This window comes from Oncorhynchus nerka, linkage group LG13 (assembly GCF_034236695.1).
Source record: "Oncorhynchus nerka isolate Pitt River linkage group LG13, Oner_Uvic_2.0, whole genome shotgun sequence".
In the NCBI taxonomy this organism is placed as follows: domain Eukaryota; kingdom Metazoa; phylum Chordata; class Actinopteri; order Salmoniformes; family Salmonidae; genus Oncorhynchus; species Oncorhynchus nerka.
The window spans coordinates 68,834,362-69,092,144 of NC_088408.1; the positions used below are offsets into that span (position 1 = coordinate 68,834,362).

The 257,783-nt window shown below is 41.4% G+C and overlaps 2 protein-coding genes across 2 annotated transcripts; both read right to left on the reverse strand.

The window, feature by feature from the left end:
• Positions 1-75,932: 75,932 nt before the first annotated feature.
• LOC115139980 (LIM/homeobox protein LMX-1.2-like) lies at positions 75,933-135,285 on the reverse strand. The gene is given in 10 exon segments (XM_029677923.2): positions 75,933-77,268; positions 78,675-78,776; positions 78,779-78,835; positions 80,395-80,461; positions 80,887-80,964; positions 81,731-81,906; positions 84,394-84,626; positions 133,753-133,939; positions 134,654-134,773; positions 135,047-135,285. Coding segments are annotated over 9 exon segments (1,116 nt in total). The 5' UTR covers positions 134,718-134,773; positions 135,047-135,285; the 3' UTR covers positions 75,933-77,116.
• A 23,564-nt stretch (positions 135,286-158,849) lies between these two features.
• LOC115139981 (multivesicular body subunit 12B-like) lies at positions 158,850-197,577 on the reverse strand. Its single transcript, XM_029677925.2, has 10 exons — positions 197,470-197,577; positions 194,783-194,904; positions 185,616-185,711; positions 181,962-182,058; positions 180,961-181,090; positions 180,399-180,491; positions 174,439-174,527; positions 163,672-163,727; positions 163,188-163,247; positions 158,850-159,799 (listed from the first exon to the last, which is right to left on the reverse strand). Exons 2-10 carry the CDS (start codon positions 194,894-194,896, stop codon positions 159,725-159,727), a joined length of 810 nt encoding a protein of 269 aa, XP_029533785.1. The 5' UTR covers positions 194,897-194,904; positions 197,470-197,577; the 3' UTR covers positions 158,850-159,724.
• Between the last annotated feature and the right edge of the window lie 60,206 nt (positions 197,578-257,783).

The following is a 257,783-nucleotide window of genomic DNA, read 5'->3' on the forward strand; positions in this document are numbered from 1 at the left end:
TCATGAATCACGTTGACACTCTTCTGGCAAATCCTTTTCAATTCATGTCAAATGAAAATAAATTATAGATAAAACGTATCGGTGGTCATCGGCCATTGGACATAAACATTACACAACAAGTTGGAATTCGCAAATTCAACAATGGGTGGTTTGGAAGGAATCAGTGGCTAACTGCAATCATTGCAAAGCAATCACTAGCCTGCTATTCAGTGGAGCGGATGTGTGGTCCAAGTCTGGGTTTAAGGACCTCTTTTTCCAAGCTTAAATTATAAACATTCATGCTGTCAGTCATCAGGGCTTCTGTCGCGTTCAAAACAACTGGAAACTCGGAATTGGGAAATCTCAGACTTCAGTGAGTTCAAAACAACTGGGAACTCAGAAAAAAAATAGCTCCAACTGGGATAATATGTTTTGGACGGTCACCCAACTCGGAATTCCAAGTCGGGAACTTGGGCCTCTTACTAGAACTCCGGTCTGAAGATCACTGACGTCATGATTCTACCTTGTTTTTTTTGTTTTTTTGAGTTCCCAGTTGTCTTGAAAGCACCATAAATCCATAGAATGCCAGACTTGGATGACAAAGTTTGAAGACAACATTTTCCCACAAGGACAGTCGTGCCACCTTCCTGTTCAGGTGAGCACAACACAACAAGATGTGTCCAAAAATGTATTGTATGTTGCTGCATAAATTATGTAATATGCCAGGGAGATATGTGGACTGTAGCTAAGAAAGTTATACTTAGTGTATGTTGTGTGGTAAGCTCTTAGTAGCCGATGTGCCTCACCCTAATAATTTGGTCCCTTTCTCCCTCATAACTTAGCCTACTGTTAAGACTTGGTGGTGCACATGTAGCCTATAGCCTGTTATAGAGAAATGTAATCATCGAATATTGTAAGAGCTTTCTTTGTCTGTTTTTATTCCCCCTTTATTTATCCTACGGTTCTGACTTGGTGTACAGGGAAAATACTGTAAGAACGGCCCATGTTCGGAATTCTGTCGCTGTACATTTCAAAAGTGCTTAACAAGTTGTTATATTGATTACGTCGGTCCTAGCTTGCTAATTAATGTCTTGATCAAAATTACGGATTGCCTCTTATCCGCTCGTCATCCCCTTATGCCATAGTTTGTACATCTCAATTGTCAGTAGACACCACATGTGTAAGTTATCCATATCAGTTATGTTTTTTTAAAGGCAGTACATGAGGCTGAATGAACTGTTTCGAATGCAAGACAAGGCTCTGCTGATAGCCAGGTGTAATAGTGGTAAGTATTCACCTCATGGTGCTGGAAATAAAGTTCTGCTGTTGGGACAGCTTTATGTAGGCTCTAACAGTTTGTGTGCGCCGTTTGTCACCATTTTAATGCATTGTTTAGTGTTGTGTTGTGTAGTGGCTTTGCTGGCATGCATCAAAACAATTGGGGGGGAGTTTGCCCCACCAAGATTCACATGCGAAAATGGCCACTGGTCCCCCTCCTCTTCCATGGCTGCGCAAAGTTGCTGGATATTGGCGGGAACTGGAACACTCTGTCCTACACGTTGATTCAGAGAATCCCAAACATGCTCAATGGGTGACATGCCTGGTGAGTATGCAGGCCATGGAAGAACTGGGAAATGTTCATCTTTCAGGAATTGTGTAGAGATCCTTGCGACATGGGGCCATGCACTATCATGCTGAAACATGAGGTGATGGCCGCGGGTGAATGGCATGACAATGGACCTCAAGGTCTCGTCACGGTATCTCTGTGCATTCAAATTCACTAATGATAAAATGTAATTGTGTTTGTTGTCCGTAGCTTATGCCTGCTCATACCATGAATCCACCGCCACCATGGGGCATGGTACAGCTGTCTGCCAGGATTAATCCTTGAAGAGCACACTTCTCCAGTGTGCCAGTGGCCATCAAAGTCGATCATTTGCCCACGCATCGGTTACGACGCCAAACTGCAGTCAGGTCAAGACCCTGGTGAGGACGACAAGCACTGAGATGAGCTTCCCTGATAATTTTTGAGACAATTTCTGACAGTTTGTGTAGAAATTATTTGCTTGTGCGAACCCACAGTTTCATCAGCTGTCCGGGTGGCTGGTCTCAGACGATCCCACAGTTTAAGATGTGGAGGTCCTGAACTGGTGTGGTTACACATGGTCTACGGTTGTAAGGCCGGTTAGACGTACTGCCAAATTCCCTAAAACGACATTGGAGGTGGCTTATGGTGAGAAATTAACATTACATTCTCTGGCAACAGCTCTGGTGGACATTCCTGCAGTCATTATGCAAATTGCAAGCTCCCTCAAAACTTGAGATATCTGTGGCATTGTGACGAAACTTCACATTTTAGAGTGGACTTTTTTGGTGCAGGTGTGTAATTACCATGCTGTTAAATCAGCTTCTTGATATGCCACACCTGTCAGGTGGATTGATTATAAATATAGTGTAGACATTTTTAATGGAATATCTACATCGACGTACAGAGGCCCATTATCAGCAACCATCACTCCTGAGTTCCACTGGCACATTGTGTTAGCTAGTCCACGTTTATAATTTTAAAAGGCTAATTGATCATTAGAAAACCCAAATTTAGCACAGCTGAAAACTGTTGTCCTGATTAAAAAAAGAAGTAAAACTGGCCTTCTTTAGACTAGTTGAGTATCTGGAGCATCAGCATTTGTGGGTTCGATTACAGGCTCAAAATGGCCAGAAACAAAGACCTTGCATGTTTTTGTTAAAGAGAAACATATAACTTACAGTAATGCCACAATATATGTTTTGTGACCTTTTCTATCATTTGTTTTGATTTCAAGCTGAGTAAAACAACTATCTCTATTTATCCTTACTATTTCCTTTACTGCCAATTACTCTTAGCCTCACTCAATAACTTTAATTCTAAAAAGAACTGTACATTTTATTCTAAAATTAACTGTGAGAAAAAATACATTATTAGTTAATAACTCAACACTGAAATATGTCATTGAATGTACATGCACAAAATGTATCTGAAATGCTTGTGTACATTACGAATAGTTTTTTCCCCCTTTTATGGGGTGGCAGGTAGCCTAGTGGTTAGAGCATTGGACTTGTAACTGATAGGTTGCAAGATTGAATCCCTGAGCTGACAAGGTAAAATCAGTCATTCTGTCCCTAGGGCTTCATTGAAAATAAGAATTTGTTCTTAACTGACCTGCCTAGTTAAATAAAGGTTTAAAAAATGTATCAATGGTAGAGGGTATTCATGCATTGTGTGAAACAACTGGTGAGTGGTGTTATACAGGTAACAGTCAAAATGACAGTGTTAATTGACTTTGTTTTGAAATTTCTTGTTGTGTTTATTTTTTTGCTAGATGTTTATTTGTTTAACATTTTACTGCATTGTCAGGAGCTAGTAATATAAGCATTTCGCTGCACTCGCTATAACATCTGCTAAACGGTGTACACAACCAATAACATTTATTTGATTTAAAGGAAACACCAACATCAAGTGTTTTAATAGGGAGTTGGGCCACCACGAGCAGCCAGAACAACTGCAATGTGCCTTGGCATAGATTCTACAAGTGTCTGGAACTGTACTGGAGGGATGAGACCCCTTTTTTCCCAAAGGAATTCCATAATTTGGTGTTTTGTTGATGGTGGTGGAAAACGCTTTCTCAGGCACTGCTCCAGAATCTCCCATAAGTGTTCAATTGGGTTGAGACTTGGTGACTGACACACACACACACACACACACACACACACACACACACACACACACACACACACACACACACACACACACACACACACACACACACACACACACACACACACAGACACACACACATTTAACTCAAGAACCACATGTACAATGAGGGAAAAAAGTATTTGATCCCCTGCTGATTTTGTACGTTTGCCCACCGACAAAGAAATGATCAGTCTATAATTTTAATGGTAGGTTTATTTGAACAGTGAGAGACAGAATAACAACAAAATAATCCAGAAAAACACATGTCAAAAATGTTATATATTGATTTGCATTTTAATGAGGGAAATAAGTATTTGACCACCTCTCAATCAGAAAGATTTCTGGCTCCCAGGTGTCTTTTATACAGGTAACGAGCTGAGATTAGGAGCACACTCTTAAAGGGAGTGCTGCTTAATCCCAGTTTGTTATCTGTATAAAAGACACCTGTCCACAGAAGCAATCAATCAATCAGATTCCAAACTTTCCACCATGGCCAAGACGAGGTCCCCCTGCTCAAGAAAGCAGCACCCGCAAGGTCCCCCTGCTCAAGAAAGCACATATACATGCCCGTCTGAAGTTTGCCAATGAACATCTGAATGATTCAGAGGACAACTGGGTGAAAGTGTTGTGGTCAGATGAGACCAAATTGGAGCTCTTTGGCATCAACTCAACTCGCCGTGTTTGGAGGAGGAGGAATGCTGCCTATGACCCCAAGAACCCCATCCCCACCGTCAAACATTCAGGTGGAAACATTATGCTTTGTGGGTGTTTTTCTGCTAAGGGGACAGGACAACTTCACCGCATCAAAGGGACGATGGACGGGGCCATGTACCGTCAAATCTTGGGTGAGAACCTCCTTCCCTCAGCCAGGGCATTGAAAATGGGTCGTGGATGGGTACTTCAGCATGACAATGACCCAAAACACACGGCCAAGGCAACAAAGGAGTGGCTCAAGAAGAAGCACATTAAGGTCCTGGAGTGGCCAAAGCAGTCTCCAGACCTTAATCCCATAGAAAATCTGTGGAGGGAGCTGAAGGTTCGAGTTGCCAAACGTCAGCCTCGAAACTTAATGACTTGGAGAAGTTCTGCAAAGAGGAGTGGGACAAAATCCCTCCTGAGATGTGTGCAAACCTGGTGGCCAACTACAAGAAACGTCTGACCTCTGTGATTGCCAACAAGGATTTTGCCACCAAGTACTAAGTCATGTTTTGCAGATGGGTCAAATACTTATTTCCCTCATTAAAATGCAAATCAATTTATAACATTTTTGACATGCGTTTTTCTGGATTTTTTGTTGTTGTTATTCTGTCTCTCACTGTTCAAATAAACCTACCATTAACATTATAGACTGATCATTTCTATGTCAGTGGGCAAATGTACAAAATCAGCAGGGGATCAAAAACGTTTTTCCCTCACTGTATGTGGATGCACTTGCTTTCAATATACACTACCGTTCAAAAGTTTGGGGTCACTTAAAAATGTCCTTGTTTTTGAAAGAAAAGCAACATTTTTTGTCCATTAAAATAACATCAAATTGATCCGAAATACAGTGTAGACATTGTTAATGTTGTAAATGACTATTGTAGCTGGAAACACATTATGTTAGCTAATCCAAGTTTATAATTTTAAAAGGCTAATTGATCATTAGAAAACCCTAATTTAGCACAGCTGAAAACTGTTGTCCTTATGAAAAATGTTATAGAAATACAGTTGTTGATATTGAATGTGTAATGCAATAATATGTCTGCGGTAGAACTTTGCCACAATCTCAAATCAAATCAAATCAAATTGTATTGGTCACATACACATGGTTAGCAGATATTAATGTGAGTGTAGCGAAATGCTTGTGCTTCTAGTTCCGACAATGCAGTAATAACCAACGAGTAATCTAAACTAAAAATTTCACAACAACTACCTTATAAGGTGTGAAGAATATGTACATAAAAATATATGAATGATTGATGGTACAGAACGGCATAGGCAAGATGCAGTAGATGGTATCGAGTACAGTATATACATATGAGATGAGGAATGTAGGGTATGTAAACATATAAAAGTGGCATTGTTTAAAGTGGCTAGTGATACATGTATTACATAAAGATGGCAAGATGCAGTATAGAGTACAGTATATACATATGAGATGAGTAATGTAGGGTATGTAAACATTATATTAAGTGGCATTGTTTAAAGTGGCTAGTGATACATTTTTTACATCCATTTTTCCTTTATTAAAGTGGCTGGAGTTGAGTCAGTATGTTGGCAGCAGCCACTCAATGTTAGTGGTTTTAACAGTCTCATGGCCTTGAGATAGAAGCTGTTTTTCAGTCTCTCGGTCCCTGCTTTGATACACCTGTACTGACCTCGCCTTCTGGATGATAGCGGGGTGAACAGGCAGTGGCTCGAGTGGTTGTTGTCCTTGATGATCTTTATGGCCTTCCTGTGACATCGGGTGATGTAGGTGTCCTGGAGGGCAAGTAGCAGTTGCCGTACCAGGCGGTATTACAGCCCGACAGGATGCTCTCGATTGTGCATCTGTAAAAGTTTGTGAGTGCTTTTGGTGACAAGCCAAATTTCTTCAGCCTCCTGAGGTTGAAGAGGCGCTGCTGAGCCTTCTTCACCATGCTGTCTGTGTGGGTGGACCAATTCAGTTTGTCCGTGATGTGTACGCCGAGGAACTTAAAACTTACTACCCTCTCCACTACTGTCCCGTCTATGTGGATAGGGGGGTGCTCCCTCGGCTGTTTCCTGAAGTCCACGATCATCCCCTTTGTTTTGTAGATGTTGAGTGTAAGGTTATTTTCTAATTTACAGTAGGACACTGCATCTCAGAGCGATGCAATAGTATGAAATATTATTGATGAGGAGCTCCCTCCAGATTTGATGTTGAAATGCAAAAGTAATTTCCAGTATTAATTACAATTACACAGTTACTGCATTACATAGTGTTTCAGATATTATCCAATATAGCAATATTGCAGGTTAAGATGGTGTTCCACTCAAATAAAAACATTTTTACATATGAACCATAATACAAAATAAATACATTCATCCAAAAAACAGAAACTACATTTAGTTTTTTCTCTACTTGGATATGGACCAATGTATGCAAAGAGGTGAGTTTGAAATCTTGCATATGTATGTATCTATGTATATAAAATGTTAATTTGTCAAAAGTAAATATTTCTGTAAGAACTCCCACAGGTTTGCCTCACAATGGGAATTTATCAAAAAGACATAAAGACATCAATTTGGAGTCAGTTTGGACTCAGAAACGTGTCCTACCACCACACAATTAACATATTTCAAAACATAAATACACTTTGTGTGCTATACACTATATGCTTGAATTTGGAACATATCGAATGGACTACCTTGGTGTCAAGGTTTGTCACTTTTTGATTTTGATGATAAACAAACTATAGCTCACAAACCTGCGTTTGTAATTATCATAATATTTCAATATTCAGCTGTATATCCTTCCCATAAAGCAAAAATGGAAAAGGTCTTGTCTTTTTGACTCTTTTAGACTACGGTAGACTCTGGGCTTCTTAGCCTGCTGTATTTATGGACGAGAGGGCTGAATGTGATCCTGTGTGTATTTTATCTCATTCTGTGTGAGTTACAGCTTGGCAGCTCTAGTGAATTTCTGACATAATCTGGTTGCAGGTGGGTGATTGACATAAGGAGCAGAATGGCTTTGTCATTGCACGTGCTCCTTGTTAAACAAGATGCTCCTCTATTCTCAACAGTCATTTGCTTTTTTCAAGAGCTTGACACACAGCTGAAGGTGCAGCCAAGGTATGGTGATGACAAATGGTTTTGTTGACCTACAGGGGTGATCATGGTATTGATAACATTTCAAACATCCTCCTAATCAATGGGGTTTTCTGTTGAAGTTGTAATCTTTCTTGAAACAGGCTTTGTTAGGGGCAGTTCCATTTACTTGACCAATACGTTTTTGGTGGTAAGCTAATGGGACTGGGTTTGAGACGTGCAGGGCAAGAATCAGGAGGGGGCTTCAGGTGGGGTGGCTTGGATCTCTGAGGTGACTCACTAGTTGTTTTATTCAGATGACTTAGCAAATTCCTCAATGACCCCCCTCGTCTTAAAGCTTTGGAGAGCAAAGTTTGCTAGGATCTGTTCAAAGTCCAGATCTCAGGTAACAGTGTGAAGGAATAGGGAGCTCTACTGTTCTGCTGTGCAGACTAAAGAACATAGAATAACATATGTCACAGTTCTTGCCTTTGTTTCAGGACAAAAACAAAAATCCCTGAACAAGGAAATCATTGTTGTCTTACGACTGTCACTTTAATTTTCAATGTCAAACATGATTGAACTACAACATATTGAAAACTGTTGACACTTGGAACATTTTGACAGGTTAAAAAGATTGAATATCAATGGAGGACATTATATTTGTCTCCTTGTAAATATAACATGAAAAACACATTGCTCTCTACATGCAACAGGAGTCCTTAAATACCTTGGCTGTCAGTACTCGGGGGAAACAATGGCCTCCTAGTTCTTCAGTCTAGAGAGAAGCTATAGCTCACTGATGGAGAACATATTTCCAAATAGCAGGTGTTTGAGTCTGTCAGTGCCTGGTCCTCACCATGACTGTCAATGAAAGGGCCAGCTCGGCCAGGTGTGGGAGCACCTCTCGGGCCCTCTCAGCTTACTCCTTAAATATGTTGAGGGTTTGGGGGAGGATGTAGCTGATATCAGAAAGTAAAAGGTTGTGAGAGAGCACACAATACATTTTCCCTGTCATTGGGCAAGACTAAAGATTCATAACATAGGTAAATTATTATGATAATTCAAAAACCACAAACCATGCATTTGCATCTTTTGTTTAGTGCTTTATCTGTTCCATCAAATATTTAAGTGCCTTGACGAAAGTGAATAGCTTAGATATCTTAATTTGTTCAGAAATTCTGAGTTACCAATGATGAACAAACATACAGCACACTAGTCTCAGTGTAACTAGATGGATATAAATCATAATGAAACTCTAAATGCTTCTTCTTCAGATGTATCATATCGCATTTGCCTAAGAAATTAAGGCACATTGTGGAAATAATGGCCTGGGTTTTAAGGGAACACAGAGAGACCTGTGGGGATGAGTGATATCTGGCACACCATGAAGAGAAGGAGAGGTGTGCTGCCCGGTGCTTAGCCCAAATGAAAGCCCTGCTTAGTGGAGCAGAGATCAAGATGACGGACCGGTGGAGGATTCAGCTGGGCCTTTGTTATTGATAAGTCTGTCATCCCTGCTGATATTGGAGCAGTAATGACAGCTGATGATTAGGCCACTCCTGAGCTATTAACTACATTTCTTATCCTTACTCGAGCCCAGGAGAGCAGGCTAGAGAGACAAAGGCAACCTTTATGAATTCAGGGCCTTAAACGGCATCCACCTGACCTGAAAGGCACAACTGTTACGTCTTTCTGCCAGGCCAAAGAAGTCAGGGATGAGATACATGTCAAAGGTCGCTATTTAAAATGAAGGGGTTCTGAGTGACTGGGCTGTTGAAAGAAGGCCGTGATGAAATTACAGAAAATTGGCTGTTTTGTCAACATTTCATCGGCAGATTTACAGAAAGCTGACCCCGACCCTCTGTCCCCCCTCTTTCACAGAGCTGTGGGGATTGGGTCAGTCAGAATTGACTGACAAAGAAATCTCCTCTTTATTTCTCTCTCGCTTTCCCTCTCCCTCTCTAGAAGTGATATTTAATATGATCTCTTTTTAATGATCCTTAAGTGGCTGAAATTACATCTCCCCCAAAACATGTAAGTAGGAAAAATGACCAGTCTGGTCTCATAGATAAGACGTAACATAGTAAACGTAAAACACTCAAATTAGTATGATATGTTACGTTTGGTATTGTTACATAAGACAGAAGGTGGATGGGTGGGTGTATAATGCGAATGTCTAACAACCCTACAATAGCCTCAACAGCATTCTGTAGGGTAGCACCATGGTGTAGCCGGAGGACAGCGAGCTTCCTTCCTCCTCTTGGTGCTTTGACTTCAATACAAAACCTAGGTGGTTCTTGGTTCTCACCACCTTCCATAGACTTACACAGCAATTATGACAATTTCCAGAGGATGTCCTCCAACCTATCAGAGCTCTTGCATCATGAACTGACATGTTGTCTACCCAATCAAAGGATCAGAGAATTAATTTAGTACTGAAATAATAAGCTACAGGTATCTAGCACTGCAGTGCATAAAATGTGGTGAGTAGTTGACTCAGAGAGAAAGACAATAGTTGAAAAGTTTTCAACAAATTAATTGATTCAAAAATGAAGAGAAAGAGAGATTTCATAATTTCTTTCTTTCAGTTTCACTTACTTAGCTAGCAAATGCAGCTGACTAGTTAAGTTACTCAAACACCCAGCTCAAACAGAGGGATGCTATGTTAGCTAGCTGGCTATGACTATCCAACAACACTGGAACTCTTCCAAGTCAAGGTAAGCTTTTGGATTTATTAATTTATTGCTACCGGGGACTGCTGGTGTAACCGCTAACTAACTTTACACTGTAACGTTACTGCATGATTGTGGCATGTTTACTAGCGTATTAGCTCTATTAGCTATGTTGACTAGGACATTACTTTAGCTAACATGGGGACAACAATGTAGGCTGTGTGTACAGTAGCAGTTATGACATGGTTTGGCTTGGAAAGGTTTTTTCGCCTGGTCTCATACAGCTGCTGTGTTGTTCGTTGAAGTCCACAAACAAAGGGAAAAGGTGAGAGGGAATACAACATAGCTGCTATGACAGTGAACTGTGTTTATGCGCAATCAGGGGTGTATTCATTACGCCTATTCTGTTGAAAAACATTTCTTAATTGGAAGCAAACGATACGATTAAAATATCTGAATTTGTCTAATAGAAACTCTCGTTTGCAACTGTTGGTTACACCCAACTAATGATTACACCCTAAATAAGCTAGATGCAGACAAGAGCGTGCAAGGCAGTATTGAATGTGTCACTGTCTGTTATCTCAAATTTTTCTGTCGACCTGCGTGTACCTACGTTGTAAACTTTCATTCATAGGCTAGGTTGTAGCAACCTCATGATGGGTATAAAGTATCATGTAGTAGCTTAAACCTATCGGTGTTAAATTGCACTGGGTGAATGGAATATGAATGACAGTCGTCCAACATGCTGTAATAGAAATAAAGTATTGCTCATGAAAAAAATATTGTCCTCCCTCATCATAAACTGCACTGACCTCCACTGTAGCTAAACCTTCCCCCAACCATAACCCTAACCTTAGCCCTTTAACCTTACTCCTGAACCTAACCTTAAACCTAACCTTAACCTTTAAACCTAACCCCTAGCCTAGCTAACGTTAGCCACCTAGCTAATGTTAGCCAAAACAAATTGGAATTCGCAACATATTATAGGTTTTGTAAATTCTTAACATATTGTACAAACTGCAATTTGTAAAATGTCAAAGGAATTCTAATTTGTAACTTATCATTCAAAATCACGAATATCATGCATATATTGGAACTAGTGGATACATGGAGGCTTATATATCCTGACCGAGTGAGATACAGTGTACAGTGCATTCGGAAAGTATTCAAACCCCTTCACTTTTTCCACATTTTGTTATGTTACAGCCTTATTCTAAAAAGGATTAAATCATGTTTTCCCCTCATCAATTTACACACTATATCCCATTATGACAAAGCAAAAATAGGTTTTAAGGGGTCCTGAGCGCTCTGGAGCAGGTTTTCATCAAGGATCTCTCTGTACTTTGCTCTCTTCCTCTTTCCCTCGATTCTGACTAGTCTCCCAGTCCCTCCCGCAGAAAAACATCACCGTAGGGATGGTGCCAGGTTTCCTCCAGATGTGACAATTGGCATTCAGGCCAAAGATTCCAATCTTGGTTTCATCAGACCAGAGAATCTTGTTTCTCATGGTCTGAGAGTCCTTTAGGTGCCTTTTGGCAAACTCCAAGCGGTCTGTCATGTGCCTTTTATTGAGGAGTGGCTTCCGCCTGGCCACTTTACCATAAAGGTCTGATTGGTGGAGTGCTGCAGAGATTGTTGTCCTTCTGGAAGGTTCTCCCATCTCCACAGAGGAACTAGAGCTCTGTCGGAGTGACCATCGGGTTGCAATGTCAACTGTGAGATCTTATATAGAGACCTTTGTGCCTTTCCAAATCATGTCCAACCAATTTAATTTATCACAGGTGGACTCCAATCAAGTTGTAGAAACATCTCAAGGATGATCAATGAAAACATAATGCACCCGAGCTAAATTTTGAGTCTCATAGCAAAAGGTCTGAATACTTATGTAAATAAGGTATTTTTGTTTTTTTATGGTTCATAAATTTGCAAACATTTCTAAAAACCTGTTTTCGCTTTGTCATTTTGGGGTATTGTGTGTAGATTGATGAGGAACATTTTTCATTTAATCCATTTTAGAATAAGGCTGTAACGTAACAAAATGTGGCTCAATCAAGCTAGTCGTATTGACTGCTTTTTTATTTCACTCTCGCTGGCACCAAAATAAATTTAAAGTATTGATTGGGGACGGAATATGGCCGGACCATCAAATAATTAGGCACATACATTACTCTTACAGACTTTTCACGTGGGCAAGGATATTGGAAATGTATCAAAGCCTATTGGATAATAATTGGTTTTGAACTGGGACAGAAGAACTTACTTTTTCCGACAATAACATAGGTACAGCAGATCCCTGTATTATGTGGAACACTTTTAAATGTACCTTTAGAGGCTATGCAATTCAATAGTCACTTCTAAAACAAAAGCAATTTGGGTCAAAAGAGTCCATTTTAACAAAGGAAAAGGACTAACAGTACAGATAGATAGCAGTAAAAAAAAAACTGTACCATAGAGGCACAGAATAAGTTAGAGGAAAAACAAAAAGAAATGGAGGAACTTATTCAAGATCAAGTGTAACATATTATAAAAAATAAAGCGAACTGGATGCAATATGGGTAAAATGCAACAAATTAATTTTAATTTTCAACATAGAAATACTAACAAAAATAATTTACTGAAACTTATCACAAATGTTGGTGACAACCCATGACTCACCAACATATATTTTGAAAGAGGAAGCAAAGTACTTTCAGCATATGTTTTTGTTTCAGTCTCCTCCGTCTCCACTAACCAAAGTTAATTCTATGGATTTTTAAAATATTAATAATAAAAAATTAACAGCTGTACAGGAAGACTCATGTGAAGGCCAAATTACAGAGGAGGAACTTGTTGATGCAATTAAAGCCTTTAAGCCTTGGAAAACTCCAGGGCTGGATAGCATAAGAGTTGAGGTATAACACACCTTTTTTGATGTACACAGGAGCATTATTAGCATGTTTTAACCACTCTTATAAAAATGGTCAATTATCAGATACTCAACAAGAAGATCTGATTTCATTATTACTGAAACAGGACCCAAGATCCTGTTCTTTGAAAAAAATGGAAACCCCTTACACTTCAGTGTTGTGATGCAAAAGATTGTAGCAAAATGTATCACACATAGAATTAAAAAGATATTGTTGAATATTATTCATCCTAATCAAACCATATTTTTACATGGATGATACATTGGAGATAATTTAAGGCAAGTACTGGAAAATAGGACACTGTGAAAAATCTTTTGATAAAGCATGACGTATAAAGTATAAAGTTTAAAGGCTTTTGATAAAGTATGACTGAAATGTATATATTAATGCCTGGAATATTTACATTTTGGAGAATCTCTTATACAATGCGTTAAAGTTATGTATAGTTACCCTAGGTGTAAAATAGTAAATAAGGGCTACTTCTCAGAAAGTATTCAACTGTCAAGAGGAGTAAAACAAGGTTGTCAACTATCGGCATATCTATCTATTATGGTCATCGAAATGTTAGCTATTAAAATCAGATCCAACAATAATATCAAAGTGCTAGAAATCCAGAGCTTAAAAACAAATATGTCATTTTACACTGATGATTCATGTTTTCTTTTAAATACACAATTTGGATCCCTCCACATCCTCAATGAGGATCTAGATACTTTTTCTACCCTCTCTGGATTACAACCAAATTATGATAAGTGTACTACAGTATATTACATACTGGATCACAAAAAAATACAACTTTATCACTACCGTGTAGTTTACCAATGAAATGGTCGGACTGTGATGTGTACATATTCTGTATTCATATCCCGAAATACAAATTGCTACCATGGAAAGGAAAATCACCATGATTAACTCTGTAGACATATCCCAGTTCACCTATTTGCTTATGGCCTCGTCTACACCTAGCGACCTGTTTTTTATTATTATTACGAGATAAAAAATACTAAATTTTATTTGGAATGGCAAGCCAGACAAAATTTTACAGGCCTATTTATATAATAAATATGAATTAGTAGGGCACAAATTATTAAATATTAAAGCATTTGACCACTCACGAAAGGCTTCAGTCAAACAAAAGTTATACTTAAATCCGAACGGGTTCTCTAGTAGATTAGTAAGAATGTCGCACCCCGTGTTCAAGAACGGCCTTTTTCCCTTTATTCAGATTTCAACCTCTCACTTTCGGTTATTTGAAAATGAAATAATCCCTAAAATATCACTATTTTTAAAACAAGCCATGGAAAGTTGGTTGTGATTTAAGCTTAATCCACCAGAAAAGACTGAAACAATTATACAACAAATAGTATGTTTAAATTGAAATATAATAATTGATTAAAAAATACATTATATATATATATATATTATATAATAAATTGGACTGATGGAGTTGTCACACATGCAGCTTACAAAAACATATGGAAATGCCTGCTCTACTCAAAATTACAACCAACTAATTGCAGCATTACCGCAAAAATGGAAGAGGAAAGTGGAAGGGGGGGAAAGTAGGGAACTTGTCTGTCGTTCCTGCATTAAAGACCAAAATTGGTTAAAGGAAATTGTGATAAATAAAAAGGATACCAATTTCATTTATAAAATGGACAGCTGTGCCATATAGATTGCAAAATAGTTTGGAAGAGATTTTCAATGTACCGATTCCAAGGCATATGGTTTATGAACTGATATGCAAAACAACACTGGATTCTAGACTTTTTAAATTGTAATTATTATACAAATGTCTTGCAACCAATATAATATTATATATATATATATATATATATATATATATATATGGGATACAACCATCCCAGCTCTGCAGACGGAATCATCAGATCAATTGTTTTGGTACTGTCCGTATGTAGCTTGTTTTTGGTCGCAGGTCCAGGAATTACTGAAGAATTGCAACATTTAACTGGAGCTAACTCTGCTAATAACACTGTTATGTGATTTGAAAAGTCATGGTCAATCGATCAATAATATTACATTACTTTTAGCTAAAAGTTGTGTCTTTAATTTACAATCTGTAAAAAGATTAGAAAGGTTCAGAACATTTGTGAAAAATCACAGCTCATGCAAAAATATTTGGCAAATAGAAATCAAAAATGGATGGGAGGGTTGAGTGTAGCTCAAGGGTGGGATTAAAACAAACTAAAAATAACTATTGTAAAATACTTTGTGTCCGTAATATGTATACAGTATGAATAAGCTGGAAGTAGAAGCCTACGTGTTGTTGTCAATCAGTTTTCTCCAATTAGGAGAGGGCTGGTAGGGTGAATGGAAAATAATAAAGGAAAATACAGTTGAAGTCGGAAGTTTACATATACTTTGGTTGTGTGATCTGAGTGGGCATTCTATGTTGTGTGTCTAGTTTGTCTGTTTCTGTGTTTGGCCTGATATGGTTCTCAATCAGAGGCAGGTGTTAGTCATTGTCTCTGATTGGGAACCATATTTAGGTAGCCTGTTTGGTGTTGGGTTTTGTGGGTGATTGTCTCCTGTGTCAGTGTTTGGTCCACACGGGACTGGGTCGGGTTTAAACATTAGTTGTTTTTGTAGTTTATTCATGTATAGTTTTCTTATTAACAACAAACATGAATTTCGCTGCATTTTGGTCCTCCTCTCCTTCGACGGAAGAATCCCGTAACAGGTTGGAGTCATTAAAACTCGTTTTTCAACCACTCCACAAATTTATTGTTAACAAACTATAGTTTTGGCAAGTCGGTTAAGACATATACTTTGTGCATGACACAAGTCATTTGTCCATCAATTGTTTACAGACAGATTATTTCACTTATAATTCACTGTATCAAAATTCCAGTGGGTCAGAGGTTTACATACAATAAGTTGACTGTGCCTTTAAACAGCTTGGAAAATTCCAGAAAATTATGTAATGGCTTTAGAAGCTTCTGATAGGCTAATTGACCAAATTTGAGTCAATTGGAGGTGTACCTGTGGATATATTTCAAGGCCTACCTTCAAACTCAGTGCCTCTTTGCTTGACATCATGAGAAAATGAAAAGATATCAGCCAAGACCTCAGAAAAAAATTGTAAACCCCCACAAGGCTGGTTCATCCTTGGGAGCAATTTCCAAATGCCTGAAGGTACCACGTTCATCTGTACAAACAGTAGCACGCAGTATAAACACCATGGGACCACGCAGCCGTCATACCACTCAGGAATGAGATGCGTTCTGTCTCCTATAGATGAATGTACTTTGGTGTGAAAAGTGCAAATCAATCCCAGAACCACAGCAAAGGACCTTGTGAAGATGCTGGAGGAACAGGTACAAAAGTATCTATAGCCACAATAAAATGAGTCCGATATCGACATAACCTGAAAGGCCGCTCAGCAAGGAAGAAGCCACTGCTCCAAAACCGCCATAAAAAAGACAGACTACGGTTTGCAACTGCACATGGGGACAAAGGTCGTACTTTTTGGAAAAATTTCCTCTTGTCTGATGAAACAAAAATATAACTTTTTGACCATAATGACCATTGTTATATTTTGGAGGAAAAAGGGGTAGGCTTGCAAGCCGAAGAACACCATCCCAACCGTGAAGCACGGGGTGGCAGCATCATGTGCACTTCACAAAATAGATGGCATAATGAGGCAGGAAAATTATGTGAATATATTGAAGCAACATCTCAAGACATCAGTCAGGAAGTTAAAGCTTGGTCGCAAATGGGTCTTCCAAATGGACAATGACCCCAAGCATACTTCCAAAGTTATGGCAAAATGGCTTAAGGACAACAAAGTCAAGGTATTGGAGTGGCCATCACAAAGCCCTGACCTCAATCCGACAGAAAATTTGTGGGCAGAACTGAAAAAGCGTATGCGAGCAAGGAGGTCTACAAACCTGACTCAGTTACACCAGCTCTGTCAGGAGGAATGGGCCAAAATTCACCCAGCTTATTGTGGGAAGCTTGTGGAAGGCTACCTGAAACGCTTGACCCAATTTAAACAATTTAAAGGCAATGCTACCAAATACTAATTGAGTGTATGCAAACTTCTCAGCCACTGGGAATGTGATGAAATAAATAAAAGCTGAAATAAATCATTCTCTCTACTATTATTCTGACATTTCACATTCTTAAAATAAAGTTGTGATCCTAATTGACCTAAAACAGGGACTTTTTACTAGGATTAAATGTCAGGAATTGTGAAAACGGACTTTAAATGTATTTGGCTAAGGTGTATGTAAACGTCCGACTTCAACTTTATATACACTACCAGTCAAAAGTTTTAGAATGCCTACTCATTCAAGGGTTTTCTACATTGTAGAATAATACTGACGACATCAAAACTATGAAATACCACATATGGACTCATGTAGTAAAGTGTTAAATGTAAAGTGTTAAATAAATCAAAATATATTTTATATTTGAGATTCTTCAAATAGCCACCCTTTGCCTCAATGACAGCTTTGCACACTCTTGGCATTCTCTCAATCGGCTTCATGTTCCTTATACATTCTATAAGAAACGTAACATATCATACTAATTGGAGTGTTCCAGATTTACAGAAATGACAGGCTTCCTCTTTGTTACCAAAGTCTTAAGGAAATTATAAATGTTTAAAATAATGTTCCATAACAACGTTTTCTGTTACAATATTGTATTACAATTAACACTAAAAGTAACATAAAATACAAAATATCTATCAGATAGTTAACAAATTATAGACACTATAGTATGGACAATTTAGTGAAACTGGCAAACAATGTCATCAATCTTACAAGTAAAACAAGTGTAAATTAAACATTAATGGGCTGAAATTGAAATAGAGATACATGATTGGTTGGCTATGGACACATCACCTTAAATGTTTTGCTACACAGCATTCCCTCTTAAATCTCTATACTTGTCCCTGACCCCAGACCTGCCTTCTGTCTGCCTCTGGTATTCCCTGACAAAGACCAGCGGGAATCCTGGGCTTGTTGCTTTAGCCTCCAACAGCCGGAGGCAAAGCATCTTTCATTAAAGTCTAAAACCTCAGGAATATGATACTTGCCTAGTGATAAGATCTGGTAATGCAGTAACATGGAATTATGGAAGAAGAAAATTGCCATTTTGTAAATAAGCACCTGTGATCTCTCATGAAAGCCCCCTGTTTATGGGCTGGGTCAGTACAGGGAGAGAGAGGGGGCCTGGAACCCAATCTGGCACCGGCCTGCAGACTCAGAGGAGGGATTTACAGACCAGGGGCCATGCAGAGGTCCGGGGCAGTAATATTGGAGCTGTAGAAAGTCAGCCGAGGGAGGACCAGACAGTGCTCTCTCTCTCTCTCTCTAGTACCTGCAGCCAGAGAAAATCATCTCCCCCTTACAGGGGAGCATGGCCTCCTGTAGATGGTCCAGCCAGTAGGCTGTGTTAACCTACAGACGTTCAGAAAGAAAGCCATGTTAAGAGTCATGTTGTGCTGGTCAATGCTAACACAGAGGGAGCCTCTGCAGGGTAGCATTCCATCCACTCTCCATAGTGTGTGAACCAGGGTGACCACTTTATTGCATTGACCCCTGACCTATGACTTCAATGTGGAGGTGTTGTCATGTTATCGGAATGAGAGAGGGAGTGGGTGACGGATCATGGGAGGGTGATCTCTCACTCGCCAGATTCTGAGACAGCAAAAAGCTTAACATTATCAGACAGAAAATGAAAAGGACACTTTCAACAGAATGGTAGAGAAAGGCATTCATAATTACAATGTCACACATGTAATGTTTATCAGCACAGTTATTTTTGTTGTAATTCCTATTTGACATTATATCTAGAGGCCTGGGCCATCTATAACATTGCAGTTCTTCTCTTCGCCTCGTTCGTAAGTCCTCATACAGAGCACTTGTTGAACTTTTACAATATAGGCTACACAACACTATAGCGCTATCTATGGTTTTTGCTTCCTCTGTCACTCCATTTCTTTTTAAAGGCTTGTAATGGGTTGTAATGAGCTAGTGATTGATCCCACAGAGGCATGTCTGTTCTCTCCTCCCTCCCTGAAAGTGCATGTCAGGTGCGATAGAGTTATGTGACATTCAGACAGATTTGACGAAGGAGATACAGTGTTGTACTTACCCTCACCCCAAGTTCAGAGCCATCAAAAGAGCCCACCAAGCATGCAGGTGTTCTGCTTGCAGCAAAATCCCTGCCAGAAAATTCACCCCCCCACCCCCCACCCCCACCCCAGGCTCTCTCTTTTCTCTCTCCCCTAGCAGCCATAAGCAGAGCTACAGTATGCTTCACGCTCACATGGCAAACATGATATCCATGATGCAGTTTCCAACAAGGTATCATTCTCATATACTGTGATTCAACTCTTCTGCCAAGAACAGGCTGCTAGTCGTTCACACCTCATAGAACCACAGGACTGTCTGTTGACTGCCACCCTGGAGGATTTGTTCTGTTTCACCTCATTATATGCAGCTTGCTTTGACAAATTTGATTTCCATTCGTAAGTGGAGGCTTTAGTGAAATTTCAGACAGAATGCCCAGTTCTCATTGAAATCATTTCCCCCAGTCCTTCCATAAACATTATCCTCGCCATTAGTTAAATATGCAGTCCGGGATCTTAAGCACAACAAATGTGTAACATATTGTACAAACTGGATGACGTAGTACACAATTCGATGATGTAGTACACAAAAAATGGGGACACATTTTGGCTCGCAAGCACCACTTTCAAAACTATTGGCTGAAATTAAACAAAAGTTCTGGAGCATCACTTTAAGTGGCCACTGACTCATGACTACATAAGTCCCCCAACACAAGAACAGGTTAAAATGTCTGGCAATGAGTGCTCAAGGGGAAGAGGATTGGTTAAAATGGTGAGGTTGGATGGAATAAAGAAAGACTTATTGTGCTAGAACTGATGTGTTTCTTGACTCCTCTGGGTAGTTTCCTCATCACCTCTTTAAATGTGTAGGCCGTGTGCCAAACGCTTAAGGCAGGTTCTCTCGAAGAAGCCAGCAAAGCAATGAGGGTCAATGGTGGCCATAAATTTTTTGAAACCAGATTGGAATCAGCCGTGGACTGAAGGAATACAGTATGCTCTGAAGGTATGCAAAAACATTTGCCTTGATCGTATTATGCTCATACTACCCTCTACAAGGATAATGTAAATTAAGATACTCTGCCATGAAAGGAGATTGAAATATTTTGAATGTAATAATAATAATTAGCATCATAATTTATTCAACATATATAGCGCTATTCCTTACATAAAGACATCTCAAAGTGCTCTAAAGCAACAACAACAACAAAACAAGCAATTTAAACACAACATCATCAATCATCATGAGTTGATTGACGGTCAAGAGACTGATGGTTGAGAAAGTTCATAGCTTGAGTTAGGTTAGTGGAGGAAGGAGGTAGTCAAGGGGAGAGCTGGGAGCTGCAGGCAACACGTTGTCATTATGGTGTCTTGCCATTCATGCCGTCGGTGGCTTCGTAGTAAGACTCAGATGACGATAAAGTTCCATACTAGCCACTAAATTAGCTAGTTAGTCTTCACCACTACGAAAATGCAGCACCCACTTGAGTGATGCTAATGCAGTCACAAGGGCCAGAAAGCACACTACAGCACCCTTTTCTCTGGTCTAAAAACAATATCACAATGCCCCAGAGCAGGGATTGGGGACATTGCCCTGCGTAGGGTGCCGTCTTTCGGATGGGACATTAAACGGGTGTCCTGGCTCTCTGTGGTCATTAAAGATCCCATGGCACTTATTGTAAGAGTAGGGGTGTTAACCCGGTGTCCTGGCTAAATTCCCAATCTGGCCTTCATACCATCATGGCCACCTAATCCTCCCCAGTTTACAATTGGTTCATTCATCCCCCCTCCTCTCCCCTGTAACTATTCCCCAGGTTGTTGCTGTAAATGAGAATGTGATCTCTGTCAATTTACCTGGTAAAATAAGGGTAAAACAAATAAATACTCATTAATGGTCATCTATAATCTATTTACAACCTCCACCTTCTGGCTTCTTTCCATCCTCAACATCCCGATAGTTGGTGTAACCCAATCAAAACATTGCCTTCCAGCCAACCAACATTATCTAGCTAGCTAGCCAAAAATCAACTGCTAACTTCAGTCTTGAAAATGCTGGATTCAAACTATTTAGACTCTAATAATAAGCTAATAGTTAATTCCTAAAACAAAAAGTATGTCATGGAAAATGCTATAAAACAATTAATTATTACAAATATTTACAAAATGTACAGCAGCTCTCTGCCTAGGTGACCTCAAGGCACCATGGCAATCACATAGCTAATAATAATAATAATAATCTAAGTATCCGAATGAGGTCCAGGAGATTTTGAAGTATCAGTCCCAAACATAATAATCAAATAATCTAATCTAAGTATGTTGAATAAAAAATGATATTGAATTTACTCTGCCGATTGTATGTGGTGTTGATCCTTCAGCTGCTTAAAATTTGAGACAAAATATCCACTGGAAAGTATTGAGGAAGTTTAAATATAATTTTATTCATTTATTCAATTGTATCCATTCGTGACAGACAACAAACGTTTATGATTTTTCTTTGTAAATGATCGTGGTGTTGTCTACATAATTGGAATACATCTCCACATTTCATATCTAACCGATATCATTTCTATAGATTACACTGTACTGATGAACTGTATGCCCTCACAGGGTCTCCATAATTAGATACATATCCTTAGTCCTTCTCAACATAGAATATATCCCAGGCCCCAAAACAGCAAGTGTTTTGTACTGTAGACCCAAGCCTTTACTCTGCCCCATGTTCAGACATACTGACTCACAGCCCCTCCCTTCTATTCAGTCTATGTTATATTTTTCTATACCATCAGGGGGCGATGCCAGAAAGCTGAAACTAAACATCTAATAATTTGTCCGTTATTCCAAAAAAGAAGGAACCAATTCAATCGTTATTTATAGTTAACTAAGAAGTTATTTGAAAGCCTAATCTGGTGTAATACAGTTATACTTTATATCCTGAAATTAAAACGATCTTATTATTTTGCAAAGTCAAAGTTGAGGTAAAATCATGTGTACCGTGTTTAATAAAGTCGATGAACTAAAGACACTGAGGGGGAGAAGTTCAGAACAATATTTACAATGTGGGAGTGTGATTAAGACAGTAATTAAATTAGACAAGGACCCCTACCCACTCTGCCTGTGGGTCAAAGTTAACCTCCATGTTCATCGTGGGAGACTGGAGACGTTTGAGCTCCGCTGGTTTCCTATCAGGGTTGGTCAGACTGGACTGACAATGGCAATGACAGACATTGACTCTCTCTGCTAGAAAAATCAAGAAGTTATATCACCTGTGTACACACACAAACCACAATGAGGATTTAAAGCTACAGGATGAGGGAACAAAATATTGATTAGAGTTCAGTTGTTACAAACATTTTCAAGCAGAGCCGTTTTCACCTGACACAAACCACAGCTGCTTTGCCCTGCAGGATCAAATGTTCAGGAGAAAACTAAAATAAGTTATACACAAAATATCATTAATTGCATAGGATAAAGAGGCTGACAGCGCACCAAGGGACATGAATAAATCAGTAGATTGTAATGGCCCCTGTTCAGTGTAGCTCTTACCTTGTTGGAAAGCACATGTACAGTATAACCATCTGCTATCAATCCAACCCAGAGAGACACACTGTGTCATACCTTGAGTCCGATCTAACACGGATCAATCAAGCAATACAATTTGAGTCACATCTACAGTACTGAATATACTCCAAAATGTGTTGTGGGCTTCTGAGGCTTGATGCACCTGTTGTTAATTGATATCAAATCAAAGTTTATTGGTCAAGTACACAGTTTAGCAAATGTTATAGCGGGTGCAACTAAATGCTTATGTTACTAGCTCCTAAAAATGCAGTAAAATATCAAACAAGTACACAAAAAATAAATAAAACATATTCATATAGTATATATGGGGCAGCAGGTGTTACGTTCGTTATTTTATTATGTCTTTGTTTTAGTATGGTCAGGGCGTGAGTTGGGTGGGTTGTCTATGTTCTTTTTTCTATAATTTGGGATTTTCTGTGTTCGGCATGGTATGGTTCTCAATCAGAGCCAGCTGTCAATCGTTGTCCCTGATTGAGAATCATACTTAGGTAGCCTGTTTTTTCCCACTTGATTTGTGGGTAGTTGTTTTCTGTCTTGTGTGTTTGCACCTTACAGGACTGTTTTGTTTCACTCTCTTTGTTGTTTTGTTATTCAGTGTTCAGTTGATTTATTAAATATTAACATGGACACATACTAAGCTGCGCATTGGTCCGATCTTGACTACTCTTCCTCAGATGATGAGGAGAACCGTTACAGCAGGTATCAGAGTGGTTAGAGCATTGGGCCAGCAACCAGAAGGTTGCTAGATTGAATCCCCGAGTTGACAAGGTAAACATCTGCCGTTCTGCCCCTGAACAAGGCCGTTAACCCAATGTTCCTAGGCTGTCTTTGTAAATAAGATTTTTTTCTTAACTGACTTGCCTAATTAAATAAAGGTAAAATAAATATATATATATATGAGTATGAAACAAGAAATCAGAAAATATTAAACCAATGAACAACGTCTTGGGCCTGTATTTATTTCAAGGCTTCCATATTAGATGTATCTTTAGTGAGACAAAAAAATATGTTAGTTAGCGCTTTGCCGCAAGCCATCCTCACACTAAACCCTTTCTGTTTTGACAGATGGCATGTTATTTCCCCTGGCCTGTTATTTCTATTCCCAACGTAACAACTTCCCACTGAAGACTTTGAAACATCCCAAAGGCAGCATGTACTTCAAGCTTTAATAGTAGGTGGGGTCTTGATTTGATGCATATTGCACAGGAGTGTATCTTAAACTGGATTGATGTGCATTGCTTGACTGTATGAGACCTCTCTCTGTCAGTAAGACCTGATGTCTTAAAGATAGGATGCACATTCCACTGTCTCCGCACCATGTATCTTCCTGGATGTGATTTTGATAGCCCCTTATCTTTTCAATAACAGTCGGTTCCCCTCAGTCTGTACCATTACCATCAGATTGAACCTAAATTGGGGGCGCCTACAGCACTTTGCAATAAAATATCTCGGTAAGCAAGTGGCCAGCATTGGAAAAATAGACAGAGCTACGTTGGAATCAATGACACAAGAAAGTCTATACCAAGTTAATACAATTTGACTTAGACTTGTTGGACCTTTATTTCCAGCTTACAGTATATAGGGCTACATCTAATATGGCAATACATACTGTATGCAGCTGCATGTGTGAACAGGGATGCCAATAGTTCACATCAATTATTAATAACCATTCAACTGGGACAAAGGGAAAAATCTATGAGAACAATTGTCCAAAATCAATAGGGATAGCTATAACTAATGGCTGTATACAGCTCTAATCTAAGTAAAGGTGGATAAGTGACAAGATTGGTATTGGCACCTGACACTTTCTGACCACTGCAAGACATTATGCATTATTAAACGTATTGTTTGTTGATTCCCTCCAGTGGCCTCTACACTCCTGTAATCCTCTCCCTCCATAGGGCTCTATTAAAAATCACCCAGCTATCCTCATAATGTGGTTTTGGCATGACGACACAGCCAGCATCAAGTACAAGCAGTGAAATGTTGAATTTATGGTGTCTTTGTGAACATACAATTACATGTAGAACTCGGTGATTTGTAGGATCTATGTGTTTGCGATAGTCTTGTGACCATAGAGATCCTATTAAATGATTATAATCCCTAATTCTATGCTTGTGACAGCCTATCACATTTTGGGAAATCCTTTAAGTAAAATTGAGTTAATTTTAAGAACTCAAAAAATACTTTTGGATATCTTTGATTCAAACAAATGATATAATATTTTCTGTCATGTGGGCATCTCAGGTGACCAATTTGTCACCTGCCTCGTCCCTGGACTGAGGTTGGCTGGATGCCGGGGAGAGAGAGGGTGGGGACAGCAGGGCAGACAGAGAAATGGAGAGGAGAAGGACCAGGACTGTCATCCTGACTCTCAGATGAAGTGGAGGATTAGGGTGGAAGTGAAAGCCTACTGAGGACCATGGTGACAGCAGATGGAGAGAGATTGGATAAACTCTCCTGGAATTTGCAAATGGTATCTACATGAGGAAGGGAGAGAGATGCAGAGATATATATATATATATATATATATATATATATATATGAAAGTAGAGGTCGACCGATTATGATTTTTCAACGCCAATACCGATTATTGGAGGACCAAAAAAGTCGACACCGATTAATCGGACGATTATTTGTTTATTTGTAATAATGACAATTACAACAATACTGAATGAACACTTATTTTAACTTAATATAATACATGAATAAAAATGTATTTTGCCTCAAATAAATAATGAATCAGGTTCAATTTGGTTTAAATAATGCAAAAACAAAGTATTGGAGAAGTAAAAGTGCAATATGTGCCATGTAAAAAAGCTAACGTTTGAGTTCCATGCTTAGAACATGAGAACATATGAAAGTTGTTGGTTCCTTTTAACATGAGACTTCAATATTCCAAGGTAAGAGGTTTTAGGTTGTAGTTAATATAGTATTTATAGGACTATTTCTCTCTATACCATTTGTATTTCATATACCTTTGACTATTGGATGTTCTTATAGGCACTATAGTATTGCCAGTGTAACAGTATAGCTTCCGTCCCTCTCCTCGCCCCTACCTGGGCTCGAACCAGGAACACATCGACAACAGCCACACTCGAAGCAGCGTTACCTGTCGCTCCACAAAAGCTGCGGCCCTTGCAGAGCAAGGGGAATAACTACTCCAAGTCTCAGAGCGAATGACGTTTGAAACGCTATTAGCGCACACCCAGCTAACTAGCTAGCCATTTCACATCGGTTACACCAGCCATTAGGCTGATAGTCTTGAAGTCATAAACAGCACTGTGCCTGCAAAGAGCTGCTGGCAAAACGCACGAAAGTGCTGTTTGAATGAATGCTTACGAGCCTGCTGCTGCCTACCATCGCTCAGTCAGACTTCTCTATCAAATCATAGACTTAATTATAACATAACACACAGAAATACGAGCCTTTGGTCATTAATATGGTCGAATCCGGAAACTATCATTTCGAAAACAAAACGTTTATTATTTCAGTGAAATACGGAACCGTTCTGTATTTTATCTAACGGGTGGCATCCCTAAGTCTAAATATTCTTGTTACATTGCACAACCTTCAATGTTATGTCATAATTACGTAAAATTCTGGCAAATTAGTTTGCAATGAGCCAGGTTGCCCAAACTGTTGCATATACCCTGACTCTGCGTGCAATGAATGCAAGAGAAATGACACAATTTCACCTGGTTAATATTGCCTGCCAACCTGGATTTCTTTTAGCTAAATATGCAGGTTTAAAAATATATACTTCTGTATATTGATTTTAAGAAAGGCATTGGTGTTTATGGTTAGGTACAGTCGTCCAACGATTGTGCTTTTTTTCATAAATGCGCTTTTGTTAAATCATCCCCCAGCGTTTTATCGATTATATGCAATGCAGGACACGCTAGATAAACGAGTAATATCATCAACCATGTGTAGTTATAACTAGTGATTATGATTGATTGTTTTTTACAAGATAAGTTTAATGCTAGCTAGAAACTTACCTTGGCTTCTACTGCATTCGGGTAACAGGCAGGCTCCTCGTGGAGTGCAATGAGAGGCAGGTGGTTAGAGTGTTGGACTAGTTAACTGTAAGGTTGCAAGATTGGATCCCCGAGCTGACAATGTGAAAATCTGTCGTTCTGCCCCTGAACAAGGCAGTTAACCCACCGTTCCTGGCCCTTCATTGAAAATAAGAATGTGTTCTTAACTGACTTGCCTAGTTAAATAAAGGTATTAAAAATATATATTTAAAAAATTAATAATTGGCAAAATCGGTGCCCAAAAATACTATAATATTTCCGATTGAAAACTTGAGATCGGCCCCAATTAATCGGCCATTCCGATGAATCGGTCGACCTCTAATAGAGAGATAATAGATATATTTTATATTGTTCTAACCTCTTGACACCAAAATAGGCATATATTAGCATTATACTTCTTCACACATACTTTTCACATTTCTTCACACCATACTTTTTCACTGGGGCGGCAGGTAGCCTAGTGGTTAGAGTGTTGAACTAGTAACTGAAAGGTTGCAAGATCAAAAAATACAAATCTGCCGAACAAGGCAGTTAACCCACTGTTCCTAGGCCGTCATTGAAAATAAGAATTTGTTCTTAACTGACTTGCCTAGTTAAATAAAGACAGGGCACTGGCCACTAGGTCATTACAGTATGACACTGGCACAGATCATGGTTGACTTTTCTGTGTGATCACATGTTATGATATCAGATCATTTAAACCTCTGGCAGAATGGATGGTGTGTGTGTGGTGGTCCAGAAGCACCAGGCATTCCTCCTCTAGCAGACACGCTGACTAGGCGTGGGCTCAGGTATCTCCAGTAACCTCCCTTTTGTCCTGCACTATAATAAAACCTTTTGTCTACTAGTTTCTGCAGGTCATTGTGGGGAGCGCTTCTTAGTGTCAGCTTTAATTCACACTGTAATCCTAGCCATGATGCCCCACAACTATCCACGCTGCCTGCCATTCAGCTGCTCTGGGTAGTGCTGCGGATGCATTACCCTATTACTGCACCCAAGGGAGGACTTGTAAAGTTTGTTGCTTAAATATTTAAAAACTGCTTTAATTGACATCCGTCAAACCTCACCCAGAGTAACGGCAGGGTCCTCGGGGGCGGATGGTTGTCTGGAAACTTCCAAAGATCCCAGCTTGGAAGTTGGCCCTCGGGCTCTGTGTGCCTTGCTGTCCTAAAGAGAAAAGACACAAAGAGAGAAAAGAAGACAGATCCTCACGTTAAAACAGCAAACATTATAACCTGATACAGATACTCAGCTTGAGTCAGACAGTGACTGGGACATAACACTGTCTGTACAGTGCTTCTCTTGGGATTGATATGATCCTGGAGGAATAGTGTTACTTCAAACTTTAAACACATTGCCTGAAAATATATTTTAAAACTTTAAACGCTTATTATGATAACTACATTTACTGTAAGTTGAGAAATGGTTTGCTAAATGAATCTCTTATTCCAACATTCAATTACTATTGTACAGTAGATTCAATATGAACTGGCAGGACTATTTCCAATCAATCAGCCAATGAATTAATCATCCAATCAATGATCATTAATGACACTACTTGTTCCTAATATCTTCTCTAAAATACTTTTTGTAAACAGCACAAAAACTGACCACTGCAGGAGAATGGTTGAGTGTAATGTGTACTTAAAGTAGCCATACCAGAGCTCTGTTTCCCACTGGCAAGCAAGCAAAAACATAGGGAGGTTCAAACGGGCCTGTTGACTTGTGGATTGGAGGGTTGTGGGAGCCAGGCTCAGCCCTGTTCCCCGATGGCTCACATTCTCTGGGTGAACCCGTGTCCCGGGACCAGCTGGGCGGCACTTTCTCATGTCCCAGGTCCTCACAGTTCACTGAGCCCTTTAAAGTGAACACACCAACCAAGAGCACTCAGGCCCACAAACATTGGCAGGGCAGTCTCCCATCTGAAACACACACACACACACACATCCTTTTATCTAACTCACTTTCCTTTGATTTAATTAAGACATACTGTACAAAGAAGAATAAAAAACAGATCTCCCAAGGTTGGTGGCATGACATTGATTGCAGGCTACTTCTCAAAGAAATAGTCAGTTCAAGGCAATATTTAGTAATTAGCTGATTTTTGTCCCCCCCCCTTTTTTTTAATGTTGTCTGAGAGAGATGGATTCTGAGATGGTTACGGGAGGAAAATGTCTAGAGTGGATCAGTTTTCTGACATGGCACACTCCGGTGAACATATACATGGAGATCAAAGTGACCCCTGTGCCTACCGCAGTGCATCCCCGACAGATCTAACAAGTGCCCCCATTGTGCAACTCTGACCTGTTACTGATAATGGATAGCCGCCAGAGCCGCCCCCTTTGAGAACTGGTCACACACACAGAGAGCCAGTCGGAGCTACGGCTGCGGTAACTCTCCCCCTGGAACATCATATGATAACATGTAGTATGACAGACAGGACAATGTACAATACAAACATTGCTGAGTCTTATATCTACGTGAAAGTGATTCATTAACATTCACTAGATTCATACAAGCTTCCTCCCTGTAGCAGCCATTTTGGTCTGTAATCTCTCTCCCGTGACTGTTTATTTATTGTAATGCAGAAACTGTTGGAACATCAAAGAAATGGAACAATTGCCAAAGGTTTGGTGAGTTCCGCTCATATAAACGGTTCTCTGCAGTTGTTTGATATATCTGCTGAAACAGCAATGCACAGGATTTGGTTTCCATCAGGCCAGAACTATTTCTCCCCCTCACAAAAAGACACATCTGCCTCTAGTCTGTGTTTTAAATTGTACTACATTTCAGTGTGTAACTTGATGGAACTTTAGATTAGTTTTAAACACACACCCTCTCCTTCAGGCTTGTAATACTTTTTTTATTTGGTACAAACGTAGATCTGAAAACCTGTTCAGACAGGTCTTATACTGTACATGAAAGTGCGAGCAGCACTCGGACAGTCTCAAGGTATCTGTACCAGCCTTGTCTTTGCCCTAGGCTTATGGTCTCTGTGTACCTCCCCTCTCAAAATAAGTTTGGATGATCAAGGCCTGAGCAGTATTAAAGTACACCATCATTGACCTTGTCATGAACTTTGTCTTCACTGTACATTGGAGGTTGACACACAATGGCTAACATTATAGGCTCTGTGTTTATTTAGAGACCCAGCCATGACAGGTTAGTGAATTAGCACTGGCATGAATGTATAAGATAGACTGAAGGCCTGCTGGTGGCTCCATCTCACCCAGACTAGCTCGCCTGTAGTAGAGACAGTGGGAGCGTGAGGGGGTCAAAAATGCACAAGTTATCAAATGATCCCCAAAAGCTTCCCTGTACCCCCTGCCTGGGCTTACAGAAACAGGACAGACTCCCACAACGCACCCTGCCAGCCTGCCAGCCCTGGGGGCTCCTCCAGACGGCTCAGGAATTTAGCATGGGGATCCGACCAGGCCTACAGCTGAAGGGGGATTTCTCTCCTCCTCTGTTTCAGCTTCTTATTGTCTGGGATGTGAATCCCGGTGAGCTCTGTCTGCCTTTATTTTTCTCTAAATCACACTTTTGGATGCACTGTTTGTTGGGTCTCAGGGGTCATAAAACATCATTGTCTGACTAGAATATCACCAGAATGTCAATAAAGGTGCCCCAAGTATTACAGGAAAATGGAGGTGCATAAAACATAACTAATACTTCAGATGTGGCCATCTCTCAGGGTGTCCCTTTATGGAATTAATATCTAGTTATTTATATCATTCCACTAGATGAATGGTGAAATATGCAGAAATCCCTGTCCTAGTTTCTAAAATTCTATAGGATCGCCTAATTTTAGTTTATGTGACAAAACAAGCATCGTGTAGAGAATCATTGTACCATCTAAACCTAAAATATATTTTCAATAACCAAAAGTATTGCATTTTAATCTGTTTGAGGCTGGTGTACAAAACCGAAAGTAAAAGACGCAAAAACCAAACAGAAGAAAGGGAAGCATAGAAATACATACAATAGATCTACTGCGTCTTAGACTTGCTTTCAATGAGAATGACAGAACTATAACACATTTCTACGTGAATTTGGTGGTTGCCCAAAAAGTTACATAATGCAGCTTTAAGACATTTAAAAATGATAAATGTAACACAGGTTTGTAAGGTTGAAGCAGCCAATGAGTCTGTACTGATGATTATTTGGATAAATGCAATGTATAGGTAAGTATGCAACAATACTTATTTCTTTATTACATAAACACATATGTTTCACCATTTTATTTTGAAGTATTACTTGGAATCAATACCCTCAATAGCCGAAGGGATGTGGTAGCCTTCAGGGATTTATCACCATTCTTAGTTTAAAATCAATATTGGCCTCAACATTAGACCCAAATGGCAGTACATCAACATACTGAGCCATGCATATTTGTATTATATAATATGGTGATGAACAAAGCCAAATGAAACACTGCAGTAATAGTTTCAGATAATGGGAGATTATGACATTATCAACACATGAAAACCATCACCAGCACTTAGACAAAGTCATGAGTCAGAGGCTCAACACTAATTGTTACAGTAAGAAGTTAACAGGTTTCATTTTAAGATGTGTGCTTATTTCTAAAATGATTTCGGAGAGATTAGTACAAAAGGCTTACAAAATATTGACACTTTCTGGACATTCTTTATTAAAGTGTTTCCAAGTCAACCTACAATTCAATTTTGACCATGATTGCAGTACAGTGAGTGGGTTCCAGGGGGCAGTATTGGCCTGGCAGAGATAAACTTGGCCCACTGCAGGTTGACCGCAGAAAAACATACAGACAGACAAGACAGCAAATAATCAAACCCTAATCTATAGCTTAGACACTTTCACCACAAATACTTCACCACAAATTGACTGTTTCATGAAGACTGTATCAGCAGCATCCTGCTAGAGAATTACATTCTCCTGCCTTACTGCATTACCAACTTCAGAAATGTGACATTGACATGTGATTGGTCATTATTTCACTTTCCTTGTGGCAGGTTAAGTCAACTATTGTTGGAATATACAGTATGACAAGAATAAGTCAGTGTCATTACTGAAAACTACAAATATTTGAGTAATATACTTACCTTTCATCTTTAATTTGATGATTACTATTTTGACAAGCATGACTAGATCTCAAAGAAACATCTTCAAAGTAGTTACAATAATTATTTTCTTTGGTATTTCTCATTTCAGATGAAGCTATTTTACTTTTCAGAAGGTGGGCCTAGTTGGCTTTAATAGGTGAGGTGTGTGTGTGTGTGTGTGTGTGTGTTTTGTGAGTGTGTGTGCGCACACGTGCATTGTGTGATTCAGTCATCACTATTGATTCAGGTGACAGGGGATATTGACGCTGAGTCACTGCTATCACAGTGTGTGATGATGATGAGACATGGATTTGTCTGGCTTGCCCCACAGTAACACAAAGGGCTGAATAGAGAGCAGGCAGCCCGGGATGGGGCCCAGGGCAAGGCTGGCGGCAGGCCCATCTGAGGGCCACCAGCCAGCCACCTGCATGGTACTGCTGGCCTATTCTCCCTGGAGCTGCCTGCCCCTATCTGCCAAGCCTCATCTGCAGCCCAGCCATATCCTGCTCTCTCCTACTCTAATATCTAACCGTTGCATCTCATCTGTCCATCTCGCCGGCTGAGTATGTATGTGACTGGAGTGTCGTGGCCTCAGCTGTGATCCAGCTTTTAACCACTGTTGTGCTGGCTTCTTTTCAGCTGCTTTTCAGAGTTCACAATATGGTGTGGTCAACATTGAGACAAGCCAGGACAATTGTTAGCTGGGTATTTTTGGAGATTGCTGTTTTTTTTTACTGTGCAACTTGTTACTCAGATGTCTTTAGTACACCCATGGTTTGTTTGTTCTCTAAATCTTGTTCTCTAAATCTATCTAATATCCATAAAATGTCATTTCATGAGACACAATATTATAGCATGTTTTTGTTAATGCAGTGGTTTGTATTGTGTTGATTACCATTTTCTTCAATGAAATGTTATAAGGTTGATGCAGAACTAGACAACTACAATGTGAATGTTGTACTTTGATAATACAGTGAGCAGTGGGTGGAACAGAGGAACTGTCTTAGCTGTTCCAAGGTAGTGAAAAATAAGGGTTACTTTTATATTTGATTGTATGAATTTGATATACAGTCATAAACAATATGTTGAAATCATATGGTCACATTTCAGTGAGTGGTACGATCAAACTACACTGCTGCTTTCCCTCTCCAGTTAATTGAGAGAAAAGTGGTTACCATATATACAATATTTAAGCAATAAGGCACGAGGGTGTGTGGTATATTGCCACGATACCATGGCTAAGGGCTGGTCTTAGGCACAACGCAACAGAGTGCTAGGACACAGCCCTTAGCTGTGGTATATCACAAACCCTTAGCTGTGGTATATCACATGCCTTAATGCTATTATAAACTGGTTTCCAACATAATTAGAGCAGTAAAAAATAAATGTTTTGTCATACCCATGGTATATGATCTGATAAACAACGGCTTTCAGCCAACCAGCATTCAGGGCTCGAACCATCCAGTTTATAATTTCAAATATATTATGATCAACATCAGATCTGGATGTGTTTCTTTGAAATGTTTCCATTTGGGATTTATGTTTCTGCCACCATATCTTACTGCAAAAAATAACTTCTGGATATCAGGACAGCGATCACTCACCTCGGATTAGACAAAGATTATTTCTTCAACAAGCAGAACGCACAGGATATACTGCCAACACCCGACAAGGCCAACAACCCAGTCATTGGCAAGAGGAAGAGGCGCAGGTACAGAGGACACAGAGCGGGGTGCCTCGTGAGGATCCGCAGAAGGCGAGTGGGAAAGCTGCAGTTACCGTCAATATTACTCGCAAACGTGCAATCATTGGACAATAAATTAGATGAGTTACGATCACGGATATTCTACCTGTATAAGGCAATAAGCAAACAGGAAACCGCTCACCCAGAGGCGGCGCTCCTAGTGGCCGGAGACTTTAATGCAGGGAAACTTAAATCAGTTCTACCTCATTTCTATCAACATGTTAAATGTGCAACCAGAGGGGAAAAAATGTAGATCACCTGTACTCCACACAGAGTACAAAGCTCTCCCTCACCCTCCATTTGGTAAATCTGACCAGAATCCTATCCTCCTGATTCCTGCTTATAAGCAAAAACTAAAGCAGGAAGCACCAGTGACTCGGTCTATAAAAAGGTGGTTAGATGAAGCAGATGCTAAACTACAGGACTGTTTTGCTATCACAGATTGGAACATGTTCCGGGGTTATTCTGATGGCATTGGGGAGTACACCACATCAGTCACTGGCTTTATCAATAAGTGCATCGATGATGTCGTCCCCAGAGAGACTGTACATACCCCAACCAGAAGCCATGGATTACAGGCAACATTCGCACTGAGCTAAAGGGTAGAGCTGCCGCTTTCAAGGTGCAGGACAGTTTTATAAGAAATCCTGCTGTGTCTTCCGACGAACCATCAAACAAGCAAAGAGTCAATACAGGGCTAAGATTGAATTGTACTACACCGGCTCCAATGCTCGTCTTATGTGGCAGGGCTTGCAAACTATTACAGACTACAAAGGGAAGCACAGCCACGAGCTGCCCAGTGACACGAGCCTACCAGACGAGCTAAATCACTTCTTTGCTCGCTTCGAGGCAAGCAACACTGAGGCATGCATTAGAGCATCAGCTGTTCCGGATGACTGTGTGATCATGCTCTCCATAGCCGACGTGAGTAAGACAGGTCAACCTTCATAAGGCTGCGGGGCCAGACGGATTACCAGGGCGTATGCTCCGGGCATGTGCTAACCAACTGGCAGGTGTCTTCACTGACATTTTCAACATGTCCCTGATTAAGTCTGTAATACCAACATGTTTCAAGCAGACCACCATAGTCCCTGTGCCTAAGAACACTAAGTCAACTGTCCTAAATGACTACAGACCCGTAGCACACGTCCGTAGCCATGAAGTGCTTTGAAAAGCTGGTATTGGCTCACATCAACTCCATTATCCCAGAAACCCCAGACCCACTCCAAGTTGCATACCACCCAAACAGATCCACAGATGATGCAATCTCTATTGCACTCCACAATGCCCTTTCCCACCTGTACAAAAGGAACACCTACGTGATAATGCTATTCATTGACTACAGCTCAGCGTTCAACACCATAGTGCCCTCAAAGCTCATCACTAAGCTAAGGATCCTGGGACTAAACACCTCCCTCTGCAACTGGATCCTGGACTTCCCGACGGGCCGCCCCCAGGTGGTGAGGGTAGGTAGCAACACATCTGCCACGCTGATCCTCAACACTGGAGCCCCTCAGGGGTGCGTGCTCAGTCCCCTCCTGTACTCCCTGCTCACCCACGACTGCGTGGCCAGGCACGACTCCAACACCATCATTAAGTTTGCAGACGACACAGCAGTGGTAGGCCTAATCACCGTCAACGACGAGACCGCCTACAGGGAGGAGGTCAGATACCTGGCCGCGTGGTACCAGAATAAGAACCTATCCCTCAACGGAACCAAGACTATGGAGATGACTGTGGACTACAGGAAAAGGAGGGCCGAGCACCCCCATTCTCATTGACGGGGATGTAGTGGAGCAGGTTGAGAGCTTGAAGTTCCTTGGTGTCCACATCAGCAACAAACAAGAATGGTCCAAACACACTAAGACAGTCATGAAGAGGGCACAACAAAGCCCATTCCCCCTCAGGAAACTAAACGTTTTGGCATGGGTCCTCCGATCCTTAAAAGGTTCTACAGCTGCACCATCGAGAGCATCCTGACTGGTTGCATCACTGCCTGGTACGGCAACTGCTCGGCCTCCGACTGCAAGGCACTACAGAGGGTAGTGCGTACGGGCCAGTACATCACTGGGGCTAAGCTGCCTGCTATCCAGGACCTTTACACCAGGCGGTGTCAGAGGAAGGCCCTAAAACATTGTCAAAGACCCCAGCCACCCCAGTCATAGACTGTTCTCTCTACTAGTCTAGGACCAAATGGCTTCTCAACAGTTTTTACCCCCAAGCCATAAGACTCCTGAACAGGTAATCAAATGGCTACCTGGACTATTTGCATTGTGTGCCATCCCCCAACCCCTCTTTTACGCTGATGCTATGCTCTGTTCATCATATATGCATAGTCACTTTAACCATACCTACATGTATATACTACCTCAATCAGCCTGACTAACCGGTGCCTGTGTATAGCCTCCCTACTGTATACAGCCTCGCTACTGTTATTTTTCACTGTCTTTTTTACTGTTTTTATTTCTTTACTTATCTATTGTTCACCTAATACCTTTTTTTTTTTACTTAAAAATTGCACTGTTGGTTAGAGCCTGTAAGTAAGCATTTCACTGTAAGGTTGTATTTGGCGCACGTGACAAATAAACTTTGATTTGATGTCTTATCAACTAACCTTGTGGGGACACAACATTCAGTCCCATTCAAAATCCTATTTTCCCTAACCTTAAACCTAACCCTTACCCCAGAACATAACATCAACCCTAACCCTAACCCTCATCCTAACCCTAGCTCCTAATCCTAACCCCTAAAACTAACCATAGCTCCTAACCCCAACCTTAACCTTAAACCTAATGCTAACCCTAAAACTAATTCTAACCTTAGCCTTAAACCGTCTAGAAATAGCATTTGACCTTGTGGGATCAAACAACATTTCCCCAGTTGGTCAAATGTTTGTTTGGTCACAATTCTTGTGGGGACTTCTGGAATAGTTAAACACATCCATACAGACACACACACGTGCACGCACACACACAAGCGTGCGTGCACACACACACACACACACACACACACACACACACACACACACACACACACAGTCTTGTACAGTTGACCTTGTGGGGACACACAATTCACTCCCATTCAAAATCCACACACACACAAAACTGATAAATAAACAATTAAACAGACAAAGGCTAGATATTGTCATTGCAGTAATATATTCTTCTCATTTACATGAAGCCTTAAATTCAATTGGGAAGCAATATACCCATACAAAGCATCAAGTGTCAAGTAATAATGTAGTTAGAGATGTCATGAGAATATAACGTCTTGGGACTGGCTCTCGCTGCTTGTTTTCCTCTGCAGATATCAGTTTCAAAACAAAACAGGGAATCAGAACAACCCACTACTATGTGTTTTTCCTTTTGTGGCTGTGAAGCTACATAATAGACTTTACAGTATATTGAAGAGTTTCATTCCAAAATACTATATATCCATTTACAGAAATGTTGGTAAAGGAGCTTTAATTGTTTAAAGAATTTATGAAAGAGATTGGTGTGGTTGTTCAATGATAGACATGTATTTGTTAGAAATGTCATTTAAGAGAGACAAATAATAATGTTTTTTTTTGCAAAACGCTATATATCCATCTGCCTCACTCTCCAAAAAATAAGTAGGTAGTACTGCTAAGTTTTACACACATCAAATGTGACAAATTACTATATTTTTCATATAGATATGTACAAATTACACATTTGTATCAATACAGTAATATGACATATGTCTGTAAAACATTTGCATTTGACATTTGAAACATCATTTTGCAATTTCTTTTAAATTTTATTACACGCATAACATCTATGAATAACACATCTGAGAACAGCAAAAATGTACACACACACACACACACACATGAAGGAACCCATAAGCATTCATTTCACACAAATGTGAAAATTGGTGGATATACTGTAGCATTTTGGAAATAAACTCTTCATACTGTATGTTACATCCATGTTGGTTTGGTGTCGGTTGTGGAGGCATGACTGAGGTTCATGTACTGTGGTCACATCAGTGGACAGGCCGTAATGAGAAGCAGGGCCTGGGAGGTGGGAGGTGGGAACTGGATGGGCCCTGGGGATGGGATCACCCTGGGTTAACTATCAAAGATGAGGGCAAACCTATCCCTGTGGAAAAGGCCCAGAAGAAAACATCACCCTGCAAAAACGAATCCCTCCAAACAGAACAGGGAGTTGCCCTGCCATAAAATAATGAATCCAAGACACTGGAAACAGATTGTTTTCCCTCTACTAACTCCTTACTGGTCACAGCCTACAAGACTGGACACTGCCACACTTTGGCCGAAAACATTTTTGGTCTGTTGAGATTAAAAAGTTATCATTCAGCCATCTTATGTTAAGTATTCTGGTAGATGGTTTGACATTTGGCACAATAGCTGTGTTTTATGGTTGTATAAAAAAGGCTTTTATCCTTTCTCCGTGTAAGTATTGTAGTTTGTTTTATTTCAATTTGAACAAATATATATTTTTTTCATAGAAGAGCTGTATTACTCCATGCGTTTTGCCAAGGCTTAGCTGTTGAGAGCATTTCATGCTTTTTGCAAAGATTCTGACCATAAGAAATTGATACATGTTTATGTCTTTGACTGTTTATTGAACAATATCTGAATTAATTAATAAAGTATATATGGTTAACCATGGAGAAAATATGATAATAAATCTATTATAGAGTCTCGGAAAGACTCATGTGAGGATATTGAGAAACACCCAGCAAATGTGGAAACCACACAGTGATAGACAGTGAAAAACCATATGAAAATAAAGACAGATGTGAAAGTCCAACATTTAGCTTGACAGAAACAGTTGCAACAATGAAGTTGTCTAGACGGCTAGTTTTTATTAGATGAAAAGTTGGCTCTATTAATGCATCCTCTTAATAAAGTCAACCTTTGGGCAGATTTGTTCAATAAGTCAAACCCAATACAACATTTCTGTGAATGTATACTTTACGATGTTTAAGCTTTTAAATACAGTAAAATGGCGTTCACAATCCCAACAGAACATTTTCTTACAATGCTATTTAAATCTTTCAAACAAGCCTACTTAACAATGTCAAACAATGTGTGCAATTTAGCTCAATGATAACAATGACTTTATTATGTTAGTCCCTCTTGCTGACGTCAGGCAATATAACTATTATGACCACCACCCAATCAAGATGAAGTGCTTCTTATCCAACTAGAATAGCGTTTCCTGAATCCATTGTCCACCATGGTCTAAGAGGGCATCTACCTGTCATGCCGTCACAGGGCTGGCTGATTCAGCAGTGCGGTCCACCTAAATTCACAACTCATGTCAAACCCTCCATGGGATCACTATATGGATATCAATTGAACAGCTCCTCCCTATGTTCTGTGATGATAGAGGACCCCAACTGTACTGCTAACACAACCCATCATCCCAAGCAGCATCACATGGATGTTATGCATTTATATGCACCCAGAGATAAGCCAACAGACACTTAGACATACAGTGTCTTCAGAAAGTATATTGTGTTACAGCCTGAATTTAAAATGATTAAATTTAGATTAATAGTCATTGGCCTACACACATTTCCCCAAAATGTCAAAGTAGAATTATGTTTTAGAAATGTTTACAAATTAATTTTTAAAAATGAAAAGCTGAAATGTTTTGAGTCAATAAGTATTCAACTCCTTTGTTATGGCAAGCCTAAATGAGTTCAGGAGTAAAAATGAGCTTAACAAGTCATGTGATAAGTCATGTGATAGTGTTTAACATGATTTTTGAACGACTGCCTCATCCCTGTACCCCAACATCATCTATGTTTCTCAAACATCAAATTTCGAAGTTGTTCCAAACATCACATTTCAAAGTAGTTATGGTTAAGTTTAGGCATTAACTCCGAATTTTTAAGCTTAGGGTTAAGTTCAGGCATTAACTCCAACTCCACATTCTTAAGGTTAGGCATTAACTCTGAATGGTTAAGGTAAGGGTTAAGGTTTTGGATAACAACTTTCTATTGCTGGATTTGAGCTTCTTTGGAATCAGAGGTAGATGTTTATGCCCTAGCAAAACCGAGACCTACTTTAAGGTAACAACACTCACTGTCAAATCAAATGTATTTATATAGCCCTTCGTACATCAGCTGATATCTCAAAGTGCTGTACAGAAACCCAGCCTAAAACCCCAAACAGCAAGCAATGCAGGTGTAGAAGCACGGTGGCTAGGAAAAACTCCCTAGAAAGGCCAAAACCTAGGAAGCCTAGAGAGGAACCAGGCTACTGTTGCCCCTAGTGGCTTGTTTCCACATCTCCCAATGCCCCCAGACATTGAATACTGACTTGTATCACAAACTTGGTCTCAGAGCATTTCAAGTTATTCTGTACGGAAATCCGAGACATTTCATTTGGTATGATATGTTATGTTTCGTATGGTAAGTATTAATTTGTGGACGTCCATCACCCATTTCGTATGATATCTTACGAATTACAATTCTTATTATATGTTACGAATGTCAAAATGTATTCTAGCGGATTCTAGCTAGGTGCCTAATGTTAGCCAGCTGGCTAACGTTAGCAAGGCTAGGGATTAGGGTTAAGTTTAGGAGTTAGGTTAAAGGGTTAATGCTAAAGTTGTTCATGATTAGAATCAAACATTCATGCTAAAAGCCCACTAACTCAGGGATGTTAATATTTACAGTATGTAAAGGGCATATTTCTGTATTTCATTTTCAATAAATGTGCATACATTTCTAAAAACATCTTTTCACTTTGTCTTTATGGGATATTGTGTGAGATTGAGTGAGATAAAAAAAAATCAGGCTGTAACACAACAACATGTTGAATAAGTCAAGACGTATGAATACTTTCTGAAGGTGGTGTATGCTGCCCCCCCCACACACACACACACACACACACACACACACACATGACACAAATACGCACACACACAACCTTTACTCACTGTCTCACATCTAGTATTTTTCATCACCTCTCGCCGACACTCCTTACTAGTATGCCCCTTAAAGAGGATCCCTCTTTCATCACAGCAACACATTAGTCTCCCTCCACATGTCCAGACATGGGTAGCACTGCTAATGGTTTTGTAATAATTGTCGACAGAGTTACAGGTCCTTGGGCAGAGGCAGTAAAGGCACATCACTGAGACACTGATGACTGACACCTCATTTCATGGTCCTTCTACCTACTATAAAACTATGAATGTGCCAGAACCTTCTGATGATTATTTCTGCTTTAATCTTTATATTTGTCTTGAGTCTGCTTGCTTTTGGTCTTGCTTGCCTTCCAGTGAAAAAAACAAACATGTTTAGACAAGTAAAAAATGTATAGAGGTAACAGCTTTATTTTCCCATTATGTCAAATTAATCAGCAAAGAGTACAACTGGGACTGTTAACTTCAGTTATTGGTTATTGGATGTGATCATAATGTGTATACTAGAGCAGTGGTTCCTCATCATCCAGTCAACGTGGAGGAAAAAGAAAAACCAATAGCTATTTAGACATCGTTAAGCAATTTGTAGTTTACTGGGTCCTAATGCACCAGTAACATGAGTTGTTTCTACACTGAACAAAAATATAAACACGTAAAGTTGTTGGTCCCATGTTTCATGGGCTGAAGTAAAAGATCCCAGAAAATGTCCATACCCACAAAAAGCTCACTTCTCTGAAATGTTGTGCACAAATTTGTTTACATCCCTGTTAGTGAGCATTTCTCTACCTGGTGGATGTGGCATATCAAGAAACTGCTTAAAGAGCATGATCATTACACGGGTGCACTTTGCGCTGGGGACAATAAAAGGCCACTGTAAAATGTGCAGTTTTTGTCACAATGCCACAGGAGTGTGCAATTGGCATGCTAACTGAAGGAATGTCCACAGAGCTGATGCCAGATAATTTAATGTTAATTTCTCTATCATAATCCGCCTCTAACATAATTGTAGAACATTTTGCAGTACGTCCAACCAGCCTCACAACAGCAGACCACGTGTAATTACGCCAGCCCAGGAACTCCACATCTGGCTTATTCACTTGTGGGATCGTCTGAGAACAGCAACCCCAACAGCTGATTAAACTGTGGGTTTTCACACCCGAAGAATGTCTGCACAAACTGTCAGAACCGTCTCAGGGAAGCTCATCTGCGTGTTCGTTGTCCTCACCAGTTCGGCGTCATAACCGACTTCAGTGGGCAAAGGCTCACCTTCGATGGCCACTGGCACGCTGGAGGAGTGTGCTCTTCACAGATTAATCCCGGTTTCTGAATGACGCTGTCTGCCATAAACGCTGTATGCCGTCTCTACCAGGCAGATGGCAAACAGCGTGCATGGCGTCGTGTGGGTGAGCGGTTTCCTGATTTCAACGTTGTGAACAGAATTCCTCATGGATGACGGTGCGTTTATGGTATGGGCAGGCATTCGGACAACAAACACAATTGCATTTTATCGATGGCAATTTGAATGCACAGAGGTACCGTGACGAGATCCTGACGCCCATTGTCGTGCCATTCATCCGCCTCCCTCACCTCATGTTTCAGCATGATACGGCACAACCCCATGTCGCAAGGTTCTGTACACAATTCCTGTAAATTGCAAATGTCCAATTTCTTCCATGGCCTGCATACTCACCAGACATGTCACCCATTGAGCATGTTTGGGATGCTCTGGATCTATGTGTACGACGGTGTGTTCCAGTTTTCGCCAATATCCAGCAGCTTCTCAAGGCCATTGAAGAGGAGTGGGACAATATTACACAATCAACAGCCTTATCAACTCAATGCGAAGGAGATCTGTCGCGCTGCATGAGACAAATGGTTGTCACAACAGATACTGACTGGTTTTCTGATCCATGCTCCTACTTTTTTTGGGGGGGGGGGTATTTGTGACCAACAGATGCATATCTGTATTCCCAGTTGTGAAATCTATAGATTAGGGTCTAATGAATTTATTTCAATTGACTGATATCTTGATATGAACTGTCACTCAGTAAAATCTTTGAAATTATTGCATGTTGCTTCTATATTTTTGTTCAGTATACATTTTCAATGATGGGGAGTTTATTGTTTTAGAGCAGCGTTTGTCCTGCTGAGAAATTAACGATTTAAATTTTTATAGGCTGAACTCATGCTGAAATCCAATCTAACAGACATCATTCATTAATTAAATTAGGCCACAATGACATCATTTGCTGGCGGAGCTTTGTCGTAAACACTAAAGATGACACCTGTCTACGTTGATACTACAGAACAGTCATACAGTCACGTACTTCACATACTGTATATCCATTGACGTCAGGGGAGGGGGGGGGGGATTGAAGCTCATTCACTGCATACACTACACAATTTAAAAACTCATAAAATTATATTTGGGGAAGAGCAAAAACAAAACAAAAATGACACCAGCCATTAATTATCACCGCAAAGTTAGGTTTAAAGGTACAGACCAGTCAAAAGTTGCGACAAACCTACTAATTCAAGGGGTTTTCTTTATTTTTACTATTTTTACTGTTTTTACTTTCTACATCATAGAATAATAGTGATTACATCAAAACTATGAAATAATATGGAATCATGTAGTAACCCAATTTTTTATTTTTTTGAGATTCTTCAAAGTATCCACGCTTTGCCTTGATGACAGCTTTGCACAATCTTGGCATTCTCTCAACCAACTATTATTCACATGCTTTGTAAACAACAGGTGTAGACTAACAGTGAAATGCTTACTTAAGGCCCTTCCTAACAATGCAGAAAGAAAGAAAATAAAACATGTAATAATAAAATGTATAATAAACACACAATAAGTTGCGAAAATACATGGGGTACCAGTACTGAGTCGATGTGCAGGGGTACAAGGTAATTGAGGTAGATATGTACATATAACTAGGGATAGAGTGACATATAATGAACAGTAGCAGCAGTGTATGTGATGAGTCAAAAAAGCTAGTGCAAATATGCTCAACGCAGATAGTACTGGTAGCTATTGGGTTAATTGGGTTAAGCAGTGTTATGGCTTGGGGTAGAAGCTGTTCAGGGTCTTGTTTGTTCCAGACTTGGTGCATTGGTACCACTTGCCATTTAGTAGCAGAGAGAACAGTCTATGACTTGGGTGTCGGGAGTCTATGACATTTTCTAGGGCCTTCCTCTGACATGGCTGGTATAGTGGTTCTGGACGGTAAGGGAGCCCGGCGCCTGTGATGTACAGGGCCATATGCACTACCCTCTGTAGCACCTTGCGGTTCTCATGCCAAGCAGTTGTCATATCAAGTGGTGATGCAGCCACTCCAGATCTCTCAATACTGCGACTGTAGATCTTTTTCAGGATCTGAGGGACAAGGCCAAATCTTTTAAGCCTCCTGAGGGTGAAGAAGCATTGTCGTTCTCTCCTCATGACTGTGTTGGTGTCAGTGTCGGCCTGCCCATAAGGGCATTAGGGGCGGCGACCCACTTGTGATTGCCCCCCCCCAAAAAAAAATTTTTATATACAGTGCCTTGCGAAAGTATTCGGCCCCCTTGAACTTTGCGACCTTTTGCCACACTTCAGGCTTCAAACATAAAGATATAAAACTGTATTTTTTTGTGAAGAATCAACAACAAGTGGGACACAATCATGAAGTGGAACGACATTTATTGGATGTTTCAAACTTTTTTAACAAATCAAAAACGGAAAAATTGGGCGTGCAAAATTATTCAGCCCCCTTAAGTTAATACTTTGTAGCGCCACCTTTTGCTGCGATTACAGCTGTAAGTCGCTTGGGGTATGTCTCTATCAGTTTTGCACATCGAGAGACTGAAATTTTTTCCCATTCCTCCTTGCAAAACAGCTCGAGCTCAGTGAGGTTGGATGGAGAGCATTTGTGAACAGCAGTTTTCAGTTCTTTCCACAGATTCTCGATTGGATTCAGGTCTGGACTTTGACTTGGCCATTCTAACACCTGGATATGTTTATTTTTGAACCATTCCATTGTAGATTTTGCTTTATGTTTTGGATCATTGTCTTGTTGGAAGACAAATCTCCGTCCCAGTCTCAGGTCTTTTGCACACTCCATCAGGTTTTCTTCCAGAATGGTCCTGTATTTGGCTCCATCCATCTTCCCATCAATTTTAACCATCTTCCCTGTCCCTGCTGAAGAAAAGCAGGCCCAAACCATGATGCTGCCACCACCATTTTTGACAGTGGGGATGGTGTGTCCAGGGTGATGAGCTGTGTTGCTTTTACGCCAAACATAACGTTTTGCATTGTTGCCAAAAAGTTCAATTTTGGTTTCATCTGACCAGAGCACCTTCTTCCACATGTTTGGTGTGTCTCCCAGGTGGCTTGTGGCAAACTTTAAACAACACTTTTTATGGATATCTTTAAGAAATGGCTTTCTTCTTGCCACTCTTCCATAAAGGCCAGATTTGTGCAATATACGACTGATTGTTGTCCTATGGACAGAGTCTCCCACCTCAGCTGTAGACCTCTGCAGTTCATCCAGAGTGATCATGGGCCTCTTGGCTGCATCTCTGATCAGTCTTCTCCTTGTATGAGCTGAAATTTTAGAGGGACAGCCAGGTCTTGGTAGATTTGCAGTGGTCTGATACTCCTTCCATTTCAATATTATCGCTTGCACAGTGCTCCTTGGGATGTTTAAAGCTTGGGAAATCTTTTTGTATCCAAATCCGGCTTTAAACTTCTTCACAACAGTATCTCGGACCTGCCTGGTGTGTTCCTTGTTCTTCATGATGCTCTCTGCGCTTTTAACGGACCTCTGAGACTATCACAGTGCAGGTGCATTTATACGGAGACTTGATTACACACAGGTGGATTGTATTTATCATCATTAGTCATTTAGGTCAACATTGGATCATTCAGAGATCCTCACTGAACTTATGGAGAGAGTTTGCTGCACTGAAAGTAAAGGGGCTGAATAATTTTGCACGCCCAATTTTTCAGTTTTTGATTTGTTAAAAAGGTTTGAAATATCCAATAAATGTCGTTCCACTTCATGATTGTGTCCCACTTGTTGTTGATTCTTCACAAAAAAATACAGTTTTATATCTTTATGTTTGAAGCCTGAAATGTGACAAAAGGTCGCAAAGTTCAAGGGGGCCGAATACTTTCGCAAGGCACTGTATATATATATATATATATATATATATATATAATATACATATTATATAATTCATGGATTATGTTTTAAATGCTCATAAAAGTACAGTAAACGTGTACATTTTCCTGTTTCAAAAATATATTATTCAATACAAGCTGTTCTGTTACTTACTGCTCTGCCCCTCAGTGACTGCCACCAGCAGCAGCTCCGCCTCTGTGGGTGCATAGGCCATGCGAACATTGCTTGGATTGTTTTGATAAAACAATCCAGGCAAAGCAAAAAGCTAATTGTAATTAAATGGTAAATAAATAGTTGTAACATTCATGGGAGCCTGGGACCTGATAAACCGGAAAACTACATCCAACAAGAGTCGAAGGACAGAGGGATACACTATCTAGAACCTTCTCATCTCAGATCTGGTAGGACAAAAAAAAACATGGCCAATTTCCCTAGTTGTTCCTCAGGTTCTGCTGTACAGTGGCAAGAAAAGCATGTGAACCCTTTGGAATTACCTGGATTTCTGCATCAATTGGTCATCAAATGTTATCTTCATCTAAGTCACAACAATATACAAACATAGTGTGCTTAAACGAATAAAACACAAATTATTGTATTTTTCTTGTCTATATTGAATACATTATTTAGGTTGGAAAAAGTATGTGAACTCCTAGGCAAATTACTTCTCCAAAAGCTAATTGGAGTCAGGAGTCAGCTAACCTGGAGTCCAATCAATGAAACGAGATTGGAGATGTTGGTTAGAGCTGCTTTGCACTATAAAAAAACACTCACATAACTTGTTTGCTATTCACAAGAAGCATTGCCTGATGTGAACCATGCCTAGAACAAAATAGATCTCAGAATACCTAAGATTAAGAATTGTTAACTTGCATAAAGCTGGAAAGGGTTACAAAAGTATCTCTAAAAGCCTTGATGTTCATCAGTCCACGGTAAGACAAATTGTCTATGAATGGAGAAAGTTCAGCACTGTTGCTACTCTCTAGGAGTGGCCGTCCTGCAAAGATGACTGCAAGAGCACTGTGCAGAAATGCTGAATGAGGCTAAGAAGAATCCTAGTGTCAGCTAAAGACTTACTGAAATCTCTGGAACATGCTAACATCTCTGTTGACGAGTCTACGATACGTAAAGCACTAAACAAGAATGGTGTTCATGGGAGGACACCCCGGAAGAAGCCACTGCTGTCCAAATAAAAAACATTGCTGCACTGTCTGAAATGTGCAAAAGTGCACCTGGATGTTCCACAGCGCTACTGGCAAACTATTCTGTGGACAGATGAAACTACAGTTGAGTTGTTTGGAAGGAACACGCAACACTATGTGTGCATAAAAAAGGCACAGCACGCCAAAATCAAAACCTCATCCCAACTGTAAAGTCTGGTGGAGGGACCATCATGGTCTGGGGCTGCTTTGCTGTCATCGACGGAAAAATGAATTCCCAAGTTTATCAAGACATTTTGCAGGAGAATGTTTGGCTATCTGTATGCCAATTGAAGCTCAACAGAAGTTGTGTGATGCAACAGGACAATGACCCAAAACACAGAACTAAATCAACAACAGAATGGCTTCAACAGAAGAAACTACACATTCTGGAGTGGCCCAGTCAGTCCTGACCTCAACCCGATTGAAATGCTGTGGCATGACCTCAAGAGAGCAGTTCACACAAGACATCCCAAGAATATTGCTGAACTGAAACAGTTTTGTAAAGAGGAATGGTCCAAAATTATTTTTGGTCTGATCCGTAACTACAGAAAACATTTGGATGAGGTTATTGCTGCCAAAGGAGGGTCAACCAGTTATTAAATCCAAGGGTTCACATACTTTTTTTCACCCTACACTGTGAATGTTTACTTGGTGTGTTCAAAAAAGACATGAAAACGTATAATTGTTTGTGTGTTATTAGTTTAAGCAGACTTTGTTTGTCTATTGTGACCTAGATGAAGTTCAGATTACATTTTATGACCAATTTATGCAGAAGTCCAGGTAATTCCAAAGGGTTCACATACTTTTTCTTGCCACTGTAGGTGACAGGGCAAAATGTTGTGTGGACTAAACAACATACAATTGGGTGTATCACAAAGCATGATCAAATGAATTAGCCAGATACAGTCATTTTGAGAAACATTGAGAAATAGTCTGGTCGAATTTTGGTCAAATTAACAAGTTATCTACCTTTTGATAAGCAGCTAGCTAAAGTTAGCTGGTAACTTGCTAGCTAGTTAGCTCCCATGCCAATTTCAAGTCTTTGTAGCCCATTCCTGCAGTCAAATTACCAAATTGCCTTCTAGTGGCCTCAAGGGTGTAATGCTATTAATGTTTTTCATAATTAATCAATATTATTAAAAAACACCTGTGTATGTATATAAAGTGTAATATTGGGAGACAAACACAAAATGTAATACATTTCAACTCTATCAGACACGGTACATCCCCACTACCAAGAAACACTTTGTGGGACCCTGATTTAGCCCACTGCAGTAAAAGACTAAACTAATATCTGACTAACTCAGAATTATATAGTTATTTCTGAATGAATGTTAACTGGCTAGCGCATCATGCTTTTTGACATTATGTTAGCTAGCTATCTCCAGTTTGATAATGTGTTTTCACTTATTGCATCTGCATGTTGGTTGCGTTCTCCCTGGTGCACTCGTTCATTCGTGAGCTGGCTCCTTGTTGTAAATAGTATAATCTAATCTGTTCAAAACAGCATGTGCAGCAGTGGTTATTCAGTTTTTGAAATGCAAAAGGGAAATAGGTGTATTCATGCTGTTGTTCAAATGCACAGATTGCTTCATATATCTTATTAAATAAACTACCGGGAGTTTGAAATCTTGTCATCATATTTTTTTGTTAACCACTCCAAACACCTTGTGCCCCAGGTATTCAGCCAATCAGCGTCTGCCACTGGTTGGTTTGTGTGGACTAGGCTTGGGCGGTATATTGTATATACCTTATACCTGGGTGTATGGAAATAGCCACAGGATGGTGTTTCAATAATTGTCAATAGCATTTAAAGTTTTTCAATAGATTTTTATATTTGTAGCTACTTTTCAAGTAAATACCTGCAGTTAAATTGTGCAATAAGTTAGATGTACAGTGGGGGCAAAAAAAGTATTTAGTCAGCCACCAATTGTGCAAGTTCTCCCACTTAAAAAATATGAGAGGCCTGTAATTTTCATCATAGGTACACTTCAACTATGACAGACAAAATGAGAAAAAAAATCCAGGATTTTTAATTTATTTATTTGCAAATTATGGTGGAAAATAAGTATTTGGCCACCTACAAACAAGCAAGAGTTCTGGCTCTCACAGACCTATAACTTCTTCTTTAAGAGGCTCCTCTGTCCTCCACTCGTTACCTGTATTAATGGCACCTGTTTGAACTTGTTATCAGTATAAAAGACACCTGTCCACAACCTCAAACAGTCACGCTCCAAACTCCACTATGGCCAAGACCAAAGAGCTGTCAAAGGACACCAGAAACAAAATTGTAGACCTGCACCAGGCTGGGAAGACTGAATCTGCAATAGGTAAGCAGCTTGGTTTGAAGAAATCAACTGTGGGAGCAATTATTAGGAAATGGAAGACATACAAGACCACTGATAATCTCCCTCGATCTGGGGCTCCATGCAAGATCTCACCCCGTGGGGTCAAAATGATCACAAGAACGGTGAGCAAAAATCCCAGAATCACACGGGGGGACCTAGTGAATGACCTGCAGAGAGCTGGGACCATAATTTGCAAATAAACTCATAAAAAAATCCTACAATGTGATTTTCTAGATGTTTTTCTCCTCATTTTCTTCTGTCACAGTTGAAGTGTACCTATGATGAAAATTACAGGCCTCTCTCATCTTTTTAAGTGGGAGAACATGCACAATTGGTGGCTGACTAAATACTTTTTTGCCCCACTGTAGCAGATTTCGTTGTTAATTTCCCCTGTTGAATAATTTTACATTATGAAGCTTACCGTAGTTCCCCAGAACAGTTGAGCCAGTCACGTGTTTGTTTGTAAATAGCACAACGGAAGAAAGCAGAAGCAAGTAAGTCCAGCTGTGTATTGACAGGGGTCTTGTTTGATATTGAAAGTCAACAGTGTTTTTTTTGCTTCAATAGAGTGATGGGGGGGTGCAACTATAGTTTCCTTCACAGAAATACTTTAGTGCTACACATTTGGCAAAAAATTGCTTCACAGAAGTACAACACTATTTGACTGGCAGAAGTAGGCTACACTGAGAACAGTAGAAGAGAAAAGTTGCTCGTCAGAGCGTTGTTGTAACACTCGTCGTTGGAAGGAGTAGACCAAGGTGCAGCGTGGTAGGTGTACATTTTTCTTTTATTGATGACCCCGAAAAACAAAAACAAATACAAAACGAAACGCAAGATCCCACAAACTAAGGTGGAAAAAAGGTTGCCTAAGTATGATCCCCAATCAGAGACAACAATCTGATTGGGAACCATACCCAGCCAACAAAGAAATAGAAAACCTAGATTGCCCACCCTAGTCACACCCTGACCTAACCAAATAGAGAATAAAAAGGCTCTCTAAGGTCAGGGCGTGACAGTACCCCACCCCCCAAATGTGCGGACTCCGGACGCAAAACCTGACTCTATGGGGGAGGGTCCGGGTGGGCAGCTCCAGTTCGGGATGTAGACCCCGCTCCGCTCACTGATCCCCCTTCCATGGAAGCAGACTGTGGATCATTGTCGGAGGCTCCGGACCGTGGATCATCGCCGGAGGACGACTGGAGCGTAGAGTTGGCACCACGCATCCTGGATAAAGGACAACCCTCGCACGGCAAGTGCGGGGAGCTGGCACAGGACGCACTGGGCTGTGAAGGTGCACCAGAGACACAGTGCCTGGGCCGGCGCTGGATATACTGGGCCGTGGAGGCGCACTGGAGGTCTGGATCGTAGAGCTGGCACAACGCCTCCTGGACAAAGGACCACCTTCGCACGGCAAGTGCAGGGAGCTGGCCTAGCCAGTCTCCAGATCTCAACCCCATAGAAAATCTTTGGAGGGAGTTGAAAGTCAGTGTTGCCCAGCAACAGCCCCAAAACATCACTGCTCTAGAGGAGATCTGCATGGAGGAATGGGCCAAAATACCAGCAACAGTGTGTGAAAATCTTGTGAAGACTTACAGAAAATGTTTGACCTCTGTCATTGCCAACAAAGGGTATATAACAAAGTATTGAGAAACATTTGTTATTGACCAAATACTTATTTTCCACCATAATTTGCAAATAAATTAATTAAAAATCCTACAATGTGATTTTCTGGATTGTTATTTCTCATTTTGTCTGTCATAGTTGAAGTGTACCTATGATGACAATTACAGGCCTCTCTCATCTTTTTAAGTGGGAGAACTTGCACAATTGGTGGCTGACTAAATACCTTTTTGCCCCACTGTATATTCCTCATGCATTTTATATATTTTTTTCTCCATAAAAAATACATAATTCTGCATTATAACCACCAAGTTTATTTTGCTAGTTATCTAAGGAAGTGGCTGAATTAATAAGGGGACGGGACACTATATACTGTAGTGTTAGCTTTTTGCCATGTGTGAGAAGGCAAATCCCTTTGGATGAGTTATCTGTACAGCTGCCTTGATTTCCTTGAGTTTTTTTTATCTTCTCTGTTCTCAAGCCCTGTGCTCTTCCTCTCAACTTCTCTGAGCAGTACAGGCAGACCCGTTGCCCTAATGACTCCAGACTCCACACAGACAGCTGTTTACATGCTGCTCCAGATCCAGTACTGTTCGTCCTTCAGACAATGGGCTTTTTTGTAGGCTATTTGACTTGCACGATGCCCAAATTGTGAGCAACACATCTCTTTTTTAAAATAAGCTAATGATCCTCTGTAGCCAAATCATGCTCTCTGGTGTAATATTTTGAATTATTTGATTTATTTATTAATAGGCATGAGTAATGATATCGACCATTTTTGCAAATTCAGTTTACTTTAGGGGAAGCTTACTTTCACCTAGCCTATTGGACTCGTCGCCTAAGCCGACATCAATGTGAAAGTAACTGGTGCATAAAATAACTGGCTGGGAGGCTTACAAGGCCTAGTTCAAATGCCAACATTAAGTTCAAAGCAATTGTTGCACTGCCTAAACAGCTCGGCAAAGTAAACTGTCTGGCACTGTCTCTGCTCTCGCAGGCTGGCAGCTTCTCTCTAGTGATGGTCCTAAAGCCAGCCAACCAATATGCTAAACCATCCTATGCATTTTATTTGGGATTGGAATGATTTTAGTCTACTTTTTTCTAACAGACTTTTTCATTTTTGGCCTTGAACTAGGGGTATGGCGACTGCCATACCCAACTGACACCCCTGTATTTATCCCTTAATTTAATTAACACCCGCATGGTCTATTAATGTTGTTCTGTTCCAATTGCTGTGGTGACAGAAATATGCCATGTTTGCCATCATCCCTGCAGTGTGAGTCTAGTTATTGTTGGCATGCAACCTACTGCAGGAGTAATCCAAGATGAGATCATGTTCTCTTTGTCAGCAGACCATGAAGAGCACTAACAAACTATACTATTATCTAATAAGTCTATTTTTCTCTGTAAGGGATGAAAAATGTAGGATACACATCATTCTGTAATTGTATGTCAGACTTGTAGCTATCTAATAGACATATGACTGGGCGGGCTGGGTAGGGACATTTACGCTATTTACTATTACAGTTTATGTGGACTTGAAGGATTAATGAATTTGTACTTCCCTCACCTGATACTGAGACGGCTTATCTTTTGAATCGTCTTCCAGACAGTTTGAACACAACCTTAAGACAGAGAAGAGGCAACCCAGTGTTCCCAGGGCAACTTGACAAGAAATGACATGCACCTTCAAAAGGACAGCCACAGGCAAGGGGTTGTGGGTAGCCTTTCCCCCTGAGCAATGGTAGCTCATTCCATGCTGGCTCGGAACACAGAACTCTCTCTGTCGGGGCTTGCTGCCTTCACCCGAGCCTCCTTTATACTCCTGCTCCTTCCCAGAAGGCTGCTGCTGCATCAGGTGATCAGGTGATCCAGTCACACGCTGAGATTGGCACCACCGCTGTGCATCTCAACAAAAGGATTGGATCTGCAACAGTACTGCTCAAGAAGTAAAAGGCATTTTAAAATGTTGTTTTGAGCAGCTAATACATTATATATTGTTTTCTGAGTAATATGTCGTCAACATAAAACTATGACAAGAGAAATCTAGAACGCATGAGTAATGTTAATTGAAAAATACATATTTCTCAAACTTCATCCCTTTTCTCCAAGAACATTTTCATTTAGAAAAAAAGCTAGTTATATAACATAAAGATCAGTGTACTTAAAACAGTGTGTTACTTATCCTAATTCATGGCACTGCTTAGACCTTAGCGCTCAACACCATATAGCTTGTCAGGCCTCCCTTTTCAGCAGAGGAAGTCTACAGAGATCTTTCAGTCAGGAGGGTACAGTGAGTCTGATGACATACAGGGAGGTGGGCGAGGGAGCTCATGTACCTCCACACCACCTTGAGAGAGAACCAGTGAATGCCTTGGAGGAACCTTGACTTTCCAAAGCCTGCTTGAGCTCACTGGTGTGACCACTCCGAGCCAGAAGGAGTAGGACTAGAGGGAAGGTCTGTGAAACTCAAGCCCCATACACATGCACACACGCGTACGGACACACACGCACAGCCACAGCCGGATGAGTGGTCTGCTGTACAAATCAACACACAAAGAAAATGGACACATAAAACCTGCTTACACAAATCCCTGGAAAGGGGACCAGGCAGGGTGGTAGCGGTGGGTACAAGGCCAGGGGCTGAGGCTTGGGCTGAGGCTGGGGCAGTGCAGATCACCAAAGCCTCTACAGCCTCTTCAGAAAAACACTACAACTCTATCTTCTGCTCTGGTGGGTCCACTTAGGCTATTGACTGTAAGGTAATCAATATCAGCACAAAAGGGTCGTTCTGGGAGTTCACGACCTTTGATGTCTGTGCTAGGTTGTAATCTGGAGGCAGAGATTATTGCTCCTTCCAAGAAATCTACTATTAAAAACTATGATTTACTCTGTTCCTCATTCTAACACTGACAGCTAAATATTCGATGAGATGGACATTTATATAACATGGTGATCAAAGGAACATCCAGTTATTTGACAAACATTTGTGATGTTCTATGTCTACATATTGATGTGGATCTATTGAGATACATCTATTACACCCACGAGTCCATCTAAAATATCCATCTTCATTATTAAAAGGAGAGGACGAACAACAGCAACACTTAACCTCACCACACTCAGTGATATTGTAAAAGTGCAATTTCTCTACAAATTGACCCCACAGTTAATTATTAAACCATGACATTTAAGGAAAACCCCCAAAATCCATATAGTGAATGTACTAACCTTTTGAAGAAAAGTCTGGCGGGGCTGTTAATATGAGGTTTGTTTGGGATGTTTAAAGCCTAATAATAAAGCTGTCAACGCCAGTCAAAAGGTGCACGTCTGAGAGTAACGGTCTTCTGGTGTGGTGCTCCAGTTGGTCAGCTGAGAACAGAAGGTGCTGGGGGTCAGTCAGGCCTCTGATACAGACAATACGGTCTGGGAGGACACAGCCACTGAGAGAAGACTCTCTGAGGAGGCACATGGAATCATGCTTTTGCTCACGCTATGAATACATTTGATTCAATGTTAATGTAAAGAATATTCATGTTCATATTAAAAGAATGCCATTGATGACCTAACAAAAACTCTGGAGATGTAGTAATATCTCAGTGAAGGTCAGAGGGAAGGGCATGGAAGTGACAGTAGTAGTGAGCTCAATCTTCTCTGAGAAAACACCCGTTATCAGATAGGTTACATAGGTCATACATAGGTCACACGGGGTGGCATTACAAGGTCCAGAATCCATCCCACAAGTCATTAGGTTTGCACTGTTAAAGAAGCATTTAATAGCTTTGTCACTGCAACCTGTGTTAGCCAGGATTCCTGTGTGGGGTTTAGCGAGGGCTTAAATAATTGAGAAGTCAGATAATTCGATTCATTGTTTTGCATGACTTGGACCATCTCTCTTGAACATGGCCCAAAGGACCTTACTACTGCAGTTACTCCCCCCTGAATATCATACAATGTGGCTCACATTGCCATGGAATTGGAAGTTTGAAAATGAAGACCCTCATTGCTCTCTGTGAGAGAGGTATTCCTTCTGCCCTTGTTTGGAAATTGAATTATTCATACAGACCTAAGGACATTCTTATAAAACTGCAAGAATGGTAGATTAGTTTATAACGTGAGTTAAAAGGAAATGATTTCATTGTTCAGAAGTTTATTGCAATTCTATCAGAGTAAATATCTCATTACATATGAGTCAAATATGCTTCCAACTAGAGGCATCAGCTTATTTTCATTTTCAAGATTAGGATGAAACAATTACGGTGTCACTTCAAGAAGTTTTGCATTCACCAGCTACAGATGTACTATTTTTCAAAGACCTTTGGACATAAAATGTTAGATAATTTATGCAAACAAATATAGACCTTAAAAACAGGTTTGCTTTTATAACTTCCTTCATAAAGAACAGGGGAAAACTTGCATTTTGAGAGAAATTGTATGTCTTACAAGTTAGCATTGGCCTCCAGGAAGCAGAGAAAAGGGGTCTCGTATTGGAGGTATTAAGCGTATATAATACATAGAAAGTACATGACAGGATGAGCATCAAATGCAGAATTCTTGCCAGTTTAGTTTACCAGTTATTGACTGTTGACTTTAAGATGTACTGTCTACGGCCAGTTCTCTGCCTACCTGTGATTTATTAACCAATGGTTAGTTCTGTCGGAACACCTTGTCCTGTGCTACATCCCAGGGTAACTCAAAAGTCTCTAACTACTTCCCAGAGGACTGTGTGTTCTGTCGGGAGGGACCCAGCTTGCTGTAACCCAGTCATCTAACTCTTCCCTGCCCTGCATGAAGCTGGAAAAGTTGTATCCTATTTAGTTTCAGCTATACAAGTGTTATCGGATCACCGTGCAGAAAGTATCAGGCTTTAACAGGCTATACAAATAAACTAATCCTGTTTCTTCATGACATGCAGGCAGCCATTTTTTGGGGAGGGAACCTGACGGAATAAAACCGTTAAATACAGCTCTTTATTTGACTTGGTTTGTAAACTGTCTGAGTAATATGACACTGCAGACACTCCCTTTCAAGCCTTCAGACCAATTTCATCTAGAGAGAAAAAGCAGTGACCGGTTTAATTCTGTGTTCCGTTTTGAGTGATGCACAAATCAAATATAACAGCACAGGTGAATTTGAAAAGTTAGCTCAGTAAATGTCAGTGTCCTGGGCATTTGCCAAGAGGTAAATTAGGTCATTTAATAATGGTAAGCACACAGGTATCAGTTTACATTGCATTTCATGGTTATGAAACACTATAGTAAAAGATCAATAAATGTATTTACTCTGCATCCAAGAAATGACTTTGCCACTGCATAGTGTTCTAACAAAACCCTAATTAAAGTAAGACCACAAGCAGGATATTAGGTTTTCCAATTAAAAATCCTCTTTATCCACACTGAATAGACACTTTCTTAGGTTTCATAATAGGAGCATAATACTGTCTGTCTGAATGTCTATTTTAATTAGATGCAGCAAATGGAAAACTCTTGTTCGACTCATTATTATTCTTTATTGTTTCAATGACATAAAATTTCCCACTTTGGGGTGGCAAAGGTTTGATGGTATTAAATTGTTCCCCACAAGCCCCTGATAAAATTGATATATATATATATATATATATATATATATATATATATATATATATATATATTGCCTTATATATTTTGCAGTATGGGAGTCTGTCACACCCTGATCTGTTTCACCTGTCTTTGTGATTGCCCCCCCCCCCTCCCTCCAGGTGTCGCCCATCTTCCCCATTATCCCCTGTGTATTTATACCTGTGTTCTCTGTTTATCTGTTGCCAGTTCGTCTTGTTTGTTCAAGTCAAACAGCGTTTTGTGTCTCAGCTCCTGCTTTTTCCAGTCTCTCTTTTCTCTCCCTCCTGGTTTTGACCCTTGCCTGTCCTGGCTCCCAGCCTGCCTGCCTGACCACTCTGCCTGCTCCTGAGTCTGCCTGACGACCTGTACCTTGCCTCCCCTCTGGATTGCCGACCTCTGCCTTACCCTGACCCTGAGCCTGCCTGCAGCCCAGTACTGTTGTCCCACTTCTGGTTTACTGACCCCTGCCTGCCTTGACCTGTCTATTGCCTGCCCCTGTTGGAATATTAAATGATTGTTTATTCAATGTGGTCTGCATCTGGATCTTACCTTCATACCTGATAGGAGTCTATGCAATGAAATCATTTTTGATGCAAGTTGGAATGTTCACATGCTCATTGAAAATTATCTCATCTTAAAAACCAGGGGATGTGGTTAATTTTTGCCATCAGATCTAATGATTTACATAGACTGACTCATCATTGAAACAAAAAATTTTACAAAATGTTACAAATAGCATACTGGGAAATAATACATGTCCAAGAGATCCAGATCTGGTGGCATATTGATTTTATGATTACCACCTATAGTAGTCTGTTGTATAACAACACTCAGCATGCTAAGATGAAAGGTGTGCTCTTGTCATTTGTTGAGTTGTCCCATCAAGTTTAACACAAAGATTTAGGTAAACACAAATTATCTCCAAAAAGGAACATTGGTGATTATAAGCTCTTCTATCCCTGACCATTTTAGAATTGTCACACCCTGATCTGTTTCAGCTGTCCTTGTAATTGTCTCCACCACCTCCAGGCGTCGCTTGTTTTCCCCAGTGTATTTATCCCTGTGTTTCCTGTCTCTCTGTGCCATTTCGTCTTGTATGTCCAAGTCAACCAGCATTTTTTACAGTTCTCCTGCTTTTGCTATTTCTTCTTTGTCTAGTCCTCCCGGTTTTGACCCTTGCCTGTTTCTGGACTGTACCCGCCTGCCTGACCATTCTGCCTGCCTTGACCTCGAGCCTGCCTGCCACTCTGTACCTTCTGGACTCTGGTCTGGTTTTGCCTGTACACGACCATTCTCTTGCCTAATTCTTTTTGGATTATTAAACATCTAAGACTCCAATCAATTGCTCCTGTGTCTGCATCTGGGTCTCGCCTTGAGTTATGCAGCATGATTGCAATTTAAAGGCAATGTTCCTGTGTTATAGCAGGGACTGCATTCACTGGAAATGCTGCATATGTCAGCTAAATCGGAAATGACCTTTACATTTCTATCACTCAATCTGTGTCATTTATTGAATTGAGCCCTTAATTGAAATTATGCAATGGGTGATTAGAAAAAGACAGCGTTTTAGCAATTGGACTATTGCTGATGCTCTCAACAACACTCTGCAGCCATTAACCAATATATATTTCAGGAGGCCATATACTACAATATACCATTTTTACCATAAATAGTGAAACTAGACACCATATAAACTCAGCAAAAAAAGGACCGTCTTCTCACTGTCAACTGCATTTATTTGTGTAAATATTGTCTTTTATACTGATACTGATAACAAGTTCAAACAGGTGCCATTAATACAGGTAACGAGTGGAGGACAGAGGAGCCTCTTAAAGAAGAAGTTACAGGTCTGTGAGAGCCAGAAATCTTGCTTGTTTGTAGGTGACCAAATACTTATTTGCCACCATAATTTGCAAATAAATTCATTTAAAATCCTACAATGTGATTTTCTGGATTTTTTTCCTTCTCATTTTGTCTGTCATAGTTGATGTTATGATGAAAATTACAGGCCTCTCTCATCTTTTTAAGTGGGAGAATTTGCACAATTGGTGGCTGACTAAATACTTTTTTCCCCACTGTACATTGATTTATTGTTTAAAAATTAAAAATAGAAATAAGAGATGCAAATACTGACCAAAAAGTGTTTTTGGCACATTTTGGGATCAATTTAGCAGAGCAACTAATGGGTCTCTTTGTTCAGTGACCACATCGCAGTACTGCCAATTCTGTCTCAATGTACTCCAAAATGCATACATGTATGACCTATGAACTCCAAGGTGGGCCCATAGACATGTTATTACCAATCCAATTGTTTTACACCTTAGTTTGTGTTGTAATATGAATTTAATAATATATGAATTGCCTTAGTATGAGAAGATTGTTCCCTGACAGTACAACATTTAATTTCATTCCGTCAATCCTGTCCAACTAACCCCATAGGGGTCATCACATATCATGCACTGATACCCACATTTATCTACCTCCGATAAGTGGTTATCATACCAACATGGACATGGACCTTAATGAATGAAAATCATCATTAGACTTTGCAACCTCAAAGTGGACAAATATGTCAAATTTGTTCCTCTGGCCCATGGACAAAGTCCAAAAATCGCTTTTTTAAATGTGTTTAAGTATTGTAGGGCCGCATTAAAGGTGGGTCGCCAGGAGGTTAGGGGAGCTGGCTTGTGTTAGCCCTGGAGGGCATCACTACCTCATCCAATGCCCCTGGTCTCACCATCCTCCTCAGACTTCAAACAGTCAGACTGCATTCCTCTGCCGTTTAACAATAAGCACTAATAATGCTGAAAAATGAAAAGCAAAACAGATGGTGTCCAATAGTGTGGGAGGATTACCGAGACTATCCAAGGCTATGTCTGCAAATCTAGGCATGGAGAGGTGAATCCCACTCCATTTCATTCTCAGCAGGACACAGAGTTGGCCAGCCAGTATCTGTGGAATAGTGTGGTGTTTTTGATTGACAGCCTGAACCCAAAGCGTCTCTGGGGGGGCACTACCTGGCTGGATGGCAGGCTGTGACCTCTCTATTTGGTCACAGCCACAGCACAGTCAGTCAGCCTCAGTTGTGTGCTCACTTCAAGATTTTAAAAAAATGACTGGCTTGAAGAAAATGTCAGTCAGACAGACATTGGTTACCAACACTCTCACTAACAGTTAACCACACACAATGAAAAGTGCCCAACAAAAATAGAGAGAAGCTCCTCTAATCCCCAGTTGGACTAGCGTTGAACTCATAAGATTGTGCTAAGAGCATGGAGAACCAGACAGTGGTGAGCCCACGGAGACCTGAATGTTTTTGTCCTAGCCTGTAATTAATTGGGCTGAGGGAAATGTGGTTTCGGTCACTTCTAATTGCAAGGTTGGGAAATAATGGTGATAAAATATATCCCTTAGAGGACGTTATTGTGTTAAGATATGCTGTGGAATGAAAACAATAGTCAGATAAAAAATCATGTATTGTGGGATATTCATAGCAAACCCAGTCATCTGTTACAGTAGATGAATGAATGATGGGCCTCTTCTGGTTTAAGTGATGGAGAGAGGATGGGTTATAAGGTCACAAACTGACACAGTACTATCGATTGTCTCCCTTCATGCTGTGTTATTAAGAGGCCTGCTGCTGAGAATATATCTAGACATTCATTTGATACTTTGGATAAACAAACAGGACCATACACATGCTTTTTCTTAGGGCGGAATATAAAGAAAACAGCTAGGAGAAAAAATGGATTACAGGCCAACAACTGTCTCTCAGGTGGAAGTGTGGGATTTTGGTAATCTAATGAAAATATTGTTGATGGGCTAATTTCCTATGTGGTGCCAGAGAGGCAGAGGAGAAAATGTGTGAAAAGTCTACAGAGGCCAACGGTTAGCAAAGTGGAAATGTGTGTGTCAGAGTGTGTGTGGGTGTGTGTGCGAGTGGTAGAGGTCAGCTCATGTTTCAGGAGTGCGGTTTTCTTGACTAGGCCACCCCACTAATCCCTCTCAGGGTCTTCTCTGGGTTAGCTGAATCTCCTAGCAGGTAGTGATAAAAGCTAGCATTCACCCGCTACCTGCTCTGTTTCGGTTTGATTAGTTCTAATTTGAGAAAATACAATCTCAAGGTTTGCATTGATGATGAGGAGGTAGGGTAGAACCTCATATGTTTAATGACAATAAGGGGTTTGTGCTTTGAAATGACAGGATGGGAAGGCACAGTGATGGAATAAGAAATTATAATTTGGAAAGCTTAAATGGACACTTCGGGATTTTAGCAATGAGGCCCTTTATCAACTTCCACAGAGTCAGATTAACTTGTGGATACCATTTTTATGTCTCCGGTTCCAGTATGACGTAAGTTAGAGGTAGTTTCACCAACCAATGCTAACTAGCGTTAGCACAATGACTGGGAGTCTATGGGTATCTACTAGCATGCTATGGGTATCTACTAGAATCTACTAGCATGTTCCCTCTAAGCTGAGAAGCATGAGATTGAACTTCACTCAACTTTCTAGAGTTTTCCTCGTTAGTTAACACTATCAACTTTTCTTTGTACTGTGGGAATTGTGATCGAATCAGCGCAGTATTAGCCACTTTCTATGCAACATACCAAAACAAAACGAACTATGCAAGACTTAGTATGCAAAACTAACTATACAAAAGATTTTGTTGTAAGGCATAACGCAGCGGAGTTATAATGTTATTGCATTGACATGCACGACTCAGGTACGTACTCTACACAGACGGGAGCACCATAACCAATCAGAGCTGCAGTAGGCCTATATGCACATAGATCATTGCCATATATGGATCTGTGCCATTCACTTTGAACTGGACTGTTTTCACAGTATCAGCAGTGGTGTGTAGATGTCTTGGTACTGAGATCAAATCGAAAGCTACATGTAGCGACATGTGCACATTTGTACATGTGTTCATATCCTTTGCTAGTTAGTGAATTATTAGCTCAGTTATAGATCATTTGTAGTCAGCAATGTGCGAGTGATTGCTTCCTACAAGGGTACAAAAAGTGTGCATTTTTAGACATCTTTGAAAAGCGAGTCAGGTAAAGAGCTTTTTTTTGTCTTCAATAGGCAGAGGGTAGCATAATTTGTCTGATTCTCTCTAATAATGGTATGGGAATAATGACACATTTTATTTTGTAAAGTGGTTTCTTGCATCAAACAACACAACAACATTTTCAGTCACCTCCTTGTCTGAAGGACAAGTGGATAAACAGGTTAATGTCAAGCCCTGCATGTCTCATGGAATGTAGGCCTACGTTGAGCACCACACATTGGCTGCTACTGTAGGCTGACTGATAGAACAGCTATGTCCATGTTAAAATGTTATGGGATGCATTTTCTCCATTGTTTTTGATATTAGGCCGCTCTGGTAGGCCTAGATTATGATCAAATAGACACCGTAGCCTACTTTACCACTGTTAAAACTAACTTAAAGCGGGTACAGCCTCAGTGTTCACAGTAAACACATGCTGGAAGTTGCACAGAATTTTCACCACATTCAAGTTTGCGCTCAGCAGACCTGAAATTTGGGGGAACATTTTTGACGGAACATTGCCCATAGACTTATTTACGTGCATGCCAGTAGATACCAATAGACTTCCAGTCATTGCGCTAATGCCAGTTAGCATTGGCTCGCGAAATGACCTTAATAAAAGGTATAAAACAGCCAGTACATAATGTAGATCTAGAGGTGTCTTAGAGCGAAAAGGTTTAGATTAGAAGATACATGTAATTGTATTCACTACTAAGACACAAAACAAAAAGTGAAACACATAAAGGGTAAATATGATGACAACTCAGCACACTACAGCATGCTACTATGGCCTGTGTTGCTGGTGACAGGGCTTTCAGTTGTCCTCAGAACCCTACACCGTGGGTTCACCTGGCCTGATCTCCACTAGGTGAGGTCCTGACCAATCTAGGCTCTCCTTGAAATGCAAACCCACTGTGGGTGTGCCAGCTCTCTGGGTGTTTACTGTACATTCAACTATTTTGTTATACCTGTTTGCTGTGGCTTTTACTCTGTAGTCCTCACACATGACTCAGCCCAATGAGCCAATCACCTCAACCTGCTTCCTGAGAATAGTCATTAGCCTATTCACTGGACATATCCCCTCACCGCTGTACAGAGAGGACTCTTGAGTCCTGAATCTTAGTTAACACTTTGAGTCCCACAATCACGCTGGCGTGATGTTTTTTTAAATGTTTTTACATTTTATTTTACCTTTATTTAACTAGGCAAATCAGTTAAGAACAAATTCTTATTTTCAATGATGGCCTAGGAACAGTGGGTTCAGGGGCAGAACGAAAGATTTCTACCTTGTCAGCTCGGGGGTTTGAACTTGCAACCTTCCGGTTACTAGTCCAACGCTCTAACCACTAGGCTACCCTGCCGCCCCGATGTAATGCTTCTGACTCCTTTTATACAGTCTGTGTTTGGATTTGTCTATTTCTTCTGCATCCGCTGATACCAACCATTAGCCTGTGCGATTAATGGGGGCTGAGCTAGAGCAGTGTTCTGTGTCGTTAAAAGGTAAAGGGTTCTTCTACATAGAAGATCATAGGAAATCCCTGGACATCACTGTGGGAACTGTCCCACTGTCCCAATGAGTGAGAAAATGACAGAGCCATAAATATCAAACTCCCAAATTGTAATGGTGAGAGGTTAGCATGTCTTGGGGATATTATATTTATGCCTCTAACTTTCTCACTCATCATTATTCATGATTCATTCAGGATTATCTGTAATCATGGTGTAGACGTGTTCAGAAACATATTCTATTCTTATTTACAATAAAAGTTCATCCGAAATGACACAATACATTATTTACCATTCATTTATATTGTGCACAAAATAATCTGAAACACAACCAGAACGAACAGCAAATGCGTCCAATACATTTGTAAAGTCACAATCTTGATGTAATCATTGCGTGCTAGGAATATGGGACCAAATACAAAACTAATTTCTAAACTGTTCACCCGATATGGATGAAAATACCCTCAAATTAAAGCTGATAATCTGCACTTGTATCATTTCAAATCCAAACTGCAGAGGGGTATTCCAGAAAGATGGTTTAACAAATTCAGGATTTCCTGAACATATCCGGCTTGTCTTAACCAGATGAGAGAGTCCAGGATTTCTTGGTTCCAGAACGGCTGCTTCTCGTTTAAGTTATTAGGCTAAGTGAAGCGCAAATTGGTTTATTTGACTACCTACTACATATCCTGTTCAAAGTGTTACGGATACAGGTATCCTGTGTGTGTGTGTGTGTGTGTGTGTGTGTGTGTGTGTGTGTGTGTGTGTGTGTGTGTGTGTGTGTGTGTGTGTGTGTGTATCCTGTGTTCTTTTCTCTCCTTCTAGCTTAGGGGATTTTGGGTTATTTTCTTTCCTTGGGTCCAGCTCAGCCCCCCCCCCATTACCGTGTGTTTACTAATAAACCCTGAGTTTGACGGTAGATTTCAGTTGTCGTGGTTATTTCGTTCTCACTTTTACTTTGTCACTATTATAACTCATGCAATTTATGTTACGGTCTCGCTACCATCTCCCCTAGACTGTCGGGCCAAAAGGGATTCGTAACATAAGGCCCTTAAATATTTTGTCTTGCCCATTCACCTTCTGAATGCATGATCTCGCCATCACGGTTGACAACTCCATTGTGTCCTCGTCCCAGAGCGCTAAGAACCTTGGCGTGATCCTGGACAACACCCTGTCGTTCTCAAATAACATCAAGGCGGTGGCCCGTTCCTGTAGGTTCATGCTCTACAACATCCGCAGAGTACGACCCTGCCTCACACAGGAAGCGGCGCAGGTCCTAATCCAGGCACTTGTCATCTCCCGTCTGGATTACTGCAACTCGCTGTTGGCTGGGCTCCCTGCCTGTGCCATTAAACCCCTACAACTCATCCAGAACGCCGCAGCCCGTCTGGTGTTCAACCTTCCCAAGTTCTCTCACGTCACCCCGCTCCTCCGCTCTCTCCACTGGCTTCCAGTTGAAGCTCGCATCCGCTACAAGACCATGGTGCTTGCCTACGGAGCTGTGAGGGGAACGGCACCTCACTACCTCCAGGCTCTGATCAGGCCCTACACCCAAACAAGGGCACTGCGTTCATCCACCTCTGGCCTGCTCGCCTCCCTACCACTGAGGAAGTACAGTTCCCGCTCAGCCCAGTCAAAACTGTTCGCTGCTCTGGCCCCCCAATGGTGGAACAAACTCCTCACGACGCCAGGACAGCGGAGTCAATCACCACCTTCCGGAGACACCTGAAACCCCACCTCTTTAAGGAATACCTAGGATAGGATAAAGTAATCCTTCTCCCCCCCTTAAAAGACCTAGATGCACTATTGTAAAGTGGCTGTTCCACTGGATGTCATAAGGTGAAAGCACCAATTTGTAAGTCGCTCTGGATAAGAGCGTCTGCTAAATGACTTAAATGTAAATGTAAATGTATGAATGGCACACATACACAACCCATGTCTCTATTGTCTCAAGGCTTAAAAATTATTATTTTAACATGTCTTTTCCCCCTCATCTACACTGATTGAAGTGGAGATCAAATTAACCTAGTAGGTTGCAGGTTTGCTTCAGAGCAATTCGTTGCTATGATTTCTTGCTTTCAAGATCTCTTTCTGAGGCGGAACATTTTGACAGATCTTGCTAAATCACTAATCCGGCTTTATGGAATACTCCTCAGGAGTACAGATCCAAAACAACAAAAAATGTGTCACTGTCCCAATACTTTTGGAGCTTACTGTATATTGCGGGGATGTTAGCTGTAATCTACATTGTACAGTAGAAATGGAGAACTGCAATAGGCTGTTTCTAAGAGTGTTGCAGTGGAGAAATGACAGGAATTCAGCCAGAGGCGATAAGTTACGTAGAGGTTAAGAAGCTGATACGGGTGGAAGACATTTCCCCTCCATTTGCATCTGAAGACAGGTCAACCACTGAGGTGTTTGAGCTAAATTGGTGATGTCAGCAATGCTCCTTTAGGGAGAGGAGGAATAATGCCAGAGTGACAGGGGATGACGAACGGCCATACCTTCCAACACCTGTGACAGCAGATATTTTGGGTTGATAAGGAAAAGATATACTACTCTACCAGAGAGAGCTGGCATTCAGCACCTCACGAACACCACACGCCCTCTAAGCGTCGGTCGTCACCATCAAGGCAGTGGATTTCAACATTAATTTATTACCTGTGCAGAAACTCACTCACTCCCTCTCTCATGTATGTTGTGCATGAAGCACACACGATAACACAAAAATGAAAGGGCAGCTACTACCCAATGATGATACAAAACAATCCAAGTTAAAATCCTGATTACAGCAGCTAAAAGATTAACGAATATACATACACATACTGTACAGTGCATTCAGAAATTATTCAGACCCCTTGACTTTTTCCACATTTTGTTACGTTACAGCCTTACTCTAAAATACATTTACTAGATTTTTTCCTCATAAATCTACACACAATATCCCATAATGACAAAGCAAAAACATGAAATATCACATTTACATAAGTATTCAGAACCTTTACTCAGTACTTTGTTGAAGCACCTTTGACAGCGATTACAGCCCTGATTCTTCTTTGGTATGACTTTACAAGCCTGGCACACCTTTATTTGGAGAGTTTTTCCCATTCTTCTCTGCAGATTTTCACAAGCACTGTCAGGTTGTATGGGGAGAGTAGCTGCACAGCTAGTTTCAGGTCTCTCCAGAGATGTTTGATCAGGTTCAAGTCCAGGCTCTGGCTGGGCCACTCAAGGACATTCAGAGACTTGTCCTGAAGCAACTCCTCTGTTGTATTGGCTGTGTGCTTAGGGTTGTTGTCCTGTTTGTTGGAAGGTGAACCATCACCCCAGTCTGAGGTCCTAAGCGCTCTGGAGCAGGTTTTCATCAAGGATCTCTCTGTACTTTGCCCCGTTCATCTTTCCCTTGATCCTGACTAGTCTCCCAGTTCCTGCCGCTGAAAAACATCCCCACAGCATGATGCTCCTATCACCATGCTTAACCGTAGGGATGGTGCCAGATTTCCTCCAGACGTGACGCTTGGCATTCAGGCCAAAGAGTTCAATATTGGTTTCATCAGACTAGAGAATCTTGTTTCTCATGGTCTGAGACTCTTTAGGTGCCTTTGGGCAAACTCCAAGCGGGCTGTCATGTGCCTTTTACTGAGGAGTGGCTTATGTCTCCAATCAAGTTGTAGAAACATCTCAAGGATGATCAATGGAAACAGGATGCACCTGAACTCAATTTCGAGTCTCATAGCAAAGGGTCTGAATACTTATGTAAATATGGTGTTTCTGTTTTTTATTTTTGATATAATATCTAAAAACCTGTTTTTGCTTTGTCATTATGTGGTATTGTGTGTAGAATGACGAAGAAAACAATTAATTTAATCCATTTTAGAACAAGGCTGTAACATAACAAAATGTGGAAAAGGTCAAGGGGTCTGAATACTGTATGTGATTCATTGTTTGCAGAATGTCAACCTGCAGCCATAATATACTTTTAGAAACAAATGGTTGTAAAAGGATTCTTCGGCTGTCTCTATAGGAGAACCCTTTTTGGTTCCAGGTAGAACCCTATTGGGTTCCATGTAGAACCCTTTCCTCAGTGGGCTCTACATGGAACCCAAAATCGTTCTACCTGGAACCAAGAAGGGTTCTTCAAAGGGTTATCCTTTGGGGACAGTTGAAGAAGCCAGGTTGACGCCTTTTTTTTACAAGAGTATAGGCCATGGTATGGGAGGACGGGGAGGACTGTACATTTGGAGGGCCAGAAGTATCACCACATAAAGGATGATAAGATAACAAGATGTCCCCGACATACACGGTCACACTGTTTTTAGCTCCTAGCCAACTTTGTCATATTTTTGGGGAGAGTGTGTTATTTCTAACACTATTTGCTCAGAAAATGTCTAGTATTATTACCTACAGTCCAAAAATGACCTTTGGACATTAGATCGGCAGTCAATCACCAGAAATTTGACCAGTAATTTGACTTCCCAAACCTGGATCCTTTGTTTGAATCCTCCGTATCAGCCCCATTGATCCACAAAAACGTCAACACCGGAGAAGAGAAGTGACATTCTAGTCAGGATCAGGAGGTGAGCAAATCATCCACTGCTTCCAAATATATTACTTGCTAAAGTTCTGTCCCTGTACCATGAAGTAGACACACTCAGGGTGAGGATCTCCTTTCAGAGAGACATCAGGGACTGTAACATCCTCTGTTTTAAGGAATCATGGCTCATTCCGGATACAGTATATTGTCCCAGTCCGTTGCACAGACAGGAAGAAAAGATTCTCCAGAAAAAACAGAGGTGGAGGGTATGTCTCATGATTAACAACTCATAGGCTGAAACTTACGCAGGAAGCACCCGTGGTAAGGACTGTTGAACTTTGGTTTGACCAATTGGAATTTATGCTTCAAGACTGTTTTGATCACACAGGCTGGGAAATGTTTTAGGTCACCTCAGGAAATGGTATCAATGTTCACACTGACTCTGTGAATGGGTTCATTGGGAAGTGCATAGAGTATGTTATTACCTATGTAAAAATGCTGTTCATCGACTACAGCTCAGCCTTCAACACCAAAGTGCCCTCTAAGCTCATCACTAAGGTCAGGGACCTGGGTCTGAACCCCTTCCTGTGCAACTGGGTCTTAGACTTCCTGATGGGCCGACCCCAGGTGGTGAACGTAGGCAACAACACCTCCACCGCGCGGATCCTCAATACGGGGGCCCCACAGGGTTGTGTGATCAGCCCCCTCCTGTACTCCATGTTCACCCATGACTGCATGGACACGCACATCTCCTACTCATTCATCAAGTTTGCTGATAAAACAACAGTGGTAGACCTGCTTACAAAAAAAATGACAAGACAGACTACAGGGAGGTAAGAGCCCTGTCGGAGTGGTGCCAGGAAAATAATCTCTTCCTCAACGTCAACAAAACAAAGGAGCTGATCATGGACTACAAGAGACAGCAAAGAGAGCATGCCCCCATCCACATCGACAGGGCCGCATTGGAGAGGATCAAAACCTTCACGTTCCTCAGAGTGTACATCACTGAGGACCTGAAATGGTCCCTTCACACCGACAGCATGGTGAATAAGGCGCAACAGCACCTATTGAACCTCAGGAGGCTAAAGAAATATGTCTTGGCCCCTAAGAACCTCACATACTTTCTGCATGGAGAGCATTCTATCGGGCTGTATCACCGCCGGTACAGCAACTGCACCACACGCAACCGTAAGTCTCTCCAGTTCACCCCATTATCATCTAGAACATGTATGCTCAAACTGGGGTACGCGTCTGTCAAATACAGGTAGCCTAGTCAAATAATTAACATCTAATAACATTAACCGTTACTCTTTTGCGGATATTCCACTAGCCAAACGTAGCTGCTGCCTATTCCGTTTGCCCGAAAATGTATAAATGGTTTTTAAAAAGTAAGGAACGCGTCTATAGAGCCACGTACCAGCTCTACTGGTGGTACTGCTACTACCAGTAGTACTACACCTGCACCTGTCGTTGACACAAGTTGTTCTGCTTCCACGAGCACATACAATGCTAGCATCAGGAATTCTACATTTGTTGTTAGCCCAGCTAGCATGGACACTGACAGTTGTGAATTTGATGCAGCCGAAGAGCTACTGCGCCCTTCCCCGGAAAGGCACCGGACAACAGACAGGGATGTTGAACCGTCGAAGAGGCGCAAATATGATGAGAACTACATTATTTTGGTGTTCACTTATATTGGGAGTAGTGCATTTCCTCAGCCAGAGTGTGTTATAGAGTGGAAGTCGGAAGTTTACTTACACTTTAGCCAAATACATTTAAACTCAGTTTTTCATCATTCCTGACATTTAATCCTAGTAAAGAATCCCTGTCTTAGGTCAGTTAGGATCACTACTTTATTTTTAGAATGTGAAATGTTTTTATTTCTTTCATCACATTCCCAGTGGGTCAGAAGTTTACATACACTCAATTAGTATTTGGTAGCATTGCCTTTAAATTGTTTAACTTGCGTCAAACATTTCGGGTAGCCTTCCACAACCTTCCCACAATAAGTTTGGCCCATTCCTCCTGACAGAGCTGGTGAAACTGAGTCAGGTTTGTAGGCCTCTTTGCTCTCACACACTTTTTCAGTTCTGCCCACAAATGTTCTATGGGGTTGAGGTAAGGGCTTTGTGATGGCCACTGTAATACCTTGACATTGTTGTCCTTAATTTTTAAGCCATTTTGCCACAACTTTGGAAGTATCCTTGGGGTCATTGTCCATTTGGAAGACCCATTTGTGACCAAGCTTTAACTTCCTGACTGATGTCTTGAGATGTTGCTTCAATATATCCAAATAATTTTCCTCCCTCATGATGCCATCTATTTTGTGATGTGCACCAGTCCCTCTTGCAGCAAAGCACCCCCATAACATGATGCTCTCACCCCGTGCTTCATGGTTGGGAAGGTGTTCTTCGGCTTGCAAGCCTCCCCCTTTTTCCATAACTATGGTCATTATGGACAAACCGTTCTATATGTGTTTCATCAGACAAGAGGACTTTTCTCCAAAAACTACAATCTTTGTCCCCATGTGCAGTTGCAAACCGTATTCTGGCTATTTTATGGCCGGTTTGGAACAGTGTTTTTTACCTTGCTGAGCGGCCTTTCAGGTTGTCGATATAGGACTCGTTTTACTGTGGATATAAATAATTTTGTTCGTGTTCCTCCAAGCATCTTCACAAGGTACTTTGCTGTGGTTCTGGGAATGATTTGCACTTTTCGCACCAAAGTACATTAATCTCTAGGAGACATAACACATCTAATTCCTGAGCGATATGACAGGTGCGTGGTCCCATGGTGTTTATACTTGCGTGCTACTGTTTGTACAGATGAACAGGTGCGTGGTACCTTCAGGTGTTTGGAAATTGCTCCCAGGGATGAACCAGACATGTGGAGGTCTACAATTTATTTTCAGAGGTCTTGGCTGATTTATTTAGATTTTCCCATGATGTCAAGTAAAGAGACATTGTTTGAAGGTTGGCCTTGAAATACATGCACAGGTACACCTCCAATTGACTCAAATTATGTCAATTAGCCTATTAGAAGCTTCTAAACCTATGACATAATTTTCTGGAATTTTCCAAGCTGTTTAAAGGCACAGTCTACTTAGTGTATGTAAACTTCTGACCCACTGGAATTGTGATACAGTGAATTATTGTCACGACTTCCGCCGAAGTTGGCTCCCCTGCCTGTTAGGGCGGTGATCAGCGGTTGTCGTCACCGTCCTACTAGCCGCTACCGATCCCTTTTTCGTTTGTCTGTTGGTTTTGTCTTATTAGTTTCACCTGTGTGTATTTTAGTTTAATTAGCTTCCCTATATATAGTAGGTTGTCCCGCTCCTTGTTTTGTGCGGGATTGTTTTTGTTACTGTGTGGTTTTCATGGTTTTCATGTGTGTATTCTCCGGACTGTTTGGTCCTGTGTTTGGGCTGGTCTGTTCTATGCGCCCTGTGTGTTGGCGTGAACGTTTGTTTGCCGGAGAATAAATTCACATACTGAACCCTGCTCTCTGCGCCTGATTCTAATCCACCACTCCTAGTATCCCGTGACAATTATACGTGAAATAATCCATCTGTAAACAATTGTTGGAAAAACTACTTGTGTCATGCACAAAGTAGATGTCCTAACTGACTTGCCAAAACTATAGTTTGTTAACAATACATTTGTGGAGAGGTTGAAAATTTGTTTTAATGACTCCAACCTAAGTGTATATAAACTTCCGACTTCAACTGTATTTGCAAAGTACTATCTCACAACTAAATGAAACCTTTACTCTTGCGCAGACATTTAGAAACAATTCTAATTTGAAAAATAAGCCACAGTAGTCTCTTGAGCGATAATTAAGACAACTTTTGAGTAAACACGTTTAAAAGCAACAGATACCATTAATAAGAAGGGGCTAGCTACTGAGTGGCGAGGACAGGCAAGCCCCATACTATATTGGAGGACTTAATTCTTCCTCCTGCTGTGGATATGGCTCGGACAATGCTGGGGGAAAAGGCCAAAAAAAACTATACAGACAATGCCTTCATCAAACAACACTGTTTCACGACGCATCAGTGACATGGCAGGAGATGTTTTGAAACAATTACTGCTTCGCATACAAGCCAGTAAATTATATGCGTTACAGCAGGATGTGTCAACAGATGTGGTGGGCCTTAGCACAGGTCCTGGTATATGTCTGTTACATTTATGGAGGGTCAATTAAGGAAAACATCCTCTTCTGCAAACCACTGGAAACCAGGACCATTTTTAAAGTACTGGACAGCTTTGTGCCTTCAAATGGACTTTGGTGGTCAAGATGTGTTGGTATCTGTACTGATGGCGCAAAAGCCATGACAAGGAGACATTTTGGAGTAGTAACGTGCGTGCAAGAAGTTGCTCCCAACACCACTTGGGTACACTGCAGCATACACTAAGAGGCTCTTGCTGCCAAAGGAATGTCTGACAGCTTGAAATACGTTTTGGACACTACCGTGAAAATGGTTAACTTTGTTACAGCAGGGCCCCAGAACTTTCATGTATTTTCTGCACTATGCAATGATATGGGCAGAGACCATGTAACTCTTTTACAACATACAGAAGTGCGCTGATTATCAAGGGGCAAAGTATTGATACATTTTTTTAAATTGAGAGACGAGCTTAAAGTTTTCTTTACTGACCATCATTTTCACTTGTCTGACCGCTTGCATGATGCTGAGTTTCTCACACGACTGGCCTATCTGGGTGATGTTTTTTCTCGCCTGAATGATCTGAATCTAGGATTACAGGGACTCTCCGCAACTATATTCCATGTGCGGGACAAAATTGAGGCTATGATTAAGAAGTTGGAGCTCTTCTCTGTCTGCATTAACAAGGACAACACACAGGTCTTTCCGTCATTGTATGATTTATTTGTGTGGAAATGAACTCAAGCTTACGGACAATGTCAAATGTGATATAGTGAAACACCTGAGTGAGTTGGGTGCACAATTACGCAGGTACTTTCCCGAAACGGATGACACAAACAACTTGATTTGTTATCCCGTTCATGCCCTGGCTCCAGTCCACTTACCGATATCTGAACAAGAGAGCCTCATCGAAATTGCAAGTGGTTCCGTGAAAATTGAATTTAATCAGAAGCCACTGCCAAGATTTCTGTATTGGGCTGTGCTCAGAGTATCCTGCCTTGCAAATCCTCCTGTTAAGACACTCATGCCCTTTGCAACCACGTACCTATGTGAGAGTGGATTCTCAGCCCTCACTTGAATGAAACTAAATACAGGCATAGACTGTGTGTGATAAATGATTTAAGACTGAGACTCTCTCCAATACAACCCAACATTGCAGAGTTATGTACATCCTTTCAAGCACACCCTTCTCATTAACCTGTGGTGAGTTATTCACAATTTTTGATGAACCAATAAAATGTCATCTGTAAGATGGCTAAATAAAGAGCAAAACTATTGATTATTATTATGTTATTATCTGTGCCCTGGTCCTATAAGAGCTCTTTGTTACTTCCCACGAGCTGGGTTGTGACAAAAACTCACACTCATTATTATGTTTAATAAATGTATCGTATAGTGTGTGTGTGTGTGTGTGTGTGTGTGTGTGTGTGTGTGTGTGTGTGTGTGTGTGGAAGGATTACAATGATGGCAAAAAACAACATTTGAGAGCGCGCTGACCCTGGTGCTAGAGGGGGTACGCAGCTGGAGGTTGAATGTTTTACGGGACTATAAAAAGTTTTGGAACCACTGATCTAGAAGATAGAGACAGTACAGGTGCATCAAAGCTGGGGACTGAGAGACTGATAAACAGCTTCCATCTCCAGGCCATCAGACTGTTAAACAGTCATCACTAGCCGGCCTCCGCCCAGTACCCTGCCCTAAACCTCAGACACTGTTACTAGCCGACTACCACCCGGTACTCTACCATGCACCTTAGAGACTGCTGCCCTATGTATACATAGAGTCATTGATCACTGATCACTTTAATAATGTGTACATACTGTTTTGCCCACTTTATATGTACAGTGAGTGCACAAAATATTAGGAACACCTTTCCAATTTTTAGTTGAACCCCTTTTTGCCCTCAGAACAGCCTCAATTCGTTAGGACATGGACTCTACAAGGTGGCGAAAGCATTCTACAGGGAAGAATGGCCCATTTTGACTCCAATGCTTCCCACAGTTGTGTCAAGTTGGCTGGATGTCCTTTGGGTGGTAGAACATTCTTGATACACAAGGGAAACTGTTGATTGAGAAAAACCCAGCAACTTTGCAGTTCTTGACACACTCAAACCAGTGCGCCTGGCACCTACTACCATACCCTGTCCAAAGACATTTAAATATTTTGTCTTGCCCATTCACCTTCTGAATGGCACACATACACAATTCATGTCTCAATTGTCTCAAGGCTTTAAAATCCTTCTTCAACCTGTCTCCTCTGCTTCATCTACACCGATTGGAGTGGATTTAACAGTTGACATTAATAAGGAATCATTGCTTTCACCTGGATTCACCTATGTCATGGAAAGAGCAGGTGCTCTTAATGTTTTGTATACTCAGTGTACAGTATATACTGTATTTTAGTCATGCCTAATCCTATATAACTACTGCTGTACACACCTTTTCTATTCACATACTATCCATACTGTCTATACACACCATTCATATACATATACAGTACCAGTTTGGACACACCTACTCATTTTCTTTATTTTTACTATTTTCTACATTGTAGAATAATAGTGAAGACATCACAACTATGAAATAACACATGGAATCATGTTGTAACCAAAAAGTGTTAAACAAATCAAAATATGTTTTATATTTGAGATTATAAATCAAAATATGTTTTATATTTGAGATTATCCAAGTATCCACTCTTTGCCTTGATGACAGCTTTACACACTCTTAGCATTCTCTCAACCATCTTCATGAGGTAGTCACCTGGAACACATTTCAATTAACAGGTGTGCCTTGTTAAAAGTTCATTTGTGGAATTCCTTTCCTTCTTAATGTGTTTGAGCCAATCAGTTGTGTTGTGACAAGGTAGTGGTGGTATACAATAAATAATCAATAAAAACCCTTGAATGAGTACGTGTGTCCAAACTTTTGACTGGTACTGAATATTTATATTCCGGACTCTGGTCTGGAAGTTAATTTCCTGCAATTCTATACATTTTGCCATGAGGTTTTGTAATGTTAACTTAAACACTGTATTCTAGTAATGCCTCATTCTAATACTGTATTTTCTGTTCTACTGTATTGTACATTACCTAGTATATCTTATGTAAATGAATCTGGTGTACAGTATATACGTATAGGTTGCATTTAGATTTCTTGTGATATTCGGGTTGTTCATTTAATTAGCTCCGACATTTTTTTATTTTGTTTTTTAAAATGGCTTATTTGTGTGCTCGTTTGACATTTTACTGCATTGTTGGGAGCTAGTAACCTAAGCATTTTGCTGCTCCCACTATAACATCAGCTATACTGTGTCCGCGACCAATACATTTTGATTTGATTTTGAATTGATTAACTAGAGCTCAGATAACCCCTCATGATTAAAAGAGACTGTAGGCAGCAGGCAGGTGGCCAGGCTGGGATCTGGGGGAAGTGTCAGCTTGTCTGACCGCATTGAGGAGCTGTCAGGTAGATGAAGGAGCACACAGGTGGTAGCTAGACTACATTCAAGCAGCCACTGCCTTCCTAGTTGCGTGCTACATCCCCTCCAGACTGTACTGGGGGGGGGGGTCTGGTAGTGATACACGGGTTGACTCATAACCCGTACTCCCTGCGGTTATATCCGTAGGGCGGGCGGGTTTAGGATCATTAAATGTTGTGTGGATGAAGGGTGGGTGCGTGGTGGGCAGGTTGAATAAGGATAAGGGGAAAAAACCTCCATGAATGTATAATTCTTGTGCAATTCATATCTATATGCTATACAGAGGTTTTTCCTTCATTATTTGTATCTGGCATTAGTGCATAAGCTTTAGGTCCTAACTGTATGCATGCCAAGTACATGCCAATCTCGAAATGCTTTTGTGGAACTTGGGCAGAAAAAGCTCATGTAGATCCTAAATATTCAATAAATACATTTGGAAATGTTGAAGAAAACCGTCCTTGTTCAATAAATGTTCAAGAGAAAAAAAGTGAACTGTACAGCACATTTTCTATATTTGCGGATAAGGGTCGGGTGCAGACCTCAGATTTTCACTTTATCACATATCGTCGGGCGGTTGAGGATGGGTTATTAGCAATTAAGGGTGGGTGTCTGGAGCCTACTCAAGCCATGTTAAATGATCCTGCTCTCTTTCTCTGTGACCCAAACTACTAATCTCTCCCTTTCTCTCTCTCGCTCTCTCTCTCTCTCTCAAATCATAAATGAACATGGTTGTAAATTTCATCCATTCACACAGTTTAATCCAAAAAACAACAAACCTTGCGTTCCATCTCTTTAACAACTTCTGTACCATGAAAATACATGTTACAATTCCTTCTGGGTCACAAAATGATGCAATTGCTATTATGAGGTTCAGTCTTTTTAGTACAAATGTGTTTCAGTGTAGCATGAATTAAGCTATCATCAGGAGAAGAAATATTGTTTATTCAATGAACCAATCGACTTTGGTAATTTAGCAATTTCTTAACAATTGAAAATTTACATTTGACATGGTCTCAAGTCTGTATGAAATAAATAGCACAATTTTGCTCATTTACAGCAAGTCTGAAAAAAGGGTTATGGTTCATAATTAAATGGCATACAAATGAATTGTGATAATCATGTACTCACTAATTACATAACAAAATGTTCTCCTGTTTAAATAAAGCTTTTCAGATTCATAAGTACCTTCAAGAGCATGTTATAGTTAAATAAATAGAATGTTTTCCATTTTAACATGCACAACCAATCTGCTTGGGAAAGTATTTACACCAAACGGACACCACAATGCATCTTTATTTTTCTGAATGTTTATATCTCTCACACACTCTTACTCAAATACACACACACATACCCACATTGTCTCTTGTGAACACACTGTCTATTTAGTATGAACACAATATCTTCTCTTTAGGGCTAAAACTATCAATGTGATCAAAATGCTAATGCTGAATGCATTATAAAGTGGACACATCTCAACAACTCACAGGTTTTTTTTCTGGGTTTTTCAGTTTTACGGTCATACGATTAACTATGAAGTCATGCATTATGATAACTGGTGGGCCTGTAGTATTTGGTTTGCATTTTTAAAATCGGTGGCTCCATTGATTTTCTTTTTGTTGACAAAGAAAGGTGTGCAACTTTTCTGGCAGTAATATACAAATATGTTACCAATAATCTCTAGAAAAAAAGAAGAAAATTGTTTTTTTTCTCCCAGGGAATCTCCACTGTTGAGAAACTATTTTTCTCTATTTGAGTCCATTGTCTGCACATGATCCAGGAGTCATTGGAACAGGCCGTTGCTTCTGTCTTGTCCATAGCAGTGTGGAAACTCCTTGATGTGAGGCAGTTGAGGAAGGCGAGAAGCAGAGTTTGTGGATGATCTGCTATATTACATAATATAATTTCTGTATGTGATTCTTTCATGATGCAAAGTAAGAGTTCTGCATGGAATAGAGTCGGTCAATGGGTCCCACACGTGCTTGCATGTTCATTTCTGAAGATGCCATGAAGCAGTCACTGAGGCTGGTTAAAGATGTGTCGCTGTCTATGTCATGGAAAATTGAATCATTACCTATAAAGGAGAGAAAGAGAAAAAATAGTTGCAACAATATAATAATTTACAGTCAAAGAAAATACTATACACGGGGCATTGAATAAAAGCAAACTGCAACTTCCAATTGCACTGATAATAAATCTGATATATTTATGACTGTCTTGCAAAGTTATAATTGTTAGTCTTGATGCCCACTTTGAATGATTGGTATTACATTCCATTACCATTCTGAAAAGTGTTTTGACAATAGCTCTCTGAAAGCATTGTCCCTCTCTGGGACAGTTACTATGGATCTGAGAGGAACATGTCAACAAGAGGCATCTATCCAAAAGAGCTCAATAATAGCAAATGTTTACGTATCTCATAATTTCTCTTCCTATTATTTTTCTTGTGGGAATTGTTAACTTTATTGCACACATTTTAATGACACTGTTACAAAAGACAGGGATAGAGTGATGAAGAGACATCTTTTAATGTTTTGGCAATATCATCCTTCCCTCTATTTATCCCATAAAAACAGAAGAAGTGTGATGAGACTGGGACTTTGGGTGTTGCAACTGCAAGACACAAAATGGAGGCATTCAGAAATTATATTACGATTAGTAAACGATCTTTATGGGGTTGGAGACACTGCTCAAAATTGTCTTCTACCAGTTTCAACCCCTATATGTAAATTAAACGGAAGAATAAAATAACTGAATCAAGTTTTATTTAAACATTTGTGTTTTGTTTGCGTTTGCATCCCTGTGTTGTCATGTGTTGCTGCCATGCTATATTGTTGTCTTAGGTCTCTCTTTACGTAGTGTTGTGTTGTCTCTCTTGTCATGATGTGTGTTTTTGTCCTATATATATATATATATTTTTTTTAATCCCAACCCCCGCCCCCGCAGGAGGCCTTTTGCGTTTTGGTAGGCCGTCATTGTAAATAAGAATTTGTTCTTAACTGACTTACCTAGTTAAATAAAGGATAAATGAAAAAAACAAATAAAAATCCCTGTGATTGTCACATACAATGGTTATTTCGCATCGCGGTACATTACTTCACTCATCATTCTCACCATTGTTTTGATTATAATTTACCGCAAGCCATTTGGATTATCTAAAAGCTCCTCACATAGTCCGCAATGCAAACTGTCAGATAGCATAGCATTGCATGCCACTAAACCCCATACACAGACAGAGAGAACGTATTGAGTGATTGTGGGGCGGGAGGGGGAGGGGGAGTAGAAAACATGTTGGATTGATTTTGAAATGAACTTCAAAATAAACCAGTGGCCTGTGAGTATGTTTGTGTCATCTCATGTGGAAGGGGGCTGCTTGTACTTTGTGCGAGCAGCCTAAGCCAGGGCTCTGTGGCCTGAACACATGTCCCACACTGGGGAGCATGTAAGGTTGTGGAGGGGGGTAGGGGGGTGGCTGCTCACCATATGGGTTCATGTGGTCTCCGGGCATCTGTGGGGGAGTGAGGCCCTGCTGGAAGGGGTCTGTACTGTAGCCGTTCTGATCCATGGCAACCAGTTGCTGCTGGGCGGGGCCAGTGGCGTGAAGGAGTTCATCATGCCCTCCATCCGATTGGACATCACCTCTGAAACACAGCCAATCACGTGGAGAAAGACTTTACATGAAGACTCTTGTGTTCCTGGGAGGAGAATCATCAACTCTAAATCTAATACAGAAACTAGACCATGAGCACTGTCTCCATGGAAACCCTCTCTGCTCTGCTGTGGCCAAGGGAGATTCTCCCAGCATTCCCTTGAAGAAGGCAGCTCTTGACTCACTCAGCGGTGAGTGGGACGCACACACAGCCCTTGTGGGTTTGAGACTGGAGCCCACCACCCTGCACTTTCCTTTACAGTGGTGAGCCCTTGTGAAAAGATGTCTGTCATTCATTTATTTGGGGTTCCAGAAGTTTCCATCACATATGTCTGCTGTAATGCTTTCTTGTTTAAGTTAACTGTACTCAGTAAATTTTGTTATCTAAAATACATATATCTCCTCACATACTATCCTATCCAGTATTCACAATATGCACTTTTGGGCAACAGCATTTCAGGGCATACTGTATGCCTTTCCCTACAGAGTTTGACAAAATATTCTAGAGCTGTTGAGTAATAAAATGTCAATGTAAGCCTTGGGATTTCCAGGTAGCTGCTTTAGCTTGTACAGCTATATTTATGTACTGTGTGCAACATCTCTTAAATCGTGTATCTTCTGTCTTGTGTATACTTTGTGTAGATTCTTCCTCCTCACTGTTATATATCTTGTTTTTTCTTACAAGATTGTGAAACCAAATCCTTTCTCCATAGTGGATGTGTGTTTTTCAATTAAGCTTTCGTCTATGCCTGGAATCATATAATTACTACCATTTTATCTAAAATTCCAAATATAATATGATTTGTGAACATTTTACTAGTGATTCTTCCTCACGGTGTGGTACAGTGCCAAGGCATTTGTCTTGAATTCTGAGAAGATTGCCTCTGAACCCTTGTTGGTGTGGCTTTAACCCTGACAAACAGTTTGTATGACATCATTGCAGGAGTGGAGTTTCTGAACGGGAACGTGAGTGTTTGACCTGGCTACAGCATGGGGACTACAGTTCTCACACAGGATGGGTCATTTTATATACAAGACTGATTAACAGGTTTTCATTTGTAAATCTCCCAACCCACACACACAGCTGACATGGTCTCCCATGTACCACGCCTGACTGGAGCCACAGACGCTAGCTAGCCTCCCCCCCACACACACACCAGTGGAAACTAGGGCTAATGTGTGGGAGGTCACACACGAGCAGAAGCCATTACGTCCGTTCTACTCCAAGGGTTGGCATCTTGCCTCAATTAATGCCATCTTTTGGAGTGGTCACACAGAGCTGTGGTATACAGTATGTGATTATCCTGCCTCTGTGTTTCTCATTGAAGTGCCATGCTGCACGTTTAGCTGAATCCTCATTTTTATTTATGTTATGTGATAATCCCAGATCACCATTTTTAACACCATGTCAAATGCAAAATAATTGTCTAAAGCTGTGGTAATACGGAAGCAGTAACATCTGTTTTTAAACTACCGAAAGGCTATTGAAAATGATTCTGGGGCAGTGGTTATTGGCTCTCTTCAGCCCAAACTGTAGACTGTATACTGTACCTTGGCCAAGCCTTTGAGAATTCTGCTGTTCCTGTTGCTGTTGCTGTCTCCTTGCCATCTTCTTCATCTAAAAAAAAGAAAAAGACAAGAGTTTTAAGTAACTCCCCAAACTAACGTGCTGTTTTTCATTTGAAAACAATGCTTCTTGTTGCCGACCCCTGAGTGAACTATAGGAACACGTATCTGACTGTACTTTGTTTTCAAAGGCTTTTTAAGATAATATCAAAAAAGGAGGTGGATGTAGACATCCAACGTATGACTGAGGTAGATTTGAATGCATTGCACTTTAACTTTACAGAGTTAAATGGAATGCAACAAAATAGTTACATTTATTGTTGATATCTGTGGTGATTTGTTAGCTCCAATACTGTAATGTTTGAACACTCCTGCCAATCTATGTGTACTGCATTGCTATTACTACATTGGTCTCTTGATTAGTAACAAATAACATAATTATCACAAACAGTGCCTTTCTGGTGGTTGTGCTCTCACCTTGGCTCTCTGGTTTTGAAACCACACCTGCACCACACGAACACTGAGGCCTGTCTCAGCAGCTAGGGTCTCCCTTACCTTTAACAAGTCAACACAAATGCATTTCAACATCCCACAAGAAAACAAACACCTAACTACAGATTGTGGCAGTCTTTTTGGACCTATTGGTTACTGCCTCTTCAAGGCTTTGGAGCGGGTGCAGTGAATGCTTTTAGGGCCTCCACTATGGATGCAGTTCCTCTCTTTCAGAATGTCATTTGGCGCAGGGCAGATGGGCTGTGTTACCCTCTACCTCAGTTAACACAGACCAGAGTGTTGCTAGCCACTTCAAAGCACAGCTCCGAGGTGCTGGAGATTTTTCAAATTTGAGAATTTTATTTGTAAAACTACTGTAGGCCTCATGGCATTCCTCCAATACTCCACATGTCAGTCTGTCCATGGGGATATTATGAAGTATTAGTATTGGATTTGCATCTACCGTATACTACAAAAACAACTCAAAGTAAGCTTAAAAGATTGATTTTGTTGCTTCTCTTCTCACAAAAGCCAGCTTTCAGTTCATACTGTGTGTATACTGTAGCAGTGCAGACATTTACAGTAGTTTTCCCAATGTAGGTCATTATTTCAGGTCATTCTCTGTAGCCTAAATACACTTGTTCCTCATAGCTACTTTTGTGCTCAAACTGCAGCTAGCCACCTTCGTGCTAGAGGTTAAACAAAGTGTTAGTTTTCACCTCCGTTGAGTGTTCAGTAGGCAGACAGTGGGATTAACTCTGTCTGTCTGGTGAAAATAGAGCTGCTTTGGTAGTGACTAGGTCATGTGGAGGAGAGGAGAAGGTCTCACCTTTCTGCAGGGCTTGGAGGACACCTCGAAGGAGGCTTTGAAGGCTCGTCTCTGCTGAGTGTTCAGAATGGTGCGGGGTCGCTTGGGCCTTCTGGGGTCCTTCCCATCATCTCCCTTGCCCTGGCCTCCGGTGCCTTTCTCCTGCTTGATACCCAGATCCCCATCGTCGCTTTTCTCTGCATGGAGATACCATTTTTCATCAATATCAGTATGGGTTTGAGCTGACACCTTCTCAGAAAGTCTGCTGATAAATAGATGTTCTTTCCAATTCCAAGAGATTCCGACTCCACAAGTGTATCCATAATGAAAGGAGACACGTGGATTTAATAGTTTCTTGTGAATTTATTACAAAACGAATAGGCCACGTGCACGATTAGACTTTCAGAGGACCAGAAAAGCACAATGTTATATGCACATTTGTCATTGGATTTGACATTATGTCATTGGTAATTAATTACACTCAGCTTTGGCTGTTTTACACCAAATAAATCTTTGGTAAGAATCCTATATAGCGGATCCACCACAACATGGAAAGGCAGCATGACCACATATGGGAAATGAACTCAAAATATCAGAGGAAATATCAAATATAGATTTCAGAACCTGAAAATAATAGTAAAATGTACACTGGGTCCCAACAGACAAAAATACTAAAAAGATGCTATGCATAAAGAATACAATTGGAAAAGGTTCTAAGACATTCTTACCAAAAGGTGGAAAGCTGATGGGTTTTGTTATTGTCTATTGTAATTGCATGTATCCATAAAGGGATCTTGGTGTCTGTCTATTGGCACACATAATGTGCCATCTTTTATCATCACATAGTGTGATGGACATTACATCATTAATCTAACAAGCAATGTCAGTGTACATAATATAAAGATACTCGTACTTAAAATGCTAAACTTCATGAGTTTTCAAAGATAATGATCAAATCCAATGTTAAATCATGTATCCCTAATGCATTCATTACAACATTCAAGGCCTGGGTGAGTGAAAAGCAGTGTTCTCAGAAACAGCAGCACTTTCAATTAAAGCAACAAATGATGTGGGCTTCCTGTGATGGCTTGGAGATGCATACATGATGGTTTCGTTCTGTCGGCTGTCATCTGGTTCTGATTCTCTACTGTAAATAGTGTGGTGTAGTATGCTAAACTGTATTTCACCAGTTGATTTCTATATTTTATTTTCTGTATATGCCGAGGTTAACCTCTGTTCATGTAAAATCTTGAATTTGGAGACACTCCTAAAGAATGCCCATGTGCTCCGCTAGGACAAAACGAAGCGTGGAAGTAAAATAAATATTCCTTTAAGTTGACAAAAGTTGACACAGACAGATGTGTTTGACAAATTCTCTGCCTTTGTGTGCATGTTTAAATGAGAGACAGATGGGTCTGAACAGTGAGGCTTGGCGAGATGCCTCATTGTGTGGAGGCGAGGGGTACAGAGGAGAAGATAAGAGGAGCTCCGCTCGGCCCTCTGTCGAAAGGCCCTAAATCCTCCCGTCAGTCATCATGATACACCGATTTAATTATTTCCAGCAAAAGAGCCGCCGGCACAAGGGCCCAACAAGCCATTAATACAGTGCCTTTTTGTCTTCCCTGTTTCCACTTCCTAGCCCAATACATTTTTGTCTTCCCTGTTTCCACTTCCTAGCCCAATACCTTTTTGTCTTCCCTGTTTCCACTTCCTAGCCCAATACCTTTTTGTCTCCCCTGTTTCCACTTCCTAGCCCAATACCTTTTTGTCTTCCCTGTTTCCACTTCCTAGCCCAATACCTTTTTGTCTTTCCTGTTTCCACTTCCTAGCCCAATGCCTTTTTGTCTTCCCTGTTTCCACTTCCTAGCCCAATACCTTTTTGTCAACCCTGTTTCCACTTCCTAGCCCAATACATTTTTGTCTCTCCTGTTTCCACTTCCTAGCCCAATACGTTTTTGTCTACCCTGTTTCCACTTCCTAGCCCAATACCTTTTTGTCTCCCCTGTTTCCACTTCCTAGCCCAATACCTTTTTGTCTTCCCTGTTTCCACTTCCTAGCCCAATGCCTTTTTGTCTTCCCTGTTTCCACTTCCTAGCCCAATACCTTTTTGTCTACCCTGTTTCCACTTCCTAGCCCAATACATTTTTGTCTCTCCTGTTTCCACTTCCTAGCCCAATACCTTTTTGTCTTCCCTGTTTCCACTTCCTAGCCCAATACCTTTTTGTCTTCCCTGTTTCCACATCCTAGCCCAATACCTTTTTGTCCTCCCTGTTTCCACTTCCTAGCCCAATACATTTTTGTCTCTCCTGTTTCCACTTCCTAGCCCAATACCTTTTTGTCTTCCCTGTTTCCACTTCCTAGCCCAATACATTTTTGTCTACCCTGTTTCCACTTCCTAGCCCAATACATTTTTGTCTTCCCTGTTTCCACTTCCTAGCCCAATACATTTTTGTCCTCCCTGTTTCCACTTCCTAGCCCAATACATTTTTGCTCCCTGCCCATAATATCCATTGTACATAGAATAAAATTAATGAATGACTGAATAAAATCACTCAAAACTGTGGGTCTCACCCAGAATACGTTTTCCTACTTTTCTGTGTTTTCATACTTTTCTGAGTGTGTGTTCTTCTGTTTCTGCGTGTACTGTATTGTACTGTACTGACTGCGATAGGATTTGGTCTTACCTGAGTCGGAGTCGTCCGGGCTGACAGAACTGAGCAGGTCCTTCTCCTTCTCATAGTCACTCTTACACAGCAGCTGGCCCTCCTTCAAGACAAATTCATCCCCTTTCCTCAGCTGCCGGTCACACACACAGCAGGAGAAGCAGTTGAGGTGGTATACACACTCCAGAGCACGCATCACAAACTCTGTGGGGGCGATCTTCTCCAGGCATCCACTGCACTTGGCGGCAAACAATCTATGGAAGGTGAGAGAAAAGGCACCATTACTAATCAGATGAATAAAAAACGTACGTTACATTAATAACACAATCTGATCACAGAATCAAGGGGGGTCAACTTAGTCTCCCGAGCTTGACCTGTCATCATGGGCTTTTGATTAACAGGGTTTGAGGGTGGCAGGCCGCTGTGGCTGATCCTGTGGGCAGCCAGTACCAGTGAGTGGTCCCTTTGACTGGAGTTCATGTGTGTATGTGACTAGTGTCCCCCTATCCCCACGCCACTCCAACAGAGCTGGGTCATGGGCACCTAAATGCCTCTTAGCCTCAGAAAGCTGACCGACACTGGGTTCAGTCAGTTATGATGCTCAATTAGAATCAGCACAGTAAATGTCCTTTTTTCTCTTTTTACTTGTTTATCATAATCACTGTTTCTCTGTCAGATTAGCATCTGATTCTTTGCAGGTTGTCAGCATGGTCTGTTTTGAGTAACGACTAGGAACTGGAACATGCCCACTGTGTCGTCATACTTTTCTACACCCACTATATCTGATTAATCTCCTCCTACTCATCACACTGTTTTAAATCTCATCTGGCCATCCTAAACCAGCCTCTATGGTGCGCGGCTACATTAACACCTCCATCTTCCATTATATATTTTCAGGAAGATGTCAAACTTTTGGTATTCTTTTATTGGTGGCTGGGAGAGTTTTAATTCATTTGCTGTCGTTCAGAAGGAGAATCATTAACTGGGCAAGGAGGCAGAGAGTGTGGTTGATCTTGTCCAGCCGTGAAGTTGGTTTTATTAGCATGCTCTTTGTTTTCGTTGGTCTGGAGGACAGCTGGCAGCCGCCTATCTATTTGTGGTGAACATCTACTTCATTGTGCAAGGGAGAGAGCGAGAGGGAGGGAATAGAGAAAGAGAGAGAGAGAGCAGCAATTGACATCATCTGCTGTTTCAGGACAGGGACGAGCGATAGTGATGAATATGTTTAAATATGAGGGGAGAGAACCCCAAGGAAGGTTTTGTCATGCTAATATTATTGTAGGTGCTGATTGAGAACTGATAGGGAGTTTGTGTCTGCCACACAGTTCAGTAGAGCAGCTGCTTACATGGTTGAAACAAGAGACACGTTTGGTTGCTGTTTCTAGTCTCTACATCTCATATCAGCTCCATCTTTGAGCGGCCATTTACTACAAATCAGACTGTTTTCTCACTATAATGGCAAAACAACAGAGATATCAGAATTGGCACACGCATGCTTTAATCTTTCAATTATTACAATACATTAAGAAGATTATTATTAAACTATGGAAAAACCTAGAGGATAATCGCTTAAAAAATATATGTTTGCACATTTTGCAAACAAGCTGACTTCTTGTGAAAGCAACCTGCAGACCTACAGCATGATGCTTATCTGCTCAACAATGAAATTACTGTGATCCAACTAAATATGTAATTCATATAATCTTAAACATAACCTAATATTAATTTAACCTTTGTTTAGGCAGAGTCCCACTGAGACCAAAGTATCTTTTGCAAGGCAGCCCTGCATTACATGGGCAGCAAGCAATTACACATTAAATATTCAAGCTGTGTCAAACGATAATAGCAGGGACATACATACAGATGTAGGATCTTAATTTGAACCAGTTTGCTACAGCAGGAAAATAATCCTGCATTAACAGGAAATGTGAATTATTATGTGGATTATAATTAATGGCATTTTTTTTTTGTAGGGGTTGATATATTTTTCATTAGGGCAAATCAAGTCTGAAATTTGAAAGTGGAAATTACAAACTTAAACCTTGAATACACTAAAAGTTTGCATTTCCTGCTATGCAGGAAAATTCTCAGCAACAAAAGAGTGAACAAATTAAGGTCCTACATCTGTAATCCAATATCTACCGCAAAAGTGTAGGAGTAAAACATAAAGTCCTCGTGGATCAACCTTACAGTTGCATGGAATGTTGGCTATCGCTGTTTAAACAAATCAAAATATTCACAAGATAGATGAATAATAATTCATAACTTTAGAGAGAAGGACTGTCTAACTGTTGCATGCTGGGATTGAGGGACATGAGGGGATGAATGTGTGGTGACCAGCCCAGAGGTCCAGCTCTAATGTTCAGCTAATGATTGGCGTCTGAGAGGAGAAAGGCAGAGGAAATGACTTGTTAGTATGGTTTTGATATGTCCCAGATTCCACATTCACCTTCAACCGCTCTCTCAAATCTTCTCACCCAGATAAAAACATTCTTATTCAGGCCCTTCTTTTCTTTCTTTCTTTTCCTCTACGATTCTAATCTTGTAAGCCATTATTTTTCTATTTCCCCTCTGTCACTTTGCATTATTTTTGGTGCTGTAATTCCTATTTGTCCCTTCTGGAATCTTCCTGTCCTGCTTTGTCCTCTGGTCTAATCCAGACTTCTAGCCTGTTGTCGGCCCCTGTACCCCATTCTCAGTGGGGTTCAGATGGAATATCCATGCATGACGCCCCTTCTATGGCAACCACACCTCCACAGGAAGGCAACGGCGACTTTTCGGATGGGCAGAGAGGGCCTTTCAGAAGCTGGCAGCAGAAGTAAATCCTTCTCTAAGGAACAAGGGGAATTAGCAGGGAGCACTGGACTAGGGATTTAACCCCTCTCCTTTGAAAGGCCCAGTCACTCCGACTCCCGCGGCTAGCTACAATCAAACAGAGGGGGGGTGGGGAGGGGTGGGGGGGGGGGGTCGCGGTGCAGAAAGGAGAACACAGCTCCCTGAATGACACAAGCACTGGATTGTGGAGGAGCCTAATCCCACTTTAATACCTTTCCAAGTTCAGCTCCTAAAGAATGCTCTTTAAAACAACACCAGTGTGTGAGCAGTGAAGGACAACCAGAGGGAGGCACGCTATTCAACCTCCATACCATTACCTGATTAGCAGATAGAGGCCCGGGCGGTGGGGAGAACATGCCCACGGGAGACAGGGGAAAGACACAGATGATGATGATCACGCTGATCTGTAAAATACTATAATAAACACATCAACTATCAAGGTCATGCTGACTCCAGCCCTAAGATGAACGGGGTCTGCAGTTTGAAGTGTAGGCTAAGCTCTTTGTAAAAGCTAATGGGGCAAGAGGGATAAGATGCAGCCGTTGGTGTAGTGCTGGGCTAGCATGGTTTGTCAATATCCTTTTACAACTCGACTCATTTCACTCAAAAATGACAAACTGTCTCAAAGATTCAAAATGCCATTTGAAATCAGAATCTGCCCAAAATTAACCAGCGAAAAAAGAATGCATCAGTTTCTGCTGCTGCCCATAGTGACCCGTCTATTGAAGCCTGCGTTAAGAAGTCTGTTGTTTGTTGTGTGCTCAGCAGCTGTGCTGTTGTACATTTACTGAGGACGGAGATAGAGCACGGACCACAAAGAGGACCACCAGCCAGCAGGATCCTCTGTCCCTGCTTTCGTTTGCAGTCAGGATCTGCGTTTCTCTCCTCCCACACCTGAGCGCACAGATCAGCCCATAAGACCCTCTAGTGTGGATCAATGACCACGTTTCAAGCAGCAAAGTGCCAATATTTACCCAGGCGTTCTCAGCATTGGACCTCATCAGTAGAATAAGAGATAATCTCAGCAGATACCTTTTAAGATGGCTCCCAGGGGAATCATTCATCCTTCCATCTCTTAGCACTCAATATCTTTGCTTCTTATTCTCTCTCTCTCTCTCTCTCTCTCTCTCATTTTCTGCCATGCTCACATTCTAGCTAGCTGTACTGAGATTCACAAGAACCTATACTCTCACCTTGCTAAAAGCAATGTAAAACAGTAAATGGAACAGCAGCATTTCATCTTTACTCTGCATTCACCTATGGCAAATTCAGCTATGCACCCTCAAAGTACTTTACGATGGAAAATGCTCAAATGTTTGAAAAGCTTCCTCAGATAGAGATATTTAACAACAACCAAAATATATCCCCGGTCTGGTCAAAGGATAAAGCTCAGTGCAGCTGAGAAGCCTCAGCCTTTGGAGTCGTGTGTTTTCACCTCCCTGTTCCTCTTCTTTCTTTCTCCTGCTAAGGCCCACTGCAGAAGTATGCACTTTCCCTTTGAACAGATTAGAAGCAACTTAAAGTGTGACAACATCTTAAGCTTTCACCACATGTTGCCAATGATTTCCCACTAAAGACATTACTTTCAATGCTTCTGCCACAGTGATAAGGATCAGGCTGAGAGAAAGGGATAAAAGAGGAGCCCGGAGGATGAGAAAGAGGAATGGAGGAGTTTGTGGCTTGATAATCATGGTACATTTAGCAACACATGGTCTCGTCTCACCTACTCCCCTTTTGCTATTAAACAACCAGAGAAATAGCATAACAATTTAGTGGGAGAATAGCCCAGGCTATTATGTCCTCGCATCCCCTTCAAAAGAAAGAGAGGATCAGGATTAACCCACGGAACAGCTGTAAACAATCACTTTGAAGATGGCCCTCCTTGTTTCACTAGGAAGCGGGTGGGCCTGTAAGGCTGGCCATGTCAATCACCCAGACGTGAGGGATGAGGTGTATGGAACAGGGTCACAGCCACAGGAAGGTCTCCGGACACTGAATGCAGACTGAGGACCTGTGGAGCAATCGGTCAACACCGCATGGCTGGAAGCTCATTGATTTACAGGCTACATCTCTGGCTTGACCTTTCTCTCCAGCCATCCATCTCCACCGCAGTCCAACAAGAGCCCAAGTTGCCTGTCTCCTGGAAACCAAGGAGAAGGGTGGAGGCAGTGACCAGAGGAGAGATGGGTGGAGGGAAAGACCAGAGGAAAGAGGGGTGGAGGTAGAGACCAGAGGAAAGAGGGGTGGAGGTAGAGACCAGAGAGACCAGAAGAGAGAGGAGTGGAGGGAGAGACCAGAGAAGAGAAGGGTGGAAGGAGAGACCAGAGGAGAGAGGGGTGGAGGGAAAGACCAGATGATAGAGGGGTGGAGGGAGAGGCCAGAGGCCAAGGATACTGATAAACAGCAGCTCCTGTTAAAAACATGGTAACTCTGTTCCAAGGAAGACTGAAGAGTAACAGCATGAATATTAGATATAGAGTTGAATAGCTTTACTGGTTGTGGATGTATGTTACGCGCAAAAACATTTGATGCCCAGATGTTCCTTTGTGCATAGATGGCGATCCTTAACATTTAGAAAATGACTTTGTTATGTACAATTGTGTTGGCTACTAGACAGCACTTTAGACCACAGAGGCACGTGTTCTAAATATAGCAGCCTCAACTATAACCCTACTTTGTCTAATTGCTTACAGTGATAACCACAGTTGTAAAACACACAGCATAGAGAGGGACTTGACATGCGAGAGTATGGACTATCATCATAACTAAAACAACACTAAACTTGTTAATTTACACTCAATTACATTTCAAAACTAGGGCATAACAAAATGGTAATCTAGAGCACCATTACTTTTAATAATCCTAAAGGATATGGCTCCATGGCAGTATGGTCTCAGCATGGATCTTAGGTTGGTGTGTTTAGACACGTGTAGAAAGTAATGAAGCCAAATAAGAAGTGCCATCCTTCTAGTCCCCAGGGCCAGCTCCAGTCAGCCCTAAAACCTGCTTAATCACCCCCCTCCCCGCTAACAAAACATTAGCATAGTAATGGACTTCAAATGGAGCCGCTTTGTTTTTTAATTAAACTCTCAGCAGGTAAAAGTAACCCATTAGAGGAAAATGTACACACTACTAACGGCTCAAAGGTGCCATCTCCAGTGAGGCTGGCATTTGTAAGATGCCTTGCTGAAAGGAAGCTATGAGCGCATGTGCACCTGACCCAAAATGCCAATGAAAACATATGGCATAGTTTTTGGATATCACTATGTTTTAAACATTAGTTACATAGTGAGTCACAGAGGTGTTATTCTCATCACTTGACCCCCACTGCCGGTCTGGCTCAGATGAACACACTGTTTCTATGACTACATGATCTCCTATGTACTGGAATGCTGAAAGATTTCTTCAGGCAAGCCTCTGGCCACACAGACAGCCAGCCGGCTAGTCATGTTAGATTGGGCAATATCACTGTATTACACAACTACACACAGCAAACCTCTGCTTTTAGTCACATTCAAATGATCACATGCCAATAATTGTGTTTGGTGAAACAAGTTGTGTTATGTCGTTCAGTATCAATATCAAATGTCTACACATCGCTTTAGATGGCAAAATGCATGAACTTCTATGGCAGGTGTTTGTTGCTTTAAAATTGCAATATGTCTACTGCAGCATGTTGGTCTTTCAGGTTCACCAGATGCTGTAAACCCTGTGGGCACAACCTGACAGTCAGCTGTGGGAGGATAAAAGGACCTGTCACTGGGAAAGCCTCATCAAACGTATAGGAAAAGGCCAGACACCAACCAGGGTGTTGCTGCTGCCTATCATAAGGCTCTGTCTATCATTTACCAGACATTCTGCGGCACTGGCAATCACAACACACAGCTAGAAGCAACACCTACATGCCTCCAAGCATTGATCAAGTTGTTGTGCACTTAAGACTGACGTTCTTTGGTATTTCTTACAGCCAGTGCTCCGTGTCTGTGCTATGGAGTCCCATAGGGTTGATGTTGAGCTTAAAGGCCTACTTGTGTGACATCATCACCATCTTTCTCATGAGTTTATAATAGATGCAAATTACACCACACAGTTAAGCTCTGTCTTTGTCACTCTGTAGTCAAGACAGAGAGAGAGGTAACTTTCTCTGCATGTTAGGGAAAGAGTTGTGCTTCAAGCACACAGTGAAAGAAAAGCTCATGTTGAAATGTGAAAGGACAGTGAGACCGCTGGCCAGCAGAAGAGGCTGAGTACACAACTAAGCGGGCGAGCAGGCAGCCAGGTACACAAGTGCTGTTTGGACAGCTGTAGTTTCTGTGGATGGACACTCAATGCAACATCGCATTCAAGCCCTGCTTCCACACAGACAGTGTCATCACTCACTTTGCATTATAGAGTGGGGTACAGGGTTGGGTAGGTTACTTTCTAAATGTTATCCGTTACAGTTACAAATTTTGGATTATCCAAACTCAGTAATGTAATCTGATTACATAGAGTTACTTTTAGATTACTTTCCCCTTAAGAGTCATTAGAAGAATACAAAAATGTATATATTGCTGGATAAATCAATGTTAAAGTTTACATAGCTGGACATATATGGATGTAAAATTGTACTTTATGGGTTGGTTATGTAGGCCTCTTCTAACCCATCACTTGTTACTATATATAATAATAAAATACAATTATATCTTTACATTAATATATATAATTTACTAGTACAAAAATGGATGTAGCAACTACAGATTGTCTATCAAAAGTGTGCGAGTTTGAGCATGTGTCCATTAGGCCTATGGATAAAACAAAATATCAGCATGAATTAGATTGAGCAATAAAAAATAAAAAATGTTATTCCATAGGCTGGGATCAGCACTGTGCAGCTGTTGCACTGGCTGTCCACTAGTTTCAAAAACAATGATTGATAGGCAGCTTAAACTTCTTGAATTCAACCATTATTGGGTTCAAATACACATTTAGATTTGTGAACAGCCACCCACAACAACCACAATCCGTAAGGCACAAAGAGCTAAATGAGAGAGCAGCAGTGTGATTCACATCAATGCGCTACGTAGATATCAATGATAAGTGATATCCGTATCGCCGTTTTCTACACCACTGCTGTCATCCTGACCTCCAAGCGTTTATTCAAGTTGGATAATCTTTTGATGCCGACAGCAGTCGCACCATTGTAAGACATAGCTTGTACGGTTGCCTACAAAAGCTTAATTCGTGCTCTTTTCCCGCGATCCATCAAACACATTTGGTGTGTCATCACAGTGGTCAGACTCGCTCAGGTGGAATACAGCCTTTTTTTCAATGCTGATTTGAATGTCATTGAGAAAACAGAGTAGTGTCAAAGATTTTTTTTCCGCAAACATCTTTTCTGTATTTAAAAGTAATCCTCAAAGTCTTCATCTAGTTTTTCCAGAGTATCTGACCGCACTTCCGGGTTGGAGCGAGCGGTCGCATCTGCACTCGGTCCGCAGGTAGTATTACATTTCATTACATTTCATTATAGTACAACGGTTTGATTTGTCTAATCTTATCAATTTCTTCTTAGCTAGCTACACAGCCGTCTTTGTTTCATAGATAATTGCGTAATTATCGTATTTCGTCGTCCTAACGCAGTCTACACTGCCCTGCAGCTAGCCAGCTAGCTAACGTCCACCGTTAGCTAGTCCACCGTCTACCGATTAGCAGCACAACTATTACACTCAACCGAACGACTTGATTAGTGTAGTGTTAGCTAGCTACATAGTTGTCTTTGCTGTCTTCGTACCCAAGATAATTGTGTAGTTTAGAGTGTGTAGTTTTATGTCGTCCTTAACATAGGAGACTCTGCTAGCTAGCCAACAGCTAGCCAACGTCTACCGAACAGAACTTCTGCACTCAACAATCCGGTCGCATTTCGCTTCGCTCCACAGGTAGTATCACATTTTTCATTTCATTTCATTACAGTACAACGGCTTGATTTGTTTGATCGTAGCTGGCTACATAGCTAGCTACACAGCCGTCTTTGTATCAAAGATAATTGTGTAGTCTAGAGCGACTTCCTAGGTTAGTTAGCCAGCTATTGTCGTTCTTTTAACGCAACGTAACGTAATCAACACTGCTAGCTAGCCAGCTAGCCCCCGAATAGCAGCACAGTAGAAACTATTACACTCAACGAACGACTTGATTAGTGTAGTGTCAACAACGCAGCCAATGCCAACTAGCCTACTTAGTCAACAACGCAGCCTCTGCCAGCTAGCCTACTTCAGCAGTACTGTATCATTTTAATCATTTTAGTCAATAAGATTCTTGCTACGTAAGCTTAACTCTCTGAACACTCGTGACGTGTAGTCCACTTGTCATTCCAATCTCCTTTGCATTAGCGTAGCCTCTTGTGTAGCCTGTCAACTATGTGTCTGTCTATCCCTGTTCTCTCCTCTCTGCACAGACCATACAAACGCTCCACACCGCGTGGCCGCGGCCACCTAATCTGGTGGTCCCAGCGCGCACGACCCACGTGGAGTTCCAGGTCTCCGGTAGCCTCTGGAACTGCCGATCTGCGGCCAACAAGGCAGAGTTCATCTCCGCCTATGTCTCCCTCCAGTCCCTCGACTTCTTGGCACTGACGGAAACATGGATCACCACAGACAACACTGCTACTCCTACTGCTCTCTCTTCGTCTGCCCACGTGTTCTCGCACACCCCGAGAGCTTCTGGTCAGCGGGGTGGTGGCACCGGGATCCTCATCTCTCCCAAGTGGTCATTCTCTCTTTCTCCCCTTACCCATCTGTCTATCGCCTCCTTTGAATTCCATGCTGTCACAGTTACCAGCCCTTTCAAGCTTAACATCCTTATCATTTATCGCCCTCCAGGTTCCCTCGGAGAGTTCATCAATGAGCTTGATGCCTTGATAAGCTCCTTTCCTGAGGACGGCTCACCTCTCACAGTTCTGGGCGACTTTAACCTCCCCACGCCTACCTTTGACTCATTCCTCTCTGCCTCCTTCTTTCCACTCCTCTCCTCTTTTGACCTCACCCTCTCACCTTCCCCCCTACTCACAAGGCAGGAAATACGCTCGACCTCATCTTTACTAGATGCTGTTCTTCCACTAACCTCGTTGCAACTCCCCTCAAGTCTCCGACCACTACCTTGTATCCTTTTCCCTCTCGCTCTCATCCAACACTTCCCACACTGCCCCTACTCGGATGGTATCGCGCCGTCCCAACCTTCGCTCTCTCTCCCCCGCTACTCTCTCCTCTTCCATCCTATCATCTCTTCCCTCTGCTCAAACCTTCTCCAACCTATCTCCTGATTCTGCCTCCTCAACCCTCCTCTCCTCCCTTTCTGCATCCTTTGACTCTCTATGTCCCCTATCCTCCAGGCCGGCTCGGTCCTCCCCTCCCGCTCCGTGGCTCGGCGACTCATTGCGAGCTCACAGAACAGGGCTCCGGGCAGCCGAGCGGAAATGGAGGAAAACTCGCCTCCCCTGCGGACCTGACATCCTTTCACTCCCTCCTCTCTACATTTTCCTCTTCTCTCTCTGCTGCTAAAGCCACTTTCTACCACTCTAAATTCCAAGCATCTGCCTCTAACCCTAGGAAGCTCTTTGCAACCTTCTCCTCCCTCCTGAATCCTCCTCCCCCTCCCCCTCCTCCCTCTCTGCAGATGACTTCGTCAACCATTTTGAAAAGAAGGTCGACGACATCCGATCCTCGTTTGCTAAGTCAAACGACACCGCTGGTTCTGCTCACACTGCCCTACCCTGTGCTCTGACCTCTTTCTCCCCTCTCTCCAGATGAAATCTCGCGTCTTGTGACGGCCGGCCGCCCTACAACCTGCCCGCTTGACCCTATCCCCTCCTCTCTTCTCCAGACCATTTCCGGAGACCTCCTCCCTTACCTCACCTCGCTCATCAACTCATCCCTGACCGCTGGCTACGTCCCTTCCGTCTTCAAGAGAGCGAGAGTTGCACCCCTTCTGAAAAAACCTACACTCGATCCCTCCGATGTCAACAACTACAGACCAGTATCCCTTCTTTCTTTTCTCTCCAAAACTCTTGAACGTGCCGTCCTTGGCCAGCTCTCCCGCTATCTCTCTCAGAATGACCTTCTTGATCCAAATCAGTCAGGTTTCAAGACTAGTCATTCAACTGAGACTGCTCTTCTCTGTATCACGGAGGCGCTCCGCACTGCTAAAGCTAACTCTCTCTCCTCTGCTCTCATCCTTCTAGACCTATCGGCTGCCTTCGATACTGTGAACCATCAGATCCTCCTCTCCACCCTCTCCGAGTTGGGCATCTCCGGCGCGGCCCACGCTTGGATTGCGTCCTACCTGTCTCCACACCACGTGCTCTCACCACGTGGTGTGGTGTCCCCAGGGCTCTGTTCTAGGCCCTCTCCTATTCTCGCTATACACCAAGTCACTTGGCTCTGTCATAACCTCACATGGTCTCTCCTATCATTGCTATGCAGACGACACACAATTAATCTTCTCCTTTCCCCTTCTGATGACCAGGTGGCGAATCGCATCTCTGCATGTCTGGCAGACATATCCGTGTGGATGACGGATCACCACCTCAAGCTGAACCTCGGCAAGACGGAACTGCTCTTCCTCCCGGGAAGGACTGCCCGTTCCATGATCTCGCCATCACGGTTGACAACTCCATTGTGTCCTCCTCCCAGAGCGCTAAGAACCTTGGCGTGATCCTGGACAACACCCTGTCGTTCTCAACTAACATCAAGGCGGTGGCCCGTTCCTGTAGGTTCATGCTCTACAACATCCGCAGAGTACGACCCTGCCTCACACAGGAAGCGGCGCAGGTCCTAATCCAGGCACTTGTCATCTCCCGTCTGGATTACTGCAACTCGCTGTTGGCTGGGCTCCCTGCCTGTGCCATTAAACCCCTACAACTCATCCAGAACGCCGCAGCCCGTCTGGTGTTCAACCTTCCCAAGTTCTCTCACGTCACCCCGCTCCTCCGCTCCCTCCACTGGCTTCCAGTTGAAGCTCGCATCCGCTACAAGACCATGGTGCTTGCCTACGGAGCTGTGAGGGGAACGGCACCTCAGTACCTCCAGGCTCTGATCAGGCCCTACACCCAAACAAGGGCACTGCGTTCATCCACCTCTGGCCTGCTCGCCTCCCTACCACTGAGGAAGTACAGTTCCCGCTCAGCCCAGTCAAAACTGTTCGCTGCTCTGGCCCCCCAATGGTGGAACAAACTCCCTCACGACGCCAGGACAGCGGAGTCAATCACCACCTTCCGGAGACACCTGAAACCCCACCTCTTTAAGGAATACCTAGGATAGGATAAAGTAATCCCTCTCACCCCCCCTCCCCCTGAAAAGATTTAGATGCACTACTGTTCCACTGGAGGTCATAAGGTGAATGCACCAATTTGTAAGTCGCTCTGGATAAGAGCGTCTGCTAAATGACTTAAATGTAAATGTAAAATCTGTAATCTGATTACAATATTTTTGCTGCTAAAGTAAAGGATTACAGTTACAATTGTTTTGTAATCCCTTACACATGTAACTCCCCAACCCTGGTGGGTTATAAAAGAAATCACTGAAATTAGCGAGTTTACGATACATAGGATAGACTAACTTCCTGATTAGTGCATCTAGAATAGAATAAAACTTTATTGTCCATCCTGGATGGACATTTTTCTTTGGCATCACCTTACATTAAAAATATCAAATACACATACATTCTCACATCACACATATTTAAACCAGTCAGTCCATCATACTGCATACACTAAAAACATATGGGGACACTGTACATTCACTCAGAACTGACCGCTGCCCCAACTGCACTGTTAAAATAGATAAGTACATATGCCGATACAATTTACGTTGCATTTAGTAGTCCGACAGTACAAGGAACAAATGAATGTTTGAACACATTTACTAACTAATAGCATAATATTCAAGGTAATAATCAATAGACTGTCTATAGGGTTTCATTCCATTACATCATCGTAACTGTCTCTAAACATGACTTTTATCCTTGATTCAAAACAGCTGAATTTATTTGTCTACAAATGAGGCAGAAGGCTGTGAATTACAAGGCTGGTATTAATCGTGATCTGCTTCTTCTCACTCCCCCCAGTCAGTCCGGCCGACTGTAACTGAAGCTGTTTGTATGGCCCATCTCCCCGGCCGCCCTGCTGGAGATGTGACATCTTTACAGCACATGCTCTGCAAATGAGAGCCCGCCGAGAACAGAGGGAGGGCTGGGGACAGCTTCCATATAAAGCCACTGTAAATTCCTCCGCACCCATTTTATATTTTTAATAACTCTATCGCAGGTCCTCTGTCTGTCTGCTCCTTCCAAGCGAATCTAGGTGAGGTGTAGCAGACCCCCCATTAAGGGCTTGGCCCACTCAATGAGGCATCCTGGGTGATTGCTCCTTTAGAGAGGGGGAGCTGGGGATGGCTAGCTACACTGGTAGTAATAGCTATCAGATGTTGTAGAGTATACTGCTGCCTATAACTGCCCACATCTACGGTCTGCTTTTCACAAGAGTGGACCTGAGGCTTGCTGTACTCAGCCCAGGTTAGGGTAGTTAGGGCAGAGGAGGCTCTGAGTCTGTGTGCTCATTACCAGCTAGTGCATCTGAGGGCTGACATCATCCTTCAAACATGGAGAGGCTGTACTGTGAAAGCACAGTACATAAAATAAACTAGGGGTAATGGCTAATGTTCCAGTTTTTTCTGTAAGTAAATTTGGAGGTCTTTGATGATGAATGACCTGATCCCCTATCGAACATCAATCTAGGAAGAAAAGTTAGACACAAAAAATGATGGTTGTTTAACTGTATTGAATAAATGGGTGCTAATTACTAAAAACTAGAACTATATTTTGGGAATTTCTTGGGGGAAATATATATGGAAAATCTGTTTTCACATTATGTGCTGAAATGGTTAAAAAAAACATTTGGAGTGGAGGGCTTTATAATTACTATTGACCCCAGAAGGTCCTGGACGAAGAAATAAAACAAACAGTAATATGAGGTGCTCTAAAGCGGAGGTCTGCAAATATGCAAAGGCAGGGTCTGCTGGAAAACCTCACGTTTTGGCTTCTTTTCTCCGCTCCTAATCTGTGGGCGAACACAATATTAAGACGGCTTTGGTGCCACTTGTGACCCAGCTGTTCGCTAATGAAAAATTCCACAGCTCCGTGCAGAGGCCAATGGGGCCTGCCCCCCTCTACCCCAAACCAAGCCCTGTCCATCTTGTGGAGTTTACCATGGCTAAAAAGATACTGGATTAATAGGTAGAGACAATCTGGAAGAAAATCCCATGTGTGTTTACCCCCTCCGCTTCCTCCCATCCTTAGGATATTGGTGTGAAGACAAGTGTTTGCCCAGGTTTTAATTATGAGCAATGATGTGGTGATTATTGTGATGGTGGATAGTTGGATGAGGGGCTTTATTTATTCAACATTCTGGCTAAGCCTAAAATCAGTCTGGAGAGAAGAATCTGAGACTGCCGGGGTTTAGCCATTGTCCATGAGAGCCGGACTCGTCTGTTTGTGTTCCTGCTTTTTCACCCTCTCCACTGGTTCCCTGTCTTTCTGAGTGACGTAAACCTCTTAACTCAGACTGCTCCGATTGATGGAGATGGAGATCACTTTTGATCATGCCTGCCTATTATCTTCATAACAGAAAAGCACTGACCATAAGGAATCAACACCAAAAGTGGACATTTCCAGCACAACTATCACATAAATTCTAAATATATTTCAATAATCCTCAAGAGTCCTTTAAAGAAGATCACCCAATCATCATGTTCCTGTCTGGCTAAGTATACAAATACACATTTAATAGATATACTGGAAGTTGGCACCTAGCTGTGAAACGGCAAGGCACAGTCAACAGCTGCTCATCTGACTCCCCTAGTTGACTCTGAGTCTAAAATACTATTTAGGCTGTAAAATGACCTCTAATCTAAAGATACTGTATCAGATGTATATCATTTCATAATCACATACTTTGAATGAATTTGCAAAAGACTCGCTTAAAAAGGTGTGCTCTTAAATCCGAAAAAGGTTTTGGCAACGATATTCCTAGAGTGCAAGCAAGGTAGGCAATTTAACCAGACTCTAGTAATGCTCTTAAAAAGACCTGGTTAAAGATTGTTTTGTGGGAAAGCATGTTGCCATGGCAGCATTGGCAGGAGCTATAACATGAGATGTGTGTGATAATGTCCTGGAGGGTCTCAGCGTGAGGACACCACAACATCCTCTCCACAGCCAGGAGACAGAGGCAGTGTTCTTTATTAAAATACATTTTCTAGGTAAGGAGCACAGCACAGCACAGCACACATTAACCAGGGAGATGTCTGAGGCGCGCGGGAGAGGAGGAGGTTTACTTTAAATCCCGCTGCTGCATCTTTTAGGGAGGACGCTCACTGGGGGACCTCTGTGAACTCTGGTTCTCTCAACAACAAGAAGAGATCACAAAGGCTTTTTCTTGACAGGGATCTCAAAATCAGAAATGTATGCATTGGAAAGGGCACCAGCTTTACAAGATGAAGCCACAGATAATGGAAAACGATAGAGGGAACAAATGAAAGAGAGCGGGAGAGGATAAGAGAAAAAGCCAAAGAAAAACAAACAATCTTTTTCAATGACAGGATGTTTCAGGACCCAAAGGTTAGGGATTAACACTCAGATTAGCATGCAAATAATATATTAGAATTTCTGATCTGCAGGTCCCTTCAAAGGAATACATCCAAGATTAGCAGGTGTTATGCTAAAAAGCTTTTTGTGTGACATAGTTACACTAGCCAAACAAATATGTCTTTCAGTGAGAAGGGCTGGCATGAATGTATTGCCGTAGCCATAGAAGCCAACTGGTATCTAAGAGCCTTGGAGAGGGGGCAGTGTTGGAATGTGTCAGACAGACAGAGGGGCGGCGAACACACCACAGAGCTAACCAAAAACCTGCTGTTTCACAAAAAAAGCATAATCTACTCCACTATTCTGCTTACAGACCACCTATAAATATCAAGTATCTTTGGCCGAGGAAAATAAAAAGGTTCATTGTGAGATCACAAAGCTTCTCAGTGCCTGATTATCACTGTATTGTCTATGTTTTGTGTGGGAGAGGAGCCAATTGAGGAAGATTGACGTTTAAAAAAAGTGTGTATTCATTAAGTGAAGCATTCACAAAAAACATCTAATTTACTGGAAATGGCATTGTGACGTACGGTCTGTTTTCTAAAGTAGATGGAACATATGTGCATATAAATGCTGGAATCAGGTGTTCTCCATTTTGTTGGCTAAGAATTGTCACCCATATGCTACTGACAGGGAGTTGGCGAGCTTTTAAAGAAAGAGAGCCTGAGACTGCAGAGGATAAGATCAGCTACAACGACGGCCCAGGATTTCTCTGGCGGGAAACTGACTGGCTGAAGCATTCAGGAAATTCTGGCAAAGACACAGCATGACGCATGGACCGGCAATGCCATAACGAGGTCAGTTATGGTATGATAGTACAACAGTAACATGGACATGACTCGGTTTTGTTTTCACACACAGGGACACAGTCACAGAACTGGTCTGGTACCACTGCAAAGTAAAACGATGGAAGAGGATCCTGCACTGAAACATCACTATTAGGTATTGGGTTGTTTTCAAATGCTAATGGTTTTGATTTGATACCGTTATGTAATAAGGGATGACAATCAGAAACGAATATACAGCATTTTCCCTGAGATGGAATCAACAAACTAGAGGGCAATCATAAAGACATTTGGAAAGGTCTGCAAACATTCATTAAGAGGTAAGTTACTGCAAAGTGCAGGCAATGAGCGGGTTAGCAATTAATTCCTTGTTCACAGATAGTGAGCCTTAACATTTCTGCTGCTTTACAGTATCCTGAAGAAAGATTCAAATACAATGTTTGCAATATTGCCTAAAATAACATATACAACCATTTGTGGTCTGTTCTGTGTTTTAAACCTTCCATCTTGAAGATTCCAGAGCACCTGAGCAGTAGTATTTTCCCTTTGTGAAATGGGAATGATTATATTTACTGGGCGAAGAGAGCCCAGCTATTTCTATAACAACGGCATAAAGAACATAAAATATTCTCCACTGCAGAGAGAAAACCATGAAGAGCAATGTCTCGGCATCACAGAGGTGAGAATAACATACCGTAACGTCTAGACATTGTGCAAGAGACAAATAACACCCAAAAAGAACAATAAATGAATTGTCTGAGATTTTCCTTACTTGCTGATACTTGTGTTGTGTATCTGAATTGGAGGTATTTATGTGTGTTTCATCTTGACAGGGTTTTTTCCACCCTACATGTTACCATCTAATGTTACCGTGAGGCTATTCTGTTCATGTATTCAAGCATGTATTTTGCCTCCAGAGATCTGGCAAAGAGGTTGTCTGTCTGCGTTGCCCTCTATCTTTCCCACACACACAAACACACACGGCTCTCTTTCATGCAGTTGGCTGAGTGTTTGTGTGAATCACTCCAGCTGGAAGAGAACAGGTTTGACAAAATTCAATTTTTTCCACGTGGAGCCTTCGAGGCACAGAGAGGAATGGCAAAGCATGGTAGAGCACGTCCCATCTCCCCACAACCCAACCCACACTCTGACTCCCCACATTCCCTACCAGCACTGACACCCAACTCACCTCGCTGGTTAAACCGTGGCTCCTGACTGCACACTACCCCTCTGACTGGCCACTAAGGGATTGACCCGTGTAGTCAGACGTGTTTTTTAAGGGCGAAGACACCTTAGCACCACTTTTTACTAAACACTTCTTCCAAACATGCAAGTGCCATCAGCTGTGGGGTAAGAGGATGAATCCTGGTTAACAGAGAACTAACCTCTCTAGGGCATGTGACGTTCTGCCAGCTGTATGTCCAGTGCACGTAGATGTCTACAATGTCTACAATGAGGTTCTTGTCTACCAAACACCAGTCCTTATACAAATGAATGACATGAATCTCTATTTCTCTTCAGAAAGTGACAACGCCTCCTCCTGCACTGACAACCTCGGTGAGCCCTGTATTCACCAGCCTATTTTACACTCCCTTTAAATGCGTGCAGCCCCTCATTGCGCCTGGGAGCAGCCCATTCTCTGACCCTGCCGACAAAAAACAGCTGTTTGGATAATGCAGTTGCAGCACTTTATGTTACAGAATGACACACGAAGTGGAAGAGGCAGAGCTTAAAGCCACTGAAAAGCATCTGAAACACACAAGAGGAAATGTACACAAATATCCACTCATGCAGTATGAATGTAGGCACCAAGCAGGATGGAGTGGTGAACCACAGATACAGCTAGAGGTTATGGGGACGTGCTGAGGGACTAACAGGAGGACGCGTCCCACCAGCCGGAGCTGCAGTCCCAGGGGGGTGAGGGGGTGTGAGGCTCTCTGCCCCACTAGGGCCTGTAGCTCGCCTATCCTCAGGGCAGTCACCCTCCTTTCAACCTCCCACCTCTATACGCGAATGACAAAGCCCTGAGGCCTCGTCACCCCCATCCCCCTACCTCCCCTCTCCTCGCCCGCTGTCATTCCCAGGTGCCTGTCAGAGGGGTGTCTGTTTCACGACTGGTGTCACCATGGCCCCAGGCCCAGCCTTTCATTTGAAGTGCCCTGGCCCAGCTCTGCCACGGCCTGATCCCATGGCCCGCGGCCTGGGCCATTGTCTTGCCTCAGAGAAACACCATTATTTCAACTCAATTTACTGTGAGTAAACACTGAGTGATGACCCCCCCACTCTCTCCCTGACCCATGGGCTGTAATATACACAGCTAACAAATCATTGCTCTTTTCCCATTTATATCAGTATCTCCAGAGTGGCACTCACTAATTCACTTTCCAGCATAGAGCGTAAGACAAGCCCCATGTGCTTCTGAGTACGCTTTCATCACTGAATGGGATTTTGAGGGCTGCTGGCCGTATTGTGCACACTTATAAATATCAGGCTCCTCCATTCTCATATCCACAACATACTGTGACCATATTGTGGCCACCACGGTCCCAAACAAATAAATAGTAATGTTAGCCTCAAAGGTTCATAGATGGTAGAACCTCCGGTTTTGCAATGAGAGACAAACATTGAGACAGTTCAGCTGACCTGGGAGTAAACATTTTGGTCGCTTTTTTGTTCCTCAGACAATGGCCACAGCGTGATTTGAAACACGCAGCTGCAGAATGTGACAACGTTGGGAGTGTGTGTCTAATGTGGTCAGAACTGTCAGTCCACACAGGACAAATATATATATTTTTTACCAGCATTCATTGATTGACAGGTTAGACGAACCGTGATAATGTAGATGTAGCACAGACATCCACCAGACTTCGCCAGGGGTGCAACTTTGGTTTTAGAAGTGGGGGGGGCATAATTATTTTTTATTTTTTTATCCAGTCGGATAAACACTCCAAACAGCCTACCTGACCGCTCGGAGTCGTCCGCATGGTCCTAAAGCACACCGTTTCCTCGTTTTGTATCACATTCCAATGATAAAACCGGGAGGGGGGGACAAAAATGCAATTTCAGAATACGGGGGGGCATGTGCCTCCTGTCCCCAGTGAAAGTTGTGCCCCTGGTATTTGTCACAAAAAAAGGTGCATGTACATTGTTGTTTGGTGAAATAGCACCATATTCCAATTTAAAAAGCCTTTATGTGGGAGATTATACAATATGTCTTAATTCTAGGGAATTATCAGACAGCTTTAACTAGCGGTCGTTTACACCGGTCTCTGCCCAGCATTGGTAATAGGATTATTTGGAGTGTATTTTATCTTAGGCAGAGAGAGGCTGACACAGTAGAACAAACTAATGTGATACAAGCTCCTGCTATAACGGCTTGATTCAAATATTTTAAAGGTAACTGTTTATGACAAGGTAATAATGCTGCATGAAAAAGGCTGGCCTGTAAATTGGTTAGTTAGGGCATGATGGATGAGGGAGAGACTAACCTTATATCCAATAGAACTGCTTGATTTCTAGAGCACCAAGCAGGATGGGGTGGTAATGAATTTGATTTAATTAGCCTGTCCCTTATTTAATTAAGACCTTAAGAAATGTGACCCTGCATGTAGTCACATACAAAAAACAACTTTGTGGTGAAACTGATGAAAATATCTAAAACAAAACCCCCAAAATTATGTTTTTTCAAAATAAAAGACCACAGTGCGCATGAGTAAAATTAAAATGGGTATAATGCATTCTAGATATTTTCCTCTTTACATGCCAACTGCTCCATCCATCTGTTTAAATATGGCATCATACATTTTGTGCATACTATCGCCATCTCTTTTACCAGTTCCTCTATCAACAATAAAGAATGCAAAGAAAGTGTTGTACCTGTAAGAAGTCAAAAGAGAGAAGGCGGCTAGGGATAAAGCAGTAGCTATAAAGTGTTAATTAAGGTAGTGATTCATCATCAGATTATTAATGAAGCTTGTGTTGGGCCCTCAGCTCCACAGTAATGGGCTTGTGTATATCTCTCTCCTCTGGCCCTCTGGGTGGACCTGGGCCTGGTCTAACACTGCCAGCTAATCTCTTTAACGGCCAGGGAGAGCCGAGCTGCAGGGCCCTGAGGCTCCACCATGCCTCTGAAATGTTACCCATCCACGGGTCCTCATGCCTTTCCACACAGGCCTGCCTGACACCTCTTATTGTGACTGCTACCTTTCACTATTCCACCTCTCTGAACAGCCTTCTCAAGTCCATCATTCTGACAGCCCCAGGTATATGTCAACCTATCACTAATTGACCATGCATGCGAGAGCCGAACAAAACAAAATAAAACACAAAGAAAAATAGAGCTGAGAACAAACGATGGGTTCAGCCACTGCAGAACATGCCCTCCCTCTCCAATATAGGGCCTGGTGTTTATACAAGTCAGGGGTTTTTTCTGGAGTTATTTAGCTAAAGCCAGCTTTGATTTGCTGTGGGTTATGTTGATGTCTAAGCTTCCTGGTTGAGGGAATCAGCCCGCATTAAAACAAGACTTAGAGACATACTTATCATTGACAGTCCATCTTGTGCTCCCTCTGGTAAGCTTGGGGAACAAGATCAACAATACACAGCCCGTTGATGCTTAAAGAGGGATAGCACATTACAGATCCAATTACCTGTAATACACACTTCAGTTTATCTCACTCCCAGTCATTATCTAAACTGCCGACATATCATTAGGGTACCTGGTTGAGAAGTGTGTGTGTGTTCTTCTGTCTCTTAATAGGCCCCAAAGGGACATGGTTGTTTTGTAACTAACTCTCTGTAGGCCATGAAGGCATGAGTTTATAAACCATTTGAAAAAAAGGGAGGCAGGACCCCCAGAACACTTCACTATCATGCACCAAATACAAACGTATCTGAGATGGCGACGGTGAGCTCTCTCTCCCTCCCTGTACATTGTAGAAGCAGGAGATTAATTATGTGATTGTGGAGAAGAGAAGGAGCCCAACCTTCAGTCAGACTCAGACCAGTCCCTCATTACATTACTGAGGCCTCTGGAGAAACCCAATTGACTTCAGACCCACGCAGCTCCACTGCTTCAGAGGTGGAAATGAGAAGTACCTACCTGCCCAATGTAGATTTACACTGATTGAGCACCACAACATGTATTTCCTACATCTCACATAATGTCTCTGTGTAATTACAGGTCAGGAATAAGTTGCAGAAGATAAAATACAGTTAAAACTGATTCTACTGGCAGAATAATTCCAGTACATTTCAATTCGTATACATCAGGGGAAGTCAACTAGGTTCAACCGCGAGATGATTTTTGAAGTGGATGGTGGGTGGTGGGGCAGAACATAATTATAATTTGTACACTGCAAATTGACCACAATTAAGCCCAATAATGGATTATATTTGAAATGTACAATAATGTTATGCACTGGATGACCAAAGGTATGTGGACAACTGCTCCTCAAACATCTCATTCCAAAATCATGGGCATTAATATGGAGTTGGTTCCCCCTTTGCTGCTATAACAGCCTCCACTCTTCTAGGAAGAATATGTTAGAACATTACTGAGGGGACTTGCTTCCATTTAGCCACAAGAGCATTAGTGAGGTCAGGCACTGATGTTGGGCGATTAGGCCTGGCTTGCAGTCGGCGTTCCAATTCATTCCAAAGGTATTCGATGGGGTTGAGGTCAGGGCTCTGTGCAGGCCAGTCAAGTTCTTCCACACCAATCTCAGCAAACCATTTCTGTATGGACCTCGCTTCATGCTGAAACAGGAAAGGGCCTTCCCCAAACTATTGCCACAAAGTTGGAAGCACAGAATTGTCTAGAATGTCATTGTATGCTGTAGCGTTAAGATTTTCCTTCACTGGAACTAAGGGGCCTAGCCCGAACCATGATAAACAGCCCCAGACCAGTATTTCTCCTCCACCAAACTTTACTGTTGGCACTACGCATTTGGGCAGGTAGCGTTCACCCGGCATCTGCCAAACCCATATTCGTCCGTCAGGACTGCCAGATAGTGAAACGTGATTCATCACTCCATGTTTCTACTACGCTCCAGAGTCCAATGGCGGTGAGTTTACACCACTCCAGTCGACGCTTGGCATTGCGCATAGTGATCTAAGGCTTGTGTGTGGCTGCTCGGCCATGGAAACCCATTTCATGAAGCTCCCGAAGAACAGTTATTGTGCTGACGTTGCATCCAGAGGCAGTTTGGAACTCGGTAGTGAGTGTTGCAACTGAGAACATACTATTTATTTTTGTAAATGTATTTTTACACGCTTCTGAACTTGGCGGTCCCATTCTGTGAGCTTGTGTGGCCTACCACTTTGCGGCTCAGCCATTGTTGCTCCTAGATGTTTCCACTTCACAATAACAGCACTTACAGTTGACCGGGGCAGCTCTAGCAGGGCAGAAATTTGGCAACTGACTTTGGAAAGGTAACATCCTATGACTGTGCCAAGTTGAAAGTCACTGAACTCTTCAGTAAGGCCATTCTACTGCCAGTGTTTGTTTATGGAGATTGCATGGCAGTGTGCTCGATTTTATACACCTGTCAGCAACGGGTGTGGCTGAAATAGCCGAATCCACTCATTTGAAGGGGTGTCCACATACTTTTGTATATATAATGTACCTTGATTACATTGAGATACGATTGATCAAATGTCTCTTTTTTTATTTGTGTTGAATACTTGGGAACATATTTCCTAATTTTAAAATTTTTGCTGAATGGTGATTGTACAGTCTTTTTTGACCAAAACCAAATAAATCACTCGTGGTCCGGTTTTGGCCCACGAGCCGCCTGTTGCCAACCCCTGGTATACATAGTCAATAAATATGTTTGTCTCTTATGTTATCAATTATTAGCTAATCATAATGTTCTGGTATTCTCCTCTACTGGATTATCCATACAGTATCGCATGAAAGAAATGCATTATGGCTCCAAATTGGAAAAATCCTTGAAAACCACAAATAATCATTGTGCATGACATTTGAAATGCAGCTGCTTTTAAGAGCAGTACAGTGCATTATTTCTGACCACCACAAGAATTCCTTTTAAGATGGGGGATTTGAGGAAGAAATGATAACCCTACTCGGAGCCAGCCAACAAAAATCATATATTACATCTCAAATACAGATAAAGGACTTTAAACCTTTCTTTAAATGTAAAACCACAATGCATTGGCATTAAAATAATCCCTTTTGTGGACTGTGAATGTATCCTTTTCCATTTTTGAGTAACATTATGCTCAAGCCATGCAGTCAGTCAGTTGCCTGTACTACGGCTCTGTCTGTGACGCTGATACATGCCGAAGGAACAAAGGGACTGAGGCATTGAGACAGTCATCTCTCACTCCTCACATCTAAAGCACCAGCGGCAGATAACATCTCTTGTCATCATAAAGATATCCATGAGATCTATGACCATGGCCTTCTCTCGGAGAGCCACACACCTAGGCAATTACAGAAAAGGTGAGGCAGAAAATGCCTCATCCATAGGGAGTTTCACACAAGCAATAACATGCTATGAGAGAGATAGACAGCACGATTAGATAGAAAGACAGCTAGACAGGCAGAGATCAAGCTGAATCCCAAACCTTCATCTGGCTACATGTTCACAGGTCAGGCTTAGCTAATCTAATTCCTGGGGTTTCCCACAAAAAAAGGCAAGTGCCACTCAGGAGAAGTAGCAAGGAGAGAGAGGGGTTGAGGGTGGATGGAGGGAAGGGGCTTGAATAATTATGAATCGGGGAGATTAACCTTCTGGGGAGTTAATTTGAAGAGCACTGGGGATAGGGGAAAGGGACTCTTTTATTTCCCTGGGGTGCCCCTAATGCCATTGTGTGGGAATGGAGAGATCAGGCTGCAGAGCAATATCGTGTCTGTTAACGGCCATATGATGAGCTGACCCCACTGCCATGCCCACAATCACACCTGCCGTCATCACGGCTAATTTGTTAAACACATCAATAGCGCTTTATTGGCCTTTTCTTTCCTGTATTGGCCCATTGATGCTGCCACTGTGCTGAGAGACAAGAGCCCCCCACCCACCCCCACCCCAACCCCCGCCCCAACCCTTATAAAATAAAAAGGAATATCAAATTCCCAGCTATCTATTGGGTAAAATAACTTAAATATAAGACAATATGTTTTATAGCACAATAGATGTCAGCATACAATTGAATATAGATAATTATGGATATTTAAATATAAATGTATTGTAGGCCTACTTATATGATAGTGATTCCCACACTCCTCAAATCCTTTCACTGATCTCCCATATGTAAGTTGTGAGAGAAAGAGGCAGAGAGGGGAGAGAGAAGCGAGAGACCTAGCAGTGAGGAAGGGAGGGGAAGGATACAGACACAAACCAAGGGTTAGATAAATCACAGCATGTGCAAAAATGATACTTCGCAGCCCTTGGCTTTGTGAGGGGGTCTAGATGGAATTCTTTCATTTGGAGAAGGGCCCCCGTACCCAGCTCTCTCCGAGAGGGTCTCTTGTCATGTTTGCAGCGCAGAGGCTGAGAGATTGGATCGGTGGATGGCAGAAAGGCCCTGTTGTGTGGCTCTGGCAGCAGCCTAGGCCTATGGCGGCACGGGCCGTGACATCTGGATTGAGTTTGCTGTGAGCACACTCAGACAGGGCTGCCTCTGCCAAGAGGAATCTCAGCCCTTTGATTCCTACTCCCATGGCTTGCTCTAATTGTCATCTCTGATTATTTAGTTGAAGGTGCAGGGATGAATCATAAACTATTATGGTGGGATGACATTCTCCTCTCCAAGTGAATTCCTCCTCTCCTTCTAGCTCTCTCCCCCTTCTCGTCTGATAAAATAATTAGGCTTTTTTTTCTCAGAGGAGGAAAGACTGGAGGATAAACATTGCTCATCTCTCAGACCGGAGCAAGTTTTTCTTTGCTCAGATTTGGCTGAGAGGGACTCGGCATTCTCCACTGGAGTTTCTTCCAAAACCACAATCAACATGAGATGAGAGCATTGAACGTTCACAATGATTTAATGAGAATGTTCAATTAGAGAGGACTTAGAGAGGACTTTGTCTTTTCTCCAGGAATGCCTCAACACAATAAGGGGAGTCATTTCCAGGCTAGGGTTTAACCAGTAGCAATTGTTGGAATGTGTTCACTGTTTTATGGAGAGTAGCGTGCTCTAACGAAGAGCTTCATATTGAGATGGCGGGTACTTCATAGGAATCAAAAGCATACTCAATGGGATTATAATATTTAAATAATGTATAGCTAATGGACACAGAAATATGTCAGGGAGCTCCATGTGTAAAAAAAGGTGGGGGATCTTTAGAGTATTTCAACAGTATCGGTGAATAAATCAGAGAATTCTCTGAGGTAGCTGTGGATCTGTTAATTATCGCACTCCATGCAACTCCAAGCTATTACCTATACATTTCATGGTTGAGGCCCTCTGGTCCAAATCTGCTCGAACAAATAAACCTTTGACATTTTGATCAGATCATCTCCCCAAATGAATCTTTGGATATACTCTGACAAAAGCAACATCGGAAACGTGAATGATAACTAAGTATAGATAATTTCATATGGGGAGAGAACTCGGATTACAATTCAATGTAAGGTATTCGTTGTTTCACTTTCTATGTCACACGTTTCTGTTGTTCTTATATTACAGTGAAATTGTAGCATTTTGTTAGCCTGTCATATCATAGCATCCATAGTACAGTCCTTGTTCAATGTGGCCTATACAAGCCTTAGGTCATTGGTTCAGTGAGCCTAAACTCCTATCGGGTGGTGTTAAGGAAAAGTCATACATAGCTCCCAATTATAGCTATCTAATCCGGCTAGCTATGTGGCTGAGAAGTACGTCAGTCAGTCAGTCAGTCAGTCAGTCAGGTGAGAGCAGGTTAAGTTGCACTAATGTGAATGGGTGGGGTTTGTCTTTGACAGGGCGCAGTCTGCCTTTGATATATCAAATGTTTGTTTTGGAAACAATGTTGGGGGTGAATATGGGGAGTGTGTGTGTGTGTGTGTGTGGGTGTGTGTGGGTGTGTGTGTGTGTGTGTCCTGCTAGTCAACCCACTGGTGGTATGCTGCTGTCTGCTCTCTATGACACCCACATCACTCTCCTCTCATGCCATACATTCTATATGGATGAGCCATGGTAACCTTATGTCTAGATCCTCGGGCTGGAGTCACTCAATTCACTATATGCAATGGATATTCAAACTCCAACAGATTATAAACAACCAAGCATTTAAGACATAGCTGGCCAGAAAGTATAATAGGAGTCCTATGTACTGAGCCACCGAATGTCCCCACTTTCTTATCTAAGAGACCACGAGAGAGTCCATGACAAGTACCACTTGCATTTGCAGGCATATTGAATGGTTTAAAATGAGGCGGAAAGATGAGTATCAGTTCCTTCTTCCTTTGACTGCTCTGTTTAAAGTAACCACTACTCATTCATCACTGGTTGGTAGGGCTATTTTTTTTCTTTTGTGTGTTGAGCATACCATCAGATTAGGTGGGCTCTGATTTCAGCACTAATTGTGCTCGTCCACTTAAGAAGTTGACAGCTCCTCGAGTGAGGAAGCAGACCTTGGTGACACGACACTCATCCATCATCGGCTAACCGATCACCTCCCTCTCATGGGTTACATGCTAACAACATTAACACTACTGCTGGGCATCTGACTAACACATCACTCGCACAGAGCTAAATGCTAACATCATTAGCTAGCTCTAATGTTGGACTTCTAACTAACACATCACTCACAGAGCTACATGCTAACAGCATTAGCTCTGCTGCAAAAACACCCCGGACCACAATGCAGCCCTCTAAAACAATCAGATAGATTATTTTACCTCAACACCATTTGTGGTTGTCATGAGAATAGCCCTCATTTGTCTCTGAGAATGTGGTCTACAATGTTAGGGAGAGAAATTCAGTTTTGATTCCACCCTGTTTTCCCCCAAAAAGCTCTATACATGTTATTGAATGTACAATACATGCTTCTAGCCGAGCAACGGGAGCCACCATTCAAATCCTATTAGAATTTCATATTTCACATAAACATTGAACCACCAAGATTATTTTTCATTAGAACCGAAATCAGTAAAATGAAAATGGGGTAGAGACAATAAAAAGAGGAATGTATTCATCTACGGTTGGATTCTCTGGCTTTATTTAAGATCTGTGCCAATGTGCTAAATCATTAACAGCATTAATGATGTTATAAAGAATTATGAGAGGAAATCAAATTTGCCTCGCCACTTGAGCGCCACTAAAATGCCAAACAATAAACTACCAGATTGCAAATTAGATCAGTAAAAATATCAAACACATTGCGGTGGAAGAAAATCCATAATTGCGTTTAGCGCCGGGCCTCTCCTGGGAGGCGAGACACTAAAGATCATCAGCACGCTGCTACATGGTAGCTGCTATATTGGATCTGCTATTGACAGAGCAGTAAAAATCGACAGGCTAACTAAATAAACACTCCAGGCATCATTAAATATTCAACAGCTGAGATTTGACTGGAACTCCTGCTTCTCCCATCCCCATCAATGGCTTCTCTCCCTCTGCAGCACATCTTCCCCAGCCCCCCATCCCCCCCATCTCCCCCACCCCCTTGGCTCCTGACAGCAATAAATGATGCGGTGCCTGAGGGCCCTACTCCAGCGGGAGACCAGGCTGGGAGGACGGGGCAGGAGAACAAAATAAATAAAGAGGAGACAGCCTATGACCAATGACCATTAACTGATGGCTGAGGGCGAAGCCGTGTGGCATCCAGTGTCCCCCCTCAGTCTTCATCTATAGAGATGGAGAGTGTGTCACACACACAGACATCCACCCACCTGTGGCATCACAACTAACTTTCTCTGTCAAGATGTCCTATCAAAAGACAAAGTGTTTCAGAGAAACCCCACAAATCTGATCCCACCCACATCATACTGTTCAAAAATGCCATTGTGTCAGCAGAAAGACCAAAGGCCATGGGCAAAGACCATTTTATTTCATTACAGTATCAGGGGCCAATACAGTAAAACACACAATAGATTGTGTTGCCCTGGTAACCGAACCACAATCCAGCATCTGTTTCATCATAGCCTCTGCATTTCTAGTACTAACTGCATAAAGGAGAGAAAAACATATATCCATAAATAATATAAACTCCTGAGGCCCATGACAAGATCATATGCATTCATCTGCCCGGGTGAATGGAGCGGGGTTATGCAAATGACTGATGACACCGTTATTGTGTGAGGAATATCGGTGGAGTAATTACTGTTACATGTCGGGCTGCCCCTCCACCGCTGAGCTCTGCTCGACGCTCTTCATTTCTCAGCCGCTCTCGCTCTCGGGGGAGAGATGAGGCGCACGCTCTCGAGAGCAGAGCTAATAACGGCAGCTCAGATATGGGCACGGCTTAGACAAGCCCTGAGGTCCTGAGCCACAGACTGCTAAACGTCGCTCGGGTCTCAGGAGAGGTCCCCAGCTCAGATCAAATGATTAAAAAACCACCCGAGCTGAGTGACAATCATCAAATCAAAATCAAATGTTATTTGTCACATACTTTGTAAACAACAGGTGTAAACTAACAGTGAAATGCTTACTTACAGGACCCTCCCAACAATGCAGGAGAAAAAAGGAGGAATAAATACACAATGAGTAACGATAACCTGGGTATATACATGGGGTACTAGTATTGAGAAATTGTGGTAGATATACAGTTGAAGTCGGAATTTCACATATACCTTAGCCAAATACATTTAAACTCAGTTTTTCACAATTCCTGACATTTAATCCGAATAAGAATTCCCTGTATTAGGTTGGTTAGGATCACCACTTTATTTTTAGAATGTGAAATGTCAGAATAATAGTAGAGAGAATGATTTATTTCAGCTTTTATTTCTTTCATCACATTCCCAGTGGGTCAGAAGTTTACATGCACTCAATTAGTATTTTGTAGCATTGACATTAAATTGTTTAACTTGGGTCAAACGTTTTGGGTAACCTTCCACAAGCACAAAAAGTTTGGTGAATTTTGGCCCATTCCTCCTGACAGAGCTGGTGTAACTGAGTCAGGTTTGTAGGCCTCCTTGCTCGTACACGCTTTTTAAATTCTGCTCACAAATGTTCTATGGGATTGAGGTCAGGGCTTTGTGATAGCCACTCCAATACCTTGACTTTGTTGTCCTTTGGAAGTAGGCTTGGTGTCGTTGTCCATTTGGAAGACCCATTTGCGAGCAAGCTTTAACTTCCTCACTGATGTCTTGAGATGTTGCTTCAATATATCCACATAATTTTCCTGCCTCACGATGCCATCTATTTTGTGAAGTGCACCAGTCCCTCCTGCAGCAAAACACCCCCACAACATGATGCTGCCACCCACGTGCTTCGCGGTTGGGATGGTGTTCTTCGGCTTGCAAGCTTCCCCCTTTTTAATCCAAACATAACGATGGTCATTATGGCCAAACAGTTCTATTTTTGTTTCATCAGACCAGAGGAAATTTCTAAAAAAAAAGTACGATCTTTGTCCCCATGTGCAGTTGCAAACCTTAGTCCGGCTTTTTAATGGCGGTTTTGGAGCAGTGGCTTCTACCTTGCTGGGCGGCCTTTCAGGTTATGTCGATATAGGACTTGTTTTACTGTGGATATAGATATTTTTGTACCTGTTTCCTCCAGCATCTTCACAAGGTTCTTTGCTGTGGTTCTGGGATTGATTTGCACTTTTCGCACCAAAGTACATTCATCTCTAGGAGACAGAACGCATCTCCTTCCTGAGCGGTATGACTGCTGCGTAGTCCCATGGTGCTGCGTAGTCCCATGGTGTTTATACTTGTGTACTATTGTTTGTACAGATGAACGTGGTACCTTCAGGCATTTGGAAATTGCTCCCAAGGATGAACCAGACTTGTGGAGGTCTATAATTTGTTACCTAATGTCTTGGCTGATTCCTTTTGATTTTCCCATGATGTCAAGCTAATAGGCACTGAGTTTGAAGGTAGGCCTTGAAATACTTCCACAGGTGCACCTTCAATTGACTCAAATTATGTCAATTAGCCTACCAGAAGCTTCTAAAGCCATGACATAATTTTCGGGAATTTTCCAAGCTGTTTAAAGGCACTGTCAACTTAGTGTATACAAACTTCTGACTCACTGGAATTGTGATACAGTGAATTATAAGTGCAATAATCTGTCTGTAAACAATTGTTGGAAAATTGCTTGCATCATGCACAAAGTAGATGTCCTTACCAACTTGCCAAAACTATAGTTTGTTAACAAGACATTTGTGGAGTGGTTGAAAAACTAGTTTTAATGACTCCAACCTAAGTGTATGGAAACTTCCAACTCCAACTGTAGGTAAGGGTAAAGTTACTAGGCAACAGGATAGATAATAAACAGTAGCAGCAGCACATGTGATGAGTTAAAAGAGTTAGTGCACAAAGGGCCAATGCTGATAGTCTGGGTAGCTATTGGGTTAACAACTTAGCAGTCTTGGGGGTTAAAGTTGTTCAGGGTCCTGTTGGTTCCAGATTTGGTGCATCGGTACCTCTTGCTGTGTGATAGCAGAGAGAACAGTCTATGACTTGGGTGGCTGTGACTTGGGGGCATTCCTCTGACACTGCTTGGTATAGAGGTCCTGGATGGCAGGGAGCTCGGCCCCAGTGATATACTGGGCCATATGCACTACCCTCTGTAGCGCCTTGCGGTCGGATGCCAAGCAGTTGCCAAACCAAGCGGTGATGCAGCCAGTCAAGATGCTCTCAGTGGTGCAAGTGTAGAACTTTTTGAGGATCTGAGAACTCATGCAGAATCATTTCAGTCTTATTAGTGCATGACTGTGTTGGTGTGTGTGGACCATGATAAATCCTTAGTGATGTGGACACCGAGGAACTGGAAGCTCTCAACCCGCTCCACTTACAGCCCTATCGATGTGGATAGGGGCGTGCTCGGCCCTCTGTTTCCTTTAGTCCACGATCATCTTCTTTATATGGCTGACATTGAGAGAGAGGCTGTTACACTGGCACCACACTGCCAGGTTTCTGACCTCCTCCCTATAGGTTGTCTCATCATCGTCTGTGATTAGGCCTACCACTGTCGTGTGGTCAGCAAACTCAATGGTGGTGTTGGTATTGTGCGCGACTATGCAGACTGCATGTTCACCCAAAGCCTTCATTTTGCTGGACCCCATGAAAAGTAGCTGCTGCCTTGGCAATATCTAATGGGGATCCATAATAAATACAAATACAGGAGGGGCTCCGTGTTGATGGTTACGTGGAGGATGTGTTGTTGTCTACCCTCACCACCTGAGGGCTGTTCGTCAGGAAGACCAGGATCCAGTTCCAGAGGGAGGTGTTCAGTCCCAGGGTCCTGAGCTTAGTGATGAGCTTGGAGGGCACTATGGTGTTGAACGCTGAGCTGTAGTCAATTAACTGCAGTCAATGAACAGCATTCTACTGTAGGTGTTCCTCTTGTCCAGATGGGAGTGGGCAGTGTGGAATGTAATATAGATTGTATCATCTGTGGATCTGTTGGGGCGGTATGCGAATTTGAGTTGGTCCAGGGTGTCTGGGTGATGGTGTTGATATGAGCCGGCCTTTCAAAGCATTTCATGGCTACAGATGTGAGTGCTGTGGGGCGATTCTCATTTAGACCGGTTACCTTGGTGTTCTTGGGCACAGGGACTATGGTGGTCTGCTTGAAACATGTAGGTATTACAGACTGGGTCAGGGAGAGGTTGAAAATGTCAGTGAAGACACTTGCCAGCTGGTCAGCGCATGCTCTGAGTACACGTCCTGGTAATCCGTCTGGCTTCGCGGCCTTGTGAATGTTAACCTGTTTAATGGTCTTACTCACATCGGCTAAGGAGAGCAAGATCACAAAGTCGTCCAGAACAGCTGGTGCTCTCATGCCTGCCGCCTAGGAAACTCTCTCTATGTATGGGGGTCAAACCAGAAGCTCTCACTTTAATTAGAACAACTGATGAACAACTGATGAACGTTTACCACATCAGATGACCATCAGACACTGATGTGTGATTAGTCCACAAAAACGTCCTCATTATACAAATGGAATAAAACAGACTAATCCACGCTAATGCTACATTATTCAGAAAGATCATTGTTGAAAATATCATCAAGTCAATATTATCAAATATCAACACAGATGAGTACAGTATGTTATGTAACCATTCAGTCTGATATGGTTAATATGGGATAAGTCAATATTATCTGTACAGTAATGAACATGTCTTTGTTTTGTTGTTACTGTTAAAGATAGTCAGCTGCATGACGTAGATACTAAATAGCATAGTGGAGCAATTAACGCAACAACTAAGAGCGTTGAAGCGTGAGGCTCAACTTCTCCACTGTTTTGGTGACCTGGCTACAGCACGAAGCGAACGCGCGGATACTGTGTGCGACAGCAAAGTGGCAACATTTTATTTACCTTTATTTAACTAGGCAAGTCAGTTAAGAACACATTCTTATTTTCAATGACAGCCTAGGAACAGTGGGTTAACTGCCTTGTTCAGGGGCAGTGACAGATTTGTACCTTGTCAGCTCGGGGATTCGATCCAACACTCTAACCACTAGGCTACCTGCCGCCCCAATTTCGCTGAGTCTACCTTTAATATGCAAGATTAAAGTGATCCTGTCCGATTTTTATAAATACGTCTTGGCAGCTGGTCAATGAGCAGATACTTTTACCATGTACATGTTTTATATTTTAAAGCTCAAATGTGTTCAAGAGCCTAAGAAAGCACTCTACTTTCCATGAATCTAAGTGCAATAGCAGCAATCTGCCTGAAGAGCTGTAATATGTCTTCTTCATCATCTTTTGCAGATGAGGGATTGTCTAATAAATAAAAAGGGCAGATGTTTGTTTGATAGAAAGAGAGAGATAGAGAAGAGTGAGAGGAAACATTAAAATGAGGAGGTAGACTTGTGTAGGCCCTGAGGCTGTCAGTTAACACACCAGCCAACCAGGAATGTTTTCCACACAAACCAGAGAAGGAGAAACGACTGGTTCATACTGTAAACACAGATCTTATTGATGGGACTGTATTTCTGCATACAATCTAATCAAATCAAATGTATTTATAAAGCCCTTCTTACATCAGCTGATATCTCAAAGAGATGTACAGACACCCAGCCTAAAACCCCAAACAGCAAGCAATGGCCAGGGACAATTTCAAGATGCTAGTATAAGCTACTGTTTCTCTGTAAGCTAGAGAATGATCTATTGTGCTGCAGTGTGGGTTGAGGAGAGAGGGGCAGGGGTTGCACTTGTACCCTAGCACCATTCATTTCCTCATCAGGTGCACCTTCTTGCAGTGTACAGACACCTCATATATCTCCCAGAGTAGGATCCGGCTTATCTCCACATTTATCTCCCAAGTAATAAGTCCCACTTAGACCTGCACAAGCTCCAGATACCTGGGTGGTAGGCTACACTGCTCCTAACACAGGCCTGACTATGAACACTGTCATCTTCCCTCAAACACCAGACACGCACGCACACACACACGGTACAGCTAAGACATTACTCCAAGCCCTGAAACAAAGGATGCATTCCAATACAAAGCTGTCCGTCAGAATGTGCGAAACACATAAGAAGTTATTCACCTACTGTCCTCACTCTGTACCATTTTCACAAAAATACATTTTTCTCCCACTGATGTAAACCATACATCAGGTCTGAAACTATCATTTATCATTTTGACCACAAGGCGGAAACAACACCCCCAAAAAATGATGATGTTATTCCAAACAGTTTTTTAGGCAGAGGTTTAGTCGTAGTAAATACCATTTGGGCCAATAGCTTCAAGCTCAGCTAGATTTCAGCAATAAAAACATCGGTAAACAGAGAAGCCTAAAACAGTCAGATCAATTAGGCTTCCCTAGCCGACAAACACCAGAAGACGGCTGAGTAACAGAACCGAGTCATACATACACAAGGCTCTTGTCTGACGTTAAAATGCTTTATTCACACAGTGTGCTGCTCAACGTTTCCTCACAAACACAGAAATGCATTGAGAATGAAAAAGCTGTCAAAGAAGAGTTTCATCCAATAAGTGTTCTGCTTCAGTCCTCGACAGAGAAAAAATAATATTACAGAGCAATAAAATAAAGAGCCATAAACAAAACATACTGTATGTCTGTGGTGTGAAATATCAAATGTTTGTGTGAGGTTTTTCCTCTCCCTACTTTTAACTGCTATTGTTCTTATCCTTGCGTGGTCTGGTTTTAATTTTCTGTATTTTTTCACAGCAATAAAGAATCATATAATAAAGAAATTGGCCTCTCCCCGGCATGGTTTCTCACCGTGGGATGAGTCGTAAATCTGATAGCATGATTAACCATGCATGACAAAAATAAGGCCATTTTGTTTATTTGTTCCTGTTTCCTTGCCTAATGTCCGTTCAACAGGGCTTTGATCCCTCTAACCTTATGGATCTCCACCGTAAACACTTACCTTCTCACGACACTTTTAGTACCATGAGGTTTGATGCCAGGCATCTGCACGGAAGTCCAGAAACAGAGAAAGTCACAAGGCACAAGAATGTATCGTACAACCAGCTCTCCTGTTGAAGTGTCTTGGGGATTATTACATTACACTGGTGGATAAAGGACATTCAAGGACTTCTTTCAGTTATTGCATTTCTGAAGACAATGTTGTACAGACATTGCTGTTGTGGTGAGGTTGTGGATCTTGTGAAATGTTCTCTCATCGTGACATTATGCTATTCACAGGGAGATGACTGAAGCTTTATCTGTGCTGCAAAGATACTGTACCTGGCTTCTCTCGCAGCCAAAATGCCAGCTACACCCAATCTCAGGAAAAGAACTTCATCTGAGGCTTTGAAAGGCATTGCTCAATAACCCACAACCAACCTAACGCCCTCTGCCGTGAGGCATCTCTACAGATTCAAAGGGGCAGTTTAGACATGACTTTTGTTCAGAAGAATGTTACTAAGACTGCTTTGATACTGCCGACAGACACATTATCGTAAACAAGTCGGTTCTGACCCTGACTTCTAATTTTGACCTCGATACTACCATAGTAATTCTATCGATACTACAACACTGTCTCTTAATCCTGAATATAGAAAACATCCGCAGGCTAATAGAGCTTATCTACTATTATACATAATATTATACACAACTCAAACACACACACACACACACACACACACACACACACACACACACACACACACACACACACACACACACACACACACACACACACACACACACACACACACACACACACATACACAAAGACCACCACAACAAAGCACACACAGCACACAACAATAAAAGCAAAAGAGTTCCCAGTAGATTTGCAGAGAGAGAGCATAGAGAGGAGACCACAGGAATTGTTTATCAGAGGCAATCGCAACCAGGCTTGGACTTCTCAACCTGTTAGAGGTCCACAAGTTTCTTTATCCTACACTGAGACACGTGCCATGGCATGATATTGCCCTGTCCTCCTCCTCTCTGCCCTCCCAGCCCCTGTCACATGCCCAGGCAGACAGCTCCAGAGGAACACTCTGTGATGTGCCTCTCTTTCCCAGCAAGACTACAAACATTCAGCCCGAGGGCACAGTAAGCAGGTCACCGTGCCTTACTCAAGACAAATGTTCCCTTTCGTTTTGGTTTATTTATCCCATCAATAATCATAACAATCAGCAGATAATGCATATTTCTTCCTCTTTCAACCATGTGTTCATGCCCGTGTATATCAAAGACGCAAAGGAATAAGTATAGTAAATAAAAAATAAATACAACCAGAAAAAGGGGAACGAAACGTGATTGCAAGGCAAAGTAAGAGTTTCCTTTAGGAGTTGCCAAGGCGCCATTAAATGTTATGGGCACATCAGGGCCCATAGAGCATGTTGGTCAGCACAGTGGGAGTATGACATCTTACACTGTGCAGGTCTACGTTCTGGACCGAGGAGCCAGCTTCAAAAGAACTAAACCATCAAGAAAAACAGAGTTTGTATGAGGCTACTATGGAGCCAAGCAGCACTCCTAACTTAGTTCGAAAATGTTTTCCTGTAAGAGTTCAATTTAAGCTGTGTCTTCGGGTAATTGTTTAACAAGGCAACCAAATTCAAGAGTGTAAGTCCTGAAAGTCACTCAAATAACAATAGTCTAATATTGTACAAGAAGAAGGGTAAAAAACTCAAACAAGGCAACAGATATGGAGAACTACTGCCCATGAGGGATGTTTCAGAGCCACTCAAATCCTTGTCAGAGCAGTTTATTACTTCCCTGAAATATCTGGAAAAGAGAAGCCACTGAGCAAAAGCAAACTGTTTTCAGGACTTAGGGTGTAAATCTCTTTTAATGTTGCTGATCTGTGTGTACGCGGCGCTTCCAGAAACCACTCGCTGTTTCTAGCACCCCACAACTCTCTCATCAAATATTGCAAATTCTAAGCGGTTTTCAAAGTTATAACTGCAGAGAATGACTCTGCCAAGAGTCTGTCGCTTTCTCTCGCTCTGTTTTTTTGTTGTTGGTTAGAAAATCCATAAAAATTATTTGCTCTTACCATACATTACAGCTCTGACTCTGCTTCTATTTCTACTGTGGATTCAAATTCAAATTCCACATTGATAATAATCAATAGATGTGACATATCTGGTCAATTGAGTATTTACTAAACAAGATACATATTATAACGTTGGCCATCTGCATCATCTGCCAATGCAGCAAATCTGTCCAGGCAGTGCTCCGCCCCCATCTCTTCTCCCAGGTTAGGTCATAGTGGGATGTTTTTCTGTAGAGGGTCCTTCCTCCTCTCTCTCTCTCTCTTATCTTCCTGCCATCTCTCTGTGGGACGGCGGTACATGACTCCCTCACTGGCTCCAAAACCACACGCCTCCCCTGGACCCAGATTTGCTGCATGACTCCATGTGTGTATTCTTTGAGGGGGTGGGGAGAGTATATATGTGGTGTGTGTGTGAGTTTATTAGTGCCAGGATATGGGAGGGAGGGAGGGAGGGAGGGAGGGAGGGAGGGAGGGAGGGAGGGAGGGAGGGAGGGAGGGAGAACCTCTCTGGGATGTCTGCATGTACACTATCTAAACAAGACCGTCATCAAACCCTAAGCAACATCACCACACTATTAAGAACCCTGACATGACAATTACTCCATCAGACAACACACTTATAATAATGACAATCCCTATGCCAATGCATTTTTATTTATTTAACCCTTATTTTACCAGATAAGTTGACTGAGAACACATTCTCATTTACAGCAATGACCTGTGGAATAGTTACAGGGGAGAGGAGGGGGGGATGATTGAGCCAATTGTAAACTGGGGATGATCAGGTTACCGTGATGGTATGAGGGCCAGATTGAGAATTTAAAACCACGTCTATTAATGATATCAGCAAGCAGTTATCGATGTAACTACAAAATCTCAATACTGCATGGTATGTCAACGCTCCGTCCCATGTGCATTAATACATGTGATTTACGAGAGGAAACCTTTGAAACACATATAATGTACAGTCTTTACTGTGCACATTTGGGAAGCGGACAAGAAAGACCAAAGCGGTTAGCATACGCTCTGCAGTCGCCTCAATGATGTCGTGTTTTTGTTTTGTGATCAAATCAAAATCAAATCAAATTTATTTATATAGCCCTTCGTACATCAGCTGATATCTCAAAGTGCTGTACAGAAACCCAGCCTAAAACCCCAAACAGCAAACAATGCAGGTGTAAAAGCACGGGGGGGGGGTATTACCGATAAAATCTAAATAATAATGAATGGTAAGAAAAACATCTCATCTCTTAACTTCAACTACATCAGCTACACTACTATTAGTAATCCAATGCAGGATCATTTAGAACAGGAAAGAGAGGAGGAGAAATAACTGTTATACTTTTCCTTCCTCTGTATAATTTCCATGTCAGAGTTGAGGTGAATTTAAAACCTGTAATAAAGTCATGAGCAGCAGTGTGTGTGTAGATGATCACTCTCATGAGAAATAGTTGTGGAGAAATAGAAAAACCTATGTTGCTTAGCGTGGCAGGCACCAGGCCTATATTTCATGCATGACTTTGGAGAATGTTAATAAGGATTAGAAACATACTTCAAGCTAATGTACTTTTCTTTTGCAAGGCCAACAGTATTTTTTTAAACTTCTGTCTCTGAAAGAGAGGGACATGGAGTGTGCCAATTTACAAAGACAAAGACAACTTCATTCATTGGTTATAAAGAGAGATATAATATTTGATAGCATTTATGAAATATCAGTGGAATGTGTCAAATGGTATCTCTCGGTAGAGTCTTCGAGAGATCTATGTAGTATCTATTCCATTGGAGCTGACATGTCAGAGGGCATGCTCTGACCCGAGTGCCCCTTCAGCCGGTGCATGGGTTCTGGTTAGTGTAACTGGCTTCCAGCTGAAAGCTAAAAGAGGCCTTCATGTGGAGATGTTATGTTTCCAAGGAAAGATGGACCAATTAATCTGATTATGGTCACAAATCCTACAACATGTGTAAGCATGTCTCTGAGCATGTGGGATACAGATGTTTTGGGGGGTGTGTGTGTGTGTGTGTGTGTGTGTGTGTGTGTGTGTGTGTGTGTGTGTGTGTGTGTGTGTGTGTGTGTGTGTGTGTGTGTCAAAGCCTTCTCGGTCTGTTTGAAAACACAACACCAGAGCACTTAACGGTTTTAAACAGCCTCTTTTCACTGGCATGGCCATGAATATGTCTATTCTGAGGGCAATCCTTTCGTTTTCATGTAAGAAATCTGAGTCACTCGGTCTTCCGGAGGGGTGTGTGTGTTGTGCCACTGCAGGCTGGTCTTGCAGAGGGGTGAGCGGAAGGGGAACGAGGAGCTGACAGACAGGGCCTGATACTACACCTCCACCGTAGGCGAATCCCCAGCTAACCCCTGTGCTGAAAGCCAGGATGTAGCACTCATCCACAGGCCAGGAAGGGGCAGCAGGGAGAGGGCCAGTTTGCTGCTGATGGAGGGGGACTGTGGTTTGGGTGGCACGCACCGCTTACTGCCTCCAGAGCCGCGTAACCGGGAGGAGAAACCACAGACTGTGTCATCTGCCAACACCGTGTCCAATGCCTGGCTGTGGGACAGATCCACTTCAAACACAGACTTAAACATTCATTCACTCACTGTATGTACTACACAAACACAGATATGAACATAGTATACACACACACACACAAATAATCACATTGTAGTCATGCTTACAACTACCCCCCCCCCCAACCTAAATGTTTCATACAAAAAAAAACTACATTCAAACAGCATCTGTGAAATAGCTGACACATTTCAAACAAATACAGTTGGGTATACTGTAGCTGCTTTCAATTTACTGTAGATACAAACTGACTACTTCCCATCTGTCTGTTGTGTTTGAGTCTGCCAATAACAAGTCTTATATCACCAGTTTGAATAGAGCAGAGGACTCTCCAGTCCCAGTGTGCACTGCAGTGGTGTAGAGTAGACTGAGCAGAGGGAGAGAGGCAACTCGTGACCCCAGTTCCACACTGTGCAAGAGAGGGCCCCGGTCAGAGCCAGTGCTGTCTCTCCAGCTGGGATCACAACGCTAGACTGAGGCTTGGGTTTCAGAGCAGGACTCCGGCCTCGGGGTGTAGGGGTGGGATGCCTGACACTTGTGCCGGCAGGGGCAGAGGGAGAACCCAGCGGCAGGCCTGCAGGACTGACATCAGACAGACGCCCACCCCAGGGGGCTGGGCCCGCTCACCCGCCCGCTCTCAGGAGGAGGCAGCGACAATCACAGGGGCCCAAGACAGATTGGGCTGCCATAGGGCTGCCATAGACCACACGTTTGCCTTTTAAACTGCTGAGTTTGGATTTGCATCCCACCACAACGTATTTCCATCGGGGGGGGTTCCACCTCACTGACTCAAATGAACAATCTCAATAAGGCACTGGTATTAAACTAATGTAAAAAGCCACAGGGCCAAAGAGAGCCAAATCAAAAGAGATGATGGGGGTACAGTAAAGGTTGTTGAAAATGATGATATGGCAATAACTGAGCAAATGAAAGGACATATGGTAAGTACATCAAGTACATCAAGTCATCCAGAAGCCATTGAATAAGATTCACACTATTCTAAACATAAGACTACTGAATCCATATAGTGACAGTTCTGATACAACAACCTAATTATGTGTTTCCTATTCAATGTTCTTCACACTTTCAACAGTATGGAGACACAAATATCTTAATTTATACAACGGGAGGGGGTCTAATCCTGGATGCTGATTGGTTAAAATCACGTTACAGCCGGTGTCTATTACATTACTAAATTTATGACGGCGAAATATCTATTCACTGTACAATCCACTGTCTCATAAGCTAAATATGTTTTTCCTATTCAATGTTCTTCACACTTTCAAAAGCATGAAGACACATGTATTTTCATTAACACTTCAAAACAAAATATATCAGAATTAATGTTCTATCTCATTCTGTAAATCATCCATATTTCATCCCCTTATCCAGTCCTCTCCAAGGTGCAGGATCATTTTGCAGCTCGCGTGTGCTGGAATTTCCCAGGAAGATGTATTGTGGCTGTTTTCTGGGAAATATTAAGATCCAGCCAGCAGCGAGAGAAGGCGAGGAGGGGGGTTACAGACGCTCAGTATCATCGTCTCGCTGATGATGAAATGCCTCTTATATCCCAGTTCTCTCTCCCTCTCTCTCCCTCTCCCTCTTTTTTGCTCTCCTCTTTCTTTCTTTCTTTCTTTATATCTATCTTTCCCTCATTCTTTCTTTGTTTCTTTCCTTCCTTCTTTCTTTCTTTATTTATTTGGCTCTACCTCCTCCACCTTTCTATCTTTCCCTCCCCATGCTTTGCCTGCTTCGTTTTCTGTGTATATTTCTTGCTTTATCGCTCCGTCCTCCATCTTTATCTCTCTCCTTCCCTATCCCTCCCTCGCCTCTCTTTCGCTCTATTATATGTTTCTCTCTCGCTTGTCCCCCCTCCCTTCACATCAAACATGGCGTCTGTCTTCTCCAGGTCTCCAGGGCAGAGTCCAGGGTGGGCAGGGCAGGCAGCCACCTAGTTCACTAGTGAACACTCTCCCCTGTCATCACCACAGTACCACAGAGCCTCCACATCTGCATTGTCTTACACTGGTCATCTGCACTCCACACCCCTTCATCACCCCCTCCTCCCCCTCTCTCCCACTCCTCCAAATCCTTCATCTATAGCATACAAATATTTCCCCTTGGAGCTTTTTGAAGCTTCCATGGGTCACCGGACCCTGAGCACAAATCATTTTAGCTGGTTTTGGGGTGGCTTACCAGAAAGGTTGGGACAGACAACGAAACCCAATCTGCAATGTTTTCACTGCATGGTTATTTTTCTTGCCAAGACAGCGATGGTCAATCAGCGGTGATCCTCAAACAGAGAGGTTTAGGAAGCCTTCGCTGGTCTACATGTCGTCGTTGCAGTTTACTTAAACCTTTCTCCCCTCCTGCTCCAGGGGAATAGGCCAACGGCATATTTAGAGTTCCTGACAGCCTGCTGTTTCTGGCTTCAGGATTCAGCCCCAGAACCACGGCACTGGCTCTCCTTTGATAAATAGAGAACACAATACATCTCCTGGTTTCCAATAAAACTGAGCTGTTCGTTTTGACAGTGTGACACCTCACTTGCCGTCCTTGTTGTTACTGAATTATTGCCCATTGAGCAGGGGAGCCAAAAAGTACTAAATATGTCTGAGACCCGTCTCCTCTGTGCAGAAAACAACCCTTACTTCAGTTGTCCCAGCACTACATATCTAACCTATACCCTAAAAGATTGTGGAGAGAATGAACTTCAACCAACACTTTCATTTGCAGGCCAAAACTGTAATTCTATGAGGTGATAATTGTCTAAACATTCATAGTGTATACACCTTGGAGGCTACTCTACAGCTAGCATTCATAACACCTCTGTGCGCCATTGGCCTGAGAGACAGAGGGTGCTGATAGACAGGACAGTAAGCCAGGGAGACGAGCCAGAGCAGTGCCAGTGACCCTCCCACCTGTAGCCTACATCAGCTCTGAGACGGGAGTGGAAAGAGGATGGGGTGGAATCTGAAGGCCTGGTTAAAGTAACCAGATTGTTTCAGTGCATCTGATCTGCAGTCTAACAGACTTCCAAACAGTTGAATGAGTAAATAAAGTGTCCCCAGGGGACTTCTGCTGGAGATGGATTACCGTAAGAGGGTACACAAAGGAGTCTAAGCCCCACAGTACCCAGGGAGCTGCAGACAAAAGCCAATGTTGGGGTTCTACCAGGGAACTGGCCAGGTTTATTAATCTCATTCTGGGTTGCACCAACCTCCTGCTATAGCAAGCCATGCACTCACACACATACACACAAAGACATACTGTACATGTGCTCAGGTGTATGCACACACACTTGCATGTACTGTACGTACATGCGCGGGCGCGCGCACACACACACACACACACACACACACACACACACACACACACACACATTATAATGGATGTTTAAGGGTGTGTGTGTGTGCCTCATAAGATCAGTCTCATGCCCACTTGGCTGTGGAAGAGGGCTTAGGGGGAAGTTGGGGCTGTGGCATTATGCAGCCCCATCCTATTCTGCACCATTCTCCCCCCTCTCCGGACCTGACACAACTAAAGGGATTAGGAGCCCCTGTTTCCGTCAGGGCCTCCACCCAGGACAAAGCACTCCACAGCTTAATGTCACAGTCTATGATAAAAGTACAGATCTCTGTCAGTCAGCTTGGGCAGAAATACCAGTGTTTGTAAGCTAATCTCATTAAGAGATGAACAAAAAGAGTGGCAGAGAAAGATTTTTGTTGTTGACTAAAGTGTGTTTAATGACAAGTGCTAACATTATCAACGTCAGGGCACATACATGTATGTATGTCAAATAAGTCACGAAATGCGCCAACACGATTACATTCCTACTGAGTATGACATATACATTTAATCAGTGAGTGTAGGTAACAGTACTGATTTGTGAGGTTTGAGTGAATGTACTGCTACAAAATATGATTACATACTGCACAAGGGGCAGAAGAAAGAGAAACAGAGAGATAGAGAGATGGAGAAAAATCCACTGGTTGAGGGTAAACATACTGCTATGCACAGATCCTCATGTGGTGGTAGAATGTGTGTCGTTAGTGTGAGAGTGCGCCAAGGGCACACAGCAGTCGGACTGCAGCACTTACCATCCTGATGCCACCCCTTTCTTGTGTATCTGTGAAAAGCCTACGTGTTGGAAAAAACATTCCAGTGTGATCACATTTACGGAGTGCAGGGGGCCAGCTCTGAAATCCTGAGCCAGAAGAGGCCTTGTCTCAATTCAACATGCAGGTTCGACTGGGGTGCTTGTAGAACTGGCATGGACAGATTGGTTGTTCTGCAGATACAGTACAAACACTAAAACATTATTGTAAAAAAAAACAGCATTCTAATTATTGATCAAATTTTTTCACATCAATCAAATCAATGAAAAAAACAGCCATCCTAATATTTGTTTCACAAATTGACACGTCTACTAGTGCCATTAACCCTGTCCCCTTTTCCTTGTATCTTCTCTCTAACGCTCTCTCTTTCTCTCTATATAAAGGGATAACTGCAGATTTGGCTTTTTTATTTCAGTCTAATTTGTAGATTGGATTAAAACATTTTCAGTATTTTTTGAATAGTTGTCACCCTCTGCCAATGATCCCCTTAGGAGTTGAAGATGCTGATTAAAATCCCTATGTTCCCAAGCCTTTACTCATGGCTGATTAGCATTCCTGTCTGACTGACAGGTCCCACTGTCTCCCACACTGGATCTCTAACTTTAGGAGCTGAGGTTAAGTTGTGGCTACCAACAAATTGCATGCTTGAGTTGCTTTGCCCCCTTTGCTATCATTCTGAGTAATGTGAGCCCACCAGGCAGTTCCCAGTACCGATTCCGACTCCACTCCTCCTCAGGCCAACAGCTCCCCCACAACAAGCCACAAGGCGTAGCCCCACATCCCTACCCACCAGCCTGGCCTCTTAAGTGGTGATGGGCATTAACATGGCTGAGCCTCTGTGGCTTGCCAAAGTATCTTGCTAGCTCGTCCTTTTTCAACTGCGCAAGCATGCACACACGGACAAATGCAAAAAGACACAAAGACGCACACACACACAAACACACACTGTGATTAAACGAACAACTAAGCCTATATTACCATGGTTTGGATGTTGGGAATAAAATATTTATAATTTAATGTGGGTGGACGAGAGCATCTTATAATTGCAAACTCAGTTAACCATTTGGTAAATGCACCAAGTAAATAAGAAGTGTATACGGCATTACAAATAAATACCCCCTAAAGTACCATTAATAGGTCACGATGAGTAGGGGGAAATGGTTTGTACGTCATGAGATGACAGATGATTGCATCATATTATGCTGCTGGGACAGGCCAGGCAATGTTGACACAAAACTCAATACTTCCTTACAGAGGAACACAGCTAGACCAGTCAGCTCCTTGCCGCGCCATGCACTAAGAATCCAGGCAAGCTGAAGCAATATTATCCAGCTTACGGCAACTAACGTTAGATTTGTCTTTATGCAGGGGCCCTCTACTTCTATTCCAGCGCTAGCCATAGCCACTCCATCATCCCCTTTCTCGTTCTTTTGGAAAAAATTAGAGAACAAAGAACGTTACGTCTTGCAAAATACGTCTCTCTGTTTATGACCTGGCTAGTCCTTTATCATATCATCAAAAGCACCACGACATAGCTACAGTATAGCCAATGTGTAAGAGTAACTTTGTCCTCTACTCCAGAATGTCCCCGTACACAGGGATGGAGTCGGCATGAGAATACCTTGACCATTTTGCGTGAATCCCTGTTCACACCGAGAGCAAATGAACACAGGAGTGTCGTACACTACAGTGAGTGGAACACAGAGTGAGTTAGTGCAGCTAGTGTAGAAACCTAGCTGTCAGCATGTATCCACCACCCCGCATCCTGAACACAGCTAATTAAAAAACAACATTTCACAGGAGGACACGCCTAACAGGCCTAAAAAGCACCAATCAGCACACCAGGGGCTCGTCCAAGTGCTGATAGTAAGGGGCTCAGTGTCATGTGTTCAGTGGTTTGTTATAATAATGTGCATAGTGACTTGAGCAATACTGCTGCTTCAACATATATTCAAATGGTGGATCAAGTGGTGAGCAACATAGATTATAAATGGTAAATATTGCAATAGATAGCAGAAATATTTATTTAGCAAAAAAATGCATTCTAATGGAAATATTTCACTAGATCTATTGCCACCTACCTCACAATAAAAAAGTTTGCAACAATATATTTTCAGAAATAATATACTTTAAAGGGATACTTCGGATTTTGGAACTGAGGCCCTTTATCTACTTCCTCAGAGTCAGATTAACTCGTAGACACAGTATCCGTTTTTCTCTCTGCGTGCCGTTTGAAGGAAGTTTCTAACTAGCGCAATGACTGTAAATCTATGAGTATCTGCTAGCATGCTAGCAGACTGGAAGTTTCTAACTAGCGCAATCACTGTAAGTCTATGAGTATCTGCTAGCATGCTAGCAGACTGGAAGTTTCTAACTAGCGCAATGACTGTAAGTCTATGAGTATCTGCTAGCATGCTAGCAGACTGTAAGTTTATGGGTATCTGCTAGCATGATGCTTGGTTAGGGAAAACGCCCCTCTCGGGGAGATACATGTGTCCTCTAATGATGTCTAATTGAACTCCCAACACCAGGTCAGAAGAAGCTCTCAAGGGGATGGTGTATTTCCACTCCACTTCTCACACATCATCTCCCTCCCCGACCGACCGACCAACGACCACCTCATGGTTTCTACAGTTACAGTTTCCACCCAGCAGACAACCAAACAAACCATACCTATTTACTTTGGTTAGTAGTGGTTTTACATTGTCACCTGTCCTAGTCTAAAGTACTTTGCATACAAGCTCAATCATGTATGGAGAATTGAGTAAGATAACACATTTTAAAAGTCACATGACATTATATAAATATACAAAGTTTTGTATTACATTTTCCATGTGATTAATACATTTAAAAAACATGTAAAAAATTATTGGGTCCAGTGGAATATGTCATTAATATTCTGTATGATATCCATTTAATTTTATTAAAATGTACTGATTAAAAAAAAGTGAAATAGCTCAATTTCGAAATTCTTATAAACTGCGCATTTGTCTAATGTGTAAATCTTCTATTTAGTCAATTGTGAGACAAAAAAATCAACTTCAACATTCTCTACCATTCTGAAACTTAATTCAATCCAGTTGTTTATATATCAACAGGAGAAAGTCTTAAGAACATTTAAAGAATTAAATCCTACCCTAATCCTATAATAAGATTATTCATCCTAACTCTGAGCCAGGTTTTGTAAAACTATGTTGGAGGGAGAATTTAATGGGACACAAAATCATACACTTCCTTGGTATGAACATAAAGCTATAAATTGTGCCAAAGGTGTAAAAATGAACATTTGCCAATCCCTTGATTTATAGTAGCCAGAGATGATTATGGGGCATGCATCATTTGCTGTAGGAATGTAATTAGGCACCTCTCCCTTTGTATGGCAAGGAGCCTGCCTTGCAGCTCATGGCAGTTTGTGGGCTGACAAACACATCTTAAATTGGTGTCATAAAAGTCAAAAAGGTGCCAATTACACCTCTAAGTATCCTATCAACGCAAATGAAATAAACAAATAAATACAGATAGTGTTGTGTACACATGGGACCCCCCTGCTAGTTGTTGACCTGAGAATGATGGAAGGTGAAGAAAGGGAGGCTGGATGGTGTAATGATGGATAATAGTATGGGTGTACATGACAGGAATCAACAGGTTACTGTTTAGAGGCTGTGGATACCCTGGAAAGTCACAGCATTACAACGGTTACAACACTTCACGGCCAAAACAGCACTCCAATTGTGAAAATAAACTACTGCCAGTTCCGACCTCATACACAATTTCACACACACACGCACACACACATACGCACACACACACACACACACACACACATACACACGCACACACACACACACACACACACACACACACACACACACACACACACACACACACACACTATACGCAAATATCACAGAGAGAAAGGTGGTCAAATAACAGGATCCCTCTCCGTGCCTGCCTGCACTGTTTGTCTATGTCACTGTTTCCTGGCTGCATCTCCCAGGCAATGGCATCCCGGAGCTGCTGCTATGAAATTCACATTGTTACTACTAACTGCCTAAGGTCATGTTGGATAGAGCAGGATGAATAGCAGACAATGAGAGTGATGCGGGGCAATAGATGTAGCTCATTGTTTGATTCAGGGTATCTAGCAGAGAGCTGTAATGTACCAGTGATTGAAGTAGCAGTGTTAAAAAGCTCTGACACAAAAAGTTTAAAATTGAGTGACAAGCATGAAGAGCACTGATGCAATGAGTGGGAACACAGGGCACCCCTAAGTCCACATGCTACACAAAGACTGTGCAGGGAGAATACACTTTAGCCCCCCATCGAGACAACAGCAAACGCCATCAGTCAGTTTGCTTCACCATTGTCAAGGCTTTATTGGATGCGCGCAACGGTAAGTTTTCGATATCACGCATGCATGTGATCTGCCACAAAATATCATTACTGCATCCATGTTCTTGCTGTTAGTTATAGAAGAAAAAAACGACATATATAAATGTATTTTTTTTAAATAGTTTTACTATACATTTCCATTGACGTTTAATTAGTCTAACTAGTCTAATTAAACGTGTCCAAAGTAAAAGTTGTAAAGGTCATAATGATAATTATGAATATTAGTAGTAGTAATAATCATAATAATCATCATCATCATCATAATAATAATGATAATCATAATAATAATAATAATATTTTTAGTTCTCAGAGTGTATGGAGAACATTTACGCATGCCATTGTTGCTTTTCGCAGGCCGTTTTTGTTATTTAAAATGGTCGAATGATAACCTATTATTCCTATAATGTAATAAAGGAACAGAACTAAATAGAGCATTTTCGTATATAGGCCCACTATATTCGCAAAAAGGCTTGTAATCTCCTTCTAGTTCTTTTTTATAATCTCTCTCTCTCTCCCTCTCTCTCTGTGAGTGTGTGTAATTATTACAATGACATGGGATTAATAAAGAAATAATATCAATAAACTACTCAAAAGGGTGGGTCTACATGTTTGGGTTTGTTGATTGTCTTGAAACGAGACAAAGGCCTACGCTGCATTTAGACCTATAATTGTCTAAAACATTTGCATCAAGAAAAAAATGCGCTCCGATGTTGAATGGTTGAGGTTTAGACATGAATCTTGCCGTCCTACTACTATGAACAAGGTTAGGCTAAATGCTCCACTGAACGCTGCAGTGACTACCATCCGTCTCCAATCCAACGACAAAATTAAACACTTGCCGCAAGAGATCCACGTAATAACAATATAAAATATAAACGAAATTGCAGATAATAAAGTGCCACTAAAAACCAACTGTTCTGTGACTGACTATCATTTCGACCAAGTGGTGGACACTGCATAGGCTACCTACATCAACGTTAGAAAATAATTATGACTAACACTAACGTGAATTGAAACTGGCTGCCTGTAGGCCTACCTGTTATCACACGCCATTTAATAAAAATAAAGAAAATATTGAAAAGCTTAATTTTTTCAATTATAGGTCTATGATGAGGCGTAAATGTTGCCCATGTTTTCTAAAGAGCGATATAAGTCCAGGCAATTGACAAGTAGGCCTAACGGAAGCGCGTATCTGTGCTTGCGCAAGAGGACCGCATTCGACCACGTGAAGAGTGAAATTATTGGAAAATTGGACACATCAGCTAACAGTGTAGGCCTGAAGACTTAAATTAAATCAAAGTGGGTTATTCTGCTGTAATTCTGAAATGGTTGGACACACTCTAAACCAGAATTATACTCATGATTCCCAATTGGTTGTAGGCTAGGCCTAGCCAAGGCCTACTTGGTGATATATCCTTGCGCGTAAAACAACCACACAACATATATAAGTATTATTGTCCTTACTGTTGGTAGTCATGTTTGCAGTACAGTTTCCTATCCCGGAAGTAACAACTTGTAGTGAGAGGTTGTTGACACACAGCGCACTGCAAACACTCCTCGTGCCATGAGGAATCGTTGACTCTCATCAGAAACCGGTCAGATATTGGACGCTGGCATCCTTCACATACAGATCGGTGATGGTATTCTGTCCCTAAAATGGATGCAAAATAAGTTTAAAATTCAACAATAATATTCATACTAGCTCTATTTTTGTATTTCTTTATTTACAATTTAAATGTTCAGTTTAGATATTAAATATGAAGTAATAGATTATAAACATGTCATAAACATGTAACTATAAAATAGAAAACACAAGCAGTCCTTATCACACTACAAGACCAGGTTGTAGGGCCTAGTCTAATAACTACAATGATCATCGAAATGTAGACCTGGAGTGCTTAGTGAATGTGTTTTAATATCTATACCAAAACCACTAAAATCAGGAATGAGGCCAGCTAGCGGTGAAAATATTTGTTGAATGTGATAGCCTATGTCCTAACAAGCAGCAATCAATTACAGTAACTTTCATCAAATGATTTGACGTAGTAATAATTTCACAAATGAATGAAACAGGCTATTGTGCCAGAGTAATACATAGATCGTGAACACAGTGATCAGTCATTTGTGTTATTTGTTGCTAAGAATACAATACATTCATATTTAAAATGACATCTAAAGAAAATTGTAAAATATATCAAATGTTAAGGTAGGAGGCCTACGGGTCATGAGAGGATATAGTCTGCATAGCTGCGGACATACAATTGCAGCAATGGTGTGATCATCAAAGGTCTCGTATTGTGTGTGCTATCTGCACTCTCCGGCTCTTTTAATACTATGGATGCAAATGAAACTAAGCAGGACTTACCAAGCATGACTCCAAGGGTAGCTTGACGATGGGGATTATCTTCAATCTTTATACCGTCTAACATCCTTGGGTACTTGGAATGGTTTCTCTTCGAGAAACAGCGTTCTAGTGACTTGGGACCTGTTGCAATATCCATAACAATGTACTGTCAGACTTGTTTTCGCTTCAAATCCTAGCTAAAGCCCACAATATTTGCTGAGACTACTCGCACACACACATACACAAACAATGTGTGTTCCCAGATCGCTAACTTAAAAATTTTAAATGAAAAAAGGCGTCCCAATGTTAAGACCGGCTCCACTTTTTGTGGGGCTCTCCTAAGCAGAATCTTCAGATGTCACAGAATCGTAAGAAGCGGCAATAAATTTGACAAACACTATTTTGAGCAGTCACCTGTTAATTTGGACTGAATACGTTTCGGCTACCTTCTTGTTTGCACCCGAGCGTGGCCAGAAGAGAAGGCTACGGAGGAGGGACGTATCCGCTCAAGCATTTGCTTCTAAAACAACAAAAACAACAACAATTGTAACTCCAAGAAATATGAGTGAAATGTTCCAATGGTAACTCTTCAAATACTATGCCCCTCGGTCGGATCCCTGCAGCTTGAACAGTCTCAGACCAAGATTGAAGCCAATAGATCCTCCTCCCACCCCTCCGTGGTCACGTCACTTTTTTTTGACTATTTACTGACATTGGGATGCTATTGGTGCTCACTTTTGGTGCGCTCTAAAGAGTTGAACTGAGTTTCGGCTATCACTTTGAACAAAGCTGTAGACAATATGGTGAGAGAGAAAAAAAAGTACAGTCAGTGTACAACAATTATAAAATAGACAACTCAAATACTGTACATAGTAAACTAAAGGTATATCAAGTAACTTGCTACGACCATTTGCAAGATATTTTTATTTAGCTAAAAGTGTACTATTGTTAAGATTATAATGCATTATTATTGTTTTGATGATGATAATGATGATGATGCTGATAATGCTTATTTGAGTTATTATTATTATTATTATTACTACATAGTAGAAGTAGCCCAGTAGGCCTCTTGTTGTTGATTTTGTTGGTGTTGGTGAGGATGATGCTTCTTTTTTCTCCTCCTCCTTCTCCTTCTTCTCCTCCTTCTTCTTCTCCTTCTTCTTGTCTTCATATAGGTTAGTAAATGCTTTGAAATCAAGTATTGGACCATCACGCGTTCGAAGTGCACATGCTTTGTGGTATTGTGTCCACTACAAAGACTTGAACCTAGTGACCCCTCTACCGCCGACGCACCTGGCGATGGGGTGGCGATAACTGAGCAGCGTGCAGCGTATATGCCGTAGCCTATACTGACTTTTTAAGCAGTAGCCTATATCCATTTGTATTTTAAAAACAGGATGGAACCTTTTTTTATGTCGTTCATTCATTCATTTAGAGCTATCATTTTAACAATATAGGTTTATGTTAAATTGTTAATAATACTGTTGCCTAATACATTATGAAATACGACCTGTTTGCCTGTACACCTAATTTGCATTAGCCTAGTTATTATATGCAGTTGGATATCCTTTTCTTGTTGGTTGTGGGCAACCCGAAAATGTTATTATTGTGGTGTAGTGTAAAATTATACTAAACAATTATGCATTGCAATCACAACATTTAGCAAAAACAAATAAGTGTAGTTATACTAATTATTCATACTGACACAATTATGCTGTTCTGTGCCGGACACAGGCCATCATTATAATTCAGCAGAGGGCTGTTCCTTTCATCTGTTTTTATCAATCGCAGGTGTCCTCAGTTGTGACTGAGATGCACACCGATTTATTCATGACAGGATGGCTCAGAAAAGCAAGCCTTGGAATCGAATATACTATCCCCAACGGAAAAAAAAGAGGCACATTCCTCAATTCTAAATTATTCCCAATTTCAAACAATGATATACATGTAAAGAAAATAAACCATGTTAAACCATTAAATTAAATTAAATGCAACGAGTTTCCACTATGTAGGCCTAGCCTATATAACATAATGTCCTATATAATGTCCTATATGTAAAATATTTTAGCTTTCCAATGCGGGTTTTGTGTTTTAAGATGTCGGCAAAGGTGAGGAATGCAAGTCGCCCGTAGCTGAAATTACAGGGTGCTGTACATAATTCGTTATGCCGTCCCGTTTGTAGTACTCCAGGGATTCAGTACATTGGAGGCATTGGGACACTTCGGGCAGTCACTCTGAGATACCCTACCTCGTATACCTCATCCCTCTCTATCTCTACAGTAGGCCAATACACCACTAATTACAGGCCTAGAAGATCTTGCAATATGCACACCTTCATGGTTATGAGCATTCCTTAGCCCATAGTTTTGGGTATGGAGAGAACTCAGATCTACGGTTCTAATGTGATTCTGGTCTCAGTTTGATCAAGCACAGCATCGGGCAGGAGGTGGGTTGGAAGAGACGGCCGCTGCTTAAGTTAATTACTCGAATCGGCTATTATTTATCGCAGCGCGTCTAAATCCAAAGGATATCCTAAATGTCCTGGTAGTCAAATAAATACTCAATCAATCTCAAACCTACTTGTCAGCGAACTAAATGAAACTGCTGCATTTTTTCCCGTTGTTTAAATAGCTTAATGGATCTAAATCACGTGCTAATAGTTTACTGCATTTAGTCCATAGGCGACTCTGAGCAATATTGTTACATGTTGCTGCTGAGTTGATACATAAATAATGCATAAGAAATATGTCGAAGATGCCAGAAATATTGTAACTCAAATTTGATTGCGAATAACAGCACTTTACACTAAGAATTTGCAGCCACATCAAATACAAAACAACCAAAACAATAATAACAATAATAATATGAATAAGAATACATTTACATTCGCAGTTAAGACATTCAAAATAGCCAAGTATATTACTATATAAACTAACAGGAAAGCAAAATTCTAAATAAAAAAATGACAATAAATGATCATATAACATTTTTAAAATCTTAGTTTTAGGTTAGGCCTACCGTATCCATATGTGTTCTTGATATCCTTTGTGGACAATATGGTGAACTAGCCCACTTTGCAACGTTCAAAGCCATAGAACTGGTCCATGATTTGTTTACGATGCCCTCTGGCGTTCAGAAGAAGAACTGCTAAGGACTCGGTCTGTTGGAAGAATTGTGTTGACTACAATGCTTCATGCGTCGACTATTTAGACATATTCTGGATTGCAATTGGCCTGGATTTGATTGGGGAAATATATTTGTTTATATGCAAAACTACTGCCTCAACAGATACTAATGTTATTCTATTTACTAAGCCTTTATACTGTGTCAGAGGATTCAGAAAAATGTATTTTGAGAAATAGATCATTCGAGTACAATAGAATAATATATCTATAATAGATAGACAACGTAGAGTAGTAGGCTTCATGAACCGTATTTCTATGGGATTGACCTGCCTGACTAAGGATGGTTGCCTAAACCTGCTAAGGATGTAACGCTTCACTAGAAAAGCCCTGCATGACACATCTGTGATGTGTTTGTACAATATCAACCTCCTCTCATTTTCCACTGGGTAAATGTCGTCCGTATATTGGACTAACTATTCAGGGTTGAAACAGAATACTACTCTCTACCATTGTGTCATATCGACAAGAACATTCAAAAGCGATTATAATTAATACAAACTACTGGCAGTCGGACACCAATCGCATATGCCAATAATAAACCAAATGCTATGTTTTTGCCCGCGGCGTTTAATGGGTCTCTACATGAGAACGCCTCCCCCTAAACGATGGAAGAAACTTCACGCAGCAGGTGTGTTGCATGTGCACCCTGGGAAAAGGTCCCAATAAGTATGCTAAGAAGGTTATGAGAATCTGTTTTCAGTAAAACAACCCATTTCCATTGCATCCACCGAAAAGGTAAGAGGTTATTGTTTAAATGCAATGCATGAAAGCTCAAGTTCAATTCGTTGCTGGCCTATATGGCAACAATGACATTGCCTTTATTTAGATTTGAAATAGGCAACAGGCCATACAAGACATAAGAAAACGAAACAAGTAGCCGAAGAATAAACTTCGTATTGTTAATTTACAGAAATGTCTAAATAGGCCCATGCGAGTCATTTTTTTAGTCGTGCGCGTAAGAAAAACTATAGTCTGCAACTGAATGTAGGCTACTTTGTCACCCAGGTTAATATATTATTTTATCAATTGTTATTGCGTTTTTCCTACGATAAAGTAGACAATAATGTAGTAAAACAAACAAAAATCAAAAGGCAAAAATTTAAAAAGCAAATAAATTCGTTGAAGTCATTTGTTTATTTGTATTTATTATTTCACCTTTATTTTATCGGAGAGTCTCATTAAGACCGACGTTTCTTTTGGAAGGGAACCCTGCACAAGTCATCTTATATTCAACATTTATATGACAACCAAATGTGATTTATTCTTCATTCTTCACGTTTTTACCCTCCATACCGTGAAATGTTAACTGTGAGTGCCCGGGGCAAAGACTGTGTGTTTGTGTGAGATCACCGAGAGAGATGTGAGGGGTCAGGTCAAGACCTATTTCATTATCGGCTCTGAGAACCTTATGTTACTTGTTATATAATCGCCAAACCTACTATAACAGACCGATAAGGAATTAAACACAGGTTATAACAACTATATCAAAGACAGATTATGGATTTATAAGACAACTCAAAGACCACTTTATATCTTTACCGCCATCATAATGATGGGTCTCGAACATGTTGTGATAACTAGTTGAATTACAGCAGAAATTCGTTGTATTGACGTTGATTTACTGTTATTACTGTTATCTTTGCACTATTATTGTTACCATTCTTCTTATTATTATTATTGTTATTATTAATAATAATGAAAACCTCAAATTGTGGTGTAATATTGCCAAGTAGACATTAATTTGATTGTTATGTATTTCACGGGTATTTGAATACACTTAACTTAACTTGGGAAGTATATTGCAATTTACTTTAATGCAAACGCTTACCAAAAAGTCTATGAGAGTCTTTACATTTTTAATATTGTAATATTCATCCAGCATAAACATGATTACCAGGTTACTAGAAGGCTATAGCATAGAGAAGTGACTTAAAGCTTTTGTGAATAGCTTGGGAACACGTTTGCTTACACTAAAATGGAACATGCAGAATATAAGTCAAATCATGTGTTTGCATAGGGATTGATGAACTACAATAAAAGCCAACCCAATACCTGATTTTGAATACTATATTGATTATGCATAAAAATATCAAGGTGTCAAATGTGTTCGTTCACTCACAGTAGTAGAAAATGACTTTTGTATGTACATAGTTTTCACTCTCTAGTATACAAGTTGTTCTATTTCAATAGTGTGCATGGCGTACAAACTATGATATTACAGTATTTTGGGGATTAATAAATTGTAGGGCAAACGGGTGAATTTGAGTTACAATTGGTACATCTGTACAATTGGTAGGCTGGCTTTCAACATATCCAACAATAATCAACATAATAATAGAAATAAGCACTTAGAGATTAAACATTGTGGAAAACATTGTAAAGCTTTTTACAAGGGTCTTATATTCTACAAAACACTAACCAGACATGAAATACATCAGATCGGATGATATTAATGTCAAATAAATATTATTCCAAAATATTGAATGGCTACAAAAGGATACAGAAATACAGGAATGCAAAACAACTTTCATAAAAACGGACAGATGATTTAGTCTGGAGATCTTAGTGAAAAAGCCCATCTCTGACTGAAAGATTACACCAGAGACATACAGTAAATTGCAGTGGCTGAGGACATTGGTGGTTTAACTCACTTTGATCTTGTAATGAATGTTCCTCAAAACCTTTGGCTCTCCATGATGCTTCTTTAAAGGCAAGGATAAAACCTCTCTAGCGGTCTTGTTTGCCCCACACAAGATATGACTTACGCTAGTTTAAGTAGCCGCTTACAAGCATAGGCTGAGGTACACAGAACAACTCTCACCTCTTGACTTCTGAAGGCCACACCTGGGGAATAGACCATCAGAATCCTTTATCGTGCAACTCAATCATGTCCTCTTTGATACACTAACATCCCAAACTACAAATATCCTTGATTTAGCCCAATCAAACATAACATAATATAGTAAACAAAATATAGGACAGTGAAACGATGAGCCATAAAAACACAAAATGAGTTAAAATGGTGAAATATGAGTGCATATTATATGTATATCATGCAGGAATCTCAAAGTGACATTATCATTTTAAAATACAGTGGTAACCCCTCTCTGAACAAACAGGTAGCGTTCACAGCAGAATGTACTCTTACAGATACATATAAATAAGGAACAGAGTGCTGTAAGTATACTGGCAACATCAATAAAGACAAACATACTTTATCATACATCAACAACAACAAAAGAACAACACAACAACAGTGTTGACATGATCATTTTCACAGTACCAGTCTACACCCGTATGAGATAAACCCCCCATCTGAAGCACAACGGCTCTCCTCTATATAGTATAACAGAACTACAGTGATGCCCCCTGCTGGACAGTCGAACACTGTGTGACTCAATTTGTGGTTCATTCACAAACACTGAAAATCTCAGATACTGTTTCAGCTCCAGAACTACTTCTAATTGAATATGGCAACAGATTATCTAACAGTTTATATGGTAGCAGATGCATAATGTCAAAATCTTGAATGCATGTTATCTACAATAACTGAGCATGTCAAACTGTTACACAAAGTTACAGTGAACAGTGATGTCATGTTGCACATATAATGAGTGAGTCATATAATCTGAGCAATATTTCTTGAGAATAAAAAACTCTATCTGTCATTCAGAAATGAATTGATTCCAGACGGGCACATCATATACAAACACTAACAAACAAATGTAGAACCAAGTAAAGAGTACTGGGTTGCCAATGAAGGATGGTTCTCCTTTCCCTCCCGTTACAGCAAAGTTTCACAAAGCACACACAAAATGTACAGCCAGAAACATGTCAAACACCTTAAACACATTGAAAACAATCAAAGTACGGCAGAATTCTGCATGATCAAAACCCCATTAATACCAAATCTGTGTCAGTCACTCAACATCTATCCGTGACACTACCCGACTGGTGGTGACCATAGTTAAAGGTTGGTATGATCCATCTGGCATATGGATATTGCTGTGACTAAGAAACATTAGGCAACTGAGGTAATTGCAGAACAGGGCTGTAGAACAGTACATAGAAAACCAAGCCACATCTGGATAAGTTAATAGGCCAAATAGACAGACAGGGGAGTTGTGTTTGTGAGTGGGAGATGATAGAAAGACCAGAGCAGAGACTACTCAGCTGAAACAATAGAGAACATGCACGTTCCTCCGTTTACTCGCGTACAAGTTCCATTTGCTCACAAAAATGGTCAGCGAGAGTATCTTTCTTGATAATTATATAAGATGTGAGTGTAACAGATGCAGCAATATGGATCTAGTTGCTTTGCCTGCTTTGCTGCTCTGGTGATGGCAAACGTCTCTCAATTCTGGCGCGATTTACAATGATTTTTGTTGGATTGTTATGTTGTTCATATGATTTGTCTCCAGGACAATAAGGTATCCCTGACAGAAAGCAAGGCTGCAGGAAGTTCCAAGCATGATCTTGGGATATGTGCCATTTACAGCAGGCGTACACAGCTTTTACTCATGTGGGACACATACATTCTCCATGTTCCTACAGACCTTGTGGCTAGAACACTGAAAGACATTCTGAATGGATCTAAATACCCCAAGCTATGTCATAATGTCATGTTAGCTTTAGGACTCCAGAAAGATGTATAATCATGATGAACACCACACTATGGAGAATCCATTACAGAGATACTTGGAAAAAACTGGCATGAAACCAAAGGCATGATTTCTTCACTTATTGCAGTTATACATGCATGCAAAGTAAGTCAGAAACCATTAGTATATGTGTGTTGGCTATGTTACGGTCACAACCGCTGTGCAATGGCTTAGGGGCCACAGTTCGAAAGGTATTTAAACAAATATTTTTATTTATAGAATCAAGTTCATTACTTTAGGTAAATGTCACTTTTCTTGTGCTGTCCATAGGTGTACCACAGTGTTCTTGGGGAAGTGTGTGTGTGTGTGTGTGTGTGTGTGTGTGTGTGTGTGTGTGTGTGTGTGTGTGTGTGTGTGTGTGTGTGTGTGTGTGTGTGTGTGTGTGTGTGTGTGTGTGTGTGTGTGTGTGTGCGTGTGTGTGCACTTCAGAGAAAAGGTAGAAATCCACCAGATGTTTTTCAGCTGGGTGGATCTGGTAGTGAAGATTTAGACAGCGTCTGTCACAAGCAAACATTTCCAATCTGTCCTAAACATTAGGCAGAGTAATCTAAAACCCCTTTCCATCACAACGTGCTGCTCCTTATGTGCTGACCACAACTTCAGTATATCCCTTCCAGAAACTAAGAAATACTTGGAACGTCTGACTGAGAGAGAGCGAGAGAGAGAGAGATAGAGAGAGAGAGAGGGAGGGGGAGAGAGAGAGAGAGAGAGAGAGAGAGAGAGAGAGAGAGAGAGAGAGAGAGAGAGGAAAAAGCTCTCTGGCTTTTGTCAAGATGAGAAAGCCAGAGCAGAGAACCATAAAGTCTAATGAATATATTAGTGGGTGTTTTCAGCCCCTTAAAGGAGAGCTAACAGGCTAAATTAAGAGCACCCCACCTGGGGCTGAGGACCAGGGCTTTGAACTAGTGGTCTAGTGGTACTCATGAAGGTCACTAGAAAAACAATCATCTACTGTGTAGACATACAGTACAGGACAAGGTTTCCTGCTAATACTGTTTTAATGATTATAAATGTAACATGTTCTTAAAATACATTTGGCACCATTTAGCTTTTTTTCTGCAAGTCACAAAAAAAGATTGTCAACAATTAAAGAATGTTCACCTAACATGCCACCGGTCAGCTCTGTATGGTGTTCCTCAGTAATGTGGGAGTAACTAAAAGGGTGATTGTTAGAAAGGGACCTCGCTGGTCTGCAGGAATTTCCTTCCTGGAGTTCATGTGCCTAGTTACCACTTTGGCAAACTCATGCCCTATGAACTGACCCTGTTACATCCTCCTTCTGGGTTCAGCAGGGGAAATAAACCAATCCTCTGTGGAGCGCTACAACTAACAAGAAAACTGCTAGCCCAAATCTCTCAATACCTTTCTGTTTTCCCTCCGGACCACTTTCAGCTTAATAAACATCTTAACTGGGCAAGCGTCCCACGGGAGTTGCTGGGTAATCCCATGGGCAACCGGAGCTCAGAGCTGACCCTTTATTGCATCCAGGTGGCTGTGTTAAAAAAAAGCTGGCCAACCATAAATGTCCAATAAAATGCATGTGGCACCTCCAGGGGTGTACAGGGTCACTGCACCTGTCTGTGGAGTAAGTCTCTCCTCTCTCCTCATGGCCAGGCACGTGCACAGATAGGGCTCTACCTGTGCAGAGCACATGCCCATTTTCCCTTCTAGTCTCCAAAATGCCCTTCTTGGGTGGTGGTATAATTTCCACAAAAATTATTTTTTGTATACATTTTTTTTGTCATTGCTTTTTGGAACCCAATGCCCGTAAGTCACCGTGATGTCATCAAGTTCGACCACCCATTGGTTGAACCTTTTGATCTGCCCTGTATGGAGCTCATCCTTTTTTACCCAGTCTGCCCTGTACAAAGATTGCATGTGCCTGGTATCCATACATGCATGAGATGCTGTCACAGGTCGAGTGTGTGTGAAGCTAGCGACCTAGTTTAAATATCAACAGTACCGTACTGCCACAGCAGCATGACATTTGATTAACACTTGATAACACTTGATTTAGCCTACATCATCATCAATATCCGGTCTGGTTGGCACAAGCAGCAGACAGGCAGTAAGACATAGGGCCCAGTTCCAACCAGAGTTAAACATGCATACATGGAACATTTAATCCCTTTTCATGCACTTTTCTCTTTATGCATATTCTGAATTTGTGTGGTGTTCATGTTTTTGTTATTCACATTTTTGTTATTCATATTGGGTTTTTAAAACAATACAGCCATAACAGTTTACATAAAAAATACTTAATACGCAGATGTTGACTTATGTCAATCACAAGCAATATAGACAGCATACATGGTTCACATTTGCAATTTACCATTGCTAGATCACAGTTATCAATAAATATTGTTTTATTTAATGAAATGTGATTTTTGTTAACAAAAATCAATTATAATCAAGACATGGGTGGAATAAATCATGTTTATCTTGAACAAATATAAATGAAACAAGGTTTTCATCACTATTGATGTTAATTGCTTTGAACGGAACAAATTGGAAGGACAAATCTTACATACAGTATTTATGGAAATGATAAATGAGCCCTATTGAACATAAATTAAGGCCGGTCTACACACAGCATGAGGGATATAGTTTTACTGTGTGTTGCAAACGTATTTCTTGCACTTGATGCATGTGTACTGTGTCTTCCTGTCCTTCTTGAGGCCAGTTACATTGCAGTGTTTCTTCTTGTTGCTAGCGGCTGCAATCTACAATGTTGAAAACACTTAGTTCAGGAATTTTACTAACATCTCACTCACTCACTCACTCACTCACTCACTCACTCACTCACTCACTCACTCACTCACTCACTCACTCACTCACTCACTCACTCACTCACTCACTCACTCACTCACTCACTCACTACATACATACATACATACATACATACATACATACATACATACATACATACATACATACATACATACATACATACATACATACATACATACATACATACATACATACATACATACATACATACATACATACATACATACATACATACAGCAGGCCAAGGTAGGAGAGTCAGACACACACACATGCAAACAACATCACTCACACTCACTTCCGGTATTGGAGTTCTTGGTTCTGTGGGACGGGCGGCTGGGGCACCAGCATCCTCCTCCTGAATCCTCCTCACAATGGCTGCAGAAGCTGGGGTTCTTGGGATTTGATTTGATTTGATTAGGATCTCTTTTAGTCCCCATTTGGACTAATCTTCCAAGAGTCCTTACGTGTTGCCTCCTCTGTATTTGAGCTATTACTAATGCCTTGCCCAGTTCCTCGAGAAAGAGCTGTCTCCTCTGGAGCATCCCTCTGTTCCAATCTGGGTTCAACGCCATCCAGATGACAAACGCGTTGTACGCAGAGATGTCCAAGATGTTGAAGAATATCACAAGTGGCCAGCATAGGGTTCTTCTTTTGCAGCTGTAGCAAGTCACCAGCTTATCTAAATTGTCCATCCCTCCTTCTGTGGCATTGTAATCCATTATGGTTTCTGTTTTTGGATGTTCCTGGTCACAGATTCTCTCATCTCTGTGCAGCGTACTCATGAGTACCACATTTTTGCCATTCTTTGGCACGTAGCACACTAGGGACGTGTCGGCCGTGAACACAAACTTAGAAGAATTGATTGGCATGTTCCGTGTATTCAACATCTGAGGTGGGAGCTCTGGCTTCTTTTTGTACTTTTCTTACCATCGTCAGCTTCCTCTTGAGGAGCTCCTGTGAAATGTGCTTCCTATGCTTCCTATGTTTTCTCTGTTATGGCCATGTGGTTATTCCTAAGGATCTTTAGTAACATTTGATAATATAAAAAAAGACATGTTGGCTCATTAAATCGTTACGAAGCAGAGCACAGACTAAGCCATAACAGTTTGAACTTGACCAATGGTGCAATACTTGGCTGTGTCATCACACATTTCCATGGTTAGCGCAGGCAATAGACGAGGGTACAGCCTACTGTTGTACACTATTCTCCCTATTATAATTATATGTACACTAATCTTCCAACATTAGCATGGGTTAAAAAACGGAGTTTGGCAATTTTATGAATGAATCAAACCACCATTTTCTTTCTTTCATATGTAAAGGCTCTCCAACCCTGTTTTTTTATGATTCACTTTCCTAAACCTAAATAATCTTCAAAATCAGAGTATATTTACATCTACTAATTGGTGCTAAAACGAAGATGAATTTGCATATATTTAGATGGCTTTCTTTCATTGATCCTTATTATTCTGCTGAACCAGTCAATATTTTATTGAGTCTGTCAACAAAAGCCTAACTAAAAGGTATACCGTACACCACATATGTTGGCCAGCAAGTGGGTGGAACTTCAGCAGCTGAATGACATGTATTTTATGCAAAGCCGTTATGCACCTTCCTAAAATTAATCTGAATACCAACTACCGTATGGGATTCTAATGATGACAGACCTATGTGGGTTTGTATTTTGAATTTTGTGGTCGCACATTGAGATTCGTGGTTGTAAGCACGATACGCAAATGTGTCATTTCATTTTGCAAGCTTATATCATGATTTGTGAAAGATTTAACAACGGTTGGAAACTTGCATTTTGATATTTGAATACATTCAATAAGATTTGCCAGTATAATTTATTTTCAGAATTATTACAAGTTCATTTACGAGTCTACTGTGAATCAAAATAACACTTGCAGATGTTGAATCTGTGTACACTCCGAGTTCTGTCACTGTTGATACATTACCAAGATATTCTTAAACTGTCACCAAGTTTTGTACATTTTTTGAAAGAGATTTGCAAGTCAAAATGTGATTTGCGTGCTGGGGGCAGCAACTCGTACTCTTGACCAATCAGTTCCTTCTGTCAAAACCACAACCACCTAACCATTGGCTGTATTGTTCCATCAATCAAATGTCAGGAAGTAGCTACCCACATGAGCAAGAGAGGATTAAAAAAAAGTTGTTTAAAGTTTTTTTTAGCAAGAGAGGAGGTAAAAGAAACAAAAAAAATCTACTCGAAATCAATAGTCTATTTTATTTGTATTCATATATTTTTTTGTGTGAAAAGGCATGACAGTACTTTGTTTATCATTTAGAATGTAATGGTACATTTCAGACAAACTCCAGACCAGCTATTGCATTAGCTAGCTGGCATCTGACATTCATCCTAGTTTCACCATCAACTGGCTAGCTTTATCAGGCAGCTTTAGATGCAAGGAAAACAAATATATTTGCTATTTAATTAACCATCTGATTGATGAAGTTGAGTATAAATGCCATTGAAACTGCTGGGAAAAGCTAGCTAACTCCCACCATCATCACTAAAGTGTAGCTAATGTTAGCTAGGCTTCTAGAAAATAAGACTTGTAACTGACTTTTGAACACTTGTCTAACTACTTCATTCCACTGCCTGTTTACTGATTAATTGGTGACTGAAAAAGTTGGCTAGAAAAAGTAAACTGGTAAACTTTATCAAGCTTATGAATATGTAAAACTGTTTACAAAAATGATGACACATTAAAGGTAGTTGGTGTTCTCAGTAACTTGAACCAGCACTGAAATTTGAGCAGTGAGGTTAATTTATTCCCACGTTCTGCTCGTTTTTGTTAGATTTTGACCACAATTAGTTGAATGAGGCGTTAGTGAAGTGCTGGAACAAAAAAACACTTCTGTGTAAAGAACCTATGGCTGTCATGACTTCAATTGACCAAATACAGTTACCATTTTATTTTGTTAATCTATGTAGGTTTGTCATATGATTTCCTCGAGCCTGGTGAAGGCAGAACATTTCCCTGCATCCAGTTTGAGGCCTGCTACCACCAGGAACATGGAGCACTCCATGTCAGTAAATCATGCATATTGTTTATATACTGTATATATAGCTAATACTCCACTCATATGCAGAGTGAGAAGCCCTACGCCTCATACACTTGTCTACTCCTGGAGTAACTCCTTGTCCGAGAGACTGATTAGAGAGTTTTGGGCCAATGGGAGGTCAGGGGTGAGGTCTTAGGAGTGAGAGTGAAGTTACAGACATGAAGATACAACTTGAAACCCCCTGCCCCTTTTACTCATCCATTTGACTGATTGGAAGGCACCCTTATAGTCCTCAATAATCAAGATATACATGTTAACTCTCTTGCAAGAGCATTCCGTACCTCTATCCATCTCTCTACAGGTGCTAGAGACAGAATATTCCAAGGACCTCCAGAGCCTTCAGATCAACTACCTGTGATCTCTCCAGAGAAGTAAGCTCCGCTGGGGGTAATATACTTGATGCACCATGTAAACCTTCTTCACTATGGTTGTCCGTCTGTGTGATGACACATATCATATTATCCAGGGCCACTGGTTGGATTTACTGTACTCACTCCAAAACACATGTACTCTCCTCCCACTAAAAGTCTCCCAGACCTTTATAAAAACTAACGCTTCCATCCCTCTGTTCCCAGGTGAGTCTACCGGGCCATGGAACTCTAGAGCAGAACATCAAGAAACCTGCCACCATGTTATAAGCTATAAACAGTTCCTTGAGGAAGGATGCAACTATCATGGCTTAAATTTTTTTTATAGGTTACAAAACAATTACTGTTTCTTAGCCTGTTCTCATTTTTACTAACTACTATGGTAACCTAAACATCTGACAACATGCAGACTTTATCCATCAAGACAACACTTAGAGCGTATAATTCAAAAAGGTTTAAGTCTCATATCCAGGTTGCAAAAAATGTTTTATGTATAAAGGACATCACCCAGGTGTGCCAACTGAAATATATATCCCAGACAAGACTTAAGAATAGGACAAATAGGCTGCGTTTAGATAGGAGGCCAAAGTAAGATTGTTTTTGCAGTAATTGGTCTTCTGATCAATCAGATGTGAAAAGAAAGATCTGATGTGATTGGTCAAAAGACCAATTAGTGGAAAAAAGGTCAGAATTGGGCTGCCTGTCTAAACACAGCCAGAGACAAGTAAATATAAGTCAGTTCTTGTATTTGCAGCATTTTCCATGAATTTGAGTGGTTACATACAGTACATGTTAAATGGCTATGAGATAGAGATAAGAGACTCTTGCTGTAATCAAAGGGAAAGAACCACTGAAGGCCCCAGTATTCAGGCAGGCAGCTTGTAGCAGATGTGTTACAGCATACAGTGGCCTGATAGGGAGATGACAAAAAATACATTATGTACGTTTCACCACCAAAGCCATGTTAGCATTTATTGCACGTTGCTGAACGATCAAACCATTTTGTTAGTGTCACTGATATAAACTGGCAATTCAAATACAGTTCTTAAACATTGACTGTGATACCTCTAGGGTCCTTTGGTGGCCTGGCAGCATGCTCCTTTCTAGTAATCTTACTCGCTCTCCACCTGAAATACAACAAAAACCTGAACAACAATAATACTAGTCAGTCAGTAACTTGGCTAACAAGGCTAATTAAACACTCATGTAAATGTGCACATCAGCCAAATGATACCCAACCAGCCTAATAGTCTATTTGCAGTGAAATTTGGAGGAGCATTTTTCATGAAAACTTTTTCAGTCACCAATTAATCAATAAAAAGTGGAACGAAGTAGTTTGACAAGTTTTCAAAAGTCAGTAAGAAGTCTTTAAAATAGCTTCAAATATGTCTATATTTTTTTCTAGAAACCTAGCTAACACGAGCTACACAGCAGTGATGATGGTGAGAGTTAGCTAGCTAGTCCATGACATTTATAACCAACTTCATCAATCAGGTGGTTAACTAACTAGCAAATATGTGACTGATCGGCCCAAATCGGTGTTATGTAGCAAAAAAAAAACTATTTTTATTTTTTACATTGGATAAAATAGAGACTCAGAGCTACAAAATGGTATATCACACACTGCATTTTTGAGGAACAATGAGAAAGTAATTCTGCTTTGAATGTTGATAAACTTGTAAACTCACTTTTGAGAAAAGGGCCTTTTAATGTTTTGGCACCTACTGGAGAGCTCTCCTTTGTCTACACCCATTCAGCATTGTTCACACCCTCTTAAGCCAGCCCCACCCATCTCTTTAAGGATTCACATGTGAGATCATGTGCTAAACAGTGAGTAGTGTAGTAAAGATTAAGACTAAAAGTGTTAGTAGCCTACAATAAGGAGCAATTCCAGGTAAACAGAAAGTGTCCAGATAAAAATATTTAATAAATATTAGTTGACGCTTAACGAGACACATTTGTCTCAATTGATGGATCATGTGAAAGAAATGCTATAACCCCCAGCCACATCCAGATGTGGAAAGGTACTAACCAGCTGTGGGATGTTAACCCCTGTCACAGTGCTGTCCTTCACAGCACCAGCAATCTAAGACAAAGTGTTCACTCTGGTCTTTCTGAAGCGCTGCTTGATGAGGCTGAAGCACCAGTCGGGAGCAAACTTGGTGTGGCCTGTGATCAGGAAGTGAAGGTTGAGACACAAGATGCTACACTGCAGACCAATCTGAAACTCATCTCTTGGCATGTTCAGCCCACTCATTTTCTCAGCCAATCATGGCTAGCGGGAAGGTTCCTGACTTTTTCTTTGGCTAAACCAACTAGGCTCGTAAATGAACAGCTTCATTCGTATTTACAGATGCCATAAAAGTTTGTTATTAAGGCACATGAAAGTTTACCTGTTCGAGAAGGCATTTCTGCCAAAAAGCGCATTTAGATTTTTTTTAAAATGCAGACGTTCAAACGGGCTCTTCTGTGAAGTTGTGACTTTCGACATACGGCCAGTTTCCTGAATCGGGTCACATATATTCGTTTTCCCCTCACATCTAAAGCTGCCTGATAAAGCTAGCTAGTTGATAGTAAAGCTAGGATGAATGTCAGAGGCCAGTTAGCTAACGCAATAGCGGCTGTCAATGCACTGACTGGTCTGGAGTTCGTCTGAAATGTACCATTATGTTTCACATGATGAGCAAACTACTGTCATGCCTTTTCACACACAAAAAAAATCGATGAATACAGATAAGAGACAATTACTTTCAGGGACATTGTTTTCTTTTCATTTACCTCATCCTATCTTGCTCATGTGGGGAGCTACTTCCTGAGATTTGATTCAAGGAACAATCCAGTCAATGGTTCGACGGTTGTGGTTTTGGGGAACTGATTGGTCAGGAGTAAAATGTCCTGCCCACAGAGCGCAAATCAGATTTCTACTTGGAAATCTCTTTCTACAAACATACACAACTTTGTACAAGCTTACAAATCTCTTTTTAAGGTGACAACAGTGACAGAACTCAGAGTGTGTGTAGATTTAAAAACGGCAAGTGTATTTTTTATTCACAGCAGAATCATTCATACTTGTAAATGGATTTGTAATCATTCTTAAAAAATAAATTAAAATGTCAAGTAACATGTTACATTTTTCATACATCATGATACAAGCTTTCAAAATAAAATTACACATCTACGAGTCGTACTTGCAACCACAGATCTCAACCTGCCACCACAGGTACAAACTCAAGTAGGTCTGTCATCGTTATAATCCCATAATACTGAAAAGTGCGCAGAAAAGGTGTGAGTAAGAATGGCATAATTCCCCACGTCGGAATCGGGTCCATAGAGAGGAGTAGCTGCATCTTCAGTAGGGAATTGTACATTGACATTTTAGATTTTATTTTGTGATGATCAGTGAGTATGTTGTTGCAGCAATAAATAAACCCATGCTCAACAATGTTATCGCTACGGGGGCATTTGGAATTTTGTGAATTTCGAGATATTAATTCTGTGCACGGCCCTGCCCATGGACGATCAGCTTGTTGTATCACACCACCTCCAGCTCTACCACCCATCCATCCCCTTCCTGTTTGTTATACAATGTGGTGGCATTATTTTTAGTGTAGTGGGTTAAATCAGGGTCACACAGTGTTTCTTGGTAGTCTTAAACAAATATACTTTGAAACAAAAGTATACACATCAGACACATGGGCTTAAAAAAACAAAATACCTGTACCATGACATAGAGTTGAAATGTATTACGTTTTGAGTTTGCATCCAAATATTACACTTTAAATACATCACAGGAGACTAAAATAAAACAAAACCATTTGCTATAGAAACACCAAATTTTGGGCGTAAAAAATGATTATGTGTTTATTAATTATGACATTAAAAAAAATATGAATACCATTCCACCCATGTGGCCACTAGAGGGCACTTTGGTAATTCGACTGCAGGAAAGGGCTAGTAGCGATAGTAACTGTCCAGTGAAAATCTAACTTTTGAAAGTTAATATTCTGTTAACTCATACCCAAGTAAGGTTGCTGAATTTGCCTATACTGGTATTTGTGGACAGAGCAAAATTGGACAAAACATATAAATAATCTGAAATGTAAAAAATGTCATTGCCAAGTTGGTTTGTTTGCAAACATCTGTCCTAGGCAATCACATCACCCTTGTTTATGACTAACTCACACATATGAGACACATGGCAGCAAACTCCCTTCATGCGTCCAATCACAAGGGCTTAATGAGGCTGCAGGTTCTGCTGAGGTCTGGACACAGCACATTGGCCCTTTGATCTCACTTGAAAGGAGTTAATTGATCTCTGTGTTACAGGCACTTTGTGTTGTAGACCTACTCTCCCAGGAGGGAAAAAAAGACTGACTGGTCATCTCACATATGGAGAAATATGAGAGAGAGAGAGATCACATCACACCCAGCTACATCCTTGCTCAATTACAATAATGTGGCTCACACGGCCCAGATGCCGTGGCAGAGAAGTGAGGAGAGCTGTGGGGGTCGAGGATAGGCCCTGCTCTCCTCTGTGAGATCACTCATTGCACCACAGCACTCACTGCACTTGGCCAAGATGGTTTTGATATCCCTCTCCCCCTGAGTCCTGTTGTGGCTTGTTAAGGTAGAGGTGCAGGGAGGACCACACGTTCAAGCTCCCCTCTAAAAGGCTCAGTGGAACATTCCACTACCTGACGACACTCACAAAACAACAAAGAGACTAGAGGCCTCAAGGTCGACTTCAACCAGTCCTAAAGTACCAGTTAGTGCAATACCACCTCCCTCTACCATGGATGGCCCTATCCAGGTACACAGCTCTAAGGCCATTAAAATAAACTACAGTGTCAAGTGTGGCTGCAGGTAAAGCAGAAAACATTTATAGATAATATCTGTGTTGTTAACCTAACATAGTAGTTTATAGAACACGTGTAAAGCTACAGTATGATAAAAAAACAAAGCTAAACTTCTTGTTTATTCATATCTAGCCTTAGGGGACAAGATAGTACAGGTACAAAAGTGTACCTTTGGAAAATAAATATAAAAAAACATTTTTAGGGTACCATAACAGTGACAATGCTCTTTGTTCCTTTAAAGTGGCAAAAATGTTACCTATAAAAAGTTTTTGGGTGTTGTTTTAACACTGTTGCGTAATAAAGCCTTATTTGCATATTTTCCCAGGGAGCCTTTCAGGTGAATTTTAGAGTTACCAGTACCACCCATGACTTTGTTTGCTAGTGACAGAGAGATGGTTGTTGCATTTAATGGCTCTCAGTCCTGTATCCTTCACCAAGTGAGTGTCTACGTGAATGTTTGATCATTGATATGAAATGCTTTATCACAATTCATTACATACTGTATATCATAAGGCTATATTTTGACAGCCTAGTTTCACCCCAACACAATGGCCTGAAACCTCTGGCTTGCAGGATACATTATGCTGGCTTGCAAAGTGATATGTAATTCCTGTTGGAATCCAGCCAGAGTTAGGATATCCAAAAATGTAAACTTTTAATCACAGTCAACCAGTGGTGGAAAAAGCTACTAATTGTCAACCTTGATTAAAAGTAAAGATATATGTTAATAGAAAATGACTCAAGTAAAAGTGAAAGTCACTGAGTAAAATACTACTTGAGTAAAATCCTAAAAGTATTTGGTTTTAAATATACTTAAGTATGAAAAGTAAAAGTATAAATCATTTCAAATTCCATATATTACGACAAATCATTTTATTTTTATTTCTGGATAGCCAGGGGTGCGCTCCAACATTCAGACATCATTTACAAATGAAGCATGTGTTTAGTGAGTCCGCCAGATCAGAGGCAGTTTGGGATGACCAGGGATGTTATCTTGATAAGTGTGTGAATTAGACCATTTTCCTGTCATGCTAAGCATTCAAAATGTAATGAGTACTTTTGGGTTTCAGAGTAAAAAGTACATACTTTTCTATAGGAAAGTAAAAGTTTTCAAAAATATAAATAGTAAAGTAAAGATACCCCTAAAGACTACTTAAGTAGTACTTTCAAGTATTTTTAATTAAGTGCTTTACACCAGTGCAAACAACCTGCATTTAGAATGATTGCCAATGTAGGGAAAATGTATAATCCATCTAAACGGGAACAACCACCTCAGTAAAGGGTGCAATAAATCCAACTACTAACAGATTGGATTAGTTTAGAAATATGTTATTTATCTTTGTGTGGCATAAGATCAATCAACCAATCAATGTGCAGGCAAAAACACACATATTGAAACAAACAATTAGTGTCACATGATCTCAGTATATATACACTTGTTCTGAAAGGCCCCAGAGTCTGTAACACCGCTAAGCAAGGTGTACCACCAAGCAAGCGGAACCATGAAGACCAAGGAGCTCGACAAACAGGTCAGGGACAAAGTTGTGGAGAAGTACAGATCAAGATTGGGGTATAAAAAAAAACTGAACTTTGAACATCCCACAGAGCACCATTAAATCCATTATTAAAAATGGAAAGAATATAGCACCACAACAAACCTGCTAAAAGAGGGCCGCCAACCAAAACTCATGGAACAGTCAAGGAGGGCATTAATCATAGAGGCAACAAAGAGACCAAAGATAACCCTGAAGGAGTTGCAAAGCTCCACAGCGGAGATTGGAGTATGTGTCCATAGGACCACTTTAAGCCGTACACTCCACAGACTTGGGCTTTGCAGAAGAGTGGACAGAGAAAAAGCCATTGCTTAAGGAAAAAAATAAGCAAACATGTTTGGTGTTCACCAAAAGGCGTGTGGGAGACTCCTCAAACATATGGAAGAAGGTACTCTGGTCAGATGAGACAATAATTTAGCTTTTTGGTCATCAAGAAAAATGCTATGTCTGGCGCAAACCCAACACCTCCCATCACCTGGAGAACACCATCCCCACAGTGAAGCATGGTGGTGGCAGCATCATGATGTGGGGATGTTTATCATCGGCAGGGACTGAGAAACTGGTCAGAATTGAAGGAATGATGGGTGGCACTAAATACAGGGAAATTCTTGAGGGAAACCTGTTTCAGTCTTCCCAAGATTTGAGGCTGAGACGTAGGTTCACCTTCCAGCAGGACAATAACCCTAAGCATACTGCTAAAGCAACACTCGAGTGGTTTAAGGGAAATTTAAATGACATTTAAATGTCTTGGAATGGCCTAGTCAAAGCCCAGACCTCAATCCAATTGAGAATCTGTGATATGACTTAAAGATTGCTGTACACCAACGGAACACATCCGACTTGAAGGAGCTGGAGCAGTTTGCCTTGAAGAATGGGCAAAAATCCCAGTGGCTAGATGTGCCAAGCTTATAAAAACAGACTTGCAGCTGTAATTTACGCAAAAGGTGACTCCCCAAAGTATTGACTTTTGGGGGGGTGAATAGTTATGCATGCTCAAGTTTTCATTTTTTTGTCTTATTTCTTGTTTGTTTCACAATAAAAAATATTTATAATTTTCAAAGTGGTAGGCATGTTGTGTAAATCAAATGAACCCCCCCCCCCTCCAAAAAATATATATATTTTCATTCCAGGTTGTAAGGCAACAAAATAGGAAAAATGCCAAGGGGGGTGAATACTTTCACAAGCCACTTTAAAAATGGGTGTGGTTTTTAAGAGCGCGTGATGATTGTACCTTTATATTCAAAATATTGGGTACAGAAATGTACCATTGTACTATATTATCCGCACATATACCCTAAAAGGTACCGAACAGTACCATGTGAGATTTTATGTGTACCCCTGAAGGCACCCTTGTGTATTTTGATATTTTTGTACACCTGGGGACAATACTGTACCCTAACCATACTTTTTTGTCTGTGAGTGTAGGATGGGTGTGTTGGGTGTTTGTGTGTGCCGTTGCTATAATCAGATTTGTGGTGTTTTGGTGGAAGTTGTGTGTATGCCGTTGCTACATGTCCCTCCAGTGGGACGGACATATTCTCTGCAGCACATCAAATATAAAAACAGCTCTGGGATTAATGGCTCCCTATGCTTCTGTTCACATTGGAGGTGGAGTTTATCAATGGTCCGCTGTATCACAGGAGACCTGAATGCCTAGCCACCTGCCTGCCTGCACTGGTTCTATAGGGCTGATCGCCCCTGACAAGCCTCACACCGTCACTCTCTTGACTTCCCTCTCCCTGGTCACCGCAGCACAGGGGAAGCAGGCTTGTCAGAGGTAGAGCGAGAGGCTAAGCCAGTCTTAACACAGCCCCTCAAACCACCTCATAAATACAGACTTCCTTTTCCAATTTCCAACTGGCAGATCCTCCTCTGTCTACTAGCTTACACACTGTTCCGTGCCAAAGTCTTGGGTGTGAGGTTAAAAATGACTATGGTGCATCTGGCCTGACTCTCAGAGGGCGGAGCTTTGAAGTGCTGATCCAGAGTTTAGTTTAATCAGTCAAATCTCATATGTATTGTAGCTGAAAAGAAGATATCACCATGACAACTGTGGTATATAGCAGTGACAGGCATAGCAGGGGAGTTACAAAGAGATGCCTTTAAATAGCTCCACAATATATGCTTAAATGTGCTTAAATACACAACAACCCAAAACCTCTCCACTAAAGACACATGTGCAAGCCTCTACCCTTTTAATTACAGCATGAGTTTACACAAAACAGGGACAAAATGAAGGCCTATTCCTTTTTGATTTTACAGTGTGGTTTCTGCATATCATTATTATTTTTCAATATGATAAAGTGGAGCCGAGCGAAAAGTAAAACCATATGAGGCAGCTTTTTGAAAGGGCTCTGGGCATGGCTTTTGAAGGAGCTGTGGTTCTGATGGAGGGCCCATTCTGAGGCAATCTGCTGGGCTAGGCCAGCCACACTCCCAAGCTCACCAGCAATACGCCCCCACAAAATTGCCCAAGTGACATGGGCAACCACAGTCTAAGGGTACAAATTCAGCAGGAAATATCACATATGACCTGCTGTGTTTCTATTCTGGTCTGCTTGGATCTATGTTACAATTATTACCTTTCCATCCATGAACAATTAGAGAACAATAGGCTTATTTTAAAGGTGTCAAGAAAAAAGTCCACAGTCACGTGTCCACAGTCATGTTGTTTGCCAAAATCTGGGTTTTAACCTGATGGATCAGGTTCAAATGGGTTTAATGCTGACCAGGGTATGATACAACAGATACCGTGGCAGGCTTATAGCGAACCTTTATAAGGGAGCACATACCCTTATCATTGCCACTGCTCCATAACAGTGCTCGTCCTGCCTTCTCCCAAACTGTATAGAGAGCTTCTCAAACTGTGAAGAGAGCAATGTGGTGGCATTACCCACCTGCTTACTTCTGGAGTAAAACATATGAGTGTGCATGAAGTGGAGTTGTGTGTAGTTCATTGGGGAGGTGCGTGAAGGTTCTGTCTCGGGCTGTCAGTGTACTTTAGGGCTTCACTGATGTGGGGTGATTGGGTGTCACCTTCATGAACAACAACAACCACAAGATGTAACAATGGTTCTCAGCAGAGTGTTCCTGAGTCACCTCTATTGGTCAGGTTCAAACCGCCGAACAGGAGACAGACAGCCACAACACAGAGGATTGTCATCTGTTGCACACACCGCTAAACACCTGGGAATACTCAACTCCATTAGGAGTTTAGGTAGAAATTATATTAACACTGCTTACACAGAAATCATAAATTCATAAAGGTAACAAGCAAGTCTAATTAAAGAAGCAAGTCATTAGATTCATGTAATTTCAGAAACTAATTAAATCTGCAGAGATTAGCAAATAGATTCTGATATCTCAATTTCTACAGAATGACACATTTCAGTAGTTGTTCAATTACATTAATGTAAAGAGACAGAACATGTTATGGGCTCTGAAGTGGTAGCTCTGATGTCATGAAGCTTTGCTCATTCTTACTGCAAAGTGCTCATGATGAACTGACTCTGTGATGGATGTGTGTGCTGGCTGAAACAAATGTTCCTCATACACCTTCAAGGAGAACTGACTACTTGACTGGATCTGTCTGTCTGTCAGTGGGAGCAGAGCAGAGCAGTGAGGCAGCCTCCCATGTATTCTCTGAAGTCTCAGTCACTGCTACACAGCCTCAATCCTACATGTTACTCTGACAACCAAAAGGGAGACATGAGATTCAGTGGTCATCAGATTTATAAGGTGTTTTTTCATTCTTATACATTACATAACTGAATAATATAATAATATACTCAATAACAATAGATAAACAATTCAACAATCATATCAATTTAACATGTGTATAGCCTATTTGATTGTACTAAACTTAGTGTTTCCCAGGACCCCTTAGGGTAAAAACCAAAACGTGCTGGGAAACACTAACACTACACAACTCATTAAAATGATCAAAGCTGGATGATTAGTTGATTATTTGAATCAGCTGTGTAGTCCTATGGTAAAAACCAAAACGTGCACCCCTTGGGGTCCCCTGGACAGAGTTTTGGGAAACCCTGTACTAACTCAACATGAAAAGGTATCAACGTATTTGGAGATGTGCTACAGAATTAAAAATACATTTTCTGATAGCTTTACAACATATGAGGTCGTTTGGTTACTGTGGCTCTTATCACGCAAGCAATAAGTGAGCACAAACAATTAAATGAGCGTTAAGCAGAGTTTGCACAGTATTGTTATGATAACAAATACAAACATTTGACCATAACTCTGAAACATACAGAGCTATGGAGAGATTACAAATGCACATTTAACAACATTTAGAATAGTTACCTCCAATATTATGATACTTGGAATTTTATGTTACTAACTTCACATCCTGTTTGTGAGATTTCTGTTAGCCGTTCATTTGAGATAGATTAGAAACCTGTTGACTTCTGATCTGAGGGACCACTGTGAATGTGGACTCTAAACTGGACATCAGAGACATCATTCCAGTAAGTGCTTCGTTGTTGTGGAATGAGAGACCATTCGTGAAGGTGCTGTAGTCTTTTTCTCTATCCCTGTTCCTCTAGAGCGTTCCTCACTCAAAGGCTCTCTCAGTACTGGCTCTGGGTGGGCCTGGGAGGCAGGGACGTGCCGATGCTGTGCTCCGTGCTGAAGTTGTACTCATACTGCCACAGGATAGAAGTAGAAAGGGATTTAAAATACAGTATATCCTGTACAAACGGTTTGTATATGAAAACACTTCTTCACCAACAGCATTGAGGTTTGTACAAGTAGCTCTTTCAGTAGCAGATCATTATGCCTTCAAGATTACAAGCCGGGTATGGGTTTGAGTATGAAGAAAGCTGAAAGGAGAAATGTGTGCAAATACTGTCCCCTTGTGGAATGAATTGAGAATGTATAATACGTTTCTAAAACCACAGTGCTTATGCATGTTCTTCATACCATCCATCTCCCAGATACATGCATCTAATGCACAGTTCTTCTTGGCTTTCTCAATGGATCAAATAATATATCCTTTGGTCACAAACAAATATAAAAAATACATTGCAATGAAGGAGAGCAATTCAAATCAGTTTAGAATATATTTGGAGAAAAAAAAACTCCAGTAATCAATTGTGATGTTGTGGTCAAAATATATTTCAAGTCATTGTTGAAAGAGTAGTACCACGTATCAACTTTTACTATTGCAATTTTACTAAAACAAGCAAGCACATACCAACTCATCACTTCAATACACTCTGATCTGCAATACTGAATCACTGCACTAGGTGATGCTGCAAGATCATCAAATGCGTTTTTATATCTATACTCAAAGATCCCAACTAAGCACAATGGATTTATTGGGGATCTCCAACCAACACCCCTCTGTCTTTCAGGAAACTATAAGTTACGAGTCACATGCCACAAGTCGGTTAGTTATAATGAAATTCAGCCACGACACCTGGCAAAATAAATAAACAAATATATGTAAGTGTGAGCCTGTGTGTGGATGATGGATGGGGGAATGGGGTGTTATCAGGGAGAGCATGTATCACTGTCTGCCACTTTTACACGCGGGCTGACAGGACAGTGACACACAAGAACATGGGCGGCAATCACCCAGATGAACAGAGCTTCATTTCCTGTCCCTGCTCCACTGCTAAAAATATGTGACATGTTGTCTTCATTAATTCCACCTCTATTTGGAGCTCTCCCTCTCTTTTCTCTCCTCTCTCTTCTCTCCTTCTCTCTCTGTCTGTCTCTCTCTGTCTCTTACACACTACATGCACCCAGTCACACACACAGTTTACTGCTGAAACACACACACGTCCATAGGTGCAAATGAAAATGTCTGTCAGATTCAAACACACATATGAAAAGACATCCACACTAACAGACACACTCTCACAAGCTAACTCTGAAAATCATTAGCCAGCCGCCAAAAACAAACATTTTCTAGCAGTGCAAAGTACATAAAGACGTCAGCTCAAATCGCTTACTAATTAACACTTAAAAAGATACAAATTAGATATGCGTGGATAAAAGCAATTATAATCTCCACAAGTTTTGCGAATCATTTGGGAAATGAAAAGAATGCCTAATTGCTGGAACCAACATCATCTGAGAAGTATGGCTTAAGTGATGCCTGTTAGTAAACGTTCTTATCTGTAACACTGTATATGATTACAACAGTTTTCCTCAATTACACGTGCACATGTCAAATACCACCTCTCTTTTATGGATGTCTTTTAAAAAATGTATCAGTCAGTTAGAATGTCCTTTACAATAATAATCTTTCTTCGCCCTGAAGAGAGAAAATGAACTCTGACAGTGACCTCTGCTGGACAACTGAACACCACTCACCATGAACAAGAACGGCCTGTTTGTGTGACTGCATATTTTAAAGGCTGCACTAAATACTGCACTATTTATTCATAGTGGTATTGGATTTGATACACTGAAAAAAAAAGATCTAGTGCATATTACAAATACTGCTTAGCTTTTGATAACTGTAAATATCTGTACATATATGAGCAGGTGTTACTATGTAGTAACTAGGGGGTGCTCAGTGACTACATATTTTGGCTTCAACCTTCAAACTAGAACAGAAAACCAGTATCTACATTTTAGAGCCTAAAATTAAATTATTTTAATTTTTTATTTTTTACAAAAAAAGAAGCACTCCAAAAGCCCTGAATATATATTTGACATGTGTAATATCAAACTAAAATACGATATTAATTTCCCATCTCTAGAGATATTGTAGTGGGATAATAATGTGAGAGGAGAGAAGTAAAAATAACACAATGGTGAGGGATGTTTCCTCTTGGAAACTAATTATCAAGCTAAGCTGTGACTTCATCCCCATCAGCCTGGCCCCACCATTAATCTTGTGCTGTCGTCCACTTCACTAAATCCTGCGTGTTACACTATCTCACATTTACTTCATCAGTTCCAGCTACCGCTGCGGTAATTAATGATTCCTAGCGCTCTTCCCTTCCCCTCCACGGCTCAGCTCGCCATGTGTCCTGCTGCTAATCACACTAACTGAGAGGAGAGGAGAGCTAGCCTACGGGACGAGCTGCCAGGCTGTCTCCATCAGCAGACCGCAGTGGCCACACACACACACACACACACACACACACACACACACACACACACACACACACACACACACACACACACACACACACACACACACACACACACACACACACACACACATAATATTAGTACCTGAGCTGACAATGACAATGAGCTCCATTCTCAGAGACCAGATGACAAGATGGCGACTGTGTGATTTCTATACTATGTGACAGTATACAGAGCCAGGGAGCAGAACAGACACCCAGTTTGATGAGGGAGTGTTTGCTCTGTAACACATCTCAAACCCAACAGCACCTGTTCTTTTACAGTGGTCTGTCACTTCCTGGCAGTTCTGATACCCAGATATCGTGCTAATGAGAGAGGGGGGGAGGGGTTCACTCTCCTTCATGCACACACAATAACTGTGTGAGAACACACACACATGCACACTCACACAAGCACAAGAACATATGCATGCACACACACACACACACACACACACACACACACACACACACTTTCTCATTTTTTTTCTTACCAGGAATGCCTGTAGGGTAGCTAGTTGCTCTGTAATAATACACTGTCTGTATTCTTTTCATTTACTCTGCATGAACGTGTATCTCTACTGTCTGTATGCTGGCTGTCTCATTGGGTAAGAAAGATCAAGTAAGGCTAATTGAAACCAAACACATGCAGTATGTGCATCATACTGGCAATCAGTTTCAATAGTGAGAAGACCACCAAAAAAAGAAAAGAACACCAAATGGAATCCAGAGGGTTTTTGTGCAGGGCAAAGTGAGAATAGTCAGTTCTCAGAGAGAGTGGCTGACCAGGCCCAGTCTGGGCGGGCTTTAATTCAATCTGGGTTTAGTGGAGCCAAAAGGGCCTTGCCCGTCTCAGACACTTAATTACAACCCCCAAGAATGTTTGCTTTGCATTCTGGGCCAACGGTGTCAGTGGCAGCCGAGCGTTGCAGCCCCTACTCACTTCCTCCTCGATCTCTGCCAAGGATTTGATCGTAATGCCCATTAAATTGACTCGCTGCATCTGAAATCAAAAGCAGAGAGAGAAGAAAACAAGAAACACGGCGTTAGGCACATGGCTAAGTAAGCATGCTTAAAATCTTTAATCCTCTCCCTCTCTGTTTCAATACAAAAGGTGATATAGTGACAGCCGCCGCCAGCCAGCCAAATGGACTGCATTGAGCCAGCTCTGTCTGGCTGCATGCATTCATCACTCAGTCTACACTGGAAGAGAAGAGAGTGCAGGAAGCTGTGTAGAACTGACTGGGGATCAGATCCTGGAGAAGGAAGAATACAGGCTACATACAGTATGTCCTCAATTGAAAAGTGGATGGATAAAAGCTACGTGTAGAGAGCACTTTGTACCTCACAATTGAACAAATTAGAGGCGATGAAAAGCAAAAGGCTTTTTAGTTGGCATAATTCAAAAGCTTTGTGTAAACACTCACTTCTTCAGGGGTTCTTGGAAATTTCTCAGAGATTGTGAAGGGCACATCATCCATTGCTGAAAAGAGAAAATAAAATGTTGAGTGGAAACATTAAAGAATAAAAACATGACAACACGTTTCATACATTTCATACAAAACCAATCATTCCATAATCTTCATACTGAGTATCTCATCCTGGCTAAGTGTAAAAAAAAAAGAAAGAATTGAAGACCAGCCTCCCTCAACCCCCCTCCCACCCAACCCTTCCTCAATAGCTTGAAGATGAAAGGTTTTTTATTCTCCACTGTACTTGAGTACCTCCATCCACCCCCTTCCCTCCTTCCCCCAAAACCCTCGCCAGCCCGACTCCTCTTTAATTACTCTTGATTATTCCTGATTCTGTCTTGTCAGAGAGATGTTCCACTCCAAAACAAAGACACCCGCAAAGAAAAAGGGGAAAGAAGTGAGACAAAACATTCACCGGATACTGATTTGCATGAAAATAAGCCACAGTGTTTGGCAGGCAAAAAGTGGATTGAAATGAGGACTTGCCAAGAGCGTGGTGGTGTAATTAGCATTTGACCAAACAAACGAGCTTCAACAGAGCTATAATTAAGCAGGCCTGTAATTAAGTGTATGCCCTTTATCATAATGATCATGGTTAAAATGGTGTGATGGCTGCCAGTTGATTATTAATGGTGCAACCCCATACTGTACACAGCCTGCAAAGGAATCAGAGTGTCACTACTGTCAGGCTAGAGAGCAGCCCTTTGTTTATAAAATACATTAGGGCCCAAATTAACGCAGGGTGACAGGGGACACAAAGGCTCTCGTTCCTTTCCAGACGAGAGGTGGTGACTAACTGCCGCTGCTCGGCTACACCAAATCACGAAGCACACAACTTCTAGCTCCCCTCTCTCTCTCTCTCTCTTTCTCTCTGAAGGGCCACAAATATCAAGAGGCCAACCTTCCAACTGGTGTTATTTTACCCATAGTCCATCAGCCTGCTGGCACAGGAAAAGGAACTCAGAAATAAATGTAACCAAATGCTTTTCATGAGTCACTGTTTTGGATCTGATATTAGTCTGTGGAGAATATAACTTAATAACAGTATTTCAAACAATGGCATTTGAACGTTCCTTCATTCTGACACTTATGACTGCCTTTTTGTGTACCTCAACAGTAGGGATCCATTATACTGTACTTTCCACCCATAAATGTGATTTTTACTGCTACAATGAGGTCTTTGTAATCTACCCGTGACCTCACATAATGTAATGACTACAGAGCTCTGAGGGAAATACATTGAATATCACCCCTACCTAAAACCCACCATCACCATTACAAACCACTACTGTAAATCTACACTATGAGTTAGGGTGGATGAGAGAATAGCCTTTGTCCTCCATTTACCATCACCCTAAAGCCATTCAGAAAGCCAGCCCTGGCATGTGTGCTTCAACCCGCTCAGAGGAGGACTATTTAGCAGCAGTGCTAGCTGAAGGGCTATCTGCAGCAGCAGGGTTGGGTGATTGGGTGGATATGATGGCTTGTTTAAGCCCATAAAAACAAGTGAATAAACATGTGCTACTGTGTCACCGGGAGCAAAGAGGTAGGCGGGCGGGGGAATATATTAGAATCAATACCCAGCAATGGGAAGTACAGATTGCACCCTGTTGATGGATCTGTGTGTAACAGACAGATTAATCTAGAGCTGAAGGCTGGGGTGCTTCTTTGTTGTTCAAGGATTACATTTGAAATCAGATCTCACTTAGTATCCCCCCACCATCCATACTGGAGGGTCCATCTCACACCCAGACCAACGGAGGAACTTGGAGCCGATTTTACTGGGCGAGAAATTGCTACTTTACCAGGCACACGTACATACAGTAGTGGAAAGTGCTGAAGTAATGTTAGTCCAATCTCCTGGTTGAAACACTCCCAGTCTAAAGCATTCACTACCTACTCAAATGGCCAGGGCTAGAGTCTGTCTGAGCAATAAATCAAGTTCCAGCAATTTGTGTGAGGAAAACAAATATTTGACCATTGGTCATGTGGTCCAATCTATATGTGTGTAAATGGTGTAGTAAAAATGTGCGCATTGTAGAGTGATTGTGTATTTGGTATGATGACATTTTCTATCAAATCAGAGTCCATACATGTGCTCTAATTATGACTCCCTAATGAATATGATGATGGTTATGATGGTGATCATGACGATAACAACAATGATGATGATGGTGGTGTTAGCGAGTAAGGGCCCTGTGGCCTGACTGATGGTAGTGTAAAGAACGGAGTCAGCACAGGCCCAGAGTGGATCACTGGCTTATTAATGGCTCTATCAGGTGAGATGAGGAATGGCTGCATTGTCATCTCCAGCCCCTGGGCGCAGACGAATGGCTGTTTCAGGACGGGATGGGCTCCCTCGTCTGCTGCGCAGAGCACCAATCCCTCACAGTTCTGTAGTTGGACGCGCTGTCAATGTGGACTACAGCTTCAGTCCCGCTATGACCCGTACACAGGACTATAACGCACACAGACACATGCACACAGACACATGCACACAGACACATGCACACAGACACATGCACACAGACACACGCACACACACACACACACACACACACACACACACACACACACACACACACACACACACACACACACACACACACACACACACACACACACACACACACACACACACACACACACACACACACACACACACACACACACAGGGTTATGCTCAGACATTGACTGATTGAGGACTGTGTGGGTGATCGAACATACCTCCCATTACCTGAACCACAACTCTTAATTAACAATGAAAGAATGTTAAATAACTTTTCTTTCATGCTTCACTAATTCAACATACCTGCACTGATCTGTGTCCACTATAATTACTCAGGTGAATCAAACTGACTCAAGGATCAGCTGGGAAAGTACTGAATATTTACTCTAATACAGTCTTACATGCCTATCTATTTTTAAAGTGGCCATATGAATCAGTAATGTTTGGGTTACTGTGACTAAGACTGTGGCACTTCTACTGAGCTACAGTGAGGGGACAGTGGGAGCCGAGTATGAGAAATCTGAAGATTAAAAAAAAGAACCAGACTGACTGAACAGTTCCCGTTGGCCAAAATCTATCACAGACTCAGTTTTGAAAAGTTATTACGGGAGTTTCCAGTTTCCATCTAAGCACTTCCCTGTAAAGACATGATATTAACTGTTTATTGCGCCTTGAGGTTTGATGCATCTACTATATATATTTTTTTTTACAATAGAAACTTTGTGCACAACCACACCAGTGTCCAACTCCAAATACTTTATTCTAGGTTCCTTGCCAGTGTATCTGCCTCATTTAAGGTAAACGGAGTTTGGATCCACATAGATCAAGAAGAGGAGGACCTCTTCTGCCCATTCACAGCCCTCACCCCGACTAGACACTGACATGAGAAATAGTGGCCAGTCCTGACAGCATCTCTGAGACAGATTGTAGTTTATTTTGTCGCCCGGGCATACCATCTGTGCCATTCCAATAGAGGCTGTTTTCTCAGGCTGCTGTAGGAGAGAGGGCACGAGGCACAGGGTCCCTCAGTAGCTCTGCAGCCGCGGCAGGTCATTAGTCAAATTGCCTAATGAGAGAGAATACAAATTGCCCCCTACCCTGACAGGAGGTGTCAGAGCTCCTGACCCGTGCTATGAGAACAGATGATCGCGCGTTGCTATTTTCAGATTATTTTAATGACTGTGGCTCTATGATTTCCATTCTTTTCCCCCTATCTTTTTTAAAATTCCTCCAGACAGAATGGGAGTTTGGGGGGGGGGGGGGGCTATGAAGATTCTGAAAATGTCCCATAGAAAAGCAAAAAAAGTGTTACTTTTAATGATTACAGCAAATGAAAAAAGGGTTGCTGGGGATGACAACTGAATATATTATCTTTATTCATATCCTTTTTCACAAGCATTACAATTGAGATGTTATTAATATGATATTCAGGATATATTTTACAACAGGTTCATTTTGGACATTGGACTCTATGCACTTACTAATGTAGCACGGTAACCCTAGTTAGATTGATGCAGTCACCAAAAATAGATACCAAAACAACATTTATGAAATGGAGACAATTGTAAAATGCCAACACCTATACTGAAAAGAGTGATTTAAATGGTTTTAAGACACACTACTAGTCCCAGATAGCTTGGAGGGCATGATTCTCAGTGCAGCTATTCATTTGTACCGGTGGATTATATGGGTGTCTCTGTAGACTCCTCAGGGGCAGTAGTGGGGCTGCTAAACACCCAGGTTTACACAGAGAAAGAGAGGAGGGAAAGCGGAGGAGTATTTAGCAAGGAGGGAGTAGAGTTATTTTTTCCATCTGTGTGACAAGCAGCCCTTGAAATCCAGTTCTGGGTTGGGAGCCAGGAGGCAGTCCCAGTCGGGCGCTGGTCCATCAGTCTTCCAGAAAGTGGGCACACCTACAGTGAGTAGGCACAACAGTGGAGTACGGCACAACAGTGGATATTTGGAGCTCCACAGTCTAATTTCACATAATTTCTTCTATTTGAGGGCCCATATTTTTGTCTCTCTGTTATGGGCATTAAATGCATATGATGATACAACAGACACCTACAATAGCATAATGATCAATCATGCATAGAGAACTTATCTGGTTGCACATTCTATTTGTATTGTGCTACATGCTATTGTATTGTGCTACATGCTATTTGTATTGTGCTACATGCTATTTGTATTGTGCTACATGCTATTTGTATTGTGCTACATGCTATTGTATTGTGCTACATGCTATTGTATTGTGCTACATGCTATTTGTATTGTGCTACATGCTATTTGCATTGTGCTACATGCTATTTGTATTGTGCTACATGCTATTTGCATTGTGCTACATGCTATTTGTATTGTGCTACATATTGTGCTAAGAATTTCTTCTTAACTGACTTGCCTAGTTAAAAAAAGATTATGCTATTTGTATTGTGCTCTGTAATTGCAAAGTAAACATAGTCAAACATCCCTTTCAAAGTTTCAAAACTCCAATGTAGGCTAACCACGATGATCACTTAGCACAAGTCTGGGAATTGAATAAACATCAGAACTTGATAAGCAGTACATTGTCTTTAAAGACTTAACAGTGGCACCAACATTGAGCCCCAGCTGTGGTTGCTGGTAAATGTGCAGCAGAATCTGTGTATGAATGGGGTACGCCTCTCTGGACAAGTGTTAAATCTGGCAGAGGGCTGACAGTAAATTGCATGCGCAGGATGGGACACAGCAGAAGGCACAATTACACAAATCCCCTCTTAATTAGCGGTTCTGTGGGCAAACTAACCTGTAATGATGCAAGGGATGTGGTGAGCCCAAAAAAACTAACTAGGAACACTCCAGAATACTGGTGAGAGTGTCACATGGCCATGTGCCTTCTGAAGAGGATCAGAGAGTGACGTGTGATCCGTTGTGATCAAAGCAGCTGTACACTATGGTAAGGGATGGTCCCCATGCTGCCCTGCTCCCCCCAGCTCCTAGCACTCTCTGAGCTCCTTGCCCTCTGGACTGTGGGCAGAGCAGCAAGTCCTGCGAGGTTGTGGGTGGCGTTATTAAGTTTTCGATGCTCACAGTACCAGGCAATGTAAAGTGGCACCTCACATGGTGAGTAATGAGCTGTGCCAGGGCGGAAGCAGGAGGGATGACAGCCAGAGAGGCTTCCTTGGCAGCCACTAAGCTGGGCCTCAACCAATTCATCATCCGCCTAAACCAATCCACCAATGCCACGACGCCATTTGTCATTAATTATGCTAATAAACACACCATTACTCTCCTGGTGAAACAAGCAACGGTTATTAGTTAAGGCCTTTCGGATAGGTTGACACATTGAGGCATGTTTGTACACATCAACGTGAACAACCTTAGAAAAAAGGTGATGTCTAGAACCTAAAAGCGTTCTACAGCTGTCCCCATAGGAGAACCCTTTGAAGAACCCCTTTTGGTTCCATGTAGAATCCTTTTCCACAGAGGGATCTACAGTATATGGAACTCAAAATGATTATACCCGGAACCAAAAAGAACCAAAAAGGGTTCTACCTGGAACCAAAAAGAGTTCTACATGGAACCAAAAATGGTTCTACCTGGAACCAAAAAGGGTTCTACCTGGAACCAAAAAAGAGTTCTACCTGGAACCAAAAATGGTTCTCTTATGGGGACAGCTGAAGATCCCTTTTTAGAACCCTTTTTTCTAAGACTGTAGGTCAGTAAACTGTATGTGGGTGTGTAGGCCTATAGTGTTTCAAGTTGGAGAGACAAAACAATTGATTCAGTTGAAATGTTACAATAAGTGAGTGTATGGTTCACCTAAAAAGAGACTTACTGATTTTCATCCAATCATATGGGAACAATTTCTTAATCAGGCTCTTTGCTATGCTCACAAACATAATGACTCCATCTTTGTAAAAAGGGCGATTGTTTTAACATTTCTAAAGCATACTTCATAGGTCCTCTTAGAGAACCAGTCTGAGCAGAACTATTTAATATAGCTTCTGGGAGCCCCAGATGCCCTTTTCCAAAACTACTTCATTTCCAGAATCTCAATGTGCTTTTTACATCACACTACGGTATGTATTATGAGATCATTAATTACAAACTTAACAAGTCAGCAGAGCCATTAAAAGATCTTTAAGGCATATTTGTCCATAAATCTCCTTAAACTATATTTAATGACTGGATTTGGGGGAAATATTTTTTATCAAGTTCTAATTAGATGTGTGATAACAAACCCTGCTGTACATGGAGGGAATGAGGGAGCTGTGACAGGCCATCCATTGATGGTCTCCATGTCTGGCCACTGAGAATAATGGAGCCCTGCTTTTATTTCAGGGAAGAATAGAGAGCAATGAGGGATGTGAGTCCAGTCTGGTCTGCAAATGCAAAGCTATTCAAAGTCACTTATTAATGGGGTTCTGAAAGATTGCATTCATATATTTTGTTTGTAAATATATTTCAATATGCTTCAATTTATGGCCTTTTGAAATTAGCAGATTATCAAAACAGAAACCATATGTATTAACTATCTAGGTAAAATGTGTTGACAAAATAAAATATTTGTAATATTCAAGATACTGATGGTAAAATGGTAAAAATGATTACCATCTTTTGGGGATGTTCACTCTGTGCGTAAGCATGCTTAAGCACTCTCTTGCTTCTCTCTCCACACTGACCATAAGAATAAATCATTAATGGGTTTTTAGAGAAGAAACTTCACAGTTTTTCATGCCTTGATGCAAGCCGAACCCTTTGGCTTTGTTTCAGACATTTAGAATTGTTTTATCGTACAGGAATTGCATACTTTAAATCTTGTACCATCTAAATTAAAACACAGCAGTAAATCTGCCCAATACCTCCCCCCATTAAATATCCATGCAAGATTCATTTGGCTCGATTTACTTGATCCAGGATCCTTTGGATGGATGCCTTACAGGAGAGGAAAACACCACTCTGGTTCGTGTTTTAATGACCCACCAGAGGTGCCACAAGGCCATTGAATAATAAAAACATGCCGATGACATTTGTGTCACTAGGCGGAGGTTGTTTTTTAATCCCTCAGCCTAAAGAACGTTGTTATTATAAAATATAACCACACTGGTGCAGAGGCTGTGGAGATACATCATAGTGTGTTGAGATTACAGTTGGAGATTAGCAGAGCTGAACTCCTCCCTCTGCAGAGGCTAGCCTGCAAGCCCAGCACCACAGAGAGAGATAAGATGGAACTTTTGTTTGAAACCTTATGAGAAGCCTCTTAATGAAAGTGCTGGGCCAAAAATAATCTTTTTTCTCAATGTTAGTCAATCAAAAAAATGGTGTAGTTGGAGAAAAAGAGGAGAAAGAAAGTAATTTTGTATAATCAGTGAGCACCATCTGGAACAATTAACTGAATTCCACAAAACCCATAGGATCAGTCATATTGGCTTATTAAAGATCCGGAATTATACAAGTAATAAATCCTTGGAAAAACGAAGCGTAGACCCCTGCCTGTCACGACTATTTTAACTTCAAATACAGTGGAATGCTTGATAAGGCTGAAAAGAGGAGATTAATATATGCAAATTACGTCGAGCATTTAAAAGCCCCCCAACAACTGTCTCCTTTTTTTCTGTCTCTTATTATGGGGCTTTATGTTTTATTCATACACCAACTCACCTGTCATTTCATAAGCTAAAATATTATGAGGGTATTATTAAACAGCGTAAAGTGGCGCTTTAATTGGAAAGCCCCATTGCATTTTCCAGATGCACAAAGTTTAATAAGGATTCTAATATCGTTCCGGAAAATCAAAAATCATTGTCATCCTTCTGCCATGGTATTTTGCAAACCCAAGTTCATTTTGAATCTTCCTTTTTTTTTTCTCTTCCAATGGATGAACTGTCTCCCGTCTGTTAATTGAACTTCTTTTAATGGATTGGGAAATAATTGCACTCCATATTACGTTATATCTGGGCCAATGTCAGGATTTTTTGATTAATGCAATAGATATGTTAATGTATGACTTTTTATCACTAGGATGTCTGCTAAATATGACATGCTGTTCAATGGATACACAATAAAGCAAATAGTATATGAACTCCATTCAAAACACCATCTTTTTATGCTAAATAGTGAAGTAAAGGGAAAGAAAACAGTACTTCTAATTATGTAAATTAATAGAATGCTATATACCAGGGGTATTCAACTCTTACACTACGAGGTCCGGGGCCTGCTGGTTTTCTGTTCTACCTGATAATTAATTGCACACACCAGGTGTCCCAGGTCTAAATCAGTCCCTGATTAGAGGGGAACAATGAAACAAAATGCAGTGGAACTGGATTCCAGGTCCAGAGTTGAGTTTGAAGGCTAAATACCTTTGAAGATGCATTTTGTTACAATCCAATACATTTCATAAATGCACATTTCATTATAATTACATGCACCAGGAATAACTTGGTCCCCTGTCAAAAGTATAGGAAATAATTGGCAAAGAAACTTGCCTTGGATCAAAGAGATACAGGTGAAATAAACAAAAGGTTGGGGCTGTTGTGAAAACTTCATCTCTGTCAAAATGAGCTTGAACTGTCAAGTGAGAGAAGCTTGAAAAATCTATATGAATTAGTTTTTAATAATCTGGTTATAAATGTCAAAGCGCCTGCACATCACATCTCCACATAAAGTGACTGAAGATGACAGATTTCCCAGACATGTTGCCTCTCCTCCCCTCTCATTCTTTTTTTGTGTGTTGGGTTTTTGTTTTGTTGGGAAGTGACGGAGGGTTTAATCAAGAAAGCAGGCAATTCATCAATCCTAAAGAAGGCGCCTGTACAACCCTGACAGAGCGCACATGGTTTTAGACCAACGTGAACCTGGCCAGCTGTCAACACACCACACACACCGCGCAGCTCACAATTAACACAAACCTGTCGTCTGCTCCGACCCCACACTTGGTCTGCAGGTCGTCACACTGTTAACGAAGGTGGAAAGATACTGCCTCTCACAATCTAAATGTGTGGCTGGAAGGCTCTCTTTTCAAGACAAATGAAGCTGAAAGAGAAAGTCTTTGTACAGTATGACTGGGAACATGAACCCCTCTCTTCAAACCCCACAAAGTGATTCAAAGAGAGAGCAGGGCTGGAGGATTTGTGACATGGTGATAAAAGAGCAGATACCAACGACATGCATATGATTATAGAGCACAGCCTCTATTGATAAATGATGATTGCTGGCAGTGTACTGAATCGCTATGGTTCTTATTGTCACTCAAATACTGTCCTAACAGACGTATAACACACGGAAGGCCACAGACCAGACCAATGTAGGTAGCAGGTACTGTAGTTAGGTATTACAAACAGTAACGTTATCATTCTAAATAACATAGAACAAAAATTATCCCTAAATCAGTAATTATATGTTATGAACTTTGTGTGAGATCATATAATAGTGGACTGGTAGACTTGACAATCTTCAAAAACTTGTAAGGACACGGTCAGTGTGTGACAGGGATAACTGGGATGATAAGTGCATGCCACAGCCCCGCTATCTCGCCACTGTGGAACAAGAGGAATCCTCACCACATGGTGTCTCTCTCCAGCTGGATAAAACCTGCCTGCTCTACTCTCCACACTCCTCGTCTGGAGAAGCACCATCCCACACTACGGTGTTTCAGCAAGTTCTGACTCCATAGACTAAGCCAAGTTTAAACTAAGTTCCAGTCCAGATCAATTTCATTCCACTTTCCACTCTATTATTACTAAAAGAGCATTCAGTTTGCATTTGTCCTACAGCAGAAAAGTGCGGGTAAACGTGAGCGTGGCATGTGATGAATCATATTTGACAGCTGTTAAACGTTCTCTTGAGTGTAATGCTGAGCTCCTCTGGGAAGTAGTGTTCATTCTTACAGATAAGCACAGCTCTTTACACGTCTGTGATAAAAGACATGAAATGTGTGCATAGATCAATTACCAAAGGAGCAATCTACACGTTGGTGGAGATTAAACACTTTTATAACAACATATGGCTAGAAATATTAAAAAACCTTGATTCTGCAATGAATAGAAGTGATAGGAATTGAAGTCAGCTCACTGGGGGTCAGGTTGGGGCACAGTGAGAGAGCTAAACTGATTTAGAATACAGTTCCAATGATTTGCAAGACACCTTACCATACTGTATAATTTGCACAATCCATATCATACACAGTGAGACTCCCTATGTGTAGTTGAGTTTGGTGCAGTAAAGATACAGTTTACCTGATATGGTATAGAGACTGGAGCTCTCTGAGTCAGGCCTGCTTGTGCTCCTCCTGTAGGGGCTGGTGGGGAGCGCTGCAGGTATTTGCCTGGAGGAGACAAAGCACCATGTCACGTCAGACAAGTGTACCACAACATTGAAGGTGACATGTTCTCTGAGATCTGGAGAAGAACGCCAAGGCGTGGATTCAGTGTCGGGAGGAAAAGGGGTTCACTGGGGCAGGATCTTCCGATTCCAACCCCATCATCCCCATGACGACACCCCCACCCTTTTCAAGTCAGACAGCGCGTTGATCAGGACGAGACACACCTGACAGAAAAGGGTCTGGATATGGAGACATGAAATAAAAGCCAACCTGTACGTGAGCTGCCCAGGGGGCTTTAGTAGGTCTTTAATGGTTTGGGTTTGGGATTAGGGCCTGGTTAGTGCTAAAGGAATATAAATGATATGACTCAAGGGAAGTCTGTTTTACCATACTACAGGCTTGCATTACAAAAGAAACAGCATGCAATGCACTTCATGGGCAGTTGGAGCTAACAAACCATATAAGATTGCAATCCTCATCAATCAAGCTATCATGAATTACACCCTGTGACTAAGGCCTACTGATCGATAAATCCACAGCAAGCGCAAATTATTTCTCAGCTTCAAGAGAGCTGCATAATATGACTTTGAACATGTATTGAAGTTAAAATGAGTTCCTCAAGAACTCTGATATAGCGATAGGCTACAGTGTGTCCAAATGTAGGGTAATGCTGAGCAAGGTGTTCATGTAATATGGGAACTTTAAATACCCGTAGCTAGGGTCACAAGGATTCAAACAAATAACTCAAATACCGTAGTTGTGTATTGTGTGTATGTTTACATGTATTTGCCCATTTGCAGTTAGGACAAATCATCTTCAGGGGGCTAAAAAATAAATGTCCAAAAGACTAGCGACATATCTGCACATCCGCATATTCTGATGGCAACACTGCATGAGTTGTGGCCATTCTACATTTCTATCTCTTTTGATTAGATTAATAAATGCTATAATTTCTATCAAAAACAATAAAACAAACTCCCTGACAGGTTGTGGTATTTATGAGCTAAGGCTTGCAACTCAGATTTATTTGCCATGATAGGGTCAACTTTTCCCCTGTTCATTTACATCAGCATTTGGCCATCTTAAATCCAGGCCAATGGTGAATTTTTAAAAGGTTGGCATCAATCTTGTGGAACCGATTGCCACATTTAATGAAGACTTCCCTTACCTTGCAAAGGTTGACTCCAATGCTGGAAAGGGAAGGGACATGCCTCTCCAAGCAGTGAGACATTTCACAAACACTGATAAACTGAAGGGAGATTGTTTAGATGCTCTTTTGAAGAAATGCGCTTGAGCGGTTTGGTTCATGATATTGCATAGAACAATGAACCGATCCATTGAGAAACACAAATGTAAATAAAGCATTCAGAGAAGACCTACTTTGAAACATCCATTTGCTCAAATATCACCAATTTGATAAGGTCAAAATGGAGATATGTTTAGCTGGCCTTTGAAAACTATTGTACTCAATATTGCATCTTTCCTGGTACAAAAACAAAGCACTTTATAATGAAATGATGGGTTGCCGCCAAATGAAATCAAGGGAAGATTAGACATTGCCATAGAATAGAGCATGATTGAACCTCCCACACCAACAAACCTTCATGGACCAATGAAATGATCAGCATACATAAAATCTACCGAAGAACTGTAATTGAATGAATTTCTTTGCCTCACATAAAGTGCATCTCCTTGTTATAGTATAAAGTGAGGGGTCTAAGAGTTTCCTTTTTCATATTAAACTTAAACCACAAAGAACTGTCTTATTCCAAATTCTGGGCTTTCTGGGCATGATTTGGGTGTACTGGATATAGGGTACCATGTGGCAAATCAAGTCTAATTCTTAAAATAAAAACATGGCAAGTGTATTGCTATGTAATCAACGGTAGCAGTTGGGCTCAGATTATGTTGGCCACTGGAGTTTTGACTACAATGAATCATCATTCTAGGCAACGAGAGCCATATTGACACTTGTTCCCAATTTTAATATTTAATTACAATGTAATTCCTCATTAAATTACTCTAAAACTGGGAACATAGCCTGACAGATTTAAACAATTACAACTTCACTCAGGAGCCCATTGGCCCAATGAAATCGATGCGGAATGTAATCACAAACACATATGCATAAAAGCCATAAGCATAAATAACAACCTGATCCACTTTGAGCTGGCTCACATCTTCAAGTCAAAATGTTCTAAGTAAAACTAGAGTACTGCTGATTGCTTGATAAGATCAATTAGCTGTCTAAATCCTAATATCAATTTATGGTTTTATATATTTGTTCGGTGTGGTCGGTGAGATAGAAATGAGGTAAAATAAAATGAAGCTGTCTATCTGAAAAGAAGAGGAGAACATCTGTTAGACAGTGGACAGACAAGTAGTAGTCTGCAGAGAGGCAAGACAAGGATAAAAAATAATATCAGTGAAGAGCCTGAGCTGCCATAGAGGGAGTTGGGAGCGCTTGTTTTGACACTCATCCAGCCTCTTCCATGACAACATCTCCACACCTTCCTCAATATGCAGACAGTCCTGCTTTGCAGGGGCTGCTTTCTCACCCATCATTATCTTCCTTTAAGGTTTGTGTCAGGTGCTGGAAAGAATAGCTGCATGAATTCACAGGAAAATCTCTGAGCACACAGAGCGCATCAGATTTCACTTGATGATTCTCTCGTTTGTGGCACCGTTCTGCATCCATTTGCTTGATTTGAGATATACATTTGCCAACTTTTTTAGGATTCCACAAAGTAAAGAAAAAGAGTGATTTCAGTAAGTTTGACTGTGGCGTTATGGCTGGGGGCTCTGTCAAAACAGCACACTCACAGATGGCCTCCCTCAAGAATCAGGTACAGTGCTGGTTAGGCAGCGAGGAATGGGGACAGGTACAATGCCACCGCATAGCAGCTGGGACACTGTGGAAAGTGTCAAAAGCAGAGGAAAGGACAATATAAAAGCTAGAGGAGACTGCATGCATGTCAATTGTGGCATTCAATTATATTTCCTGACCCCGTCAGACAGTTACCTTATGAATAATGTTTTAAACCGCAAATCATACAACTATGGTCATGTTACGGTGTGGAAAAGATGATTGGCCTTAACATTTTTATCGTTGGGCCATTTGATTTAAAAAGTGTCCAGGTATACAGTACATCAGGCTATTATTCCACGAGAAATGTAAAAAAAAAAAAAACGTGATTATGCAGGGAAAAAAAGACATTGCAATATTAGCACAAGGCTAATTTATGCCACCAGTCCATCTAGAGGTCAGATATCAGCCTTAGCAATGACAGATTTATCAGGAGAACAAATAGCAGCGTTGGAAAGGAGGAGCGTAGAGGAAAGGAGAGGGGGCTGCTGTAGTGGATGCATTAAAAGCCTGACAGGACGGCACAGCTTTCCACATAAGGGAGTCAGGAAGTGGCTGACTGGCCTCTCTCAAGATGGAAAGAAAGCTGAAGTGGTTGACACCAGGCCAAAGCAATCATTTAAAACGGGACATGGCAGCAAGTAAGGATGTTCCAGACAAAACTGATCAGAAAAAGTACATAACAGCTCTCTTCAGTTTAGCTAAAGACTCAAGTTATTCAAAACAAGGCCTGTCTGCTTCTTCTTGGATGCTATTATGGCACTCACCGAAGTGGAGGCCAACCACGTGCAGGGGATGGTCATACAATTTTACTCTTCTAAACAAATTAATTGGTTGTACAAATCAAATGAAAATGGAGGAAAACCACTCAGAATTCAGTACCAAAGTACAGTAACTTTAACCTAGATGCTGACAGCTTTAAATGCTGACAAAAGTTTAAGTGGCTTAGTGGTTTAAGTCAGAGCACAACTCTAACAAGCTCACATTGCCTGGGGCAACCTAACATTTGTAAGGGATCACCAGCATTCAAAATTACAAGGGTCATAAAAAATGTACACAATATTGACTGCGTTTAAAACATATTTTCCACTGACTGTGAAAGGCACTTACATTTAAGGGGTGCCGTTCTCAAAAGCCCATAAAGTTGTTATAGATAGCCCCAAGACAGTACAGTGTACAGGAGGGAATTCTCAGACGCTGAACATGGATGAGGGAAGAGTTCAAGTGACGCAAACAAGTTTTCAGAAATGACAGTTACCAGATACTAACTGCCTGAGTAGTTCGAAAACATGGACATACTTATTTTGGCTGATTGAACCAAACATAGCTCATATGACACTGAGCACACGCTGGTTGAATAAAATCATATGATGTTAGCCACACGCGTCGAATACAACAGGTGTAGACCTTACAGTGAAATCAAAGTTGTTAACACGTCATTTCAATGAAGTTACGTTGATCTAACATGGAATAGACGTTGAATTGACATCTGTGCCCAGTGGGATGGCTCATAAACACTCCAGACATATTGCAATGTATTCTAGCACAAGGTACTCAGTATAATGAAAGTGTGGCCTTTCCATGCGTTGGTTGTTTATCTGTCTATAATGAGGGGTCTGGAGCAGCCAACAAAGAACATGCCGGCAATATTCACTTCATAAAATGGCATTGTCTACTTTGGCTGGCGAGAGTTTCTTATTCAGTACATCATCTTGCTCCTATGTGTCTGTGCATTGTGGATGGAAATGAACTAAAGGGAAGGAAAGGGAAGGCTCTCAGGATGTGGCATGAATTTGTAAATGTTAATACAAAAACATGAGCCTGTGATCTCAGCAGGCATCAGGACGGGGTTTGTTGCTTCGAGGTGCAATTTATTCTTACCCCCAACACCCCAGCGACTTGAAAGTGGGCTTCAAAAGAGCTAAGGATTACTGGTAACAGTTGAGAGGGTACACGGCCTAGGCTTTCTCCATCGTTTCGAGACATCAAACATTATTAACTATCTGCTCCCCAAATATTCGCGATTCACACAACTCTGATTTGTGCGTCTCGCCTCTCAAATCATAGTTTGCAGACTTCATACCTTTAAATCAAAGAGCTTTCTCTCATCACCAGTAGCCATATGAACAGTCTCACCTTTGAATATCACTCCATCAGTCTGGCCACCTTCACTCTGACCTCTGCTGTGGAGTGGAGTAGTCTTCATACTGCTCTCCACATTGAGCCTCGAACATTCCAGGAGCAGCACTCCAAGCCGGCGAGCCCATCGATACCCCTGCCATGCCCCCCTCCCCACCGCCATTCAAAAGGAATCTTGATTGTTTACTTACAATTTGCTCTGGAAATCCCCAGTACTTCATTGCGATAAATAATTAGGCTGTTGGATCTGGCCGCAGTACAAAGGCCTGCTCCTTCTCTATGGGCCCCAGGCAGAGCAGACAGAGCAGCTGAGGATGGGGGTACGGTACCGCAACAGTATGGCATGGTGGAGCTCTCTGCACTACCTGCCTCTGTCTTCCCCTCCCTTCCTCTGCAGCTGTTTCTCTCTTTCTCTCTCCAGGCTACGTTTCTTCCCCTTTGTCTGCACAGTACAACAGCACTAATGTCACCACAGTAAGAGAGCGACCCGGCTCTCCAACTTGAGACAGAGACCAAAAAGCAGGAGTTCGGCCCTCGTTTAACTTATGTTCCCATTCAGGGGATCCTGTCTAGTTTCCCTTTCTCTCCAGTACTCCTTCACTGCTTTCTCTGACCAGGCACAGCTATCAGGACATGTACTGTATGAGTATGAACTGTCAATTACTTTTGTGTAATAAACTACATCACTCAAGAGGTATTGACTGACTAATGGATCACAAACATACCTAAAGGAACACAAAACGGACAAATCTGAACTTGGGACAAATACTAAAAACACAAAACAATGGCATGGTCCTTTTGAACTAAAAGTTTAGAGAGAGGGTGTTGATGCTTGGTTATAAAAGTATCATTAGGAACTTGGTATGTACCTTGTGGTGTTGGGCATTGAGTTGTAGATAGCGGTTTCGGTGGATGGATGGACATTTCCCGTTCGATACAAAATGTCCATATTGTTTAGGTCTCTGTAGAAACAAGAGTCACACACCAGTCAAATGGGAAATGAAACTCTTAAATTCATGAGCAACACTGTCACAGGGACATTCCAAAAAGATTCCAAGACCAAATCCATTATTCAAATTCAATGACATAATTGATGAGGGTACAGCTCATATATGATTGATAAAACAGCAGACATGTGGGTGATCAGAGCAGAAGACTGAGTGAGCCCTTCGTTTCTCTTGCATACCTGTGGTGAAATGAGGTACTACTGACAGACTGTGCACTGTTTATGTCCAGGCAGGTGCCTCTAGCAGGCTGCAGGCAAAGTATGTTTTGAGAAGGGAAATAGGGATCCTGCTCATTGGAGACTATGCAAAATCAATGAAAACCTACTGCGCACGTTGCCACAGAGCTGCATGTCAAAACACAATGCCATGAGTGTCAGGTGTTAAGTACGACATTCCTTCTGCTTTTACAGGTCCGTCCACTCACCCAATACACGTGTAGTGTGGACAGGTGTGCTTGGACTTCCCCTGGATCTGGATGTCACACACAGCAGTCTCTGTGGCTAGGCGTAGGCCGAGCCTAACACACAGCCTCTTCTTCCTCAAGGCAGGCTCCTCTGACGGACAAGGAGAGAAACAGACCATATTAGGGATCATGAACAAGAGGCCAAATTAATCTCTTGGTCACGGCTATGCATAAAATAATGATATGAACTATAAACACACAGAATACTGCTAAGCACTGACAAAATCCAATAATGATAACTGGAAACCGAAAGACAAATGCTAATCCCTACAGTAGCCACAATAGATGCTGCCAAATATGAATGTATTTTGTTCTACTGGATGTGCAGGATAACGTTCCATACATCACATTAGATGTATATACTAAACATGGATTCACATTAAACAACACATACTCTTTCTGTTGTTCATTCCAGCTAGAAAACATAACCATGCGTGCCCATATTACTTCTGTGCCTCCTCCATTTATTTCCAACCACCGATAGAAAGTGTAGAGTAAATGTGATGATAATAAAAAAGAATAAACATCTGTCCTCACTCACCACACCACAATATTATTACATTTTCAAGGCCTGGATAGTGAGGGGGAATACATAGCACTCAAAGAGCACTAAAGCATTGGGGAATGCATTTCATTAATATTAGATAACCCCCATCCACTCGTCCTCTCCCCAAATAAATACATAAATAAATAAGCCCCTCATAAAGAAAAGCACAGCTCCAGCTGAGATAAACAATGACTCATGATTCTCTTCCCGTGTACCTCGAGGGCAAAATGTTTCTTTTATTCCCACAGACTATCATAAATTAAGCTAACCTGCACCCATAAAACATTCACTATCTCAAAGCTAAGCTGCCCCAGAGGACTTCCGCAGAGGCTGATTAAAGCAAAGTCAAAGCTAGTGAGGGGCCCGAAAAACCTTCAGAGGTATGGTTGTGGTTTAGGGGGAAATGCTTACTTACTGGTGTCTATTGTTTCTTGGATGGGTATGAAGCCCTCTGGTAGAGCATCCTTCAAATCAATCAACCTCATGTCAAGGAGCACATCTGACGACTGGCTCTAATGTACAGGAAAACATTCAAAATGGCAATGCACGTTTCAGATGTAATAGATTGTAAGAACCACTTCTTATTACAAAAGTGTAAGGGTTATTCCGTTTTTGTAATGGTCTGAAAAGAAATTACAAAGACAACTGAATCAATGATTTCCTAAAAGCTTGGGAAGTCTCTAAAGAGAGGAGTTGACACGTTGGTGAAAGTAATTACTCCGTAATAGCTTCTCTTAAAAATGAGAATGCATCTGTGAACTTGCAATCATTGTCAACCCTTGGAGGGAAACAGCGGGGTTGTATGTGAGGCAGGCCGGATTGCCTGTTCATCAGAATTTGGTTAAAAACAATCAGGGACTGTTTAGTTGACATTTTCAAGCATGACTCTACTCAGCCTCCCAGCCTCCAGTCATTATATTTCAATTTTTCGCCGTAGTAAATTGCAATCATACACAGCGGCAGTGGAGAGGGGGGCGACCGAGTCGTTACTTGGCCCGTCCGAAAATCTGGATTCCACTGCCACTGTTGCCCAGCAGTCACCACCGTTAGAGAAATGTTGTACTGATGGTTTTCATTCTGACTTAGGGTGGAATATGGATGAATGTTATTACTATGCATGAAACCCTTTCTTCAGCTGTTTTTTTCCCCATCAGGACCTGACAAAAGGGCCATCTACCTCCAACCTAGAGTATAAATCACTAAGTATTTACTTCCTTCCAACGCAATTCGGTGGCTAATTTTGCAGAATCTGTTTTTGTCCATGACAGATACTGAGGGGGCTACATTGACTGGCAGACAAAATAGCCTTTGTTGATGGCTATGTCATGTTTTATTTGTGCCAAAGTCTTTAAAACAGTGTGGACACACATTTTAAGATAATACACAGGAACACGGGCAAGGCTATTTGTGTGACACATACTAAACTGTGGACTAGACTGAGCTCCGTCCCAGGCAGGCAGGCAGGCAGGCAGCCGTTATAAGAGGTGCATTTACAAGAGCTGGCTTCAACCACTCTCACAAGGATTCTAATGGAACTATTTTCAGAATTAGTAGTAGTGTCCAACCACACATTATTGACTTGTCACAAGGATATGTCAGAGTGAACACAGAGAAATAATTCATTGCTTGCAAAAATGCTATTATGTCTACAAATGTGGGCATGAGGTAAAAATCATAGTTTTATTAAAGAAAAGTGTGAGTTTGACAGTATAAAATCTTCTAAGGGTGGAGTCGAGGACTGTTCAATGGGGCATTCATTCAACTGATTTTGTGACCTCCTCTAACTCCAACCGCAAGGCTGTAAACTGAGACACTGACAGAAACTGTGGAAGGAACAAAGGTTGAAATGTCAGTCTAATCATTACAATCCTGTTGACATAGTATCAGTCTTTTGGGCTGAAGTATGTACATGTACTGTATAGGTCCCAGGACCATTAACTTGATCAGTCAGATGAATGGAGTAAACCCATGTCATATATTTATCTGAATTTGTTCAAATTCTTTACGTTTAAGTTTTAAAAAATTATAGCATAGTAAGCATAGTTAAACACGGTTACATTTTATGTAACTAATATGCCTTGATTAGATAAGCATTCACCCTCCTGAGTTAACGTTGGAAACACCTTTGGCAGCAATTAGGGCGTTGAGTCTTCTCTCTCTAAGAGATTTGCACACCTGTATTGCGCAATATTTGCCCATTTTACTTTTCAAATTCTTAACGCTCTGCCAAGGTGTTGGGGATCATGGGCTAGACAGCCATTTTCAAGTCTTGCCATATAGTTTCAAGCAGATTTAAGTCAAAGCTGTAACTTGCTCACTCGGGAACATTGTCTTCTTGGTAAGCAACTCCAGTGTAGATTTGGCCTTGTGTTTTAGGTTATTGTCCTGCTGGAGTGTTAATTCCTCTCCCAGGGTCTGTTGTAAAGCAGACTGAAGAAGGTTTTCCTCTAGTATGTTGCCTGTATTTAGCTCCATCCCGTTTATTTTTATCCTGAAAAACTTCCCAGTCTTTGCCAATGTCAAGCATACCCATAGCATGATGCAGCCAACATCATGCTTGAACATATGGAGAGTAGTACTCAGTGACGTGTTGTGTTGGATTTGCCCCCAACAAAGCTTCACATTTAGGCCTACAAGTTTATTCATTTGCCATGTTTTCTTGCAGTATAATTTCAGTGCCTTTTTTTCTGTATATTATATTGTTCTTTTCAATTTGTAATTTAGGTCACTGTTGTGGAGTAACTACAATGTTGTTGATTCATCCTCAGTTTCCTCCCTTCACAGCCATTGAACTCTGTAGCTGTTTTAAAATCACCATTGGCCTCATGGTAACATCCCCGAGCAGTTTCCTTCCTGTCCTGCAGCTCAATTCAGAAGGAGGACTGTATCTTTGATGTGTCTGGGAGGTCATCCACAGCATAGTTATTAACTTGACCATGCTTAAAGTGATATGTAATGTCTGATTTGTTACCTATCTACCAATCACTGCCTTTCTTCGGGTGGCTTTCGGAAAGCTCCCCAGTCTTTGTAGTTTAATCTGTGCCTGAAATTCAATACTTGAAGGGTTAGTCATTGAAAAATCATGTCAACCCCTATTATTTCACACAGAGTGAGTCCATGTAACTAATTACGTGATTTGTTAAGCAACATGTTACTCCTGAACTAATTTAGGCCTGAACAAAGGCGGTGAATACTTATGCAACAACTATGTTTTAGTTATTTCATTTGTATTCATTTGTAAATATTTGCAGAATAATATTTTTAGCTTTGACATTATGGAGTATTTTGTGTAGATCAATGATGAAAAAAAGAAAGAATTAAACACATTTCAATCCCACTTTGTAACGCAAGAAAGGTGAAGAAAAATCCAAGGGGGGGGGGGGGGTGAATACTGATGATACTGATGATACAGTGTTTTTTTATTTCATGGTAATTGATCAAATCTACTGTAGGCTTTAGAGCAGGATAATTGGTGTTCTCTATTCTCAAATTTTAAGGGTAAAAAGACCATGCAAATTTGCCTACCAATTGATATGTAGAGAACGTTCAAAGAGAGCTCAATTAACAGAAAAGTTTTTACTGTTATTTTAAATAGGTGCCTCATTTCCAACCCTTTTGAAGTGTCATTTATTATAAAGGGAACAACATTTTTGATGTGTGCATCATCTTTGAAGAATCACTGGGAGGTATCCAGATTCTCTGCAGGGACAAGGTTCATTGGAAAAAGTGAATAAAAGCTCATTGAAATACTATGAATAATCATACATCTCCCTCTCTGGAGGACACAAGAATGTCAACGATATAAACCTGGGAGCCCACCAAGATATCACACATCAATAATATACATGCAATCATATAATCAAAAGTTCATATTGGTATTTACATTCATACAACAACAAAAAACAGACTTAAAATTCATTGAACATTATGGCACTTTCAATTATCAAAGTGCTGCACAGGAGAACGCTAGAGAGGGCAAATCAAGCAAACCAGTGCCAAAAAAGGTGTTAGGGATGAGGTGTTATTGCATGATGCCTAGGGAAATTGAGAAGTTTACATTTCCACTTACATTATCTCTGGTGAAACAGAGGTAGCGGGTGACCTTGGATTTGAATAAGCCGTCCTTCCACAGGTCGGCGTCGGAACCATCTGTTGTTTGTGCAACCTAGGTGAAAAAAGGAAGAAAAAAACAACAAGGAGAGAAGAACATGCATGAGGTGGGATAAAGTTAATGTATGTACGCTGTGAGTGTGTTGCTTTTTGCCTCTTCTCTTGCATACTTCCCTTAATTAACCATGGCCTGCTCCAGCGCTCCATCTCATTAGTGCCCTGTGTGGGTTGAGATGGAGCCTTAGCCTCCAAATAGGTGGCTGAAAAGATCATCCCCTGGAATGGGGCTGATTAAATAAAACCTGACAAAGATCTGCTCTAATAAGAAAAAACAAAGTTCACTGTGCTCCTAAAATATCCTGATGGGGATGGGGAGATATTATTTGGAGGAAAAAATAAAATAAGTGCCTGAATATGGCAACATAATGCACAAGAGCCCAGGCACATCATAGAAAAGGCTATGAAGGACAGTGTGGGCAGCATATCTATAAGTGTGCATGCACTCAACAATGATAAAGCCAAGACTTCCCTCACATGAGTGAGTCAGACATTTCTCCATAGCTACCAGCAAACAAGCTTGGCTGAAACGTCATGTTACATTGGCCATCGTCGGTAAATCACCAAAATGACTGCCAGACTTATTCTCAGAGAGGATCCTTTACAAAGACGATTCAATTTAATGAGGTTCATTCAAACAAAGAAGTTCTGGATCTCTGCCCCCACCCACACAAATTACCATCCTGACAATAATGATGAATGACCCTAGCAATTGGCTGTGGAAAACATGGCAGGGAGAGACTTATGCAAAACCACCAGTGACTAGAGGGAGGAGAGAGAGAGAGAGAGAGAGAGAGAGAGAGAGAGAGAGAGAGAGAGAGAGAGAGAGAGAGAAAATAGAAAAAGAAAGAGAGAAAGTGAGAGGCAGAGAGAGAAAAAGAGAGAGATGCAGGCATCTCAAGCGGGCGCAGTCCCATGAGGAGCCCATACATCACCAGAAGCCCCCACCTCCTTACAAGACAACCCGTCTTGGCCACTTTTTCCAGGTCAGTAGCCAGTGCATCCTGTCAGCGTAAACAAAGGGCTGGCTGTGTGAAACCCAAAGTCAAGCAAGGGAGTAACGAGGGCACAGCGCTCCTAGGAGGCACCTCAGGCGTCATCCTGCCACAGCTCCGGCAGCAGGGGGCGACGCGCCCAGAATGTGAATTGCCACCCGCAGAGCCGCAGAGGGAGAGGTAAAGGGGTAAAGTTTTGGTGGACTTACTCTCTATTTTCTTTTTACTATCTACTGTAATGTGGCTCCCATCTTCCAACAGAGCTCATTGCTGAAAGTGTTTCCGCTGCACGAAAATTCTGAAGATCAGAGGAATCACAGGATCTGACTTTAAATCAATCTTTGAAATCTGATCTTGTCATTTAGATGTTCATGTACACATATCAAGTCGGCTGATTAACTGATATATCCAACTGCCGATTCCCAAAATCTGTACAAATGAAAATGATTCAAAACTGTCATGGAATAGGTAAGTCTATTGGGAGTACTGGTATTTCCTATGACAGATCTCAAAAGACAGAGAACGTCATTGAGGTTATAATGAGAGAGAGCACTAAGAAGCAGATGAAAGGCTACTGCTACTAGGGATGGACATTTGAAATGATTTTCATATTCAAATAATATAGTGACATTTTAGGATATCCGGATAGTCAAAATACATTAAAGAAAGCACTCTTGACTTTCTTGACCAATCAAAAAGACGCAAATGCACATGGCAGAGATAAACAGTGGACAGACTGCTCAATAAAGTGTTCCAAAAACTACATTCAAAAGTTGTTGTTTTATTAAATTAAGAATATCAAATGTCACGATATATCCTTGTAGAACTTTCGCATTCCGGTCTACATAGCTAGCTACATAGCCGTCTTTGTTTCAAAGATAATTGTGTAGTCTAGAGCGATTTTCTAGGTTAGCTAGCCAGCTATTGTCGTTCTCCTAACGCAACGTAACGTAACCAACACTGCTAGCTAGCCAGCTAGCTCCCGAAAAGCAGCATTGTAGAAACTTCACACTCAACGGTACGACTTGATTAGGGTAGTGTCAACAACGCAGCTAGCCTACCCCAGCAGTACTGTATCATTTTAATCATTTTAGTCAATTAGATTCTTGCTACGTAAGCTTAACTTTCTGAACATTCGAGACGTGTAGTCCACTTGTCATTCCAATCTCCTCTGCATTAGCGTAGCCTCTTCTCTAGCCTGTCAACTATGTGTCTGTCTATCCCTGTTCTCTCCTCTCTGCACAGACCATACAAACGCTCCACACCGCATGGCCGCGGCCACCCTAATCTGGTGGTCCCAGCGCGCACGACCCACGTGGAGTTCCAGGTCTCCGGTAGCCTCTGGAACTGCCGATCTGCGGCCAACAAGGCAGAGTTCATCTCAGCCTATGCCTCCCTCCAGTCCCTCGACTTCTTGGCTCTGACGGAAACATGGATCACAACAGACAACACCGCTACTCCTACTGCTCTCTCTTCGTCCGCCCACGTGCTCTCGCACACCCCGAGAGCTTCTGGTCAGCGGGGTGGTGGCACCGGGATCCTCATCTCTCCCAAGTGGTCATTCTCTCTTTCTCCCCTTACCCATCTGTCTATCGCCTCCTTTGAATTCCATGCTGTCACAGTTACTAGCCCTTTCAAGCTTAACATCCTTATCATTTATCGCCCTCCAGGTTCCCTCGGAGAGTTCATCAATGAGCTTGATGCCTTGATAAGCTCCTTTCCTGAGGACAGCTCACCTCTCACAGTTCTGGGCGACTTTAACCTCCCCACGTCTACCTTTGACTCATTCCTCTCTGCCTCCTTCTTTCCACTCCTCTCCTCTTTTGACCTCACCCTCTCACCTTCCCCCTACTCACAAGGCAGGCAATACGCTCGACCTCATCTTTACTAGATGCTGTTCCTCCACTAACCTCATTGCAACTCCTCCAAGTCTCCGACCACTACCTTGTATCCTTTTCCCTCTCGCTCTCATCCAACACTTCCCACACTGCCGCTACTCGGATGGTATCGCGCCGTCCCAACCTTCGCTCTCTCCCCCCGCTACTCTCTCCTCTTCCATCCTATCATCTCTTCCCTCTGCTCAAACCTTCTCCAACCTATCTCCTGATTCTGCCTCCTCAACCCTCCTCTCCTCCCTTTCTGCATCCTTTGACTCTCTATGTCCCCTATCCTCCAGGCCGGCTCGGTCCTCCCCTCCCGCTCCGTGGCTCGACGACTCATTGCGAGCTCACAGAACAGGGCTCCGGGCAGCCAAGCGGAAATGGAGGAAAACTCGCCTCCCTGCGGACCTGGCATCCTTTCACTCCCTCCTCTCTACATTTTCCTCCTCTGTCTCTGCTGCTAAAGCCACTTTCTACCACTCTAAATTCCAAGCATCTGCCTCTAACCCTAGGAAGCTCTTTGCCACCTTCTCCTCCCTCTTGAATCCTCCTCCCCCCCTCCTCCCTCTCTGCAGATGACTTCGTCAACCATTTTGAAAAGAAGGTCGACGACATCCGATCCTCGTTTGCTAAGTCAAACGACACCGCTGGTTCTGCTCACACTGCCCTACCCTGTGCTCTGACCTCTTTCTCCCTCTCTCTCCAGATGACATCTCGCGTCTTGTGACGGCCGGCCGCCCAACAACCTGCCCGCTTGACCCTATCCCCTCCTCTCTTCTCCAGACCATCTCCGGTGACCTTCTCCCTTACCTCACCTCGCTCATCAACTCATCCCTGACCGCTGGCTACGTCCCTCCTGTCTTCAAGAGAGCGAGAGTTGCACCCCTTCTGAAAAAACCTACACTCGATCCCTCCGATGTCAACAACTACAGACCAGTATCCCTTCTTTCTTTTCTCTCCAAAACTCTTGAACGTGCCGTCCTTGGCCAGCTCTCCCGCTATCTCTCTCAGAATGACCTTCTTGATCCAAATCAGTCAGGTTTCAAGACTAGTCATTCAACTGAGACTGCTCTTCTCTGTATCACGGAGGCGCTCCGCACTGCTAAAGCTAACTCTCTCTCCTCTGCTCTCATCCTTCTAGACCTATCGGCTGCCTTCGATACTGTGAACCATCAGATCCTCCTCTCCACCCTCTCCGAGTTGGGCATCTCCGGCGCGGCCCACGCTTGGATTGCGTCCTACCTGACAGGTCGCTCCTACCAGGTGGCGTGGCGAGAATCCGTCTCCTCACCACGTGCTCTCACCACTGGTGTCCCCCAGGGCTCTGTTCTAGGCCCTCTCCTATTCTCGCTATACACCAAGTCACTTGGCTCTGTCATAACCTCACATGGTCTCTCCTATCATTGCTATGCAGACGACACACAATTAATCTTCTCCTTTCCCCCTTCTGACGACCAGGTGGCGAATCGCATCTCTGCATGTCTGGCAGACATATCAGTGTGGATGACGGATCATCACCTCAAGCTGAACCTCGGCAAGACGGAGCTGCTCTTCCTCCCGGGAAGGACTGCCCGTTCCATGATCTCGCCATCACGGTTGACAACTCCATTGTGTCCTCGTCCCAGAGCGCTAAGAACCTTGGCGTGATCCTGGACAACACCCTGTCGTTCTCAAATAACATCAAGGCGGTGGCCCGTTCCTGTAGGTTCATGCTCTACAACATCCGCAGAGTACGACCCTGCCTCACACAGGAAGCAGCGCAGGTCCTAATCCAGGCACTTGTCATCTCCCGTCTGGATTACTGCAACTCGCTGTTGGCTGGGCTCCCTGCCTGTGCCATTAAACCCCTACAACTCATCCAGAACGCCGCAGCCCGTCTGTTGTTCAACCTTCCCAAGTTCTCTCACGTCACCCCGCTCCTCCGCTCTCTCCACTGGCTTCCAGTTGAAGCTCGCATCCGCTACAAGACCATGGTGCTTGCCTACGGAGCTGTGAGGGGAACGGCACCTCAGTACCTCCAGGCTCTGATCAGGCCCTACACCCAAACAAGGGCACTGCGTTCATCCACCTCTGGCCTGCTCGCCTCCCTACCACTGAGGAAGTACAGTTCCCGCTCAGCCCAGTCAAAACTGTTCGCTGCTCTGGCCCCCCAATGGTGGAACAAACTCCCTCACGACGCCAGGACAGCGGAGTCAATCACCACCTTCCGGAGACACCTGAAACCCCACCTCTTTAAGGAATACCTAGGATAGGATAAAGTAATCCTTCCCCCCCTCCCCCCCCCCCTTAAAAGACCTAGATGCACTATTGTAAAGTGGCTGTTCCACTGGATGTCATAAGGTGAAAGCACCAATTTGTAAGTCGCTCTGGATAAGAGCGTCTGCTAAATGACTTAAATGTAAATGTAATGTAAATGTTGTAGGTAACAATGTCACAAGGATCATTTAAATTACATTTGGACAAATGTTTTTGATTCTTAATATAGACCCAAACATTTTTTATAAAAAGAAAACTCACTCAAGTTATCAAATACTAACGTCCGTTCGAATATTTGATTAAACGATTAACCGTACCCATCTGAGGTTGTTAAACCCATTCAGTGGAGGCCCTAGCCAATTACAGTGGGCTCAGATCTCAGGCTAGCACCACACGCCTTCAAATAAACGTATGTTAATGTGTTCATGAGGGTAGCATGTTATAGGCTCAGGCAAATTTGAATTACACACAGCTTCCCTTTGCGGCCCTAAGTGTCTGTGTCACTGCCTGCTTAAGCTGTTTGATGTGGGGCGGCTGCTGCAGCTTGAGCAATGCTCCTGATTCCTGTGGAACAGTGTTTGATCTGGGCCTGCTCTCTTGCGTAGGAACAACCTGTTCAAGTTCAGAGATGTGAGTGCACCGTAGTGGAGAGCAAAAGAGTTAATCAGCTCATTGATATACGGCATAAAATGTATTTCTTAAAAGCAGTCATCGTTGAAGATGAATTCAGAAAAAGGAAACAACAAAAGTAGGCCTAGAATGTAACATGAACAGTAAAAGAACATGACTAAAAATTTACGTAAGCAGACACCTCCACTCCCTTCTGTAACAACATAGGGATCTGTCCTACTGAAGAAACCAAGCAGGAAGTCTCATTCTCATTCACTGTCATGTGGCTTGCATGGAGTCCCAATGCCAGTATGCAAAGCACAGTCACAATGCCAACCCACCAACACCCACCAGAGATTACAACAGTTGGGCTGTGTGGGGTGGGGCAGGAAGAGAGAGAAGGGGATGAGAGGAAGGAAGAAGAAAAGAGAGAGGGTAGAGAAAGAAAAGGAACAGAGATCTGCCCTTGAGCCCACTTCAGGCTATATCACTTTGTTTGCTTTGTGCTTTGTTAAATTCACAAAACACATTCCTCTCTCCATCTCTCTCTCTAGCTCTATCACTTCTCACTCTTTCACAAATACAAACATGGCTCCCACGGGCCAGTGATATCGCTGTCCCACTTTCCTCTCTCTCACAACCAGATTGTTCAAACTCGCTGGGGTGCCAAACAGCCGGCAACCCCTCTTTACTGTGAGAGTGTTCAACAAACATGGGGACACAGTGCCAGAACTGTGGGGGGCATCCACCAAGGGTTGTTAAACCATAGCCTCTGGTACGGCTGAAGGACTAATGGCAACAAATAAGCCTGCAGTAATCATCTCCATCATCAAAGTAAACTGCATGAATTAGTTAGTTATTCAATTCCTCTCACAAAAAAATTAACACTACTCACAAGTGCTAGCCAAGTACATGCCCAAGTGCTTCATGGCTACCCTCCAAAGACAATATTGTAGAATCCACAACAATACAACAATGTTATTAAGAACATGGTTTCATGGCCTTCCCTAGCCTTTTGGGGGCCCTAAGAGGTGGCAAAACATTTGAGTGGCCGCCCTCTTGACGGTGGAGAGAAAAACATTTGAGTGGCCGCCCTCTTAACGGTGGAGAGAAAAATATTTGAGTGGCCGCCCTCTTGACGGTTTAGAGGAAAACATTTGAGTGGCCGCCCTCTTGACGGTGGAGAGAAAAACATTTGAGTTAATTTCCTGCAATTCTATACATTTTGCCATGGGACGCAGAGAAAGTGTTACTGTTTCAAAGCTATTTTTTACATTGACAAGTTTTAGCATTTCTTAAGCTAATTTCCATCAATTCTATACATTTTGTCATGCCTAATGCCATGTTAATATGATATCGGAGTGAGAATGACTAATTATCACGGTCAAACGCTCCCTAAAACACTTTCTAATCAACCTGGCCCGGGTATCCTGGAAGGATATTGACCTAATTCTGTCAGTAGAGGATGCCTGGTTAATCTTTAAAAGTGCTTTCCTCGCCATCTTAAATAAACATGCCCCATTCAAAAAATGTAGAACCAGGAACAGATATAGCCCTTGGTTCACTCCAGACCTGACTGCCCTTGACCAGCACAAAAACATGTTGAGGCGTACTGCATTAGCATGGAATAGCCCCTACGATATGCAACTTTTCAGGGAAGTTAGGAACTAATATACACAGGCAGTTGGGAAAGCAAAGGCTAGCTTTTTCAAACAGAAATGTGCATCCTGTAGCACAAACTCCAAAAAGTTCTGGGACACTGTAAAGTCCATGGAGAATAAGAGCACCTCCTCCCAGCTGCCCACTGCACTGAGGCTAGGAAACACTGTCACCACCAATAAATCCACGATAATTGAGAATTTTAATAAGAGTTTTTCTACGGCTGGCCATGCTTTCCACCTGTCTACCCCTACCCCGGTCAACAGCCCTGCAACCCCCTCAGCAACTTGCCCAAGCCTCCCCATTTGTTCTGAAAGAGCTGCAAAATCTGGACCCTCTCTTTCTAAAAATATCCGCCGTAATTGTTGCAACCCCTATTACTAGCCTGTTCACCTCTCTTTCATATCGTCTGAGATCCACAAAGATTGGAAAGCTGCCGCGGTCATCCCCCTCTTCAAAGAGGGAGACACTCTAGACTCAAACTGTTAAAGACCTATATCTATCCTACCCTGCCTTTCTAAGGTCTTCGAAAGCCAAGTTAACAAATAGATCACCGACCATTTCGAATCCCACCGTACTTTCACCGCTATGCAATCTGGTTTCCGAGCTGGTCATGGGTGCACCTCAGCAACGCTCAAGGTCCTAAATGATATCATAACCGCCATTGATAAGAGACAATACTGTGCAGCTGTATTCATTGACCTGGCCAAGGCCAAGACATATATGCTCTCGTTGGCTGATCCTCACTTCATATTCGTCGCCAAACCCACTGGCTCCAGGTCATCTATAAGTCTTTGCTAGGTAAATCCCCGCCTTATCTCAGCTCACTGGTCATCATAGCAACACCCACCCATAGCACGCTCTCCAGCAGGTATATTTCACTGGTCACCCCCAAAGCCAATTCCTCCTTTGGCCGCCTTTCCTTCCAGTTCTCTGCTGCCAATGACTGGAACGAATTGCAAAAATCACTGAAGCTGGAGACTCATATCTCCCTCTCTAACTTTAAGCACCAGTTGTCAGAGCAGACAGATCACTGCACCTGTACATAGCCCATCTGTAAATAGCCCATCCAACTACCTCATCCACATACTGTTTTTTTTTTGCTCCTTTGCACCCTAGTATCTCTACTTGCACATTCATCTTCTGCACATCTATCATTCCAGTGTTTAATTGCTAAATTGTCATTATTTTGCCACTATAGCCTATTTATTGCCTTACCTCCCTTATCTTACCCAATTTGCACACACTGTATATAGACTTTTCTATTGTGTTATTGACTGTATGTTTGTTTATTCCATGTGTAACTCTGTGTTGTTGTTTGTGTCGCACTGCTTTGCTTTATCTTGGCCAGGTCGCAGTTGCAAATGAGAACTTGTTCTCAACTAGCCTACCTGGTTAAATAAAAGTGAAATATATCTATTTTTTTAACTAACAAAAAATCAATGGGGACCCCCTGGAGTTCAGGGCCCCTGGGCACGTGCCCTGCATGCCCGGTCGGTAATTCCACCATGATTACAACCAGTTTAGATAGCTGGCTAGATTAATTTACCAATCTAAAAATGTTTAGTCAAATCCATTTATATTCCATGATAAGCTATATGCTTTTATTTAATAATGTATCCTCAGTCCAAAAGAGTGAATGATGAAAAAAGCTCTGAGAAGTTACTCACAACGGAGTATTCAGCAGGTGCCTTGCTTCGGCATGCCACCACAACAACTCCGGTGATGGGCTCTGAGGTCAGCTCTGGGAGAGCCTCAAACAGTTCCTGTACCTCAGGCATCATGCTGGACCCTTGGAAAGACAGAAAAGTTTACTTCAGAGCCTTACTGGGATACTAGTAATAGAAGTAATAGTGCCTTCACTCCCTCACAAAATACCTTTTCAACATACGTGAACATCTGGGGGAAGAGGATTAGAATCTTAGCTTCTGAATCAATAATCTTAATTTCCATGTATTGAACTATTTCAAAAACACTTTTCTCTCTCTGCATGTAGTCTAATGCTGTACTTTCTGGACAGAAGATTTTGAGCAACAGCACAGCTCATATATTTTGGAGTAAAGCATACTACATCATGACTAAACCCATAAAGATGTTCATCTTGGCCAGAATGATAACTGTCGCCCAATATTGACTTCTGTCAGCTTCTGGGGATCCAAAAGAAAAAGTGGCCTCTGAGCTTTGCATCGAATGACAAGTGAGACCAGCATGACAAAAAGCAATTAAGGGTGACCCAGTGAAGTCACCCAATAACAGCTTAGATGGAGTGATCACATATTTGCAAGAAAATCCAGATCAATTGTTATCTATTCCTGTCTAAAGAAGCTATAGCGTAATGTGTATGCAAGGCTTTTACACGGTTAAGTGGCTTTGCAGAGGTTCCTTTGCCATTTTATTAAATTATGTTTAAAGCATCCTAGTGGGGTAAGTGACACAGATACTGCATTCCATCTAAATGTTTACTGAATTTATTGTAATTAAGTCTATTGAATTTGGTAGATTTAATACAGGAATAGCTATTTATTTAAGAAATGTTAGTTGAATGTTCTTATTCATGAAAGAGATCCAGGATAGCAAATTAGTTTAGGGAGGGAGAATGTTAATTTGTGGACTAATCATTCTAGCTTTTCCTAACTGCAGTGTAGTAGTTGGAGGCAAACTGCCATTAAGCCACACTCTGTAAAATGTGCACATATCAAAGAGTCGGCCACCAACAAAACTGTAAACAATAGAGAAAATTCAATACTGCATCCCATCAAATTGCCACATGCAAATGTACTTGTGTGATGGAGACGGTCTGGGTTAGAACTAGGGCTAGCTGAGAAATGCTCTTGTGTGATGGAGACGGTCTGGGTTAGAACTAGGGCTAGCTGAGAAATGCTCTTGTGTGATGGAGACGGTCTGGGTTAGAACTAGGGCTAGCTGAGAAATGCTCTTGTGTGATGGAGACGGTCTGGGTTAGAACTAGGGCTAGCTGAGAAATGCTCTTGTGTGATGGAGACGGTCTGGGTTAGAACTAGGGCTAGCTGAGAAAATCTAAACTCTCCATATACAAGTACAAGGGAGTTGAGTAGCGATGAGTGTGGGCAGACTGGAGCTGTGACTACATCGAGTCACTGTAAAATCTTAAACCCTTACCATGTACCTACAGTATGTTTGTCCCGTGTAAAGTCAGGCCTATCTATGTTTGATGAAATCCATATCTTTCGTTAAATACAACCACCGACCGTTTCCTCTTTTCTGTTACTCTAAAATGGCTCTAAAACGTAGATTACATGATGTAATCTGAGATTCCATTGGCAAATGCGTATTCCCTCTGAATTGCCATATTAGAGAAACAGAAACAAGTACATGGTCTGTGGTTGAATTTGACAAAAGTTTGGAGGACGTATAGTGCTATGTCTTCCTCTGAGTGACCAGGTTGTTTGTTGCATCCTAACAACAAAGGGGAATTATGGGGAGAATTTACATTGGTGGTTAGGTGAGTTAACAACAAACGTTAGGATAATTTATGTGAAAGGTTAGGGGATCTAAAACGTCAAAGGTTAGGTGAAGTGCGTTCAATTTAGAGGCTTAGCTAAAATGCTGAAGTTGTCCCGACATTTCTACATTTTGTAGAAAGAATGATACAGTTAAAAAGTTCAACCTGATGACGTCATCAACATTTGTAACATTTTAAAACCGTGATTTTCAAACACTGTGATATTCGCGGTTGTGTGGGGAGCTAGAAAAGACCCCCCTAGAGACTCATTACAGGTTTTGGAAATCACTGTTTATTGACTTTCAATTCTACCCTGTGTTGTCACAGAGAAGCATTTTTTAAAACTTTTTATCATTGTACCCACAGATCATAGAAGTGCGCTGTTTTCACATGTGTAGACACAATTTTTTTTGCCAACGTCTCCAACGTGCTTAAAGACATTTTATGAGAGCAACATTACATTCATCAAATCAAATCATATTTGATTTGTCCCAGCGCCGAATACAACAGGTGTTGACCTTACCGTGAAATGCTTCCTTATGAGCCCTAAACCAACAATGCAGAGTTTTGAAAAAGTAAGACAAATCTGATAGATCAACTATAGGATTCATTATCTGTGTATTCTACGTAGCCTATTATCGGTGAGTAATATTCCTTTCAAACATACTAATTTCCATTTGCAGAGCATGATTACCCAGATCGATGGCGATTTACAGATTTCTCAAGCGTGTGTCAATTTTCAAGAATGGACCAGCCAGCAACTGGGATTCTTACCACAGAATTTGACCGCATGGAAAAAATGTAAAGTGTTCCTGCCGTATGGAATAGGACAGAGAGGGACACATGGTGCTAGACAGGTAGGCCTGTAATCCTTACCTTGGTCAATTGTTTTAAATGTCGTCCTGCTGTGGATCCTTAGAGGGTGCTGCTTGTGTCTTTTACTACAGAGCCAGTGTCAATGTTCTTATCATGGTTAAGAAATAATTAACTACAACCAGAGACTGTTCAACTTTTTTGCCTCACTACGTAACTCAAATGTCCTCAACTACATAACTCAAAGTTGTGTGCCAATTTTCCATTGATAATGTATGCAGGCATCTAGCAAAGCCATTCACTAGTCTAGTCTAGTCTCATTGACATGTTAGAATCTGACTTGTTTTGTGAGTTGACAGTATGGTTTGGTGTCACAATCCCACCTGCAATAGCCATTTGCAATCAGTTTAGTCAGTGCAGGTCGGGCATGGGCAACTGGCAGCCTGGTTGTTTATCAGCAGGGGTTTTCTATATGTCAGTCACTGATAGTCACTCAATTAGCCCATGTCAGCTATCATTTTTGGGGATTGGTTAGTCTAGCGACCAGCTATCTCAATTTAGTAATCATGGCAAAACGTGTAGAATTGAAGTAAACTTGCTTTAAAACTGCAACATTTTCTCTACGCCTCATGGAAAAATGTGTAGAATTGAACGAAATGAACTCTGTAACGTAGACCCGCAAGCAATTCCAGGCCCTCATGATGAGTTCAGGTTTTTTTGTGGCCCCACCTCCATCAAAGTTGCCCATCCCTGTTGTAGTTTATAGGCTTGGCCTGTCTCTATAGGTCGATCTAACCTTACCACACATAATCTTGTCCCATGCTTTTGGAAGGACCTCGGGAATACCCATTTCAGGCATTCATCTGATGATGATGGAATAACATATTCCAGAATTTTTAACTATCTAAGTAGAAAAGCTTGTCGAAACAGCATGTAAGCAGGTAAGAGTCCTAGAATTGTTGTAGGCCTACCTTAAGTCAAAATTCAGAGATTCTGTTCCCCATTCCCATCGTGTTGTGGATAATAATTACATCAAATAGGGCCTGCACATAATTGGGGGTGTGCTCTATGTTAATATTTTCTTGTCAAGGTTTAGGCCTAATGATTTCCTGCTTCTCCAGTGGTCTCTAGTGTCTTCCTGTCATGTACTGTATTTGTGCTTTGGGCAGAGTTAACAGGTTTTAATTTATTCTTATGGCCACATTGATCCCGTTTCACCATTCATATGATGAAAACCATTCAGCCAAGTCAAGCATGGAAATAAACAGGCTGTAATCCCACCCAAGCACTTTCTACGATGAAACCTTAACGATAGAAGTTGAAACAGCCATACTGGAACACAGTGAGATGGAACAAATTGTGTTGCAGCCAATTGAGTGGTATAAGAATACATCTATCAGCATATTGTAATGGCGTGCACACAGGGCCATAACACTGATTGATTCAGGCCTGTCATTTCTAGGAACAAGTTAAGAACTGTACAGAGAGCAATGTGGTTGTGAGCAAGAAATACGGTAAAAGCATCTGTTACAGACCGAACATCCTATTTGAGTTAATAACGCACAATGAGATCAAGCACACAGGAACTAAACAAGATTTAATGAACATAATAAGGTAATGAGACCTCTTATGCTCATCATTATTCATGACAAACTGACAATGAGTCTATGCCAATAGCTCACAGGAGCAGAGTGCGTCACTGAGAGAGTAATGGCAGTCGTCGTTGAGACTGAGCATGACTGTGTCAGGTTGGCAGAACACCAGCACTAAAAAGCCCCAAGATACACATGTCAGACAACATACACCGGTTCAGCTCCCAGACAAGTAAACCCTTTTGTCCTCCTCTCTCTATGTCCCAAATACGGGAAGCTGACAGAGAAATCTAAATGATTGTGCTAGCTAGATCACACCAATGATCACACACACATCCCTGTCCTTATACGTTATGTACAGCTTTATGCCAGCATTGTTCAGTCAGCTTTTCCCAACCAATCTCACACCAGGAAGCTTCGACAACCCCCAAGAAACAGGCATTCTCATTTCAGCTAGATTTCGCAGCCAGACTAATTTTCTCAAATAAAATCTCAGGTATAAGAGAAAAATGCATTTGCAGTCTGAGGAAGAGAGGTGCACCTGTTAAAGTGATGGTCTAGTTATGGAAAAGGTGATGAAATGCTCAGTGCGAAAGTCTCAAGATATCAGCAACACAAGCTAACTGTGAAAGCCATCAGCTGTTACTGTGTTTTTTGGTGTGCGTGACGTCACACGCTGAGGATTGTGGGATAAGATGAATGATGGCTATGGCTGATTCTGTGGGGGAGCAGTGCACAAATAGAAAGTATGCAGAGCCTTACAGATGGCATGAGGCAGGGGTTAAACCCAGGCCCCTTTGTTCATGATCTTTATTTAAGGCACTACTATTCCTCTGGTCCATGCTAAATATAATTTCATTGCCAAATCAAACTGTCTTTTTGTTCCCCATTTTGGCAGTAGCTGGGATTGAGTGATGAACAATGCCTTCGCATTAAGATATCACCACTATTGATAGCTATCTCTCTAAATCAGCTAAATCGCAAAATGGTTATGAAGTACTACTCTGTGAACTGTAATTGGTCAGTGAAAAAAATGGCAAAGCCAAAAGTATGTCCTTTGTTAAACCGCCCTCATAGTTTCACTGCTTTTCCTCCTTGGGTGTAAAGGTCATCTGCTGTGTTTTCTAATTTGGTGGCACTAGTCTGGGGACTTTAAAGATGGAGATTCCTTTGTTACCACGGAGGGTAATAATATCCCTATTTTGACCTGGGAAATCTACAGTGCCCCAATGCCCTCATCACCCGTTTGAACCCATTACTGACTGATGTGTTGAAATCTGCAGGTCTCATATCAAATATAATTAAATTTCCCCATCTTCAGTCTGCCCATAAAGAACCCCCATGTCTCTTGAATAGCTTATAATAATATGTTTAAAGAAGACCACCCTTAGTGCCCCCAAAGAATCCGGAATTGCACTTAACTGTTTGCTGTACTGTATAATATCCTTGCTTTTCTAATAGTGTAAAGGTTTGTGTGGGCTATCCCTGTGTTGCCCTGAATAACAAATCTCCCATGCTTTCATTCTCCCCCATTGCCTTTGCCAAATGCGCTTAAATCTCTTTTGGCGCCATCTGTTTTCTTGGCACTAAAATGCATAAAATGAAAGTATACCTCTTACCAGTACACTAACATGTCTCATCAGTAATGTGGTTGTTCACAGTAGCTATTCAGAGGTACAATAGAAGATGAATGAAATTCACCAATTACATGTTTTGGAGGCCGAGTAGTATTTTGTTTGGTTACATGTTGAGGTCTGACAGAAGACTTTCACTGTGAGTACATTTTTCAGATGATGTTTCCATTGGGGTTTAGATCAACTCTAATCTCATTGTCATGACATCTCTTGACCAACTCAATCCACACTGGCTGTGTTCTCATCCCATTGCAGAGTTGTCAAACTCAACAAAACCCTTAGGGGACATACTGGGTGCCTCACTTATGATTCACCATCACCTTATACTTCATCTCCCTACACCACACACACACAAAACATACACACACACACACACACACACTCAGACTCTTACTCCCGTCTGGTGGGGAGTCTGGCCTGCTCCGACTGACTGCGCCTCACTGCCCTCGTGCAGTGGTGTGCCAGTTGTGCCTTCCCCCATCGCTGTGAATGCCACCATCTGGTGTGCCACGTGGACATCATAATCTCTCCTTAATTACATTAGCAGCGCAATCAGTTACTGCATTACAAGGCCGGGCGAAGAGCTTTTAAATCTTGGAGGAAATCATAAATAATTGCACTAAGTACCCGGCACCAGATGTGCGTGCCAACTTGGCTGGCATGAGATAAATAGTAACCTCGACAACAGTGTTCAATATCGTCTCTGCAAATGTTTTTTGGACAGTGTCATCTTTTTACCCTTTGCTCTGCTCATCTCTATTTAGTCATGGGGTGTTGGCGAGCCTGCCTCCGTGTGATAAAACCCAAGGAGTGTTTAGTGTCCATTCACACTGCCGTACCTGTTGCTGCAGTAGTTCTCTTCAATATTGAATAGCACAGTGCCCAAAGTCTGTGACGCACACGTTTGGTCTCACAGTCCCTTTCAAAGCCTTTTGATCCCTCGCTCCACTCTGCAATGGTGTCAAACAGAACTCACTGTATGGAATTGGATTTAGATCCATGGTTTACAGGCTTCATTCTTCAATCGTTTGCTCTGGAAATGCATGGTTATAAATGGTTGTGTTTATTATTATCTAGTTAGTGTGTGAGGCTGGCCTGCCTGTTTATGTGGGTGTCTGTCTGTGTTGAAATTGAATGGGCTGTGCACATTATTAGCTAATGCTATCATGTCTCTGGTTGCATTGAAGGGAACGTTGGTTGTGTCAGATAGCACCTCTCACTCGTCTTCCAGCCATCTCCCCTGTCCTGGGGACAGCTCATAGCGAAACACCTCTCACTCGTCTTCCAGCCATCTCCCCTGTCCTGGGGACAGCTCATAGCGAAACACCTCTCACTCGTCTTCCAGCCATCTCCCCTGTCCTGGGGACAGCTCATAGCGAAACACCTCTCACTCGTCTTCCAGCCATCTCCCCTGTCCTGGGGACAGCTCATAGCGAAACACCTCTCACTCGTCTTCCAGCCATCTCCCCTGTCCTGGGGACAGCTCATAGCGAAACACCTCTCACTCGTCTTCCAGCCATCTCCCCTGTCCTGGGGACAGCTCATAGCGAAACACCTCTCACAAAGTCCATTGTCACCCCAGAGCGGATCCATATCTCCAAATGACCACACAATGACAGTGACATTCTTTTTGTGTTAGACCATAAATTAACTACATAGTTTGAATCCCCAAATTCCAATAGTTGCTCACCGATTCAATCTATATTATTGCATATAGTTCCATTTGACTGTGTAGATGGGATCAATAAAAAAATAATAATGTATGTAAATCCCCAGTTACTTAAATGTAACCTTTACTGAAAACTAAAACTGAGACAATGAATAGAGTCATTCATTGTATCCAAGTCTTCAGAGTCGCAATCATTTGGTTGTTTTGAAAACGTAAACGGCTGCGGCATTCATCATATTCAAATGAGGCAGTAAAATAAATGATGCCCCTGTGTTTATAAACAGGCACTAGAGCAGACTGTGATTTCTAGATGGGGTTTCTTAAACATGTAAATGAGATACAACATTTGCAAAAAAGACCCCTTTGGTGATTTGTCTCCTTGAAAGAGTTATTGATATTGACCTATCAGATGTCCATTATCGTTTTATCATAACATGGCCTTCAATGAACTTTATTTCAATGAAAACGTGTCATTTAATTTGTTTCTATTTAAGCCAACCCTTGTGAGAATAAAACAGAGTGAGGTGAAAAATGAAAATGATAATTACAGGTAAATATCTTATCATTTATCATAATTTCTCCATCCACTTTGTCGCAGTTTCTGTTTTTAAGGAAGATAGATGACACAAGATGTTGTCTTGTCTTTCACACTCTCTCTGCTCTGTGAGTGTGTCCGAATAGGTAATTGTTTTACTATTTTACTATTCTCTAGTATGTGTTTCGTCACAATGTTTGCACTTCAGTCTGTTTTTATATATATATATTTTTACTTCTACTCTTCAGAGTAAGATGTTCACTTGGTGGCCTATGCAACCAAATAAGACATATTTGTGACTTGTCAACACTAGGATATGAGGGTTGGGGTTAGTCCAAAGGCTGGCAGATGGCGATATTGAGTCGTTTCATTATACCGTCCAAAGGGAAACCATGCAGCCGGCTATAGACTTGTCTCCCCGTGGACCGGTTCGTACAGTCTCCATTCAGGCTACGAAGGTGTTGATTTCTTCCTTAACGTGATTTAATGGTTTCTTTAGGAAACGGTGACTAATGCTACTTCTGGACATTGTGTACAGCATTCAGACAAAGGGTAAACAACCGACTGCTGCATCCTGATTGGCTGAATGGGATATGCAAAAACGTCCTGGACTAGCATTTAGTTACTAGAATGGTGGTGGAAAATGGTGTTTCATAAAAAAAGTATTCATATTTTCCCCGTTTTGTTTGTGCCTTCTCACTATTAAATCAAGTTAACGGAGGAAATTGATGCCTTGGCAGCCTGAGTGGAGAATGTTTTATGTACGAACCGGTCCACTGGGCGATACGAGTGTATAGCCGGCTGCATGGACTCCTTTTGGACGGTAAGATAAAACAACTCAATATCGCCATCTGCCAGCCTTTGGGCTAGGTTGGGGTCAATACCATTTTAATTCCAGTCAATTCAGGAAGTACACTGTAATTACAATTACGCGTTTCTTCTTGGTTTACTTTCTGAATTGACTGTCTCGTTGAAATGTAATTTCCCCAACCCTGTAGGATATTAATGGAAATGCATATTCGTGTGTCTATAGCTGACACAGACCTTGAGTTTGTCTTGTTAGGAGAAGGCAACTTGCAGTGACTTTTTTAAGTGTGAATAGAACTTCCCAGTTTCATATTCACTGAAGCCATAACATTAGAAGCTGTTTTTAAACTCACACAAGAATATGTAAAAAGGCAGTGCCGTTGGAGGTTGTGTCTATGAAGCTACAATGTTGCCTACTGTAGGTGGCCATTAAGGAGTGAGACTTTGAAGGGTGTGGCATTTGCGATGCCTGGTGGGCATTCTGCTGAGGTGGCCTGCTCCACAAGGGCAGCCATTAATATCTCAGTGGGTATATTCCCATGGTGAGGTGACTCGTAGGAAAAGGTCTCGCTCTGCAGTGTAGCATCGACACCTATGAGCACAAAGTTCAAAAAAGAGCTGACTTACTCATAAACCTGGATGGACCCAACCATCTGCTCTCTCTCTACTTTAGTCTATGTGTGTTGTTAAGCATATTTAGTTTTTTTTTTTAATCACAGTGAAGAAAACACACAGCACACATCATTGGACAACGGCATTTGATTCATGTTAACTCTTAAATGTAACTAAATATAATCGAATATGTAATCTACATAATCCCCCAAAGTTATGATTTATCATGAGAGGGCCATAAACAATAACTGGTAATGCTGCATACTCAAAGAAAGGTTCAAATCTCACCTTTCTGCTAAGAATAGTTACACATTGCTGAGGTGTAGTCATTTTTTGGGACACAGGTACACAGTATGAATATGATACAAATATAAAAATATGAAATATTTGATATGATGTATTTCCTATTCAACAGAACTCTATGAATAAGGCTTGAAATGACTTATGTGCTTTCTAAATGTAGTATAATCAAATTATAAAATGACTGACTAGAAGATTTCACCTTCCTTATAACTGTAAAATACATATTTGTATATTTAGTGTTAGAGAAAATGTGCATATTTTCAAAAGGTCTCTCTTGATCAAAACATCTGCCCCCATCGCTGTGAATGTCTCACAGAGCTCTGGCTTGGCTTCCTGAACTCGTTAGAAACTCTCCTTTCATCTCATATAAATCGGTATCTGAATGTGCTACAGCAACAAAACCACTCTGTCCTGCTGCGTTACGTTGTAACAATTCCAGGCATATGCGTTCTTAGTGGCTATGACATAGGGTTCAGCCAGGAGTTGATGGACAGTTGGAAGAGTGAATGAAATGGTAGGAGGGACATTTTTTTCTTTTTATTTCACCTTTATTTAACCAGGTAAACTAGTTGAGAACAAGTTCTCATTTACAACTGCGACCTGGCCAAGATAAAGCAAAGCAGTGCGACACAAACAACAACACAGAGTTACACATGGAAAAAACAAGCGTACAGTCAATAACACAATAGAAAAAAAAGAAAGTATATATACAGTGTGTGCAAATGGCGTGAGGGGGTAAGGCAATAAATAGGCCATAGTTGTGAAGTAATTACAATTTAGCAGATTAACACTGGAGTGATAGATGAGATAGATGAGCAGATACAGAAAAGAAAAGAAAAACAATATGGGGATGAGGTAGGTAGATTGGGTGGGGTATTTACAGCTGGACTATGTACAGCTGCAGCGATTGGTTAGCTGCTCAGATAGCTGATGTTAATAGTCAGTGAGGAAAGTCTCCAGCTTCAGCGATTTTTGCAGTTTGTTCCAGTCACTGGCAGCAGAGAACTGGAAGGAAAGGCAGCCAAGGTAGGTGTTGGCTTTGGGGATGACCAGTGAGATATACCTGCTGGAGCGCATGTGGGGTGGGTGTTGTTATCGTGACCAGTGAGCTGAGAAAAGGCGGAGCTTTACCTAGCATAGACTTATAGATGACCAGGAGCCAGTGGGTCTGGCGACGAATACGTAGCGAGGGCCAGCCAACTAGAGCATACAGGTCGCAATGGTGGGTGGTATAAGGGGCTTTGGTAACAAAACAGATGGCACTGTGATAGACTGCATACAGTTTGCTGAGAAGAGTATTGGAAGCTATTTTGTAGATGACATTGCCGAAGTCGAGGATCAGTAGGATAGTCCGTTTTACAAGGGTAAGTTTGGCGGCATGAGAGAAGGAGGCTTTGTTACAAAATAGAAAGCCGATTCTAGATTTGATTTTGGATTGGAGATGTTTGATATGAGTCTGGAAGGAGAGTTTACAGTCTAGCCAGACACCTAGGTATTTGTAATAGTCCACATATTCTAGGTCAGAACTGTCCAAAGTAGTGATGCTAGTCGGGCGGGTGGGTGCAGGCAGTGAATAGTTGAAAAGCATGCATTCAGTTTTACTAGTGTTTAAGAGCATTTGGAGGCCACGGAAGGAGTGTTGTATGGCATTGAAGCTCATTTGGAGGTTAGTTAACACAGTGTCCAAAGAAGGGCCAGATGTATACAGAATGGTGTTGTCTGCGTAGAGGTGGATCAGAGAATCACCAGCAGCAAGAGCGACATCATTGATGTATACAGAGAAAAGAGTCGGCCCGAGAATTTAACCCTGTGGTACCCCCATAGAGACTGCCAGAGGTCTGGACAGCAGGCCCTCCGAATTGACACACTGAACTCTGTCTGCGAAGTAGTTGGTGAACCAGGCGAGGTACTCATTTGAGAAACCAAGGCTGTTGAGTCTGCCGATAAGAATACGGTGATTGACAGAGTCGAAAGCCTTGGCCAGGTCGATGAAGACGGCTGCACAGTACAGTCTTTTATTGATGGCGGTTATGATATCGTTTAGTACTTTGAGCGTGGCTGAGGTGCACCCATGACCAGCTCGGAAACCGGATTGCATAGCAGAGAAGGTACGGTGGGATTCGAAATGGTCAGTGATCTGTTTATTAACTTGGCTTTCGAAGACTTTAGAAAGGCAGGGCAGAAAGGATATAGGTCTATAACAGTTTGGGTCTAGAGTGTCGCCCCCTTTGAAGAGGGGGATGACTGTGGCTGCTTTCCAATCTTTAGGGATCTCGGACAATACGAAAGAGAGGTTGAAAAGACTGGTAATATGGGTTGCAATATGGGTGGATAATTTTAGAAAGAGAGCGTCCAGATTGTCTAGCCCAGCTGATTTGTACGAGTCCAGATTTTGCAGCTCTTTCAGAACATCTGCTATCTGGATTTGGGTGAAGGAGAAGCTGGGGCGGCTCAGGCAAGTAGCTACGGGGGGTGCAAAGTTGTTGGCCAGAGTTGGGGCATCCCAGCTTTAACCTTCTTCACACAGGCAGAAAAGACAAACTCCTGTCTCAGTGAGAATCAGGGCTTCCGCTCACTGCAAGCCATTTCGATCTATGGTGTCCACATATCAATTTATAAAAGAAAGTGTCGGTCAGAACCAGTTCCAGAACCATCCAGGTCCCCAAAACAAGGGAATTTACATCTAAGAGGATTTTTTAGTAGTTGTCTGTCTTACAATTAATATCTGTCTTACAATTGTAACTTATAATAGCTTTTGCATTGGCTGTTAGCTGTAGCTTGTAATAGCTATAACTTTAAAGGTAGACTCACATTTGTGATTAGTAAGTCTGCCAGATCAGAGGCAGTAGGGATGGCCAATGATGTTCTCTTGATAAGTGTGTGAATTGGACCATTTTCCTGTCCTGCTAAGCTTTCTAAATGTGATGGGTACTTTTGGGTGTCAGGGAAAATGTATGGAGTAAAAAGTACATTATTTGCTTTAGGAATGTAGTGAAGTAAAAGTTGCCCAAAATATGAATAGTAAAGTAAAGTACTGATAACTCAAAAAACTACTTAAGTAGTAATAGTATTTTTCCTTAAGTACCTTACATCACTGACAACTAAGAGCGTTAAAGCATGAGGCTCAACTTCTCCACTGTTTTGGTCCCGTGGCTACCACGCTGTAACAGCGCGAAGCGAACTCGTGCACGTGTTCAGATACTGTGTGTGAGAGCGACGTCTTGCATCTCGCTCATCTCAATATGGGCGGGGTTGTTCATGGCAATGTCATTTTGCGGAGTCTACCTTTAACATCTTGAAAATCTTAGAAATCACATGGCTCCCCTCCCTCTCTCGGAACTCTCTGATCATCCATCCAGTCCATTCACAGCTTTCTCTGTGGAATTGGAATAGTGAATTATCATAATCACTCATAGGAACAGAAACAAAGAGTAAAGGGTGAATATAAAGAGTTATTAGTTTAATAAGAAACCACAATAGTATCACAAAGCCAGAGTTGCCTCCCCTGTCATGTTTTGAATCACTGATATACATAGCTATGAAATACACCCTGGACTTTGTCACTCAACTCTCTCATGTATTTGCATGTGCTGTTGGCCCTGGTCGGGTGATTTAACGTGAACCTTTTATCAGAGCTCAGGCACGCAAACTCCACTGGGGTGCCCACTGTTTTAGAAGGGTATAAATAATCAATGACACTGCATCTGTAATTGGCCTGTAATGCTGTTTGTTTAACCTCCCACCAGAATGGTATGTTGTTCGCAGTACAAACAATAGAAAGAGATATTCACTAGTGACTGAAAGGAGAGATATCTTTCACTTTCATTTCTGTTATTGCCTCTCCTGCTCTTCAAATTTTGACAATGTCAGCTATTTTACATTCAGCTATATTGGATTATAATTTGCATTATTTTCTGATTGAGTGTAATTTATGTATTTTTTTTACTTTGAGACATGTGACTTTCCCACATCAGCACTGACTGTCCGATCAAGCAAGAGGTTTGACAAGTGGGAACACGTCTCAATTTTAAAAAACAAGATCTAAACAGGGGTCGGCAACAGGTGGCCCACGAGCCAAAACACGTGAGGGATTTTTCAGTTGTTGGTAAAAAGAAGACTGTAAATCACCAGGAATTCAGCTGAAATTATTTTAATGTTGCACTTTGTGTTGTAAATTAGCTTTGATGCACTTAAATTAAACCATTGCTTTTGTTTATCTGGTAGTCATCATGGATAACAGTGGGACGTTGGAATACAAGAGGTGATATATATCTACTTGCGTTGTGTCAAAATATTATCCACACACACACACACACACACACACACACACACACAGTCTCTCATTCCCATTATTATTAATATCTGCCTTTTTAATTTTCGACTCTGTCATAATGTGGCGGCCTAAACTGCAAGAGACAATCCCTTATTGATTACTTTCCCAGCAGACCTGGCGCATGCGTCAGCTGATCACGCCTCTCACGCACAGACATCTCATGCATTTCAGATAATAAGCCGCTGCTCCGGAGTTGATACAAATTGGATATGCAGTCAGTCACTGTCCAAGTGAATCATGTTGCAGTCTGTCAGTGGGCTAGGCTTGGGTTATCATTTTCCCCAACCGAGGCAAAGAGAGGAGAAAATGCCATGAGCACCTGTTATAATGTGGTGATGGCATAGAGACACACATGTTGGTGGGACTGTTGATGATGTAGGTTATACCATTTGAATCACAGCTGCATCTTATATTTCTGCAATATTACAAAGTATTACTAAGCCTATGTGAATTTGAATGATGTTTAAAATCCTCCCAAAGCATTATACTGTAACATGAAATTACAAGTAACATGCTAGACAGTCCACATCTTTGGACCACTTTACGGGATAGAGAAGGAATGGTTATGGGGTTGTGAAAAGATAAAGAGTTTGTCAGAGCTCGGGTATGACAACCAAGCATTGTTTTTGCAGGTATCCTGTTAATTAAATGTATTTTCTTCTCTCAACAAAATCAATGTCACTCAAAAGAATAGGTTGTGGAGAAATCCATTTCTGGATGAAATCTACTTATCACTGTCAAAATCACATTTGATACATTATGCCAGTCATGTCATGCCAGTATTTTACTAATTGTGAGGACCTTTCCACTGCTGGCTTGTAGAGCCATTTGTATAAACATAACTATTGGAAGTTAGTCCAAACATCTTATGTTATAAACCCATTTTACACAGTATTTTGCTTTTGGATTTGCTTTCTTAGAATTATAGGAAAAAAGTAAAGAAAGATGGCTGTCCCACTGGACTTGGTTCCTTCAAATTTAGTGTATTTTCTAGTTAAAAATCAAGAGGGAAGTTTTTAGGAGTTGTGCCGAGGAGCATAGGAAGACATGATTAATAATACAACAGGATTATAGAGCACAGACTGTGCAGTTCCGACTTTAATAAGCCCATGGAGGGAAAACAACACCAGGCCAGGAACATGCACTTAGCACTGGCATAGCACACACCCCCACAGCCCCCGCAGTGCTAGGGGGGGCACGCGGGCTCTGTGGGACCCAACCCAGAGCTGTTTCTGTGTTTTTCTTCATAGAAAGAATAAGCTATTAATTGAGTATGGTAAAAAAAATACTATTCTAAATGTTCTTGATCGAGGTAATTTCTCACCACTCTTTTCAGGTGTCATCTGCTGCAATAGCAATGGAAAAAGAGCCTTATTTAAAAGAACAATACCTGAGCTGCTGTGCTGTGGTTCGGTTTGCTCCGAAGCCCTGAGAAGTTGAATAATTGGCACCCCAGTGTAAGGCTCCCTCTGTTAGGCAGCAGCTGTTTAAAATATGGATGATATTGTGGTCATTGTTGGGTTTTATTAGGTTCTACTGGGGACGTGCAGCATAATCTTCCCACTCTGACCTTTTCTGGCATGCAGAAAAAGTAAACAAACACAGCACTGATATATTCTCTCTGTCACCAGAGGAGCTGAGCAGCCTTTGAATTGATCACATTCAGGTGTCTGCATTGTGGAAATCAACTGTGAGGACCTGGAAGACAGGCTAGCAAAGAGGAAACGTCTCCAGTAGTGTAGAAGCAGAATCATGGATGAAGGGGAGGAAGTTATGAATGTATTGACAACTTTGATCAAAAGAAATTTCTCTTTCAGTTTTTCCTCCCAGCATGCATCAATCCCACTTACTTCTATTATAGTTGTGGGCTGATTTGACCTAATCCTGTACATTGTGATGGGAACAGTGCTGCCACAGATTCAGTCATATCCTGTGTTGGATATGACATGCTTGGCATAGCGCCTGTGCAGACCTTACACATGTTTGTCACACTAATCCTAGTCTCATTTCTTTATTACACTCTGGACATCCATTGTTAACTCTTGCATAAATACATAGATAACAAAATTATTAAATTAAAGGCTTTCCCGTTGCACGCTGTCGCCTTAAATCATGCATGAACGTGATAATTACCAGGGCTAGGCCAAAAGGGCCCATCACTGCTGCTTTAAATCCCATAAACGCCACGACCTGATCATTATAATTGACCATCTATCAGGGTCATTGAGGAGTCCACTGTCGTTATCCACTGCTTATAATCCCTCTTGATCATTGCTAATTACGCATAGTGGGAGAAACCAATATCCCGGCACTACACTGATGGTAGGAAGAAGCCAGCCAATTGAGATGATGGTGAGGTAGTATAGTCTACGAAGGAAATGAGACGGTTTGTAAAGTGACATAAAATTCGACAACTTGAAATAGAAACTGAAGAAGCGTGATGTTTCTTAGAGTTGTTGTGAGATTGTGACAGTGTCTTGTCAACCTGACTTCTGTTTTTGTATGAACACCACTTCTCCTGCTCCATTTTAAAACAGGTTCTGGTTGTCTCTCTATGGGGAGGTTTTGAGTTTCTGTCAAAGGGAAATCACCATCTATGTTGAGCATGCTCATTTGAAGAAAATACATGGTAGTAATTTTAATTCAAGGTCTGGTTGTTTCAATGTTCCTTTCATTATTTTTACGGTCATTATTGATTTAGAACATTTGGATTAAAGGCAGTCAATTCAGGAAGTAAACTTAAATAACAATTCAAAATGTAAAAAAAACATTATATTTTCAGTGACTTCTAAATAAACTGAGGAGTTGAATATATTTATTTAAAACATTAAAAATTAAAAAAAAAAAAAAATCCTGAATTGACTGTCTTCAATTCGACTTTAGGTACATGCTTTACAACAACAACTGCAAGAGATTAAACACTAGCAGGACTTTGTCCTTGTTTGACTTCTTATGAAATTTCAGTTTCATTGATATTGGTGAGGAAAAGTTGACATGGTTGTATTGTCTTTTTATCTCGTCGTCTGTCTGTCACCGTTGGGAATTTCCAAAGGAAGCTTGTGGTGGGCATTACTTTTGCTCTTACTCCTCGTCCAGTTTCACTACTTCAGTCCTGCCAACAAGTCATTGACAAAATGCACAATTTATTAAAACCTTATGAGGAGATCCTTACCCCCTTTCACCACACAATAACGTAAAAGCCATCAAACCCTTGAGTAACCCTCTTTGTATAAATTCATTTATGAGTTTGGTCACATAGGAGATGCCACTCTAGCCACTAACACCCTACAACGTGCATGCTCGTTATGAGGATACATTCCACAATAAGCTGTGTTTTATTCTCATGGAAGGCCTCAGCTCTCGTTCATTCTGGCTCTATTTTCTTCATAAGCACATCATAAAAGTTATGAAATCACACGTATCATGAACTTGTTTCATTAGGAAGTTGTACTTTAAACCTTTTATTGGAATGATAAAACCAGATCTATTTTGGCATTCAAATGTTTTTTTTATTATTATTAAACATGTGCACTCAATCCAAATGTCAAAAGAGTATTTTGTTTTTGTCACAATAAAAGCGAGAGTGACGGTTGAGGCACTGATGAAAAGAGAGCCATAAAAAGCTAGTGAAACCCCAAAAAGTTAGTGGGAAACGAAAAGACAAAAGAGTGAGACATAGAGAGAGAGTGAGTGAGAGCCCTATTCTCCACCGAGTAAGCATACAATGACGTTCGCTCCGTACAGTATATGTAGCACTAGAGATAAAACCCTCGGAGGCTTTTGGAATATGAAAACTCACTTCTTCTATTAGGCAGCATATACCACTCTTTTTTCAACACTGAGCATTGTTCACGTCTCTGTTCCCTAAAGCTTGAAAGCACACCATTTTTCAGCCACCTGCTCCCTCTGGGACTGAGGCCCAGAGATGGAGATGCAAAAGATATGTTTTATTGGACAGTTGCAGACAGATACATCTAAATATGTATTTTGGTCATTTTTGTATGCAGGCTGCATCCAGAGGGGGTTGGAATGATTATAGGACATAAATAAAAGTGCAGTAGCAGGACATTAGGTCACGTGTTTACATATATTTCCATGGCGAAAAGTCACACTACTTCTTCCCATTTGGGGTGGAGTGTGAAGAATATAGTAGAAAGGAGTCATACCTTCCAGAGTGATCGAGGTACGCACACAGCCTATCAATGAGAGATGAAACTGGACAGGCACGTAAAATATGCATACTGAAGTGGATAAAAGTCATGGATGTATTGAAACCTGCCAACGAGACACAAATCAACCCGTCCATTGCGGGGGGCTGTGCAGGTCACCCTCTTAATGAAATGGTTTAGGCCCACTGATGCGCTTGAAGGAAAGTCAATGGGAGGTGTCAATGAGAAGGCGGACAGGGGGCTCCTGCAATCATACTGTATGCTTTTTGATTGACACGTCTTAACCTGAGGGGCTTTCTAGGGTGTCAACATAGTGCAGCCCCCTAGTATGGCCTTCAGCGACGTCACCATACAGGGCCAGTGTGAGTTATGGACATAGATCTGCTGACCAGCTTCACACTGTGGCTTGTTTTACATATCTCCTTCTCCATCGGTGTGGAAACATGAACCTCAGATTTCTTTTGTAGCTCAACAGTCTAATTGTATTTAATTTTCAATTGTTTCTATATCTAGCAAACCCAACCCGTACAATGTACTGCAGTAACAATAGAATGAACCCAGGTGCTGCAACTTTTCAATCCCTCACTGGTGCTTTGAAGGTAGACAAAACCTGGGAAGTAAAAGCAGAAGCCTTGGGCATACTGTACTTCAGAGAGTTCTGCAGCTTTTCACTCTGACAATCGCGCTATTCCTGCTGCACAGAATTATATCTGTGTGTCTAATTATTTCTTTTCAACTCCTGACAATACAATACTGCATGCCTTCCACTTGCAAGGACTAGGACGGAAGGAGAAGTGCCCTCCAAATTTTCCGCACATCTGTCTGCGTGTCAACATAGCAACTTTCTAGACATCCCACGATTTAATGAAAGAGATGTTGTGTTTCAATAGCAGAGTGCAAATGAAGTCTCTTTCTTTCTCTTTCCTTTCATCTTTTTTATCTCTACTCCTCAACTGTATGCCACATTTGAGCATTTCTAGTCATTTTCTTTGAGAACAATACAAGATACAGTACAACCATATTAGCAGTTCTGTTTTCATAGAAATATGGCATGTCCTTAGTGAATTGTAAACGTAGGATAGTAAGACTAGTGACCGTGAATCAATGTTTGGATATTCATGTTCGCCATGTTGAAATATGTTGTTGGATGATTTATTCTTTTTTTACAGTGATTACTGGCATGTTCACACAGAGCTACACATTATTTAATAGTATGGATTGTAAAATAATGCTAAACAGACCTACTGTACTGTAATATTCACATTGCCAATAGCAAGTGGTTCTCCCATTCCCCTGTACAGTAACAAAGACTGCTTGTCATTCTTATATTCTCCCTGTACTTCTATTTCCATCCCCTTGTCTTCTGTGTTGCAGCGCAAGCTGTTTCTGCTGCCGTCTGGTCACAAGGGGGTAGCATTGACACAGTTGTTCAAGGCCTTTAGGTTGCAGCCTAGCGCTGGGACAAACTGCCTTTGATGTAATTGAGGTCTTAGACCTTTTACAAAAGCATATATTGGTTTGTATGGGCGAAATGTTCAAGGAACAATAGATTTCCATAAGTGGATGTAAAATTGTATTTGGAGCATCCCCGGCATGCTAATCACTCTCTAAACAATAAGCAAAAAAGGACTGCTTCAGGATGAGGCTGGACATTCATCTGCACTTATGCGGTAGAAATGTAATGAATGTAACGGAATATAGGATTAGGATTAAATGTGTGACTAAAAGATCCAGACTTAACTACTTCTGGGCCCCTTCCCCACTAAATCATTAGAGTACATGTGCAGATTTCCATAGCCTTACACAGTAGTAGCATATCCGAGACAGGCCAGGAGCAGTACAGATGTCAGATTTTAGTTTGATCACCCTATTGTAGGAGAACTTTCTTTACGGAAAAGCCTTTTTAGACCTCAAATACATTACATTTTGAGGTTAAAAAAGGCTTCTGAAGATTGCAATGTCCACTTTTCCTTACGAAAAATGTACAGTGTCAACCCCTACAAAAATGTCATTTTTTTCCCTCTCATATTTCAATCATTTTAAACCACATAACAATTTCCTGTTGCTGCGGGGTTATTCTCCTGCTGTAGCAAACGGACTCAAATTAAGATCCTGTCTATATAAAGCCTACTGTACATGTAATTTCCCTTTTGCACCACACATTTGACTGCAGTGGCTGAGTGTAAATTTTTTGGGGATTTGCAATGTTCAATTTACCAAACATATTGATATACTGTATGGTTTCAGCCACATTGGAAAACAGAATTTCTACATTTCTGTCAGTGAAAATAAAAACCTGCAGGACATAGAGTTATTACCTCTGCAGCGTATAGATTAAGATGTTAATTATCAATCATGTAGAGCCCACACAAATGGCCTCCTAAAAAGCATTTGTATCTATCCATCTTATCATCCAAACTAATATTTAAATGTAAGAGCCTGGTACAGGGCTCATAAATAAAGGTTACATATTTACATATTCAGGTTATCATGAATATTGTAGACTCTGTACATACAAATTCAAATGTACTGTTTATGAAATATGATCATGCAGCCAACATGAAAAGGTAGGTACATAAACACAACAGTTCACTCATACATAGCAATGCTATGTTAAGTTATAACGCCCCGTTCCGTGATTAATAAAGACTAAAACAGACATTTGACCCACAGAGATATTCTGTCCTTCAAGGGTTTCTGTTTTATTAGTAGTATTGATCCGACAAATATTGTCTAGTGTCAGTTTTGCTGAACAGGGATTTTTTTTAACAAAGCAAAGTTCAAATCTGATGCCAGTCTACCTTGGATTATAAATGTATGAATTTCCCATTAATATCAGTGACATATGTAAACCCTCTACTTCCCTTAGCTCGCCCAACCAATAAGTCATTGGAAAATAATGATTGCCATAAAACAAGTACGGAAATTCCCTCATTTGGGTGTTTTGTTGATGGTGGTAGAAAAAGCTGTTTTAGGCGCAGCTCCAGAATCTCCCATAAGTGTTCAGATAGGTTGAGATCTGGTGAACGAGAGGGCCATGGCATTTAGTTTACATCGTTTTCATGCTCATCAAACCATTCAGTGACCACTCGTGCCCTCTGGATGGGGGCATTATCATCCTATGGGGGCATAGCCATGGTAGCCAAAATAATGGCCTGCCCAGCATTTATATACATGATCCTGAGCATGATGGGATGTCAATTGCTTAAATGACTCAGGAACCACACCTGTGTGGAAACACCTGCTTTCGATATACTTTGTATCCCTCATTAGCTCAAGTGTTTCTATTATTTTGGCAGTTACCTGCAGGTTACTACATTATTAGCTCAGATGAAACATATAAAATGATGGTGTCCACTGCCATAATAAATGCTTCTCTCTGTTATTATCTACTGTATATCTTCCATTTGTTTCAGTTACAATTCTGAGTTCTGACACTTGTGTCACTGATATTAGGTGCACTATCCCGAAAGCAAACACTGTAAAAGATATCATACTGTTCTGATTTTCAAGCAGCACCAAACACCAAGTAAAGCGTTTGCAATGTGGTGAAATGTGGTAAAAAGATTTTTCATGTTCAATGCTATTTCCCTGTATTAATATCATATTATAAGAGCTCACCGTACGCAGCAAGTGGCTCATCTCCTACCATGAACTAGTTAACCTCAAAGAATACCATCTACAAATGTATTTCAGCAAAAGCAAATTACCTGGGTTTTGTGGAGGGGAACTAATCTCTCCAAGCATGACACTGGACAGGAAAGGGCTCTTACTGTTATTATGATGTGTCGACTTGTGTTAGATGGTGGGCCTTGATGGCCGCATCTGGAAGGAGAATTGGTGACTCCTCCACCATGACAGGCCTCTGATGGATGCAAAGGTGGAGGAGGGGCAGAGAGGATGGGGGGTTAGAGGAGTTAGGCTGGGGGATGGCAGAGCATGGTTATATGTCGGGGGGGGGGTGACACCTCCCAATAAGGGTGCATTACCCTGTATGATAAATGTCTACAGTATATAGGTCATTTTACAATTTTAAGTTTCTAATTGTATAAATATTTATTCAAAAGAATTTGCATTTGCATGCGAACATTGTGTTTGTCTTGACACACATAGACATACACCAGAAATGTCAAATAGCAGGACTTCAGACTACTATATAAACAAGTCAAAACAATATCCTGCACAAGCAATGCTATCTAATGCTCCACTGGCTGACATGAGTTGGGTGAAAGGAATGATCTGACACCTAGACCAATGGATGAGCTGATTTGAGGTGAGAGGGGTGGGCTTGCATGTTGTCGAGAGACATTTTCTGACCTTTCTGTTTTCATATGACAGTGAGACATTCAAGTGTCTGTAATATGAGTTTTCCGTCAGTTTTTGAATACAGCAGAGTAATTGAATGATACAGTAAGCTGGCGAACGGGGAAGTTGTTCTAGCTACAGTGTGATGCTGTTGTTGATAGACACCCAGCACTAACATCACTACTGCAACCTCCACTGCAATTATGATTGATAATTCCATTACAGTTTGTGTACCACTAATACTAAATGGTTTGGTTGGGCTTGTTCACATCATGGTGAACTTCCACTGGAATATCATGGACCCTTAGCACTGTGCCTGTTAGATACAGTGATGACTGTGATGCTACAGAGGCTGCCAACATTTGAGTGCCAGCGCAGACAGGCACTTGTTGGTGTATCACAATCCTTCTTTTGGCTCCTGTTGGCAGCACAGAATGCTCAGTACTCCGGTAAGGGAACTGTGGGGGCTCTGCTACAAACCAGAATGATCCATACTAAAATATTAATGCCTAGTTTTTCCCCACATCAGCAGGGCCTAATTTGATTGCTGGTTAAGATATGCAGTTTTGGGGATACTGTCAGATCTCCCAATAGTTAGTTCTCCATTGGTCCCTTCCAGTCGTGGTCCCACAGGGGTCCCTAGAGAGTGTGGCATCATGGGGAGGTGTTGTGGAGAAGAATGGTGCTCCTGTTTGGCCTGGTAAAGATTGGGGGTGCAGAAACACAGCGGGACAGGTGTTGTGAGCGGCACACAAGGGAGTCTCACCAGGCTGCAGTGCCTGGCCTGCATCCATCTCTGTACCCCTGGAGATAAATGGTGAAACCATCCCGAAACAGTTCAACATCACAGTCATGCCTGGAGTGCTTTTCTCCAACAATGGGGAGAGAGGGTAGTTCCAAATATCATCACAAAAATGCAGGACAGTGCAATTAATTTAGACCAAGAAATGAATGGGAACACAATAAACGTGGCATTGATGAGCTATAGATTAATAGTGCAGAGTAGAAAAATCATCTTATCCCCGTACTGCATAACACCTATATGAGCTCCAATATTTGCCTCCTTCCTCGATTATCAAAATGTTTTGTCATCATGCAGACCAGAGTTTTCGGCCTTTATTGTATAAAATGATGTGATCTTTCGACTGCCCTTTGTCTTGAAAGAAAAATGTATTCTCATTTGCATTACCATGTCTAAATGTCAGCCACCGATATTTTGTTAGACATTAGTAAAGCTGGCAGCGAGAGGCGCTGGATAATTGCACTCAGCCTAGCAGAGGGATTTACATAATTTCAGACAGCAATTAAAGAATCCTTGGGAATTTTCTTCCTGGCCTCCATCTCGCTCTCTCTTATCCACTCCTCCAACAGTACAAAAGAAGCATTCGTTTACATTAAGCCCCATGCTCCTTGCTGTGCATTTGCATGAAATTATAGGTTTTCATGATCTTGAACAGCAGGGTAACATTTAAAATGATGTTTTAAAGCCCTCACCTTGGAATAATAAAATGCCCCTACGTTTATTCTTTATTTTTCTCAGACTGTGGGAGTTCATTGAATGCCACTCCACAGCAAACTTTCTCATTTTCCATTCAATCATTTACAATATAGCACATTTAATTGAATAAAGGATGGTTTTGACCTTCATTCCCACTCTTTACAAGGTCCCCGCTCCTTTGATCTGACCGTGTACTGCGCAATATTCCTTCCATGTCCAGGGAGAAAGAGAAGTGGTGTCCATTAAGGAGCAGTGTATTGTATCCACACTACTCACCTTTCAAAATGTCTGATGATATTCGGACATACTGTGACCGATTGGACGGTAGCAGGTATTGTATGACCATCACTTTGCATAATACATGAGAAACTGTTGGTCATTCAAAACACAAGGGGATCTATAAGAGGGAATGTGTTGTTCTATAGTAGCAATGCCTATTCATGTCATGACGCAATATTCAAAATGGTCATTTACCGGCTTAGTTACAGTGAATTGTAAAAAAAAAACAGCACATTGAGAGATAATATCTCCTATAACAGAAACGGCTTAATATATTATTCCGTGGTGAGGTTGACTTGGATATGCACGTTAGAAGGCTACGGTTTTAAAGTAGCCTAACAACTGTCATTGAGTACAATGGCACAATAATATTTCTGCCCCTCTGCCCAGGACAAAGACAGGGAGGGAGTGTTGGTAATGCTGTGAAGATGGCTCTCTTCTGGACTGTATCTTTAATTAGGTATCAGTGGGTCTCAGTGTAATCCACCGTGCTGATTAGAATATAAGCATGAACTTGTCTAAGCTCAAATATATAGCTGTGAAAAAAATTGCAAAATAGCTCTGATACTTTTAGCACTGTTGCGCACATCAGGAAAATCCACGACCGAACTCTCGTTGTTAGTGTGGTATGGATGACGATGTGCACCTTTCAATGCAGCAGAAGACCGTGTGTTGTGATTCTGGATGGTCAGATAACTTGCAACAATGACAAGAAACTGCCATCTGGGGAATCGTAGGTGGCTCGTTTCAGTTAGTTGTATCTTGTTCTCGATACCATGTCATGATTTTAGGTGTTTTGACTGATGGATGTCACGTCTATGATCATATGGCTAAAATTCACTAGTTAGCTAACCAACTGTAACAATGTATTTGAGAGACAACAAGTTCTCATTATGCAACTTCATTTATATTCAATAAGCATTGGGGACTAAATATAGTTTACATGTTGTCAACAATCTAAGCCAACCCGGTCTGTTTTGCCCCATAGTTGCGTATGTTTCGGGTTTTGTTGCTGAACAACCAATCCCCGTATAGGATCACCAAGATTAGTTAAACCAAGGCATTATTGGTTTAAACACATAGCTTCGTCAAAACAATACCTTCCCCACTGGTTCCTTGATTTTCTGTCCTTCCTTAATGGCGTCACAGAACATTTTCACACTAGTCTTCCCACTGCTTTGATATAAATTGTGACAGTAACTCAATATGAACTGAAATAGCTGAGAAAGCCCTGAGCTCACATGTACTGACAGTGCTGTTTAATTCGATCTTGTGCCAGCCTGAGTTTTCTGCTGCCACTAAATATTAAACATGTATACCCGTTTTATTTGCATGTCGTAATGAGCTGGGAGACAGTGCCCAACTGGTCAAGCCACTGTTATCCCACTGCGCCAGTGCTCCACGGGAACCACGTGGCCTAGGGTAAACCAACAGAAAGTGGTTTGGTGAGGTAGCGAGGGAGAGAGAAAATAAGGCAGAATGAGAGAGAGAATTTGAAGGGCAGCGAGAGAAAAGCATGTGTGTACATTTATGGACAGTAATTCAGCATTCTGATATCATTCTAAACCGACCTCAGTCACAAGGGGAGGGGGGTAAAAGGGATTGGTCTATACAGTGCCTTCAGAAAGTATTCACATTAAGTTGTATTGAACAAAATGTGGCAAAGAAATGAACTTTTTGTCCTGAATACAAAGGGTTATGTTTGGGGAAAATCCAACAGAACACTCATTGAGTACCACTTTTCATATTGTCAAGCATGGTGATGGCTGCATCATGTTATGGATATGTTTGTCATCGGCAAGGATTTGCGAGTAATTTAGGATAAAAATAAACGCCATAGAGCTAAGCACAGGCAAAATCCGAGAGGAAAACCTGGTTCAGTCTGCTTTCCAACACTGGGAGACAAATTCACCTTTCAGCAGGAAAATAACCTCAAACACAAGGCCAAATATGCACTGGAGTTGTTTACCAAGATTACATTGAATGTTCCTGAGTGACCTAGCTACAGATTTGACTCAAATCAGCTTGAAAATCAATGACAAGACTTGAAAATGGCTGTCTAGCGATGTTCAACAACCAACTTGACAGAGCTTGAAGAATTTAAAAAAGAATAGTGGGCAAATATTGTACAATCCAGGTATGCAACGCTCTTAGAGACACAATTCATTTTAATCCCACGCCGAAGATGTGGATGTCGGAAAAGGCAGCCCCCCGCACTTCTCTGATTTAGAGTGGTTGGGTTAAATGCGGAAGACACATTTCAGTTGAATGCATTCAGTTGTACAACTGACTAGGTATCCCCCTTTCCCTTTCCTTTCCTTTGTAACATAACAAAATGTGTAAAAAGTCAAGGGTTGTGAATCATTTCTGAAGGCACTGTATGTCATCACGTCTTTTTTAAAATTTAAATGCACCCCCTTTTTCACCCCAATTTCGATCTTGTCTCATCGCTGCAACTCCAAAATGGGCTCGGGAGGCGAAGGTCGAGTCATGCCCTCTCCAAAACATGACCCGTCAAACCGCGCTTCTTAACACCCGCCCGCTTAACCCGGAAGCCATCCGCACCAATGTGTCGGAGGAAACACTGTTCAAGTGATGATCTAGGTCAACCTGCAGGTGCCCGGCCCACCACAAGGAGTTGCTAGAGCACGATGAGCCAAACTCTCCCCTAACCCGGACGATGCTGGGCCAATTTTGCGCCGCCCTATGGGACCCGGTTGTGATAAAGCCCAGGATCGAAACCCAGGTCTGTAGTGGTGTCTTAGACTGGTGCACCACTCAGGAGGCCCCATCAAATCTTTATAATTAATATATATTCATGATCTGGTAGTCCAGGAGGGCAGATGCCAGAGTTGTGTTTAGTAATTAAAATGCTTTCCCTCAAATGGGATCACCTGAGCATCACTCTACAGATATTTCAAACACTGCTATTTATCTGTGTTATTTGTAATGTATATTTTGCAGGAGTCATTGTATGTGGAATGATAGATTTTGGGTGTTATATTGCTAAGTAGGATCGATGAGTTATGGCAAATGTCGGTAAACACAAAGCATACCTGTATATAGCAATAAGTATTTTAACTCCTCTGGGGCATCTAAATCCCAAACTTTGGATTATTTGGTATTTGGTATTTTGCTCTCCACAGACACTCTTCCTGGAGTCCACACAGAACATGAAAAATGACATAATACAGAACATTAATAGACAAGGACAGAACTACATACATTTAAAAATGGAACACATAGCCTGCTTATCAATACATACACACAAAATATCTAGGTCAAATAGGGGAGAGGCACTGTATCGTGAGGTGTTGATTTTTTCTGACTTTTTAAACCATTTTTGCTGTTCATTTGGGCAATATGAGGTTGGAGGGAGTTGCATGCAATAATGGCTTTGGGGACTGTGAAAAGACCCCTGCTGGCATGTCTGGTGGGGTAGGTGTGTGTATCAGAGCTGTGCGTAAGTTGACTATGCAAACATTTTGGCATTTTCAACACATTCATATTTCTTCTAAAAAGAATAAGTGATCCAGTCAGTCTTTCCTCAACTCGTAGCTAAGAGAGACCGGCATGCATAGTATTTATATTAGCTCTCTGATTACAATGAAGAGCAAGACGTGCCGCTCTGTTCTGGGCCAGCTGCAGCTTAACTAGGTCTTTCTTTGCAGCACTCGACCACACGACTGGACAATAATCAAGATACGACAAAACTAGAGCCTGCAGGACTTACTTTTTAGAGTGTGGTGTCAAAAAAGCAGAACATCTCTTTATTATGGACAGACCTCTCCCCATCTTTACAACCATTGAAATGTGCAGAAAAATGTGCAGAAATGTGCAGAAAAATCAATATTTCACATGAAATAGCTGTTTTCTCATATTGAGCTAATATTTCACATGTAAAACCAGATTTTCACCATCATAAAATTTGTGTTCATACCACTTCTCACATGTGAGAAGAAAAAAATGTTTTCACCACTTGTGAATTGCAGTTGCACATGTGAAATCACTTTCACATATGGAATTGTAGTTTCACATATAAAAAATGATCGCATGTGTCTGTGAGTGACCGTTGAAAGAAGCCCAATGAAAATAACAGAGAAGCTAGCGCTCCGAGTCTCCTTATTTATCCTGTTTGAGATGTTCAAATTAACGCTTTCAGAGTTAATCAGTTAACTCAAGTAAGCTTTTGGTATTTTTGTGCACTTTTTTATCACATTGTCTAAAAGCGTACACTGAAAACATCAATTGGAGCAAATTATTTGCAGATTAGTCATGATTAATCACAGCAAATCCTGCAATAAACTTAATGGGGGAAAAAAATCATTTGACAGCCCCAGTTGACATTTGAAGTGTGAAAATACACGTGAAAGTTTAGCGGTCATGGAGTTGCTAATGGTTGCTCATGGTCACGTGATGAGGTAACCCCGCCTGCGACTTCAGAATTAATGTTATGGTCAAGACATTGGTCAAGACATTGGTTTCTCCCATGGGAGACCCGGATTCTAATACCGCCAGTTACAAAAACAATTGTAGAATGTTTAATTTCACATATGAAATGTAGGGAAACGTCATGTGAAACACCCATGTGAAACTTCACTTGTCCGAAAACCAACTGTCTGTTTTTCCCACTTGACATTTTTCACATGTAAGTTGTTCACATGTAAATTTTATTGTGAAATGCCACACACGAGTCCGTTAAACCACTTCTGTGAATTTTTATTTTTTAAAACCAACAGATTTGTTCACATGCCTGTTTTTTCAAATGTTTTCACGTCTTTTTTGTTCATGTCGTTTTTTTGTAAGGGTTATTCTGCATAGTACTGACCAAGTACCACATTGCTATTGAGTGCATCTCAGTGCTTGAGGCGTCACTACAGACACCCAGGGTCGAATCCAGGCTGTATCACAACTGGCCGTGATTGGGAGTCCCATATGGCGATGCACAATTGGCCCAGCGTTGTCTGGGTTTGGCCGGTGCAGGCTGTCATTGTAAATAAGAATTTGTTCTTAACTGACTTGCCTAGTTAAAAAAGGTTAAATAAAATAAAAGTAGGTGTAAAGTTCAGATATGATTGTTAGATTTCTCTCCAAATGTGGTTGATGAAAGGTCTTTTGTTTGGCTTGTGCTTTTATTGCGAAACAACATATGTTTGATTCTTTGTAGACATAAAATAATTCAAAATAAAGAGCTGCATTCTCTTTTGTCTGTCAAAATCTCAAGGCTTTGTATGACTATAATCAATTTAAAAAGGAATCATCTGTCAGGGACTAGTGTGAAGAAACTTTACAAATTAATTTCCCTTGTGAAACTCTTGGCAATGATTTCTATTCTGTTTTTGTCGGGGGGGTGTTTCAACGAAGTGCAGTGGCATTGTCGTTCTCTACCGTACATCCCTTTCCAGCAGTGGAGCATGGAGATTCCTACCACCTCTCAGTGGGGATTGTATTGCTTTAATAATATGTATCAGATATGTCAAGGCAATTCAAACCTAGATCAAAACCAAAGCTGACTGTCTGAGAAAAACAGGGAAAGATCAAAGACATGAGATTGTGCAGGAAGGGTTGGTTGAAGAGGAGGTCTTCTTCTTGCCTGTTAATTATCACTATAACTGTTTTATTAAACACGTAGAGCACGTAGACACATAGAGCAGTTGCTGAGAATGTTGTCCAGTCCTGGGCCTCCAGTGGGACAGCGTGTCCTGGGCCTCCAGTGGGACAGCGTGTCCTGAGCTTTACTGCTGCTAGCTTGTCATGTCCACGTAAACTGTGCTTGTCGCTGTACATCTGAGCACTGGGACGTTTCTCAGGCATTTAGTTGCCTGTTTGACTTCTCTTGATTCTCTTTCCAAATCTTTTACATATAGTCTTCACCTGACATCACACAGACTGTTTCTCTCTAAAAACACTGTCAGAAACAGAAATCTACAGTATAGGATCCGACAGCAGTAGTATGACACAAGATTGGGCAAATGTCAAGAACTGATCAAGTAGAGTCAACCTCAACAGAATTAACCACTCTCCAGTCGCAATATTAATCACATACTGTAAACACTGAATCATAACTTTTGTTTACTGCTAAGAATGACTGCCACACAATCAGACTTTCAGTATATGTCTTTATTAGGTGTGTCTTTATTAACTGTTCATACTTATTATTTGCTTTCCATTGCCACCCGTAGGGCAAAAATTGTAAAAGCTACCAACATCAAAACAACTTCAAAACTTTTAAGATAGAAATGCCACTCAAACTTTAAAACGTGTAGACCGGTCTGGAAGAGTATAAAGGGGTTGCAGATGCGTCACAAATCACCTAGCAACCGCACCATGTTGGAAGACAAGAGTCAACCCTTATACCTTAGCCTGTGTTTTTCTACCACCAGAAACTGTCATGTCGTGTGTGTAGGTGGCAGGGAAGTCAGGCGCAGGAGAATCAAACTTGGTATAATGTAGTAGTTTAATAACGTAAAACAAACTCCAAAACCAAAGTATATCATAAAATAAACGTGGGTACAAGAACCCGTCGCACACCAATCCATAAATCACGAGCATAACAATAAACAATATCTGACAAGGACATGAGGGAAAACAGAGGGTTAAATACACAACAATTAATGAATGGGATGTGAACCAGGTGTGTAGGAAGACAAGACAAAACCAATGGAAAATGAAACATGGATCAATGTGACGTCGACCACCGCCCGAACAAGGAGAGGCATTGACTTCGGCAGAAGTCATGACAGAAACATCGAGACGATTGCCCATTATTGGACCCAGAAAATGGAGGCAGTGGGAGAACCTATTCAAGTAAGTAAACATATGTTTATTATTATTTTAATTTTTTTACAATGTAATATTAGCTAACTAGCATTCTACAGGAACTTACTGTGCAGGCTAACTCAAATGACCTGCTAATGTAATGTTAGCTAGCTAGATAACTTCACATACTGTATAGCTACCTAAGTGAATTAAATATCACTAGATAGCTAACTTAATTTTAGCTAGTTAGCTATCTTGATGTATTTATCATTGTAAATGTAAAAACACAAACTCGAAATGCATGTGAAGCTAGGTAGTTAGCTAGCTAACAGCCATGGAAGAGGGTGAAAGGATTAATGTTAGCAGCGCCAGCTGTCAGAGAAAGGATAGTAGGCTACTCTGAATAGCGCAGGTACTTTGTGGGAGGACATTATGAAAAGATTCTCCAGTTCCGGTCCCTAGGAAGAAAAACGGAGGACAGAGAGATATAGCAACATAATATTTAGTGCTGTCTAATTTAAGTATAATGAAGCATGTTTCTTTGTGATGCTTTCTGTCCTCAGATACAGAGAGCTGCGAATTTCTGTCTGCAGATGAAGAGGTCCCAATGAATGTCACAAGAGAATAAGAGTACATCCGTGTATACCATTGGTTATATGTGTACCTATGTTAGCAAATGTTGTAAACAAAAATACAGTACCACTGGAAAAATTTTGGACAATGTCCTCCTTTAGGCTAGATGGACATATCCCCTTTTTGTAGGCCTAGAATAGATGGTTGCATTCAAGACATGTCGTTTTTTATTGATCTGTTTGTCAGTGTTAGCAGAGTAGGCCTAAGCTATCCCTTGATCTGTCTCATTAACAAAATATTCTGCTAATGTCTTTGGTCATGTAAAGAGTAGTGGAATTCCACGAAATGTGTTTATCAAAGACCATATTTTTCCTGTGCAAAGGAGAGAAAAGAAATGTATCTGATAGAGCCTATAGGCCTATGCCTCTACTCGCTCAGACACAGTGATTAGATTATTAATAGCCTAATAAATGATGTCACTATCCAATCTACTCAAAAATGTACAGTGGTGATAAATTAAGTTGTTTTGGGCACAGTTATCATGCAGCTAGGGATAGCCAATCATCTGTGGTTGTCGGAAGAATTGATACTGTGGTCTTCCAACATGTGGTCTCCCTCTGTGCTTTTATACAGCTTTTTTTTAATACCATTTACATTTTTTAAATATAACACTTTTAAATGTGCATTAAAGCTCCATAGGCTTGAATGGGCAGTATTTGGATTCACCACTGCTCCTGAAACTTTAAAGCTACCAACATCAAAACAACTTTAAAACATGCAGGCTGGCACTGGTACTGTTACTAGAAAAAAAAACTTTTAGATAGACTTTTCACATTACAACCATGTTTGCATAAATCCCAATGCATTTCAGGTGCTATAGATTGGAATGGGAAGGATTCTGGTCACTAATCTTCAACCGTTTAAGATTGAAACACCATTCTAACATGCAGACCGATCTGGAAGAGTGTGCTTGTATACAGCTTTTTGATAGTTTTGATACTTTTTGAACTATAACTGTTTTGAGTGTGCATAAAAGTCCAGAGGCTTGAATGGGAAGTATTTGGATTCACCACTGCCCTTATACCATTAGAGCTACAAACACCAATCTAATGTCATGTACAGACTGACTCAACTCAGATTGCTTGTCAAAAGATTGTTGATGCTATTTGTAGTATTAACACTCCATAGACCTCAAATGTAAAAATTGTATTCACCACTGCTCTTGATCTGTTTCGGCTACAAACACCACCGTTGAAATGTGCAGACTAACTCAACTTAGATGGCTTCGACACAGCTTTTTGCTACCATTCCTACTTCATAAACTATAAAGCTTGTTATATCGCTATTCATTTCAATGGCGAAATGGAGGCTTCAACATTCTAAACTGAAATCACTGTCACAAAACCTTCAGAATGTTCAAACTAAAACATTTTGACAGCTTAAAAACACATTATGTGGCTTATATATAGTAATCACTCTAGCCTATTCTACTAGCCAACTATACCCACTATAATAACTCCACACATACAAACCACCCTAAAAATAGGTCACTAACACAAAGCCTATGAAAACCCTATTACTACGATTACTACCACTACCATTACTACTACTATTTTACAACCATAAATACTTCAAGACTAGCAAGCACACTATATTTACTTCGGTAATTGTCCTTTTCTAGTTTCCCAGATATTTAAATTGTTTTAATGTAAGCGTGTTGGCATTTAAACACTGCACCCCATACAAAAGACATGGTTCTGACACCCTTTGTCCCCAGTAAAAACATTCCATTATTTCAATAAGTGCTTGGTTTTAATACATTATTGATCTTTAGGTTGAACTTAGGGGCACTGCATTAGGCCCAGGATTCTAAAGCCCATCATCGCATGACACTCATGTACTTGTGAAAAATCATACCAATTATGAAATCAACCAACAACTGCCTCAAAAAAACAATCAATTGTCACATTGGAAAGCATTTTGTCCCACACTACTATAGGCTTTGTGGTTACACAGAAGGAGTGGGTGTTAGGTGTTTAATGACTTCCAAATACACATTTCTCTTTTATTTTTTTAACACCCATTACTATTCACCACAGCCTTGCTTTGGCTTTGGTCTGCTCCCACACAAAGCAGAGCATTGCTGATGCATGATGGTTTGCTGAGACCCAGTATTTTTACTCCACATAGTACTTGCCACTGAATTGAATAAAGCCTACCTCTTAGAGGTGGTATGTTTTGTCACTGGTTATAACGTTGCCACACCAGGAATTTGCCTGGATGTATCTTCTGGATTGCCACATAATAGTATATAGCAATGTAACAAGTATTTTGAAGGGAAAAGGACTGATGAGACCATAGGTCAGAATTGTCTGCTTGTGAGACAGAGACCTGTACCTATTTTTTGCCTGTTGTCTTTCCTGCCTTGTTAGAGCAGCCAAATTCTGCACAAAAATGTATAATGGTGATAAGTCATTTTAGGCACTGCTATCATGCAGCTTGGGGTAGCCAATCATCTGTGATTGTCGGAAGAATTGATACTGTGGTCTCCCTCTTATAGTGTGCTTGTATACAGATTTTTTTTATATACCATTTATACTTTTTGAAATAGGACTGATGAGACAGTAGGTCAGAATTGTCTGCTTGTGAGACATAGACCTGTACCTAGACCAGCGACTTACCAACAAGCAAAACGAAAGCCAGGGTGATGGAGTATAATATGTATCCTGACAAAAGGAATGGATTTATTCATTTACATTTTTCAAGTGTTTCTGAAGGGGAGTGATGACACGAGCTGGGGAAAGAGAGGCATTTTGAGGCTCCTGTGACGGTGTGGGGGTGGGTGGTGCATGGGGGCTGAGTGCTTGTGGGGTCAAGTGCAAGCTATGTCTTTGACAATGGTTGCCTGGCTGCATTTCCATTTCACAACGCTCAATCATGCAGTCCCCTCATGCAGAAACCTTTAACTCAATGTCTATAAATGCAGGGAACCAAGGCTTACTGTTTACACCAGCACCAGCAGGATAACTTCAATGAGAGTTTTTGATGTAATCAATGTGCATTTCCATTGTGTTGGTATGTTAGTGAGGTTGTGTGTATACTGTAGTGTAGCTTTGAACATATGTGCTGGTTACTAATGCACATGAAGAGGACATGACATTAGGAAAAGTTATACATTTTCAGTTTTAAACCTATTTTAATTTCAAAGCTAGTATAATATTGTGTCCAAGTTTGACATGTAGCTTTTTTGTTTTCATCAAGTGAGTCTCACTGAAATTAATAACCACATTTTCTATAGTGAGAGATGCATGTCCCCTAAAGGATGCAACATGGGAAACAATGGGGGAAAACAGGCGAGTGTCTTTGGGGGGACGAATGCCTTGACGGGCGTGTGAAATCTGAACAAAATAAATGAAGTGGAGATGGTAATACAGTGTGTTATAGTGCAGAGTGACAAGCCCGTTCCTCCCATGAAGCAGCTGAGCTGGCATTAAACAGACAAGACATCCCACTCAGTCAGTTATCGGCCCAGGAATAATGAAGGAACAGGCTGGTGGAGCAGGACGACTCGCCCTAGTCAGCCAAGTGGAGAATTACATTTCGTGCTGTTTCTCCGCAGCCAAGCATTTCCCCATTGGAGGTCTACCGGTGCTCGGGTGAGCAGGGACAACCCATTGCACCCGAGTCCCCCTGGCATTGACAGAGATGGGTGGTAGGGTTGGTGGTGGTGGAGGGGGTTTGGGTGCTTGAGTGTCAGGGGAGGGTTGGATTTTAGTGGGGGGTAGGGCAGTTAAAGAGGCGAGAGCGATGACAAGTGCAGTTCAGAGAATGAGTAAGAAAGTGATCACTCGTGTTTCTCATTTTCCAGAGTATGGATTTATTATGAAATAAAGGACAGGGAAATGGGTCCTGTCTGACCCAAAGAGCTGCTGGAAGGAAATAATATCATATGTGGTTAATGCCCTCTCTCTCGCTCTCTCTCTTTCAAAGAGGGACTGACAAAGCCACTTACCCCCTAACTCTCTGTACAGGGCACTACGTTTCTTGTAATATCTCACATACTCACCCCACAAATATAACTCTCATACATATATGACCCCTTTTGGAATATCCTGTCCGTATGTTTGTGCCTTATGTTATACAGCAATCCAACTACTGGTGCTCTTAAATCATCTCCATTGCGATAATAAAAGGGGACTCGCCAGGGGTGACCAATTTCACCTCTAAAAACATATCATGAACAGTGCATGGTTTGATTTTGACCAGTTTCTGTAACACCTGAACTGATCTGTAAGCTTGAAATATACATCCAGTTAAAGAGATTCTCCTGTACTTTTGTATACTTTTTAGCCAGTAGTTCTGAAAGTAGAGCTCACGAGCCAAAAGTGGTCCCTGAAAATGAGGTAAAACAGTAATTCTGCTCATAGATTATGCATGTACTAACTACACATTGACACATCCAGCCCAAAACGGGAGGTTTAAAAAATATTTACTAGTCGCCAACGTTCCGGAGCATAGTGCATAGTAAGTGAATACAGATTTACTCTTCTAACAGAAGGCAGCATGGTCGTTCTTACTTGCCGTTGATCTAACACAGACACTTCTGGTCACATGATCCTGTGCCCGTTCCAGATGTCAGATGAATGTCAACAACATTGCCAACTGATGGTCCCTGCCTTCGCTCTGCCCACAAGTCTCTATGTCCTGAAGTCAGCCAGTGCACTGTGTGTTCCAGAAGCTCAAGTGCACTTTTGCATATGTGCAAGGTCTGCAGCACATTGGCCTTGCAGACATGCTGATTAAGCTGGTGATGTCCTAACACAGAGGAGTAGAGGTTCAGCCTAGTTGCCTGCTCTATGTGGCACCCAAATTAACCTGGATCCTCTCATTATCTCTTGTGTGGCTTTGACCTAGTCTGCACTGCAGTTCAGGGGAGGGGCTACCCCCAGGATATAACGCCTCATTGCACCAAAGTCTCTCTCCAGTGGAAATCCACAGTGTTGGATTAGAGATAAGCTAATCACTTGGTCACACCCAACTCAGTTTGAGGAGATGATTACGATCTCATTTTTGATGTCCCCTTATCTGATTAAGGATGATGAAGGGTTATTTATCTGATTAACCACGAGTAGAGAGATGGTGGTGATGGTGTACTTTTTAGAGCAAAAACATACTGAAACCGCTAAGAATAAAAGGGAACCTTACATAAACATACAGTATGCAGTACACATACGTGGACGTATACAGTTGGTACTGTGTTGGAGGTGGTAGTTTGTCTGACGACTCAAACTGAATTCTTCCACTGCTCTATGTTCGCTACGTACTTCAGTCTGAGACTTCCATGAAGTCATTTGTAGTAATGTCAAAATGAGAGGTGTTGTACAAAGTCATCAGCGATTGGATCATCTGTAACCAATCAGAGTATCATCCAATGACGAATTTTCTAAACACCGCTTTACCCATGTGTGTTCTGGCTTAGACCCAACCCATCAGTTTCTGGGACCAATCAGACAGTCTAGAATTGATTTCCATTCTAGAAATGGTTGGGGAGGTGCACAGATCCAGACTCATTGCGGAGAAGAAACTAACATCTGTGGGTGTGGCATAGCGTTTGGCCGGAGCAAGGAGTTTGGGTAGCCAGGAAAGGTGGTAGTGGGATATGTCAACACAAATTGAATGCCTCAGAAATACTGTACATAGTTTGCAGGCCAAGCCAAGGTCTATGGCTGCAAAGACCTGCTGAGGGTTCAGGTTCTTAAAGTGGAAGTAATTACAGAGGTGCACGCTCCATTAAAAACAACTGTTCAATACAATAATCATTCGATTAAAAAGCCCTTGTAGCAGCTGCCAAGCCTGATTTTTATCAACTGAAGATTTTATTTTTTCAGCATGAAACAAACTGAGCTTCCAAAAGTAAAATGATACTTTCAGATGTTACTTTTTATGGTGTAATTTCAATAGACAATTATGTATTCAAAGAATAGCCATAAGAATATCATCCCATTCAAAAAAAATACCATAAGAAAGGGTTTACGAACTAAAGTTGAAGCCAAATATAGAATATCCAACATTATAGTCCTAAATTACTTATACTTATACTCATGGTGAGTTGTATGGATATTGAGGTTGAGCATGTAAAATATGCATGTCCAACTTCTTAGTATGGAGACACATGATCATCTAATTGGTTGTTTGCTCAAAGCATAGCTTCCTCTGTGTCATCTAGCATATGCAGTGGTGTTGAATTGTATGCTCTTACACACGGTCATGCTGGGCACATACATATCACCCCTAACTGTTCACCTGGACTCTGATCCTTAGTACTGTCGCCAGATGTGGCCAATTGCCTCCAGCCAACCCTGCCAGTTCATTTGCTTTCCAGGGAGAAAAAACACATTGAAGTTCAGCAATGTATGACTGCAACAAAGGTAAAAGGAGTAAAACGATGGCTGAAATGGTAGCAATTTCCAAGGTTAACACTGACAACAAATTCATCTCTATCCAGTGGAATTAAAAACTATAATCGACATTCAACTTTACATTTACAGTACTATGAAGTCTATAGTATTAGCTTAGCTTATCATGAGAGTAAAGATATTCAACTTTACATTTACAGTACTAAAATGTAATTAGACAGGCTTATCATGAGTGTAATGAGAAAGATATTCAACTTTACACTTACTGTACTATAAAGTTATGAGACAGGCTGATCATGAGTGTAATGACAACGATATTCAACTTTACACTTACTGTACTATAAAGTTATTAGACAGGCTTATCATGAGTGTAATGAGAAAGATATTCAACTTTACACTTACTGTACTATAAAGTTATTAGACAGGCTGATCATGAGTGTAATGACAAAGATATTCAACATGTCTTACATATTGATCACTTACATATAGGGCCTTCAAAACTGTGTTGGCACGTTCAGTAAAATCTTATTATGGTGTTTGTTAACATTTCCAAGATCTAGCTAGCCACCTAAATGTTTCTAACTATGTTCGCATGAATGTTAATACCACAGACATAACTTTATTCATAAATTGAGAAAACTAATCATAGAAGAGCCAAATAGAGACACTAAATGCTGTTTTTTCATCCTTACAGTTTTACGATTACAAGCACAGTAGCCTTTCAATCGGCAAACGTGAGAGGTTATGCCACTGGTTTGTAAGCAAAGCCCATTCTTCATATCAGCAAGACGGCGTTGTATTTTCCTCTCGCTCGGTGTCTTTTGAGCAAAGGAGCACATTACTTCTAGTCTTTGTTTTATTATGTTCAGCAGATTAATACATGGGGAGTGCACTGGAAAAATGTATATGAAAATGTGTACTTTACATAATTAAAAACACAGGTTACAAGCAGCTATTATAGCAGTACAATCTGGGGAATGTAATTAAAGAGAGTGTGAGAAGAGTGCAGCTAAAGCTGCCGTTGCCATTACTGGCTCCCCATCATAATATTACAACTTTTGCACTGAAACGTGTTCTCTCTGAACTCATTCTGTATGACATTTTGCATTTCTGCATAGCTATCAAGAGGTTACATGTGAATTCAACAGAGTTAGCTATACCACAAATTCACAGATGACATTTTGGGACATGTAGATACCTCATATTTTCTGTGATTTATTAATTAAAGCAAGACAAAACTCAAAATATCACTTACAGTTGCATTTGCCTGTGTCCCATGCAGGCTTGTTCGAATGGAAGAACTGCAGAAATGGAGAAGAGAATGGAATGTTAGGATAATGGATAGATGGACATCTTCGTGAATGGAATACTGTAAAATTAATAGAATTTACTCATGGTTATTTCTATTTAACACAATACTACGCATACATTACAGATGTTTAATAAAGCCACTAAGATATGTTCTTACACTCACTACATGTATTTTATAAACATTTTAGTAACACTTTACTTAAAGCCTGAAGGTATAATGCATCTATTATAATGCCATGTTCATCCTAGTACCCTCCCTAGTGCGGTTTATGTATTTTGGCATTCCCTGAACTGCATACAGTTCTCTATCTCACTGTGTGATGCCAAGCAACTGTTCACAGAGTGGATATATTTTTATATTACCTCACTATCAGCTAGAGGTTAAAGAAACATACTAAACATTTTGAAACAGACTCATCATCTTTAAGCAGTAGCGTTCTGACAGCAGTAGGACACACTGCAATCAAATACAAATGGCATTATGACCCAAAGACGATCTTCTCATCTTCCCATCATTTCCATGCACCTCCCCATCTTTTAATAGCTCCTCTTCATGAAACACAGAGATAATAGAAGGCAACGGGCCAAAAGTTGAAGAAAAGGGGAAATGATTAAGAACCTTATTAAAAGCAACCTTGTAGAATTGGACATGTGATGGAGAGCACATTATGAGACCTGATCCTTTTCAAATGACACCACGGTTTCCCGAACACGCCGAAAAACCTGATTAGGGTGACAAGCACTGAGTGATACTGCAAACCTGTTAATAACATGAAAATTAGAAGGGGCTCATGCAAAGAAAGGAGATTAATTTAGCTGGAGTCCATCTCGGGCAAATTGCGAAGTTGTGAATATGTTCTCAGATAATGAGCCTTCCTACTTGTCAGCTCACTTGTCATTTTCTGTAATTAATGTTAAGGAAGACTCCTTCCTGATGGTTCGTATTACTCATGTACCAAGAACATTTCTTCAGAGAAATAATTTACATTTATTATCATCAGTCTGTTTGTGTGGTTTATTCCACAGCGGAGTAATTTATTGCAGCACCATTTCGCTCGCCTTGATTAGTCATTCGTCAGACTGAGATGTAATTTTTTTCTTCAGATGTCTGGGGCAGGGAAATGTAAAGTGTTGCAGCATCATATGGGTTCCTGGATGCAATACCTCCCTGCTATATCTCTCCTTGTTTTTGTCTTATTTTTTTTTAAACAAACATGCACAACATTCTTTTATGATTGGAAAATAAGCACACACACACACACACACACACACACACACACACACACTATGTATACAAAAGTATGTGGACACCCCTTCAAATTAGTGGATTCGTCTATTTCAGCCACACCCGTTGCTGACAGGTGTATAAAATTGAGCACCACAGCCATGCAATCTCCATAGACAACCATTGGCAGTAGAATGGCCTCACTGAAGAGCTCAGTGACTTTCAACGTGGCACTGTCTAGCTCTGCTAGAGCTGCTCCAGTCAACTGTATGTGATTATATTGTGAAGTGGAAAGGTTTAGGAGCAACAATGGCTCAGTCGCAAAGTGGTAGGCCACACAAGATCACAGAACGGGACAGCCGAGTGCTGAAGCGCGTAACGCGTAAAAATCGCCTGTCTTCGGTTGCAACACTCACTAACGAGGTCCAAACTGCCTCGGGAAGCAACGTCAGCACAAGAACTGTTCGTCGGGAGCGTCATGAAATGGGTTTCCATGGCAGAGCAGCCTAAGATCACCATGCTTGTGATGAATCACACTTCACTATCTGGCAGTCCGACGGACAAATCTGGGATTTGGAGGTTTCCAGGAGAATGCTACCTGCCCGAATGCATAGTGCCAACTGTAAAGTTGACCTCAACCCCATCGGAACACCTTTGGAATGAATTGGAACGCCGACCGCGAGCCAGGCCTAATCGCCCAACATCAGTGCCCGACCTCACTAATGCTCTTGTGGCTGAATGGAAGCAAATCCCCGCAGAAATGTTCCAACATCTAGTGAAAAGCCTTCCCAGAAAAGTGGAGGCTGTTATAGCCTCGAAGGGGAAACCAACTCCATATTAATGCCCATGATTTTGGAATGAGATGATCGACGATCAAGTGTCCATATACTTTTGGCCATGTAGTGTACATTGTGTTGCATCCCCAAGACTCACTTAATTTCAGAATATCCCCAATAATCAGTCTTGTGGAATTATAGGTTTGCAGGACATAAATACAGCTCAGATGATAATTAAACAAATCTTTGCAAAGCTATCATCCCCTAATTGATCATTAACATGCTGAAATGATTGACTCTGGATTACATGAATACTGCTAGCTATAAATAACACAGCACACTGTCAGTATAAATGACTGAGGAGAGAGGAGAGGTAAATAGGTTATGGCTAGGCCTAGAAAGATCTACATTTAGAATACTGTTGACAATTATACAGGGCCTGTTCCTTTTCTAACGTTGAATAAAAATCAATGCTGCGTTGTTGATTACTATGTTACTTTCAGAATACATTTGGTCGCCATTGACGCTACCTGAGGAACTGTGTATCAATAATGGACTATATACTGGACTAACAGACCTTGACGTGATATGTCAAAACTGAACTAACGATATACATCGAATAATCATCACATCACATTGTCATATAGCACATTAACATATTCATATTTTTCTTTACAGTATAGTTTTAACTGGTCATTGGTAACGGGGAATGTATATTTTGCCCTGTGATTTACAGAGGTGTAGCAATGAAATGAGTGCTCCTACTGTGCTGTACCCATAACTCAAATAATATCCATCAGAGATGTATATTTAAATCAGCCTTGCTTTGCATTGTGTCGGTAAATGTATACGCCTATTTCTTAAATGTATTATTCATCGGAGCATGTAAATAATGCATTCTTGGTTCCATAGTAAATTAACCCTTTACCTTACCAGGGGTACAGGAGTCATTGTTTTGAAAGGCAATTATGTCATTTAATTAATGCTGTAATTAATACTGTAATTAGCTTAAATACCCTGCAAGCGGGTGCCACCACTAAGCTGTCTTAATTAAACAGATTGAAAGGTTTTATATCTTCTTTTTGTTACACAGTCAGTTTACATGCAATATAGCGAAATACTTAGGTCACTATCAAACATGCATATAGACCTATGCAGTCATTATTTTGTATCTGTCTGTATATTTCACTGTATATTTGAATAACATGCAACCAAACTCAAACAATGCAACAAAAGTCCACTATGTGCTTGTCCAACCCAGACAATTAACATAGTTAGAACATTCAAGCCTTATTCAAATAGGAAATGATTATGCAGCTTGATGGACATCCATAATCAATCTGATTCTAAGACTCCTTCATGGTCACAGACATGAGATCTTTCACTTGGAACTCAGTTAGTCGTCTAAAAAATAATCAAGGCCAATAAATCCATTGTAAGCACTTTCAAAATAAAGGCCGGGACTGTGTAGTAGAAGATAGTGTAGTCCAGTATTTTATTACTCGGGGGCAGTAGTGGAGCAAGGAGACAGCTAATCCACTAGTGCAGAGTTTTTATCCTTGCCCAACCTGACAGTGATAGAAAGTGTTTTCCCCAAACTAGAAAAATAGTTGAGAGAAGATGAAATAGCAGAGTGGTCAGTGAATACTGAGGGATTTCTAGCCCACTATACTGTAATGCCAAGTTTATCTTTGTATTCATAGGTTGTGAGCCTCCATACACCTCATGTATTGTGCACGTATGACACAATCACATATACAGAGAGCTACCATACTTGCTTAAACAGTGTAGGTTCTCCCTTTTCAAACTATGCTAAATTGTTCAGACCGGTTTAATTTAACATTGGGAGATGTACTAACTCGGTAGGCTATATCAGACTATTAAAATGGATGTTGTCTCTTTGCCTTTTGTTGTTACTAAAGGATTTGAAATTGAGTTATTACGCAGATATTTGAATAACTTTAGATATGCCCATTCTAATGTGCATAAATATACACAAATAAAGAGACAAACACTGTTCTCTGGTGCACACAAGACACATATTATATAAACTTGTTCTGTTCACACAAAACACAACTAGGCATCCCTGGGATACCAGTGCCTTGAATTTGGTTCCTAGTGATTTTATCAATGTCGTTAGAACATTCATTGAACTAAGTGAGAAATCCATCAAAAGCTGACAGCAAGCTGTAGACTAATGGCTGTTAGGCTGTAATATTTTTTAATATGATTTTTATTTCACTTAATTTCATCTTCTCTTAACGGAGGTCCCAAGTCAGTAGAGAGCTGCTCAGAGCAGTGAGTTTACTGTCTGCTTCAGTTTCCAGTTACACTCTGTCCCCCAACCCAACAACAATATGTCAGGGAGTAGCCAGAGGAGTTTGGGGTTTATTGTTCTCTTTGTCCATGTTTACCTGTATGTCCTAAATACACAAGTTCAATCTGATGGGACATAATGGGTTGCAATCTGACCTGAAGTACTGTAGTTATTAACGTATTTGATACAAAAGTGGTTGTAGGCTATATTAGAAAATATAGGTGTGTTCAAGTTAGAGCAGTTCACTTTGTAATGGGATAGTGACGGAAACATGCAAAACATACAGCATACTGGCTGATATAAATAGTTGTATATCTCCACATCCTGCGTTGGAATGTAGCTTCCTAATACACCATGCACTGTAAATAAAAAAAATAGCCCAGTGGGTTTCAATTATGTGCTAACATAAACCTAATTGTACACCTCCCTTCAGCAGTAGCCCCTGTTCTTACACTTCATGTCTCCTGAAACAATCAGACACTGCACTGAAATTGCCTGAAACGTAACGAAACAAATGAAATGTAAATGTATTTCTCGGATCAGGATTATCTGTCCCTGTGACTCTTATCTCTCCCTTGCTGTTTACTTGAGTAAAAAGATCATTTTACAATTAATGCTAGAGTTTTCAGGACCCCTACTGTAATAATTAGATGACACATCTTCAAGAAATACCCCTCCATATAGCCTAACCTCAGATTTCAATGATCTTGACCCTGGATATATTAATAGATGAGTTAATGGCCTGCAGAAATCCTTTAATTTATGCCAGGGTGAATTAAGAAGAAGTAATGGATTTTTCTTTTCAAAATGTCCAGACACGGCATTTCCATTGAGCTTATCTGAGAAATCAAATGACCATATTATCTCTTTGAATGGGTCTTCTGAAGCCATATTTCACACTGTCTGATGAGAGTAGTTCTGACATTCATTACATGATTCTTGCTTTATTGTAGCTTGGTAGTACATGCTATGACAATGGAGGATAATCATTTCCTAGCCCACAGTGTAGGGGATGGCCATGAATCATAATTTTGGATTAAAAAGACAAATTAAACTTTTAGCAATTAATGCCATGTAAATATAAATGAAATGCTATAATGTGCAGTAAGGTACATTATAATACAAATTCCCAGACTTTTGGAAGACAGCAAACCACTATTTTGCTTCCTTCAGCTTACTCCTTTTCCTGAATTTAAGGATGTAAATTATGCTACCACATGTGTTGTTGATATTGATGAGAAACTACCACAGTATAATATGCAACAATCCATTCCAATTGAACAGATTTCTCCTCTTTTTTCCTTAGCAGGTAGCCAGGAAAACCTGACAGGGTGACGGTGTAATGAGAAATATGATAATTCTGTTGCACATTAATTTCATGTCCTGTGGGTTCTGCAAGATCACTTATTATTCGTAACAAATTAAATCACTGTTTTACCTAGTATCACCCTGTGTATCAAAGAATCCTTTCCACTCCTCGATCAAATTAGCTATATTCTTACTCCCACACAGTGGTTAAGTACTGTATATCATAACATTTCCTTGAAGTTGTAATGGGTGTGAAATTATTCGGAGATATGCATAACATACAGTACATAGGCTCGTTTTTTCAAAGTGCCTGGAGCTCTTAGTGCCGGATTTGATGCATTTTGTCTAAACTGGCACTTAAACATGAGCTATAACAATGTCATTGTGCTGCCCCGTGATGATGAAGTCATCCTTATATACTTGAAGGAGACACTTTTTTAAATAAAGGGACCACTTTCTCCTGCCACCTAATGTTGTACACACCCCAGGGTTGCATATTGGTGTTATAAGTGAACTTGAGCCCCCCCTGTCAAATAGCAGTGCAACACTGGCAGTTATTTGGGGTTTGTTTGTAATCTTTTCGGGCGCTTTGTCAGGCAGGCACAGTGATATTAGTGCGAGTGCACAAAAGCCCCAGAGTGGTGTCACGCACAATTAATGTCCCCAGGTAGCAACTCCATTAGTCTTATGAACTCAAGCCGCAGTGGGGAATGCTAATGGCGGAGGTGCCGTAGGGCATTAGGAGAGTGCAGAGAAAGCCCCCACTATACCCTTCTACTTGACCACTGTGTACCTCCATCACACTTTAGAGCTGTGCGACTAACACCCCCCAACCTTAGCACTTAAGTGAGACATACAGATGCAGGATATTAATTTGATCACTCTTTTGTTTCTGACAATGATCTTACACTGCAGGAATACAAACGTGTAGTGTATTTGAGTTTTCTTTTTAAATACTTCTAAAGTTTGTCATTTCCAAATTTCAGACTTTATTTGCCCTAACAGAAAATGTATCAACCCCTACAAAAATGTACATTTATTATAATCCACATTTCCAGTTGCTGCAGGATTATGTTTTAAGATCCTACATCTGTAGGGTTCTGTTGAACAGCAATTAGAATGTGAGGAATTCATGTGCAATGAATGCACCCAGCTCTCACGTAATGTATTGAGCATAATTAATGTGGGTTTGGTTTTATCAGAGCTAATGATACAGACCAACCAATGCTTCAAATAACATATATTTCTCAAGATCTCTGGAATTTTATCCAAATACCGCCGAATCAACTCAATAATGCCCTCATCCCCTCTAAACGCTCCTGTAACATTTCATCCAATGGCATGTTCTTGTAAAGGCCCTAAATCTATTTTCCGCACGTTATAAGTGAGAGAAAAAACTCATGCGGTTAATCAGTGTCAGGTTTCATAACATGTCAGGTTCCATGCCATGGTTTCCAATCCCACTTGGTCACATGACCTTCCACACGGACAATCCCCAGCTGACCTTGCTCATGTAGCCATGCCCACCGGTTGAGCTGATCTAACAGGCCTACAGCTGCGCTAGCTAGCCCCCAGGGTGAGGCCCTGCACCGTGCCTGCTCTAGCATGTACGTATTTAGGAAGGCTCGTAGCTACCTTTATATCACAGCTCAATAAAATTAGGTTTCCCTCAAGCGTATATATCAATTCTGTGTCACGCAGCCTATGAAGCAAAGAAAGAGACAGAGGTGAAAGCACTGAAAGTGTGAGCTGACAGAAAACAGAGCAAGACAGTGAGAACATAGTAACAGAGTAATTTGGGAGACCGAGCCCACAGCACTAACCTTCATTCATAGATGAAAAATACATCCCTGCCAAAACAGTGACTGCAAACACAGAGAAGTCACTCTCCGCTTATTCACACCCTTTATTATATTATCAATTACACATTATAAATATACTCCAGATGATTTTGTTTTCTGTGGCTTACTCCATCATGTCGTGCAGTCATCACTCAAGCTGAGGCCCACACGGGAAGGCTAGCACCGTTCTCACGTTCTTGGGGCTCCCTCTCACTGTTGCTGCTTGGAATGCAGTGCCTGCTTTATTGCTAGTGGCAGTAATTGCACTTATGTTTGACAGTCCTTTGTTGGGATAAACCCCACAGCTGGCTTTATTTCAACTCCTACTGTAACCATACAACCGCAGTCAGCCTTGATATCTGACAAGTAACCCACAGCCAAATATACTGTATGCTGAAACAGCTCAGAATGGGCGCTCTGAATAGTGTACAGTATGTCTTCACAGTGCTTGTGTTTTGACAGCATCTGTTAACCTGAGAACAACCCAAACTGTTTGATTACATGTAGTAGTTCAGATATGTTGTGTTGCTAGGGGGGGGGGCATTCAAAATGGAAGTAAGATGTAACATTTCTATAGAGAGCCATTTACCTGAGAACATCAATATAGGTAAACATGAACACATGCAGCTAAATTTATCTCAGCAGATTCATCAGATCATTTGTGCACAAATAAGCATTTGTTTAAGCAACTATAAGCATGGGATCATAATGTGGATGCTATATGATTCAAGTCACTGGCGACTTTATGGAGAGAGTTTTGGGATGTACCTGTAGAGTATAAATAAGTAAAGGGCAAAGGAAAACTAGAGGAAGACTAACTATGACACTGATACGACCTACAGTTCTTGTTCTGTCTCAAGCCTCTTTGAGAGACCTCTCTGCAATGTTATGTGGCCTTCAATACTGTAGGTGTATAGGTGTTTGCTCAGTCAGTCACAGAACTCATACACCCAAGGAGTGAAGCAAAATGAGTCCATGGGAACCTGATGATGAAGCAGGGATGGTGTGCTGGAAAATTATAGCTGTGGAAGAAATTAGATGTGCATTGAGCCTCCAGGCAGAGAGAAATAAAATACTCCTTTAAATGGAGTGTAGAATTCATATCCCTAAGTCACTTCCAATATGTAAATCTTAGACAATTTGTGCAGTACACATGGGCTGCACATTGTGTTTTCTGTGTATTATAATGGCTGGTCCAGTGATTTCCTGTCCTGTGTGTACTGTAGCTAATCCATGTCTATTTACTTTTTGTTTTTGTTGCAAATTATAGCATTCACTTTTATCCCAAAATGGCTTCCTGCATCTCATGGATCCATTTGATCTTGGTAACCATGGTAACATTTAATAATTGAAGCACACAGCCTTTACTGAATGCAATATTTTACATGCCCTGGGCTTTGATAGAGCACTTTGGCTGTTATTGTTCCTCAACTAGTAGTCTGCAGACATGTGGACCTGGGCCAATGTTTTGGGGAAAATGGCAACTCACAGAATCCAGTTTTGGCTGCTTTGTACACTCTGACACTGTTATTTAAGATGGCCAACAACACTGCAGTTGTTAACTATTGGATTGTATTAAGCCTCTGCCACAGCCTTTTATGGATCCGATCGCATCCCACTGCTCACATGTTTGACTTTGTGACTTTCCTATCAATGAGGAAAACAAGTGTTCCCATTGATTTGCACATTAAATATATTAGTAATAAAAGAACATCCTGCAGCAAACCAATTGTAAAATCAATAGTAATTGGTGCAAAAATATTATGAGTGCTTGGTCTGCAGTCTTATTGTCTCTGTAACTGACCACTAAAATCCTGAATGTTTGCACAATACATGTGATAAATGTTGATGACAATGTCAAATAAATGTATGGGTGGGAGCCTAAAAATAAATAGAATAAAATCTGAAAAGGTCAAAGAAAAACAGGAAAAAAAGAGCTGCTACATTTGACGTACATGTATTACAACGGATATTTTGATCTGAAGAAAATGAGAACATTTGAAAATGGAAAATGTTCTGCCCACATATATCATGGGAGTTTCCCAAGGGTGGTGCGACACACTGCAAGGGCCTAAAACCACTGTTAATTCCCTCTGGCATCTACAAGGCCCCAGCCCTTCCCTCACGACTAGACATCTGAAGCAGTAGAGGACGAGGACATGCTGGGTGGAGAGGAGGGGTTGATGAGACATGGGGAGTATGAGGAGAAGGAGGAAACATATAAATGTTTGGTTTTTGTATTGGTTCCAGTCCTCACCGCATCACAGCGGATAATGAAAATGCATCAGATTCAAAATAGTTATGATTGGGCTTTTCAAGATAATGGTCTACTTGTAGTTTCCATCTGTTCCTCTCCAGAGCTTTTTAATGTTAGGATGAGATTGGCAAACTGCACTCAACACTCCTTTACTACCTTGGATCTCCATAGTGCTCTGTAATGTCTATCACTAATCAATCAGCTCCAATTGCATGTGGCCTATTGAGACTAAAGTAAAGCAACATTATCACCACAGAGATCAATAATAAGAAACATCCCTGGAAATAACACATTCTAAATTTAACCCTTTATTTCATTATCGAGGCTCCTCAAAAGTAACAACATAGTGTAACGACCCTGGGTTTATAAGCGCGGAAATCCACCCTGCCGCACGAGCATGCTTTCGCGATAGCGCGCCGGACCTCGGGCTCGAAGGTCGAGGGTTCGAGACCTGCTCCCTGCTGTTTCATTACAATACATTTGGACGATAAGGGACATTTTTTATCACCTAGACCAGGGGTACTCAAATCTTAACCTACGAGTTCTGGAGCCTTCTGGTTTTCTGTTCTACTTATAATTAATTGCACACACCTGGTGTCCCAGGTCTAAATCAGTCCCTGATTAGAGGGGGGAAATAATGCGTTGGACCTGGCTTTGAGGTCCAGAGTTGAGTTTGAGGGACCTAGATCATATCGATATGGATAACTTCCCATGGAGAAAGTTGTGAGAGAGTCTCCTGTCCCTTTGCTCTCTTTCTTCTGTGGTCTCTGTCTGCCATGGTGTAGGTTAATTTTAACCCGTGGAGCAGGAAAACAAAGCATGAGGTGTGTCTTATTCTCCACAGAGTGCCCTGGGGCCGAGGAGTGAGCTTGCTGCCATCCTGGAGGCTTTGAGTGCTTTATAACACTGTACACAAAGGACCAGCTTCACACAGCCTGGTCATTAGCAAGTGGGCAGTAGTGAAGGCAAAGCCGGAGAGAGGTCTTCCACTGTCCTGCCACCACACCTGCTTCCAGGCGTAGAGAGCTCAGAGAGCCAGCCCGGCCTTGCATGAAGAATTACTTTTTGTGCTCCAAACTCCTGGGAAAGCAGTCAAGCCCCTGCCTGCTGTCATGTCATTTAGGTAATTCACATATGACACCAGTCTTTGTCTGAGAGCACAAAAACAGCAGAATGGATGAGCAATACTTTAAATGTAATGTCTAAACAAGTTGGCTGCTCATAGATTACAATCCTCAGGATGCAAATTGAGCCATCACGTAGGGTTGAATCCCGACCTTAAGATCCACACTTGTAACTCAGATTTCATGCAAGTCTCCCAAAGTATGATTTACTGAAATGTCTATGAGATGAAAATGAATTTTCATAACCATCCAATAATGAACTCCAGTGTAATGGCTGGAGAAACAGAGCACCATCATTATCCAGGAGCCAATGTGTTGATTGCTTCATTATGTTTGTCGGTGCCTTGGATCAATGGACTGCACAGGGGTGGCATGTGAGTTCAGAGGTCCTGTACACTGTTAGAAAAAAAGGGTTCCAAAAGGGTTCTTCGGCTGTCCCCATAGGAAAACCCTTTTTGGTTCCAGGTAGAACTCTTTTTTGGTCCAGGTAGAACCCTTATGTATTCCATGTAGAACCCTCTGGAGAAAGGGTTCTACATCAAACCTGAAGAGGTTCTACCTGGAACCAAAAATGGTTCTTCAAAGTTCTCCTATGGGAACAGCCGAAGAACCCCTCTGGGTTCTAGATAACACCTTTTTTCCTAAGAGTGTAGGCTTCATACAGTCAGTATTAGAGATGAATGAATCTGAACATAATAGATAGTACCAGTGTAAAAAAAAATATATTATCTGAAGTGTGTAAAACAAATCTACAAATAGTGTTTGGTTTTAACATGTTGGCAATGTCAAATGTGCCACCATATTAGATCAACTGTAATTCACAGTCCTTGTTCCTTAAAATGACACCAGAGGATATGTGGCAACACAAGCTTCACTTCAACCAGCCCCTTCTGAAATAGACACCAATCCAGCTAGTTTCACCATGTGCAATGTTGATGGAGGCAGATACATCAGTCTCAACTGGACTACAGGTTGATGGATGTCAGCCGAGGGACTGGTAGATTGGAGAATGAGACCGGATATGTGACATTTACTTACAGAGAGCACTCGCCGGCAAGCAGCAGTGTTATGTAAATAGCACACCTGTCTGCCCATCGACATCCCTGGCTTATCTGCCTTTCATTTGAAATATCAGCACACCATTTTGTACCATCTGTGGTATTATTTGTTCAGCCGACTGAAAAGAAAGGACTTTGAATATCAATATGAGATTTGAGAATCACATAGCCATGGCTTTTGCTATTCAACATATATAGGGACGTTTTAAGCACCCTTTTTGTGAATGCCTCCTAATGTTTATTTTGATATTATATCAAACTGATGTTGACCCTTGATTCTCTGAAAACTATATAAATAAACTGTACACTAGGAAATTGACTAGACTCACATGTGACACTCAGAACTACCTTGGGTCTTTGTTGCACAGCTCATGTTTGGTGGCATATCTCAATCAGACGCCGGCTCCCAGAGACACTATTGATTTCCACCAGTATGTCACTATGTCATTGGAGCATGCCAACAAAAATGAACCAGATAAAACAAGACATGTGATGCTGTGATTAGAACCATTCCTCCTTTCAGTCACTCTTTTTCAATATTCTCTGCCATGGCAGTCAAGCAACATTGGATACTTTCTCCAAGTGGAATCTCAGGGATTTTTTTTTTTGGTCCTCCACTGTTTTTTTTTCCTTTTAAGGAACGGTGAAAAATGAGAAAGGACAAGCCTGAGAAGGAGGTGATGGATTGCAAGACCATCAATTTGGGAGAGCAGTCTCTTCTCAGGCAAGCGAGTCACTGAAATTTAAATTATTAATCTCATGTAATAATATGTGGCACAGGCAAAGGCTGGGGAAACAGTTTGGAAATGGTTGTCCTCTCTTCTCCAAACACATGCAGGTGGATATGACTATCCTATGGACTGTAAATAACTGCCTCTCCTCACTTTAATTGCTTTTTGGTGAATATGCCCCAATTGTGTCTCTCTAATGACTTTAGTTTCATCAGGTCCTGCAGAAATGTTTTGAGGAAGAAAATCCATTGTGCCCACTAACAATGAAAAATTCATATTGTTGTTTTTTTTACACCTCTCTCCCTCTCCCCTTTTCTCCCTCTCTCCCTCTCACTCTTTCATAGTCTATGATATATTTAAATGTTAATAACCATTCATTCTTGACACCCGTTCTACCGAGCCCCAAGTTTAACAGGAAATCTATTTAATCTGAAGAATCTCATTACACGATCATGGCAGAAGCTAAAGGCTTGAAGGTACTCAATAAGAGAGAGAGGGAGGGGGGCAGAGAGAGAGAGGGAGAAAGACAGATAGAGGGAGAGAGGCAGAGGGAGAGAATGAGAGAGGCAAAGAGAGATAGAGGGAGAGAGAGAGAGGAGGCAGAGACAGGCAGAGAGAGAGAGAGAGAGAGAGAGAGAGAGAGAGAGAGAGAGGGGAGGCAGAGAGAGAGCTAGATAAAGGGGAGGCAGAGAGAGAGCTAGATAAAGGGGAGGCAGAGAGAGAGCTAGATAAAGGGGAGGCAGAGAGAGAGCTAGATAAAGGGGAGGCAGAGAGTGAGCTAGATAAAGGGGAGGCAGAAAGTGAGCTAGATAAAGGGGAGGCAGAGCGAGCTAGATAAAGGGGAGGCAGAGAGTGAGATAAAGGGGAGGCAGAGAGAGAGAGAGAGAGGAAGCAGAGAGCAAGGTAGATAAAGGGGAGGCAGAGAGAGATCGAATGAGGGAAGTCAGAGAGAAAGGAAGGGCTAGGAGAGGATACAAGGAAATAAATTATTCAGAGGAGATTCTTTAATTTAATTGTTGTGCATGGAGTAAGGTGTAAAGACTCTTGCCTATTCCTCCATTTGAGAAGTTAATGATAGAATGTTTTCTATTGTGCTGTACAGCTGGTAGGTTTTACCATTCAAAGAGAGGCAGAAAGGAGAGCACAGAAACCCTTCACACCCTCAGTGCTTTTGACTGCATACCAAATATTAACTCCTTTTAAGGCCATTAAAAGATTATCACTGATTTAACTGTCTGTTCAGAGCATTAGCAACAGACTGTTCCCCAAACCTCCAGAACACCCTTCTCCCTTCCTGCTCCTATTATCTCATCCACCAGCACTATTTCATTTCATTCCCATGAATATGCAATGAATTTCATTTTGAATGCTATTTTCATCTGCTCCTGTAATCACAAAAAATTCCAGTGTAATTAGTTTCTAATGACTTGCTTTAATTGTTGTAGTAATCATTTTAATTACCCAAATGCACAGACATTAGACACTAAAAGGAAAATAATCTGCTTGTACCTCCTACTGTGTCTCTCATTGTCCAGAGTTTGATATCTAGATTTTGACATGGGCCGCCTCACTCAAAGACAGGGGCAACAGGGGGTGCAGTGTGTGGATGTTTGATGACACGAGAGGGGCTGTGAGTAGGGTGACCGAGGGAAAGAGACAAACAGATGGGACATGGCTTACATTGTAGCATCTCTGCTGTGTGGAAATGTGCATGTCCCTAAAAACCATTAAGTTAAAATATACAGTTATTGTACCTTTCTGGGACCGGCGCCATAGAAACGCTTATTGCATGTGCTTATAGCTCAGTCTAGCAGATGGCAAATCATCATATTTTATGAAATTATTGCGCCAGTGAGGTGTTTTGAAAAGGACCAGCTGTGAGGGAGATGGGACATTATAAGCACTCACAGGTGTTCTGTCTTTCCCCACCGCTAGCCACAACATAAAAAATTAAATTATAAACAAACCAGCAAATGTTGTAATCTCCTTCACAGACACACTACTTACAGGAGAAATTGCTAAAACTAAGCAAATAATAAAACATTTATTTGCATAAAATATTTATCGAGGCAAAGACATTTCACATTGGGGCCCACTCATTTGCCAAGTTTTGGATATTGTGGAAATGTAGGCTGGCATCTCGGTTGCACGGATGAAGACCCATTAGGGAGAGCACTTATGGGCAAGAACACCTACTGTAATAAGAGGGAGCTGGTCAGTGACATACACCACAACAAGCTGGTGTTTCACATTAAGATTGTATTCCTCCCTTTAAGGTAACCGTTGCATTTCATTTTACATTCCAGCAGAAGGACCAAGGAAGACGCATCACAATAATAAACTGGAAGCCTTCTTGTCCTCTCTCTTACAAGCTGAACATTATCCCTGCACTTGTTGCTCTGCGTGAAATCCTGTAAGTTATTGGCAACCCTGAGACATCCTTATAGCCCTGCAGAAGCCCTATGGTCAAAACCAGCGGCGGTTGGTGCTGTTTAAGATTAGGGAGGACATTTTTTTTATGAGCTTGGCCTTATTTCTATTACAGCATATTGGATGACTGTCATTCATTTTCCCTTCACCCAGTTCAATGTAACATCTATAGGTTTAGGCTACTACATGATACTCAAATTTTCCCCATACCCATCATGAGGTTGCTCATCCTAGCCTATGAATGGAAGTTTATAACGTACGTGCACAGGTCGAGAGACAAATTGGTTGCAAATGAGAGTTTCTATTGGACAAATGCAGGTAGGTTTATCCCAGTTTCTTTCCGTTTGCTCTGTTTACGTTTTTTTTTTACAGAATCGGCGGAATGATTACACCCCTGATCACCCGCACACAGAGTTCACTGTCATTGCAGCCACATACAAACAGCATTGTCACTTTGCTCGTTGTATAATTCCTTCTCTCATCTATGCGCTCTCCTCATCTCTCACAACACAACAGCTGTCTGTGACCAGGCGAAAAAGCCTATCCAAGCCCAACCGCTAAACACAGCCTACATCGTTGTCACCATATTAACTAACGTAATAGTCAACATAGCTCCTAGAACTAACATGTTAGTAAACCTGCTATGATCACGCAGAACAGTAGACAGCAAGCAATTTAGCAGTTACGCTGGCGGGCCCCGGTGGCAAGAAATGAATAAATAGCTGTCCTCCAGCTACACCATGGTGCTATCCCAGAGAGTGCTGTTGAGGCTACTGTAGACCTTCATTGCAAAACAGTGTGTTTTAAACCGTTATTTGATGACGTGAATATATTTAGTATAGTTTCTTTTTAATGTTTCACAATTAAATAAAATGTGAAATTCACTAAGTAGGATGGTCCTCCCCTTCCTCTGAGGAGCCTCCACTGGTCAAAACTAAGATTCATGTGCTTGAACTAGAGGTATATTCTGTGAAAGGTTCATGGAGAATATCACGCAAGCTATTAAAGGTTCAGATTTCTAGATTGTAATGATTGATCAATGGACAGGTGTAACTTATTTAACACATTTTGTCTGCCCAACTAATATTCAAACAAGTGTCTTAAAGGGGCACTTGGGTAACACCTTATATGAACCCGGTCAGAAACCATTAGCATCATTGTGAAAAATCACTTAGATGTTCAAGCATCACGCAGGGAATGATAGTAAACAAACTTTGACTTGACAATATGACCTATAGGCACAGTACATTATGCACATTTGGAGGAAGAGGAGCAAACTAAAACAGCTCTGGAATAACCGTCATATGGCCAAATGGAAGATGTGTTGATCTGAGAGTAATATCTAATGTGGTGCCATGGACAAAGACTGACTTTGTGCCCATGTGTGACATTCAGCTTGCCTGCAGCAGAGCAGATTGTAATGGCATTATTGATACCTATTTAATAATGACCTCATTACTTAATCTTTCCCAAGACAATGTCATAAGATCAATGAAACTTGACAATTAGAACAAATTCAAACATCTTCTGTCACACTGGTAGGAAAACAAGGTGTACAACAGGACGTTTTTTGCAACCCGTGTAAATATAATAAGGACACCATAAACACCTACTTTAACTTGCAGTGGGCTAAATCAGGGTCCCACAGAGTGTTTCTTGGTAGTCTTAAACAAATCTACTTTGAAACAAAAGTATACACCTCACACACATGGTTATGGACACCTACCATGTCAGATATAGAGTTGAAATGTATAACATTTTGAGTTTGCATCCCAATATTACACTTTATATACATCACTGAAAAAGAACAAAACCGTTCGACATAGAAACACTGGATTTTTAGTAGTATTTTTTAAGTAATGTTTATTAATTATGAAATTCTTAAAAATATGAATACCATTCCATCCATGAAGCCACGAGGTCATTTGACTGCAGGAAAGGGCTGCAGTGTGCCTTAACAACTGAATGTTGTTTGGAATTTATATGTTGCAGGATTCTTCTCCTTACAGTTTATCATATTACAAAGTTTTTATGGGTATGTATTTATTGTCTATGACAGGACTCTGTAGGAACATATTCAAATGAGATGCCTGTGTATTCTGTTTCTGAAAATGCTGGTGCTTGGACACAGGGGCTGTGCTTCAAGGGAGACTGGGATGGTAATGCATATTCAAATCCACTGCTGGACATGGCTGCCCTATATAGGCGAGGAGCGTGCAGTGGTTTGTTATCCATGTTTTTCCAGCCCCTCCAGCATTCTGATAAAGCCCCTCCAAGGCAAGTATTTCACATTAGTTGTAGGCATTGCATGCCCCCGCTTCCTATCAACATCACAGGCGCATTCCAACTTAGAAGCGAATGAAAAGCGAAGAGGCCATCTGATTAAGCAACTTGGGCTTTTAGTGTTGAGGCTGCCTGACCGTGTGTGCCTATACGTATAGAAAAACCCAAGACTAGCCTATTTGGATGGCAGGTAGCCTAGCGGTTAAGGGTGTTGGGCCAGTAACTGGAAGGTCGCTGGTCCAAATTCCTGAGCCGACTAGGTGAAAAATGTGCCAATGTGCCCTTAAGCAAAGCACTTAACCTTAATTGCTCCCGTAAGTCGCTCTGGATAAGAGCATCTGCTAAATGACTAACATGTAAATGTTTGACCTCAAGTCACTCTCAGGCTCAACTCATAGCTCTGAAATACGCTCTATGCTGCACTGTAGCAAACCACGAAGAGAGCATTATCAATGTATTGTATGCCAAATTAGGTTTATTTGCAGCAATACTTCTTAAATGCACTCTCTCAGTTGGGCATTTACAAGCACAGAACAAATAGAAAACCACAGATTCTAGCTGCCATCTAAAATCAAGGCAAGAATTAAACAAAGACCAACAACAGAGGACATCTTTATATAATAAGGCACAAACACTGAAGTTATGGTTAATTTAATTGTGTCCACTTATTTCTCTCGTGAAACGGAAAACGAGGACGTGTTTATTCTTTCAATAAGCACACAGGGCCTAAATGATGAATACTATAAAAGACTGTGTGGTTAATCCTGCAGCTTGTTTATGGCGCTCTAAACCCGAGCTGCTGCTTCTCCTGCACTACAATGCCTCACCAGGAGAATCTCATTATGACTTGCAATGACAAATTCACCCTTTCCAATTATTTCCTGCCATTTCAATGCTATCTTGTGGGGAGAGAGTGCTGTTTGTGCTGGACTGGCTATAAAATATAGAACAGGCAAGTTATTGCAGTAGGGCTTGATGGTGATATCCTCTGGTAATGGTGGCATTTCAGACAAATGAAAGCTGGCACACAGGAGACCTACACTGGCCTTGCATAAGTTGTTGTAGTCATTTTCAAACATGGCCTATGTATCAGTCACCCGAGAGTTTGATGTTCTGAAACTATATATTTACAAAGTGTAGCAATGGGAATGGAAGGTTTTTGCTTTTGAGTCCTTACTAAAAAGACTAACAAGATAAACTAACAGAATATGATAATTAAGCATGCAGAATATGGTAATCAAATGTGCTTGCAAATTACCTCAAACTCATCAACAAGCGCCTTTTAATGAAATAACATCCTTAAATGAACACTGGGAGAGAGTCAAACGTGAGCAATGGCTTTTCAGGGTAGCTTGAATTTTTAATTGCCTATTGGGAGAATATGAGATCAAGCTTGATTAGAAATAAATTGGAAATCTCTGCTGAATGCATCTGCTGATCAAATTATTAAAAGAGACTGGTAGGGAGGGCCATCCATAAAATAGACCCAGAAGAGAAGGACATTTGATAGATTCAACATCAAATAGTTTTTTTTACTTGTTCATACTGTGCTAGTTCTTACATTATATATTAAATGGTCTTTTCAGATATACATAATGCTCAGTGTGTTACAATAGTTATTATTCCTTAAAATCACATAGATAGAATAAATCATCCTTTTGATTTAATCTTCTTGTGACAGACAGACAGACAGACAGACAGACAGACAGACAGACAGACAGACAGACAGACAGAGAGAGAGACAGACAGAGAGAGAGACAGATGAGAACATCGGACAAAGTGCAGGAGCTAGACTGCTGGTACTCCCTTCTTACATATGTCTCCCTCATGCATGATTTTGACCTCTGACTTTTCCTCCTGATTTATTTTACGTGTCTGTCGTCATCATTGGTTCCTTGGCGCCGTTAGCACCCAATTAAATTTAAAGGTCTGCAGTAGGAATTGGATTGAAAAATTATTTGAGCTCCTAATTATGTAATTTCCACCTCTGCCTCACATAAATTCAAGCTACATTTTTAATGGCCTTTATTACTTGTTCAGCAACTTATACATTTCAGTGATCCCTGAAAAAAGCAGTGAGTCACACTGCTTTCTCTACAAATCCCTCCATTCTGGAGACAGTCTAATGTTTCCCAGTGACCTTTGGACTGCAGGTCTGATTTATTAGCCAGACAACGTTTTCCACTTCTGGAAACATCCCAGCACATACAAAAGCTTTCCTTCCTGTACTGTATGTAGGCAATAAGTGAATTAGACCACCACCTAGCCTCACATTATAAGGAGGCATCATTGGTGTGGATCAGTTCTGTTAGTTTTGGAATAACCGTCAATCTTAACATCATCCAAATCCCCCAAACAAACACACACTTTGCCACCTTTAAGGAGCCTTAACCTATTTATATCGGTAATTGGTGTTGCTTTATATTTTCAATCAAAGCCAAAAGGAACAAAAGTCCATCTAGAGTATGTGAAATAACTAGTTCTAGAGAACAGAAGCTATCACCGTGACAGGCAGGTCAGGGGTCGGCGGACTGCAGAGCATGTTCAGTGGCGGGTGTGAAAAAGAGGACACAGGGGACGCTGAGCCAAGCTCGTCTGGATAGACAAAGGGACGGCTGCCTTCTAACCGGACAGTCCACAGGAAAAATACAAATAAAAGGAATGCATAAATAAAGCACAGTCAGACAGAGTAAACTATTTCTATCCACAAGTTGAGTTGATAGCTGGTGAGAGACACAGGGGGCGATTTATTAAACATCGCATTTAAGGCAGCTTATGATTGAGATTTGCACTTATAATTGTGGGGTTCAAAGCTGTGACATAAGTACATGAACATACCGGTATATTTTTGTTTTACCACAGTAAAAGGACAAACAGATATGGCTTGGGGGGCATAGGTATAGGCCAATGTGTGTGCATGTGTTGTTAGTGTGTGTCAGACTTTTTATGTGATAACATTGACTGGATAAGATAAAGAAGAGCCATAACAGTGGGCCAAGAGAACACAGGGCACGGATGCTGACATTCTATCACAGTAGACACATATTGACTGGCGCTCTGAAAGTAGTCACTCACTCATCAATGTGAGGCAAGCTGATTGAGTTGCCAGCAGCCAGTAAATGAGGCTTCCATTCACTGTGGGTCGAAATTAACTGCCATCTTTTCAGACCTCGTTTTTTGGCCAGCAGAGACAGATTTAAAACCCAGGAGGATTCCAAATAAGTTTATTGAAAGAGAAAGAATGAACAATAACAATGAGAACAGACATGGCTAAAGTATGCGCCTATTCTCCCCTTGCATACAGTAGAATACATGTTTTATAATGTATGTCTATTATATTTCGATTCTGTCCATTTCCACAATAGTATTCAACATTACAGCAAATTTTGAAATCTACAAACATTGATTTGATTATTTTTTTTACAGCTTCTTTGCACCTGCATGAAATAGGACAATGTTATGTTGGTCCCAGTAGGATCATGGCATCTCTTCTGTCAAATATCAGAATACCATATTAACCATCACTACTTTTTGATGGGAAGACGTATTATGACGTCCTCATTGTTATCACCATGCAGCCTGCGTGAGTATCCAACTTGTTTACATTCCCTCCCAAGCCTCTCCCCCTCAATACAGACTTATAAGCTGCTGGTCGAGGAAGGACAGAAAGCATGCAGTTAATTATGGCTAATGAAAGCTCGTTTGAGCGTAGGAGGAGGGGTGTACATTAGGGGAGGGAGTCAAGCGGCTTGAACCAGAGGGTTCTACGCACAATTTGTTTGAACCTGGGTCCTCCTCACACTCTGCATGTTAATTTACCTTGGGGCTGTACTGCCTGTTTTTAAATATCCTTAATTGACTTAAGAGCTCATCAGCGTGCTTCGTCTTCATTAGGTTAATGAAAAGGCCCCATGTTTATTTTTTGTAACAGATTGTGGCAATGGCATAATCTAATCGGTTACTTCCACTTTCTGAAGAATTGACTTTCCCTGACATGTGCCATTGCAACCATTCAAATTCTATGTGTTTGTGTATGTCTGTCTTTGACGGGAAAGATGGGGAGGGAATTTGAATAAACCCATTAAGGCCTTGGCATGAAAGCATGTTACACTTCTCTTATCGACAGTGTGAACTAACAAGAACATAATGGTAGCTGTGAGGTGTGAGTTGTTGGGAGATGTGTCGCAAGGGGAAGGGTGCGCTCCTGAAAACAGGGTGAGGGAGTGTAGATTTGTCTCTTTAAACCTAATTGGGCGAAATAAATCAGCTACAGCCGTGAAACGGCCATGACCCTGACCGTGACCCATGAGCCTTACAGAAATGTGATCAGCAGTAAAACTAAATAACAAAATACTACGTTAACTATCTAAATATAAGACACTGTGGGTGTTTATATAAAGGAATACTATTGGAAAATGTATTTTAGACCACAAATCATATAGCTGACAACACACTCTTCAATTTTTGAGCAACTCCGTTTTCCTGTCCATAATCACGCTGTTTCAAATGTACTATATCAGTTCCTTTTAGCGACAGAAACACACAGAATTAATACTGACACAGGCAACTTCATTAAGAAGTTGAGAGAGAATTGCCACATGGCCAGAATTCCTGTGACTCGTTTACCTTACTGTCACTTCAGCTTGGTTGGATATGTAAAAATATAAACATTCCCCTAATTGTCAACCCTTAGTTAAGAATAGTTAGCTAACTGGTTTGATGTACAATGTGATTCCACAGCCTGACACATTTATCCTTATTTGCATTCTTCTCTTTGGACACACATGAATGTCTCACATCCTAAAAAGGCATGTACCTTGTATGGAAAACACAGAGCCAGGAAGGACACACAGTGAGTCCATTTGTCTGTGCTGCTGTAATGCTTGCCAGGGAAAGCTGTGCACTTATAGTGCTGATATTCCTCCTGAGGACTGTAACATTTGAGGCAGGCTCTTGTGGTGCGGCCCATAAAGAGTGACGTGGTGGTCAAATAAATCAAGCATCCTTCCCCCCCTCTTCACTGTCTGAGCTTGGCTACCCGTCGGTAGGCAGCAACAGCTCACCAGTGAGAACTTCAGAATCCTCTTAGGGGCTGTTCTGGGGTCAGTTCAGTTTCTCTACACGATAAACAGCTCTCCCTGCAGTTAGGTTCATCACTAACTGTTTTCCTGTCCATCCATGCACTCCCTCTCTGTAGCATCCAACAGCAGACGTGTTCAATAAATCATTTTGAAACTCCCTCCTCTCGCTCCTTGTCCGGCACCTCCTGTCTGTCCCCGTGTTGGCCTGCTTAGGACTCTGAGGCGTTGTGTTGAAGTCACTTAAATAAAAAGATTGCAGTGGGAGACATAATGTGTTAAAGTAATAAGATGGTCTCAGGCAGGTCACAGCCCCTCTCCCTGCTCCAGTGCTCTTGCCGAGGCTCTTTGAGTTAATGGACTGTGGTCAGTGCACCAGTGAGCCATAAAGGCTGCCCTCTGCCACACAAACCCACTCCTGACTGGGAATCCTCAAAAAGCCACTAACTGGCCCATCTATATAACGGCACACCCAGCCCTATTTCCACAGCATCTGTCACTCTGTGTACCTGTAAATCACCTGTATTTATCATCTCTTGTTTTACCTCTTCTCCCTGTCTGCCACATTTACAACTGTCCTTCAATGTAATTTCTACGGTAGGTGGCTTTCACCGCCATCTCGTTTGCTGCATTTCCGTTATGAGTTCTTTTTTTTTTTTTTTCATCTGAATTCCCCCGATTAGTTTCCTACCACTACATTTAAATTGTTTGGGACTAAAGTGAATCTATTTGCATTATTCTGCTTTAACCTACATGTCAAGTCCATATCAACTGATGGGTCAATCTATTTAGGACTGTTTTCACGCGAACACATTGTCATCACGTTAACAACACATTGTGTCCACTTAGAAAGTAAACAGACGGTGTGCACGTTGTATCAGTCCACCTCCTGGAATAAGGGCAGACTACTTTCACACCAGTGGGGACCCCAATCAGACATGGTACATTTGCAATCGATCTGAGACCACCTCGCACTGGTGCAGGTGTGATCCTTTAAAGCACACTCAGATGCGGAAAATGCATTTGCGCCTTTTAAAACTAAATTAACGCATCCTGATCCTAAACATCCCTTCCAATGGAACTAGGTTTGAAACACACACTCCCAGATTGGTCTTTAATGACTGTTTCATTTCATTTACCAGACGCTCTTATCC

Coding starts and splice junctions, on each gene's coding strand:
- LOC115139981 (XM_029677925.2), bottom strand. CDS start 194,896: ATGATGCCTGAGGTACAGGAACTGTTTGAGGCTCTCCCAGAGCTGACC. Junction 181,091..181,961: donor CCAAGAAACAATAGACACCA/GTAAGTAAGCAT, acceptor CTTGTCCGTCAG/AGGAGCCTGCCTTGAGGAAG. Junction 163,248..163,671: donor TTCCAAGAACCCCTGAAGAA/GTGAGTGTTTAC, acceptor TTTTGATTTCAG/ATGCAGCGAGTCAATTTAAT.